This window comes from Ornithorhynchus anatinus, chromosome 2 (assembly GCF_004115215.2).
Source record: "Ornithorhynchus anatinus isolate Pmale09 chromosome 2, mOrnAna1.pri.v4, whole genome shotgun sequence".
Classification (NCBI taxonomy): Eukaryota; Metazoa; Chordata; class Mammalia; order Monotremata; family Ornithorhynchidae; genus Ornithorhynchus; species Ornithorhynchus anatinus.
The window spans coordinates 46978521-47213321 of NC_041729.1; the positions used below are offsets into that span (position 1 = coordinate 46978521).

At 47.4% G+C, this 234801-nt stretch overlaps 3 protein-coding genes, 2 long non-coding RNA genes and 2 other non-coding genes across 13 annotated transcripts; 5 read left to right on the plus strand and 2 right to left on the minus strand.

Moving 5' to 3' along the window:
* Positions 1-454: 454 nt before the first annotated feature.
* LOC114809125 lies at positions 455-72810 on the minus strand. The gene is made up of 3 exons (XR_003756885.1): positions 72639-72810; positions 49913-50034; positions 455-1515 (listed from the first exon to the last, which is right to left on the minus strand). It is a non-coding gene; the product is annotated as an uncharacterized LOC114809125 (long non-coding RNA).
* On the plus strand, positions 43839-43976 carry LOC114809797. The gene has a single exon (XR_003757573.1). It is a non-coding gene; the product is annotated as a small nucleolar RNA SNORA7 (small nucleolar RNA).
* A 4256-nt stretch (positions 72811-77066) lies between the features above and the next one.
* On the plus strand, positions 77067-104973 carry GPRC5B (G protein-coupled receptor class C group 5 member B). Of its 4 annotated transcripts, none has more exons than XM_029054202.2 (4): positions 77067-77398; positions 92244-93257; positions 100064-100176; positions 102639-104970. In XM_029054202.2, exons 2-4 carry the CDS (start codon positions 92252-92254, stop codon positions 102741-102743), a joined length of 1224 nt encoding a protein of 407 aa, XP_028910035.1. In that variant the 5' UTR covers positions 77067-77398; positions 92244-92251; the 3' UTR covers positions 102744-104970. The 4 variants fall into 4 exon arrangements, with proteins under 4 accessions (XP_028910035.1, XP_028910028.1, XP_028910038.1 ...); XM_029054195.2 differs by lacking the exon at positions 77067-77398 and adding an exon at positions 78910-79135 and having other exon boundaries at positions 102639-104973; XM_029054205.2 differs by lacking the exons at positions 77067-77398; positions 102639-104970 and adding exons at positions 78911-79135; positions 101724-102138.
* IQCK (IQ motif containing K) lies at positions 104896-209159 on the minus strand. Of its 3 annotated transcripts, none has more exons than XM_029054238.2 (9): positions 209091-209159; positions 203044-203108; positions 199403-199541; positions 196614-196711; positions 177587-177639; positions 177374-177451; positions 160416-160500; positions 131279-131390; positions 104896-105026 (listed from the first exon to the last, which is right to left on the minus strand). In XM_029054238.2, exons 1-9 carry the CDS (start codon positions 209140-209142, stop codon positions 105010-105012), a joined length of 699 nt encoding a protein of 232 aa, XP_028910071.1. In that variant the 5' UTR covers positions 209143-209159; the 3' UTR covers positions 104896-105009. The 3 variants fall into 3 exon arrangements, with proteins under 3 accessions (XP_028910071.1, XP_028910056.1, XP_028910064.1); XM_029054223.2 differs by lacking the exon at positions 104896-105026 and adding an exon at positions 105691-105904; XM_029054231.2 differs by lacking the exon at positions 104896-105026 and adding an exon at positions 130675-130827.
* Positions 134529-136472, plus strand: LOC120638215. Its single transcript, XR_005659753.1, has 2 exons — positions 134529-135001; positions 135642-136472. It is a non-coding gene; the product is annotated as an uncharacterized LOC120638215 (long non-coding RNA).
* Positions 145311-145448, plus strand: LOC114809776. Its single transcript, XR_003757554.1, has one exon. It is a non-coding gene; the product is annotated as a small nucleolar RNA SNORA7 (small nucleolar RNA).
* A 128-nt stretch (positions 209160-209287) lies between the features above and the next one.
* KNOP1 (lysine rich nucleolar protein 1) lies at positions 209288-231180 on the plus strand. Of its 2 annotated transcripts, XM_029054178.1 has the most exons (6): positions 209288-209389; positions 219160-220187; positions 224265-224333; positions 225219-225359; positions 225965-226045; positions 230737-231180. In XM_029054178.1, the coding sequence occupies exons 2-6, from the start codon at positions 219162-219164 to the stop codon at positions 231052-231054; spliced, it is 1635 nt and encodes a 544-aa protein (XP_028910011.1). In that variant the 5' UTR covers positions 209288-209389; positions 219160-219161; the 3' UTR covers positions 231055-231180. The 2 variants fall into 2 exon arrangements, with proteins under 2 accessions (XP_028910011.1, XP_028910018.1); XM_029054185.1 differs by lacking the exon at positions 225219-225359.
* The last annotated feature ends 3621 nt before the right edge of the window (positions 231181-234801 follow it).

The following is a 234801-nucleotide window of genomic DNA, read 5'->3' on the forward strand; positions in this document are numbered from 1 at the left end:
TCTGTCTCCCCCGTTTAGACCGTGAGCCTGTTGTTGGGCAGGGATTGTCTCTATCTGTTGCCGAACTGTTCATTCCAAGCGCTTAGTACAGCGTTCTGCTCATAGTAAGCGCTCAATAAATAATAATGATAAGCGCTTACTATATGCCAAGCACCGTTCTAAGCCCTGGGTAGATACAAGATAATTAGGTTGTCCCACGTGGAGCTCAGTCTTAATCCCCCTTTTACAGATGAGGTAACTGAGGCACAGAGAAGTTAAGTGACTTGCCCAAAGTCACACAGCTAAGTGGCAGAGCCGGGATTAGAACCCACGACCTCTGACTCCCAAGCCCGGGCTCTTTCCACTGAGCCACGCTGCTTCTCAGTACAATTCAGATAGGCTTCAAATACGATTGAATGAATGAACATAGTAGGCGCTTAACAAATACCACAATAATTCTTATTTTTATTAGCCCAGGTCTTTTGACTCCCAGCACTCTTTCCACTCGGCCACGCTGCCTCTCAACCTCAGGAATGGGAATCCGTACAGAGGAATCGATTACAGGGCCGGTGACTTGCCTACTCATACTCTTATCCCCATTAGTCGTGTTCCCGCCGAGACACGGAGTACAATGAATGAGGAGCTGGCAGGAGGGTGGGACAGTGTGAAATGTGTGCAGCTTTTTTTTTTTTCCCTTTGGTTTCGGGAAACCACCGCAGCCAAAGTGACCGCACTATACAGTCAGTGCGGTGCCACGGTGTCGTGACCCGGAAAGCAGTTGACTTGGTAGCCACCGTGGCCTTCGCCGCCCGCGTCTCAGCTGGCTCCTTCCCAGGACCCCTGTTGGGCCCCACCCCGCGGAATCAACGCCCAAGATGTATAAGCCTGGCAGGCGGAACCGGGTCTAGGACTCGGGCATCGTCGTATTCGGAGAGGTGCTCTTTTACTGGACGAGCCTCCGGGATCTTGCCTCAGGAAAATAGCTGCGGACGGCATTTCGGCTCTGCGATCGGTCCGGCTTGGTAAGTTCGCGTGCAAAGCTCGAGGCTTGTTTCGAACTGTGGGGAGTCGGAATCAAGACGTCCCTGGATGTTTCAATAGAAGCACTTCATTTTGAGATAATTAAATACCACCATGTTCTCCTATGGCTCCTTTTTGCCAAGGAAGATTGAATCATCTCGGAGCCTTTGATCTATCTTGCTCTTTCCCCGGAACAGACTCCAGTGGTTAAGTGGTCCTCAGTCACTCACCTCTCCACACGGACTCGGTGTGATCAAACTCCATCTGTTCGACAACCCAGAGGAAGACTGGCTTTGACTCCGTGGACTCGGGTAAAACAAGCGGAATTTTACATTGGCTCCCAAGAGCCGTCCGACAGGTGCTGTGTCATGGGCCGGGTAAGTTGGCAGTGTCGCCTGGTGGAAAGAGCACGGGCTTGAGAGTCCCAGGACCTGGGTTCTAATCCGGGCTCCGCCACTCGCCGGCTCTGCGTCTTTGGACGAGTGACTTCGCTTTTTTGTGCCTCAGTTTCCACACCTGTAAAATGGACATTTCATTCAATTGTATTTATTGAGTGCTTACTTTGTGCAGAGCGGAGAAGCAGCGTGGCTCAGCGGAAAGAGCACGGGCTTTGGAGTCAGAGGTCATGGGTTCGAATCCCGGCTCGGCCACTTGTCAGCTGGGTGACTTTGGGCAAGTCACTTAACTTCTCGGTGCCTCAGTTCCCTCATCTGTAAAATGGGGATTAAGACTGCGAGCCCCACGTGGGACGACCTGATTCCCCCGTGTCTACCCCAGTGCTTAGAACGGTGCTCGGCACATAGTAAGCGCTTAACAAATACCGACATTATTATTATTATTATCAAGTGCTTGGTTTGACACCTGTTCTCCCTTCTACTTAGATGGTGAGACACACAGAGACACACAGGCTATAGGAAGCTAAATGCACCAAGAGTATCTTTTCATGGTATTTGTTAAGCACTTACTATGTGTTAAACACCGTTCTAAGGTCCGAGGTAGGCAGGGTTGGACGCAGTCCCTGTCCCACAGGGGCTCGCCATCTAAGTAGGAGGAAGAACAGGTATTGAATCCCCATTTTACAGTTGAGGAAACTGAGGCCCAGAGAAATTAAGTGACTTTCCCAAGGTCACACAGCAAGCAATTGGCAGAGCTGAGATTAGAACCCAGGTCCTCTGACTCCCAGGTCCGTGCTTTATCCACTGGGCCACACCGCTTCCCCTCTCTACTCCATCCCTCTGCCCTGGTCCGACCCTCTCTCCCCCTAGGTATAAGGACAACCAGCGCATCAGGGAAAAACGGGAGGATTAGAGCCCCCGGAGCCTGTGCCGGACCAGAATCACCTCCTGGGGTTGGGGGAGGGCTCTCCCCGGCTTCCCTCCACATGTTCATGTTGCTACTCATCCCCACGCCCTCCCAAAACACACCTCATCAGTTGTCCTTCAGACCTAGGTCAGATTCAGATATTTAGCTTTGACGAGTCAGGGAAAAACTCAATGTCCCGCTCCTGTTCCCTACTGCGTCACCATGTTATGCTGTGCCAGAGTGCGGCGCAGATGCTGAAGTCATAGGGAGGGGTGTGCTCGAAGTCCCAAACCCAGCCCTTGCTCCGGAAATATTGCTTTCCCTCCCCGGTTCCTTTGCACAAAAGCACCCTTTCTCATGGATGGGAAATTCCTGGTTTTTAACCACGTGCTGCAGCCTCCAGCCGCCTCCCGCCTCCACTCCCCGACCAATGGCCTCCTGTGCTCATCACTTGAAGTCCACCTGCTGCAGACACTCCCCCACCCCTGACTCTCCAGCCACCTGGCTCCCTCCCTCTTCATAGCCGACAGACTACCAGTCAGTCAATCAATCAATCGTATTTACTGAGCATTTACCATGTGCAGAGTACTTGGAGAATACAAAGTAACAACATGACACACATCCCCGCCCGTAACGAGCTTATCGCCACTCTCCCCACCTTCAAATCAATCTATCGTATTTACTGAGCACTTCCTGAGTGCGGAGCACTGGGAGAGGACAGTATAAAAGATGATTCATTCCCTTCCCATAACAAGCTCACAGTCTAGTCCTCAAAGCCTTATTAAAATCATAGTTCGTCCAAGAGGCCTTTCCCAACTAAACCCTCATTTCCCTTACTCCCTCTCCCTTCCATGTTACCCTTGCACTTGGATCTGTACCCTTTATTCACTTCGTTCGTTCACTCAATCATATTTATTGAGTGCTTAGCACTGTAATAATAATAATAATGTTGGTATTTGTTAAGCGCTTACTACGTGCAGAGCACTGTTCTAAGCGCTGGGGGAGATACAGGGTAATCAGGTCGTCCCACGTGAGGCTCACAGTTAATCCCCATTTTCCAGATGAGGTAACTGAGGCACAGAGAAGTTAAGTGACTTGCCCACTGAACTAAGCGCTTGGAAAGTACAGTTCAGCGGCAAAGACAATCTCTACCAGCAACGGGCTCACAGTCTAGAAGGGGGTAGGCAGACATCAAAACAAGTAACCAGGCAGTAATAAAAAATAGAATTATAGGTACATACACATCAAAACAAGTAAACAGGCATTAATATAAATAAATGGAATTATAGATATGTATACACAAGTGCTGTGGGGTGGGGGGATAGAGCGGCGGGGGGGGGGGGTAGAGCAAAGGGAGCAAGCCAGGGCAATGGGGAGGTGGGGGAAACTGAGGAAAAGGGGTGTTTAGTCTGGGAAGTCCCCCCCCCCATTCTATCCTCAGTTCCACAGCACTTACGTACATATCTGTAATTCAGTTTAATGTCTGTCTTCTCCTCTAGACTGTAAACTCCTAGCAAGCAGGGAACGTGTCTGCCAACTTTGTTTATATTTCACTTTCCTAAGCACTTAGTACAGTGTTCTGCACACAGTAAACACATAATAATAATAATGATAATGTCCATTAAGTGCTTACTCTTTGCCGAGCACTGTACTCAGCATCGGGTTAAATACAGGCTCCACAGGGGCTCACAATCTAAATAGGAGGGAGAACTGGTAACAGATCCCCAATTTGCTGGTGAGGGAACTGAGGCAAAGAGAAGTTAAGTGACTTGTGGACACAGTAGACGAGGGGTAGAACCGGGATTAGAACCCAGGTCCTGTAACTCCCAGGCCCATGCTCTTTCCATTAGGCCAAGTGATTGATTGGTTGGTTATAAGAACAGCATTATGGGAATACACACGTTCTTGCCGGGGAAGTATAGGCTGTGCTGGAGCATGCTCACAGGACTCTCTTTGAAAGGCGGTGAGATCCAGCAAAGGCCCAGACCACAGGGCCAGGGAGGGGAAGGGGCCGGCCCGAATTTTGGAACAGCTACAGAAGGACTCAGGGTGAAGGGGGTGATGACCGGGTTGCAGAAGCTTCCAGTCAATTCAGGGATCTTGTCAAACACAGACACATGTTCGATTCTTGACCTGCAGGCCATGGTAGGAGGGGAGAAACTAGGCAGGAAATTGGCAGAGAGAGAAAAACAATTAGAACCACTGTGAGTGGCCAGGACCACATAAAGCTTATCTGCAGCAGTGCACTCTGAGAAAAACTGTCCCACTAGGACCTTGGGAAAGTCCTGGTGGACCGTTGCCTGGGAGTACCAGCCTGGTCAGCATTTATGGGGTTGGGAGGCTGGTCTAGGAACAGAGCTGTGGGCAGCCTCTCCACCTGAAGCTCAGAACAATGGTTGGAAATGCCTTTCTTCATGCCTCCCTCCCGCCTCAAGCAACAAACCCCAAGAGTGATTTCCCAGCTGCATTTTTTCCAATCCAGCCTAGCTCCGGCCACCATTTTAGAAAAAGAAAAGAAGGAAACATCACTTCAAGGAGCCTAGTAGCTTCTCTTCCCAGTCAATCAGTGGGATTTACTGAGCTCTTTACGCAGAGCACCGTACTAATCGCTCGGAGGATAAATCGGATTCCCGCACACAGGGTTGTGGGGACTAATGGGGACCACAAGGTGGAACGAGAGGGAGGAGGTACCGTGAAAGTTTTCGGAGTGCACTCCACATTGTCTTTGTTCGAGAGGATCGGGCAAGTCTCTTAACCCCACAGCCTTCCTGAAGCCAAGGGAGCGGTGATGGCGTTTATTAAGCATCTGCAGTGTGCAAATTGTTTGAAAAAAATAGAAGGGTAAGAATCAGACTGGTCCCTGCAAAGGGCTCACTGTCTAAGAATGAGGTTGGAGGGGAGGGGTTAGCAAAAGAAGGGAAAGAAAAAACAATTGAAACACGGAATGGAAAGTGTGGATAGAGCATGGGACTGGACCTCCTCTCCACCCAACTCACCCAACCCAAACTCATCAGCCGAACAATCTCAAAAGAAAATGACTTTCGGTGTGGAGGTTCCGGTGGGTTGACAACCCAAATTCCATTTTCTGCCAACCGTTTCCTTTCCTTTCTGCCACTGTAGATGTTGGGGCCTCTAGCGCTTGCTGAATCAATCAATCATTCAATCAGTCATATTTGTTGAGTGTTTCCCGGGGGCACCACACTGTACTCAGCACTTGGGAGAGTACAATACAACAGAGCTGATAGACACAGCCTAGAAGGAGCTTACAGTCTAGAGGGGGAGACAGACATTAAAACGAATCACGGATATGCACATCAGTGCTGTGGGGTGAATATCGAGCGATTAAAGGATACAGACCCAAGTACGCAGGCGAAGCAGAGGGGAGAGGAAGTAGGGGAAATGAGGGCTTAGAGAGGGAAGGCCTCTGAGAGGGGATGTGATTCGAATAGGGCTTTCTCCTGGCTTCCCTCCCTCGTTGCGTAAAGACACGTACGTTTCTTTGTCTCCCTAGACCCGGAACCCCACTGACTTCTATAACTCCATCATAATTAACTTTTTATCAATACCCTTTTGGTGATTTCATGGCTGTCATAATTACTCCTAATAGAACATCATTTATTTGCATGAATTATGGCTTTTTGCATAAATTCTTAATCAAGGGGGTCTGTGCGTGCAAAGTAAACATAGGATATCCATCAGAAACGGTGCAGCCGAAACGAGGCGCTGGAGGCTTACTCGTCATTAACAATTAATTGGATTTCATAGGAGCAGTAAATAAAGGCTTTCCAGAGCATGCACAGCAGTCCATAATAGGAACAAATAAACCTCCGCCCCGTGTCTGTGTAATTCACTCCTCGTGCTGATGAAAGCATTGAGCCGATCCTAAAGAGGGCCAGCCCTCTCCCCTGTTTGGACGCTTAAACTGATCAATTAAGGCTTCTCCTCAGCAGACACAGGATTAACGCCTCTTCTGGTACCTCCCCATCCATCAGCAGGCCCGTGGAGAATAGCAGGGAACTGCAAGCTCCCGGCCGATGGCTCTGCCTTTCCCCCTGGCCCCAGCAGAAGCCTCTTTCAACAGATGTATATTCATCGGCTCTTTAAAAACGGGGCCGAAGGGGAGACTTGGGGTGGGGTCCGGCCCAGTGGCAGGGTCAGCTCTCTCAGGTGGACAAGTGGGCATCCTTGGGTAGGATTTGACAATGGCACCCGCGGGCCTCCTCTGAGGTGCCGATTCAGTTCATAACAATGGAGTCTCCCACCGGGGTTGACGTAGAAGCTTCGGGCCTGAGACCTCGGGACAGAGAATCTGCTCGGAGGAACGGATCGTAGCGCCGACGGTTTGCACCCTGCCACCCTCCCGTCCACGGCCGCGGGGCGGAACACTTTAGGGGGTTCTTGAAACTGATACCTCCTCCCCCGATGGCACGGTCCCGGCAGGCAGAATCGGGACTACAACCCAGGTCTCCTGATTCCTAGGAACGCCAGTCTCCTTCCACTGGACTGACAGCAGGGCTGGGACCACAGCGGTTCCTAAATTCCCAGTGAGGAAGGATTAAAGTACTTCCCAAAAGGTGCTAGCTAACCTGTGAGGTTTAGACCCATTTTTGTCTATTATAACGAAGACGAGAGTTCTAGTCGTAACCGGCCAAGAAGATTTTCTACAGATGGAGTCTTTGGTGCAAATTAGCCAACTGGAAGAAACATCTATAGATGGTGTCTGAACCCTACCGAAGTGCTGCAGACAAGGTATAAGGTGACACATAAGGTGCATTAATTCCCACTGGATTTATCAATATCTGAAAGATTTATACATTTATGTGTGAGTATATATGCATATACATGGATATATTTCTATACACACATAAATATATTTTATATGTGTGTGTGCATATATATGTATATATAAATATATATATATATATATTTGTCCTTCGTATTCAAAGAAAAATCCACTCTCCATGAAGTTCACCAATGAATGTGTGCGTGTGACAGAAAAAAGGCAAGGCAGAACCCACAGTTCCGGCCACAGCGGGCTCACAGAAATGTCATCCTTCGCTGTGTTGTGGTGCTTAGTGTTAGCAGCATCTGGCACTGTTCTCTCTTTTGCCACCATGTCTCTCTTTCCATATGAAGCTTTTGGTTAAGGAGAGACAATCCCTTCTTGATGGCACTGTGCCATGCAGACTGTCCTCCGCAATTGGCTGCCAATTTTCAGCTGGGATGCAGCATCGCCTGAGCCTTTGTTTTACCGTGTCCTTAAAATGCTTCCTCTGCCCTCCTTGCTTTCATCTTCCCAACTTCAGCTCTTCATCCAGCAGCTGTTTGGGTCTCCTGCTGTCACTCATTCTCCTCACATATCCCACCCAGCCCAGTGCGCTAAGGTGTGCATAACTTCAAAACTGACTACATTCCAGAACTTGTTTGTGATGCCTGCTCTGTTGAGCCGCCGATAAGTAAAACATCCCAGTTGCCCATCACAAAACTTCCGAGAACAATGGTGTTTGATACTTACTCGGTAAACACTGTGTCTACTGAAACCACATTTGGGGAGCCACTGAGTCAGTGGGAAATAGGGTGAGGGTTCGTGAGGTCTCGGATAATTGTTTTCAGCCTCCCAGCCAAACCACCTGCTCTTTAGAATAATAATAGCGATGGTATTTGTTAAGCTCATACGACGTGCCAAGCACTGTTCTAAGCGCTGAGAGGATAGAAGGTAATCAGGTTGTCCCATGTGGGGCTCGCAGTCCTAATCCCCATTTTACAGATGAGGTAACTGAGGCACAGAGAAGTTAAGTGACTTGACCAAAGTCACACAGTTGATAAGTGGGATTAGAACTCATGACCTCTGACTCCCAAGCCTGTGCTCTTTCCACTAAGCCACGCTGCTTCCTATATCCTGCTTAGTGACCAGACGATGGGTCTGAATTCCTGTGTCAGGAACTCTATATTCACCGGCTGCTGGAACTTAACTTCTCTGTGCCTCAGTTACCTCATCTGTCAAATGGGGATTAAAACTGTGAGCCCCACGTGGGACAGACTGATCACCATGTATCCCCCAGGGCTTAGAACAGTGCTTTGCAGATAGAAAGCGCTTAACAAATACCACAATTTATTTATTTTATTTATTTGACTCTTTGGCACTAATTATGATTATTATCATTATTACTATTGTACTTGCTAAGCACTTAGTATATGCCAAGCACTAGTCCAAGTGCTGGGGTAGATACAAGTTGATCAGGTTGGACACAGTCCCTGTCCCACATGGGCTCACATTCCTAATCCCCATTTTACCGATGAGGAAACTGAGGCACAGAAAAGTGAAGTGATTTGCTCAAGATCACACAACAGACAACTGGCAGAGCCGGGATTAGGACCCAGTTCCTTCTCACTCCCAGGCCTGCGCTCTAACCACGAAGCTCTGCTGCTTCTCTCAAGTCCTTGCTCTCCCATCTGCATTTTCTGGAGGGGTGCCGTTGTCCTTCTAGAAGTCGCTGATTGGAGGTTCAGACGCAGTCTCCTTATGGAAGTCAGTCAATCGTAATGACTGAGCACTTATTGTGTGCAGAGCACTGTACTAAGTGCTTAGGAGAGTGTGACACATCAATAAACACATACATTCCCTGCCCACAACAAGCTTACCGTCTAGGGGGCCGGGACCTGGAAGTCAGGACGCCCTGGTTCTTATCCTGGCTTTCCTCCCTACCTGCTGTGTGACCTTGGGCCAGTCACTTCAACACGCCGAGCTTCAGTTTCCTTATCTATAAAATGGAGGTAAAATGCAAGTTCTCCCTTACCCTCTGACAGTGAGCCCTGTGTAGGACAGGGATTGTGTCCTCTCTGGATGTTTGGTATCTGCCCCGGCATTTATTTAACACAGGGCTAGGCTCGTAGTAAAAGCTTAATTAATACCATCACTGTTATGATTATTGACTAGGCCTCTCCCTGCATGGGTCAGTTGGAGTCTCTCCGAATTTCTCTGCGTGTTTGCATGCGTGTGTATGTGTGTTTGTACTTAGGCTTTTTCTCTGTGAATCTATTCTTCTCTCTCTTTATCCAGGAAGGCCAGAAGTGCTCAGTCCCTCTGCCTCCACTTTCCTCTCCATCTGCTCTCCACTTGGAGAGGGCTCCCAAGGAACCTTCCATGGGCAACTGAAGAATCAACACCAAGGCAGAGACAAAGCTTCCTGCTTCAGATCAAAATCTACCTTCTTTTGAGATGGCCATGGGTATACAAACAGTCAGCATAGATCTCCACAACCTGTTAAGGGAAATTGACTTGAAATTCACCTCGAGTATTTCATTAAAACTTGTTGGCAATAAGTATCAAAAAAAAAATTCCATTCGTGGTGAAAAATCACCTGATTCCTCTTTCTTGGGAAATGGGGTCTTCATTGACAGTTCTCATTCTCCTTTTTTGGAACCTCAGTAGAAAATCCCATGGATAGACAGAATTTCCCCCTTCCCTAAATTATTTTAATGTCTCTCTCCCCTTGTACACTGCAAGCTTCTTGTGGGTAAGGCCTTTGTCTATCAATTCCCAAGCACTTAGTACAGTGCTCCGCACACAGTACGGGCTCAGTAAATACCATTGATTGACTGATTGAACTTGGATTCAGCTCTTCTGCATCATCAGCGGTCTTGGCATTTGAACCACCATTCTGAAAATCCTTCATACCTTCAACTGTTCCATCCCCTTAGTCCTACCTTCCTCACACCCTGAGAGAAACCTCTGGGTTCTGCTGAGTTTCCTCATTCTTCTGCATAAGCGTTGACCACGGCTAACCTGGAGTTTTCACCGAGGGGGGTCAAGCATGGTGGAAGTCCCCGTTTATCCCCATCCACTCTCTGACTCCCCTTCCTTTGGCTGGCACCGCATTCCGCCCATCTGACTCTCACTGTCATCAGCTGAATGACGGATGGCTTTACCCACTGTGATCTCTGCTCATGGTGCAATGTGGAGGGAGGGAAAGAGAGAGAGAGAGGAGAGAGATGGAAAGCCAGGGAGAGAGAGAGAGACAGTGATCCAGGTGGAAGAGAGACAGAAAACCAGGGAGAGACAATGAGCCAGGGGGAGAGACAGAGAGCCAGGCAGAGAGAAACAGAAATTTAATGAAAGAGAGACAGAACCTGAGAAGAGAGAGAGAGAGATTGAGCTGGGGGAAGAGAGAAAGAAAACCCAGAAGAGACAGTGAGCCAGGGGAAGAGAGAGCCAGAGACCCAGGCAGTGAGAAATAGAAAACCAGGAAGAGAGAGACAGAACCTGAGGGGAGAGAAGGAGACAGGGAGCCGGGGGAAGAGAGACTGAAAACCAGGTGGAGACAGTGAGCCAGAGGGAGAGAGAACTAGAAACAGGAAACCAGGGAAAGACAGAATCTGAGGGGAGAGAGATGTAGAGAGAGAAACAGAGCAAAAGGGAAGAAGAGACAGAATGCCAGGGAAAGAGAGGCAGAGTGCCAGTGACAGACAGGGGACCCAGGAAAAGGAGACAGACCACGAGGGAGAAAAAGAGAGACAGAAAGCCAGGGAGAGAGAGACAGAGATGAGGATGTATGATATTGCTCAAACTCCTGGGGGCCGAGCACCGGGATGGAGTGAGGTGAAGAAAGGAACCGAGCTTTGGGGGAAAGATTGAACCCCAGCCTAGAAACTCGGGCTCCCGGGCCAGAATCCTGGATGCTTCGTTTCTCCCTGTGGTACCAACCAACCCCCTCTGGCAGCGATTTCCAGGCTTGGAAGTCTGATTTCTTCTCCAGCCCGGAACATCTGCCCTGGCACAGGCCCCGGGGAGGAGCGTCTCCCCTCAGTCTCTCTGATGAACGCTCCTGCCGTGGCAGGTATTGATCGTGCCAGCGGGGTGCTTCGGTAGCTTTAAATCAACACAGTTCCGGTGGGGGCGGCAGCAGAGTCAGACCGCTCCCAGGGTCCTGAGCCTCACTCCAAACACACCAGCGAAATGAACAGCAAGAAATGGTTTGTAATAACTGAATTAATATTTATTGCTTTTAACAGCCTCTTCTATTGTCCCAGTGCCTTTTCCCTGCTATTTCCCTTCACCATTCTATTGTCCCAACTATGCTGGACGATTGCTCTGGCTTTCCTGAAAGCAGCTAGGCTCAGTGGAAAGTGTTTGGGCCTGGGAGTCGGGGGAATCTGGGTTCTAAACTCTTCTCTGCCACTCGGTTGCTATGTGACCTTGGGAAAGTCCCTTAACTTTTCTGTGCCCCAATTTCCTCATCAGTAAAATGGGGGATAAAATACCGTTCTCCCTCCCCGCATTCTATGAGCCTGTGTCCCATCTGATTGTCCTGTAACTTCCCCACTGCTTAGAACAGTGCTTGACACATAGTAATAAAAATTATAACAATAATAACGATAATAAGGGTACTTAGGTGCTTACTATGTTCCAAGCACTGTTCTAAGCGCTGAGGTAGATACGAGTTAATCAGGTGGGACACGGTCCCTGTCCCACCAAGGGCTCACAATATCAATCCCCATTTTACACAAGAGGGAACTGAGGCCCAGAGAAGTGAAGTGATTTGCCCAAGGTCACACAGCAGACAAGCGGCAGAGCCAGGATTAGAACCTTCTGACTGTGCTCTATCCACTATGCCATGTTGGCATTTATCAAATATAATCATTATTATTATTAATGTGAATATTGCTAGGCGGGAGAGTTTCACCAGGGCTTTGGCCCAGGAGCCTGCATTTCCTTCCTGCCTGGGCGGGCAGTTTCCTGACGCTGGGTCTCTACTGAGCCTGCCGAAGTGTAGGTGGGGACAGGGGATCTTACAGAAAGAAACAGGGATGGGCAGGGAGAGGAGGATAAAATGATGTCACTGCTCTGAGGCTGGCCCGGGAGTTGTAAAACGAAGGTGAAGATCAGTTACGGGCAGGAAGAAGCCTCAGAAAGTTGGGTTTCCTTCAGGACAGAACTGAAGCAGAGTTTCGAGCCAAACTTTCATCAGTAGATCAACATTAAGGGCTGAGTCCACACACTGTGCAGAGCACTGGGAAATTTCTCAAGGCTTCCAGTCATGTACCCCCCAAGCCAAAATGGTTCTCGGGTACAGTTCTTGGCTCACAATAAGTGCTAAACAAATATTATTATTATTTTAATTTTTATTATCATTTCCACCCTGCATACTCTCAATAATTAAACAGGCAATGTAGATTTTTTTCTATACTAACAGGTTTATTGATGCGCTTTGAACTATAATAATTCAGCTTCCGCTGCTTCTCCCTGCTTTCGGCTCTCGACTCCAACACATTCTGTCTTCCGCCGCTAGAACTTTCCTAACTCTTAAAGGCGTACCGTACTCTGCTAACGAACAATGGGTGGGTCTGTGTCCAGAAACCCTCTAAAACAAGGGAGCCCCCACCTCGCCAACCCCCCTGCGTGCCGGCCCCTGAACATGTCAGAAACACAGACGATCTGAGGAGGACACCTCGAGAAACCAAAGACCATGAAATTGGACTATGCAAGCTGAAGGGAAGGCCGAAACAGTCTGGGGATGAGGGCAGAGAAGAAACACCTGCCTCGTCGTAGCATGGTCATCAGTGGCATTTATTGAGTGCTTACACTATGTGCCGAGAGCTGCACTAAGCGCTTGGGAGAGTACAGTAACACACAGTTGGCCAACATGTTCCCTGCCCACAACTAGCTTACAATCTGGAAGCACATTCGTTCTGTGCCATCGGGACACGCTCTGAGCAGGTCCTCTTCTTGGCATGGGGGTCCCCCCAAGGGGGACTGAATCGGCAACTAGGGACACCTGGGGACACCGGTTCCAAACTGTGGGGACTCGACACGGCCTGGTGGATAGACCAGGGTCCTGGATGTGAGAAGGACCTGGGTTCTAATCCTGACTCTGCCGCTTGTCTGCTATGTGACCTTAGGCAAGTCACTTCTCTGTGCCTCAATCCCCTCATCTGTAAAATCTGTGGGGCAGAGACTGTGTCTAACCTGATCGGCTTGTATGCACCCCAGTGCCCGGTACAGTGTCCGCCACATAGCACTTCATAAATACTACAATAATAATTATTACTATTATCTGGTCCCACCAGGAACTGTGACTAGAGAGACCATCATCTGCCCGCCACTAGCACTGGGGTGGAAGGCCCTCTGCAGACAGATTCAGTCGTGCAGGGGCCTGTGGACTCCGGCTGACTCCTGCTGGAGTGAGTTCTTCCAGACCCGGCCCCGGGGGCGGGGTGGGGGGGGGGGCTGCCGGGGAAAAATGGCTACAGTGGCAGCTGCTCCATTTGGGGGACTAATGAGGCTGTGGGAAAGGCCTGCCAGAGATGGCAGAGCGCTCATCTGCCCGTGGGCTCGGCTCATACGGCGCGGGCCAAATTGGACCGCCATCCAGGCGCATCCATCAGTCAGTTCCCCATCCCCTTCCGTTCAGAGGCCCCTCTCGCGTTTCTGAGGGAGGCGGGAGAAGAAGCGGTTTCCACTCGGATGGACTCGGGGCCCCGTCCCGGTGGATGAAGCAGGGGGGAGGACCACAGGTAGAGTTGTACAGGGTTGAGTCTAAGCCTGAGCGGACGACGCAGCCTGCTCTCACGGGAGGTTGGAGGATAAATGGTCCTATCGTTCCATGTTGGAGGTCCTCTCTTGATTTCCTGCTCCTCGCCACCTACTCCCCCACCCAGCTTTCCTGCGGCGGATCCGAATTAGCAGTGAGCCGGGGAGATGGAGACAGAGGCAGGAGAAGAGATAGAGCAGGGGAGGGCAAGAGCAGGTGGAAGGGGAAGACTGATCTGCAGACACAGCTCAGCACACCTTCAAGTTCATACACCTCAACTCATGTTCTCTGGCAACATTAGCATCTCAGCTCTGGAGGCAAAAATTGAACTCCCCGTTCCTTGGTACCTCTCCCACTGACCCAGCTCTCACCATTTTGTTTCTGATTCCCTGCCTCAACATAATAATTACAGTATTTAGCATTTACTAGATGAGCAAAATCACTGTGCTAAGCACTGGGGTAGATACAAGATCCTCTGATCGGACACAGTCCCCATCTCCCCTGAGGGCTCCCGGCCAAAGAGCGAGGGAGAGCAGGTACATCAGCCCCGAGACTGTAAGCTCATTGTGGGCAGGGAACGTGTCTGCTTATTGTTGTACGATACTCTCCCAAGCGCTTAGTACTGTGCTCTTCATACAGTAAGTGCTCAATAAATACGATTTAATAAATATGACTGGATAAAAATACAGATGAGAAAACTGAGGCTCAGAGAGGTTAAATGACCTGTCCAAAGTCACACAGGTGGTGGCCAGTGGCAGAGCTGGGCCTAGAAGAATCCAGATCCCTTGATTCGGCTATTCCTAGATGACTGAAGTGCCTTTCATTAGACAGCTCCACGGGATGTGAAAGTGACCAGGCTCCGAGTCTGTCGTGCAGCCGATCTGTGTGCTTAGGGCAGAGGAGCGGTGATGAAGCATCACCTGGGGACCAGAAATCGGGAGAGTTGGGGGCTAGTCCCGGCTTGACTGCTGCCCAGCAGGGTGACCTGAAGCCCACCGCTTAACTGTTCTGTGCCTCACTGCTAAACCCGAATCATGCCCACAGCAGGGAAGACTTTCTACTGCTCTCCCTGCCCCCAACCCCTGGGGTTCAGCCACAAGGACAGGACCCTGCTCTCCCCCTGGACACTGGGCTTCCCACGGTTCCCTGTTCCCACCGGGGAGGGACTCGCCCAACTGCAGGACACCTCCCAAACACTTAGAAGGTTGAGAAGGTCACCAGTATGGCCGTAACAGTGACCACTGCCGTGACCGCCCGTCTGAGATATAAGGAGTCTGAAATCCTGCTGCTCCTTTCGGGTTTTCCATCTTCTGAGTCTTTGGTATTTTGATTCATCTTTCCTTATGCGTCTATTGCCCGTGTTTGCTCCTCTCATTGCTGATTGGAAACCCCTCGAGGGCAGGGACCGTGACTATATTTCATCTAGGTGTGATCTTTTCCAGTTCCTACCAGTACAATGCGTTGTCCATATTAAGCACTAAATAAATGTGACTACTACTATTACTGTGTGTTTTCTGTGGGAGATGAGCAGTGTGCGGTGCCAAGGTTTGAGAAAGATCCGCAGTCCTATAGAGTAGTGGGAACCCCCACTCAACTGTGTGCCTGAAAGGTCTGGACCAATCTCTGGAGTCACAGCTGATTTCTCAAGCAGTTTCATCGGGATCGCCTCCAATCTACCCTTATTAAATGGCAAGACGGCTTCATCACCCCCAAGGTCCGGCTGCAGAGTCCACAGAGTCCATCCATCAATCCCGCAGCGATGCTCAGGGCTGCCAGGATCCAGCGGGCAGAACGGGCGAGGACAGCAGGAGACCACCGGAAGCCCCAAGCAGAGCGACTGATTGAGTGGTGGAAGCAGAGTGGCCCAGAGACGCAGCGACGCTCCGTCTCTAACAACAAGCGGAGCAGAGACCGCTGGGTGACCATCGGGGCAGCCGCACCAGCCTAGCGTGCTTCACTGGGGAACAGGATGGTTCTTTTTGAAACAAGACCTTGCGATCATCAAGCTGCTGCTAAAAGTCAGAGTTGAAAATGCCAGGTGCTACAAAAATAAGATCAGCAACACAGTAAAGGGCCCCCATTTTTTAACGGTATTTGTTGAGCGCTTACTATATGTCAAGTACTGTCCTGAGAATTAGGGTAGATAAAAGGTATTCCGGTTGGACACAGTCCCTGTCCCACAATGGGGCTCGCAGTCTTAATCCCATTTTACAGATGAGGGAACTGATGCCCAGAGTAAAGTGACTTGCCCAAGGTCACACAGCTGACAAGTAGCAGAGCTGGGGTTAGAACCCATGACCATGTGCGTCCCAGGCCTGTGCTCTATCCACTAGGCCACGCTGCTTCCCACTTTGAGTGAATCCAGGGTGAAAGAGGTGGAGCGGGAGCTCAATTTGCAGGGTCTGTGGCCTGAATGCTTCCAGGACCACCAGCCCAAACAGACCCCCAAAACAGAGTTTGGTCTCCAGGAGGCCTAGCCTAGCTTAGCCTCTTTCCCCACTTGGCCTTCTTCTTACAAGCAGATCTGACTGTCTGAAGAAAGTCTTAAGGGGAGCTTCCCGAGAGGCAGGCAGGCAGCTGTCCCAAGGGAGCAGAGCCTAAAGATAATTGAAGTCTTCTTTCGGGGGGAAAACAAGGCCTTGTGGTCCCTGAGTATGGAGGGGTGACTGACAGTTCTGTGTTTAGAGAAACAGCAGCCAAACTCAGAGGGTGCTAATAGAGGGCTGTGGAAAAGTGGATCACATGACCCAATTGGTGGCCACTTGAGAATTAGTGTGTTTGCCCTATTCCACCAAGAAGAATAGCGGTATTTGTTAGCGATAACTACGGGCCAAGCACCGGACTAAGCACTGAGGTAGACACAAGATGATCAGGGCCGAGACAGATCTCTGCTGCCAACATGGGACTCGCAGTCTAAAGGGGAGAGAGAAGGATCATCTCATATTCATTTATACAGAGGAGGAAACTGAGGCCCAGAGAAATTAAGTGACTTGCCCAAGGTCGTACAACAGACGAGTGGCAGAGCCAGGAATAGAACCCAGGTCTCCTGGCTCTCAGTCAGTGCTCTTGCCATTAGGCCTTGCTGTTTTTCTCCTATCTTCCAGTGAGAACCCGAGTCAGGGAGCCGCTTGCCTCTTTACTGGGCTCCATCACCAGCTGGGACCCAGGTGGCTGTTACGGCTTGCCAACCGACTCATGGCACGCCAGCCCACTGAGAGGGGCCAAAGTTGTGTTTGGTGCCCCCACGGAAGAGCCCCAAGCAACTCCGGGCCTGCCGAGGACACGGCCAGCAACCCCCCCTAGGGCCTCACCACCCCCCAGGGTGGCTGGACATAGAGACAGGGTGGCCACTCATTCAGTTTTGCACGGGGCAGTCTGTTTTCAACTGCCCTGTCCCTGTCAGGTGTAGCCACAGCCCCAGATGCCCCAGTGCTTGTCCTCCATCCCCAGCCTCACCTCCATGCCCCAGGTTGGCTCAGTGGAAAGAGCATGGGCTTTGGAGTCAGGGGTGATGAGTTCGAATCCCAGCTCTGCCACCTGTCAGCTTTGGGACTGTGGGCAAGTCACTTAATAATAATAATAACGTTGGTATTTGTTAAGGGCTTACTATGTGCCGAGCACTGTTCTAAGCGCTGGGGGAGATACAGGGCGATCGGGTTGTCCCACGTGAGGCTCCCAGTTAATCCCCATTTTACAGAGGAGGTAACTGAGGCCCAGAGAAGTGAAGGGACTCGCCCACAGTCACACAGCTGACGAGTGGCCGGGCCGGCATTCGAACTCATGACCTCTGACTCCCAAGCCCGGGCTCTTTCCACTGAGCCACGCTGCTCCTCTTCTCTGTGCCTCAGTTACCTCATCTGTAAAATGGGGATTAAGACTGCGAGCCCCACGTGGGCCGACCTGATTCCCCTGTGTCTCCTCCAGCGCTTAGAAGAGTGCTCTGCACATAGTGAGGGCTTAACAAATACCAACATTATTATTATTATTACCAGAAGGTCAGAAGCAGCAGCAGACCACATTCAGAGGGGTCTGAGGACTCTAGAAAGAAAGAGTATGTACTGAGCCAGTCAGAAAGGGTCTCGATTTTCTCCATTTTGCCCCACTGTAACCTATCCAGAGGAGACGAGGACTGGTAGCGCAGGGTGTGGATCGTCCTTATTTATCAGGCTTCCAGATGCATGAAAAATCAGTAGGAATGGCATGGATGAATTCAGAGCAGATTCTACTGAAGCCCCCGAACCGGGACTTTCAATGTGACAGATGATGTCCGCGTCCACACGTGCAGGCTGCACCAAGTGTAACACGACAGAGAACACTCCAGGACGCTGCAATCCCATTATGTAATGTGTTCGGGCTGTTGGTTCAAAATTTGAGCATGCTCACTCACATCCGTTTCGACTGTGAGCCCGCTAATGGGCAGAGACTGTCTCTGTCTTCTGCCGAATTGCACATCCATTCATTCATTCAGTCGATAGTATTTATTGAGCGCTTACTATGTGCAGAGCACTGGACTAAGCGCTTGGAATGGACAATTCGGCGACAGATAGAGACAATCCCTGTCCACTGACGGGCTTACGGTCTAATCGGGGGAGACAGATGGACAAAAGCAAAGCAATTTAATGGCAATAAATAGAATCAAGGGGATGTACACCTCATTAACAAAAGAGATAGGGTTATAAAAATATATACAAATGAGCACAGTGCTGAGGGGAGGGGAAGGGAGAGGTCTGTCTCCCTTTTAGACTGTAAACATTCCAAGCGCTTAGTCCAGTGCTCTGCATATAGTGAGCGCTCAATAAATACTACTGAATATCACTGTTTACATACTTGCTGGCAATATCACTTTGTACGTGCTTACTTGCATGGCATTCTGCCCATGCCCATTTGCATGTTTTTGCTTCTTGGTTAGCATGCGGAGAAATCTGTTCTGTCCCCTCATCATCATTTGTTGGGCAGCAGATTAGGAAGCCAACATTCATCACCTTTCCTTAATGGTAATAAGGACAATAATAATAATGGTATTTGTTAATAATAATAATAATAGTAATAATAATGGTATTTGTTAAGCGCTGCGTGCCAAGCACTATTCTAAGCGCTGGGATAGATTCAAGGTTATCGGGCCGTCCCATGAGGAACTCACAGTCTCAATCCCCATTTTACAGATTGTCACTGAGGCACAGAGAAGTTAAGTGACTCGCCCAAAGTCACACAGCTGCCAAGTGGCGGAGCCCCCGCCGACCTCTGACTCTCAAACCCATGCTCTTTTCACTAAGCAATGCTCACTCTGTGCCAAGTACTCACTAAGTCTGAGGTAGACCCAAGTTTGTTAGGTTGGACACAGTCCCTGTCCATGTGGCGCTCCCGGACCAATGGGGAGGGAGAACAGGTATTGAATTCCCATTTTACAGATGAAGAGACTGAGGCAGAGAAAAGTTAACCGATTGGCCCAGGGACAAATAACACGCAAGTGGCCGAGCCAAGATTTGGAAATCGGAGGATCCGATTTCTCGTGTCCTCTTTTCACTAGGCCACGTCGCTTCTGTGAAACGTGTGCCACCCAACGTTCGCCAGAATCACTTTCCACCAATCGGTTGTCCCTTAGGAAAAGAGGAAACAAAAGCCTTGCCCCTCAGTCAATCGTCACGTCCTCCCCGCGGCTGGAGCCGAGCCAGCCGCTCTGGCTCGCCCTCTCTTTCTGGATTCTCCCAGAATCCCCCAAGACTCCAATCTCCTTGATTGATGATTTGATTTTTTGCCTGGCTTCCTCCATCCCAAATCCACCCTGCATACATCACTCCCCCTTGGCATTCCTGCCACTCTTGCCACTTTAATTGCAAGCTCAGGAACCCATTTAGGGAGCTGCTGGAAGCGCACGCCTGGCTGGAAACGGCCAGCGGGCGGGCGGGTATCGGCTCCGATGGCTTTCTGGCACGTGGGCTGAAGTAGGCACACAGCCATCTGCTCCTTGGGTAGCAGAGGGAACGGGTATGGCTTCCAACCGGTAAAATACCCACTGCTCCCAGTAATTCTTCTAGTACTACTTCTAATAATAACGATAACAGTAATAATAATTATAATATTTAAGAGTTTACTATGTGCCAAGCGCTGTTCTGAGCACTGAGGTAGATATAAAGTAATCACTTTGTCCCAAGTGGGACTCACCGTCTTAATTCCTATTTTACAGATGAGGTAACTGAGGCACAGAGAAGTTAAGTGGCTTCCCCAAGGTCACACAGCGAACAAGTGACGGAGCTAGGATTGGAACTCACGTCCTCCGACTCCCAAGCCGTGCTCTTTTCACTAAACCATGCTACTTCTCCGATAATAGTGCTATCCGTTAAGTGCTTACCACGTGTCAGATGCCCCACTAAGTTCCGGGGAAGATACGAAATAATCAGGCCCGAATCAGTCCCTGTCCCACATGGGGTTCACACTCTTAGACGGAGGGAAGGCAAGGTATCGAATCCCTATTTTACAAATGAGGAAACTGCGGTACGGAAAAAAATGCCCAGCGTTGCACAGCAGGCAAATGGCAGAGCGGGGATTAGGACTCAGGTCCTCACGCCCAGGCCCATCTCAGTGGTTGCCTCGGCTCCAGGACCAGAATGTCGCGAGACCTCGATCTCGGGGAAATCCGTCTCAGGTTCTCCTAGGGGTGGAAGTTGTTGAGGGCCGGCATCCTGACTACTCACTCTGTTGCATCCTCTCAAGTGCTTAGTGGAGTGTTCTGCTCCGTATTGAGCTCTGCTCTGTATTGAGAGCTCTCGATACAGACTATTGACTGATTGAGGTTAAATGGGTTTTCCCAAGGGATTTGGCCACACTCAGTAGAGGCCACATTCTGACACCACACACACACAGCTCTGGAAAGCTGCAGTCTCCTGCCAGCTAATCCCACGTTCTCTCCATCCCCTCGGTCTTGAGTTCCAGGCAACTGGATTTTATGAACAGGAAGAGACTCCCTGGAGATTCTCTGAAAATAAAACAAGCAGCGCCGTCTTCACTTATCCACTTAGCTCTCCCCAGGGGTACATTACTCCTTTTGTGGTTTACCCGGGCTTCTGACTGCTCTTCCTCCTCCTCCTCCTCCCTGCAGTTTGCCCCTCCTGAACTGTGTAAGGTTAGGTAGGAGAGGAGATGAGAAAGCATATTATGGTTGTTCCCTGGGACCATCTCTTGTTAAATTGTGGTTTGAGGAGAGAGTGTGGAAGCCATCGGCCCAATTGATTATCCAAGTAGATTATCGGTGGGTGCCAATCACCCGCCCTCCCCTCTTGGGGGATGACTGAGAGGCGGCTTGCGTTCGAAGGCCGCCCAGTTAATGGAAATACGTGCTGCTGTTTCGCTTCCAAAACATCCCCAAACGGTGGCGTTCTGGGTCCAGACCTGGCTCTGAGACCAGGGAGAGACAGGAAGAGGCTAAGATTTTTCAATAATATTGGTTTCTGAGCCTTGGGGAAGGATGCTTCAAGCTCCTTGAGGGCAGGGATTGTACTACCGGTAAGTGATATTGGATTGTATTCTCCCTAGTGCTTAGTACAGTGCTCAACACACAGTAAGCACTCAATAAATTGATTGATTGACCTGGTTCTATATCCAAAAGTCCAGTTTTCAGCAGGCCTATCTCCTGCCCAGTACTGCTAGGGGACCTAATGGCCTTTATGTCAATCAGTCAATCAATCAGTGGTATCTATTGAGTGATTGCATTGTGCAGAGCACTGAGTCAATCGTTTGGGAGCATACAGTAAAGTTAGTAGATACAATCTCTTTTACCTGGAAAGCATCCCTCCATCGCAGCTCCTGCCCGTGTCCCACGGCTCGGAAGTGGGACTCTTAATAATAGCAATGCTAATAATTGTGGTATTTGTTAAGTGATTTCTATGTGCCAGCCTCATGGTCTCAATCCCCATTTTATAGATGGGGAAACTGAGGCACGGAGAAGTTAAGTGATTTGTCTAAGGTGATGGTGATGAAGGTATTTGTTAAACACTTATTATGTGCCAAGCACTGATCTAAGCACTGGGGTAGATACAAGGTAACCAGATTGTCCTACGTGGGGCTCACAGTCTTAATCCCCATTTTACAGGTGAGGTAACTGAGGCACAGAGAAGTTAAATGGCTTGCCCAAGGTCACACAGCAGACAAGTGGCAGAGCCAGGATTAGAACCCACATCCTCTGACTCCAAAGCCCATGCTTTTGCCACTAAGCCACACTAAGATCACATAGCAGACAGATGGCAGAGCTGGAATTAGAACCCAGCTCCTTCTGACTCCCGCATAAAGCCTGTAACATCCTGCGAGGCTCTGGAGGTCTGTGTCCCCAAGTGCCACCACTGGCCACCTTGATCTGGAGCCGACCTCTTAAAAAAAAAAAAAAATCCCTCTTCCCTCCGCCTAGGTCCTCCTAGTGCGGGCCTTTATTCTTCTGCCCCTCCCTTGGTGGCCAACTGTTTTTGGAGTTCTCCCTTGGTCTCATCTCCCTCGTCTCTGTTAGAGGGGCCAGGAGCTGTTTCAGTAACGTCTTTAGCAAAAAGTCCTGCTGGTGTGGATGCACAGCATTACAGAAGCTGATTCAAGGGTAAATAGTGGAAGAAGCAGTTTGAGGAGTAGCCATTTTCCCCCTCCTCAAAGCCCTACTGAGAGCTCACCCCCTCCAGGAGGCCTTCCCAGACTGAGCCCCCCTTTCCCTCTGCTCCCCCTCCTTTCCCCTTCCCCCAACTTCTGCTCCCCGCCCCTTCCCCTCCCCTCAGCACTGTGCTCATTTGTATATATTATTTATTATCCTATTTAATAATGCTGGTATTTGTTAAGCGCTTACTATGTGCAAAGCACTGTTCTAAGCGCTGGGGAGGATACAAGGTGATCAGGTAGTCCCACGTGGGGCTCACAGTTTTCATCCCCATTTTCAGACGCGGTAACTGAGGCCCAGAGAAGTTAAGTGACTTGCCCGAAGTCACACAGCTGGCAAGCGGCAGAGCCGGGATTAGAACCCATGACCTCTGACTCCCAAGCCCGGGCTCTTTCCACTGAGCCACGCTGCAGTTGTATATCTCCTTGATTCTATTTATCTTGATGCTGATGTCTTGTTTTTGTTTTGTACCGTATTGCTCTACTGTCTGTCTCTCCCGTTTAGACTGTGAGCCCGTCACTGGGCGGGGATTGTCTCTATCTGTTGCCGAATTGTACATTGCAAGCGCTTAGTACAGTGCTGTGCACATTGTAAGCGCTCAATAAATACTATTGAATGAATTAAGAAAGGTAAAAGATGAATTGAAGGAGATGGACTTCCCCTACTAGCTCTCAAAGGCCTTAGCTCTCTCGCGGGCTTTCTTAAAAAACCCTCGGGTCCTATGATGGCCGATCCTAACTCCTTCCAACCTTGGAGATGTGACTCTCCGGGGGGTCCCAAGCTAGCAAAGCAGGTCACTCGGACCCGCCGCCCCTCCAGGCTCCTCTTTCCTCCCATCGCTTCCTATTTGGAGGAGGTGGGCCTCCGCCTGGGGACCTGGCTTGGCCTGAGAGTGACGCCCCCCATCCCTCTTGCCTCTCACTGAACAATGGGAGAGGAGAGGCCGGGGGAGACTGAACACCTTTGGCATTACCGGGCCGAGCAGAAGAAGCAGGATCGCGGAGACACGCCATCGACCGGCTCAGGTCGGACACCACCGAAAGGTTCATTTTCAAAGCGACGTGCTTTTTCCTGCTAAACTCATTATTTCTTCGGGCAGAGTGAGGAAGGGATATCATCAAGAGCCTGCAAAGCTCACTCGAGCTCCTCGCCAGTGTTTCTGCCACTGTTTGCTTTCGGGGAGCAAAGGCAGAATTAAAGCCATCCTCCCCAAACTTCTCAAGGTCAAGGAAGGATTTGAGCACTGGGAGAGAGCCACTAGGTCTCCGGGGGAAGAGACGGCTTGCTGCTCAGCACCCGGGCAGGACTCTTTCCTGGAGGACTGGGAGTTAGAGGGCCTGGGTTCTAAGCCCAATTCCGCCACTTGCTTGTGTGTGACCTTGGACAAGTCGCTTAACTTCTCTGTGCCTCAGCTTCCTCATCTATCAAATGGAGACTCAATGCTTGTTCTCCCTCCCACTTAGACCATGAGCTCCAGGTGAGATAGGGACGATGTCCAATCTGATTATCTGATTACCCCAGAACTTAGTCCAGTGCTTGACACAAAGTAAGCACTTAACAAATACCACTATTTTTTCCCCTCCCGTCCTGACCCGCTCCGATCTTGGAAATGTTTCTAAATGGATGCCTTTGCCTCATCCCTGTTGCCTCCACTCCTTCCCCTCCCCACCTGAGAGTTGGAGTTCTGAATGGCTGAATTTCTAGAAAGAGAAAGTTTCTGAGGACTGTATCTATCCCTCCTTCTACTGAGCCTCAACACTCCTGAGATCCTCTGCGGCCCCTCCTAAAGGTATTCGCACTGTACTAGATACAAAATAATTAGTTTGAACACAGTCCATGAACCGCCTGGGACTCACGGCCTTAATCCCCATTTTACAGATGAGGTAACTGAGGCAGAGAGAAGCAAAGTGACTAGCTCAAGGTACCACAACAGGCAAAGGGCTGAGCCAGGATTAGAAACCAGGTCCTTTGGCTCCTAAATCTGAACTTCATCCACTGGGCCGTGCTGCTTCCTTAAGGTATTGTCGTTCCCGTTAGCTACCTAGTACGAAGACCGAATGCAAATCATCACTTCTTCTCACTTTGTTACTATGAGTCTTTGAGTTTATCAATCAATTAAACCCTGGACTAAGCACACTTGGAAGATCAATAGAGTTTAGGAGACCCAATCCCTGCCCTCAAGAAACGTATGTATTTGTGTTTGCCCCGGCTTCCCTGATGGATTATCGGTGAGGAAACTTCCCTATTAGATTACCGGTTCTTAGTTAGGAAGAGGATCATTTCTCCTCCTTCCTCGTACACTCTCAATAGCATCTAATAGAGTGTCCTACAAAACGGTTCATTCATTCATTCAATAGTATTTATTGAGCGCTTACTATGTGCAGAGCACTGTACCAAGCGCTTGGAATGTACAAATCGGTAACAGATAGAGACAGTCCCTGTCCTTTGACGGGCTTACGGTCTAATAGGGGGAGACGGACAGACAAAAACGATGGCAATAAATAGAATCGAGGGGAAGAACATCTCATTAAAACAACAGCAAATAAATAGAATCGGGGGATGTACATCTCATTAACAAAATAAATAGGGTAATGAAGATATATACAGTCGAGCAGACGAGACTGTCCCTCTAATCAGTGTCTCATCCAATAATAATGTTGGTATTTGTTAAGCGCTTACTATGTGCCGAGCACTGTTCTAAGCGCTGGGGTAGACATAGGGGAATCAGGTTGTCCCACGTGGGGCTCACAGTCTTAATCCCCAGTTGTCCCTTCTCCCTCTCGTCTTCATGGCTTCCCAGGTAGTGGGAACTAAGTGCCTGAGATCTTCCAACCCAAATAGAGGAGGGTCCAGGCTTTGGCTTCCCTCCAAATTAGAGGAAGCTGTTTTCCCACTCTGAGGGAGAATTAGCACCCTGCTTGATGCAGGACTGAGGAAGACAATGGTAATGTCGGGGCTTCGGTATGTGCTTGGCACGAAGTACTTAATAAATACCATACAAAGGGCTGTCCTGTACCCAATCACTAGAGTAAGACTGGGCTATTCTGGGAATTCTAGGGAGAGGATTGGCTTGAGAAAACTGGCCCCGGATGAAAAACCAAACTGAGACCCGGTGGTGAGAATTATGGCCAAGCAGAGATTGACCTCGTCCCAGGCAGGCTGCCAAGTTTAGGCTTGCTTAATAATTGTCCTATTTCTTAAGCCCTTACTGTGTACCAAGCACTGGGTTAAGTGCCGGGATTGGTAGTGATTATTCATATTAGACACAGGCCTTGTCCAAAATGGGGCCCCCAATCCAAGAGGGAGAGCAGGTAGGTCATCCCCACTACACAGATGAAGAAACTAAGGCACAGAGTCACAGAGCAGGCAGGAGGAGCCGGGATTAGAACCCAGGTTTCCTGACTCCCTGTCCTTGGTTCCTTCTGCTAGGAGGAGCGAGGAGTTTCCTTTCTCCCTACCTTAGCTTTGGGGGGGCTAATCCTTTACTGTGCCTCAGCTTCGGTTTCCAAAACTCGATTTCACATCGGTAGGACTTAGTGTGGAGCCCCAAACTCTGAAACGAGATGGAGATGCTTTTTTTCCAGGACCCAGCACACAACCCATCTTCAGACCCAAAGAGGGTCAATGACCTTCGCCTCTCAAAGCACAGCAGCAAGGCCAGACTATTTTCTATCCACAGTCAGGGCAAAAGGACACACACCCCCTGTATTTGGGGAAGGCAGACACAAATCAAACCAATATTCATAATGGCAGCTATGTCTCAGATTCAGTATCTACTGTTCCAACATGTCAAGTTTAGGAACAGCTCTGGGCTAGCATTCAGGGGGCCTGGATTCTAGAGCTGACTCCACCACCAACTTGCTGTGTGACCAAAGGCAAGACACTTAACTTCTCTGGGCCCCAGGTCCTCATCTGTAAAATCAGGGTGGTTATCACACCCCTCCTTACTTCACAGGGCGTGGCTCAGTGGAAAGAGCATGGGGTTTGGAGTCAGAGGTCATGGGTTTGAATCCCAGCTCTGCCACTTGTCAGCTGTGTGACTTTGGGCAAGTCACTTAACTTCTCTGGGCCTCAGTTACCTCATCTGTAAAATGGGGATTAAGACTGTGAGCCCCACGTGGGACAACCTGATTCCCCTGTGTCTACCCCAGCGCTCGGAACGGTACTCGGCACATAGTAAGCGCTTAACAAATACCAACATTATTATAGAAGCCTGTGAGATTTGAAACGTGAACTCTTCAGTAGCAAGTGCTAAATACAAGGAATTGTTATTATTTATTATTGAACAGTGGAGAATTTTTCTTCCTCAAGAAGTAATAGTTTAAAAGCCTGAAATTCTCTGACTTAGCATAAGTGGATGTGCCATTTAAAATGTTCATAGTTTTGCAGTTCTACTTAGCCTACTTACATTAGTTTAGACCAACCAGCAAATATGCTAAATAGACTGGATGCATCTGATTAGCTTAGGTGACCGATATACAGTAATGAAGCCATTTCTCATAACATTGATTCTTTAAAATTTCCCAAGCTGGAGAGAATTTTTTTTTAGTGAATAATTGATTACGTTTACCTTTCAAGCTTCCATTTGTTAATCCACTAAATTTAAGATAGGGCAGATGATTTACATAAAACTTGTGTCTTATCCATTTTGAGACCTATTAATCAGTGGTTTGAGAAATTCCTACCTTTGACCAGTAAAGGCAAGGCAGCTAAATGTGAAGCCTTTGGGAAAAAAATGAACTTTGTGGCTTTAAAATCTTGTGTTGGTAAATCCTGCAAATTTGTTCTTGGGAAGGAAAAAAAAGAAAGGTCTGTAAGCGCAAAATGCTTTATCTCATCTTTATTTGATTTACTGCCTCCCTCCTTCCAAATTATCATCCAATCTCTAGGCTTCTCTCCCTCCAAACTGGGTTATTCTGAAAGGTTTGACACTTATCAACATGTTTAATATAGTCGAGAAACCAAATAAAAGTTCACTGGTGCAAACAGCTACAATTTATTCAAAATTCAAATAGAATCTGAGCCCCATTTCTTGGCTACAATTACCTAGGTGATTCATGCAAAAAGAATTCATTTTTGTCTGGCTTGTCCTACCTACATTATATGCACTTAGAGGTCAGGGAGTATGTCCTTTTTGTCCTCTAAGCCTATCATTGTTCGTAACTCCTACTCCCCCATAGATGTCCAGTACACAGCCCTGGAACTGTCCCAGTTGTGCAGTTGGGCCAGGGCAAGGGTCGTCTTTGTGCAGAAGAGACAACACGGTAAAAATGACCGGAGGATGATGTGCAAAGAGAGAAGCAGCCTGGCTTAGTGAAAAGAGCACAGGCTTGGGAGTCAGAGGTCATGGATTCTCTGCTCTGCCACTTGTCAAGCTGTGAGATTTTGGGCAAGTCACAACTTCTCTGTGCCTCAGTAACCTCCCCTGCAAAATGGGGATTAAGACTGTGAGCCCCACACGGGACAACCTGACAACCTTGTATCTACCCCAGCACTTAGAACAGTGCTTGGCACATAGTGCTTGGCACAAGTGTGCTCGACACACTTGACAAATACCATCATTATTATTAATTGGAAGAGGGGGAAAAGAGAAATAAAAAGGGGTGGGGGAGGAGAAGAAAAAGGAAGAGAGAGAACAGACAGCACAGGTGGAGAGGGATTTGCCTGGCACAGGGGCTGTTCTTGCCCCCTATCTCCTCCCTACAGCCGTGCCAATGTCTATCACGTGCAACACTCAGGAAGAATGAGGCCTGCCCTCTCTGACCAGGGCTCCTGGCCTGCCTCCTTGCTATGTAGCTAGCACAGGGGGTGTGGAGGGGAGACAGCAGCTCCAGCTTGCCCTGCCATTCTGAGAGGGTGGTGGGAACCCACCAGTCAGCAAACCGGGTGGGGTTCGTGCCCTGTCGGCAGAGGGCAGAGAGCGAAGCCGCCCTGTTTACTCACTCTCTGCCCCTTTCCGAGTGAAGGGCCAGCTATTTCCTGAACTGAGGGCTCCTACGCTCAAGAGCCACATTTAGAATCAAGGAGAGCCACGAGTGGCTTGAGAGCTATAGGTTTCCAACCCCTGGCCCAGTGGAATGAACACAACTTTGGAAGCAGGATCCTGGATTCTAGTCCCACTATTGCAGGTAGAGGGAGGCTGGCTCCACAGCATCAGTGGTGCAGGCATCTTCCCGAAGACAGATATGGTGGAGAGAAGCACATCAGGAATCCCGAAAAGTAGCTGGATAACTTGGGCACCCAAGACTGTATCAGCTGCTTAAGTACCAGTCTGCCGGGTCATGACACCATGGCATAGCATGTACTAATTTTGCAGGCATTTTACCACAAAACATGTCCCTTTTGGACACGTTGAGTTAGAGGTGATGGCAGGACATCCAAGTAAAGATGTCTTGAAGGCAGGAGGAAATGCAAGACCGCAGAGAGGGAGAGGGATCAGGGCTGGAGATGTAGATCTGGGAATCTTCTGCATAGAGGTGGTGGTTGAAGTCAGGGGAGCAAATGAGTTCTCCAAGGAAGTGGGTGTAGATGGAGAATCGAAGGGGACCTGGAACTGAACCCCGAGGGACTCCCACAGCTAGGGGGTGGGAGGCAGAAGAGGAGCCAGTAAAATAGTTTGGAGTGACAGGTCAGAGAGGTAGGAGGAGAACCAGAAGAGGACAGTGTCAGTGAAGCCAAAGTTGGATAATGTGGTCAGTAGTGTCGAAGGCAACTAAAAGGTTGAGGGGGATTAGGATGCAGTAGCGGTCTTTGGAATCGTCAAGAAGTTCACTCCTGGAAGTTCAACTTCTGTTCCCCCTAGAGACTACATAACCCACCCTAACAATCACTCAATCAATGGCATTTACTGAGTGCTTACTGTGGTGCAGAGCACTATACTAAGCATTTGGGAGAGCAAAATAGAGTTAGTAGACATAAACCCTTTCCACAAGGAATTTACCATCTGTCCCCTAAACCTGAATATTTCTAATTCTCAGTAGCAACTGATTCTCTGAAAGTGAGACCCTATAGGGAGTCTAGATTCCCTACCTCAAAGCAAGTAGCATTTTCACTCTCAGGTTCAAAAATAGGTATCCCTCTCCCCAAGGACTGTGTTATTAGCAAGTTTGTTTCCAGGATCTGCTTTAACATGGGGCATGGCATTCTAGCTAGTCAGGGAGCTGATGGGATTAGCATGCTTTATTCTATATTTCCCAAGCATCTCATTTAGCTCTCTGCACCAAGTGAACGCTAAATAAATGCTGCTGTTGTTGCTGCTGCTTTTCCAACTACTCTCTGATGAGTGATTACATCTAAGACCTGGTAGGGCTCCATATCTTGGGAGGGGAAGAGCAGGACACCCAGGATCCTTGAAGCAGTAGGAACGCTAGCTGGCTCTCCTCAGGAGGCAGGGACAGGGGAAACTCGGGCAGCGTGTCAGAAGTTCCAGACTCCCTCCACGTGTGACGATTAAAGATCCTTTCCACACAGAGGACCTGGCGAGCTTCTTGTTAAATGAAAGCGTAATGAGCAATGTAGAAACGGGGACAAAGGGAACCGAAGTGCCTTTGTGTCGATAAATTCATTTTTTAATGTGTTCCTGCTGCCGTGATACAAGGGAGGGAGTCTAACTAAAGTCACCATGGCTCCTGCCACGGGGATCCCCCGGGGAGCGTTTTGGAGGAGCCTGTTGCCAGGTAACATGAAGATGCCCCTGGAAAAGCATCGTACTGCATGTGTCAATGTCCCATGAAACCTCTGTCAGGCATTCAGCTGCCATTTGTTTCAGCCAATCCACTCCTCGCAGGAGGCTCGGAGGGTGGGGCAGACTGAAGGGAGTGAGCACTATAACCTAGAAGCATGGGAATTCCAGGAGGATCAGTGACAGGAACAGAGTCCAGAGATGGACTACTTGGGTGGGAGGGGTGAGACTGAGGGGAAGGGGCTGAGGAGAGCCATACAGGCCGAACAGAAGGGCTCTGGGGAGCCGACTGGGTCTGGGAGAGCCCTGAGATCCCGATCCAGGCTCCACTCTTAGCTGGGAGCCTCACCAGGGACCACTTCCCTGGAGAATTCACCAAGGAAACTTGGCACTTAGGTGCCTGAGCACTGAAATGGACTCTCGAGGGTGACGGAGCGATTCCTAGACTGTAAGTTCCTTGTGGACAGGGAACGTAACTATCAATTCTAGTGTTCTGTACTCTCCCAAGCATTTAGCACAGTGCTCTGCACACGATAAGTGCTCAATGCATTCCACTGATTGATTGATGCTCTTCAAGAAAGGAGCAGGTGTCCACCTGGCCTGAGTTGGGTAGGCACAGCCTGGACTAGAAAAAGCGGGGGATGGATGAACTGAAGACTTCTCCTTTGAGTCGCTGTGGTTCTCTGATCCACTGAGTGCATAGGACTGGGATCAATCCCGACCTGTCACTTCCGGGAAGAGACCCTGCCACAGTCCATCGAGCTGGAAAGGAAGGGGTGATGTGCAGCTCACTGTCAGACTGTGGTTGGAACTGGTTGGATGTCTGAGACACCTGGCAGGGTCCCTTCAATCCAGGAATTAAGAAGGACAGACAACATCCTCGCTCCAATGGGCTCCTCCCTCCAACTCTAAGCATTCGGAGTAGGGCAGCGGCTAAACCGCTGCCATCTCAGGCTGTGAGCCACAACCGCTGGGACACAGAGCTCAACGAGCAGATAGGTGGGCAGGGATGCAACAAATTGTGAAATGTACAGAAAGGGTTTTGACATGCGCAAGGCCCTTTTGGAGCCAAAGTGACTGCAGCCTAGTTCAGATCCTGAGCTGTAGCTCCATGACCCAGCAAGCAGCTACCTTAGAGACCACTGCAGCCATGGCCACACATAATAGCCTGCTCTTCTTCAGAATTCCTGTTGGGCCAGTCCACCTCCTGAAATACCCTCGGTGGCTCTTTGGTCAGAAATCTTCACTACTGAGGTCAGAGCCCCTGCAGGCCTAGCCGGGGCAAGGACCCAGGTCTCCTGATTCCCACAGCCAGGCTCTTCCCCTTGAACAAATATTCCTCCTCCCATCACTCCCAGACACTCCTGCCCCTGGACATCACTGTCCATAACAGGAGGGAGAAAGCATGGAAAAGAGAAATCAAGAAATTTCACAAGGAAATTAGCCGCAGATGCACTGGTCAGCTGAAAGAGAATCTGAAAATCATACGGTCATCCTCAAATGAGCCACTTGTTCCCTCCTCTTTCACAGGCTTGAGTGAAGCCTTTTGAGAAAATCCTATAGGGACCGTACCTCATATTAACCCAAACATTATCAGAGACGCAGAGTCCCCCCAAATGAACTGATTGATCTGATTTTTCAATTGATTGAGCTTAGTTAATTTGCTGCTGCTAGCCAATTCAGATTCCAATTGGCCATTCCTCACTAAAACATGTTTCCCTAAGACACAGGGCATTCAAATGTTCCCTACCAGCCTGGATGGCATGATGTCCCCTGAAAACTGAATTTGCAGAATTTTTCTTGTCTTCCTGATGCTTCCGCTTGACAGAGAGAAGACTGTTCCGGACTCATGCACCCCCCTCCGATGCCCTGCCAGGGGATGCTGCCTTCAGCCCTCCAGAGAGGCACAGAGATCACCCCAGGTTCACAGTCCCAGTTGACTGCTCAACACTTCGGCTCCAGAGCCTGAGAACCAGATGTAAATGACTTTGCACCTCCTACACCAGGCTGAGGACTGGTAGCCAAGATCGGTCAACAGCTGGGAAGCAGCACGGCCTTGTGGTAAGAGCACAGGCCCAAGAGTCGGAGGACTTGCGTTCGGATCCTGGCTCCAACATTTGCCCGCTGAGTGACCTTGGGAAAGTCACTTCACTTCTCTGTGCCTTGGGAAGTTTTAGACCGTGAGCCCCAGGCAGGACAGGGATTGGGTCCAACCTAATTAACTTGTTTCTACTCAAGTGCTTAAAATGGTGTTTGACATATAGTAAGCGCTTAACAAATACCATAAAAACTAGCACTTATTCACCTACTGTACACTAGGAGTCTGAGTGGTACAGCCCAAAATAAAACACGGTGCCTGCCCTCAAGGAGCTCACACTCTGAGGGGTAGGCAGACAGAATGTATACATATAGAATGATATACTTGCCACGGGGCATAGTAAAACTATGGGAACATGAACAAAGGCATAAATTGTTGAGTAGATAATGATGGTCGTGAGGATGACCCTACCTTGGGTGATGGAAATTAGTCGGGGACACCTCATGAAAGGGGTGGGTTTTCTGGGGGCTTTGGAAGTGGGGAGAGCTGTGCTTTGGCGGAACTGAAGGAGGAGGGAGCTCCTGGCGGGGAGAAGGATGTGAACAATGGAGCTGAGGTGGGAGAGGCAAGAGGGGGTTACAGTAAAGAGGTTAGTTTGGGAGGAGGGAAGAGTTGGGGGCTCCATAAGATAATGCCTCAACCCGCTACACCATCACCACTTACATCTTTACACTGGTTCCCTGGAACAGTGGAGTCTGCATACCAGACAGGACTGGGATATTATGGGACCCTACTCCCTTTCAGATTCAAAATCTATTTTCTTCTCGGGGGGGGTGGGAAGGGGTTGGGGGGGTGGGTGTATGTGTGTGTGTGGGGGGGGTGACTTGTTAAATGTTTTCTAAATACCAGGCATATGATAATCAGCGTGGCTCAGTGGAAAGAGCACGGGCTTTGGAGTCCGGGCTCATGAGTTCGAATCCCAGCTCTGCCACTTGTCGGCTGTGTGACTGTGGGCGAGTCACTTAACTTCTCCGTGCCTCAGTTCCCTCATCTGTAAAATGGGGATTAAGACTGTGAGCCCCACGTGGGACAACCTGATTCCCCTATGTCTAGCCCAGCGCTTAGAACAGTGCTCGGCACATAGTAAGCGCTTAACAAATACCAACATTATTATTATTATTATTATTAATCAGGCTGGACACTATCCCTGTCCCCTATGGAGCTCACAGTCTAAATCGGGGGGAGGAGGACTTAATCCCCATTTTACAGATGAGGTAACTGAGGCACGGAGAAGCTAAGTGACTCAGCCGGAGTCACAAAGCAGACAAGTGGAGGAGCTGGGTTTAGAACTAGTTCATGTGTGAAATAGACATTAAATGCTACTCACTCTTACTTAGATTGTGAGCCCCTTGTGGATCAGGGACTGTTTCCAACATGATTATCTTGTATCTCATCCCCGTGTGCAGTACAGTGCTAAAAAAGGAAATCCTTTGACTCCCAGACCTGTGTCCTTTCCAGTAGGCCATGCTGCTTCCCCATTAATCATGGACTTCAGTGGCAAACTGTGAAGTCCCTAGTGCCCTGTCCAAATGTCTTTTACCGACCTTCGGAGGCAGTTGGGTCTGAACTATAGATTCACTGTGGGCAAGGAATGTGATTGCTTACTGTTATACTGTACTCTCCCAAGCGCTTAGTACAGTGCTTTGCACACAGTAAGTGCTCAATAAATACAATTGAATGAATTTGGGTCCCAGCTGTGGCCTAACCCCATTTTCTCTCTTCTGGTGCGGGCCCGATATCTCGAGCCAGAGTGGAACTCCAGCAAGATGTTCAGATGGACGGTTGCGAGGATAGGTGATGGAGCCAGGAAACCGTCCTCCTGACCAGACCGGACCCAACCTGCCTAAGACCTCATCTCATGTGTCGTCCCCCCACCCACCTCCCAGAGCCCCTTCCCACTCGCCTGCGACCCGCGGTCCCCCACCAACCCCTCCGAGCCAGTGATTTCCTCCCACTTGGTTTAATCATTGCTTTTGGTTCATCTCCCCGCCAGGACCCAGCTGGCTCAGAGATCAGGTTAGGCCGCGCGAAAAGCAATCTAGCGCAATCCACTCAGAAAGCTAATTCAGCCATTTACTCTCAATTTGTAACGTATGCTGACGTCCGTCAGATTTCAAAGGAGATGAATGCTTGGGTCAAATTGGATTAAAAATATAATTGAATGAGGCAGGACCAGACAGTTTGATGGAAAACTCTGATCTGATAAAGAAGGAGAAAAATGTGTACTCTTTCTGCAGGCCTGTGATGGGGACCTATTCTAAAGCAGTCTCACCTCTTTTTACCCTGCACAGACCACTTAGAGCAATTACATGTCTGACCGGCTCCTGCCTCCGGGTTGTGAAGCAGGATGGGGTTTCTGAGCGGATCACGGCCTGAAAGGGAGCTCGGTGAGCAAATCCCTCTGCGCCCAGATAGTCCTCTTCCTCCAGGGTGGTTTGCAATCAGCTGCCCCAAATGGCAATCAACAGGGAGCTCTAGGACCTCCTCACTGAGAATCGGGACCAGGCTCCTGGCCATGCCACCCACATCCGAAAAACCCCAGTGAGTCTCCTGATTCCAGTCTCTGGGGTACTAACATTGCCAGGGCATATGTAATAATGTATAATCACGGCATTTGTTCAGCGCTTACGATGTGTCAGGCGCTGTTCTAAGCGCCGGGGTAGATATAAGCTAATCGGACTGGACACAGTCCCTGTCTCTCATGGGGCTCGTGGTCTTAATCCCCGTTTTACAGATGAGGGATCTGAGGCTCAGAGAAGTTGTGACTTTCCCAAGTTCACACAGCAGACAAGTGGCAGAGTGGGGATTAGAACTCAGGTCCTCTTAAACCCAGGCCTTGCTCTTTCCACTAAGCCACACTGCTCCTCAATGATTGGGTGGTCGGGAAGGACCCACGAAGGCCAGTAATGTTGGTGTTTGTTAAGCGCTTACTATGTGCCGAGCACTGTTCTAAGCGCTGGGGTAGACACAGGGGAATCAGGATGTCCCACGTGGGGCTCACGGTCTTAATCCCCATTTTACAGATGAGGTAACTGAGGCACAGAGAAGTGAAGTGACTTGCCTACAGTCACACAGCTGACAAGTGGCAGAGCTGGGATTCAAACTCATGACCTCTGACTCCAAAGCCCGTGCTCTTTCCACTGAGCCACGCAGCAGTGTGACCTAGTGGAAGGGGCATGGGTGCTTATCCTGGCTCTGCCACTTGCTTGCTGAGAGACTTTGGGTGGGTCACTTAACTCTTCTGTGTTAACTTTCCCAACTGTAAAATGGGGTTAAAATACCTGTTCTTCCTCCCCCTTATACTGTAAGCCCATTGTGGGATGGGAACTGCATCTAATCTGATTGCATCTCTCACAGTGCTTGCAACATAGTAAGTACTTAACAAATAGCATAATTGTCATACAACAGTATTTGTTTGGCACTTACTCTGTACCAAGTACCGTACTTAAGCGTTGGGGTAGATAAAGATGATCAGAACGGCCACTGTCCCCATCCCACATGGGGCTCACAGTCTAAGTAGGAGGGAGAACAGGTATTGAAGCTCCATTTTCCAGATGAGGAAAATGAGGCCCAGCGAAACAAAGTGATTTGCCCAAGGTCACACGACAGGCAAAATGGTGGAGCCAGGATTAAAAGCCAAGTCCTCTGACTCCCAGGCTAGGGCTTTTTCCCCCTAGGCCATCTCCACCTCTGCTCTGATGGCTCCTGCCAGGCTGGTCTGCGCGCTCTCAGCTGTGGGATCCCCTTAACTTCACTTCTCACTGTCCCACTTCAGCATGGCATCCCACAGCTACTCGGAGCCACACGTGACCGGTTGCCCTTGAGAAGCACAATCTAGTGGATAGAGCCTGGGAGTCAGAAGGACCTGGGTTCTAATCCCCACTCTGACACTTGTCTTTGTGACCTTGGACAAGTCACTTAACTTTTCTATGCCCCATTTATTTCATCAGTAAAACGAGGATTAAGACTGAGAGCCCCATGGGGGGCAGGGACAGTGTCCAACCCAATTTGCTTTCATCCACCCCAGTGGTAGTACATGCCTTGCACAGAGTAAGCACTTAAATACCACAATTATTAATTCTAGTGAGGGAGGTGGGAATCCATCGGTGGCCTTTATTGAGTGCTCTCTGAGTGCAGAGCACTGTATTAACCACTTGGGAGACTACAATGCAAAGAGTTGGTAGATACATTCCTTATCCTCAAGGAGCTTACAGTCTAGCTGGGGGAGACAGTCTTAAAATACAATTACAGGTAGGGGAAGCAACAGAATATATGGATATGGACATAAGTGCTATGGGGGTGCAGATGGGGTGAATATCAGAGGGCTTAGTGGGTACGGACCCAAGTATATGGGCAACACAGAAGGGAGGGAGAGTAAGGTGGGGAGACGAGAGGTTAGTCAGGGAAGGCTTCCTGGTGATGTGACTTGAGCAGAACTTTGACGACGGGAAAAGTGGTGATGTGTCAGAGATGAAGAGGGAGGACGTTCCAGTCAGGAGAGAGGATGTGAGCGAGGAGTTGAAGATGAGAAAGTCGTGAGAGAGGGACAGTGAGTTGGCAAAAGGGAAACTTCAGAATCCCTTGGCGATGGATCATCACCGTCATCGACGGCATTTATCAAGCGATTACTGGGGGCAGAGTATTAGGCGCTTGATCCAACCAGAATTCATAGCCTATTCTTCTGGGGTAAAAAAAATCTATCTTTCTTGGATTTCCAATAACCCCCTCTCAATTACATCACTGTAAATTAGCTGGAGAGGTGGTATATTCATCTGCGGCATCATGGAACGAGGAGAAAGAAACAGGGGGAAAGGGCAGACTGAGCCTGGCAGCCATGGCCTCTGGGTAAAGCCCACCTGGTTCTGGACCCCAGAAACGAATCCCGGGGGAATCTATTAGGGGTGGAAAGAACTTTCCCTGTCCCACCCTCCTTCCCATGTGTCCAGGAGAAGCATCTTTCCTGGGCAATAAAAACACTGATACTCAACGCTGAATTTTCATTCCTGCGTAACGAAAGGTTCTTCTGGTGCTGCCAGCTCACGGGGTCCCAGCCAAGTGAACTAGCTCAGAGGAACTGAAGGGAAAAGAGAACACCGGAGAAACAGTGCTGGGCTGTATGGGGCAGGTTCCATGGAGCCTCTCACTGCTCACTGCCTGTGGGAGCTGGGCATGGAGATGAAGGGCAGTCCCAGGGGAAGATCTCCCAGGCTTGAGGAAGAGCTTCAGTGTACCATTGGTAGGCTTCCCTAATTTCCAGCATATTCCCCCACTCGATGACTGTTGCCAGAAGGAGACTGCCCCTAAAAGTCAGTCCCCTGCTTTACAAGCTACTAAGTTACCCGAGAGAAAAGGGTGATGATGTAAAGGAGGAAAGGAGAAGGAGAAAGGAAAAGAAGAAAGAAGAAAAGGAAAAGGAGAAAAAGAAATGGAGAAAGAAAAGGGAGAAAGAAGGAGAAAAGAGGAGGGGGAAAAGAGAAAGGGAGAAAAGGAGAAAGCGGGAGAAAAGGAAGAGAGGGAGAAAGAAGGAGAAAGAGCAGGAGAAAGAAAAAGAGAAAGAGAGAGAGGAGAAAGAGGGCAAGAAGGGTGAAGAGGGAGAGGAAGGTCTTTCTGCTCAAATCAGGTTGGCGCTAATGAGTTTGATTTTATTTTCCCCCATGTAGTGTAATAATTCTTAAGGGTTGAGTGCAAATCCATGTAAAGTGTGTCCCTGCATGACTAAGCAAAGCCCAGCCACGGTCCGTGGTGGAAGGAGGCCAGGGGCCAGGCTCCATCACTATTCTGGGCTGGGTTGGTCATCTCTCCGGGAAACAGAGGAGACGAAATCACGGTCGGAGGCTGTGGAGAATGGTAGGGCCACCGCTGGATTCCTCAACTGCTCCCAGCAGCAGTGGCTATTCCCTGGGCCAAACTGCAAGCTTTATGAGCTCAAATAGAAAAAAAAAGAGAGAGGGAGGGAGAGAGAAGAAAACCATCTGGCCACAATTAGATCAGCTCTGGACGTGTGGGTTTCTTTCTCTCTGGGCCTGGGTGAGCTAAGAGCAGGGTAGGATGTGGATCTATAAACCTCACCACCACGTCCTAAAGTGGAGAACAAAACTCCCAGAGCCGGTCCTCCCGGCCTTCAACCGCCCACCTGGTTTACTTAAAAGCATCCCACGGGGCAGTCCAGGGTAATTAACAACCTGTTCAATGAGCTATATCAGCCACTCCTCCCGGATATCTCCCCACCCCCAAATACTCATGCTAAAACCAGCCAACTCACATTTCCATTTTGCCTTTGGGTTGCAATTTCTTTTTCTGTCCCAACCAGATGACATCAGTCGTCTTAGGATCGGGAAGTGGAGTCTATTTTATGTCGACTATTTTGAGGCCTGGATAAAGTCACCTTGAAGACTCGGTTTCCGGCGTTTTGTCCTCTGGGCACAGCGTGGCCTGGCTTCCCTGTACCCGGAATATCCTCAGCGGGGAGATGGCTGCCCTCTGGAGAGAACTACCCGAATCATTTCTTCAATCTAGAATCCAGATATTTCAGGCCACTTGGCTTCAGATTTGAAAGCGTCCAGTTGTCTTGGGTAGTGGGCAATCTTGACCTCTGACCCAACAAGCGTTTCCCTCTCCCCCCAACCCAGGCCAGCCTTTATCTTGATGCTGTTACCAGCTTGGATTCCACATCATCTCCTCCATCTCTACTGCTCCCAAGTGCTCTTGTACTCCAGAGGGCTCTCACAGAGCTCTGGGGCACACACCCCTGTACTCTCCAGCTCCAACTCCAGCTACGTCTTCTCCTCTCACTCTTTTCCTGACGTTTTACAATCTGGTTTCCCCCCTCTTCAATCAACACAGAGACTACCCACTCCAAGTCACCAATAACCACCTCCTTGCCGATCTAATCAATCCATCAGTGATATTTCTTAAGCAGTGACTGTGTGCAGGGGACTATACTAAGCGCTTAAGAAAGTACAATACGACAGAGTTGGCAGACGTGATCCTTGCCCGGTTGGACCCTCTATTCTTATCCTCCTCAGGCTTTTAGATGCCTTCGACTCTGTGGACACTGAGGACCACTCCCTTCTCCTGGAAAGGCTATCTAACCTTGGTTTTACTGACTCAGTTCACTCCTGATTCCTCTCCTTCCTTTCTGGTCATTCCCCCTCAGTCTCTTTCACTGACTCTTCCTCTGTTTCTCATCTTTTTTGCTGTAGTTGACCCTCAGGTTCTGGTCTGGGTCCCCTTCTCTTCCCACCTTACACTCAGGGGACCTCATCTGCTCGTACAGCTTCAACTACCACCTCTATGCGAGCGGAAAACTTCCAAATCTGCCTCATCAGCAAGTCCTGAAAACTTGCATTTTTCTTACTTCCAAAACATAAAGGTCCCTCCAGGACATTAAGCTCAACCTGCTAAAATGAACTCATCTTCTCTCCCAAATGGTCTCTGCCTAACTTTCACAACACAATTATTACTGTAACAATAATAATAATAATTGAAGTATTTCTTACTGTGGAAGAGTCAGAATTAAAACCCGTGACCTCTGACTTCCAGGCCTGTGCTCTTTCCACTAGGCCACGCTGCTTTTCTAATTGACAACATTACTATCCTCCCGATCACCAAAAGCCACAACTTTGGCATTTTCACAACATTGGCATTGCTCTTAAATCCTGCTCCACAACATTTCTGGGCTCAGTCCCTTCCTCTCCACCTAAATGGGCACCACCTGGCTCACGTATTCATCAGAATCATTCGATCGTATTTATTGAGCACTTATTGTGTGCAGGGCCCTGTACTAGGCACTTGGAAAGTACAATTCAGCAACAGATAGAGACAATCCCTACCCAACGACGGTCTCATCCTAGCCAGACTACCGCATCAGTCACACTAAGTCAGGCTGGGCTACTCATTTAACAGCATCCAGTGCTTAGAACAGCGTTTGTCACATAGTAAGCACTTAAATACCATCAATTTTATTACTGACCTTTGAACCCAAGGAGCTTTTTTTTAGAAACCAGAAATTCCTTATTCACACTACTTCAGACTGCCCTGGCGCTGCCATATTTTCGATGGGTCTTGATTACCATCCCATCCTTCTAAACGTCACCAGAGAAGCCCCCTCGTCCACCCTGGGATAAACACATCTCACAGCAGGATGAGCTGACACGGGGACTGGGCAGAACTCATTTTCTTTCCGGCAATTTCAACCTCTGTCTCATCCATAATAATCAGGGGGCCGGGTGCTTCAGTATGAATGTGATCTGCTTGGCTGCTGAGGTGACCTTCCAAGATGCCCTTGCATAGCTTCTGTGAGGCCAAACCAATGTCTCTGTTGTATCTGAGTTAGAAGAAGCCCCCTCCCAGAAGTCCCTCCAAGACATCAACCCACATCTGATCAGGCCTCAGGGTCTGGAAGGTGGCACTCTGGTAAACTGCATCCTATTTAGCCGGCGCCTCCTGGACCAGGGAGCTATTTTTTGAGCTCAGCATCTCTCTGGCTTTCCATGCTGCTGCATCCCCCTACTTCATAGCCGACGATGTGCTCTGCTGGGGTGGGCAGAGAGGAAGGTGCAGAATGAACTCTGAAGAAACTGCAGAGGTGGTCAGGAGGTTGAAAACAGCTCTATTGACCTTTTACTTGTAAGCTTGTTGTGGGCAGGGAATGTGTCTCTTTACTGTTATATTATAATTTCCCAAGCACTTAGTACAGACCTTTGCACAGTCAGCCCTCAATAAATACAATTGAATGAATGAATATGGAGATTAATGTTGCACAAGCTCCATCTCCGAGCTCTGAGAAGCAATGTGGCCCAATGAGAAGCAGGTGGCCTAGTGGAAAAGAGAATGGGCCTGGGTGACATGGGACCTGGGATCTAATCCGTGCTCTGTCATTGGCCCAAGGTCACACAGCAGGCAGGTGGCAGGGCCAGAATTAGAATCCAAGTCTCCAGACTCCCTAACCTGGGCGCTTTCCACTCAGCCATGCTGTCAAACACATATATCTTGCACAGCAGTCCGTGTACTGGGGGCTGTCCAGAAGACGTTGATTCAAACAGTGTGTCCTGAGAGCAGTATTTTAGCACAGTTGTACTATTTTTTCCTTCCTTCCTCTAGTACGATATGGAGAATTGCAAGGAAGTTGTTAGCAAACAGGGAAGCATTACCACAAAGTGAGGCTTAGTGGATATGGGGAATCAGAGGGTCATGGGTTTCAATTCCAGTTCCTCCACTTGTCTGCTGTGTTGGACCTTGGATAAGTCACTTCACTTCCCTGCACCTCAGTTACCTCATCTGTAAAATGGGGATTAAGATTGGGAGCCCTATGTGGGACAGGGACTGTGTCCAACCTGATTAACTTGTATCTATTCCAGCACTTAGTAAGTGCTGAAGTTCCATTATTATTATTATGATTACAAAACACTAAAACTCCCCCAGGACTGCCATTTGGATAGTTGATCTCTGAGGAGTTCCTACCCTCCTATCAGCCAAAGAAACAGACTTTATAAATCTGCCTTTCCATCCCCTTCTCTCCCACTCTCCTTTATTTCATCCATCAGGCTAGTGAGAGAAAGCATGGCCTAGTGGAAAGAGTAGGGGCCTGGGAGTTCAGAGGACCAAGGTTCTTATCCCAGGTCCACTAGTTGCCTGTTGTGTACTCCTAGGCGAGTCACTTAGCTTCTCTCTGCCTCAGTTTCCTCAATAGTAAAATCGGGATTCAATGCCTGTTATCCCTACAATTTAGACCGTGAGCACTATGTGGAACAGGGACTGTGTCCAACCAGATTAACTTGTATCTATTCCAGCACTTAGAACAGTGCTTGACACATAGAAAGTGCTTGATAAATACCATAATAAAAAATAATAATTGCCTGGAAGTTCTCTTAGTAGAGGGACTAGTTGTGATTGTGTTGTGATTCCATTGCTTTAATAATTTTGGTTTTTTTCAACAAATATTTCTCTCATTCATGTTGTGAATCTGTGTTTTTCATTTAGTCAACTCTGCTGGAAGGTCAGACCTGCTTCACTGACAAACTTTTTTCCAAGTGTAACAAAAGTGAGTAGCAGAGGAGAAGCCCCAAGTCTCACATATCAAGAGAAAGAGGCAGAAACAGAAACCTTCCCTCTTGGACCGCCCTCCACCAAGACTAAGCAGTCAATCCATCCTATTTACTGAGTTCCTACTGCGCGTAGAACATAGTACTGAGCACCCGGGAGAGCACAACAGAGAAATGAACTCTGCCCTCAAGGATCTTGCCACCTACAGGGGAAGACAGACACTAAATAATTTACGAAAAGGTGGATAAAAGAGTGGATGTGTTCCATAAATTAGGGCTTAAATAATAGGGTTTGTAAGAGCTCTATTAATCAATCATTGGTATTTATTGAGCACTTTACTTTGAGCAAAGCACTGTACTAAGCAATTGGGAAAGGACAACAGAGTTGGTAGACTCAGTGCCTGCCCACAAGGAGCTTACAGTCTGCAGTGGGAGACGGACATTAAAGTAGATTATTAATAGGGGAAAATAGTAGAGCATAAGAATATTTACATAAGGACTATGGATTGTGCTGTGGGGTGAGTAACAAAGTGCTCAAGGGTTACAACACCATGTTCACAGTTGATACAGAGTAGAGGGCAGGTAGGGGAAATAAAGGGTTTAGTCTGGGAAGGGTTCTTGGAGGAGGAAATGCAATTTTAGGAGCATTTTGAAGGTGGGGAGACGGGTGGACTTTTAGATATGAAAGGGGAGAAGAGCTTCAGGTCCAAGGGGAAATGTGGGCAAGGGGTCAGTGATAGGATGGGCCTGGAGTCAGAAGAACCTGGATTCTAATCCCAGCTCTGCTACATGTGCGCTGTATGACCTTGGGCAAGTCGCTTAATTTTTCTGGGCCTCGGTTGCCTCATCTGTAAAATAGGGATTAAAAGTGTGAGCCTCACATGGGAGAGGGCTGCATCCAGTTTTATTTACTTGTATCCACCCCAGTGCTTAGAATACTGTTCGGTACATAGTAAGCGCTTAACAAGTACCATAATTAGTAATTATTATTGTTATGATAGATGGGATCAAGGTACATAAGGTACATCCATAAATGTTCTGGATAGTTGTGAGTTTCACCAGTATGTAGGTGGCACAAAACTGTTGAAGAGGCAGTTGAGGAGGCTTATGATCTGGAGAGATGAAGGACTAATCAGGGAAGTCCTCCTGGAATAGATGTCTTCTCAGAAGGGCTTTGAAGATGGGAGAGCTGTGGCCTGTAGGATTTGAAGTGGAAGGGAGTAAGCCTGCCAGATGGTTTTCAATAAATTGAGGAAGCATTGGAAATTAGCATGTTTTGCATAATTTTGCATTGGATGGGCACATGAATCCACCCTCCCTAGAACATGAACTCAGATGAGCAGGTGTTCCACTAGGCCTCTCCCTCCCTTAGGGAACAGAAGCAGGATCTGGGGCCAGGTCTCTTGAACCCAGAAGAAACACCATGGTCTAGTGGAAAGAGCACAGGCCTGGGAGTCAAAGGACCTGGGTTCTAATCCCTCTAGACTGTAAACCCATGATGGGCGGGGAAGGTGTCTGCTAATTCTCTTGTATTGTACTCTCCCAAGTGCTTAGACCCCTCTCAGGGTCGCACCTGAGGAGTTCCCAGCACTCTACCAGTCTCGGCTATGGGAGGGAGAGTCAAGCGGAGGCCTTTCCATTCCATTCCTAGCTTGGGCAGTGGCTAGTGAGTGGAGGGCAGTCTGCTACAAGTCAAAACTCACCTATGTTGGGCAGCAGTGGCATGGGAGAGAGTTGAGGGTGGAGACTCAAGCTGACTGCGTGGAAGGAGGCAATGGTAAACCACTTCCGTACTTTTACCGAGAAAACTCTACGGATACACTACCAGAATGACTGCAGTTGGAGGTGGGGGATCTGGGGAGAGATGTGTCTGGGGTGTCACTATGGGATGGAGTCGACTCAACAGCGTAAGGCAAGACAAATGCTTAGTGCTCTACTCTGCAGATAGTAAACACTCAATAAATGATTGATTGATCCCAATTCCAACACTTGTCGACAGTATAACCTCGGGCAAATCACTCTATTTCTCTGTAAAATGGGGATTAAGACCGTGAGCACCGTGTGGGACAGGGACTGTAACCAACCTGACCAGCTTACATCTACCCTAGTGTTTAGTGTGATGCCTGGCACATCGTTAATGCTTAACGAATATCATTAAAAACCAAAAACAGCATCCCCGAGGGACAAGGACACAGGAGTACTAATGATATTTATTTAGCGCTTGGCCTGTGCAGAGCATTGTACTAAGTATTGGGAGAGAATACCCAGGTGGGAATTGGACAGGTGGAAGAACTTCCCCAAGGACAAACAGTGAGGTGGGCAAGAGAACTGCCTGCCTCATCGAGAAGCAGCATGGCCTAGTGGAAATAGCACAAGACTGGGAATCAGAGTTCTCATCCCTGATCCTCTATTTTTCTGCTGTGTGACTTTAGGCGAGTCACTTAACTTCTCAGTGCCTCAGTCCCTCCATCAGTAAAAAAGGAGATTCAGTACCTGTTCTCCCTCAGACTGTGAGCCCCATGTGGGACCAGATTGCCTTGTTACCTATCCCAGCGTTTAGTTCAGGGCTTGACGTAAGTGCTTAACAAAATCCATAAGTATTATTATTATTATCCTCAGTGGGACTTCACCAACAGCACAACTAAAAGCATCTACCCTCTTCTATTCCTGCGCCCATGATTCCGTTTAGTCTCCAAAGGAAAGTCTTCCAGGAGTGGACAGGAAGAGAAAGAGAAAGGAAATTCTAAAGATTTCACTGCAAAGTTCTTGCGGCTTCACTGCAAAGGGTATTCCAGCCACTAGCCTCGCCAGACTGCGGTTGATCTTCCTCAATTGGACACCAGACCTGGCTAAGTCTAGATCTTGCCCTCTTATTTGGCAAGGAAGATCAACAGTCACTACTGGCTGCATTGCCATGAAAGGCATGAGATAGGGCATCCTAATAAGCTGTCGGCTACACATTCCAGCTCCCCGGTTTTTCTTCTAATCTCAATACTTTGCTTCTGTGCCTTCAGAAAACTTCCCAATCACTGGGCTTGGAAATGGATTCGGTGGAAACCATACAAGCCTTTGTCAGTCAGCCCAAAAAAGCGTTGGGAGTATTGAGTGGAGGAACCCCTGTGGACTGCGGTGACCCTTCTGAGCTCTGAACAGAGTGGAGAATGAGTCAGGAGGTTGCCCAAATCATGGTTCATAGGAGAGACAAAACAGGTAGGGAGTACAAACGGGCAAATAAACAAACACCTGGGCCAGAGGTGCCAAACCCAAAAATGTTCAAGCAAACATATACCATAAAATCATATACACATAATTAGAGACCTACAGAAGGTCTGGGTGTGCCTGAAACAACTGGATCCATGAGGGATAAATCTGGGAAGACATCAGGGAGGAGGAGGTGAGATTTGAGAAGAGTTTGGTTAGAAGGGTAGGGAGGGATTTGGTTTTCATGAGCCAGATTCTTCCAGTTGGCAAATTGACTCCCTAAACGTAAGCTTGCAAGGAGATGCAGTTAGAGTATTAAGTAGCTGCTAAGCACTTACGACGTGCATGCCCCTGTACTAAGTACTGGAGCAGATACAAGCAAATCGAGTTGGACACAGTCCCTGACCCACGGGGGGCTCATAGTGTCCATCCCCATTTTACAGGTGAGGAAACAAGGCACAGAGAAGCGAAATGACTTGCACAAGGTCACACAACAGACAAGTGGCAAATCTGGGATTAGAACCCACGTCCTTCTGACTCCCATGTCCATGTTCTATCCGCTATGCCATACCACTGTACCCCCACCCCCTATCAGTGATATTTTTGAGCATTTATTGTGTACAGGGCACCTTACTTCCCCTCAGGTAGGGGAACTATAAAGAGATGTTCATAAATGCCGTGGGGGTGAGTACTAAAGTGCCTAGCGGGTTCCAACTCGAGTGCACGGATGATGCAGTAGGGAGGGAAAATAGGATGGGGAGTTGAGAGATGAGTCAGGAAAGACATTTGGTTTCCTAGCCCAACCCATTCTCTCTCACACACACATACATGACACATTTTGGGGGTTTAATCCCTGAGAGTATGTATATATCTGCAATCTATATTAATGTCTCTCTCCCCCTCTAGACTGAGAGCTCACTGGGAGCAGGAATGGGTTTATTATTATAATGTACTCTCCCAAGGGCTTAGTACAGTGCTTTGTATACAATAAGTGCTCACTAAATATGAGTGAATGAATCATGTCCCCCTCTTCTTCATATCACTCCCTCTGCTCCCTCCCATCCTTCCTCTGCCTTGCCCTCAACCTTAATGTCTCCATGGCCCAGACTCACGTCTTCCCACTTCCGGAGAAATCCTCATCATCCTAGAGCAGCTCAGGCCGGGAGTGACAGAGAAAGGGAGAAAGTAGTGGGATCCTCAGCTGCCCTCTCAGGCAGATCTGCCCGTTGCTGGATGTGTCCACCTTCGAAGGTGAAAAATTATCTCGAATCAAGTACCGGAGAAGAGGTGTAAATCTGACCTTCTAATTAACTCCTCTTATCTCCTTCGTGGCCCTCACTTTCAGCCTGTCCTTTCTAACTTCACTTCAGGTTTTATTCTTTAAAGTGAGACAGCCAAAGTTTCTAATCCCAAATCTTCTACGGATCATTCTGCTCCCACAGAAAAAAAAAGGAGATAAGAAACAATGGCGTTCTTTCAGGCTCTTCTTGAACGCGGAGGAAGGGGAACTGAACTGGAGTAGATTCCGCCTGACGGTTGTCCATCAACCCTCGCAGCTTCCAAATCACCCAGCCTGGGAGAGACAGGCAGGGCCTCTACTTTCTGCCGTGAAATTCCCAATCCAGGTTAATGTGGATCGATTTCTTGCCATGACAACAGTCCCCGAGACAGTAGAAACATTGTGTGTGTGTGTTGTGGCCCCACGGGGGCTGCCGATCAGGTAGGCATTGATTTTCTCCCCCACTCCAGCTCCTCAGGGATGGTCTCCCTGCCGGAGATGAGGAGTCGCTGACACAGGGAGAGGGACTGAACCAGGAATCGAGCCCTGACTACGTCTCCTGAGTGGATGAGCGAGGGAGGAGAAGTTGTCCAAAACCCACCCAGGGCAGTTCGGGGCTGACCTCCCTTTCGTATACAGGCTCCTGGCTATAGGTTTTTTTACACAAGCAAGCACAGAAAAAAAAAAAAAAATCAACATCCAAAACCTCACAGCACTGAGTGACTTCTCCCAGGCTAAGGGAAGGCAAATAAGGCCACTTAGCCAAAGAGCACTTGGGAAGGGAGTGAAGTAAGCGGGAGAGTGAGGGGAAAAAGAAAGAAGAGGAGAGCTTGGGGAAGATAGGAGGGAAGGAGAGCATGATGGCTGTGAGAGAGACTCTAGTGCTGTGTTTTCTCCTGCTCTAACCAAATCTCCCCAGCCTGTCCCCACACTAGCAGGGAGGCAGCAGATTTCTGGGGCTGCTCCTTGGACAATTGCGGGGCAACAACTGGAGGGTTGAGGAGTGACGCTTCCAAATCTGTGAGAGGACTTCACAGTCACGGCAGTCTCTGGCTTGGCGGCAGATCTGCCTCATAGGTACCTAATGGTCTTGAGGGCTCCCCCTTCCCCTCATGGCATTCCCTCACTGATGCCCATTGGGTAGCAGTGGAGATGGGGAGGTAAAGAAAGGCACCATGGCCTAGTGGCAAGAGCAGAGGCCTGGGAGTCAGCCTCTTTCCGGTTCTTCCATTTGCCAGCTAGATGACCTTGGGCAAGTCACTTAACTACTCTGGTTCTCAGTCTCCTCATCTGTAACATGGATATAAAATACTTGTGCTCCCTCCCCCTGGGACTGCGAGCTCCATCAGGGGCTGGGTCTGATCTAATCAGCCTGTATCTACTACAGTGCTTGGAATTTAGTAAGTGCTGTTGTTACTATAGCAATGGTATTTGTTGAATGTTTACTGTGTGCGGAGCAGTGTACTGAGCACTTGAGAGAACACAATACACAGTACAATCTGGGATTATTTCTTGCAAAAGCAGTCAGAGTGGCTTGCAGGACTTGGGGGAAGAGGAGGGAAATGAGGAATGTCCTGCTCCTCTTCTCACAGTTACCCCTTTCCTTCCCGTAGCCCAGCCGAAGGCAGCTTCACGCTGGTGAGGTGCTCAGTTGGGCCTGACGACATTAATAACAACTACATACTTTGGTTAAGTGCTTAATAAGTACCAAGCACTGTTCTATGTGCTGGACTAGATACAAGATAATGAGTTTGGATAGCATCCCTGTCCCATATGGGGCTCATAGTCTAAGGGGGAGGAAATAGGATTTAGTCCCATTTTTACAGATGAGGAAACTGAGGCAAAGAGAAGTGAAATGGCTTGCCCAAGTCACCCACCAGGCAAGTGGTGGAGTCAGGATCAGAACCCATGTCCCCTACTCCCAGACCTGTGCTCTTTCCACTAGGCCAGGCTACTTCACTTGCCTCTGTCAGCTGTGTGACTTTGGGCAAGTCACTTCACTTCTCTGTGCCTCATTTACCTCACCTGTAAAATGGGGATTAAGACTGTGAGCCCCACGTGGGACAAGCTGCTTACCTTGTATCCCCCCCCAGCGCTTAGAACAGTGCTTGGCACATAGTAAGTGCTCAACAAATACCATCATCATCACAGGCCTGGCCCACCCTGAGGTCTAGCGACTGAGGACTGATGGTGACAAGGATTCCCAAGGAGCCTCGCTAAGGTAATCGATTTCTCTTCTCGTGAGATTGACGCAGAGCAAGGAAATGACTCTAAGGAGCAGAAAGGAGGAACAAGGGCAGGGCCCAGAGAAAGGCTGGATTGGGTCACGTGACTCTGTGTGTCCCTAAAGCTTCGAAAGTCTTGCACCTTGTTTCTCCAGCTAAAAAGTTCCCCAGTCTCTGCTACATCCCACTTCTGGGGGACGTTGGGGTGAGAAAGAGAGAGAGGCTCCCTGGGGGGCTGGGAGCCGGGGAGGGTCCGAGGCTTGGGGAGTCTTCGGAGTTGCTGTCACCAAGGGATGATTCGGGCGAGCCTGCTTCAGCCGCGGGACTCCAGCGGCCAAGCCATCACTGGGCTAGGTTGGTGCCCAGGGAAATGAAGCAGGCACCCATATGCAGTTCAAAACACTCTAGGCCCCAGCCAGAGACCCCTCCCTGCCCCATCCACATCACCAGCTTGCCTTCTAGCAAGGGAATCATACCATCATGACGACGGGCAACAGGGCAGCCCCCTCGTGTCGGGGAGGACGCGGTGGCAGTGAAGGATTAGCAGGTGGGGTCGGGGGGACAAAGCAGAGGAGGTGAGCAGGAAAATGTTGGATGGAGGGAGGGGTTACAACCAGGGAAGCCAGTCCCGGCAGGCCTAAAGTCAGACTTCAAGACACTCATGATGTCACTCACGCTGCAGCCACACACGTGACATGACGACATCACCCGGCCGTCATTTAGGGCCGTCAGCTGGCTCTGCCACAGACCTACTGCATTTCTCCAGGACTTCCTGACCTCTGCGCTGCTTCAGAGCCTCAGCCCCTCCTCACCCTCCAGGTCCGAGGGAAGCCCCACGTGGAGTCTGGGACGCGGAATTCGGCAGCAGGAGCCCGGTGCCAAAAATAAAATAAAAACCAGACAGGAAGGCGTCTGGAACCCTACCTGACGGGGTTGGTCCGGGCGATCCAGCAGCTTGGGATCTCCTCCGGCCTCAAGCAGTCACTGGTCTGGGACCGGCCTCCACCTAGTTTATCCTTCAGGCTGGGATGGTTTAGATGAAGGGCCTGTGTGGAAGAAGGAGGATGGGTGAGCTGACCCACGGCAGTCGCTCCCGGCCCGAGTGGTCTGTGATTTGCCGAGAGCACTGGGAGCTGATTCTGAGCTGCCACAAAGGCTTTCAGTTCTCTGTTCCCACACCCTGCTCCTGCACATCCGAGTCTGGGCCAAGACAACCCCAAAATCCAGAGGGCAAAAGATCCCTTCGCTCGCCCCCTCCCCTTCAGATTGGTGCTGGCCCAACAGGCCCCGGAGTGGGTCAGACCCCCCCACCCCCCAGCCTCCGTGGAGCCCACCCTCAGGTGGGCGAACGTTTCAGGGATTTCAGCGGGGTAGAGTAGGACAGGTACTAGCATCCGGGACTTCTCTCCCCCGCCACTCAGGCCTCTCACATCTTCTGTTTGCTTGGCTTTGGTTCAACAGTGAGTCAGCAGCAATTCCAGCCCAGAAATGCTTACAATGTTGAACTTTAATCAACTCCATGAGCTTAGGCTTCAGAAAAAGGCAGGACCAGCAGTCATTTAGATCACGATTGATTTTGTTTTAAGCTTATTTTTATGATCCCTCTTCCCGAGCAGAGGGCGGCTTTTTTCAAATCTCTGCTCTTCAGTTTTCATATGCGTATTTTTTTTTAATCAAAACTCCACTTCTCCATCTAAGTGCATTTCTTCAATCCGTCTTTGCTAATTAGACTTTCTATAATCGCCCTCCCCCATCAAAACGAAAGCTCTAAGTGCACTAATTGTTCTGCTGGGGTAGAAATGCCAATAGCATTCCCTTTCTGCTGACCGCTCCGAGCCATGAAATTGCTTACTCACAGGCCCAGGGCCACATATGTCAACATCTATTGGGAACATCAAGCAATGTTTTATAGCATTTGGAGGAGGCTAAAGACCGGTGTAAAAATCTTCACAGTCAGCATCTTAATTATAGCAATTCCAATTATGCCTACTAATCTATTAATATTATCCTCAGCAAGATGTTTCCAGAAGTCAGAATGTTAAACACACTTCAATACGGTTAATCACCTGCTCTCTGGCACCAGCCCTAATCGGTAGGGTAAGTCTCATCAACAATAATAATTAGAAGCATTTCTGCCATTTTGGAACCTCCTCTTCCTCCTTTCCTCCACCCCTCTCCACAGGCTCCCGGAGTGCTCTGATGGAATCCTGGGCTGTTTCACCACAGAAATGCTGTCTGATGGTGACAGAGGAGGGAGGTGTGGAAAGATGGCGCCTGTGTGGGGTTCAACCCATGAGACCCCACTAAAATGAAAGCAGTTTCTCTTAGGAGGGGGGAGGTGCACAGACCATGCTAGGCTTGTGTGCCCAGACCAGCTTCTGAGTTAACCAGCCATTTGACTGACTCCCACTCTCCTAATCATAATATGGAATTTGTTAAGTACTTCTGTGCCAAGCACCGTTCTAAGCACTGAGATAGGTACACATTAATCAGGTTGGACACTGTCCCCGTCCCACATGGGGCCCACATTCTCAATCCTCATTTTACAGATGAGGTAACTGAGATCCAGAGAAGTGAAGTGACTTGCCTAAGGGCACAAGGCAGACATGTGGCAGAGCAGAGATTAGAACCCAGGTCCTGATTCCCGGGCCAGTGCTCCATCCACTAAGCCACACTGCTTCTCAATTTCTTTCACAGATAAATCTTCTAACCAGGCTGCCCAAGAGACCACAAAAATCAGCCTGCTTCTAAAGCTTCCCTCTACAGAGGCCTAAGAAGGAATTCACTGTGGGCCTCTTGACTGGCTCAGAAGTCTGTCAAGTAGCATGGGAAAAGCAGCATGGCCTACTGGAAAGAGCACAGGCATAGGAGTCAGAGGCTGTGGGTTCCAGTCCCAGCTCTGCCACATGTCTGCTGTGTGACCTTGGGCAAGTCACTTCATTTTTATGTGCCTGTGTGACCTTGGGCAAGTCACTTCATTTTTATGTACCTGTTACCTCATCTGTAGAGTGAGCCCATGAGGGACATGGACTGTGTTCAACCTGATTACCATGTATCTACCCCAGCACTTAGAACAGTGCTTGGCACATAGTAAGTGCTTATCAAATACCACAGTTATTATTAAATCCATTTGATTGACAACTGTAGCCCCAGAATGCTAGCCGTTCTGGCTCTTTGCCAGGACGCCTGAACTCTAGGGTCTGTCCTGAGCTCCACGGAGCAGCAGTGGCGTGTGGAGGCAGGAGCAGGGCGCTGGGAAATCTTGATTTGCTAGTCATCATTGGAGCAGATGTGCCAACGCTGACACGATGGGAGTAAACTCAGGGGTGAGGCTAGGCAATAATAATAATAATGTTCGTATTTGTTAAGCGTTTACTATGTGCAGAGCACTGTTCTCAGTGCTGGGGTAGATACAGGGTAATCAGGTCGTCCCACGTGAGGCTCACAGTTAATCCCCATTTTACAGATGAGGGAACTGAGGCACTGAGAAGTTAAGTGACTTGCCCACAGTCACACAGCTGACAAGTGGCGGAGCCGGGAGTCGAACTCATGACCTCTGACTCCAAAGCCCAGGCTCTTTTCCACTGAGCCACGCTGCTTCCCAATAAATGGTCCTACTAAACTCGATTCTGCATGTCTGGCTCGGAGCATGGATTCTGTTAGACACTTAAGTTAGTGCAGAGCCTGACCCAAACAGGTTCAGAACCAAATGGAATTTGCTTCCGAAAAAAATATCACCAGAGGATGTCCTTACCCCATGAAGACATATCCTCTGCCTCCGTTCTCTTCTGAAACTCTTAATTAACTAGTTTGTTCTGTCTTAACTGTCAATGTGATTCAATCATTAGTATTACTGAGCCTTTCCTGTGTATGGAGAGCTTGGGAGAACAACAGAAAAAGGGATGGGGGGCTACCTTCAAGGACCTAACAGTCTAAGAAGTAGCGAGAACACTCTAGATCAGATCGGACCAATTCAGGTGACCGGATGGGTGGGAATTCACTTCGGTGTGGAATCTTTGGCCTCATCCTCCCGGAAACAAGGAAGGAGGAAGCGGTTTCGATCTCTGAGGTTGCTCCCAAGTGACAGCGGGAACTGACAGAGAGTCAGCTTTCCCATCCGTAAGATGGGAGCTGCATCTCATTTAGGCCCTTTCAAAGAACACCGGAGGCTTAAGGCAAGTTGTTTAAAACCAAGAAAAACCCTCCCTGTCCCCAGAATAAGCAGCGAAAGGAGGGGTGCTTTTTCATTTTCAGGGGGAACAATGTGTTCACTAGATACTGTCTTCCTCCTCTTTGCAGTTTAACCCCTCCCATGAGTCTGTGGGTTGCTTCTGCCCTCCCTTCAGGCTTTTAAAACTCCATTTTCCCCTGTCCTTTTCTGCTTCCCTCCATTCTCTCCCTTACCCCTCTTCTTCCCAGGCTCTCCCCCCATCCCCCAACTTATTCACCCATCTTCTTTTCTTCCCTCCCCCTCAAATTCATTTATCATTCACACAAGAAAGAGTCATTTCTCCACTGTGAGTGCCTGTGCTGGAAGATTCCCCACCCCCTGCTCCCCTGGCAAACGTCCCCCAGCCCCATTGATGCGCAGGACCCCCGGTGTGCTCCAACTACAGCCTGAGATGAATCAGCACGCCAAGAAGCTGGGAATGGAAGTCCCCGCTGTGGCACAACGTGCTGTGCTCTGGTCCCGGCTGCCTGGCCCTCATTATCCCAGCCAAGGGGCGGGTGTCTCAGCCCAGTGGGCTCCCAGGGGCGGTATTTAGTTACTGCCACTCTGCCTCCAAGCAGGCCTGTTAGCCACCTAATCCCAGGCAACAGTTACCCCCTCCAACAACCCTAGTTCCTTTCCAGTAGTTTCTCTACCCTGGGCAGGACACCTCCGACCCACCCACAGGAGAGCCAACTCCATCTACATATAAAAATAAACTATGGTAATTTTTTAAGAGCTTACTATCAGCCAAGCACCGTTCTAAGTGTTGGGGCAAATACAAGATGATCAGGTTGTCTCACTCGGGCTCACAGTCTTAACCCCCATTTTACAAATGAGGTAACAGGCACAGAGAAGTTAAGTGGCTTGCCCAAGGTCACACAGCAGACAAGTGGCAGAGCCAGGATGAGAACCCACGATCTCTGATTCCCAAGTCCGTGCTCTTTCCACTGAGCCACCCTGCGCAAGTTAGTAAGAGAAACAGCATAGCTTAATGGAAAGAGCACAAGCTTGGGTGTCGGAGGTCATGGGTTCTAATCCCAGCTCTGCCATGTGTCAGCTGTGTGACTTTGGGCAGGTTACTTAACTTCTCTGTGCCTCAGTTGCCTCATCTGTAAAATGGGAATTAGGAGTGTGAGCCCCACGTGGGACAACCCGATCACCTTGTATCCCCCGCCAGCACTTAGAACTGGGCTTGGCACAGAGTAAGTGCTTAACAAATACCATCATCTTTATTATTACGAGTGAATCAGGTTGGAAAGAGTCCCCGTCCCCCATGAGGCTCACGCTCTTAGTCCCCATTTTACACTTGCGGTATCTGAGGCTCAGAAGTTAAGCGACTTGCCCAAGGTCACTCAGCAGACATGTGGCAGAGCCGGGGTTAGGATGCAGGTCCCAGGCTCATGCGCTAAACCACGCTGCTTCTACACCCCCCGGTCACTTGGGCACATTCAAACAACTCACCTGTCTTAAAATCATGCAGATTTGATCTCTGAAACATTTCTACCAAAATGGATGAACTCTCAATCACGCTTCCCCTTAAGCCTCAGTTTGGGGGTGAGGGAACCTGAGGCAGAAAGGTTGAGTGGCTGGATGTCGGCATTGGCAGAACAGGGATAACTGGTCCCCATTCCCCTATCTTCGCCAACTCTCAGGTCTGACACAGCCCTGCTGGATGAGATTCCCAAATTGCTTTCATTTCTAAGGCAGAGACAGACAGAGAGGGCTCACACAACTCTGGCCCAACAGTGTCGTCCAGAGGTCACTCGCCTCCGACGTAGTCCCTCAACAGTGATGGAGTCTTCCTCAATAAAGATGATGGATGAGTCTCGCCAGCACAGAGGGAAGACAAGCAGGGGCGGCCGACTGCAAGCCAATACCTTCGCTTACAAACCCCATTAGCACCCAGGTAACACCAAGAGGGACATATAATGCACATGCCACGTGAACATGAATGCGCAGTTCTCAGCTGTAAAATGAAAATTAAATCCTACTCCCTCCTAAACTGTGAGCCTCAAGGGGTACAGGGAATCTGATAAATGGGTATGTACTCCAGCACTTAGAAGGGTGCTTGATACACAGTAAGCACTTACCAAATACCATAAAAACACAGCAAAGTGAACATACAATACCCAAGAAGCAGAATAGTCTAGTGGACAGAGAATAGACCTAAGGGTCAGAAGGACCTGAGTTCTAATGCCAGCTCCTCCATTTGTCAGCTGTGTAACCTTGGGCAAGTCACTTAACTGAAGCCCAGAGAAATTATCTCATCTGTAAAATGTGGACAAAGACTGTGAGCCCCCTGTGGGACAAAGACTGTGTCCAACTGATTAGCCTCTATCTACACCAGCACTTAGTACAGTAACCTCATATAAACACTTAACAAATACCAGAAAAATAGCACTTGGCTGGAAGGGACCTCAAGAGATCACTTGAGCCATCCTCCTGCCTCTGACAGGGCAGTATTCAGACCAGCCCAGACATATAGTCAAAGCTCCGATTCTTAAAAATTAGCCAAGAGACTCTACACCTCCCTTGACCTAATCCACTATCTCCCAACCCTCTAAGCACAAGCAACTTGGAGAAGAGAAGAAATTTCGGAAACCTGCAAAGTTTGACCCATATCCTCTTGAGTTCATGCAATGGGAAAGCATCAAGACTGGATCATCAGAGCATGATTTCCTCCATATAGGACAACGCTCTCCTCTAGAGCAGGGACTTCTATTGTACAGAGAAGCAGCGTGGCTCAGTGGAACGAGCCCGGGCTCCGGAGTCAGAGGTCATGGGTTCGACTCCCGGATCTGCCACTTGTCAGCTGTGTGACTGTGGGCAAGTCACTTAACTTCTCTGTGCCTCAGCTCCCTCATCTGTAAAATGGGGATTAACTGTGAGCTTCACGTGGGACAACCTGATTACCCTGCATCTACCCCAGCGCTTAGAACAGTGCTCTGTACATAGTAAGCACTTAACAAATACCAAGATTATTATTATTACTCTCCTCAGGGCTTAGGTCAGTAGTGTGCACACATTAAACACTCAAAAAATACCACTGATTGAGTGGCAAAAGCTTATATTCCCTCTATCCCAAATCAAGTGCCCTGTTTCCCCCACTTTATCTTCTTCATACTCACCTCCACTGATTACATTCCCCTTTCCATTTTGCTCCTGCCTCAATGTCAATCCCAACTGAAAAGCTCTCCCTCCTCCTCCCTCTTCCCTCACCTCTTCTAAAGCACTACTAAAAACCCACCTGCTTCTGCTTCTTGCCACATTAACCTCTGCTGGCCCCAATCAGAAAAATCAAACCTTAGCCCTCAATTATTTCTCTAGAAGCGGACTGCTTCTACACTTCTGGATTTGGGGTTCTGCATATCACCTAGGTGTTTCTATCACGTTGTGATTGATGTTTATCTGAGCTTGCCCCATCTTCTTCTCCAGACACAGCCCAAGGAGGGCAAATAGCACATCTCATTTTACCCCTGTGCCCAGATATCAGGTTCACTCAATTCATTCTGGCTGGCCAGACTGCAGATGGGTAGGTTCTTTCTAAACTTCCCAGCTCCTGCCCCCGTTCACTGATTTCTTTCTCTACTCTGTCCTGATTATCAACAGAGGTAGCTGCTGCATTTTACCTATGAGAGACCAAGATCTGGCTTGGGAAGACTGTCCCGCTCGAGAAAAAAGTGGAGTGGTCCCCAGTGAAATCTATAGGTTAATAATGGAAACTTTTTGAGGTGGAGGGTGTGGGGGGAGAGATATAACAGGAAATTTCAGCAGCTCTGCCTGCCAGGTAGTCAAGAGTAGGCTGGTCACTAACCTGGACCAACGGAAATGCACCACCTGGTTTCCAGCTGGCCTGTCCCCTAGCCAATGGGGAGAGACCCTTTTTTGGTCCCACATTCTCTTTTTCGCACCTGAGGTTCCCTTTCTCAGCTGCAGCTCCTTCTACCATATTCCATGGACAGGATGCAGGCCCAAGTAATGTGGGAACTGCTCTGGAGAAAGGCTGGAGGAGCAGCCAGAGTCATCCCAAGATGGCAGCATGGCCTAGTGGATAGAGCACGGGCCTGTGAATCAGAGGATCTGGGTTCTAACCCCAACTCCACCTCTTGTCTGCTGTGTGGTCTTGAGCAAGTCACTTAACTTCTCTATGCCTCAGTTTCCTCATCTGTAAAACAGGGATTAAGACTGTGAGCCCATGTGGCATAGGCCTGTACCCACCCCGATTAGCCTGTATCTAGCCCAGGGTTTAGCGCAGTACCTGGCACAAAGTGCTTAACAAATACCATAAAAAGAAACGTGTGGTGTCTTTAGCTCCTCAGGGTCCGGTTTTCACGAAGCCTATCATAGGCCACCCTAAGAGAGGCCAGAGGCTGGTTGGAGAAGACCCCTCTGGGACCCCCGACCCTAGACCATCAGAAGCCACCCAGAGAGCATGAGGCAGGGCAGAGCCCAGGTGGGCAGCACCTGACCTGCCAGAAGAGCCAGTCAGCCAAATGCATTTTGTCAGTCAACTCTATTTATTGAGCGCTTACTGTGTGCAGGACACTGTACTGAGCACTTGTGAGAGTACAAGTGCTCAGCGTGGCTCAGTGGAAAGAGCACGGGCTTTGGAGCCAGAGGTCATGGGTTTGAATCCCAGCTCTGCCACTTGTCAGCTGTGTGACTGTGGGCAAGTCACTTCACTTCTCTGTGCCTCAGTTACCTCATCTGTAAAATGGGGTTTAAGACTGTGAGCCCCACGTGGGACAACCTGATTCCCCTGTGTCTACCCCAGCGCTTAGAACAGTGCTCTGCACATAGTAAGCGCTTAACAAATACCAACATTATTATTATTACAATATAACAATGTAACAGACATATTCCCTGCCCAGAACGAGCTTACAATCAAGAGGCACATCCAGCAACCCCAGAGGGAAGCAGGAGAAGGACTTGCTAGACGGGAGGTGTGGGATCAGGAGGAGACTTGAAAGAGGGGAGAGGGAGGGGGCAGAGGAAAGGAAGGTGAGAGGGACAATGAGGAGAGAACTGAGAGGCAGAAAAGAAACAGTAAAAGGATGATTGGGAGACAGAAAGAGGAGAGGAAAAAGAAGAGGGAGAGAAAAAAAGGCAGAGCAAAACAGAGAAAGCCAGAGAAAAAGGAACAGTGACAGTATAGTAATAGTAGGTATTAAACACTTACTGTGTGCAGAGCACTCTACTAAGTGCTGGGAAAGAAGTGGAAATTAGACGTGGACCTTGTCCTTCAAAGGGGTCACAATCTATGAAGCGTTTCAGGTGGTGATAGAGAAGTGAAGATGGCAAATATCCCATAACTATTTCTTGATCTGTTATTTTCACATTGTTGCTGTTGTTATTTACAGTTCTGCATCCAGAGAGATGGCTTCGACAAGCACTGGGCTTTGGGGAATATATTGAACACGGGAGCTGTTTCAGAGTGTGCGGTGCTCATGGTTTCTTATAATGAATTTGTTTCCAATCAGCCAAATTGACCCTAGTATTATATCCTCCATGAGAGTGACAGAAATTTTACTGTCAACATTAATTAGGGAAACCATGCACTAATTGGTACATTCATCATGGGATCTTGTAAGCTTCAGAAACAGTGAGAATCCAGCTGTTTGCTGGATTGGAAAGCAGACGGGCTGTCTGGCCCCTCCCACCTCAGCTTGGAGGGAGTGGGAAAGACCAAAATGTGATAAGGAACCTTCTTAATAGTCCTAATGGTAATTATTAGGCACTCTATTATTATTGTGAATAATAACAACAGTCACGGTATTTGTTAAGGGCTTACTGTGTGCCGAGCACTATACTAAACACTGGGGTGGATACGACACAATCGGGTCCCACATGGGGATCGCGTTCTAAGTAAGATGTGTTTGCATATGTCGGTGTCTGTATATATTGGAGTGTGTGCATATGTCTGTGTGTAAGAAGGATGCGTTACTGTACACATGGAAAGGGATGTTTGCCATAATACATGAGAGGGTGTGTGTGGGTGTCTCTATATGTTGACGGTAGATACTAAGGTTGTGTACTAGGCAGTCGGATCCCAAACGGTAACAGTTGCTGGGGCGGATCTCCGGGCATCTAGGATAGATGAGGGTAATCAGATCAGGAAGCGGCGTGGCCTAGAGGGAAGACCTAAGGCCCCGGGAACTCAAGACCTGGGTTCTAACCCTGCCTCTGCGTGACCTCGGGCAAGTCATTCAACTTCTCGATGCCTCAGTTTCCTCATCTGAAAAAGTAGGGATTAAATACCTGTTCTCCCTCTCCCTTAGGCTATTTGCCCCACTTGGAACGGGGACTGTGTCTACCCTCATTAATCTGTATCCATCCTAGTGCTTAATTCGGTGCTTGGACCCCAGAAAGAGCTTAACAGGTACCCCGATTTTTATTATCGAGCATCACCCCTGTCCTGCTAAGGGTTCAAAATCTTAGTTTGGGGTCCCCCTGTCGGGTGCTTCTGCTGGAGAAAATCCTCTTTGCCTAGAAAGAAAGAAAGAGGACCCCTTAGAGCCAGGAAAGCTGGGAACTCAGACAAGCCCCTTATCTCTAACCTTTAGCCCTTGAACCCTCCCTGCCTGGTGACTTGCTGTCGTGTAAACCTGGACTGCCTGCACTGCCCTTCTAATCCACCGCCCCCCAGCCATAATCCTCCACCCGCACCCCAACCCAACGGAAGCCGTAGCAATCCGGAATGTGGATCCAAGCTGCCGAGATCTATCTTGGAGACCAAGCGCAAGGGCTAGGCAAACGGGACAAAGGCAAATGTAGGCCGAGGGCTCCTCCGCATGGAGTCCAAGGAAAGCACAGCTTGGATAAGGGTCTCTGGCCACCCACCTCAGCTGCCCCATTTAGCGGCCATTCTCGTGACCTGATTGAAGGAATCTGGGAAGACCACCCATGTCCCAGAAATTCTTCCTTCTCGCCTGCTCTCCTTCCTTGCTGCCTCTCTACTGAGGCAAGGTTTGAGGGTCAGAAGGTGGGTGGGGGGAGGAGGGGAAAGGGAGAGTTAAGAGGGTCGGTCAAGGTTGGGCTCATCGGGGCTAAATGCTGCTTTTATACTACATTGTACCCAGAAGCCTCTCTGCTCAGCATCTCCCCACCATCCCTGGTCTGGTGGAGACGATTCCAGAGGTTAACCTGGATGGATTGACCAGAGGAGATTCCCCCGATCACCTCAGCTGCCCAACTTACCGTTCGATATCCTGTCGGAAGAGTACTTCCTTATATCTAGCCCACATACCATAAGCTCTCGTCCCGTTCTCCACTCCAGAAGCACTTGGGCTGGACAGACCTCCACTGTCTTCCCTGAGTGGAAGCGAATCCCGCGGTCGGAAACCAGGCCCTAGAGGCGGTCGAGGTTTCCTGGAACCCACAGGAACCAGTGTGCCGCTCTAAGGACCGGTTTAAGGCTCAGGGAAGTTAGGTGGTCTCAGGCCAACAACCAGCCCCTTCTCACCTTCCCTAGAGCACCGTTCTGACCATAGCTCTGTGGAGAATGAACGGTATTTATTGAGCACTTTCTGTGTGCCAAGTACTGTACTAAGCCCTTGGTCGAGAACAATAGAATAGGAAGGCACCACCTCCCCCTTTTCTCCTCGACACTGCCAGGGCTGTCTGCATCTGGGAGCGGCAGCCCCATTAGGGCGAGAGGCAGCAAGGTTCGTTGGGCTGGGGTAGAGCCAACAAGCCTGTTCACAGGTTCGGGGAGACAGACCACAGACTATGGGGATGGGGCCCCTGACGATGCCCACTTGGCCTCACTGGTTGATTCTTTCCTTGCAAGCCATAAGGATCGTTCATGCCTCTCCTTGTCCCCAGTAATCCAGAATAATCAAACGAAAGCACCTTTAAATTAGGCATTTAGGAATATGCGTCTGCTGCCCCAACGCTTACGTTCCCTTGTATCTGTCCCGACTCATCGTTAGGTGAGAAGCAGTGTGGCCTTGTGGATAGAGCACGGTCCTGGGTATCAGAAGGACCCAGGTTCTAATCCTGGCTCTGCCACGTGTCTGCTGTGTGGCCTTGGGAAAGTCACTTAACTTTACTGGGCCTCAGTTACTTCATTTGTAAAAGGGAGATTCAGACTGTGAGCCCCATGGGCCGCTCCTCGTATCTACCACAGCACTTAGAACGGTGCCAAGCACTAACGAGTACTAATTAATTAATTGGTTAATTCATTAGGCTGTAAACTCCTATGGGGTGGTGCCACTGTGCTCTAGAGCGAACAGGAAGACCTTAGGGCTGTGCTCCCAACCGGTATCCGGTGCCCTTGCGGTTGGCAGCCTGCCCACCTACAGCAAGATGGCAACCCAGTTGATCCACCTCTCAGTCTGGGGTTCGTCCTCTCCGACTCCGGAGCCGCCCGGTACCCAGGGCTGTGACCAGCGCAGTGGGCAGAGTCACCCGACACCCCGGGCCACAGGAGGGTGGGAATGTAGGAGGCCGAGCATTAAAAGAAGATTAAGAAAGGGCATTTTGCACCACATTTGGCCCATCTCTGTTATGGATGGCAGACAGGTTACTCAGTCATTCAATCACACTGACTGAGCGCTTACTGTGTGCACAGCACTGTACTAAGCAAGTGGGAGAACAGGCACATTCCCTGCCTGCAGTGAGCTTATAGTTTAGAGATAAGCTTACTCCACCCTCCACCCACGAGTGTCCCCTCTCCTGAGGTGCAGAAAGATGGATCTGTTGCTTCCCCTTCGCTTCGGCTGATTAATTCTCAGGTGGCGTTTTTAGAATGATTTTATGATTATGGTATTTGTTGAGCACTTACTATGTTTCAAGCACCGTTCTAGGCCCTGGGAGTTCATCGAGGTTGGACACGGTCCCTGTCCGGGGGCTAGCTGGGGATTTCGAGGGAAAGCCGGGCGTTCGGGTTATTTAGAGAATCTAAAGATTCTCAAGATTCAGACCTACGGCCAAGAACAAGCTGAGACCGAGACCGGAGGACTCTGCGCTGTTTCCATGGTAACCCTGCCAGGCTCGGAAATAAGGCTTTTCTCCCGAGGCGCCTTCTTTCTTGATTCACTGCACAAACCGACAAAGTCTCTCTATTCCCTGCAACTTCGGCCTTTGGCTGGTGTACAGCACCATCTATTGGGAGGGAAAAATCTCCTCTGTCTTGAACATGGCTGAATCCTCAAAAATAATTGTGATATTTGGGGGTTTTTGTTTGTTTTTTAAGGTGTTTGTTCAGCGCTCACTATGCCAGACACCGTACTAAGCGCTGGGATAGATACATCCTAATCAGGTTGGACATAGCTGTTAAGCATTTACTGTGTGCCAAGCACTGGTACTGAGCGCTGAGGTAGATACCAATATAAGCGGAGTAGATTCAGTCCTTGCCCCAGCTGGGGCTCGCAGTCTAAGGTTGCAGAGATAGGTATTTCATCCCTATTTTTACAGATGTGGAAACTGAAGCATGGAGAAGATTTTGTTTTGGTTTCATGGTATTTGTTACGCCCTCACTTTATGCCAGGCACTATCAGGGGCCGGGGTAGTTACAAGCAGGTTGGACCCAGTCCATGTCCCCCATGGATCTCATAGACTTAATCCCCATATTACAGATGAGGTCACTGAAGCAGAGAAGTTAAGTGACTTGCCCAAGGTCACAGAGAAGATGAGCGGCAGAGACAGAATCAGAACCCAGGTCCTCCTGATTTTCAAGCCCATGCTCTATCCACTAGGCCATGGTACTTCTCAAGAGACCTGCCCAAGGTCTCAGAACAGGTAAGTGACAGAGCTGAGGTTGGACCCCAGGTTTCCAGATTCCTCTTTCCACTAGGCTTCACTGCTTCTCTACAGAATCTCATTAGAACGTGTCCCCTTTCTGACTCCGGCCTCCCAAAGATGGAGACGTGGAGGGTTGGGTTCCCACTGACCTGCAGGATTCAGGGCAGCCCAGGGGAAAGGTGATTATTCAAACTGGCTGAAGAAGAACAAAAGATAAGCAAGGCCACCACCAGATCAGACCAGTGGTCCATCTTCCCTGGATAGTAATAATAATTGTGGTGTTTATGAAATGCTCATTCTGGGTCAGGCACTAGAATAAGTGCTGGGGTAGATATAAGAAGGTCAAGTTGGACCTTTTGATTTCTCTCCCTATCCAGGCATTATTACGGAGAAGCAACGTGGCCTAGTGAGAGAAGCTTAGGACTGGGATCCAGGAGACCTGGGTTCTAATCCCGGCTCTGCCACTCGCCTGTTGTATGACCGGTTTAACTTGATAACTTCTCTGTGCCTGTACTTTTTCGCCTGTAAAATGGGAATTACATACTTGTTCTCCCTTGGTCTGTGGGCCCAACATGGGACGGGAACTGTCCGATCTGATTATCTTGTATTTATCCCAGTACTAGGCACCTAGTAAGCACTTAACAAGAATCCCAATATTTTTTAAATAGTATCTGTTAAGCACTTATTGTGTGCCAAGCACTGCACTAAGCACTAGGGTACATACCGGATCATCAGGTTGGACATAGTTTATGTCGTGTATGAGGCTCACAGTCTTAATTCCCATTTTACAGATGAGGAAGCTGAAGCACAGAGAAGTCAAGTGACTTGCCCTAAGTCACAAAGCGCACATTTATTGCCATTGTTCTTGTCTGTCCGTCTCCCCCGATTAGACCGTAAACCCGTCAAACGGCAGGGACCGTCTCTATCTGTTGCCGACTTGTTCATTCCAAGCGCTTAGTACAGTGCTCTGCACCTAGTAAGCGCTCAATAAATACTATTGAATGAATGAATAATCAGATCCGACTGACACAGTCCATGACCTACGTGGGACTCACAATCCAAGTAGGGGGGAGAACAACTATTTAATCCCAATTTAATGGATGAGGAACTTGAAGCGCCGAGAAGTTAAATGACTTGCCCACGTTCCGCGGCCGGCAAGTGGCAGAGCCACGTCTAGGCCTGGGTTCTTTCCTCTAGGCCGTAGAGTTTCTCTTCAACTTTCTGGATGCTCTCTCCAACATGGCAACAGGAGGTTTGGAGGTCACCCTGCTGGGTGCCTGCCCTAATAGTTATATGAACTGACACTAGCTTGGCCAATCCAAACATAGATATAGATAGCCACCCTAAACTAGGAAGGGGCCAGACTTAGGAAGTCTGCTTTTTCTGATTATCTGAATCACCCCGGGTCTCAATTAGTTTGGAAGATTGATTCTATTTTGCACTGGGGTTTTCATTCAGTAAGTATTTATTGAGCACTTACTGTGTGCAGAGCTTGGGAGACTACAATATAACAATAAAACAGACGTGTTCCCTGCCCATAACCGGCTTACAGTCCAGAGGGAGAGACAGACATTAATAAAAATAAATAAATTGCAGATACGTACGTAAGTGCTGTGGAATGGAAAGGAGGGATGAATAAAGGGAGCAAGTCAGGGTGACCAGAAGCGAGAGGGAGAAAAGGAAAGGAGGCTTCTTGGAGGAGATTTCTGGTTGCCCAGAAGAGGAAGGGTTTCTTGGGGATTCCATAACCACTGAAGTAATTTGTCAGTCAGTCAATTGGTCAACAGTATTTATTGAGAGCTTGCTTGTGCAGAGCATGTTACTAAGCGCTTGGGAGAGCACAGTATACGAAAGTAACAGATGCATCCCCTGTCCGTGATGAACTTAGATCAATCAAGCACTGAATTAGATGCCACTGAGAGTACAACCAAGGTAGAAGGGTATAATCAAGTGTTCCCCTCAAGCTGTCTACCGTCTAATGGAAGAGATCGGTAGTCATACGTTATTTGCAAATAGTGGGAGCAAGAAAAGGAGCAGAGATATAACTTTATGAAATGATGTTTGTTCCCACACTCTGTACAATATTTTGCATGCGGTCAGTGCTTAATAAATCCTATAACTTCTACTACTAGTGCTGCTTCTTGCGTTGCTCAGTTGTCGGGGACCTAATGGAATATTAATCCTTACTCCATGGCATTATTGACCGGAATATACTGCGCGCACACTGTATAAACAATCTAGGTCATAAATGCCCACTCCACAGGGGTGATGGGGCCGTCGTCCTGGCAGCTGAACTCCTGGCTTGCTCCTCCCAGGCCTCAGGAAAGACCACAGAGTTTTCCATCAAAGCTGAAAAGACCCAAAACTGTGATTTCGTGACCTGATAGCTCTTGAAAGCTTGTTCCCTCCCTGTCCTCTTTCCTCCTAATTTCCTGGATCACTTCTGGGGGTCACATGAGCCACTTTGCTCCTGTCATTCGGTCATTCGTATTTATTGAGTGCTTACTATGTGCAGAGCACTGTACTAAGCGCTTGGGAGAGAACAGTAGAACAATAAAACAGACACAGGGAAAGATCCCATCGAGGCAGAGGAAAAGAAATTGAGGGAAAACACACACACACACACAGGTATTCATTCATTCATTCATTCATTCATACAATCATATTTATTGAGTGTATCCTGTGTGCAGAGCACTGTACTAAGTGCTTGGGAGAGTACAATATAACAATAAACAGACACATTCCCAGCTCACAGTGAGTTCACAGTCTAGAGAGGGAGACAGACATTAATATGAGTAAATAAATTACAGATATGCACCTAAGTGCTGTGGGGCACTTAGGGGGATGAATAAAGGGAGCAAGTCAAGGCAACGTAGAAAGGAATGGAGAAGATAAAAGGGCTAGGGTTAGACAGGGAAGGCCACTTGGAGGAGATGTGTCTTCAGTAAGGCTTTGAAAAAGGGAAGACTAATTGTCTGTCGGATTTGAGGTGGGAGGGCATTCCGGGCCAGAGGTAGGATGTGGGCTCGGAGTCAGTGGCGAGGTAGACAAGATGGAGGGGGATCAGTCCACAAGTACACCCACATATCACCTACATACACCAGTCACACTTGCACAGTCGTGTATACAATCCACCTGTCCCATCAATCAATCAGTCAATGGTATTTTTTGAGCACTTAACTGTGTGCAGAGCACTATACTAAGTGTTTGGGTGAGTATAATAAAGCAGGGTAGGCAGACGTGTTCCCTGTCCACTATGAGCTCCTGGATGTGATTCTCGGCAGGGAGGGAGGAGCCATGAGGTGGAAATATCCTAAAGACATCAAAGAGCCCTGATCTCTGAGGGAAACCTATCGTTTTCAGAAACATGAGCGTCCTACCGCAAACCTACATTTCTCTTGCCTTTCCTCCCCTCTTTGGAGCATTTCGGAGCGGGAGTAGAAGAGGAGGGTGAGTTTCTTCGTCAGTGACTTATGTAAGTGTCCGTGGCAAGGGAGACGTTACATAACCCCAGGTTCCTCAGGCACATCTCGTGGGTCACTTAGCCCCTAGCTGTCCCTCCTGCCTGTCGAGAGCCATTTTTCACACTCAGCCGGGCAGACTCTCAACCAGAAATGCAGAAAATCAGAAACCAGAAATCCTCCTTGTCAGGCCCCAAACCCGTGCTTGGAGAGGCTGTTCCAGTGCCACCTGGTTTGACCTTGACCGCGGAGGGCGTCTGAGTGGGCACCGAGGGCCTCCGGGCAGAATCGCATAGTCCAGCCGTGTGAGAAATTATATGAGTCTAAAGGCCTCCTGAAGGCCTCCATTCCTCCTTGCTAAAGAGCTCTTCCTTACAACCAACATCCTTCTAACCGAGGGACGAAAGACACATGGATCCATAAGAAGATAATTAAAACAAGAAGACCACAATAGTTGAAATAGGTGGCCTGGGGCTCCCCCACCTGCTCCCAGCGGGGTGAGGCCCTCCATCCTGCCGGACTGGAGTAGGGCAGGAGTCCCTGTAACGACTGCATGATGTGGGGAGGGAGGAGGGAAAGGTAGCGACTGTGAGACCGAGGGCGGTTTGCCAGAAGCGACGAGGAGCCCGCAGACAGTTCCTTTCAGCAGTAACGTCCTGCTGCTTTGGCCGCTGTGGTTGTTGATTTACGGATTTGGTGGCATTTACTCCGTGGTTTCTATCCCACCCCAACTGGCCCCTCATTCTAAATAATAATAATCATGGTAATGGTACTTGTTAAGCGCTTGCTATGTGCCAAGCGCTGTTTAAAAAATGGGGTAGATACTAATTAATCAGGTTGGACACTGTCCCTGTCCCACGTGAGGTTCACAGTCTTAATCCCCATTTTACAGATGAGGTAATTGAGGCCCAGAGAAGTCAAGTGACTTACCCAAAGTCACACAGCAGACATGTGGTGGATCGGGATTAGAACCCAGGTCCTTCCCAAGCTTCTCTAAATGCTGGAGGTGGCTCCGCCCACTCTCTGCTCCTGGGGAGCGGCTGTAGTTGGGGATGGGGAGGCCACGAGGGTGTCAGCAGGGAGAAGAGGGGTGGCCCCAGCCAACCACGCACCCCCACGATCCCGGCCTAACTGGGGAAGCCTTTTCATTTATACGTCCGGATGAGTCCTCTCGTAGGGGCTCCCATAAAACACGCTCCCACAGAGAATCCCTTAGAGAAGCCACATCTCCTCCAAGAGGCCTTCCAAGACTAAGCCCTCATTTCCTCTTCTCCCACTCCCTTCTTTGTCACCCTTGCACTTGGATTTGCTCCCTTTATTCTCCCTTCCCTCGGCCCCTCGGCACTAACGTATGCATCCATAATTTATTTGTAGTAACGCCTGTCTTCCCTTCTGGATTTATAAGCTCACTGTAGGCAGGGAACGTGTATTCCACAAAGCGCCCTGCACACAGAGAGTGCTCAGTAAATACGACTGACTGATGGATTAATTGATTGACTCCTCGATCTATTTCCCCACCTTCAGCTCCAGCTCCTCCTGGCTCCCCCGACAGTACTGCTCCGATGTCCCTCCCGACCCTGAGGGTGGGGGCTCAGACGGGCCAGGCCATCAAATTGTCACAGGGAAATTGTCACATACAGGATGGGAGAAGTCGAGAGCTGATGGGGGAATCTCCTCTTGCTCCCTTTATTCAACCCCTCTCCGAGCCACGCGGCACTTACGTACATATGCACTTAATACAGTGCTCTGCACACAGTAAGCACTCAATAAATATGATTGAATGAATATCTATAATGTATTTACTTATATTAATGACCGTCTCCTCTAGACTGTAGGCTCGTTGTGAGCAGCGACTGTATCTGTTTACTGCTCTGTTGTACTCTCCCAATTGCTAAGTACAGTGCTCTGCACACAGTAACCTCTCAATAAATACGACCGACTGACTGACTCCTCTAACCCCTTTGTCATTTTCCTCTGATCTTCTTTATTCAGCTTCACATGGCCTTTCTAGCCACACACTGGCATCTTCAAAGCTTCTCGAAAAAAAGGCAGGAGGGGGAACGTGGAATGGGTTGGCCGATTGAAGGTTTTGAGACTCAGATCTGGTTCTCGGCAGGTCTTTTCTTCATCACCCCTGACGAAACTGTCACGCTTGGAACGATTCGTGTCCGGGGATCATTTCAGCCTCACTGTGGGTTGAAGCCTTTGAAAGCTGCCTCCCTTTTCCACCCTTTGTTTGTGGGTGATCCATCTTGCCTCAGGATGGTGTTGGAGCCAGATTTCATTTGGGGTTATATTAATGGCTTTAATCATTTCCCCAGCCTTTGAGTTTTTCCTACGATCAATACTGGTGTTCTCATCTCTTTGGGAAACTGTTCTTCAGTGAAAGTCAAAGTGAGCTGTTTTGGAAGGTGCCTGAGCTCTGTGTGTTGGCCCCAGGGTTCTCGCTGATAACGAATAGGCTGGTCCAGTCAGTCCAGCTGCCTGGGGCGGCAATGCCACCTGATACCCAGCAACAGCCTCCTGGCGAAGGATGGGGAGAGTGAAGGAAGTGGAGCCGGGGGGGAGGAGGAGGAAGGAGAGGAAGGAAAGGGACGAGGAGAAGGAGGAGGAGGAGGAGGAGCAGAAAAAGGAAGGAGAGGGACAAGGAGAAGGAGGAGAAGGAGGAGCAGAAAAAGGAAGAAGAGAAGGAGGGAGGAGAGAAGGAGAAGAAAGAGAAAGAGGAGGAGGAGAGAAGAGGAAGGAGCAGAAAGAAGAAGAGGAGAAAGAGAGAAGGTGCAGAAAGAGGAGGAGCAGTGTGGTTTACTGGATAAATCTTGGGCCTGAGAGTCAGAAGGACCCGGGTTCTCACCCTGGCTCTGCCACTTGTCCTCTGTGTGACCTTAGGCAAATCACTTTCCTTCTCTGTGCCTCAGTTACCTCAAGTGTAAAATGGGGAATAAGACTGCGAGCCCCGTGTGGAACAGGGACTGTGCCCAACCTGATAACTTGTATCTACAGTGCCTCACATAGAGTAAGCACTTAATACCATAAAGGAAATAAGGAGGAGGAGGGTTGAGGCTAGAATTGTGGCAGGGCGTCCTCACTGGGGCAGCTCCCGGTACTTCAAGGAGAGCTGCAGAAGGGCCTCGGGAAAACAACATCCTCACAAGACAACTGGGAAATCAGGAGGAAGGTCTTGACTCTGAACAGGGAGTGTGGTCTCTACAGAGAATGTGTCTTTTGAATTGTTATACTGTATGCTCAGTACAGTGCTCAGCACACAGTAAGCACTCAATGAATATGATCGACTGACACCCTGTACAGTCAAACCCGGGACTTACATTATTTCCACCTTCCCACCCAACCGAGCTCCATCATCATCATCAGTATTTATTGTGTGCAGAGCACTGTACTAAGTGCCTGGAGGAGTACAATACAACAGAGTTGGCAGACATATTCCCTGCCCATGAAGAGCACATTGGCATTATTTTTCCTCGGCTGCCTCCCTGAGCAGGAAGAAGGAAGGAGGTAGTTAGCAGCAGCTATCGGAAGCAAACTCTTCCTCCTTCCTCCCCTTCCTCTGGGAACGGAAGCACAAAGAAGTGAACTGACATAGCAGGCAAGTGGCACAGCCAGGATGAGGCCCCAGGTCCTCTGACTCCCAGGCCTGTGCACGGACTTGGGAGTCAGAGGACGCGGGTTCTAATCCTGGCTCCATCACTCGTCTGCTGTGTGACCTTGGACAAAGCGCTTAATTTCCCTGTGCCTCCGTTACTTCATCTGTAAAATGAGGATTAAAAGTGAGTCCCACGTGGGACAACCTAATTGCCCTGTATCCACCCCAGCACTTAGAACAGTGCTTGGCACATAGTAAGCGCTTAACAAATACTATTATTAGTAGTATTATTACCCACTAGGCCATGCTGCTTCTCCTCCTCCTCTTCCTTTCTGTCCCTCCTTCTTTCTCCTCCTCTTTCTCCTCCTCCTTCCCCTCCTTCCCCTCCTCCTGAGCTTTTCTGCCCCCCTTCCCTTTCTTCCCTCTCCCCTCCCTCCCAGAGTTTGCAAGGAGGCTCTTAGCTTGGCATCCCGCGGCAGCGCTGACTCCCAGGTCCACGTTCTTTTCACCAGGTCAATCTGCTTCTTAACTGAGTCCATGAAATTGGGGATGACCTCGTTCCTTTCTACCCTGTTGGCCATCAACAACATGTTCGTGTTGGCAAGTCGTTCCCAGGCTAGTTACTGAGTGTCAGAACTGAACACAGAGAAACGGTATGGCCTAGTGGAAAGAGCACAGGCCTGAGAGTCTGAGGACCTGGGTTCCAATCCCTGCTTTGCCACTTGTCTGCTGTATGACCTTGGGCAAGTCACCTAACTTCTCTGGGCCTCAGTTTCCTCATCGGAAAATCGGGAATTAAGACTATGTCCTCCGTGGACTGTATCCATCTTGATTATCTTCTGTGACCCGCAGCCCTTAGTAAAACGGCTGGCACATAGTAAGTGCTTAACAAGTACCATTACAAAAAATCCTCCCAAAGCCCAGGTGATGTCCCAAGAAATGCCATTTCCATCCACGCGTGGCTAAAACTGGATGGGTGGGACAGTCCAGGAGAAGCTCCCCTTCACCCTCACCCAAGGGTGTTCTCACAGCCATTTTTGTACCTCTCCCAACTCTTAAAGAGCCTTCCTCCTTCCTACCCACCAACACCCTACCTTTCCTCATTATGAAGTCTAAGCAAACTTCACCTCCTCCAGGAAGTCTTCCTTCACTGGCACAAGTAAGATGATGATTTTTTCTCCCCTGCTCCCAGTGCCAAGACAACTATCACTAGAAGCAGCTTGGCTCAGTGGAAAGAGCCCGGGCTTGGGAGTCAGAGATCATGGGTTCGAATCCCGGCTCCACCACCTGTTAGCTGTGTGACTGTGGGCAAGTCACTTCACTTCTCTGTGCCTCAGTGACCTCATCTGGCAAATGGGGATGAAGACTGTGAGCCTCACGTGGGACGACCTGATTATCCCGTATCTACCCCAGCGCTTAGAACAGTGCTCTGCACATAGTAAGTGCTTAACAAATACCAACATTATTATTCTTATTATTGTCCTAAAATAGCTGGGGTTTTTTCTGGAGCTGTTCACTACCTTTCTTGTCCAGGAGGGTGAATACCAAATATAAAATTCTTATCACCCAGCACATTCCATTTCTGATTATTTCGAAATTTAGATTCATCCAAGAGGTCACACTTTTCAACCAAGCCTCGAGAACACAAGGACATTCATTTAGAGAAGCAGCATGGCCTAGTGAAAAGAACCTGAGCTCAGAGTCAGGGCACCTGAGTTCTCATTCCGACTCTGCCACTTTCCCAGTGTGGGAACTTGGGCAAATCGCTTAACTTCTCTGTGCCTCAACTGTAAAATGGGAATTAAAAATACCTCTTCTCTCTACCCATTGGACTGTGAGTCCCACGTGGGACAGGGACTGTGTATGGCTGGATTCCAAGCACTTAGTACAATGCTCTGCACATAATAATAATAATGATAAGGTTGGTATTATTAAGCGATTAGTATGTGCAGAGCACTGTTCTAAGTGCTGGGGGAGATACAGGGGAATGAGGTTGTCCCACGTGAGGCTCACAGTCTTCATTCCCATTTTACAGATGAGGGAACTGAGGCACAGAGCACTGAAGTGACTTGCCCACAGTCACCCAGCTGACAAGTGGCAGAGTTGGGATTCGAACCCATGACCTCTGACTCCCAAGCCCAGGCTTCTTTCCACTGAGCCACGCTGCGCTCAATAAATGCTATTGAATGAATTATCTTGTATCTACTTCAGCGCATAGTGCAGTGCTAGGGACACAGTCAGTGATTAGCAAACACCACAATTATTATTCAATTATTATAGATGTACAACATTATTAGAAACCCTTACATAATCCCGGAGCTGTGTTCTTGGAAAAAACTATGTGATAAAGAACCCTAAAGTCAGTTATCAAATCAAAAGAAATTAAGGAATTACAGGGACTCAGACTTTTCATAATTTCAACCAAGACAATATTTTAATTAAGGACTCTAAGAGAGTACTTAATTAAAATGAATATTATTGAAGTATCAGTGGGGCTGTAGGTCTCTATATCAGTCTTTCCCCATCCTGGATGACTATGTTTTCATGAACTTATGTGTGATCTTGGGCAAGCCACTTCACTTCTCTGTGCCTCAGTGGATATGCGTGTGTGTGTCGGTGTGGATTTAGCCTTACCTTTCCAACGTTTCTGCTTGTCTGTCCCTTTTGCCGACTCTTTAAATCCAAGAGGAAATTGGGAAATGTTGCTTCCCCTCTGAAGTACGATTCCTGTGCTCCCCGCCGACCTGGAGAAGTGGTGTGGCTTAGTAGAGAGAGCACGGGCCTGGGAGTCATAGGGGCCCGGGTTCTAGTCCCGACTCTGCCACACGACTGTCGTGTGATCTTAGGCAAGTTGTCTCACTTCTCCGGGCCTCCGTTACCTCATCTGGAAAATGGAGATTAAGACCGTGAGCCTTAGGTGGGACAGGGACTGTGTCCAACCCAATTTCCTTGCATCTAGCCCAGCATTTAGTACAGTGCCTGGTACATAGTAAACAAATGTCACAATTATTATTATTATTATTATAAGAACAAGCTAGGGTTAATGGAGACTTTTATTAATCAAGCAACCAATCAATGGTAATTATTCATTCAATAGTATTTATTGAGCGCTTACTATGGGCAGAGCACTGTACTAAGTGCTTGGAATGAACAAGTCGGCAACAGATAGAGACAGTCCCTGCCGTTTGACGGGCTTACAGTCTATTGAGCACTTACTGTGTGCAGAGCACTGTACTAAGTGCTTTTTTATTAGCCATACACCAGGGGTGAGAAAGTTAGGTGGATCAATCTGGCTCAGGGCCCCACTGAAAGAACAAGAGCCAGATCGCCCATAATTTCCAAGTCTGGACAGGGCATTCCCTGGCAGTGCGGGGCCGGGTTGCCGCTCACCGGAGAGTGTGCCCAGGGTCAGGCCAGGCCCTTCAGGAGACCGGGGGACCCCCCCCCAACTGCTACGTGCCAGGTAGCCGGTAGGCCACTAGCTGGCATGAGTCTGGGCAGGGTAATAATAATGTTGGTATTCGATAAGCGCTTACTATGTGCCGAGCACTGTTCTAAGCGCTGGGGTAGATACAGGGTAATCAGGTTGTCCCACGTGAGGCTCACAGTCTTCATCCCCATTTTACAGATGAGGGAACTGAGGCACAGAGAAGTTCAGTGACTCGCCCACGGTCACACAGCTGACAAGCGGCAGAGCCGGCATTGGAACCCATGACCTCTGACTCCCAAGCCCGGGCTCTTTCCACTGCACCACGCTGCTTACACAGCCTCTCCATTGGGAACAGGTGAAAGCCAGTTCCCACTCCCACCATTTCCCCTCCCTCTTGGCAAAAACGTGTTTCTGGCCCGGGCCTGGGGATCTAAGGGTTCTCATCCTCACTGGGCTACAGGCGGAACCGGAGCCCGGCCACCACAGTTTGAAATTTCTCTGCCTCACCCCTCCTTCCCCCCAGGTGCACTGCCTGGTCTTAGCAGAACAGTTAAATGCCTTAGCCTCACCCGCGTTCCAGGATGGGTCGATTTTTACTTCCAACCTTGTGTAAAACCTGCCTTCCTTCAGAAGGCCGTGGGCAAACAGAAGCCCCGCTTTGTAAGGGAGCAGCCACGTTCCTTTGGAAATGTGTGCGGCAGGGAGCGGAGGGCTGCCAGGATCCGCACGGGGTTGAAATCACCTGGGAAAGCTCCTTCTAAGTGAGGTTTCACTAGAATGCCAAACTGGAGGGGGTGATTTTACTCCTCCTGGGCATTACCATTTCACCAAACGGGCATCTGCCCCATTTCATTCCTATTTCCTGCAGAATCAACAAAAGCCAGGGATGAACTTCGAATTCGGTACTTGTAGCGTATTAGACTTCTGGGCAAGTGTGGCCCAAACAGAGAGAAGAACGCATGGTCTAGTGAAAAGAACTTGGGCTGGGTCTCAGAGGTTCTGGGTTCTAATCCCAGCTCCAGCTGCCGTGTGACCTTGGGCAAGTCACTTGGCCTCGGCTGAAAAATGGGGATTCAATACCCATTCTCCCTCCTCCTTAGTCAAATCTCACATGGGGCTCACAGTCTATCTTGTACCTACCTCAGTACTTACTACAGTGCTTGGCACATAGTGAGCGCTTAACGAACATCACAGTTGTCACCACAGTTCTTAAGGACGAGAAACCTGGTCCCATCCTGACGGCGCCATGTAAGGGCTGCCGGGGGGCGGGGTCCCTTAGCCAATAATCGATGGTATTTATTGAGCGCTTACTATGTGCAGAGCACCGAACTAAACGCTTGGAAGAGTACACTACAACAGAATTAGCAGGCATGTTCCCTGCTTATAATGATTTTACAGTCTAGAGGGGGGAATTACGCTCCTTTCTAAATCACCCTGACTTGACCCCTTTGCTCTCCCCCCTTCCCAGCCCCACAGCACTTACGTTCAGCACTTAGGGACATATCTATAATTTTATTTATTTGTACTGATGTCTGCCCCTGCTCCCCCAGACTATAAACTCACCGTGTGGAGGGAATGTCACCGTTTATGGTTGTATGGTACTTTTCCAAGCGCTCGGTACAGTAAGCACTCGAATGAAAATGACCGAGAAGTTGAGACAGATGATGATAAGCTAAACCCTAGCATCCATTAATATAGAAGTGCAGAGTTTAGAGTTTCAATCTCTCAGTCGGTGGATTCTCCCTCCACCCAAGGGAGACGGCTCCGACACCATCCAACTCCACTGATCCTTGTCCCAGTTGGGTTCTAATCCCCCTTCCGTCACTTGTCTGCTGTGTGACGTTGGGCAAGTCACTTCACTTCCCTGGGTCTCAGTTACCTCATATGTAAAATGGGGATTGGGACTGTGAGCCCCATAGGGTCCACCCGGATTTGCCTGTATCCATCCCAGCGCTTAGTACAGTGCCCGGAACATAGTAAACCCCTAATAAATACCCTAATAATGGTATTATCCCTGCGACGGCCAGCAGATGGGGGTGCAAGTCCGCGCGCCTCTGGAAGGAAGGAGGGGAGCGTGGGAGCCGCCTCGGCCATAAAGACAACTTTTCCCTTATTAATAACCAAGCACGAGCTGGGTGAAAGGGGCAGGACTTTCATCTACTGGCAGGCGATTGGTGTGCCCATCCCCCTTCCCCCCCCAGAAACACACAACCCCCCTCCAGAGGGACGGTCAGCAAGGTGCACATCATAATAACACCCACAGCACATAATAATAATACTTTATCATTATTATTTTTGTTATGGTATCTGTCAAGCGCTTATTATGTCAAGCACTGTTCTAAGCGCTGGGGTAGATACAAGGTCATCAGGTGGCCCCACGTGAGACGCACAGTCTTCATCCCCATTTTACACATGAGGGAACTGAGGCCCAGAGAATAATAATAATGATAATAATGTCGGTCTTTGTTAAACACTTACTATGTGCCAATCGCTGTTCTAAGCGCTGGGATAGATACAAGGTGATCAGGTTGCCCCACGTGGGGCTCACGATCTTCATCCCCATTTTACAGATGAGGGAACTGAGGCCCAGAGAAGAAGAAGAATAATGATGTTGGTATTTGTTAAACACTAACTATGTGCCAATCGCTGTTCTAAGCGCTGGGGTAGATACAGGGTAATCAGGTTGGTCCCACGTAGGGCTCACAGTCTTCATCCCCGTTTTACAGAGGGAACTGAGGCCCAGAGAAGTGAAGTGACTTGCCCAAGGTCACACAGCAGACGAGGAGCGGAGTCGGCATTAGAACCCACGTCCTCTGACTCCCAAGCCCGTGCTCTTTCCACCAACCCACACTGCTTCTCTGTGAATTATATAAGTTGGGTATTTATTTATGTTAACGTCTAACTCCCCCTCTAGACTGGAAGCTCATTACGGGCAGGGAACGTGTCTGCTAAATTTTGCTGTATCGTGCTCCCACGAGCGCTTAGCGATAATAATAATAATAATAATAATGGTATTTGTTAAGCACTCACTCTGGGCCAAGCACAGTTCTAAGCACTGGGGTAGATACAAGGTCATCAGGATGTCCCAGGAGGGGCTCACGGTCTTCATCCCCATTTTACAGATGAGGGAAGTGAGGCCCAGAGAAGTCGAGCGACTGGCCCGCAGTCACCCAGCCGACAAGTGGCAGAGCCGGGATTAGAACCCAAGCCTGTGCTCTGTCCACCGAGCCATGCGGCTCGTACAGTGATCAATAAATGGAGTCAGCGCTCAATAAATACCAGTCACTGACTTAAGTGGGTAACGCCATCTGCATGTGGATGGCTCAGCGGAAAGAGGCCGGGCTTGGGAGTCGGAGGTCAGGGGTTCGAATCCCAGGTCTGCCACTTGTCAGCTGTGTGACGGTGGGCGAGTCACTTCTCTGGGCCTCGGTGACCCCCATCTGTAAAAGGGGGATTAACTATGAGCCTCAGGTGGGACGACCCGATGACCCCCGAATCTCCCCCGGCGCTTAGAACAGCGCTCTGATCTAAGTGTAAGCGCTTAACAGATACCGACATTATCATGTAGTCAATAAATCCTAGCGACCGCCTCGATTCATCGATCGGCGTCATCGGTCAAAGGGCGAGGGGGACCCAAGACCAGCGGATCGTCCCACAGGGGTGGCTGGAAGGGGACACACGACGCAAACCCGTTTGGCAGCTGAGGAAACTGAGGCACGGAAAGGTTAAAGCGGGGCCCGGCTTTTTTGGAAAACGCAGGCGTCCCGGCTGCCGGGCCCTCGGCTTTTTCCGCTAGGCTACGCTGCTCCCGCTCCCGACGGGGGTTTCTTACCGCAATAGCGTGGTTGGCACCTTGAGCGAAAGCCAAAAAGGCACCCCGATGCGACGGTTGATGCCCAGGAATGTCCCCTCCGCGGGGGACCGTCCGCACCCAGCTCCTGCCCGGGCCACAGCCGGACGTCTAGTGAGTAGCCCCCGACGTGGGGCAACCCAGATCCGGGCCTGGACTCTGGGCCTTCTGAATTCGCCCTCTCGGGGAGGGAGTCGGTGCCACCTGGGGGGCCCTGATGATACTCTCGGTACTTGTTAAGCGCCCACTATGTGCCAAACACTTCTCTAAGCGCTGGTGAGTGCCCTCTGCAGTGGGAGCCCGTTGGGGGCGGGGACTGTCTCTCTTTAGTGCCGGAGGGCACTCTCCCAAGCGCTCAGTACAGTGTTCTGCACCGGGAGCCCGTTGGGGGCGGGGACTGTCTCTCTTTAGTGCCGGAGGGCACTCTCCCAAGCGCTCAGTACAGTGTTCTGCACCGGGAGCCCGTTGGGGGCGGGGACTGTCTCTCTTTAGTGCCGGAGGGCACTCTCCCAAGCGCTCAGTACAGTGTTCTGCAGTGGGAGCCCGTTGGGGGCGGGGATTGTCTCTCTTTATTGCCGGAGGGCACTTTTCCAAGCGCTTAGTACAGTGCTCTGCACACCGTAAGCGCTCAGTAAATACAGTCGAATGAATCTATGCCCAGGGATGATATTGGGCTGTGTGTGTGTGTATCGGGGGGGAGGAGGGAGTGTTTCATTCATTCAATGAAAGGGGGAAGGAAAGGGAAGGCTCAATCTGGGAAGGCCTCCCGGAGGAGGTGAGCTCTCAATTTGTGTGTGCTTTCGCTCACCTGTCCCGCCAGTTTGCCCCGGGCGAATTCACACCTAAGCTCCCTTTAAGGAAAACTTTTGGGGGGAAGGGGGGGGATGGAGGGGACGGGACACCTTGATCAAGTCACTTCCCTTCTCCTTGCCTCAGTTCCCTCCTCCGTACAATGGGGATGGAGACCGTGGACCCCCCCCCCCCGCCGTGGGACGGGGACTGGGCCCGGCCCGATTTTCCTTCTTTCCTTCAGTCGTCTTTATGGAGCGCTTACTGGGTGCAGAGCACTGGACTGAGCGCCTGCCGGGGACAATCGGGCCACAGAGAGAGACCTTCCCTGCCCGACGACGGGCTCCCAGTCTGCCGGGGTGGGGCGGGGAGGGCGGGGCGAGACGACACAACAATAATAATAATAATAATAATGTTGGTATTTTGTTAAGCGCTCACTAGGTGCCGAGCACCGTTCTAAGCGCTGGGGTAGACACGGGGGAATCAGGCTGTCCCACGTGGGGCTCACCGTCTTCATCCCCATTTTACAGATGAGGGAACTGAGGCACCGAGAAGTGACTCTCCCACGGCTGACAGGTGGCCGAGCCGGGATTCGAACCCATGACCCCTGCGTCCCAAGCCCGGGCTCTTTCCACTGAGCCAGATCCACCCCCGCAGCGTTTAGGACAGTGCGCGGCACCTGGGAAGCGCTCGACAGATACCGTGGTTGGGGAGTGTTGGGATGGGAAACATCTGTTCCCACCCCCCCTCCCGACACAGACACACACAGACACACACACACACACACACACACACACACCCAGAAACACGTGCCCGGGGGAGGCGGGGTCCAGGGGCGGGAGGGCAGAGGCAGAGAAGGCCGTTAGCGCAGAGGACTGGCAACTGGGCCCGGCCTGGGCAGCCCCCGGGGGTCCGCGGTGATGCAGTGAGGACTTCTGCGGGCGGACTGCGGGAGGCCGGACCGGGCTGTGGACTGGCCGCCCCTCCCGTCCCCCCTCTGCCCCCCTCTCCCCTCTGCAGAGATGTGATTTGGGCTGCGGAGGAAGGGGCCGACGGGCGCTGGTGAGTGCGGGGCGTCCCGGAGGCGGGCGGGGGGGGGGGGCAACACCTGAGAAACACCTGACAGACCCCCTCGGAGGGGGCCCGGGGCCACCGCTTCCCCCCTTTGCCACCCCCCTGCCCTCAGCGGGGGGCTGGGGGTCGGGGGGGACGGGGCTGGACCAGACCTGGGGCGGTGGGAAGGGATGAGGGAGGGACCTGCCTGGAAGAGAAGAGTGGGAGGTCGGTGGGCGAGGTTGCCTCCGGCCTGGAGGGCAGGGGAGGGGGCCTCCCCCCTCCCCCCCCATCCCTCTGTCCCATCTGCGGCTGCAGATTAGACCTTGGGCTCCGGGGCCGGTGGGCGCCCCTCCTCTGCCGCCCCCCCCCCCCCCCCCCGGCCACCTCTCCGCCCAGGCCCGGGGGACGGAAAGTCAAGGGCAAAAGCCGGGGCGTGTGGCGGGGCCGGGCAAGGGAGAAGGGCACGGCCAAGTCCTCGGACGGACTCTTCCCCTTCCCAAACAGCTGCCTGCGAGACGACTTAAAACGGGACCAGGAGTGCGGGAGAGGTAGGGTGGGGGGTCGGGGGTCGGGGGGTGGGGGGACGACGGCTGCCGGACCAAGCTGGAGCCTGGTGGTCTCGGGAAGGATGCAGCAGCTCCCCCATAACGGGTCCCAAATAACGGCTCCGAATAGTGGTCAGGTCCTTCCCTCCTCGGGAAGGACGAACTGTAAAAATTAAATTGTGGGCAGGGAATGTCTTTGATGATGTTGCTTTATACTTTCCCCGGCGCTTAGTGCGGTGTTTTGTACTCATACCCTCAAATACGATTAATAATGATTTAAATATTCTCTCGTGGTGGGGAGGTGGGTTAAGAAGATAAGGGGATCTTTCCCGGGGGGGGGGGGGGCGACCCCCGGTTCCAAGAGATTTGGCCTCAATTCTCCCCTTGCTGTCTTCCTGGGTTAGCAGGAAAGGTAGATGGTGACGCTTTCCAGAAGTCAACTTTCCCTTCTTCCTCCCCTCTGCCAGACCCATTCTTCATCCATTCGATCGTATTTATTAAGCGCTTAGGGTGTGCAGAGCACTGTACTTGCCGCTTAGGAAGGCACGATACAACAGTCAACAGTGACAATCCCCTCCCACAACGAGCTCACGGTCTAGAGGGCCCTGGGGCACGAAGTGATTTCTCTTCTTCCAAAGGGAAAGTCCAAGTGTGTCTCTAGAAGGGGAGGAGGCCTCGAGGTCTATCGATCGATCGTATTTATTGAGCGCTTATTGCGCGCAGAGCACTGTCCTAAGCACTACTAAGGGAGAGTACAACCCAATAATTTAACGGACACATTCCCTGCCCACAACGAATTTACAGTCTGTCATTGCGGTTTGTCTCTTTAAAAGCTGAGCTTCAAACCTGGCAAGAACGCGTCTCGCCCACTCCCGTCGCCCAGCCCTGGCTTTCAAGGAAACTTTCTCGTCCCCAAAGAGGATGCGGAGCAGTCAGGTTGCTTGAGCAAAAACAGGCGCGCTCGTTTGTTCCATTCCTATTCTTGCATGGCCGCGGTACGCAGCGTGGCCTGGTGGCCCGTTGGCCCGGGAGTAAAGAGAACCTGGGTTCTCATCTCAGCTCTGTCACTTGCCTCCTGTGTGATCTTGGGCAAATCACTTCACTTCTGTGCCTCGGTTTCCTCATCTGTAAAATGAGACTCCTACTCTCTTCCACTTTGACCGTAAGCCCCGTAGGGGACGGGGACCGTGTCCAACCTGATTTTTTTGTGTCTACCCCAGTGTTAGTAGACTGCTTGGCCCGTGGTAAACAAGAAATATTCCATTCAATTGAGGCTGGAAATGTAGAAGAGCCCCACCAACCGTTTTATCCGGACTGGAGCCCAAGCTGACGCAACTGGAGCTGGAAGGGAGGGGGCAGCTAAGGAAAGGAAATGGGGGATTGAGTCCTGGAGGAAAGGAGCAGAGGAGATGACAGAAGTGGAGTAAAGAGGAGCAGGCGAGAGACTCTGGGGAAAGGGTAGAAGCCGGGGGAAATTTCTATGCCAGCAATTTGACTCCGTGGACAGATGAAGCACAGAGTAACAACCCCATAACCAAGGATCGTTATCGAGTCGGCACTGTTTTATGATTTCACTCCGCACACGTAGTCTCCTTAATGGGCAGATAGCCCTTTCGGGGTGCATAGCATCAAAAAGTGACTGGTGAGAGTTTGTAGAGGGATTAAAAAGAAATATCAAACAATGCTTAGTACAGATGTTTAACAACATCATAAAGAAGCTATAGGTCTCGACGAGTTGCTCTGGCGCCATCAAACCACATCACGCGGAACATACGTTCAAGACCGCGGCTGTCCCGGAAACTCGGATTCCACCGAAAGTTGGAACTAGAGGCACCTGGAAGGAAAGAGTGGGTTGGATTTGGGCCACCTGGGTCTTGGGCCATATGACACTAATCACTTTGCAATTTGGACGCAAAACCAACATAGAATCTCCTTGACTTGAGTTTCTGCTGGACCCGGAAAGCGCGCCGTGTTTCGTTAGAAAGGAGAGGGGTCCCTGTTGTGGTCTTTGCCTATGACAAGGCCAAGGTTCGGCGGGATGTTCAGTGGTGCCGATTCCAGCCAGGCCGTCTCAGTGGCTGGTCGGCCGCAGTCATCGCCTCGACCCGATTCGTTTCCAACGAACGGCTGCCCCTGTGCACTCCCTGCCCGGTTTTCCCCTCCCCTCACTGTCCAGGCTGCATCCTCTTTCTGAACTACGTGGGAATGAGGAATCTGTCCATGCTATTTGCATTTAAATGATGGCTTATATTTAGGGATTGCTGCAGTTTTGCATATTCATGGATGACTGCTTGAGTGCCTGATGTTATTTACGTCCGGACCCTCCACATCTGCTAATATCTGAGCCCGGCCTACGCTGGATACGCGGTCTGCTGAGGCATTTGGGTTAAGCCTGGGATAAATAGATTTTTGAGAAAGCTAAACAGTTTTAACAGTAACCACCAACCTCCCTGGAGAGTCATTCAACCACTCAAGCTCTCGCCTTTTGCTAACTCGAAGCCCCGCTGCCATTAAAGACGAACCATCCTCAGTCCATCCCTTGGAGTAGTATTGTGAAAAGTTTGAACGGTGACTCCACTTTTAACCCTTTAAAGTGGCTTCTGCCCAGCTGCCATTTTAAGTGAGTGGGGTGATAGGATCCGTATCTGGCACTCCTGAGCTGCCAAATTCTTGAGTTTGGGAGACTTAGCCCAGAGCAGGATTTTGGCTCTGGGACTGTTTTCCCCCTTTAGAGCCAGCAACATGGCTTAGCGGAAAGAGCTTGGCCCTGGAGAAGGAGGACCTGAATTCTAATTCTGGCTCTGCCACTTGCCTGTTGTAGGACCTTGGGCAAGTCACATAATAACAACTGTGGTATTTGTTAAGGTCTTACTATGTGCCAAGCACTGTTGTAAGCACTGGAGTTAGATACAAGGTAATCGGGTTGGACACGGTCCCTGCCCCACATGGGGCTCACCATCTTAATCCCCATTTTACAGACGATGTAACTGAGGCACAGAGAAGTTAAGTGGCTTGCCCAAGATCAAACAACAGATATGTGGCAGAGTCAGGATTAGAACCCATGTCCTCCGACTTCCAGGCCCGTGCTCTTTCCATTAGACCACGCCGCTTCTCCGGGCCTCAGTTTCTTTATCTGTAAAATGAGGATTCATTACCTGTACTCCTTCCTAATCGGGCTGTGAGCTCCAAGTGGAACAGGGATTGTGTCACCACCGATTACCCCAGTACAATTCTTGATAAGTAAACACTTAAAAAATACCAAACATTGTCATTATTATTCATAGAAATAGAAAAGACTGAAATACTCCTTGGGCTAGGCTGGCAATAGGTGAAAAGGACCTTCAGATGAATCCAGGATGATATCTTTTTAAAGGGCGAGAAGTTAAGCAAAAAGATTCCACTGGATGAAATGGGAGAGCTGAAAGGGAGGCTCATTCAGCAGCAGGGTGGGTAGTGAGGGAACACCAAGTCCGATACCAGTTTAATAATGGTGGCATTTCTTAAGCGCTTACTATGTGCCAAGCACTGTTCTAAGTGCTGGGGGGGGATACAAGGTGATCAGGTTGTCCCACGTGGGGCTCACAGTTTTAATCCCCATTTTACAGATGAGGTAACTGAGGCACAGAGAAGCTAAGTGACTTGCCCGAAGTCACACAGCTGGCAGGCGGCAGAGCGGGGATTAGAACCCATGACCTCTGACTCCCAAGCCCCGGCTCTTTCCACTGAGCCACGCTGCTGACTCCTCCGAGTCTGTCCGCCCGTGAAACGAGGCGATACTAACTTCTGTCTCCCACACAGGAGCTTGTGAGGATGAATGAGAGGATACATGTAGAAGCAACCACTTTGCTTTTTTAGGAATAAGGTTGCGAAAGAAATCCAAGGCATCATTCTCTCTCTCTCTCTCTCTTTTGTTTTGGGGGTTTTTTTTGCTGTCCGAGAGAGCTTCTCTGTGTTGTGTTGCCCTCGCTCTGTGGGGAACTCTGGTTTGCTTGGGTCACCTCTGTCTGTTCTCCAGGGTCAGGGATAGTTAGTTCATGGAAAAGCCCTTTTGGAATCTCTTATCCTGGTGGGGTTCCTGAGTTACTGGAAAATAATAATAATAATAATGTTGGTATTTGTTAAGCGCTTACTATGTGCAGAGCGCTGTTCTAAGCGCTGGGGTAGACACGGGGGAATCAGGCTGTCCCATGTGGGGCTCACAGTCAATCCCCATTTGACAGATGAGGTAACTGAGGCACAGAGAAGTTAAGTGACTTGCCCACAGTCACACAGCTGACAAGTGGCAGAGCCGGGATTCGAACTCATGACCTCTGACTCCAAAGCCCGTGCTCTTTCCACTGAGCCACGCTGCTTCTCTAAAGTCAGTCAGTCAGTCAATCATATTTATTGAGTGCTTACTGCGAGTAGATCACTGTACCACTACTAATAATAATGTTGATACTTGTTAAGCGCTTACTATGCGCAGAGCACTGTTCTGAGCGCTGGGGTAGATACAGGCTAATCAGGTTGTCCCATGTGAGGCTCACAGTCTTCATCCCCATTTTACAGATGAGGGAACTGAGGCCCAGAGAAGTGAAGTGACTTACCCACAGTCACACAGCTGCCAAGAGGCAGGGCTGGGATTCGAACCCATGACCTCTGACTCCCAAGTCCAGGCTCTTTCCTCTGAGCCACGCTGCTTCCCCGCTGAGCGCTTGGGAGAGTACAATAAAACAATAAAGAGCCACATTCCCGGCCACAAAAGCAAAAATCACTTGTGCTGCTATTTTAGGAGTTAGTTTAACCTTTTGCCTCCATGCTATCATTGGCCCAAGGTCCAGGCAGTTGTGCCCATTTTGATACCCACCCATTCCCATCTCCCCAGTAGAGGTAGGGATGTTCACTTGTGTGTGTACATGCGCGGGCATGGGCTAATGAGAACTGGGGATAGCGTAAGTTTCTGAGAGAAACTTTTTGAGAGGTGGGAATTTAGGGAATGCGTGCCTTCCCTATGCTTTTTCGGATAGGATGCCGTTCAGGAATTAGCCAACATTCTTCTGACACAATGCATTCATCGGGATAGAACACGATGTGTTGCCGGATGCAACAGGCATATACCTACCGTAACGTAATTTCCCTTAACGTGAAGCTCGTTAAGAACCTAACCTCTGCTGAATAGGAGAACTGAGTGTACGGCTAACAACTCTGTCTTCGCTTTCCTGATGGAGCACTTGAGTTTGTTTTTCCGAGAAGGATGGACCCTTTAGAAGAATTTCCCCCACCCCAAAAGACGGAAAGCTTCTCGTTTGCTTGGTTGCTCTAGCCACGGGAAACAAACAAAAGAGTATGATAAGATGGGTTACCCATTCAACACTATTTCCATGGAAACTGGCTGTTTCAAGAAGTGACAGGACATGAATCAGCTAACCCATTCCCTCCCCATTTTGGTCCCCCAGAAATGGGGGAACTGGGAACTCGCGAATTCCAGAAAGAGCTGAGTGACAAAGGTGGAAACCAATCCAGCAATATGTTTCCATTCAGCAGCACTGGAATGTCCTGTCACTGCCATGTAAGTGGACATCTGAAGGCTAAGAATTCCTGGTCTACTCAAGTTCAGTTGACCCCAGTGTATTGCAAAATCGAGTTCTTGTCTGTGTGACCGGAAGGTTAATTTCAGAGGTGGGAGGAGGGGAGGGGGCGTGTGTGTGTGTGTGTGTGTGTTCAGTAAATGAAGCCAAAAGCTCGACGCAGGCTCCCTCAGAACCGAGTGAAATGCCCAAAGCTTGGTTTCTAGGAAAGGTAATTAGTATGTCACCTGTTTCCCCCCTTCACTCAGTCACTCCTTCTGAAGCTCCCGAGGGATCCCTGGGGGATGTTTCCACACAGTCCTCCTCATAATCAGCCCACACTGAAGCTGATTCAATCCTCTCATCTGGTGGTAGTTTGGTGCTTCCCGGTTGAGAGAACAGATGTATTGGTATTTGAATTTAAACATCCCCTTAAACTGGATGGAGCTACACTGATGGGAGACCCAGATGAAAATGAATCTAACCCAGAATCTCACTTATCTGACCCCAGGAATACTTTCCGGGTGTGGGTGACTATTGCAATTGCTAACAAGAACACAAAACGATTTGCTTCCGACGTTACTGGCTCATCTGTGCTAGTGGGAGAGGAGGTGAGATGGGTAAATGAAATGCACAGATAAGCCCAAAATCTCACTTGAATTTCAAATTTGAACTGGAAATGCTCAACAAGTAACAGTTTGGAGTTTTTGAGTTCTGCCACATTTCTCCTATTTTTCTGGTGGAAGGACTGACCAGCAGTAAAAATGGCAATTAAGGCCCAAAGGAGAAGGAAGAGAAACCCAGCTTAATGGGCCCCCACACAATTGAAATCAGACCATTCCTATAAGACACATTTCTCAAAGGGGTTCCAAGCCATTCAGATAATTTACCATTCTTTGGGGGGTGGGGTTTGTTGATTTTTTTAATGGTATTTGTTGAGCACTTACTAAGTTCCAGGCATTGTACTAAGAGCTGGGTTAGATACAAAATAACCAGGTTGCACACAGTCCATATCCCTCATGGGGCTCACAGTCTTAATCCCTATTTTTCAGACCAGGAAACTGAGGCTCAGTGAAGTGACTTGCCCAAGGTCACACAGCTCCTCCGGCTCCCAGGCCTGTGCTCTATTTATTCGTCCTCACAAATAGAGGGCACGTTTCATGTTCACTCCACTGATGGAGAAACTGCCTGGGACCCAAAGTCACTCGGGGGCTCAGAGGCAGAAGTAGGAAGTTCTGATGAGAAGCACTAGTTTACACTGCCTTGGGAGAGTGATATCTGAAGGTCCTTGAGATGGGACCAGGCTGTCGACGCAAGACTACAGGCTTCATTTTCCAGGGTCAATCAATCAGTGATATTCACTGAGCACTTACTGTGTGCCGAGCACTGTACTAAGCACTCGGGAGAACCCGATGCATGCACAGAGTTACTTCTGCTAACAGAGCATGGGTGGAACAACTGAAGCAAGGCACGGGTTCTCTGTCCTCAAGGGGCTCAGAATCTAAAGGGGGAGACAGAACAAAAAATGGTGGATCCAGAGCGCTCCACATAAGGGGGCACTCTGTAGACACTTTTGATTGAAATAGCGGGAACAAGAGGAATAGCAAGAAGTAGTATGAGTATATCAGGATGAAATAGAATAAATAAATATGAAAATGAAAGTGCAAATAAAACTGTGCATATATTCATAAATGCTGAGGATGGGAATGAAATACATAAATACCAAGGGTAACTATTGAGCTGACCCAGTTAGGCTGTTGGGAAATATTTGGAAGAAGCTTTCTTGAGGAGATAGGGTTTTTAAGAGGGCTCTGAAGTCAATTCTGTGTTTTAAGCCTGGTGCAGAGGGAAGTCTCTCCTCCTGTAGACTGTGAGCTGCCTGTGGGAAGGGAATGTGTCTTTATACTCTGCCAAGTGCTTAGCACAGTGCTCTGTGCAGAGTAAGTGCTCAATAAATACAGGTGATAAAGTGAGCTAGCCATGATTTTGAGGAGGGGCGAAATGTGAGCTGAGCGATGCCTCAAGAAGATGGACTGTGCAGTAGATCAGAATCACGCTCTTTGTGGCCAGGGAATTTGACTACCAACTCTACTATACTGTACTCTCCCAAGTGTTCAGTATAGTGCTCTGCATGCGGTAAGTGTTCAGTAAATACAACTGATTGATTGAGAGGCTGGAGGTAGGCTACTGCTGTAGTCTAACCATGATATGACTGGAGCTTGGACCAGAGTGGTGGCTGTGGGGAAGAGGTAAAGATCGGGACCAAGAACAAGGATCGGGACCAAGAACTGTTTCTGGAGGAAGACCTGGAAGGATTTCGGCGGCAGACTGAATGACTGACCTGAAGAGCAGAGAGGAAGAGAGGAGGACTCAAAGACAAGGGTTTCCGGGACAGGGAGGATGGTAGTGTTATACACAAAGAAGGGAAAGTTAAGGGGTTGAGGAAAGGGTTTCGGAGGGAAGATGAGACGTTCTGCCCTGTGGCAGACTTAATTAGGTGCTATTTATTGTTATAGAACTTTAACTCTTCCCCGACTCAAACTTTAGTCAATCGATAGCATTTATTGAGCACCTACTGCATGTAGAGAACTGCACTAAGTGCTCTGGAGGAACGTAATAGAATTAGACACGATCCCTGCCCTCGAGGAGCTTATCACCTACTTTTCAAATGAAATTGCTCTCTGACTGAAAGTCAGGGACCCTGAATAATAACTGTGGCATTTGTTAAGAGCTTCCTGTGCGAGTTAAGTACTTACTATGTGACTACCTTGTACTAAGCCCCGGGGTTGATACAAGAGAACCAGATCAGGCACGGCTCCTGTCCCACACAGGGCTCAGAGTCTAGGAGGAAGGGAGAACAGGTATTGAATCTCCACTTTCCAGATGAGAAAACTGAGGTGCTGAGAAGTTAAGTTTCGCATCCAAGGTTACACAGCAGGCAAGCGGCAGAGTGAGATTAGAACCCAGAACCTCTGACTCCTCAGCCCATGCCCTTTCCACTAGGTGATGCTGCTTCCCATCCCGACTCTGCCACTTGTCAGCTGTGTGACCTTGGGCAAGTCACTTAACTTCTCTGTGCCTCAGTTCCCTCATCTGTAAAATGGGGATGAAGACTGTGAGCCCCACGTGGGACAACCTGATTCCCCTGTGTCTACCCCAGTGAGAACAGTGCTCTGCACATAGTAAGCGCTTAACAAATACCAACATTATTATAAGGGAGGAGAGGCTGCACTCACTCCAAGCGCTCCAATCCCTGAAGATGAAGGTACTCAGCCTGGTGACCCAAACCAGTGATTGTTTCCAGCTCCCATCCTTGGAAATGCCTTGTTTTGGGAGACCCTGTCTCAACGTCCTATTTAAACAGCTCGAGAAGTGGAGGAAGAGGCCGACCCTAGTAGGACATTGGCTTTAAGCTGTAGCACAGGATGTCAGTTAATGGTTTTTCTGAAGTACCCTGGGAGATGGCTTCTGACCTTTTGCTATACTTTCCTGGGTGTGTGAGTGGTGTTTAATAAGTCCACACCCACTAATTAGTAAGATGTTATTGGTCTCCGTTCGGGCTGAAAGGCAAGCATTCCTAACCTAACCACTTTTCCCCGAGCTTGTCCTCGGGGGCCAGATGGAAATTGAAACCGGCAGCCTGGCCCCATCTCCCAAGACCCTCAGATCTCTCTGGCAGAGTGAGCTAGGGGTTAGATGAAATGTGCCCTCTGTTGAGTTTTTGGTCTGTTTTTGTCGCCACTTGTAGAGGCAAGGAGGAAACTTGGTCAGGGTGAGCAGAAAGGCTCAGTTGCTTGGCCCATTTCAACTCCAGCAAATGGCACCTGGCCAATGGAAATCCTGGTGCTTAGTAGTCCCGGGAGGGTGAGGTCACCAGGATGGTGGGTGGGGGTGGGGATGTGACCAATCTAACCAGCTGAACGTCCTCTCTTAAAAATCCATTATGCTTTCCCTGGTCAGAGCAACCCCAGAGGAGTCCGATCCCTTCTGTGGCTTCCACATCTGTAGGGTGAGGTAACCTCCTGTGAGGTAACCTCCTTCCTGGGAGAGGAAAGTTGCTGTGGGAAACTGTTTATTCGACCTGATGGCAAAAATCCCATCAAACCATGCGCGTACTGGTTCTCTGCGGCCAAAGCCGTCGGGGCGGCCGGGACAGAGATACCCGCCTCGGCCCTCTCCGCTGCACTAAGCGCTTGGGAGAGGGCATAGGGTTAATAGACACGACCCCCGCACAGTCTCCTGGCTACGGAGCTTTACTCCAAGTGCTTGAGAGAGTACAGTAGAGTAGGTGGACACAATCCCTGCCTTCAAGAAGCTTACAATCCACCAGGAGAGACGGACACCAACATAAATTATAGGTAGGAGGAAGCAATGGAGTGTGAAGATATGTGGGGCTTTGATGGGGCAGGGGAGGGAGTATCCAAGAGCTTAGAAGACACAGAAATATTGAAGTGACTGTAGTCGGGGTGGGGATAGGTTTTGGAGATGAGAGATTGTTCAGAAAAGTCCTCCTGGAGGAGTTGAGATTTCAGAAGTGCTTTGGATGTGAAGAGAGAGGATGAGAGTGTTCCAGGGAGAAGGGAAGGTGCGAGCAAGAGGTGAGATGATCAAAGTGAGGCAAAGTGGGAAGGGTGGCTTGGGAAAAGCAACAAGTCCGAGCTGGGGTGTAATGGGAGAGTGGTGAAGATGTAAGCTCGTTGTGGGTCGGGAATGTGTCTGTTTATTGTTGTATTGTACTCTCCCAAGTGCTTAGTACAGAACTCTGCCCATAGTAAGCACTCAATAAATACAATTGAATGAAGGAAGGAAGGAAGGAAAAGAGAGAGCTGAGTGCTGTGAAGCCAATGGAAGGAGAAAAGGCAGGGTCTGAGGTCCAGATTTCTGCTTTGCCCTGGGACCGGCTTGCCGGATCTGAGCTGATTGAAATGGGAGGGAGAGAATAAGGGTAATTCTGTTAGAGGCAATCACTTATTGTGACTATAGACTGCAGAGTCTGTGACCAGGTGCTAGTGAAGAGCGTATGCAGTTAATATCAAAATTTTAATGTAAATATGTGCCGGGCCCCAACTAACAATTTCACATACTTGGACACGGTCTTGGGGATCATCGTAATGGAGAATCATTGACCCAGTGAAAGGCGAGGAAGTACAACAAGCCCCATCCACTTACGTGAAATAGCCAGCTTTTCACTGCTTTAGAGGAATAAAGTGCAGACTCCCAACTCAACTGACCAAGCCTCCCAAGCCCACATTCTGCTTCCCTCGGGAGAGTGGGAGCGTCAGAGCTGCACAAAAGGAATATTCCCATAAAGAGACATACACCCCACAAGGAGGAAAGTGTCCCTCTCCTCTCCCCTAAACGGATGTTCCACATTTTGTTTGCTTTTAACCACGCTACTGATCTTCAGGTGGAAAGGGCGGAAGATCGTCTATTTACCAGTCTTCCTCACACTTTATCGTGAGTCAAATTGACTTGTTTTCAGTTGATGGGAGTGATGGTTGGGGTGCAGCAAAGAGAGAAGCCAAACACAGGCACCTTTTCTGGCCCATACGTAATTCCTCTCCTGGGATGCCACTCAGAGTCGAAATCCATTTAGATTCTTGGGTTGGACAGTGTCTCGGGGCAGCTCAGGTTGTAAAGGAAGTTGTCGATACTGCATTTACTTATTGAATCAGCTGGGATCGAACTGTTTCGGGGCAGTTGGAGCTGTGGTGGGAGCTCGAAGCAACTGCAAACACATAACATACACCAAACTCAATAGGCTGAGCAGACAGGGAGCTCTTAGAAATGGAAGCTCTTAATGAAACGGTGCGTTCGCAGTTTCGACAAGCCTTTCTCCAGTGTCCCGTTTACCTTTGAGATAGAGACCGAATTCCCAGATGCCCCCGAGAAAGGAGTGGAGTAGTGGCCCGGGGAGAGCACAAGACAAAGGTCAGTGCAGGGGAGGCTTGAGCGTCATCTAGACGGAAGAAAGCGCTGGACTTGGGGAGTTTCCTGTGAATCCAACTACCGGTGTTGAAGGAAGCCAGGCTCAGGACGGTTGGTTCACAAAGTTGGGAAGCAGTGTGGCCTGCTGTAAAGAGCCCGGGCCTGGGAGCCAGAGGACCTGGATTCTAATTCCAGCTCTGTCATTTGCCCGCTGCGTGAACTCGGGCAAGTCGCTTCTCGGTGTCTCTGTCTCTTCATCTGTAAAATGGAGATTAAATTCTCGCTCTCCGTCGGACTTGAACCGTGAGCACCGTATGGCACGGGGATTGTATCCGACCTATTATCTTGTCTCAACCTTGGTGCTTAGTACATGGCTTGGCCCAGAGGAGGTGATTCCCTGATACTACAGTTACGTTACGAGGGCGAATAAACTGCTCCCAGATGACAGAGGGAGGGAGAGAGAAAGAGAGAGTGAGTCAATGGGGGCGGGCAGCTTTGAAACGAGGAGACGAATTGAAATCGAACCCCATTCTTCCTCTCGAGGAAGCTGGACAGTTGCTTCCCAGGCCGTTCTGGCAATTGATGGGCCCAGAACTTAATGTACATATCTGTAATTTACTCATTTATATTAACGTCTGTCTCCCCCTCTGGATTGTAAGCCCACCGTGGGCAGGGAATGTGTCTGTTCATCGTTACAGTGTACTCTCCCAAGCGCTTAGTACGGGGCTGTGCACGCACGGGAAGCAGCATGGCCTAGTGGACAGAGGACGGGCCTGCGAGTCCGAAGGACCTGGGTTCTAATTTTGACACCACCACTTGTCTGCTGTGTGACCTGGGGCAAGTCGATTCGCTCTCTGTTCTTCAGTTCCCTCTACTATAAAATGGGGATGAAGACTGTGAGCCCCATGTGGGGCAGGGACAGTGTCCAACCTGATTAGCTTGTATCTACCCCTAGAACAATGCCCGACACATAATAAGCGCTTAACAAATACCATCATCGTTACCATGATTATGCAGTAAGCGCTCAATAAAGATGACTGGATGAATTGAACGAATGGATGGATCACTGTCCTCTTTTCTGACTCATTGCCTCAGACAAGAAGATGAAAACCCCTCCAGCCCTCGCTCTCCTCCTGGTCTCTGCGGTGGGCTCCAGCTCCTCCGAGAACTCCAGCACCTCCCGCGGGTGCGGCCTGGATCTTCTCCCTCAGTACGTGTCCCTGTGCGACCTGGACGCCATCTGGGGCATCGTGGTGGAGGCGGTGGCGGGGGCCGGGGTGCTGACCACCCTGCTGCTCATGCTGATCCTGCTGGTCCGGCTCCCCTTCGTCAAAGACAAGGAGAAGAAGAGCCCGCTGGGTCTGCACTTCCTGTTCCTGCTGGGGACCCTGGGCCTGTTCGGCCTGACCTTCGCCTTCATCATCCGGGAGGACGAGACCATCTGCTCCACCCGCCGCTTCCTGTGGGGGGTCCTCTTTGCTCTGTGCTTCTCGTGCCTCCTGGGCCAGGCCTGGCGGGTCCGGCGGCTGGTCCGTCACGGCAAAGGGCCCTCCGGCTGGCACCTGGTCGGCCTGGCCACCGGCCTCATGCTCGTCCAGGTCATCGTCGCCGTGGAGTGGCTGGTCCTGAACGTGGTCCGGGACAAGAAGCGGGCCTGCAGCTACGAGCCCATAGATTTCGTCCTGGCCCTGATCTACGTCATGGTCTTGATGGTGGTGAGCCTGGGCCTGTCTCTGTTCACGCTGTGTGGGAAGTTTAAGAAGTGGAAGAAGAACGGGGCGTGCCTCATCGTCACGACCTTCCTCTCCGTTTTGATCTGGGTGGCGTGGGTGACTATGTACCTCTTCGGCAACGAGGAACTGGGCCACCGGGACACGTGGAGTGACCCGACCCTGGCCGTCGCCCTGGTGTCCAGCGGGTGGGTGTTTGTCATTTTCCACGCCATCCCCGAAGTTCACTGCACGATCCTCTCTTCGCCTCAGGAGAACACGCCCAACTACTTCGATACGTCGCAGCCCAGGATGCGGGAGACCGCTTTTGAGGAAGACATCCAGCTCCCTCGGAGCTATATGGAAAATAAAGCTTTTTCGATGGATGAACACAATGCAGGTGAGGTGGGATTGAGCCAGAGGCCGGGGGGGGGGGGGGGGGGAAAGAGAGCCGGGGTAGGAGGCCGAGGAGCTCCTCTGGGACCTCGGGCGATGGTGAGGCCCCTCCCTCTCCCGCCTCCCCCGAGGCCTGGGAGACCGAGGACCTGGGTTTTCATTCCGACTGCTGTGTAACTTGGGGCAAGTCGCTTAACTTATCCGGACCTCAGTTACCTATCTGTAAAATTGGGTTTCAGTCCAACTCCCTCCCACTTAGATTGTGAGCCCCAGGTTGGACAGGGACTGACTGTTTCTAACCTAATTAACTCGGATCTGCTCCAGTGCTGAGAGCAGTGCTCGGCGCACAGTCGGCGCTTAACAAGTATGGCTCAGTGGAGAGAGCGTGGGCTTTGGAGTCAGAGGTCATGAGTTCGAATCCCAGCTCTGCCACTTGTCAGCTGTGTGACCGTGGGCGAGTCACTTCACTTCTCCGTGCCTCAGTTCCCTCATCTGTAAAAAATGGGGATTAAGACTGTGAGCCCCACGTGGGACAACCTGATTCCCCTGTGTCTACCCCAGCGCTTAGAACAGTGCTCTGCACCTGGTAAGCGCTTAACAAATACAAATACCAACATTATTAAGTACTATTGTTATTGTTATGATTCTCTGGGCCTTGGTTTCCTCATCTGATACATGGGGATAAAATACCTGGTCTCCCTCTCTGAATGAGGCAGGGATTGTACCTGACCTTAATAATAACTACGATAACACCTGGGATATTATCTATCCCAGTACTTAATACAATGCTTGGCACATAGTGCTTATCAAATACGACTGTTGTTTTTGTTGTTGTTATTTTTAGTAGTAATAGTGATTACAACAATAACACACCTACCAGCCAAATGCCTCTCAAAGTGCTTACTACGTGCTAGGCACTGTACTAGGTTCTGGAGTAGATACGAGTTAATCAGGGTGGACCCAGTCCCTGTTCCACACATGGGGCCCCAGTTTTAATCCTCATTTTACAGATGATGTAACTGAGTCACAGAGAAGTTAAATGACTGGCTCCAGGTCACACAGTAGACAAGTGATGGAGCCAGGATTAGAACCCAGGGGTGGGCATTGGTGAACCTCGGTTTTTCATTAGGATGGAAACACATTTCTCATCCTAAAAAAGCAGTGATCCTGATGTCAACTTTCTCTAGGATGCTCTTTGTCTCAATTTACCATTTGTTTCTCCAAATTGCTGGCCTGGGGAATCATGGCTTAATAAATCAGTTGTGGTTGGAAAACCTCTTGGTTCCATGAAAACCTCTGTGGCCTTTGGGAAATTCAGCTGGGTGGCTCTGAGCCCAGTACTACACTCCCCAAGGGAAGTGTCAGTGCTCCAGCAAACTGACAGATTTTGAAATAGTCCTTTTTTATGGCATCTATTAAGTGCTCACTGTGTGTCGAGCACTGTTCTAAGGACTGGGGTAGACACAGGCCCATTAAGTTGGACACAGTCACTGCCCCGCATGGGGCTCACAGTCAGAGGGAGGATTTAATTTTTACCAGTGAGATAACAGAAGCACAGGGAAATGAAGTGACTTTTCCAAGGTCACACAGCAAGCAAGTGGCAGAGCTGGGATTGGAAGCCAGCCTCCTTCCTGCAGGGGCCTTGGGGTCCTCAGGGGTCAAATCAGAGTGCCCTAGCCTGGAGTATCTGGATTTGTGCCCTTTGTTTGTAGAGACATGGTGTGTTTCCTCTGTCAGCTCAGGGACTCTAGTTCGCTGGTACAAATCTATGGGGTGGGAGGGTCCCCGAGACCGTTCAAGGTCTGCTCACTGCAGTCCCTGTCTCTGAGGGGTAAACTTTGGCTATGACTCCAGAGGTCGTTTTCTTTGTTTTAAAACATCCCATTTTGCTGCCTTTGTTTTAGGAAACCCTCAAATATTTGGGCTGGAATTTCCACACTATTTCCCACCCCTGGAGTTGACATCAGTTATCCCTCCTCATATTATTCCTCCGTTCCCAAGATGGAGGTCCCAATGGGAGCCATTCCATATTAGATGGGGCTTTAATCTCACTCACCCTCCCCCCACAGATTATCAGAGATCCTGGGACCAGGTTTCTCTGTGGGACTTCTTCGAATTGGGCTGGCTTTCCTCCACTAGATTGTAAACTCCTCAAGGGCAGGGCTTGTGGCTGCCAACGCTATTGTATTCTCCCACTGTGCACACAGCAAGCACTCAATAAATTCGACTGACTTGATTGACTCCCGAACACTCAGTATACAATGCTGTGCAGGTTCATTCTGTGGACTGTTTGATTATTGGATCTCACAGGCTAGAAAGCTCAGGTTTTCGACCTTCGGGCTGTCGGCACAAGACCCGTTGGCCGTCTTGCTGTTTCCCATTTTCTGAATTTCCTGGCAGGTCTGCCTCTCTTGCCAAGCTAGTTGGATCTATTGACTGATTAAACATTTCATGCTGGGCATGGCCAGTACTGTATTCTCCTTCAGTCCCCAGATGCTTCTAAGGACACTGAGTGCCGGGGAAAACAACAGCTAATTCTCTAAGGCCTCAGGATCAGCCATAGTCCTGGTTCTGAGTAAGCTGACAGGGGCTAAGCACCAGAATCTATCGTTATTTTTATTAATATTATTGTTATTATCATTATTATTATTTTAAGTGACAACTATGTGTTCAGCACTCTTCTGAGCACCGGGGTTGATACAAGTTAATCAGGTTGGACATAGTCCCTGTACCACATAGGGCACGCAGTCTACTAATAGTATTTATTAAGCACTTACTGTGCGCAGAGCACTGTACTAATCACTGGGAGAGAATACACATGTAGGAATTAGATGTAGTCCTCCTGTTCCTCAGGGAGCTCACAGTCTAAGGGGAATTTCAATGATGAGACTAGAAAAAGGCTTTCAGTAGAAGATTTGGGATAGTTAAGACCATTTCTAAAACTTAATTTTAGAAATTATAACATTAATATAACATTATGTAGGGCAACTCTTAGCCAATTATTTAAAAAGCTTCGCACACATTTTTGATGACATTTTCCATTTTCTCCCCAAGAACAATTTGCAGGGCAGAAGGGACCTTAGGGAGCAGATTCAAGCATTTTAAAATCTGAAAAATAGTTTACTAAGTAGGAAGGAGTAAGATTTAATCCTCATTTTACAGTTGAGGAAACTGAGGCATAGAGAAGTTAAGTGACACAGCAAACAACTGGCAGAGACAGGATTAGAACCCAGGTCCCCTGGCTCTCAGACCTGTGCTCTTTCCATTAGGCCATGCTGCTTCCAACACCTCTCCCCGGCAGGTGAGTGTTGATGGGATTTTTTTTTTCAGCTGTATTGGGCTAAAGGAATAAAATACATGGATGATCTGGCACCTTGGATCACAGTTTGGAAAGCTTTAAGGAGAAATGTTAATCATTTGCTTTTCAAACAGAAGGGCAGAGAAGGAAGATTGGGGGAGGTCACTCTTTCTGTAGAGGTTATGAAGTTATCTTAGACTTGTGACTGCCAATCCCGCTTGTAGCAGGAAGGATTTTATATCTTTACCGAAGAATCTGACCGCTCTGATTTGTCGGCGTCCTCATCACCAATATCCAGTGAGTTGGCTGAGTCAATCGATTATATTTACTGAGCGCTTACTGTGTGCAGAGCGCTGTACTACATGTTTGGGAGAGTACAATACAACAGAATTGATAGGTATGCTCGCTGCTCCCGATGAGTTTACAGCTTAGAAATCCAGAAGCTTTGGAGGGGTCTGTTGTCCTCGTGCCGAGGACAGTTGGGGGATTTAGGAGTCAGAAGTCACGATCCTGATCCGGCCCTGCCACTGATAGGCTTGGTTTCTCAATTAATTGGAATTCCAGGCCTCACGTTCATCTTCGGAAATGATTAAGAGCTAGCACCTAATTATTTCATTTTAACGGAATTCTAGGTGAGGATGATGATGATTTACCAACCAGGTAAAAGTAACCCTTGAGAAGCAGCGTGGCCTAATGGATAGAGCATGGACCTGGGATTCAGAAAGACCTGGGTTCTAATTTTGGTGTGCTACTTGTCTGCTGTGACCTTGGGCAAGTCACTTAACTTCTCTGCGCTTCAGCTACCTCGTCGGTAAAATGGGGATTAAGACTACCTGATTAACGTGTACCTACCCCAGCGCTTCATATGTAGTAAGTGCTTAAAACAAATACCAAAAAACAAACAAACAAAATCTCGTGTTCCTCTAGGACTCAATTAATCAGGACCTGGATCTCATGTACCTCACCGCCGGCCTCTGGCTCACATCCTGCCTCTGGCTTGGAATGCCCTCCCTCCTCATATCTGACAGACAACTATGCTCCCCACCCTTCATAGCCTTATTGAAGGCACACCTCCTCCAAGAGGCCTTCCCTGACTAAGCCCTCCTTCCTCTTCTCCCACTCCCTTCTGCTTCACCCTGACTTGCTCCCTTTATTCATCCCCCCCTCAGCCCCACAGTACATGTGCATATCTGTCATTTATTTAAATATATTAATTCATTCAATAGTATTTGAGCGCTTACTATATGCAGAGAACTGTACTAAGTGCTTGGAATATACAATTCGGCAACAGATAGAGACGATCCCTGCCCAGTGACGGGCTTATAGTCTAATCTAATTAATGTCTGTCTCCTCCTCTAGAATCTCATAAGCTCGTTATGGGGATGGAATGTATCTGTTATACTGTACTCTCCCGAGCGCTTAGTACAGTGCTCTGCACACAGTAAGTGCTCAATAAGTACTATTGAGTGAACACTTAATTTGTGTAGAGCACTGTACTAAGTGCTTGAGAGAGTACAATACAATAGAGATGGTAGACACATTATCTGATCACCAGGACCTTACAGTCTAGAGAAGGAAACGGATGTTAAAACGAACTACAGATTTGTACATAAGTGCTGTGGAGCTGAGGGGGGGGGGGTGAATATTACCTGGTTAGAGGGTACAGATCCAGAAGGGAGAGGGATGAGGGGGGAATGAGATAATCAGGGAAGGCCTCTTGAAGGAGATATGATTTTAATCAGGCTTTGAAGGTGGGGAGACTGGTGGCCTGTTGTATATAATAATAATGTTGGTATTTGTTAGGCGCTTATTACGTGCAGAGCACTGTTCTAAGCGCTGGGGTAGATACAGGGGAATCAGGTTGTCCCACTGAGGCTCACAGTCTTCATCCCCATTTTACAGATGAGGGAACTGAGGCACAGAAAAGTGAAGTGACTTGCCCACAGTCACACAGCTGACAAGGGGCAGGAAGTGGGATGAGGGAAAGGTGTCAGTAAGATGGAGATACCGTGAGCAGGAATGACATCAACAGAGCATGGGGCTTATCAGAATAACTGAGGTGAAATCAGGGTTTTATGCTAGAATGACCCAGCCAACATCCTCAGTTACCAGCAACCGTTATTTGGGTGCAGAAAACTGGGCCATTTGGAGGACTTTTGGAAGAGCTATCATCAGTCAGTGGTACTTTCTGAGCACTGACTCTGTGCCAAGCACTGAACTAAGCACTTGGGAGAGCACCATAGAATGAATTGTCCATTCCAAGCGCTTAGTACAGTGCTCTGCACATAGGAAGTGCTCAATAAATACTCTTGAATGAATCCCTACCCTTGAGGAGAATACAGTCTTGCAGGGAGGCAGAACTACAAAACGTAACCCACCTCCCCCCATCAACCTTGAAGGAGCATGAGTGGGAGTGATAATCCAATGCGGAAAACTATTGATTAGAAAATAATAATTGTGGAATTTGTTAAGCGCTTACTGTGTACCAGGCACTGTACTAGCTGTGGAGTAGATACAAGCCAATCAAGTAGGACTCGGTCCCTGTCCCACATGGAGCTTAGAGTCTTAATCCCCATTTTACGGACGAGGTTACCGAGGCTCAGAGAATAATATTTATGGTATTTGTTAAACGCTTACTATGTGCCAGGCACTGGACTAAGTGCTGGGGTGGATACAAGCAGATCCGGTTGGACACAGTCCCTGTCCCCCATGAGTCTCGCAGACTCGACCCCCATTTTACAGATGAGGTAACTGAGGCACAGAGAAATTAAGTGACTTGCCCAAGGTCACATAGCCGACAAGTGGCGGAGATCTGGTATAAGAACCCCATACCTTCTGACTCATAGGCCCCTGCTCTATCCGCTACACCATGTTGCTTCCCCGTCTCACGTGGGGCTCACAGTCTTGATCCCCGTTTTACAGATGAGGTAACCGAGGCCCGGAGAAATGAAGTGACTTGCCCGAGGTCACACAGCAGACAAGTGATGGAGCCAGGATTAGAACCCAGGTGGTCCTGACTCCCGGGCCCATGCTCTAAAGGGTGTACAACTATGTATAAATCATAACAATAAAGAGATGAGAATAAATCTAAGCAGCTAAGCCCGATGCCTGATAAGGCTGGCCCAGGAAGGGGGACCAGGACCACCCAACAGGGACTCGGGCTGCAAGATGGTCAAGTGACGGTAATTGCAATGGTCTCTGACCAGATGGACATCTCCCCCTCCGGCTCCTCGGACCTCTTCACTCAATATCCCCCAGGATAGGCCCCGGGTGTTCAGCTGGCCCTCCCACAGTGCCAGGAAGTTGACAGAAACTCAACAACAAAACTTCGAAATCCTCACAAATACACAAACGGCTCCAAAGGAAAGCCTGAGACAGAGTGGCTTTGTGACTTTTGTTTTCCTCTTGGCATGTGACAAGGGTGGGGCGGGGAAAGGGCTGGGCGTTGCTGCTTAGAAGGGGAAAAAAAAAACCACACACACAAAAAACTGATCTTTTGTTCCCCCACTCAGCTCTCAGAACTGCTGGATTTCGCAACGGTAGTTTGGGAAGCCGACCCAGCGCTCCGTTTAGAAGCAACGTTTATCAGCCAACTGAGATGGCAGTTGTGTTAAATGGTGGGACTGTAAGTATTAAAAAGTGATGCCCCAAAAGGAGGCTTAAGTCTTATACCGTAGTGGGGAACCGCTTGACCGCAGAGAAACATCTGAATTTGGGTTGCTTGCTCGTTTTGAAGAGCTACAGCTAAGACCGAGATCACTTGCAGCAAGTATGCATGGAATGCTTACATTTCCCCTCCCGTCATCCATATGGTTAAACCACAGAGATCTATTCAATTGTTTGCAGTTGAGTTGATGAGGATCCAGTTTTCCTGGGATTGTCCAACTTGCCCTGTCTCTGGCTAAAGTCAGTCCCTGTGGCCTCGTGGGTGACGCCGGTGCAACGGAAGTGTTGTTAAAAACGGGTCCTTTGGCCTCTGTTCATTTCCAAATTCCAGTGGAGGAATAGGCCGACAGACCTCAGACCCAAGAATACTCTGCCAGTTTTGTGGTCGGGCCACTGATTTTTCACTTCTCCCTCCAAGTTTGCTAGAGAATCTTTTTACTTTCTGCTGGGGGGCAGTGAACCCCAGGAAGGAAATGCCTAAAGAACTGGAGAAAACATTTAACCTGCCATTTTCCTTCCTCGAACTTGGTTTGGCTTATTCTGAAATGAAGACTCCGCTCCGGCCTGCTCTCCCCCACCATCCTCGGCAAGAATGGTGGTTTTAACGAACCAAGTGAATTGATTTCCCATTTTGGAAACCTGTTTCACTGCAGTCCCATTCCGTTGCTTCTACAGTAACCAAAAGGAGACCCCGCCACCTTCATTCCCATTTTTAATTTCCTTGCATAGCTGCATTTTCTTTAGCAAAGACTCATGTAAATTGGGTTTCCATTCTGTACTCAATCACGAGCCAATTCCATAATTCAACTGGAATATTCAAAAACAGATATTTTGATCTGGTGGCATTTTGATTTTTTAAGTGGCACAAATCCAGTCTTGATCCAGAACAGGAAACTCTGACTTTAGACTCCCGAGTTTCCTTTTCCTCCTTAATAATACAGGGTGTATTCATTTTGAAAACAGTCTCAGAGGTCAAAAAGGATCCAGATTTTCTTTTCCAACAACCCCAGTTAGCCAGGCCCGTCCTTGGTCTTTACGGAAGCTACGGCTACCGTTGTCTGCCATGGACGTCGGGTCCGTGAGTGATCCGAAAATTCAGGAGAGATCAGGCCTAGAAGGAACCCTTAGCTCATCTTTCGATATCTAAAGTGACCCCCCTGCATAAGTGCATCAGAAATCAGCAATGTTCACACAAGGTATAAAGTTGGAGTATTGGTCCACACCATTTTCCGAGAGGGGTGTAGGGGGAACTAGCATCCGTTTCTGGAGGACCAACCAAAACACATGACAGGGAATAGAACAGACACTAGCCCGAAAAAGCAAAGTGAGCAACATAGATATAGTGACTAGTTTTAGCCCGCAAGCGATATATGGGGCGATTTGGAGGAAACTGCGGACTATATGACTTAATACCCTTCATTAGCCTATTTCTAACATTGCATATATTGACATTGACTTTGGCAAAGTACAGATTCTTAGTTATGGGTTTGTTATCCTTATTTCCAGATCCCAACCGCTCCGCCAAGTTACACTGGAAGACACCTCTGGTGAAAGGCTTTAAGTTCCAGAGAATAAGAATCTCTATTAACAGATTTTATTCCCTGGTCATGTCTTTCCGGGAGAGGAATCAAAAACAGTAAAGGACAAAGTCGCCTCATATCCAGGAGCTTTGAAATTCCTAGATGATGGGATTTTTATGTAAATGTGAACACTGTTGAACTGATAAGCTAACTCCCCTCTCCCCTTCCCTCCCATCCGACACACGTACACACACACACAAACGCTACCCAAACAACCAAGAATTCCACAGTCTAAAGCCAAGGTAATTCAAAGTAGAATTAGATGCACTGTAAAAATGGAGCTACATAGACCGCCTCCTGAAATGTACAAATAAAAGCAAAACAATAACCAAAATGCCAAGCAAGTCCGAGGTTGTTTGATTATTTGTAAAGACTCCCCGACTTCAACTTTGGATTCAGGTTGCCCCCGTGAGATTTGCCTCTTCGATTTTGAAAAAGACGTCATGGGGGGGGTCTTTCTACTTGTTTGCCACTTCGGTTTGGGAAGCCCCGGGGTGGGTTACTGGCACCGAGGCGGGTGGATCTGGGCACAATTGTAATTAGAACCCGGTGTCTCGTTAAGAGCCAAGAGTAGCACCTGTGGCAGCCCCCACCCCACCCCGAGGGCCGAACCGCCCCCCATGCTGGAGAATGGCCCGGCCCCCGGCTGCTCACATTCATCAGTTACCTCGACGGAGTGATGGTGAACTTGTAGACCGAGGCCCAGGGTCGAGCAGAAAGTTAAGCCTCCAAGTTATCACAGCCTCCTCTCCCTTTCCCTCGCCCTTCACGGAACCCACCCTAGAACCTCGTGTTCCCAGTCTCTTAGTTTCTTGTTTAAATTATTTCAATTGTGCAAAAGGGGCCATCAGCTCAGAAATCAGAGGGAGGAACACCGGCAGGCTTCCCACTGATGACCTCACATGACTTGGAGTTCCCATACGATGGATTGAAGGAGCTGCAATGAGTTCTCTGTTCTCACATTGTTTGCACATATTTGAATGCAGTGAGTGGAAGGTTTTTGTTTGTTTGTTTGTTTTGGTTTTTCTTGGAGTGGGAAAGAGAGGTTGGTCGGACATTTTGTCTTTGTTTTCTTCAGACGATGTACAAAAGGTTCTTTTAAAGCCCATTACTTCTGTCTTGGTTTTCATCGCTTCTAAGCAAATCATTCCTTTATTATTTGGTGTTTAATGCATATCAGACATTGAAAGCATTATGGTCTCCTCACGGTTTTGCCAACAAAAGTTTTTAGCTTTAAACCAAATTCCTTATCTAAGGATGTTGAATCTATTATTAAATGATGGATCCTTTTGCAAATGCTGGGATGAAGTTAAAAACTCTCTTTTCTTGTTAAAATAAAAATTAAGCCCTCACCCTACAAAGAAAATGGAAAAGGCACGTGTTTGGGGGTAAAATGGCCATTGGCCTTGTACTCGAACATATCCTTGTCGAAGGCCTTCTTGAGCCCCTAGTTTGGCTGCCAGTCTCCCTCCTTTCTATCTTCCGAATGAGCTGGGCTGCAGGGAAATGAAAGAAGTATTGCCATTCTTGCCATGATCATCTTCCAAGATTGTGTGTCTGCCCATTCATTTTCCTCTTGTAGCCATGCATGGGGGGGGGAAGCATGGCCATCAAAACAACCCCACCCCCATGTCCGCCCCCTGCCCCAGCTCGGGAGCATGAGCTTGCTTTCAATAACCAACATTGGATCCTGGGTGGGTATCTTTGTGTGCGCGCCTGCGGTTTACTGAATGGGTTGAAAATTCTGGGATTTGGCTAAGGAGGGGGAAAATCAGGCAGAAGTGGAGAGGAAACGAATAGAGACTGGGTGGGATGCTGCATGCGGACCTAATATTCTGCAATTAAGACATCGGTACCTGCATCAGTCTAATCCTATTAAAAACCACAACGTTACACATTCTTGTGCTAGGAAATGGTTGCTTATCCCAGCTCCATGAAGTCATTTGGAGTTCTAGAATGCCACGGGTGATATTGGCCGGCAAAATTCTCCTCAAAGCTCTCTGTCGTGAAAAATGTATATGATGATCATGGCTTAAATGGCAGGGCTGGTTTCTCTAAGTAAATGGTGCAGATGGGAAGCTTTATTCACCTCCAGAAAAAAAACTGAGTTTTATATGAGGCCACGGCAAATCTCTCCATGGGATCGATATTTTGGAAGGGTTTTGACGGTTCTGTTCAGTTTTCTTGTTGTGAAAGGGGTTACCGACAAAGCCGCTACAGTTGCGGGGAGGAGGAATGATAATAGCATGAGAATTGTTTTCCCAGAAACTTCACATGACTAGCACGAAGCTTGATGTTTTTTTGCCAAATGATAGCCTGTGGTGATGTCACCTGCACCGAAGTGTGAAGAAAGTGTGCTGATTGATATTTCTGTTTGTATAAAAGAAAAATGTTTACTTCTGCCTTTGGTTCAAATGGCCTGGAAAGTAGAGTATCTGTGATCAGCATACATTATTGTAAGCACAAATCTGTTAGCATTGTTATTAGCAAATAAATCGCTTTCACCTGCTTTATAAAAGCCACCATGTCCCTTTAAGATAGAAAACTGACTTCCTTCCGGTTTTCTGTGTGAGGAAACGTATTTCAGAGATCCTGCAGCACTTTCAAACTTTATCATGAAGTACTTGCAGGGTTCTAGTTGGTGTCTGAGCCATAGTTTGAGAAAAGAAAATCAAAGCGTGGGTTCATATGCACACAACTTTGTAGAAACTGGGCCCGGCTGAAGGTCCTAGAAGCAGGGGGAAGCAGGCATCACCTCGGTTGGTGACATCCACAGTGGGTGCCTCCAGTCTAACCAAGGGCTGTGAGAAAGGGAGCATTGTAGCTTTTATAAAAAAAATGGTTTGACTATTCTACCAGCTGACAGGATTACCCAGCAGGTGCTTTTTATTAATTGATGAGAGCTGAGGCTCATTTTTGATAGATTATATATATATATTTATTAAATGTATTAGTGTGTTTTATAATGTACCCTCTCTTCACCCCTCCTCCCCTCTCATCCCAGCTGATTATTGCATACTAAGAACATCGTTAAAAGGATTTTCCAGACAATCAATGTGTACCATAAATGACTGTAAATATAAAACTACAAATTAAGATGGTTGTAAAGCATGGGCAGATGTTTTATTTTCAAGCTGTTCTTAACAAAAAATAAAGGCTTTACTATTTACTTACAACGTTTGTGGTAACTTGCCAAAAAAGACTGAATGAAATCATTCCTCTGAACCTCCTTAAAAGAAAAAAAATGCACTGGTATAGTCAAGTATTTTGAGTGCCATTCAGCTGCTGCTCTGTGGTGCGAATAAAATAGAGATATCAATTTATAAATAAGATAACTCTCAATTATTCCTCGGTCTGTGAGAATCGGAAAAATCACATTTCATTCCCCTCATTCCCCTTACTTTGTACTTCTTTCAGCAGTTTTGATCCATGTTAACACTGCTAATCAACTACTAGAATGGAATAGAATGGAAATCTCATTGGAAGAAATAAGATCCTGCAAAACTGTACCAGAAGCTTCGGATATCTTCTCCACTCTCAAATTGAGGGTTTTGGTCTAACTTGAAAGATGAAACTGCAGATAGTTGGAGCCAAGAAGTGAGCAAAAACGGGGAAAATTAACACGTCTGAGCTTAAGGACGTGGTTGTGGGTTACGATATCTTCTTGGCTCTAGTCTGAGTGTTTGGTGGGAGCGCATATGCAAAACTCTCCATTTTGAAAGCAGCCTGCCAAATCTGTCTTGTGTTGGGATGTCCGCTCAAAAAAGCGGGACAAACACTGATGCCAAGTGATAAGTGAAGCCACATTACGGTAACTGCGTGTAAAACTCAGGCAGTGAGGTTTTCTGTAGGCGCATCCTGAATTTTTTGAAAAGATTCTGGAGAAATACTAATACTTTCATCATACTCTTTTACTGAAATTTTTGCAAATAACATACATTTCTCTGACAATGCAGAATTATCTTCTAATTATAAGAAATGAGGCGATGCCTGAAATTTAAGTTGTGAAATGTATTGCACTTGGAGGAGTTGGTGACTGGAGTGAAACTTCAAGGCCCAAAGGATCAGCTGGTAATTCTTCACCAAAGTCATCTAATTTGCATTTCACTGCAAGCAAATAAAAACGAAGTGTTGGAAATCTCAACTTCTCACTACTGTACTTAACACCAAAGAACAGAGAGTTCTATGTAAAGGCTTTTACCCCCCAATTTAAATGAATATTTCTAGTCATTACTGTAAACCGAGCAAGCTAAGGAGCGGGACAAAAGCACATTCTGCAGTTTTGGTAGCAGAATGGACTTCGACAGTCCCTAACAGATCGAAGCCAGTCATTTTAGCAAATTCTCTTCCTGGCCTTCCCAGGCAGGTTGCCCTTTGTTACGTTCTGTCTCAACCAGGATTCTTTTGTCCTTGAGGCTGGATGCTGATGGGCTTAAGCACCCCTTCATTCACCCTCACCTTTCTATTCACCCAGTATAGATTAGTCTTGGAATTTACTCCTGAGGGTTGAGACTCAGTCTTCTTGCAATATCTCCAGGAGGTGGTTGGGTCATAACTTTCTTGACGACCCTTATCGCTCCTCCTCGATTGTTTTTGTTTTTCCAGCCCCAGACACCCTTCCCCCAGGTTCCGGCTGGCTTCTTGAACTTCAGTTGGATGTGCTGGGTTAGGTTTCAGGGTCTTCAGCTGGCCAGGGTAAAATTCACCCATGGTCATCTCTTTCCTGTCCTCCGGGAGGAAAGACGAATCTACTTCCCAACAAATACACACACATATCAGAATGGCCTAGTGGGAAGAGCATGGGTTTCTGGGAGTCAGGGGGCCTGGATTCTAATCCTGTCTCTACCATGAACCTGCCATGTGACTTTGGGCACATCACTTAACTTCTCTGGGCCTCAGTTCCCTCAACTGCAAAATGGGGATTCAGTATCTGTTCTCCTCATACTTAGACTGTGAGCTGTAAGTGGGACCTGATGATTTTGTATCAGTGTGTGACATATAGTAAGTGGTGTTATTATTATCATCATTGTTCTGCCCCAATAATAGTAACTGCGGTAATTGTGCTCTTTCCATTAGGCCACGCTTCTTCTCCCAAGCACTTAGTACAGGGATCTACAGCACTTACAGAGTAAGTGCTCAATAAATACTACTGATCAATTGACTAAATTTACTGTAGGTGTGTTGCTTTCTATCGTAAGCAATCCCGACCAAATGTCCCCCCAAATAAATGTAGACAGCATAACCTTTACCAGAGTACTCAAAAGAAGATCCCTGAGGCCCGCTATCCACTGTCTTTAATACTTGAAAGTTTGGCTAACGGTTCACACTGTAACTATTGGATGCTTTAGAATAATACCAGGGAACTGCGATGGCTAAGCCGGTGAGGCAAAGGAGACATAGTTTGGGTGGAGGAGAAAGGCTTTGGCTGTAATTTTCTTTGCTATTTTGAGTTTTCACCACCTTATAGGGATTTTTATCTGAAAGGCTGAAGTCAGTATGAATCACAGGGTGCAAGTTCTCAAACAGCTCTTTGAACTTGATGCGTTGGTGGGACCAACCCATTTTCCCATTTATTTTGAACATCAAATGAAAAGACTTATCTGCTTCCTGCAGAAAAGAAATTAGTCTTTCTTGAACAATTATAGTACCTGAATACAGTTTTAGGATGGCAGTGTGACAAGTTGCTCCTTTCAAAAGCTAAGGCTATGCAGTAAAACCAACCCTTCCTTGCAAAGAACAAAACAAAACAAGTCTCGAAGGAATGAATGGAAGCAGTTGTATTTTCCGAGAGAGATTCGATATTAGTTCTTTTTGTCTCATTTTTACAAGATGGGCAGAAAGTCATTTGAGGCTGTGGAGACAAGGTAGTTTTCCTCACGACTGCATCCTTAGTTCGTGACTGATTCAGAATTGATACTTCCTATCTGCCTGCAGCTTAATCGATCAATCAATGGTATTTATTGAGCAAATACTATGTGCGGAGCACTTAGGAGATTACAATAAACAGAATTAACAGACATGTTCCCTACCTATAACAAGCTAACAGTCTAGAGGGGGAGACAGACATTAATTTAGAACATTTAATAGATATTATAAAACCTGAAACTTGTTTTGTTCTTTCTATATTTAAATTCTATTTGTTGTCTAAGACGAAATCAAAAATCAATTGGAATAGGACATAAAATAATAATAATAATAATGTTGGTATTTAAGCGCTTACTATGTGCCGAGCACTGTTCTAAGCGCTGGGGTAGACATAGGGGAATCAGGTTGTCCCACGTGGGGCTCACAGTCTTAATCCTCATTTTACAGATGAGGGAACTGAGGCACAGAGAAGTTAAGTGACTTGCCCACAGTCACACAGCCGACAAGTGGCAGAGCTGGGATTCGAACTCATGAGCCCTGACTCCAAAGCCCGTGCTCTTTCCACTGAGCCACGCTGCTTCCAGAGCCTACTTTTCCCAGTGCCCACGTTAGACACTGAGGAAGAAGTAGTAACTCTTTCAGAAACTTTTGAGAAGATTTAGTAAATTTCTGCAATGGATTCACAGTGTATGCAGCAGTGTCCTAAACAATACTCCTGGGGACCGAAAAAAAAACCAAAAAAAGATTTTTTCCCCCAAAATATCAGGAATAAATAAGCACTGGGGGAGTGGGGCTCAGTGTTAAATTTCAAGATATAACTTTGTGGGTAGGCTGGGAGGGGACCAGACTCTTTTGGAATTAGGAAGTGGGTTAACCTCTTATTTATATTTTAGAGCGTTTCCCTCTACTAGATTGTAAGATTCTTGATGGTAGGGATCATATCTACCAACTCCATTGTATTGTACTTTCCCAAGTACTTACTACAGTGTTCTGCACACAGTAAGCCCTTACTACATACCACTGATTCTGCCTTACTATAAATTAATTGATGGATACTTTCTCCTTTATCAGTTTCTCCCTTGCTCCTCTTTTACCCCTCTCACTCTCTGGATTTGCTACTATATTCCAGGCACTGTTCTAAGTGCTGGGGTAGATACAAGATAATTAGATTGGACACAGTCCCTGTCCCATGTGGGGCTCACAGTCTTAATCCCCATTTTACAGATGAGGAAACTGAGGCACAGAAAAGTGAAGACATTTGCTCAAGGTCACATGGCAGACAAGTGGCAGAGCCGGGAGCCCTCTTTTCCCTTCTCCTGCCTAAGGGTAAGAGGTGGAGGAAAGAAAATGGAAAAACTCTGGAATAAAAAGCTTCTCAGCAAAACTAGAAGCGGCAGGACTGGGAACAATGTAAGACTGAAAAGCAGAGTAAAGAAACCGACCAATGCGATCTGATTCTCTTATATTTATCCCAGCACCTACCCCTGCTTTTGGCCCCTAGTAAGTGATTAATGAACACCAATATTTTTAGGTGGAGGGGCAGGCAGATTCATTCATTCATTCAATAGTATTTATTGAGCGCTTACTATGTGCAGAGCACTGGACTATGTGCTTGGAATGTACAATTCGGCCACAGATAGAGACGATCCCTGCCCAGTGACGGGCTCACAGTCTAAACGGGAGAGACAGACAGCAAAGCAATACAGAATGAAACAAAAACAAGCAACAACATCAAGATAAATAGAATCGAGGGGATATACACCTTATTAACAAAATAAATAGGGTAATAAATCATATATACAAATGAGCACAGCACTGAGGGGAGGGGAAGGGGGAAAAGCAGAGGGTGGGGGGGAGCAGAGGGAAAGAAGGGGCTCAGTCTGGGAAGTCATCTTGGAGGAGGTGAGCTCTTGCCAAGGCTCCTGCCACAGGCTCTAATTCAGGACTAATGGTAGCACAGGAAGCAGCATGGCATAGTGGATAAAGTATGGTCCAGGGAGTCAGAAGGTCATCAGTTCTAATTGTGGCTCCACCACGTGTCTGTTGTGTGACCCTGGGCAAGTCACTTCGCTGTGCCTCAGTTACCTCATCTGCAAAATGGGGATTGAGACTGGGAGTCCCACATGGGACAGGGACCATGTCCAACCCCATTTGTTTGTATTTACCCCAGCACTAAGTACAGTACCCGGCACATAGAAAGTGCTTAACAAATACCATAATTATTATTAACAGAATTTGCACAGGGCAAAACAAACTGGCCAATATTAACCAATAGATCACCTTTATACCACTGTCTATGAAACAATTTACTAGGATAATGAAAGTACCCAACCTCAAATCTCCCCTTTTCATAACTATTGAAGTTCTTTCCAGTTACAAATTTAAGAGCTGCGGTGAGATGGGAAAGATCTCATTATCTCCTGGTAATATCCAGTCAGTCAGTCAATTATATTTATAGAGTGCTTACTGTGTGCAGACCACTGTACTAAGTGCTTATTACAATATAACAGGCACATTCCCTGCCCACAACCAGTTTACAGTCAAAAGGGCACCTACACCTAGGTAGACTCTAACAATAAGAGTGCAAAGGCCTGTGAAATCGTTGCTGGAATTTAGAGTCACGGTCTCGAGGAATTTTTGCCATTTGCAGTGTCCAATTAGCCTACCTTCTATATCAGGGAAAATAAATGACCGTGCAAAAATATCCAGGTAGAGAAATGCCAAGTTACTATCAGTCTACTGGGAGAGGTTACTGTTTTCTACAGAGGCTTCAGGAAGACTGGGATAACAAAAAGCAGATTAGAAAAGCAACTAGGGCTGTAAACTACAAAAGGATAACTTTTAGGAGCTCAGGTACTGCTGAGATAGGGAAATACAATGACCATTTTGAACTGTGTGTTGCAGATGAAAATCTTGGGTGCAAGCTCCTAAATAAACTCAGTTATCTTTGGGCTTGTCGGTTCTTTTGCAGAATATATGCTGAGAGCAGGGTACCAAGCTTCATAAACTAAAGTTCTACAAAGCTGTAGTACTATCAGATCTCCCACAGGGATGAGATAATTGGACTTACTCCAAAAATAATTTCCAACTTCTCAAGGAGTTTTATCAGCATCCTTTAAAGGCCATATTTCAACATCCAATGGGCAGACTGAATGACCAATAATAGGGTTCACCAGGTCTGATGTAGTATTTATCTTGGCACAGATTTGTTGAGCAGGATGTGCAACAAAAATGGACGATAGCAAGGTGCTCAACCAGCTGCTGACTGGAGAGTTGAAATGGGTCACATGCAGTCATGATGAGTAGAATAAATGGTTTAAAGACAAACACGAGGCATAATCTCACACACTCTGGAGGAGCAAGAGAATGGTGAGAGAAAACAACAGCAGCTTGAGGTGGGTCAGGAAGTGAGTAGATCTCCTTGGGCAGAGACTTAAGGAGAATTGGGACAGCAGGAGAAGGCAATCTCAAAAATAGAAAGAGCTGAATGTAGCAAATGAACCACTCCAGGAAGGACAATGTTTATAGGGATCTCACCTACCTCTCACCCAGACCCCTTGTCCATGCCCTCCCTCTGGCCAGGAACTTCTTCCCTCTTAATATACGACAGGCTACCATTCTCCCCATCTTCAAAGTCTCAATAATATCACATCTCCTCCAAGAAGCCTTCCCTAACAAAAGCCTCTTTTCTAATCCCTCTCCTTTCTGCATCACCAATGCACTTGGATCTGTACCCTTTAAGCCCTTGATATTCACCCCACCCCCAGCCCTACAGCACTTACATAGTAATAAAAATAGTTGCAGTATTAAGCATATTCATTCAATCGTATTTGAGTGCTTAATGTGTGCAGAGCACTGTACTAAGCACTTGGAAAGTACTACCGATCCTTACCCAACAAAAGGCTCACAGTCTAGAAGGAGGAAGCATATATATCTGTAATTTGTCTGCCTCCCCCCCCTAGACTGTAAACTCCTTGTGGGCAGGGAATGGGCCTACCAACCCTGTTGTATGGTGCTCTCTCAAGGGCCTAGTACAGTGCTCTACAGAAAGTGCTCAATAAATACAGACTGATGGGCATCCAGTGAGGAATGGATTATTAATTGCGCTTCGCCATTCTCAGCATGAAGGACTCACAGCTACTATATCTTTGAGTATAAGTGACAGTGCACTCAATAGGCACTGGGTCAATCAATGGTATTTAGTGAGTACTTATTTTGTCCAGAATACTAAGTGCTTGGGAGAGTTCAAGCCAAAAGGGTAGGTGTAGACGACCCCTGCCCGTAAGGTGTTTACAGACCACGGGGGGTGGGGGTGAGGAGGGAACAGACCCTAAAACAAATTACAGACAGAAATGTACATGTAAGAATGGTGATTGTACCACAAGGGTTAAGTGACTTTGAGGGGCAGGGAAAACAAGGAAGACCACATATAAGAATACTATTGTTGTCAGCTGGCTTGTAACAACAGCCTGGGTGGCTCTGTACTTGCAATTAGAGGATGACTCTAGAGTTTCGAACAATGGGTTTTGAACAAAGGAACACTTCAGTCCTTTAGAGGTTATAAACTATTTAAGTTAAATGATTTCTCTGTCTTACCAAGAACTGACAGAGATGCTACCAAAACATCAATATTAGTAGAGTTGGGAAAATGCTAGAAATGCTCGACTCTCTAAACCAGTTGGTCACTGTTCCTTATTTCCCTAAAGCTTCTATATAAGTTTTTAGGATTTCTTGCCATCATTCATTTGAGGCAATTCTCCAGTGTCCAGGGAGGAAAAAAAAACCCCTTATTTTAGCTATTACTCTCTGAGTGTGCTGCACTGAATCCACTTCTTTTCTCAGGTTCGGCTATATTCATGGGAAAAGGTAGTTAACCGCTCATTTTGTTTCCAAAAGCAATTGACGGTTTCAAGACTTTACATAATGCATTTTTCACTGACCTTGTAAAGGCAATACCAAGCCGATCCAAGAAGCTCTCTCACTTGGAAAGCCTCTGAAAAACTGAAAGAAGCTCAGAGGAACAGCTGACTCCGAAAGGATGTGACCAATAAAACCGTGCATGATAATAGGATGGTAACAATAGGCTAATCAGCGCCCATTATCCTTTCCCGATTTAAGCTGTGACCAGGGATTAACTCTCCCAACTCCACCAGAGGAAAAACACCATAGCAAGGTGAAAGCTCTGCCCCTCAAAAGTGAATAGAAACCCTGTAAATTTACATAACAGCAGTGGAAATTCAGGCAAAGAAAGAGTTTCAGCGTAGAACTTAATCGTTGTGGAGGGCAAAGAAGCAATTGAAAACGTGATTTCCTCCAAGAGAAAAATGCTATGTTTGTAAACAAAGTATCCTCGTAAAATAAGCAACGGGAAAAATTAAAAAAATAAATTACGGTGACCTCGCAATTCAGGAATAAGATTGTACGTTGCTACCAACAAATTCTGTTACTTAGATGTCAACATGCCGCGTCCTGAAAATAGGCCTACTGTAAATCAGTGTCTATATTTACCAGCCTCAACGCTGGAGAAGCAGCGTGGCTCGGTGGAAAGAGCCCGGGTTTGGGAGTCAGAGGTCATGGGTTTGAATTCTGGCTCTGCCACCTTTGTGACTGTGGGCAAGACATTTAACTTCTCTGTGCCTCAGTTACCCCATCTGTAAAATGGGGATTAACTGTGATCCTCCCGTGGGACATCCTGATAACCCTGTATCTACCCCAGCTTTGTGCAGAACAGTGCTCTGCACATCGTAAGCACTTAACAAATGCCAACGTTATTATTAGTAGTAGTAAATAGTACTGGTATTCATTGAGGGCCTACTAAATACTGAACAAAGAACTTGGGAAATGTGTAACTAAATCTCTGGGAAACACTATCAGTGAGTAGTCTACAAGTTCAACTGCAAGAAAAATACAGTTTTACCTCCAATCCACTTCTAGTCTTTTAGAGTTTCATTGCTCCTGATGTATCAGTCTCAAGTCTTCCCCCCAGCTGTCTAATTCCCCTTGGAATATTCTTTTGCAGTGTTCAGTACAGTGCTCTACACACAGTAAACCCCCCATGGGATTATGGCAACAGCATTATCAGGTAGGAAGTGGAAATATCAGTAAGGCAAGTATAGTTTTTAGGGTTTTATTTTCTGTGCTGTTATTCCTGTTGCTTTACTGTCCGTTCTAATGAGATACCTATCCACTGTATTTCTGCATTAGGTAGGGCTACAGTTCCCAGCTAAAATCTCCACTATCAACTCTAATGTTTTCCAGGTGGCATTTCTCAGAAATGAAATGTAACTATAAAAGTCCCATGTCTTCAAAGACCTGTGAGTCATGGGTGTGAATGAATAGAGCTGAATCAACATCGGTAGTGTCTTATGACATTTATCTCTACATTCTCAGCTGTTGCTGCAAAGATTAAACCTTCAAAACATTCTAGGCATTTTGTACCAGCTTGATGTAAACTGTGTCAAATGCTGCCTGCCAATAGGTATGTATTAAAATGCTGTCTGGAGGAATAAGACTGTAGGTTTGTCTTCAGATATTTGTGCATATTTTAAAACTCATCATCTAAACTATTAGAAAACGTCTTGGGAGTAATTTGAATCTGCATTTGGAAATCCAATGTGGTATTTACTTATTCCCTCAAATTATTAGGAAAAAACCCAAGTACTGAGAAGAGAGTCTGATCTAATCACAATGTTGACACTATGGGTTTTCTTTGGGGAACTATAAATTATCTTTCACCCCTCTTTACTTCAGTTTCCCAAGAGGAGGCTAATGAATTTTACCAGTACAGGATTTGTAAATCCTAGAGCTGGCGACAGCTCTTTGCCCACAGTGGGTATTCAATAAATCTGTGTTTACTTTAAAATAGATAGAACATATATTGTCTGCATTGTAAAAAAAACCATAAGTATTTCTGATTTGTTTTGTGTGTATTTTTGGCTTTAGAATTATGTAATTAAAACATGCTCCTTATCATCTTTTTGGAAAATGATAACCTGAAGCATTTTGGTTCAGCTTGGAGCCTAAAATCCATTTGGAGCATAAAAGGAGAAGAAAATAAACGCTGGTCTTCTAGGTCCAATTCGTTTTTTTTTTTTTTCTGAAAACAAGCCTATCACAAACAATGTGGGAGCGTTTTTGGCTAATATATCTTCAGTGGAAACACACTGGACTCTGTCAATGCTCTAATTATAGTTACACCTAGAGACTGCTGATTGATTGATTGATTGATGGATGGGACTGGGGGACAACTGTATTAGGGTTCCATTTCTCCACCTACCCTTTCTCTATACAAATGGCCACTTCACTGGGATGGGCATTTGTCATTCCTGGCTTGACTACTGAATCAGTAGCCCATACTTTCCAATCTATATTTAATTCAGCTACTAGGATCATTCTTCTAAAACATCATTCTGTACACATCTCCTCATTCCAGAGAAACCTCCGGTGATTACCCATGCTTCTCAGCATCAAGCAGAAACACTGGACTATCGGCTTCAAGGCACTCAGTCAAATCTCTCTCCCTCTCGTTATCCTCCCTCCCCTCCCGCCACACCTCGGCTCACACTCTTCGTTCCTCTCAGACTACCCTACTCACTAAGCTTCTTTCTCATCTCTCCTTCCCTTGATTTCTTGCTCATACTCTTCCACCACTCCCTACCACTTCAAATGCAACCGAGCTCAGCTCTCCTTAATAATAATAATAATAATGTTGGTATTTGTTAAGGGCTTACTATGTGCAGAGCACTCTTCTAAGCACTGGGGGAGATACAGGGTGATCAGGTTGTCCCACGTGAGACTCGCAATCTTAATCCCCCTTTTCCCAGATGAGGTAACTGAGGCACAGAGAAGTGAAGTGACTTGCCCACAGTCACAAAGCTGACAAGTGGCAGAGCTGGGATTCGAACCCATGACCTCTGTCTCCCAAGCCCAGGCTCTTTCCACTGAGCCACGCCGTTTCTCTATTCTCTAACTTCTGCGAACCAACCATATCTAGGATGCCTTTCCTGACTAATTTTAATCTCCTCAAGTTATATCTCCCCCATCTGCCATTTCAAAACTTCTGCACCACCTAAGCACTTATGTAATCACAGCCTCCTGTAGCACTTAGTACATATCTTATATACACTACTACTTCAGCAGTAACTTCAGTACATAGCTCAAGAGCAATGAGCCTGGGAATCTGAAGGACTTGGGTTCTAATCCCAGCACCGCCACTTGTCTGCTGTGTGACCTTGGGCAAGTCACTTCTTTGGACCTCAGTTATCTCATCTATAAAATGGGGATTAAGACTATGAGCCCCACGTAGGACAGGGACTGTATCCAACCCGATTTGCTTGTATCCAGCCCAGTGTTTAGTACAGTGCCTGGCACAAAGTAAGTGCTGAACAAATACCACAATTACTATTTTTATTATTATTATTAATAATGAATGGCATTTACTGAGCACCTACTATGTCAGAGCACTGTACCTAAGCACTTGCGAGAGTACAGTTTGATAGAGTTGGTGAACGCAATCTCTCTTCTCTCCTCCTATTTCTAAATTATTTTGGGGTCTGTGTCCTCTCCCCCTCCACAGATTATAAAATCCTGGAAGTAGGGATTATGTATATTAATTCTATTGCACTCCTAAGCGCCTATTAGTACAGAAGGTTCTTCATAAATACCACTGATTGGGTCTGATTTAAAAAGGGATTAAAGGTCTAATGTGTTTCCAATGTTTAGGAGACTACTGATTGGCCAAATAAATTAGTATAAAAATTAGTTTGCATAATTTTAGGAATCCTTTATTTACTACTGAATTGGACAGAATGTAAGTGGTGATTTCCAGAGCTATTCTACTGGTCTTTTTGTTGGCTTTTTTTCATTGTGTTGTTTTGAGGCTTGTCACACGCTCTTAGCCTGTATTTGTCTCTTTTTTAGCCAAAAAGAAAAATGTCCACTTAGAAAGATTTTCTAATGCATCATATTAAATTTTCTAATCCCGGCTCTGCCACTTGTCTGCTGTGTGACCTTGGACAAGTCACTTCACTTCTCTGAGCCGCAGTTACCTAATCTGTAAAATGGGGATTAAGACTGTGAGCAGCCCCATGTGGGGCACGGACTATGTCCAACCTGATTATCTTGTTTCTATTCCAGTGCTTCCTGTAGTACCAGGTCCTTCTGACTTCTGGGCTTGTGCTCTATCCACCAGATCACCCTGCTTCTGTAATTATTATCTCCATATTCCTCAGTCTTGGAAACAAACATATTCACAAAGGAAATAAACACACCTTCTGAGTTTTTTCCCTTAGAGCCCACCTTAGAGCCCTTCCAGAAATGCCAAACTGAGGCTTTTAACTGTGGTTCACTCAGGAAGCAAGCCATGTCTCCAGTCACAAGTTGTAGGCCAGATGAGTTTCTTTAAATAAAATATCCCACAATCCCAAAGATTCTATCAAGAAGTAAAACAAATGAGGGCAATTATTTTTAAACTGGCAGCCCAACCATACTGCTTGCCAAGACATTTGGCTGCCGGTAACTTTTCCCTTTCTGAAAAATGTTTCGGAAATGATCTGCAGCAAAATACATCGAGGTTGCACAGTTCCGTGGTTACAGATTGATCTCCCTCCATTTCCAGTCAGGAAAGGGTGGACTGTGGAAACTAGCAGAAAGCAAAGGACACCCAGATTCTAAATATAGATCAGGGTGGTGAATCTAATGATCTAATAGAGCAGCAGTGCAGGATTAGATCTCAAGGATGGATGACTGATGAAATCTGATGAGACATTCAATCATCCTGGGCAAAAGACTTAACAAAACACATTGGGTTTTTTTTTCCCCCCATTGCAGAGAGGAATTGATCAAGTCAATAGGTCAGACAACATTTGCTAGAGGACCTGGGTAGGCAAAGCATCAGCCCTAATCATTGTGCCCGTGTTGGTGAGGGTGATAAAAATAAAGTAGAAAACAGCATCCTCTCCAACTTTAAGATTTTGACGTTCTTGGACTCCTCTTCAGAAGGTTTGTATTTACATAACATCTTGGATTTTATCAACTCATAAGGCTACCTAGTTTAAGACTGCACTGAAACTGGCCCTACGTCACTTACAATGCCAACTGAACTGCTCATCTTTAACACACTTTAAAAGTATTGGAATGGGACCTAGCCTTTTATAGTAATAATAATGACATTTCTTAAGTGCTTACTATGTGCCAGGCACTATACTAAGTGCTAGGCACTGTACTAAGCTCTGGGCTGAAGAGACGGCAGTGAGAAATGGGTTATCCAGCCATTTCCCAGACACGGTCTTCTTCCCCTGTAAAGGCGCCTCCCCAAATTCAGCTTTGTTCGGTTGCTGCTGACTGCCTGGTCAAACTATCGAGTTTTGCCCAGCTGAGCTCCAGAAATCAGAGAGGCACAAGGTAGAGCCCATCAATGAAGGTGGGTCAAAATATGGCGATGGAAATGTTCTCCATCCGGTTCTCTAGAAATACATGATTTTTAAATATTGGTGCTTTACTCGTGTGCATCTGGCACTTGAGAAAGGAATTCATTTGGCACATCATGTTTTTAAATTTTTAGTCTAAAGATCTAGAGCCTTCTCTTCTTTCGATTACAAAAAACTGTGAGCTCCTTGAGGGCAGGGACCATTCCCTTGACTTTTATTGTACCTCAAAGGTCTAGTACAGTGCTCCACACACAGTAAGCACTTCATAACTACTAATGAGTGAATGAATTAATTAGGCATAATTATTTCAGATTATTGGTGTGCTTTGGTGTTTATCTGCCAGTAATAATACCCTGAATTTGAATAACACAAAATTCACAAGCACTTTCATAACGGTTATCTCAGATGAGCAAACCGAGATTCTAAAGCACTAAGTGATTTATTCAAGGCAATGGAGTAAATCTCCTTCCACAAGATCAACTTCCCTTGGAACCAAACCAATTCCACTTTAGTAAAGCAAGGTTCTCTATCTACCACCAATTTTATAAAAATTGGATTTCCTTTCCTTTTCAAACAAGGGAAAATGCCATCCCATAATTCCATCAAGACAGAACATCCTTTCACTGTATATGTAATAATAATTGTGGTATTTGTTAAATGCTTGCTATGTGTCAAGCACTGCAATAATAATAACAATAATAATTATAATTGTGGCATTCGTTAAGCACTTACTATTTGCAAGTCACTGTACTAAGCACTGGGGGACATACGAGATAATCGGGTTGGACACAGTCCCTGTCCCACAGAGGGCTCACATTAATTCCCATTTTGCAGATGAGGGAACTGAGGCACAGAGAAGGTAAGTGACTTGCCCAAGATCACGCAGCAGGTAAGTGACAGAGCTGAGATTAGAACCCAGGTCCTCTGACTGCCAGGCCCATGCTCTTTCCACTTGGCCATGCAGCTTCCCTATGATAAACATACGCCAAATGCCAAATGAAATATCACTCCATTTGACTGAGTTGAGAAGATAAAAAAAAAAAAATCCACAGCAGGAACCTTTCACTGGTGGTAGTGAAATAGTAAACTACCACCTGTAGCTTCTAAAAATAGGAGCCTTTTTTAAAAGGCAGCTTGTGGAAGAGGCATAATAAGTTCTTAGAGTGTCTTCTGTGCATGGGAACATTAAGTTTTAGCTCTACGTTTGGGGTTCTCCTTTCATATGAGGATGGACTCATCTGGTGTGTGACGATCTGGGGGAGCAAGATACAAAAAACTTGGGTCGCCACGAACGTAATATTGGACATTATAAGAATCAGCTTACCAGTGTCCCACTTGCAGTCTGGGTTAACCGGGAGTTCTCATGCCCCACGGCTCATTCCGAGGGCCTCTTCAAGTTTCAGGATGGGCTTGCTGCAGTGACCAGCTGCAACTTCGCCTAGTCTAACATGACACATTCAAGCACCTTCTCTTCCCCAGCCTTGAGCAGCCAACTTGACTTTGGGTCAGACTGGTTCTTGTTTCAGGGGATTGCAACAGCTGACAATAAATGGATGCAGTACCAAGACTCTCTGCCTAAATAATGGCACCAAATAGCGCGATCTGATGTGACGATTCGTACCCCTGTTTGTTTGGATGCACTTGAGGTAGCAAGCTAAATTAATAATAATAATAAGTATTATTATTATTGTGGCATTTGTTAAGCACTTACTATGTGCCAGGCACTGTATTAAACACTGGGGTGGACACAAAATAACCAGGTTGGACAGTCCCTTTGCCACATAGGACTCAAAGTCTTATATATAAGCACCTCGTGGGGCTTATATATAAAATTATAAGCACCTTGTGGGCCAGGGATTTTGCCAATTCTTTGGCAAGATATTCTCCCAAGTGCTTAATACAGTGCTCTGCACACAGTAACTGCTCGATAAATACTAATGATTGATTGCCTGAACAAACGATTGAGCAGATCACACTACATGCATGGATGAAGACAAAGACGAACGCTCCTCAGTGGAGCCCATCCGTTGTCTATTTCAAACTGGACTATTTCCAACTGACCCCTGAGAGAATGAAAGCCTGGGGACACACCTGGGGCAGAATCTAGGACCTTGGCAAGCAAAGGACTGGGGTTGAGGAGATTTGGTGGAGAAGAAGCCAGAGCAGGGATTTTTCTGCATTCTTATATAAAGTGAATGACTTGCCAAATATATGTGAGTAACTTGCAAGTGCAATCAATTGAAATGATGGTTATATTGACCCTCTCTTAATATGCGGCAATAGCCAAAAGCCATGTTACCTTAGGACTCCAACTTTCTTAGCATTTTTGACAGACTTTGTCACGAGCATTTGGAAAGAGTCTTGGGACCCAGGCACCTTGTCGGGTGCTTTCCCATTTACAAATATAAGCACTCATTTTTAAATGAAGAATCCTAGTCTGCTGGAACTCTTTAGTAAACAATAATGGTGTTTTTGCCTTCAAAGATGGACGAAGATTCATTGTGAGGGAGAAACTGTTACACAAGTAACTTAAAGAGTTTTATAAATAAGAAGTTCACTTTCGCCATGAGAAAACTGGTCCACTAGCGATAAAATTTCTATCTGTACAACACTCCCAGATCATGAATGTATCGCTTTGGGTTTACAAGGACATTCCTCAGAAAAGGAAGGTATTAAATTGCTTTTTCTGACAATCAAGAAGTAACATAGTTAAGAGTGCTGAGAAATAAGTTGCTATTTGGGGGTGGAGGTTTTGAATTTGACTCTGTCGTTGGCTTGTTGGAATTCTGCCGGCTGAGGAAAATTCTGACAAACGTCCTTAAACTTCGACTACCTTTTTTTCTTCAAGAGAGAAAAATTTCTTTTCTTTTGCTTTGCATATATACACTAGGTGAGCCCCTTAGCTAGTCCTGTAACTCTGGGGTCAGGAACCTGTGTCTCTGGAGCTCGTTATGGCTTTTCTTGATACCATATGTAGCTGTTGAGCAGAAGAGCCCCCCTGGGGTCCCACTGCCTGCACTGACTCAGCATGGGGAGGAAGACTCCATTAGCTATGCCCGCCCCCTCCCTGGGCTAGTTCAGCCCTGGGCCAGGAACCACAAGCATCTGGGCCAGGAGCCACGAGCATTTATCCTATCACAGCCCTCCACTTGGGCTAGACCCCCATGAGGCAGTTGAGTTAAGCCGCAGAAGCAGTGGCAGAAGATGAGAAGGATGAAAACCAGGTGTAAGTCCTTTCCTTTTCCCTTTCCCTTCTTTTCCTTTCTTTTTCTCTCCCTCCCTTCCTCTCTCTCTCCTCCCAACCCCCACCTCCCCATTAGTAGGGTAAGACAATTAGAGACTGGGCAATCTCAGCCATACCAAATCTCCCCATCCCTTCCCCATCCAGATTTTCCCGCTGGCACAAATGAGTGCAGAGAGTTTACTCTGAATCTTACCCAGAGCAAACTGCCCAACAGGCTGGGGAGGAGGAGGAGCAGGGGCCAGCCCACAGTCTGCAGCCTTCTTTGTTCCCAAGAGGCACCAAGCTTGAGGCGACTTTCCGGGAGGGAGGACTCTGGCTGGGGGGACTGTAGGGGAGTTGGGGGTGTGTGCAGGGAAACCTGGCTCGCTGCACAGATCGGGATGAGGATTCCCGGTTCAGAACACTGCAGGGTGGATAGGGTGGTATGACTCTGGGCCTTGGCATTCCCCGGTATTTCTGCGACCCCCATAGGCCCCTGTGGTGGGGGATGGGGGCTCCAGCCCTCTGACAATCAGAGTCCACTTGCCCCAGTCACTTAATCCATGGTATCTGAGCACTTACTATGTGCAGAGCACTGCACTAAGTGCTATGGAGAATATAATACAGTCAAATTTTTTTTTAATGGTATTGGTTAAGCACTTACTGTGTGACAGACACTGTTCTCAGCTCTGGGATACATGGTAATCAGGCTGAATACAAGCCCATGTCCCACAGGTAACTGAGGTATAGAGAAGTTCAGCGACTTCCCCGAGGTCACAGAGCAGACAAGGAGCTGGGATTAAAACCCAGATCATTCTGACTCCCAGGACTGTGCTTTATTCTCTAGGCCACACTGCTTCTTTACCGACAGAGTTGGTAGACGCGATCCCTGGCCACAAGGAGTTGAGGATCCCAGGTGGGCTTCCTGTTCCTGACATCCTCTTTCCTCCTTCCCTTCCCCAACTTCTCTTCCTCCCCCTCCTACCACCCTTCTTTATCCCTCTCTCCTCCTTTCCCTTCCCCCACCCCTTCTTTTCCTCTCTCCCTCTCCTTTCCTGCCCTTTCCCATCCCCACTGGCAGCAAAGCTGTTCTAGTAGCAGCGGTGTGGCCCAATGATGTCATCATATTACGCAGTGCAGAGTATGACAGAATAACAACACTTATCTTATGGGGGAGGGGGGGAGGCATACATTCGAAGACACTCTTGTGCACCGACCACGTAAAGGTTTCATATTGTTTGGCTTTTTGGTGCAAAAGGGTTGCTAACCCATGTTTTGCAATTTTGGAAGCTAATAATGCAGTGTAGTTGCCATTTCACATATTTGGTTTCTTTGATAAACTACTTTGAGATTTTGTGTTGGCTTGTTTTTGGATTCCAACTGGGATGTCTTCAGCTAGAAAATCTCTTTGGACAGTGGGCAGACTGACAAACATTACTGACCTTTTCATTCTGAGGCTGCAGCGTACATATTAAAGTATATCTGATCATTTCTGCTGCGCTTAAAATGACCCGTGCTGCGATAGTTACGGAAATTCTGGTATAAAATCAGGTGGCTAGAACACACACAGCACTTTTACTCTGTCACAGGGTGGATTAATACTGCAGCAAAACGGAATGACCTGAGACCCTTTTTAGCTAACAAGTTTCTAGTTTCATTTCGAGAGTTCGTATTTGCACAGAATAACGTAGTCAGGACATCTGAATAGCTGGTATGCTCTCTTGTATACCCAGGGACCTCTTTTAGACACAGATCGTTGGGGTAGTTTCATATTACACGGGAAACTTAGAAGAAACTGAAATGAATATGAAGTGTTAACCTGTTTACAGCATTTTGTAATCTTCATCTTCTAATGGACGGATCTGCAGAAGCAAAGACCTGGACTTCTCCCAACAACTCCTATAAGAGCATAAGTAATGGGAGAGGGATGCTGGGCCCGAAATAATAGGATCCAAAATTCTCTCCTGCACATTCCATCAACTCATCTGATGTTTCTTTTCAAAATGCCACTGGAAAGGGGTGTTTGGATTAACACTATGGGGGAGATAGACATTAATATAAATAAATAAATTATGGATACCTACCTAAGTGCTGTGGAGCTGGGACAGGGGGATGAATAAGTCAGGGTGACACAGAAGGGAGTGGAAGGAAAAATTGTGGGATTTGTTAAGCACTTACTATGTGCAAAGCATTGTTCTAAGCGCTGGGTAATACAAGGTGATCAGGTTGTCCCACGTGGGGCTCACAGTTTTAATCCCCATTTGACAGATGGGGCAACTGAGGCACAGAGAAGTTAAGAGACTTGTTCAGGGTCGCACAGCTGACTAGTGGCGGAGCTGGGATTAGAACCCATGACCTCTGACTCCCAAGCCCATGCTCTTTCCACTGAGCCACGCTGCTTCTAAGGTGGGCTTTTTTCAGGGAAGGCCTCTTGGAGGAGATGTGCCTTCAATAAGGCTCTGAGGCGGGAGAGAGTAATCATCTGTAGCATATTTAGATGGAGGGCATTCCAGGCCAGAGGTAGGATGTGAGTGAGATCGAGGTGCAGCGAGTAGGTTGACATATTCAATCTGTCACCAAATCCTGCCAATTCTACCTTCATAACATCACTAAAATCCACCCTTTCCTCTCCAACCAAACTGCTACTACGCGGATCCAATCACCCTATCCCGCCTTGATTATCTTCCCGTCTCCTGTCTCTCCCCACTCCAGACTATTCTTCACTCTGCTCCCCGGATCATTTTTCTTTAAAGTCCATGTTTCCTCACTCCTCAAGAACCTCCAGTGGTTGCCCATCCACCTCCTCATCCAACAGAACTCCTTAATATAGGCTTTAAAGCACTCAATCAATCTTGCCCCCTCCTACCTTACCCCCCTGATTTCCTACTGCAACCCGGCCCACACACTTCGCTCCTCTAATGCCAATTTACTCACTCTACCTCGATCTCGCTGCCGACCCCTTTCGCACCTCCTCCCTCTAGCCTGGAACTCCCTCCCTCTTCATATACTACAGACATCTTGCTCCCCACCTTCCAAGCCTTGTTAAAATCACATCTCCTCCAAGAGGCCTTCCCAGATTTAAGCTCCCATTTCCCCTACTCCCTCTCTCTTCTGTGTCATCTTCAAAATTGGATCTGTATCCTTTAAGCACTTGATATTCACTCCACCCTCAGCCTCACAGCACTTAGGTACATATCTGTAATTCATACTGTCTGTCTCCCCGCATAGTCTGAAAGCTCCTCGTGGGCAGGGAACTTCTCTCCCAACTCTGTTGTATTGCCCTCTCCCAACTGCTCAGAAGAGTAAGCGCTCAATAAATACCATTGATTGATTCTGGGAGCAGGTGGCATTTGTTGGGGGTGAAGTTGGGGAGAGATGTGATCTGGCAGGAGCATGAAGAAGTTCAACATACTTTCAAAGTAAAATTTCTTCTTTTACATTGTAAGGGTGTAAATGATCAAAATAATAATAATAATGATGATGATGGTATTTGTTAAGCGCTTACTATGTGCAAAGCACTGAAAATCCCAGAGACCTGGAATCTCAAAGAGAGAAAAATGAAAAATACTGATGCCATCTGTATTTCTGCAACACTTTTTTTCTCCCCAAACAACTTAGAGAACTCTCCCAACATCCTCATCAACCTCAAAGATGAGGGAGGAGGAGTAAGAATTATTATCAAGATCCCTATTTTACAGATGGAGATATTGAGATCGATCAATCTAGTGGATTGATTGAGGACTTACTGGAGCACTTACAGTGTGCAGAGAGCACTGTATTAAACGTGTGGCGGAGTACAATATAACAATAAACAGACATATTCCCTGCCCACAATGAGCTTACAGTTCAGAGGGGACAAGGACCATAAGCCCATTGAGGACAAGGACCATGTCTACTTTGTTGTTCTCTTTCAAGGGCTTACAACAGTGCTCTGCACAGAGTGAGAAATTAATAATTACCAATGATAAATTGATCAGTCAGCCAGAGAAGCAACGTAGTTTAGTGGAAAGAGCACGGGCTTGGGAATCAGAGGTCATGGGTTCTAATTCTGGTTCCACCACTTGTCGGCTGCATGACCTTGGGCAAGCCACTTAACTTCTCTGGGCCTCAGTTACCTCATCGGTAAAATGGGGATGAAGATTGTGAGCCCCACGTGGGACAACCTGCTTACCTTGCATCTACTCCAGGGCTTAGAACAGTGCTTGACACTTAGTAAGCACTTAACAAATGCCATAATCATTATTTTTATCATTAAGTTTCCTCATCTGTAAAACTGGGAATTCAATATCTGGTCTCTCTCTTAGACTGTGAGCCTCATGTGGGACAGGGACTGTAACCACTCTAGTCTTAAATCTACAGTGTTTGACAAATAGTAAACTCTTAACAAACACCGCAGTTATTACAAACACCGCAGTTATTATTACTCTCTAATGACCTTGTGTGGAAAGCACTGTGCTGGATGCGGTGGAGAGTAACAAGGAAGAACAAAATATAGTCCCTGTTCTCAAGGAGCTTACAAGTGAACGGGGGAAACAAGACAATCCAATGAGCAAACATAAAACTGAAAAGTCAAAAACATAAAAGCACCTAGCAGATAGATAAGAATGGAAAGATAAACACCTTCATTGCAAAAATCTCCATCGACCTGAATTGAAAATAAGCTATCCAGAATAACTGCATTACTTTTGTTAGGATTTTCCTCCTGCTTATGGAGGATGTTCTTTTCCTGGGATAGACAACTCGGTAATATCAGTTACCCTCACGCTGGTAACCTTTGACAGGCTCTTGGAATTTTGATTAGCACATGCATTTAGGCAGGGGGCATCTGGCCTATTCATCTTCATGTCATATGCAGCCAATGACACAATCCAGCTGCACATAGTCTAGGGGAGAGAGCACTGGGGTAGATATCTGGGGTACTGGGTTATTGATATTTGCTTCTGTGTATACCTCTATCCATTTTACTCAACATTCTTTAGTTTTGGAAAAGTCATTCCTCGATCGTTCTCTCCTTTACAGATTGACCCATCTCCTAATAACTATGGTACTTAAGTGCTTACTATGTGCCAACCACTGTTCTAAGAGCTAGGGTAGATACAAGTCACAAGACACAGAGTCCCTGCCCCACATGGTGCTCACACTCTTAACCCCCATTTTACAGATGAGGTAATTGAAGCCCAGAGTTGTGACTTGCCCAAGGCCACCCAGCAGGCATGTGGTGGAGCAGAATTAGAACTCAGGTCCTCTGACTCCGAGGCCTGTGCTCTTTCCAGTGAGCCACTTGGACATTTCACCCCACACTTTCCTCCGAGATGCGACGCACCAATGTTAAACGATAGGTCGATGCCGTAAAACATGCTGAGGATGAATGAGAGATGGAATCCGTGATCAATATCAGAAATAAATGTCACGTGTGCTGTTAAAATACGTTTTACATAGAAACCTTGCAAAACTTACCAGTTTTCCAAATAAAATACAATTGGGAGAAAATAATCGATGTCTAAACCAATGATTTCTGTTCAAGTCAAACGTATTCTATTAATCCAGATCGATCTCACAAGAGTCCTAAACATTTTTTTCTCGATGCCCTGACTGATTCTTATCCCAAGAAGTTTAAAATACTTCACACAAGGTGTCTAGATGAATGAAACTAGGGCAATTTAACATCATGCCTGTCCTGGAAGAATTAGTGTTCAGACAGAGTCTGACTCAGTGTAATGTGAGAATGTCTATATTATACCACAAATCCAATACAACAGCTGAAAATACTCTCTCAGAAATCATGTCGGTAGCTTTCTGAAATACTACTGCATAAAATGATGGTATTATGTTTTCTGCACTATGGACATCTTAAAACATCATTTTAGTGTCTTTAATCTAGTGCTTTTGTTTGGGGTTCCTAATTTGGACAGGATGGTCTTAAAACACATTTACCTGAAAAATCAATTTTATTTGGATCATTTGACTTCATTCGATCATATTTTTTGAACACTTACCATGTGCAAAGCACTGTACTAAGCACTTGAGAGAGAACACTGTGGTTTAGTGATAATGATGATGATGATGGTATTTGTTAAGCGCTTACTATGTGCCAAGCACTGTTCTAAGCTCTGGGGTAGATACAGGGTAATGAGCTTGTCCTATGTGGGGCTCACAGTCTTAATCCCCATTTTACAGATGAGGTAACTGAGGCACAGAGAAGTGAAGTGACTTGCCCAAAGTCACACAGCTGACAAGTAGCAGAAGCAGGATTAGAACCCGCGACTTCTAACTCCCAAGCCCAGGCTCTTTCTACTAAGCCACACTGCTTCTCTTGGTGGAAAGAACATGGGCTTGAGAGCCAGAGGATGCAGGTTCTAAACCCGTTAACTTCTCTGTGCCTCAGTTACCTCATCTGTAAAATGGGGATTGAGACTGTAAACCCCACGTGGTACAACCTGATTACCTTTTATCTACCCCAGCGCTTAAAACAGTGCTTAGCACATAACAAGCGCTTAACAAATACCATCATTATTATTACAATGTAACAATGAACAGACACATTCCCTGCCCACAACGAGCTTCTTATGGCTAGTGGATTCCCCATTTAAGTGTAAACCTAGCGAGTGTTTATGTTTAAAAGTTAAAAATGTTTATGTTTTTATGTTAAAAATGCCTGTTTTCAGAATGCTTCATCACAATCCTTTTGGTTCTTATTACAAGGTCACCTTGGCTGGAGGGTTTCTTTTGTAAACGTCTATATTACCAGATTCATAAATTGAAGGAAGCAAGTCAATGGATGCTCCTCTTTAGCAGAGCTTAAAGAGCTTAGTTACTCTTGAGTGGAAAAAAAGTGGTTCCAAGTATTTAAGTCTGATTGTGTGCACTACTGCCTGTTATTTAGTACTTTGGTGGTCGGCTAAGGTCATCTAATAATAATAATGTTGGTATTTGTTAAGCGCTAACTATGTGCCAAGCACTGTTCTAAGCGCTGGGGTAGATACAGGGGAATCAGGTTGTCCCACGTGAGGCTCACAGTTAATCCCCATTTTACGGATGAGGTCACTGAGGCACAGAGAAGTGAAGTGACTTGCCCACAGTCGCACAGCTGACAAGTGGCAGAGCAGGGATTCGTACTCATGGCCTCTGACTCCCAAGCCCGTGCTCTTTCCACTGAGCCACGCCGCTTCTCTTAACTCAAAAGCCCAAGAGAGTAGATTTAATATAACAAAGAGATCTAGCGGAGCCATTTTGGTTTGGGGACTTGCAGGATGACAGTAGTATGGAAAAGAGGCAAAATAGAAGATATCGTTCCCTCAAGCTCTCCATCTTCACGGTAAAACTTTACTATCACGCAGGAAGAAGTTATCTCCACTGCTGCATGCAACTGTACTTCACTACTCTGCAACTGTTCGAGAAGTTGGAGTCACTCTGCATTGCAAAATTTCCTTCATTTTGACTCCAGGAGTCAGTCCACAACCACAAAAACTACACTACAAACAAATTTACCAAACCTACAGGCTAGATCTTTTGGGAAAAGGGATGACGTGGGCCATACTTCCCCTCAGAAGCACTTGCAATCAATCCATCAGTGATATTTATTGAGCAGTCTCCGCGTGCGGAGCACTGAAGTAAGTGCTTGGGAAAGTTTACTAGAATGGAATAGTAGACACCATCCCCGTCCGGAAGGAGCTTACAGTCTAGGGTGTAATGACTCCCTCCCAGGAGTTCAGTAGGAAGAAATCTCAGGCTGAGGGTGGGAACGGCGTGGGTTGATCTGGCCGCTCTAGTCGGAGCTCCGGGGGCTTCACCCCTCTCCTCTCTTACCCCTTCCGCTGCATTCGGGAAGCAGTGTAGCCTTAGTGGATAGGGGATGGGCCTGGGTTCTAATCCCATCTCCGCCACTTGTCTGCCGCGTGACCTTGGGCAAGTCACTGCACTTCTCAGGGCCTCAGGTAACTCATCTGTAAAATGGGGATTAAGACTACAAGCTGCAGGTGGGATGGGGACTGTGTCCGACTCAGTTACCTTGTATCTACCCCAGTGCTTAGTACAGTGCCTGGCACATAGGAAGTGCTTAACAAGTACCGTTATTAACAAATACCATTCACATGGCCCCACTGCAGAGCTGCGAAGGGCGGTGTTGTTGGGGACGGTGGGGAAGTGAAAGAGCACTTTTACTCCGTTTCCCTGGATACATGTGCTTACAAGGTGCCACACGCACACTAAATACAAAACACCATCATTGTTAGCTAACAAGAAAAAAAAATGGAGCCAAGGGTAGCAATTTCTCTGGATCAAGTAGCAATTACTGTAGCAATTTAAAAGTTATTAAAGCTGCAGCTGTATCAAGGAACATACCTCCTTTGAATCCAGTGGCAGTTAAAACAATAACATCTTTTAATAATGACTCTCCCTAGGACTGGCAAATTGTTATCTGGTTTGAACTATAAATGCAGGAATAAAACTCTACCAAACACCCCTCGGGCTACTTGCCTTTACTTTCTGAAAGAGAACAGTGTCAACAAACAAGACGCGAATTTGTCATCGGCTCATTTCATTAGAAGAACTGTAATGTCAAAACTATCAATTTAAAAGGACACGCTATTTTATTATTACTCAGTTGACCATATGTGGTGAATTGATGATTTCTGAACAGTAATGTCATTTTTCTTTATAACTATTATCACTTATGCTATCCCTTCAGTTGAAGTGATGAAGGTTGACCAAAAAAAAAAAAAATTGGTCAAGGAAAGACTAACATTATCACTTTGCAATTTTACAATTGCTTAAAAATAAACAAAAATAAATTTTTCTTTAATGCTTACTATGTTTATTGAGGTGGACAGGTTAAGAATGAACTGACAAGAGGGTTCTTTTAAATTGTTTAATCCTAAAGTTTTGTTTTATGTAGTTTTAGCATTTCACATACCCACCAACATTTCCTAAATGTAATTTATCACATCGAATGAAACACATTTATTATGCAATTGCTCAGAGATCATTATTTTCCACTTTATACTGGACAACATTCCTGAAGCCCGGTTTTCCACCTTGGGAAATAGAAGGGATTTATCTCTAAGTGATTAGAGTATTTTTCCCACAGAAGTTCAATTTATTTTTGAGCTATTCTATGTAAGAATTGAGTGCCAAAAATTAGTTATTAATATTATTACCAATAACAATAACAATGATAGTACTTGTGATTCGCTTATTATGTGCCAAGCACGATACTGGATACACAAAATAATCAGGGTGGACACAGTTCCTAACCCTTAGGGAATTCACAGTCTAAGTAGGAGGAAGAACTTTACAGATGAGGAAACCAAGGCACAGAACAGTTAAGGGACTTGTCCAAAGTCACACTGCAGACAAGTGGCAGAACCTGGATTAAAATCCACGTCCTCTGACTCCCACTCCTCTCCTCTTTCCACTAGGCCCCTCTGCTTCTTGATCATCAATAACTGGTCAACGGAACTTCACAGCAACTTGAGGGGTTTTGCTGTTTGTGCTGAAGGATGAGTTATGCTGGTTGCCTTATTTTACAAATGACAACAATTGAACATAACAATGGTTGTTAGTCTACCAGAAACTTTAAATTCATTCATTCAATTGCATTTATTGAGCGCTTACTATGTGCAGAGCACTGTACTAAGCACTTGGGAGATAATTGTTTAACTCTTCTTCATCACCCAGATCATTCCAGAAAAGGATTTGCACCCTCAGCCATGTTCAGGATCCGTAGGTTTGGGGCCGAGGAAACCTAGTGGGTGGATTACCTACCTCATTTCAAACATCTCCCCATCCCTTTTACACGCCCACACCCCTTAATTCCTTCTACCCTGTGCCCTCCCCAAAATTAACAAATGTAAAACAGTTGCGAGGGTTGGGGCACAATGATGGTCCCTGGTTTTTTTTTTTTGTTTTTTTAAGCACATCAAAAAACAACCCCCAACCTTCCGAACTCTGACTCAGGTGAAAACCGACCTTTGATTTCCTGTTTATTCCAGAACTCTTTCACTCTCTCACGAATGTGCTTCTCTTGCCTCAGCTGTTTCTGCCACTGACGTAGTTCTTGGACCTCGGGATCACAACGAATCTGGAGAAAATCCATGAGATATTAGTTTTCTACATGCTCCCTGCATATATATTAACTCATTTACATGCACTGAAAGTCCTTTGTAACTGTGCAAGCCATTAACCCTCAGTATTCCAGTAAGAAGGTAGGTCACACCATTGATAACCTATTCACCGCCTCTACATTCAGAAAATAGGAGTAAATCAACTGATTTTGCCTTAACATTTCCAAAACCTATGGTTCAGGCACATCTCAGTTAACATTATAAAAACATTCTCAGGAAATGCGATGTATTTCAAAACAGATATTTGTGGGGTCAACTTCCCTACATATGCAATCTTTAACATAGGGGTTGTGGACATTTTTTTTCTAATGTTCAGTGGGAGAGGTCTACAGTAGGTTGCTAGACAGTAAAGTTCAGAGATGCTAGAAAGAACAGTTGAAAAAAGGGTTTAGATAAACTCAAGGATGATAGGTCCAAGAAGTTATTGGATGGGAAAAATTAGGCTCATTAGATGGTAGATCCTTAACCTTCAAGATGGACGTCAGGAAATGTAACCAACACACCATTTTTCTCAGTATCTTTTGCTGCTCACAAATATAAGTGATATAGAAACCAACTTGAATATATCTGATTTCGCCTTCCAACTCCCTGATTTCCTTCGCTTGTCCTCAGCAGTAACACGAGAAGCGCTGGTTTTTCTTTACTGGCTCAAGACTAGTTGATTTAATGGCCAAAACATTTAAATTTTTTTTTTAACGCCCTATAAACCGAGAGAAACAGGGCAAACTGAGGGTTGGGCAAGACAACATAAATGTGGACCGTCACAATGCCCAAAGTTTGTCGCTATCTGGTTGAACACAAAAGTTTGGTGAATGGATTCTTACATTCAATCTTCTGCCAAATCTTGCTAGTTCTTCCTTCACATCAATCAATGAGGCGTATTTATTGAGTGCTTACTAAGTGCAGAGTACTGTACTAAATGCTTGGGAGGGTACAATATAACAGAGTCGGCAGACAGGGTCCCGGCCCACAGTGAGCTTACGGCCTAGAGGGGAAGACAGACGTTAATATAAACAATTATGGATATGTATACAGAGTGCTGTAGGGCTGAGGGAGGGGTGAATAAAGGATGCAAACCCAAGTGCGAGGGTGAAAATCCAAGTTCAAGGGTGAATCTCCCAAATCCGCCCCTTGTCCAAACGACCAACCACCTTTCTGGTAGAAGATCTGGTCATTTGGCTTCCAGGCTACTGTAGCAGGAAGGATACAACAGCAATAATACCACACTCCGGCCTCTCCCCTCACCAGTCTCTATCCCACGCTGCTGCCTGGATCATCTTCCTGAAGTGCTGCTTGGTACGCATCTTTCCACTCCTCAAAATCATTCACTGACTCCCGCTGTCCTTCCAAGCCAAACAAACGCTGCTCACAACTGGCCTCAAGGCTCTTCGGCAACTCGCCCCATCTTCTATATCTGCTTTCTTCAACCCCTAAACCCCGGCTTGCTCTCCATTCCTCCCAGGCTAACCTCTTAACTGTACTTGGCTCTTGACTTTTCCGCTTCCGTCCCTTCATTCACGATGTTCCCCAGACTTAGTGGTGATAGTATGAGTGTTTATGAAGCGCTTATTTGCATGCAGAACACTGTACCTACTCACTGCTGGGAAATAATATACAGACGGTCCCGGGCCCTCGGGATCTCATAGTCTGAAAAGAAAAAGGGGGAAATGGAACCGGTGACGGATCCATAAAGGGAGATGAAACAAAGCTCTACAACAACGTGAAGGCAAAAACGGAGCTCGGGAGGATGCCGTGCCTAGAGGAGCGGAATCTCGAGCTCTTCACGGCTCAGAGCCCGCAGTCACAGCAGCCGTGGCCACAGTTAGCAAACACTCCGGCAGCCGCTGCCACAGCTTTCTTGGGGTTTTGTGGAGGTGGAGCCAGGTTGCAGCTGCTGAGGTGGCGGGAGGCAGGCCGCGATGCAGTCGGTGCAGGGTTCGGGGGAAGTGGCGAGTCGGTCCGGTGAAGGAGGATGCCGAGGATCCAGGGAGTTGTAATGAAGAGCAGCAGGTACCCAGAGGAGTCGCCCAACCGTCAGGTGGAGCCGTAGGAAGAGTGAGCAGCAGTGGTTTAAGTTTTCTCACGGTGCCCAGGGCACGTTGGGAGCAGAACCCAGAAGTGGCATCAGCGAGGGAGTCAGGGGATCTGGGTTCTAATCCTGGCTTTGCCATTTGCCTGCTTTTTACTATTAATTTGGTATTATTATGGCATATGATGGTATATGTCAAGCACTTTAGAAAGCGCTAGGATAAAAACAAATCAATCAGGTTGGATACAGCTCCTGTCCCACTTTGGGCCCACAGCCTAAGTAAGGGCAGGTCACTTAACTTCTCTGTGCCTCAGTTTCCTCATCTGTAAAATGGGGGATTCGATATCTGTTCTCTGTGAGTCCCCTATGGGACAGGGGGTATGTCCGACCCCGCTTAGTACAGTGTCTAGCATATACTAAGCACTTAACAAATACCACAATAATTTTTTTAAATGATTATTTCATCAGCTTCTTCTGGCTCCTGGCTAAAAGCTCCCCTCTCGACTCAAGTCTCCGTGGCTGATAGGTGATCAGCACCACCAGCTGCTTCAGCCTCAGGAGTTTTTGTTTTGTTTTTTAATGGGATTTGTTAATCGCTTACTATGTGCTGGGCATTATTAATAATGATAATAATAACGTCGGTATTTGTTAAGTGCTTACTATGTTCTAAGCGCTAGGGGAGATACAGGGTAATCAGGTTGTCCCACGTGAGGCTCACAGTTAATCCCCATTTTACAGATGAGGTAACTGAGGCACCGAGAAGTGAAGTGACTTGCCCACAGTCACACAGCTGACAAGTGGCAGATCCGGGAGTCGAACCCATGACCTCTGACTCCGAAGCCCAGGCTCTTTCCACTGAACCATGCTGCTTTATTGTTCTACGTGCCCTGGTAGATACAAGGTAATGAGGTTGGACCCAGTCCATGTCCCATATGGGGCTCGCTATCTTTTACAGATGAGGTAACTGAGGCCCAGAGAAGTGAAGCGTCACCCAGGTCATCCAGAAGACAAGTGGCGGATCCAGGATTAGAACCCAGGTCCTTCTGACGCCCAGACCCGTGCGCTAACCATTAGGCCATGCTGCTTCTCAAGTGGGAGAAAAGGAGGTGGAGAAAAGGAGGTGGAAGCATTTATCCCACAGCAGCCCAGGTTCCAAGCCGGGACCTGGGGCTCAGCCCTCAGATCTGGAAGCTGAGCTGCAGAAAGCTCTGGCACTAATTAAGCCCCGTCAGTGATCACAGTGAGTTTCCATATGAGGATGCATAAAAATACACTGCAACCAAGGGAGACTGGAACACCGCTTGAAAATATTTTCCGGGGAAAAAGGATACTAGATTGCTGAACTAGCTCCATGCAAGGAAAGGTTGTTTTTCCAAATATGTCGGCTCCCACATTCATCAAGAGGCTTATCGGCCGGTGCATTTTGTAGGATCTGAATCCACGCTGACAAAGTTTTAGCCTCCTAGAAAAACATGCAGACTGAAAAGGAAGAGCTTCTGCAATGGAAGCCATTCTAGGTTGACTGCTGCTAACATTATGGTGAGTGATGACTACTATTGCTGAAAGAGGTTTCTGCAACGCTATTTCCCTCCCACTATTTTTTAGGTAAGCTTAGAACAGGGCTTTGCGTACTGTCAGTTCCTAAAAAATATCAGTACTACTAGTAACGACATTGTTAGCATTAGTGAAACACGAAAGAAACTTACGATTTAAATATTTCTTAATAGTTCTGATCACTAACCCAGTGCTTAATGATATTTGCTAATAGTTGCTACTATAAAACAAGTGAATATTCTTCAGTGCATATCATTATTTGGGGATCAGCAGGCGACCTTCCAGACTCTGATTTGTATTGCAACTAAACAAAATTCCTCTTCTAGAACGTACAATAGTCTAGTTTTGGACATAATGTTTCCTTAATTTGGGACTAGGCTACCTTGGGCAGTTGCCAAAAGGGTGAAGTAGGAACAGAGGGCAGGGGAAGAGAGGAGTGGAAACATCCTAAACTTTACTGTGTAGGGGAATTTGAGGGAGCTGGGCTCAAAGAAGGGGGATGGGAAGGGAACTTTATTAGCATGTTTACGATTACGTCCTTTTATTTTTGGATGGGAACTTCAAATTTAATTCTGCAAATATAAGGGGAGTCATCGACATTTATACGTCTATTTTTTTTTTTCAGATACATGTCGCCTTGTCATAGTTAAGCCCTGAGTTCTGATGGGAATGTTTCAGAGAACTTCAATCAGTCAATCAATGGTATTTATTGAGGGCCATCTTGCTGAGGAGCACTTATTTAAATGGTAAATTGGGAATTGTTCCAGTGATACTATCCTCTCCAGAACCGGGAACCCCTTGTGGGCAAGGATGCCTTTAAATCCATTTTTATTCTATGTACATCCTTCTGTGCCTACTTCAGTATCGTACACATTATAGCCACTCTCTAAATATCGGTTTTAATAGTCAAAGAAAAATAACCTGGACATTTCCTCCAGCACTGCCTAGATTCATTCAACCATGTGATTAGAAGGCAGCGTAACCAATTTAAAAATCTTAAGCCCCTGACAGCCCGTAACTTTCCCTGGTATCTAGTTTTTTTCAATTTCACTGATCTGGCTGTCAAAAACATTTTCACTACTTAACCTAAGCCTCTTTTACTGCCGGATGAACCTACAGACCTTTGGGTTTCCACTGTGTTTACAGAAGAAAGACTCGTTAGCCTTCCAGTAGAAGAAAACCCTGGCTCTCGAAAGATAGGGTGTGTGACTCTGGGAAAGCCTGTAGTGATTGAACTTTCCCATTCCTGGTCCTTAAAAGAATGATGGAAAGATAAATTTGAAAGGGCGGTTGACCTAATCATTAACAAACCAAAAAATTCACTGCAGAGACAGAGTGTTTTGTTCGCTCAGACTAGCTCTAATGTTGCTATCCTTTCCTCTCACTGAACTTCAGGTTGAAATTTACAGCAGAGTCAATTCATTCTTCCAAAATAAAACCAATAGTAAGCAATTGATTATATTTGTCTTTTTATTTTTGGAAAGGAGCTTCATATTCTATTCTGCACGAATAAGAAGGGTCACCCAAATTTATATTGTTGCAAAATTTATACTTCTACTTTTTTCAGATGCATGTTGGCACTGTCCCTGTTAAGTCCTGAGTTCTGATGGGAACTTTTCAGAGAACTTCAATCAATCAATCAGTGGTATTTATTGAGGGTTTACTGTGTGCACCTTACTTGTACTAAGTGCTTGAGAGAGTACATTTCAACAAGGTTCACAGACACACTCCCTGCCCACAGTGAGCTCACGGTCTAAGAGGGGGACTTCAAGTCTTTCGATACATAGAGAAGCAGCACGGCCTAATGGAAAGAGCGTTGGCCTGGGAGTCGGAGGACCTGGATTCTAATCCCGGCTCTACCAATCGCTTGCTGTGTGACCTTGGGCAAGTCCCTTCATTTCTCTGTACCTCAGTCCGCAACAGTAAAATGGGGACTAAACACCTGTTCCTCCTCCTACTACATTCAGTTTTTTTTTTACTAAGTATTTACTGTGTGCAGAGCACTGTACTAAGTGCTTGGGAGAGTAGAACAATAAGCAAACACATCTCCTGGCCTTAAGGAGCTTGCTTAGGTCGTAAGCCCCATGTGGGACAGGGACTGTGTTCGACCTAATCAACTTGAAACTACCTTGAGTTTAGAGCAGTGTTTGACATCAAATAACTGCTTAACAAATACCATTTAAAAAAAATACAATGATAGACTATTTCACAGCTTACTGATGCAGACCCTGAAATGGTATCTCATAGCGGGGAAGCGTTAACACACCTCTAAGTGCTCTAACGTGGGGATGGGCAAAAGCCGGGCATCTGGTTTGCAGCACTTGCCCCTCCTGGGTCTCCTCCCTGGCACCGAACCAGCCCCCTCACATGCTGCTCCTGCTCTCACGGTTGTTGCTTTCAGGATTGAGGCGGGAGGGGGTTGCTGTCTGAACTTTTATTTTTTTTTCAAAGTTATTTGGTAAGTTCCAGGCCCTGTACTAACCCCTGGAGTAATTACAAGGTAATCAGGTTGGACACATTTTACAGATGAGGTAACTGGCAGAGAGGAGTTAGGTAACTTATCCAAGGTCACACAGAGGACCACGGCAGAACTGGGATTAGAATTCAGATCCTCTGGCTCCCAGATCCCTGCTCTTTCCACTAGGCCATGCTCTGAACCTGGCTCAGAGGTGGGGAGCGCCTTCTCCAGGAGGCCTTCTCTGATTTTTCTCTCCTCTTCCCACCCTATTTCCCTTTCCATTGCCATTTCACCACTTCTGCAGCACGTTTGAGTCCTCCCCCATCCTCTCTCCCCACAGCACACATGTACAGGTTTTTAAACGTGGTTCCTTCCCCTGCCTGAAATGTATTTTAGTGCCCATCTCGCCCACTAGATTGTATGCTTCTTGAGGGCAGGGAATCATATCTCCTCATTCCATTGTGCTCTCCAAAGTGCTTAGTACCGTGCTCTGCACAGAATAAGTGCTCAGTATATATTATTTACTGACTGACTGATTGATTGGTAGGTAGGGAAGCAGCATAATAATAATAATGTTGGTATTTGTTAAGCGCTTACTATGTGCAGAGCACTGTTCTAAGCGCTGGGGGAGATCCAGGGCAATCAGCTTGTCCCACGTGAGGCTCACGGTCTTCATCCCCATTTGGTAACTGAGGCACAGAGAAGCGAAGCGACTTGCCCACAGTCACACAGCTGACAAGCGGCAGAGCCGGGATTCAAACCCATGACCTCTGACTCCCAAGCCCGCGTTCTTTCCACTGAGCCACGCTGCTTCCCATAACGGAGGGAGCACGGGCCCGAGAGTCAGGAGGTCATGGGTTCTAATCCCGCCTCCGCCACTTGTCTGCTGTGTGAAATCATTTCACTTCTCTGAGCCTCGGGTACCTCATCTGCAAAATGGGGATTGAGGCTGTGAGCCCTGCATTGGACAGAGACTGTCCAGCCTGATTTGCTTGTATCCCCCGCAGCCCTTAGTACAGTGCCTGGCACAGAGTAAGCGCTTAACAAATACCACGATTATCAGGAGCTCCTGCAAGTGGAAGTGGAGCGGCTTCCACCTTTCAAGCCACCCTCCTCCTTGTCCTCTGGCCCAAAGAGTTTTCTACAAAATGGTGAAGCAGCTCATCAGGCTAAACTGGTCTGCCCCTGCCCATGTCCCCTGCTCTCCCACCCGCCACCAAACAAACACATACACACAGACACAGAGCACAGACACAGTGCACAGAATTCAACAGTAAACTACTGTTTCTATCCTCCAGCTGACATGACGTCAACCCAGCCTGAACACTGCAGAGACACGTTGCCACTCTCAAACCTGTTAAATTTAGTCCACAGAAGAATCTGATGGATCGTTATTTCGCTGCCCTTGACCAAAAGGTTCTGGGACCTAATGGGCAATCAGAGTGATCAGTTATAATAACGTTGGTATTTGTTAAGCACCTACTATGTGCAGAGCACTGCTCTGAGCTCCGGGGTAGATACAGGGTCATCGGTTTGTCCCATGTGAGGCTCACAGTCTTCATCCCCATTTTCCAGATGAGGAAACTGAGGCACCGAGAAGTGAAGTGACTTGCCCACAGTCACACAGCTGACAGGTGGCGGAGTCGCGATTCGAACCCATGACCCCGGACTCCCAAGCCCGGGCTCTGTCCACTGAGCCACGCTGCTTCTCTGTAATGATAACAACGCTGACAGTGGTGGTATTTGTTAAGCGTATACTACACGCCAAGCGCTCTGCTAAACGCTGGGTTAGACGCAAGGCCATCAGAACTGATACGGTCTCTGTTCCACGAAGGACTCGCAGTCTAAAGGAGAGAATAGGTTTTTAATCCCCACTGTACAGAGGAGGAAACTGGAGCACAGAGAAGTTGAATGACTTGCCCAAAGCTTCACCACAAATAAGTGGCCCAGCTGGGACTAGAACCCTGGCCTCTTGACTCCCAGTCCTGAACTCTTTCCACTAATGAAAACAATAACGATGGCATTTGTTAAGTACTTACTATGTGCAAAGCACTGTTCTAAGCACCGGGATAGATACAAGGTGATCAGGGTGTCCCCCGTAAGGCTCACAGTCTTCATCCCCATTTCACAGATAAGGGAAGTGAAGCCCAGAGAAGTTAAGTCACCAAAATCATACCGCCGACAAGTGGCAGAAGCGGGATTAGAACCCACAACCTCGGACTACCGTGCCCAGGCTCTTTCCACTAGGCCACGCTACTGTACTTGTAGCTCTATTAGAAGATAATACTCTAAAATAAATGTAGGAGCAGATGCCACCTATAATGGCATTAGGAAAATCTCGAGCAGATATGTAATGACTATTCTTGTTTTTGAACTTGAGAGCCATATACTGAGACGGGATGTAATTACATTTTACTGTAATTCGTGAAACGTATTAAGACGAGCATTAAACAGTGACACGATGGGCTTTTTAGAATTCAGAATAAATCAATTTCCGTTCTAATAAAATGCAGAAGCAGCATGAGCTGTACAAAGGACAGCTATTGGAGATTTAGACCCGGCACGAAACAATCCATCTATGGATAGGATATCTGGATAACTGGTGATGATAACGTTGGTATTTGTTAAGCGCTTACTATGTGCAGAGCACTGTTCTAAGCGCTGAGGGAGATACAGGGTCATCAGGTTGTCCCTCGAGAGGCTCACAGTTAATCCCCATTTGACAGATGAGGTCACTGAGGCACGGAGAAGTGAAGTGACTTGCCCACAGTCACACAGCTGACAAGCGGCAGAGCCGGGATTCGAACCCATGACCTCTAACGCCCAAGCCCGGGCTCTTTCCACTGAGCCACGATAAGAGGGTTCCTAAGACTACCCTGGGCATTCATTTTTACATAGACTTTTTGCAATCCAATGTGCTATTAGTCCCTTATTTGTAAGAAGTTCACACTTTGTAGGTGAACCTGCTATCTCTTTAAAGCTGATAATAATAATAATAATAATAATAATGATAATCTTACAGCACTTGTTAAGTGCTTTCTATGTGCCAGGCACCGTACTAAGTTCCGGGGTAGATACAAGATAATCAGGTTGGATATAATCCGTGTCCCACATTGGGCTCAAAGATTTAATTCCCATTTTACAGATGAGGTAATCGAGGTCCAGACAAGTACTTTGCCCAAGGTCACCCAGCAGAAAAGTAACAGAGCCGGAATTAGAACCCAGGACCTCTGACTCCCAGGTCTGTGCTCTTTCCACTAGGCCGTGCTGCTGTATTTTCTTAAGCGCTTACTACGTGCAAAGTATTGTACTAAATCCTGGGGTAGATACAAGATAATCACATGGGAATTGCAGGCTAAGTAGGAGGGAGGACGGGTAGCGAATCCCGCTCTTGCAGAAGACAGAACTGAGGTGCAGAGAAGTTAGGTGACTTGCCCACAGACACACAGCAGGGAAGTGATAGAGCTGGGATTAGAACCCAAAGCCTCTGACTCCCAGGCCCATGCTCTACCCACTGGGCCATACCGCTTCTCTGTATTTGGACCCCGTCATAGTAGCCGACGACTAATCAACCAACAGAACCTCGATTCTGTTTATCGCCACTGTCCTCGTCTGTCCGTCTCCCCCGATTAGACCGTGAGCCCGTCAAAGGGCAGGGACCGTCTCTTTGGGCAAATCACTTCACTTCTCGGTGCCTCAGTTACCTCATCTGTAAAATGGGGATGAAGACCGTGAGCCCCACGTGGGACGACCCGATTCCCCCGTGTCTACCCCAGCGCTCAGAACAGTGCTCGGCACATAGTAAGCGCTTAACAAATGCCGACATTATTATTATTATTATTATCTGTTACCGATTTGTCCATCCCAAGCGCTTAGTACAGTGCTCTGCACATAGTGAGCGCTCAATAAATACTACTGAATTGAATGAACCAAGACTAAAATGCTTTATTTCGAAAGCCTAGACACGCAAACTGTAGCTCGAGTGCCTCAAAACCCAGTAACCCACGAGGCCGAATAAAGAGGGCCTGGGCTAAATAACAACGGTGGCATTTGTTAAGCGCTTACTATGTGCAAAGCACTGTTCTAAGCGCTGGGGGGGGGGGCTACGAGGTGATCAGGTTGTCCCACGTCCTCATCCCCATTTTACAGGTGAGATAACGGAGGCTCGGAGAGGTTAAGTGACTTGCCCGAAGCCCCACAGCTGACAAGCGGTGGAGCCGGCATTCGAACCCACGACCGGCGACGCCCGAGCCCGGGCTCTTTCCGCGGAGCCACGCCGCTTCTCTGGAATGGCTCCGCGGAGGAGCACCGCCCCCCCAAAGCTGGGAACCGAACGGCCGGAGATGGAGCCTAAAGTAAGGCCTTCCTCTCCGCTCGATGACCTTTCCATTACGCGTCAAAGGAATCTGTGTTGGTGGGGGAACTTCGAGCGGGTTCTCTTGGCCCAGTGATGCAGAGAGCAAAAGGAAGGAAGAGGTCTGACTAGGAGAACGGGAGTGGGGGCAGAGGGCGTGCGTGGAGCCGCCGCCGGAGAGGGTGGAAACGGCTCAATCTACAATCCGAATGATGGACAGCCATTCATTCAGTCCTCTTTATCTATCTGGAGGAGCAGCGCGGCTCAGTGGAAAGAGCACGGGCTCCGGAGTCAGAGGTCACGGGTTCGGTTCCCGGCGACTGTGGGCAGGTCGCTTCGCTTCCCTGGGCCTCGGTCACCTCATCTGTGAAATGGGGATGAAGACGGTGAGCCCCACGTGGGACAGCCTGATTCCCCCGCGTCTACCCCGGCGCTTAGCACGGTGCTCGGCACATAGTAAGCGCTTAACCAATACCGACGTTATTATTTACTGTGTGCAAAGCACTATACTAAGCTCTTGGGAGAATACACTACAACAACAAAGGGACACATTCCCCGCCTACGAGATCACGGACTAGGGGATATCTTCATTACATTTTTAATCTCTTTCAAACCCCTTTCCCCATCTGGTTACCAACTGATATACTGTTCTCTCCCAAGCGCTTAGTACAGTGCTCTGCAAAGAGTAGGTGCTCAGTAAACACGGCTGATTGATTTTTAAATCGTAGTTCAGCAGCAGGGTGTGCATAGAATCCGATAACGCACAGACAAACAAGTAGGAAACCAAATCAAGTTGTAACTACCCAGCGCTTAGAACAGTGCTTGGCACATAGTAAGCGCTTAACGAATACCAAAATTATTATTATTATTATGTCAAGAGAGGAGAGGGGTCAAGAGGCTGGAGTCACTGCGCGGAAGAGGTGCGTGTGAGAGAGGGCAGTTAAGGAAAGCGGCGGGGCTCAGTGGAAAGAGCACGGACTTGGGAGTCGGGGGTCATGGGTTCGCATCTCGGCTCTGCCACTTGACAGCTGTGTGACTGAGGGCAAGCCACTTCACTTCTCTGTGCCTCAGTTCCCTCATCTGTAAAATGGGGCTAAGACTGTGAGCCTCGCGTGGGGCAACATCATTACTCTGTATCTCCCCCAGCGCTTAGAACAGTGCTCGGCACATAGTAAGCGCTTAACAAATACCAACGTTATTATTATTAACTTCTCTGTGCCTCAGTTCCCTCATCTGTAAAATGGGGATTAAGACTGTGAGCCTCACGTGGGACAACCTGATAACCCTGTATCTACCCCAGCGCTTAGAACAGTGCTCGGCACATAGTAAGCGCTTAACAAGTACCAACATTATTAACTTCTCTGTGCCTCAGTTCCCTCATCTGTAAAATGGGGATTAAGACTGTGAGCCTCACGTGGGACAACCTGACTACCCTGTATCTACTCCAGCGCTTAGAAGAGTGCTCTGCACATAGTAAGCGCTTAATAAATATCAACATTATTATTAAGGAGATGGTGGCCAGAGAGTGGGATTTCTGAGTTGGTGAGGGTGAAAACTAAACAGTGACTAGGAAATGATAAAAGCTTGAGATGCAGCGTGTGTCCAAACTGGTGAATGGATAAGGTGGGGGTGAAACAGCACTGAGGGAATTCTCACCACACAGTAACTCCGTTGGGTGGAACATGAGAGAAGCAGGGATGATTGGAGGATACTCGGCAGCCACTGAGTGGTAAATTGAAATTGGGCTTGTGCAATCAAGACAATCTTATCCAATCAGCTGACTGATTGATTGAAGAATGGCAGAATAAACGCTTTAACTGGCCTGTTACGTGCCCTTGGGAAAGTCACTTAATTTCTCTGTGCCCCAAAAGCAAATTTGGAATAAACTATGTGTTCTCCTTCGTTCTTTAAACTGTAAACCCTGTTTGGATCGAGGATTGTGTCTGGTCTGATTATCCTGTCTGTTCCCCAGCCTTTAGTGAAGCGACCGACACATAAGTGCTTGATAAACCTATAAAGAAGCATAATTGCAAACCATAGCATTTAGCTGTGGGCTATTGGAAGACACCTCCGTGACGGTCAGGTAAATCGCCAAAGAATGTGGCAACGAGGAGAGGGTTCTTTTCCCTGAGCAAAGGTTTTGGAAATATCAGGAGACCGAGAGGGAGACCCTGCAGATGGTAAATTCATTCAATCGTATTTATTAAGCCCTTACTGTGTGCAGAGCACCGTACTAAGCACTTAGGAAAGAACAATACAAATATAAAAGCAGAGGTTAAATCGGTCACATACACACTAGTCTTCTCAACCACGCCCTTCCATGTACCTCAAATACAACGTATAACTGAAGCTGTACTGAAGTGTTAACTTGTTTTCTTATTCTAAAAGAGTCAAAGCAGATACCTGGAGCTCTAGGATCAAATAGTACATCTCTGACGATGTCGTGTGGATTATTTTAGGGTGCCACTATTTGGAAAGGAGAAACATTTAATTTCATCTCATGGCCTCCTTCCCTTTTCAGAAACATCGTCCTGAGCATGAAACATGTTACTGAACCTAGCTGAATCTATTGAGGCCTTTTTAATCATTTCAGAAGAGGATACGATATTGCAGATAATGCAATGATGGGGCAGTAAATTCATTCATTCATTCAATCAATCGTATTTATTGAGCACTTACTGTGTGCAAAGCACTGTACTTCGTGCTTGGGGAAGTGCAATATAACAATAGACACATTCCCTGCCCGCAACGAGCTTACGGTCTAGAGAACTAGAAAGCCATCAGCCCGTCAGACTACAGAAACCCTCACATTACTTGGGCGGGTCGGGGCATCTCTGACCTCTTCCGTGGCCCTTCACCCCCGGACCTTCGGCCTCAACATAGGAAACCTGCTATGCAACTGAAGTTTACATAAGATAATTTAACTCAACTCACTGACATCGGACACACTTGCACCAAAAAATTAGCTAGGTAATCCAATGTGTATTTAAATTATAAGTGAACTTCTGAAAACGTATTATTGAATTTAAGCATTTCTGTTGGAGCCCCCAAATCCTCAAATCATCCGTTTAAATATTCTAATAAAAAAAATGAAAGAGAGAAGCAGCGTGGCTTAGTGGAAAGAGCATCGGATCGGGAGTCAGAGGGCGCGTGTTTTAATCTCGGCTCCGCCACTTGTCTGCTGTGTGACTTTGGGCAAGCCATTTAACTTCCTCATCTGTAAAATGGGGATTAAGACTGTGAGCCCCAAGTGGGACAACCTGATTACCTTGTATCTACCCCAGCACTTAGAACAGTGCTTGGTGCATAGTAAGCGCTTAACAAATACCATCAATATTATTATCATTACTGTTATTATTAAAATGCTTAGAATGGGTGAATTTTTGTTTCATAAATTCCCGTCACTTTTTTTCACTCATTCCAAGTGATTCTGACACTGGGCAGAATAACTGTCTTTATTCAGGGGTCTAGAGGGGTTCATTCCCCTCTCAGTATCGCACCTGGAGAGTTTCCAGTATTCTACCAGTCTTGGCTGCGGGAGGGAGCGTCGAGCAGAGGCATATCCATTCCATTCTTAGCTTGGCCAGTGGCTAGCGAGCGGAAGGCCATCTGCTACAAGTCAAAACTCACTGTGCCGGGCAGTAACGGCATGGGAGAGAGGCGAGTGTGGAGAGTCAAATTTCCTGCATGGAAGACGGCAATGATAAATCACGTCCGTATCTTTACCAAGAAAACTCTATGGATACACTAATGGAACGATTGCGGATGGAGAGTGGGGAATTCTAGGAGACGTGTGTCCACGGAGTTGCTGTGGGTCGGAAACGACTCGGCAGCATAAGACAAGATGAGCCGTGTCCATTAGGGGTTTAATGAAATGTTTTCAAGATTCTGGTATGAGAGAGCACTGTTCAAGCTTTACATTCTTTAGTTCATCCAATTGCAAAGGGATATCATATTATTTGTCAGCGCTATGGTATGTTCTTATTTGGGTGTGAAGTTGGAAGTCCTGCTGTCATTTCCCAGTCTCCTAGAAGACGTATAAAGTGAAATAGGCCACTTGGGCTAATCCCAGCTCTGCCAATGTTCTACTGTGAAACCGTGGAGAAGCACTTTACCCGTCTGTTCCCCTTTCATAAAGCAAGATAGCAAATATTCCGCCGATATAACTTCACTGGAATCTTGTGAGAAAGAAAAATCATTAGAAATAAAAATAAAGGAGTTCATCAACTATGTGCGTAGAGATGTTTTCTTCCAAAATACTCATTCTCCACAATTCAACACTGTAATAGCAATAATAACTGTGACCTGTTAAGTGCTTACTAAGATCATCAGGTAAGATTCAGTCCCTGCCCCTTATGGGGTTCACACTGGATGTTAGGAGGGAGAATGGGTATCGAATCCTCATTTTACAGAGGAGGGAACTGAGGAACAAAGAAGTTGTGACCTACCCAAGGTCACTTAGGCAAGTGGCAGACCAGGATTGGAACCCAGGTCCTCTGACTCCCAGACCTGTCCTCTTTCTCCTAGGTCACAGTGCTTCTCTGCTTCAGGGTAGAAGGGGAAGAGAAAATGAAGGGGCCTGCACAGCCCCAGGAAAATAGGGTGGGGCAGAGCCTCAGGGGGCTTCAGGGAGATGCTACATCCCCGGGAAACCAGTCGGGGTGGTGAGCGTGGCCCAGGGGAGCTGGTCTGGGCAGGAGGGCAGATCTGGAGAGAGGGAGAATCCATCAGCGGCAGGAGGGTGGTGAGCTGGAGCCCACAGAGTTGGTGGTTTAGAGGTAACAACTGGATAGAGAGAGAGTGAGAATCCACTGGTGTTAGAATGAAAAAAGTCTGGGCAGATGGGTAGGTAGTAGGAGAATTAAAGCATTGGGAGAACCAGTCTGCAGAGTTTGAGGGGAGAACTGGATCCTGGTAATCCTATTCATTCATTCAATCGTAAATACGATTGAATGGATTTCCTGAGCACTTACTGTGTGCAAAGCACTGTACTTAGCGCTTGGGAGAATACAATATAACAAGAATCAGACACATTCCCCGAGAAGCAAGGGCCGGGAAATGGGGAGACCTGACGCCTAGCAAATGGCCGGGGGAAGAGCCCCTACCCTGGGAGACCAAAGAGTCGGGACACCAAAAAATGGTGAGCAATCAATTCCCCGGTATCAGCTAATTTGTGCATAGACGTTGCTCCTCTTCCGAGTTGAGGATCGTGCTGTACTTGAAGTTTGATTGTAAAAATAATATTTTTGACCTTGGTACAATGGCGTAGCAAAGCAGCACGGCGTAATGGAGAGAGGACAGGCTGGGAGTCAGAAAAGCACGAGATCTAATCCCGGCTCCACCACTTGTCTGTTGCTTGACCTTGGGCAAGCCACTACACTTCTCTGTGCCTCAGTTCCCTCATCTGTAAAATGGGGATTAAGACTGCGAGTCCCACGTGAGAAAGGGATTACATCCAACCTGATAACCTTGTCTACCCCAGCGCTTAGAACAGTATATGGTACAGAGTAGCATAATTACTATTCATTTTTATTACTGCAATATTTTTGAACAAAAGAACCGCATTAGCTGCATCTTTTGGATTTAAATCCGGGCTCAGACGAGTGCACCCAAATTGGGTAACACAGACCCTTGAAATTAATGCCTGAGTGATCCTGCTTAACTTAATGGGAGGTCAGGCAGGAGTAATCTGCTTCGCTCCCTTGAGCAGCAGCTGCAGGCTTTTTTTTTTAGCGCAGGATATGAGCAGCCCTAATTCGCGAGGAACCATCCCCTATCACATCCCTTTAATACACGACGATCCACATCCTCCCGCACCTCTGAACAAATGGCTGTTGCTCGGGAGAGTTTGGCCAGAACTTCCCTTTTTTAATCTGAGCAGTCGGGCAGTCACTCTCCCTCAAAGGTAGCAGATACCACTTCCCAAGACTCCATCATCCTCACGATATCCCATTTTACTTAATCGACTGAGCGGAGTGTTCCATTACGGTGCGATTTCATACCCTACCTAATGAGGAAAGCAGAGCTAGACTGGCCTACCTTACTCCTTGCAGGGATATGAGTGCTCCATCTGAGCTCAGAGGTTACCAACTTGGGAATGGGATTCCCAACTGCTGACCCTTTAAATCTCAGCGTGCTTGAACGGCAGGAAGCCAAGTGGTGCAGGTTAAAGTTTTCGGTCCAATGGGGATTTCAGATGGGGCACAGTAAGCTTCCCTACTGAGGCTTAGCTAGTGGGGACTGGGGCTCTGGTTTCAAATAGGTTGTTAATGGAGAAGAAAAAAGGACACAGGCTCCCCTTGTCGCTCTAACAGGTCCGAGGATACACGACGCCTGGACTTACTTTAGGCCTCAAGCAAAAAAATACCACCGGCTCATTTGAAAGTTGCCCAAAGGAAACCCGCATTCCCCCAAATTCTGATCCATCCAATCCTTTTTCCTGAGTGCTTACTGTGTGCAAAGCATTATACTAAGCTCTTGGGAGGGTACAGTGCAGTCGGTAAATACAATCCCTGCCCACAAGGAATTTAGGATCTACGGTCCTGATAAAGATTTAGAGCAGCAGTGCAAATTAACGCGGCCCCTCTGGCTTGCTCTTGAAAGAAATTACTACAGGATCTGAGCAAGTAGGAGTTTGGTTCAAAATAGCAAACTATTTATTTATATTAACGCCTGTCTCCCCTCTAGACTGTAAACTGGTTAAGGGCAGGGAATATGTCCATCGATTCTGTTGCACTGTACTCTCCCAAGATCTTCGTATCGTGCCCTGCACGTAGCAAGCGCTCAATAAATACCATTGATTGAAATATGTTCTTCAGGCTTTTGTCCAGCAATTTCATCACCAACATGCCGTTGTGTACGGAAGTCACTTAGGCATTGATCTTGTTTCTCGGGCAAAAAAACGATCGATCAGTGATCGCTTTCCTTTCCGCACGTATAATCCGACTCTCCCTTTCGGCGAAGCCTTTCAGTGACCATCTTTCACTGAAAACTTCCTCCCAAACTCCACCATGATAGCGATCTAATGGAAATAACGCTACCATTAGCCCAATTAACTCTCTTATGCCACTTAGGGTGCTGAAGCCACCGTTCACTTACCGCACGACAAGGGAGGGAAATGGGTCCACATTTCAGTCGAGCGAGCACGTGGTCGCCAAACCCCTTCCCTTCCCGGCTACTGGGTACCGCACTTAATTAAACAGATGCCCAGGCACAAGCAATATTGCCTCTAGATGAACATACCGCAAGATGCAATATTTCCCCCCCCAAAAAAAAAGAAGATGGGAAAGAGACAAGTGGGTGAAAAAGGGAGAATATGTGCAGGTGGAAGAGAGAACACCAAGTGACATTCAAATCAGCAAACGTCCCTCTCTTCCTCCTGTTTTTCCCCTTCCTCTCTCCCCAGTTCTACCAGTGAGTAAGTTGCTACCCAGTCAGTGGCAGTTGTAAAAAGTAGACTTATAACATGAAATTGGAATCCTGGCACCACGACAGGCACCAAAATGTCATAGATTAGAGAAGCAGCGTGGCTCAGTGGAAAGAGCACGGGCTTGGGAGCCAGAGGTCATGGGTTCCAATCCCGGCTCTGCCACCTGTCAGCTGGGTGACTGTGGGCAAGTCACTTTACTTCTCTATGCCTCAGTTCCCTCATCTGTAAAATGGGGATTAAGCCTGTGAGCCTCATGTGGGACAAGCTGATTACCTTGTATCTACCCCAGCGCTTAGAACAGCGCTCTGCACATAGTAAGCGCTTAACAAATACCAACACCATCATTATTATTATTATTATAGATGGCTCCCTCTTCAGCCATATTGATCTAAACGAATGCCCCTCCTCTGCCCCGAATATCTAACAAACGAGAGACTGAGGCACTATAGAGATTCTGACTATAAGTATCCAAAAATAACTTAAGCTTGTGTCTTATTGCTGCTTGCTCTCTGGTACTGGTACCCTCAAGGAGCAATATGACAAAAAAAAAAAACCTTGCTGAAAGTTGTGATCCTCTTATTCAAGCATATTGCAGGTGTCCCAATGTGATATTTATTACAAGTTTTTGATAAACTCAAACTCAGTTGGAAAAGTAAGGTTTCTCTTACCCTGGGAAGAGTCAGTCAACAAAACCACTATACTTAAAGTAAGAAAAACATCAACTTACCGTGCTGCACTCTCATCTATCTTGCCGGCAACCCCTTGTTCGGACCTTACCACTTACCTGGAACTCTCCTTTCATATCTGACAAACCACCACTTTCCTTATTTCCAAAGTCCTACTAAAATGTCATCTCCTCCAGGAAGCCTTTCTTGACTAATCCCTCATCTCCCCCCTCAAATTCCCTCTATTGCATCACCAATGCACTTGTATCTGTAGCCCCTAAGCACGTAAGTGATAATAATAATAATTCTGATATTTGCTAAGTATTTATTGTATGCCAGACACTGTACTAGGCACTGGAGTGGATACAAGCAAATCGGGTTGGACGAAGTCCCTGTCCCACATGGGACTTGTAGTCTTAATCCCCATTTTACTTATGAGGCAACTGAGGCCCGGAGAAGTTAAGAGACTTGCCCAAGGTCACCCAGCAGACATATGGTGGACCTGGGAGTAGAACCCACAACCTTCTTACTCCCAGGTCCGTGCTCTAACTTACCACCTTCTGTTATCTGTAATTTATTGTGATGCTTATCTTCCCAATTAGATTGTAAACTCCTTGAGACCGAGCATCGAGTCTACTCACTATTCTGCACCGTCCCAAGCACTGAGTACAGTGCCCAGCATAAAATAAAGCATAAAGTAAAGTAAAGCGTAAAGTAAAGCATAAAGTAAAGCATAAAGCATACCCCATTCGTGGGGTAAAGCAAGGTTAGAGACGGACAAAAAAAAGAAATGAAAAATTCCCCAGTTCAAAAAGCCGTCACATCGAGTAGAGGGTGAATTTAAACGGCCCCACATATAAAGGTTCATATCAAATTGCTTGTCAGTGTCCCTTTGCAGAGATGTCACCTGGAGGGAAGACCATATCAGAACTTATTCAAATAATGGGGCAAACAGGCTGTCTGAGAAAGGAAGAGATTTGCAAATGGCACAGGCTCCCACAGTTCAAGAGCAGCCCAGAGAGGAAAGCCAGAAAGATGGCTGATGAAAATGGACAAAAGGAGGAAACGCATCCTCCCTAGCCTGAAACAGCTGCATCGGAACACTGCCATCCCTTGCCACTAAGCTGAGGACACCGGAAAAGGGGAAAGGAAGCCTATTGAAAAAAATTGCCTTTTTTTTTTTTTGCAGGGTCAACAATACAGGGTTTCACTCAGGAGAACCTGAAAATCCAGGAAAAAAAATAAAGAAAGAATCTGGCACGCAAGCCACTACCTTTAGGGAAATTTTGAATTCAGAAACATTGCCCCGAGAATGACCTCTATAGTCCTCCTCTGTTCTAAAACTTTAATGTCTATTTTGGTTGGATGTGCCCATATGCGGGGAAGTAGCTTTAATTAGAAAGCTATTGGCCAAGTTCCAACATGCTCTGATTCGCATCAGAATGTCTAGAGTGTCTGGTATTTCTTTTAAAAAATTAACCCATCACTCTTGGTAATAATTTAATGGCATGAAAATCTCATTTAAAATTGCTCAATCTTTTCACATTTTTTCTTTCCTCAAGGCGAAAGCATATTCATTTGGTCTTCAAAATGAGATGACTGTGACTTGTCTGCTGTTATGTAATTTTGCTCCTGGCTCTTATCCCACGGCCATTTCCTCCTCCCTGCTCCATCCGTGTTTAGTTTCTGCAAATACAGTGGCTTCGCCTCGGCCAATTAGTCAAAGAGAACCCCAGTCATTCTCAACACCTAACTCCAACATCATCCTCAGCTTTGGAAGTAGCTTTCTTGCTACTTTCGCAAATTAGCGATTATTTTTCAGGACTCCTGACTCCTAGCTCTCTGCTTCTCCATTTAAAAATGATATATGAAATGTACATCTTGCTGTACAACCCCAAATATTATTATAACCCAATGGCAGGAAAAAGGCTGCTATTCCTGCATTAGTCTTTAAAATGACATTCCTATGCTTCAGAAATATCCACATATCTTCAAGGATTAATAATGACATATAATTCTTATCTAATAATAAGCAGTAGAATCACTTACTAGTCAGAGATACCAACAATATATCATTCTTAAACACATTTCTTTGTTCTTTAAAATGTTATGCCTTGGCTAAAAATACTGTGAAACCAAAGTTGAGGGTAATCTACTTGTTTAAAAGTTCACTAGGTTTCCTATTTTTCTTGGGGTTTGTGTGAAATATTAACAGTGAGAGAAACAATCGATTTCTTGATTACACCCTTTCGGAGAAAGGAGAGGCATGTTGCCTTATCCCCATTTTTCAGAAGGGGACACTGAGGCCAGAGCCATTTTGTGACATGTCCAAGGTCACCCAGATCACGGGCTAGAACCCAGAACTCCTGATCCCCAGCAAACTGCTCTGTTCCCTAGATCAATCTGCTGTTATCTTCAGCGGGGAAATCTTCAATAGTGTGTTCATTTCAAAAATGACCCTGATCAGAACAGAGACAAACCAGGCTTCAACACTATGTCTACAATAAATAATGAAAAATACACCCTTCTTTGAATCTTGGGGTTTTGGAAGACAGTTTGGTAGCGAGGCAGCACATGGACACAAACACTGAGCCAAAGCCTACCAGTGGATGAATATAGCCCCGTAAAATGTGCGTAGATAACCCAGAAAAATGCAAAGTATATCACAAACTAATATGTGAATTCTCAGGAAGGCAAGCTCAACTAGAAGAAGGCGGTAACTTGATCTGATGTCTCTATTTTAACATTCCTTTTGTGCAATACAATGTCTGACTTTTGCAGACACAAAACCTGTCACTGTGGCACCTGCCAGTAAATGTCTGCAATACAGTGAAGAACCCAAAATAAAGAAAATCTTTGGCATGAAATAATTCACACGATCTAAACATTCCTATGTCTGCCTCCCATTCTCCTCATAAGGTTCCTGTGTATTCCTTTTATTTTTCCAACATGTCTGCCATCTCTGTTCTATTGCACTTCCCACGTGCCCCGTACAGTGCTCTCCACAAAGTGGTAGATATACATGATCGATTGATTATTCAAACCTATTAGATGACTCCATGATGATGTGACCGGCCAGGCCGGAAATGCAAGGGGTGTATCGGATCCCCATCATCAATGGAGTAAAGAATAATAATAATAATGATGATGATGGTATTTGTTAGGCATTTACTATGTGCTAAGAACCGTCCTAAGCGCTGGGGTAGATACAGATCGGGTTGTCCCATGTGGGGCTCACGGTCTTAATCCCCATTTTACAGATGAGGTAACGGAGGCACAGAGAAGTTAAGTGACTCACCCAAAGTCACGCAGCTGACAAGTGGCGGAGCCAGGATTAGAACCCACAAGCTCTGACTCCCAAGCCCGGGCTCTTTCCACTAAGCCAAGCTAGGATGATTCTTGCTTGCTGCTACGCAGCTCAAGGACAAAACAAGGAACCTCGGAATTCATTCATTCATTCAATCGTATTTATTGAGCACTTACTGTGTGCAGAGCACTGTATTAGGCACTTGGGAGAGTAGAATATAACAATATAACAGACACATTTCTTGCAGAGAGGAGGGAACCAGTGGACATAATATGCTTAAAATCAAAAGACCTTTGACAAGGCTTCATAGCAAAGTTTTTTTTAAAGAAAGGAACTGAATAACCGTGGGATTAAGAGAAAAGTTCTCTCGTTGATAGAAAACTAGTTAAATGATAGGAAACAAAGGACCCCTTTTCATAACAGAGGAGAAACGATAGGATGCCCCAGAGATCAGTGTTAGGACTTGGTTTCGTCTATTCACAAATGATCTGGAAGCGGGCGTGGCTGGAGAAATTTTTAAGTTTGCATATAACACTAAGCACTTCCAGGTGGTGAACTGCCACGCAACTGGGGAGACACTACAGAAAAGACTTCATGAAAAACCTCATTGTTTTTTCCGTCTGTCCTCACCCGGCTAGAGCTGAGCCTCTAGGGGACTGTGACCACCCTCTTCGTTGAGCTTCATGTAATCCCGCCAGTCCTCCGTATAGTACTTTGCACACTGTAAGTGCTTAACAAATGTTATCACTCATTATTTATTAAGATTTCGTTAGAGCTGGAGACGTTACAGGGAACGGTGAGCAAAATGATCAGGGAAATGGAGAAACTTCCTCAGAGACAAAAAGAAGTCTGTAAAGACAAAGACTGAGCAGGGATGAAGAACAGAAGTATGAAGGATATGGTACTTGTTAAATGCTTACTATGTGTCAAGCACTGTTCTAAGTGCTGGGGGAGATACAAGTCAATCAGGTTGGACCCAGTTCCTGTTCTAAATTGGGCTCACAGTCTAAATCCCCATCTTACAGATGAGGTAAGTGAGGCCTGGAGAAGTTAAATGACCTGCCCAAGGTCACATAGCAGACCCGTGGTAGGGCTGGTATTAGAACCCCTGTCCTTCTGACTCCTAGGCCCGACAGAGGGAACACGAAAATTGCTGGTTGCCAAATTCCCCAGCATGAGGGTGAGGGGACGGCTTCTGAAGCTTGAGAGTGAATTTAAAACAAACAAAAAGAAACACTCCTTCACTCTGAAGGTAGCAAACCTAAAGACTTCATTTGCCACAGAAATTTGGGCAGGCAAAAAATATCAGTTGGTTCATGACAGGTTTAGATAAATTCATGGCATAGTGTTCCATAATATGTCCCTAATGGGAAAGTTAGGGATGTGGGTGGAAAAGTAAGAGCGAGTCGCTTAACGTCTCTGGGCCTCAGTTTTCTCATCTGTAAAATGGGGATTCCATGCCTGTTCTTCCTCCTACTCGGACTGTGAGACCGACAAGGGAGGGACTACGTCCAACCAGCTTATCTTGTACCTACCCCGGGGCTCAATACGACGTTTAGTACATAGAAACACTTACATAAATACCACTATTATTATTACAATCATTTCAGGTGTTAGACTGAATATTTAGATGGTGCATTCCTAAACAGGACGGATGAGGGTGGAGGTGAGGGGTGAGGTGTTAAGCGCTCACTTGCGGTAAATTCTGTTGGCCAACATGGCCATTGCTGCTTCCCTCCCTTCTGTTATCGCTCCATGGTAAGAAGTGGAAGTCAGGAGGAGCTGTGTAGGAAGTGGAGGGAATCTCTTCGTGAAGGAAGTGTGCCCACATGTCAAGCACAGAACAAAGGAGGTGCCTGAAGGAGGCCTTTTCACCCCACCGCTGGGATGAGGGCACTAAAGCACTCCTGAGAACTCTGGGTATGAGAAAGGGACTCAAAAGAGGGCTTTCAAAAACCATCATTAGAAAAAAGCAATTTACCATCTCTATGGGCAATTAGAAGCTTGAGAAAAATCATCCTTTTTCCTAGTTCAGGAGAATCGGAGGTAGAATTAGAACAAAGAATCCTGAATGAGGAATGGCTAAACTTTTCCTTAAAGTACTCAACAGGAAAACCCAAGCCCTGGATTTTATTGTCGGCTCTTCCTTCCTGCTGAAACCCCAGGTCGGAGATGGCCAACGCCTCAAGAACTGAAGAGGCAAAAACCATATGGTGGGAAGCCTCAGATTGATTGTTTTTTTAAAATCCCTTTTACTGGAAAGGAGAGCAGGTGCTCCTGGGTGAGGGGGGGAGTGCGTGGAGAGGGGAAGAAAGAGACAGCTGGGATAAGGGCTGGGTATGGGGGCTGGGGGCCAACCCCTCACCCCCCCCCAGCCCACTGCCACCAGCGAAAGGGCTGGAGCAGCCCCATCCCCGCCCTCACCACAAGTCAACCTCAACCCTAACTTTTCACGGTGAGATGGACAAAGGGTGAAAAAGAGCTACATTTGGCCACGAGCAGCAGTTTGGCCACCCATGATTCTACATTTCTTTTGACAACTTATTGAGGGTATTTCCCCATTTAATTACACTGGTGATCTGAACCCAGAAGAGGTGGGTTGCTGAAATCAAAGGGAAACCCAAACAAAAACCCAATCCATCCAAGTCTTCTGTTTTACTATCCAAAATGCTGACTTTTCAAACGCTTAAAATTTCAACCAAATGCCACTTCCCTAGAAGTCTAACACAGCCTAAACAACTTTTCATTTAGCAATTCATCTCTGCTTGTGAAATCCAGCAGCTGCTCAAGAATAGTCTTCCTCTTCCCAGAACTGCTCAAGATGTGTTATTTTGAGTTCTTGAAAATCTAACAGAAGAAGTACAGTCAAAGTAAAGATCAAATTTCCTCATAATGCAGAGGATTATTTGACCTTTATGACTAGGCTGTGGGACACACAATAAAGGGCACTTGAAATTTCCATTCATGTTACACGTACAAAAGAAATGAACTCACTGGCAAAAGTCTGCACTTTCGGGGACATTGAAAAGATATTTTCAAAAACAGCTTTCTTCAAAAACTCTCTTGAGAAAAGTGTCAGAATTCAGCAAATGGGATATGGATCTAACAATTAAAATTTTTATGTTTACAAGGAAAGAAAGTTGACTGAAAGATGCTGAAATTTTACCTTAAGGGACTATATAATAACAAATTTCTATTGAAAAAAATGCAGAGGAAGCAGCGTGGCCTAGTGGTTAGAGCATGGACCTGAGAATCAGAGGCCCTGGGTTCTAGTCCCAGCTCTGCCACTTGTCTGCTGCTTGATCTTGGGCAAATCACTTCACTTCTCTGTGCCTCAGTTACCTCATCTGTAAAATGGGGATTAAGACCGTGACCCCCATCTGGGACATGGACTGTGACCAACCTGATTATCTTGTATCTATCCCAGCGCTTGGTACACTGCCTGGCACATAGTGAGCACTTAACAGACACCATAAAAAAATTAAATGAATAAAATAAAATGAATTTAAAATTCCTATTTTATTTACCTATTACTTCCAGGACCAGGTTGACTGGGGGCTCCAAAAGGTTGGCTCCACCCTCACCCTAACAACACTGCCAATTATATCTTGCCAAAGTCCAACTCCCTCCAAGATCAGAGAGCGGGCAGATCTTCCCTAATAAAGAATGTTGGGGTGAAGGGGTGCCCCTATTTTTTTTTCTTTATTGTACTGGGGAGGAAGGGATGAGGAGAGAGAGAACTTGACTGCTCTTTTTAATCTTGCTGAGCAGGATTTTCTAAAATGTTGGCTTTTATCTTTACTGATCAGTAATTAATTGTTCCTATGTGCGTCTCCCTCCCCCTAGATTCCGAGCTTCTGAGAGGAGGGCCTCTCTGGAAATTAATTTTTTCTTTACCATCTCTAAGTGCCAAATATAACATTACAAGCATTGTGGACACTCAATAAATTATTTTGGTGAGGGGAATTTATCAGTACAATCTGTAAAACTCTCTATAGTTTATCAATTTCTACTTCAATCAATGGTATTTAACTCCCCCGATTAGACTGTAAGCCCGTCAAACGGCAGGGACTGTCTCTATCTGTTGCCGACTTGTTCATCCCAAGCGCTTAGTACAGTGCTCTGCACATAGTAAGTGCTCAATAAATACTATTGAATGAATGAATGAATGAATGAACTCCCTTCCACATTGCCCGGACTTGCTCCATCCCCACTTCCAGCTGCACAGCATTTGTGCACTTATCTGTCATTTATTTCTTTATATTAATGTCTGCCTCTTCCTCCAGACTGTGTTTGTTATGGGCAGGGGATTTGTCTGTTTATTGTTATTTCATGCTCTCCCAAGCGCTCAGTACAGTGCTCTGCCCATAGTAAGCACTCAAATAATACAATTGTCTGACTGCCAGGTTTTTGTCTAGGTCTATGGGCTCTAATCCTGGCTCTGCCACTTGCCTTTCAGGTGACCTTAGGCAGGTCACTTGATTTCTCTAGGCCTCAGTTTCACCACCTGTAAAATGGGGGTTAAATAAAAATCTGCTCCCCCCTTAGACTGTCAGCCCCAGGTGAGGCAGATACTAATCTGATTATATACCTACTCCACTACATAGCACAGTTCTTGGCACAACGTAAGTGGCATACAAATGCCACAGTTATTTCGGTTCCGTACATCTAATATTAAGTGGTATTTGTAACACACTTATTTTGTACCAAGCTCTGTACTAAGCACTGGGGGAGATATAAAATAATCCAGGTGGGACATAATTCCTGGCCCACATGGGGCTCACAGTCTAAGGAGGAAGGAGAACAGAAATCCAATCTGCATTTTATAGATGAGGGAACTGAGGCAGAGAGAAGTTAAGTGACTTGCTCAGGGTCACGCAGCAGGCAAGCGGCACAGTCGATTTAAGAACCCTGGTCCTCTGACTCCCAGCTCATGGTCTTTCCACTAGGCCATGTTGCTTCACGACTCTTCGTTCTTCCACTGCTCCCTTCTGTTTCTCTTCTTGTCTCCTTTCTATCTTTGTTTCTCTCTCTGCTCCTATTTACCCTTCTCTCTCTCTTTTTTTCAAATTTCATGCCTCTCCAGCACCTCACGCCCTGCCATTTTCAGAACTTTGGCCACCTTACCTAGGTCTTCTCGATAGTTTGCTACCTCTTTAATAGACTTCCCTTAACTAGTTTAGAAATACACCACCACCAGGGAGGTTGAGAGGAGAGTGCCACTACTGAGTCAGAGTTTTTTATGAAGTTGGATAATTTTAAATGGTGAGTGTGGCATGGTTAATGAGTAACAGTAAGGTATTCATTTTGACGTGCGATCACCATTCACTTTGTTCAATGTTCCAGTTCAAGAAACTGAATTTGCACGATAGGGAATTCTTGTTCAGTGGGTTGATAATCTGCTTCATGTGTATTTATTTCTCTGATTTGGCCACAGACAACAGTCATGAGTGTAAATGAGTAAAATCTAATGGCATTTAACACTGTCCTGATCTGAATTTAGAATGCCAAATTCCAAACTTTTGAAATTTTAAAGCAGAAACATAGACATTGCCTTCCTTCACCACAGGCACAAATTACTTCAGCAATAATGGGCAACAAGGTGTTGCTAAGCCAGCAAACAAAGTTATTGGATAATGATCAGCTTTGTGACACTCAGCTGTTACTGATATCACTATGGTCTATGTCAACTGGGTTATACAGAAAAAAAACACCCAAGGAAAACAAAGAAAGCAGAAAATGCCATAAGAATTCTAACTGGAAATAAATATTCAGTGGATTTTCTATCCTTTTCTCTGTTCAAACCATTAATGCACGCAAGCCTCCAAGAATCTTATTTGATTTGGACATAGAGTCGGTATGCCATTTGTCACCGACGTGACCCCCTGCATTCCCATGATCTCCTTGATGCAGTCAAGTGTGACATACTCTAAATTTCAGTTCCATAAAGGAGAGAGTTTTTTTTAGGGGAGCAGGATCTTTGTGCTTTCCAAATGGAGAAAGAACACAATTTGATTTGACTCTCTGACATTTAGTTTTACTTTTTTTTTTTTTTGATAAACGAAAACAAGTATTTGGGCAATTCCAGAGCAGTTCAAGATATCTTGCAATAAATATCAGGACCCGATTAAATGCTAATTATAAACTTATTTCAAGCAGCATGAAATTAACATTAATGCATCTGGCCCAAAGAGCCAACACAACCGGTTGAAGTGGTTGTATCTCCAACAAATGAGAACACAGGAGACCTGGAATCAAAAACAACAACTTGCTTCATGGCCCTCTGGCAGTCACGAAAATGTGGCCCATTCAGAGACTTCGCTGAATACAGGGACAGTTTTGCAGTAAAGTTACCCATAGAGGAGAGGTTGCATGTTCCCTGCTGAAAAAGTAGCCTCTAACAGAAAAAAAAGACAGACTGCAAGGCATAAAATGATGCCTCCCCTTTACCGTGAGCACTCAACAATAATAATAATGATAAAGAATTCTATATTGAATTCTAGAATTCAATAATAATCAGTTGTACCTTCACAACATTGCTATATCTGCCCCTACCTCTCCATCCAAACTGTTACTATGCTACTTGTCCTATCCTGCCTTAATTATTGTATCCCTAATTTCCTACTACAATCCAGCCTGCACACTTGCTCTTCTAATGCCAACCTACTCACTATACCTCGATCTCATCTATCTCACTGCCGACTTCTCACCCATGACCTGTCTCTGGCCTGAAACACCCTTCCTCTTTATATCCAACAGATGATCACTCTTCCCACCTTCTAAGTCTTACTAAAGGCACATCTCCTCCAAGAGGCCTTCCCTGACTAGGCCCTCATATCTGCTTCTCCCACTCCCTTCTGCGTTACTCTTGCATTTGGATTTGTACCCTTCACTCCCCCCTCCCTCAGCCCCACAGAATTTATGTACATATTTGAAATGTATTTATTTGTATTAATGTCTGTCTTCCCCTCTAGACTGTATGCTCACTGTGGGCAGGGAACGTGTCAACCAACTCCTCACTACCGTTCTCTCCCAAGAGCTTAGGATGTTGCTTTGCATACAGTAAATGCTTAATAAATACTAGTGATTGATTTTGAATGTACCTAAGGATTTTCCCAAGGGGCTTCACAGTCAAACAGATACAACATCAAGCAAAATATTATCAAAAAATTACTAATATTCTTACCCGATAACCCCGCCAGAATGACTGTATTATTAAAGCTGCTCCTTCTTCTGACAAGAGGAGAGATAGAGGAACAGGTGGCCTAGGACTAAAAAGTAATGGAACAGTCACACTCACATTTAAAATTCATTCTGCATTCTCTACGTTAGCTTTGGAAGTGCAATCGTCATTCTCATTAAGTGCCCCAACAAATCTCCACCTCTGGAGACTAACAAGATCATTTTAACAAGAACTTACAGGTTTAAATTGCCATTTTTGAATCAAAATTCAAAGACTTAGCTTATATTTTAAAATGACAACTCTATCAAATAGTGATTCAATACGCTTTTCTTTCAGAACTTTATAACCATTGGAGTTGCAGGCTAGTCCTGAGTATGCCAGATATATGCTATTTACATAATACTATCCGGGCACAAGGCAACAGCCGGACAAAATTGACCTTTATGTGCTCACTCCCAGCATTTAAAGATGGTCTGTGATGTAATAAAGGGCTCATTAAAATTTCAGTTGAAAGAAAATTAACTAAGCAGACAGTCTCTGCTCTGCAAACACTATGAAATGTCAATAGGGTAGTTTGCATTCTTTCTTAGTAAAGCAATTTAACTCCTTGCATACTTGTGAGTTAAGATCAGTTTCTTAATAATCAGTTTCTTGAAACTTGACAAATATCCTGTCGCTTCATGGAATTTCAACTTCACCGTTTTTAAATCAAAAATACCACACATGATACCAAATAGCCAGAAATATGTTTTAAGTCATAATCAACTGTTTCTGTTGAATTTCTTAAAAGACACGCAGGCATATTAGTCATAAAGTTAAAAGAGTGCATTTGTTCTATTAAAATACTAAATTAAAAGTAGAATGTTTATGTCGGCTCAGAACATATACACATCATCTCTAGTCTGTAATAAGCTCTTTGTGGGCAGGGATTGTGTCTCCCTGTTGTAGTGCATTGTACTCGCCTAATTGCTTAGTACATTGTTCTGCACACGGTAAGTGCTCAGCAAATACCGCTGATTGATTGGTTACTTTCAAATTTAGCTCACTGGCATCAATGTCTCCATCTGCAATCGTGCATTTCCTCTTGCCTACAAGACATCTATTTCCAAACGGATGTCTTACCGACACCTAACAAAAAATGAACCCATCTTCTCTCCCGAATCCTCTCTTCCAACACAGTTGACCACATCTCCACTCTTCCTCCCTCTTCAAGCTCAAAACCTCAGCATCTTCCTCACCTTCTCCCTCTTTCAACCCCCACATGCTGCCTGTCACCCAATCCTGTCAGTTCTTCCTCTACAACATTTCCAGAATCTGTTCCGTCCTCTCCATTCAAACTACCGCTACACATTCTCCAGACAGCAGTAATATCTCATTTTGACTACTACTTCCATCTCGTCGTTAATTTCCTCACCTCTTTTGACTCCCCTTTGCCAGCCCTTACTTCACTCTGCTGCTTGGATTTTTTAAAAAAAACACTGTCCTTCCCCCATCTCCCCACTCCTCAAAACCCTCCAAATGGTCGCCCATTCTTTTCCGAAAAAAGCAGAGACTCTTGACCATCGACGGCTTTAAGGCATTCTCTCAGCACTCTATTCCCTACGTATACTCGCTCTTCTCCTATTACTTTTGTTCCGATCAAGTCAAGCTAATCACTGGGTTTCGTTTTTGCTTCCCTCACCTCTAAACTCTTGCTCAAGTCCTCCCTCCTGCCTGGAACTCCTTCCCCCTTCACATTCAGCAACACAACTCTTTAGAAATCACATCTCCTCCAGGAGGCCTTCCCAGACTAATCTCTAATACCCTGCTCCAGCCACATCACTACTTCCAGATCACCTAAGGACTTGGGTACTCGCCCCTCCCTGCCCCATCTGTAGCACTGATGTCCATATCTTTAAAATCTTGCTTCCTCCTACCTGTAATTTATTTTAGTGCCTGTCTCTCCAGATTGGAAACACTTCCTGGAGGGCTATTAACTCTATTGTACTTTCCCATCTGCTTGGGCCAGGGCTCCATATATGGACACCCCAAAAGATACTAGGTTGTAAGCCAAGACAATAAACTCATTGCGGGCATGGAATGTCCTAACAACTCTTTTATGTTGTACTCTCCCAAGCCCTTAGAACTGGGCTCTGCACACACGCTACTAAATACAATTGATTACTGATGGATTGAAAATGCTACTGAGTGACTCAATCAACATCACTGCCCCTAAACACCAAGTATATTATTTCAGGTACTTCGGGAATATCATCCTCTTGATCTGCTCCCTGGAAAAGAGCAACTACTTTTGGAGACATTTGCGAGCCAGAAGTAAAGGACAAAATACTACTTCCTATTCCAGGCCTCCTTAATAAATGCCAGGGTTCAAACCAGGTTTGAACCTGCCCTACAAAAAAGGAGATGGAGTTTATTCGATCATTAACGTATAGGCTAATGGTTCAGCAGTTCTTTATTTTAAAGAGATGAAAATTTTCTTTTGCATCTGGGAAAATGGAAACAGAAGCAAAAATAGAAAGTCCTACCCACATTTAACCTTACTGCAATTATTATTTGCTGTTAGCTTGTCCTCTTGACTGCAAGCTCGTTGCGAGCAGGGAATGTTCCCCTTTTTTTGTTGTGTTGTACTCTCCCAACCACTTAATTCAGCGCTCTGCATTTAATAAGCGCTCAGTAAATACGACTGAGTAAATTAGCATGACAAGCCCTCTCGGGAAATCACCAGGTTGGACAAACTGGCCTGCGCTCAGGAGAGATTCACGTTGCTCTCTTTGTTGAGGCTTCTGATTTTCTTATTTTTATATTTCTTGTTGATGCCTTAAGAATTAAGAAAGCAAGAGAGTTCCTGTTTTAAGAATATAAAAAGAAAGGAACCACACATTTTTTGACACAGCAGGAAAGCTGCAAAACAAAGAGCTTTTGCTGGAAATGAAACACTAAACTCTTTTGCATCATAATGATCGCTCCAAAAAGCAAAATGTGATTTCCAATACACTCTAAGTGGCTGATGAAAGGACAGCATCACTGCTTTCATGGTTAAATAATGAGGAGCTGTCTAGTGTGTGAACTAAGAATAAATCTGAGAAAGCCAGTATAAATCAGGGAAAATGGAAAGGATTTAATCTTCAGTAGAAGAGTCACTGGGAAATAGCAATCATTTCAGCAAGCCAGCTTGGGGGAACAGAAGTCATGCCAGCTCCATTTTTGTCTTTTGGAATATATGCAACTGGCTCCAGGTCAAATAAAAATAGAATATGAGCAGAGGCAATCACCCATCAACAGTGAACGGAGGGAAGGGAATACATCACTCATGACAGAAGACAGCTGTAATTCTCCATGAAGAATTAAAATGAACAACCTAATGTATAGCAACTAGAGTCTATTTGTTGAAAGATCTCTGAGAGTCCAGCATTTTAAGAACCGTACTGAAAATATTTAACCCCACCAATATGCCTTTTACACGGGGAAACGGTGACACTATCAAATTCAAACTACACTAATGTGGTGTCCTTTACACTTTTTCAAACATCAATTAAAAGGTCATTGATTAGGAGAATCTATTTTTTTTTAAGTGCATTGATTTCTGAGGAAAAATTATTGGTGCTCTTTAATCTTCACTGGGTATTTTTATTTATCTAAACACTCACAGATACGCACAAGAATTGTAGCATGGCTTATATACTTGTTGTTTCATCAGTCAATCAATGGTATTTATTGAATTCCTACTAGTATTACCATTATTGAGCTCCATTTATTATTTTTTGGGAAGTGCACAATAATGAAGTGACATTCCCTGCCCACAAGAAGTTTAACACTCTAATAGTTGTGGCCAGAGCCCTGTACTAAGCACTTAAGAGAGTAAACCAGGAGCAAAAGACAATCTTTGTCATTCATTCATTCAATTGTATTTATTGAGCGCTTACTGTGTGCAGAGTGCTGTACTAAGCGCTTGGAAGGTACAGTTCAGTAATAAAGAAAACCAATCCCTGCCCACACCAAGCTTAGAGTCTAACAGGGGGAAGACAGACATCAAAACAAGTAAACAGGCATCAATAGAAATAAATAGAATTACAGATATATACACATTAAAACAAGTAAACAAGCATTAATGTAAACAAATAGAATTATAGATATGTACATATACCCACAAGTGCTGTGGGGCGGGGAGAGGGAGGTAGAGCAAAGGGAGTGAGTCGGGGTGAGGCGGAGGGGAGGGGGAACTGAGGAAAAGGGGGGCTTAGTCCGGGAAGGCCTCTTGGAGGAGGTGAGCTTTCAGTAGGGCTTTGAAGGGGGAAGTGAGATTGCTTGGCAGATTTGAGGAGGGAGGGCGTTCCGGGCCAGAGGTAGGACGTGGGCCAGGGGTCCTTAGAAAGCCTACAATCTAAGAGACAGGAATCCCTCAGAAACTATGACATCGTTATATTACCACTGCCAACTCTGAACCAAATAAAGAGTTCTCATTAAAACTCTCAGTTTAAGAAAAACAAAAACTGGCTCTCTCAGGACTCCAATTACAGTATTATGCAAATTTGTTCCAGCGAGTCACCGGACTACTTACTTGGAATCTTTATATATAAACTGACCATTTGTGTGGATCCAACATAAAAGAGTTTCATAACATTTTACTAATGTGCAAAGAAATATGGGCCAAATCTACAGGTCTAAAATTATGAAGTATACCTCCTCTTTCACACTCATTTGCTTCATCAAATACTGCTTAACACAAGAATTACTAGTTTGTCTTTCCACTAAGCTGCAATTAGTTCCCCAAATGCATTTCTGTTTCAGATTTACACTGTGTTGCATGCTGCCCTATAAGAACCCCAAATATTGATTGACAGGGTCGGGTTATTTGGAATTTCATTCCTATTCATTCTGGTACCCGATCGTTAAGCCAGAGTAAGACAGATTGCTGAGACTAAATGAAACCTATCACACACATAATGGATTCAAAGTCCAGGAGTGAGAGAGCAGAAAGACTATTACACTTTGGAAATAATAAGGAGCATTCAGAAATTTGAGTTATTGGAACGCTATCTTGCTTTCTGACTATTTCCAATCTCTTGGGACTTAGCACAGAGTAATTATCAAAATATCAAGATGAATTGTTCTCCGAGTTGAATTCAGAGTGAATTCATTGGACAGAAATAATGTTGGGTAAATAATGCTTTAAACACCACACGATCATGCTGTAGACTTCAGGAATAGAGATGGGGCAAAAACAGACTTCGCATGTTTCTATGGTTTAGGTGGAATATTCACAAAGATTAAAAAACAGTATTTTAGCCTATTTGCAATTAGCCATGATGTGCTTGAGGCCATTTATTCCTTCATTCATTCCATCGTATTTACTGAGCGTTTACAGTGCGCGAAGCACTATACAAAGCATTTGGGAGAGTAAAATACAACAATAAACAGACACCTTCCCTGCCCACAACGAGCTGACGGTCTAATTTACAAGATGGGTAGTTTGGCTCATTGGAAAGAGCACAGAACTGGGAGAAAGAAGATTTAGTCTCTTAACCCAGTTTTCTACCACTTGTCTGACCCTGAACAAATCACTTATCTTCCCCTTGCCTCAGTCTCCTCATAAATAAAATGGGATTTCAAAACCAGTTCGCCTTCTGAGCCCTGTGTGGGGCAGATACCGTGTCTAACCTGATTACCTCAGATGCAATCAACTGCTTAGCAGAGTGGTTGGACACAGAGGAAGTGCTTGATCAATATCATCATCACTACTATTACTATCTCACTAATCCAGGCAGAGAAAAGGTTTCGAGCAGTGCTGAAAGAAAAAAAAAAATATTTGATCAACAGAACTCCAGTAAGGGCTACCACCCTCGATGGTGAGGGGGTTTTGGGGTGGGGCAGGTGACCAAAGAGAAAGCAGGCAACGGGGGCCCACCGCGGGTGGGGTCAGAAGGCGAAGTCCCACCCTCCTTTAGTCCCACTAAGCCAGAACAGCCCAGAGAAGCGGCATGGCCTAGTGGATAGACCACGGATCTGGGAGTCAGAAGGATCTGGGTTCCGATCCCGGATCCGCCACTTGGCTGCGTGAGCCTGGGCAGGTCACTTCACTTCCCTGTCCCTCGGTTATGTCATCTGTAAAATGGGGATTAAGACTGTGAGCCCAATTTAGAACAGGGACTGTGTCCAACCGGACTAATCTGTATCTACCACAGCGCTTAGTACAGTGCTGAGCACACTGTAAGTGCTAGCAAATATCATCAAAACGAAACAAAACAAAAAAAACACACCCATTTCAAGGGAATTTTCTTTTAGTGGAGTCAGTCAATAAAATTTGAGTGCTTATTCTGTGCAGAGCACTGTTCTAACCACTTTGGAGACAATACAATAATACAACAGACAAATTCCCTGTCCACAACGAGCTTACCATCTAGAGGAGGAGATAGACATTAATATAAATAAAATTACAGCTATTCCTTCGATCATATTTATTGAGCACTTACTGTGTGCAGAGCACTGTACCAAGCGCTTGGAAGACTACGATACAACAGTAAACGGACACACAGCTATGTACAGAAGCGCTGTGGGCTGGGAGTGGGGATGAACAACGGGAGCATGTCAGGGGGACACAAAAGGACGTGGGAGAAGAGGAAACAATGCCTTAGTCTGGGGAGGCCTCTTGGAGGAAATGTGATTTTATTAAAGCTTTGAAGGTGGGGGAGCATAACTATCAGATATGAAGATTCACTCATTCAATTCATTCAGTCATATTTACTGAGCGCTTACTGTGTGCAGAGCACTATACTAGCAGTGTGGCTCAGTTGTAAAGAGCACAGGCTTGAAAGTCAGAGGTCAAGGGTTCGAATTCCGGCTCTGCCACTTGTCAGCTGTGTGACCTAGGGCAAGTCACATCACTTCTCCGTGCCTCAGTTCCCTAAGCTGTAAAATGGGGATTAAGACTGTGAGCCTCACGTGGGACAACCTGATTCCCCTGTGTCTACCCCAGCGCTTAGAACAGTGCTCTGCACATAGTAAGCACTTAAATACCAACATTATTATTATTACTAAGCGCTTGGGAGAGTACAATGTAACAATAAACAGACGCCTTCCCTGCCCACAATGAGCTTATACTCAAGAGGGGAGCTGCTGAGTTCCAGCCAGTTTCTGCTTGATTCCAGCGACTTCTCTTTCCGTTTCTGATGTAAATATTGAAAGCTCAACCACATCCATCTCCACCTCTTAATAATAATGATGGCATTTAAGTGCTTACTATGCACTGTTCTAAGCACTGGGGAGCCCAACTCTGCCCCAGGGCTATGTTAAATTAGAGAAGACTTTTCTCTGTCCCTGCACCCCGTAGGGAACAGGATAACATCGACAGCCCTGGACCAGTCTTAATCCCCACTTTACGGACGAGGCAAGTGAGGCACCGAGCAGTTAAATGACTCGCCCGAGGTCACACAGCAGACAAGCGGCGGAGCCGGGATTAGGACCCGGGTCCTTCTGACTCCCAGGTCCATGCAAGGAGCTTTATAAACTCCTCACTATCGGGATCCTCCTCAACCTCTTGGCTTTGTCCTTTGATGTCAGTAGCCAAACTCTCCGTTTAGAAACTGTACTCTGTGTGAAAGTCTGGCACGGGTGACTTGTTAGATATGGGTTTGTTCTCAGGAAATAATCACTAGAATTCAATATGGGGGCCAGAATGATACCTTTATAAATAAACTGGATTAAATTGAGGTAAGTACCTAGGATGTTTTAGAATAAACAAATCACTCATCCGGGATGGCGCTGACCCCAGAATTCTGAAGGAAGTTGGGGAATTCCTGGCAAAAAGTTTACTGTAATGGAGTTCCAGCAGGTCCAAAATACAACTCCCTTCCATTTATACAAAGGATTTCAGAGACGACCCTAGGACTTGTAAACTGAGGACTGACTTCATTTTCGACTGTCTATTCAAATTTAGGATCAGTGGAATTCCTTTCCTCTTCGAGTCCCACAACGCTCCTCTCAATAAAGCACTCTTCTAAAATTTCGTATCCTTCAAAAGTCTACTCAGTTTCCAACACCCCTGTTCGTTCAAATTTAGCAGACATCTTCAGCACTTAACGCACTCGCTTATACTCATCCCAGGCAGTCATGTATCTCAGTTTATTTAATGGTCCATTAAATTATTTTATTTTATTTTATTTGTAAATATTTTTATGCCTGTGTAGGCTACCTGTGGGCAGGAAGTACATCAGTTCTCTTTTCTATACTTCTCAAGCACAAAGTACAATGCTCTGTACCCAGAGGGGGCTCAATGAACACCACTCCTGCAACAATATAAAAAAACCCCAAAAACCCATGGTGTAGCACATCTGAAATGCCGGGTGCACTTCTAGCCACCTCTTAGGAAGAACATAATCATGCTGGAGAAGATACAAAGAAGGGCGAGCAAAATCATCAGTGGGATCAAGCAGCTTCCCGAGGATAGGCTGAAAAAATTGACATTTTTTCAGTCTCTGAAAAGATAAAGGCAGAGAAAGGTACAACTGAAGGTTACAAAAATCACAAATAACCTGCTTGCAAGAAAGGTTTGGATGAGACAAACCCAGGATTACAGCTTAGACCACCAGGACTAAGAGATAATCACTGAAATAGGCAGCAGAAAACACTATTCACACAGCTAATAGTAAGAATATGGAATTCATTACTAGAGGACATCGTGCATATTGAAAATATCAATGGGTTCAAGATCGGTCTGGATGACGATACTTCTCATTAAGCAGTGACTACGGGTCAAGCACTGTACTAAGCACTGGGGTAAACACGGTCCCCTTCCACACTCAGGCTCACAATAATGATAATAATGGTAATAAGAATAATTGCATTTGTTAAGCACTTACTATGTGCCAAGCACTGTTCTACGCACTGGGGTAAATACAACGTAATCAGGTTGTCCCACTTGGGGCTCCCAGTCTTAATCCCCATTTTCCGGATAAATTAACTGAGGCACAGAGAAGTTAAGTGGCTTGCCCAAGGTCACACAGCAGAGGAAGAACAAACATGTTATCCCATTTTACAGATGAAGAAACTGAGGCCTAGGAAGGGTAAGAGGATCCTGGACTGGATGGCCCATTGGTCTGACTCTGTATGGCATTGCTTATTTCCTTCTGGGTCTGGTGCCATATTCCTGCTACTGAGAAGAGGAGAGGAGGCCATACTGGGGTTTCCAGAACAATGTTTCATCGCTCCAGCGTTTCACTGGAGAGGTTTTACATTAACCTAGCGACCAGAATTTCCAAAAGCAAGCTGTCCACGTAGACAGGGTGTTAGGTGAATTTAGATGGCAGCTATGACAGAAGGCCTCAACGCAGTCCACGAGTCGGAACAGAATGGAGAGACTTTTATAGCCACAGAGTAGGTGTGTTTAGGAGAGGTGGGAATGAGAAACAGGAGATGGGGAGAGGAGATCCTTTGAAAATGGAGGCAGCAGCTCCGGAGAATTCAGCAACCGGGGCTGAATTATTCATTCAATTCATTCAATAGTATTTATTGAGCGCTTACTATGTGCAGAGCACTGTACTAAGCGCTTGGAATGAACAAGTCGGCAACGGATAGAGACAGTCCCTGCCGTTTGACGGGCTTACGGTCTAATCGGGGGAGACGGACAGACGAGAACAGTGGCAATAAATAGAGTCGAGGGGAAGAACATCTTGTAAAAACAATACAGCCGAACCATCCTGGCTGGGGAGTCACAGCCTTTGACAACCGGCAGACCCAATAGGTTCTCTCGTTCCTCTATGCAGCGTCAAAGTGGGAGGTTTAGGTGGATAGTCCATCTGATTGTTGAATCATAACTGGAGAACCAAATTCTGTCAAAAAGGGCATGTATATTCCTGTCACCTTTGTCTTGTAGCCAACTGGATTTTTCCATTCAATGACGACTTCATTTCACAATGCAGTGCTATAGCCATAGCTTTATCAGTTTATCACTGCTTTGAAATGTCCACTTTTAAAAATTCATTCTTTGATTCATTCATTCGCATTTATTGAGAGCTTACTGTGTGCAAAGGACTGAACTAAGCACTTGGGAGAGTACAATATAAAAATAAAATAAGTGACTTGTTTCGCTAGATTAAGGAAACCTCCTCGCAAATACTGATTTTACCCCCATAATCCCAGGGGTTCGCACTTCAAGAAATAAAAGAAGAAATTAGAGAACTGCAGAATCAGGTGAAGCCGCCCACATCAAACCCTAGAAAAGGATTGAGGAGACCTGCCATTTCAACCTCTCTTGCTTCTCAAAATAACGCTATCCTTCTTCTACATTGCTCGCTAGCAGAAAGAACAAACACGACGACAATATTTAACTGCTTCTGAATCACTCTTTCCTCTAGCGCATACCGAGATGGAAATCCACAGTTGCAAAACACTGAGAATAATCTAGCCTAATAGCCAAACTTGAACAATGATGCACAATCCTCTAATAGTTTACCCTGCAATTAATTGTGACTATTAGAGTTAAAGCCCGCTTAATTGCTCATAAAATACCAAAAGTAAAAGCCTTTCCCATCTCCTCGTACAGCTCGGAATAAGGAAGGGGTCACAGTGGTGTGCTATCCCCTAAACTTCAAAGCACCATTTTCATATTTACCTCAGTTACTTCGGATCCAGTGTCTTGGAACAACATGAAGACACCACTGTTCTTTATTTTGGGCCTAAGCTATAGAATCATTTTCCTTTTTCTTCTAAACTCTGTCTCTGCTTCAGCGACATTCGGAATTTTAATTATTTATTTCAAGAGTTCTGTCCCTTGGGATAGAAGGTTAGGGAAGGCAGCAATTTACCATCGGAACTTTGTGTGTATCTTTCTGCAAATGAGTCTGGCCTTATTTCAATGCAATTCTCTTTGGTTAGTCAGTCAATTGCGTTTATTGAGAGTGTACTGTGTGCAGAGCACTGTACTAAGCACTTGGGAGAGTCCAATATAATAGACACATTGCCTGCCCACAGCAAGCTTACAGTCTTAATCAGAGGAATGGAATTTTACATCAGACACAAGTATGACACTTAATAGCTTAAGAGTTTGGTCTGCTTAGGTGTGTGGGAGATGAGAGGCAATCTGAGTAAGTAAATTCAGAACCAAGCAAAATCTACAGTGCTCTGACTAATAATGTTGGCATTTGTCAAGCGCTTACTATGTGCAGAGCACTGTTCTAAGCGCTGGGGTAGACACAGGGGAATCAGGTTGTCCCACGTGGGGCTCACAGTCTTCATCCCCATTTTACAGATGAGGTAACTGAGGCACAGAGAAGTGACTTGCCCACGGTCACACAGTTGACAAGTGGCAGAGCTGGGATTCGAACTCATGACCTCGGACTCCAAAGCCCATGCTCTTTCCCCTGAGCCACGCTGCTTCTCTAGGAGCTCTGTCACAAGAGCCACTGAGAAACTGGAGGGCTTATCAAATGGGAGAAATGAAAGGAATGGACGAAGCAGAAAATGAGAATTACTTTTTGAGAAGCCTTAGACAGATTGAGACCATTTAGCCTGGAGAAGGCAAGAGGTGAGAAAAAGCTTCACCTACACAAAGGTAATTTTTTTTTTTCCTACACTGACCCCGATGTCCGGCTAGTTTCTATCCCTGCACTGTAATATTCTAGGAAATGGCTGCATAGCATGGAAGGTAACTGTAAAAAAAAAAAAAGACAAGATCTGTGCCCAAGGAAGAACTTACAATCTAATGTCACACCAAGAAGAGCATAAGACGAAATGAGTGTTCACTATGGGACAGGAATTTAATAGTAGAGAAGCAGCGTGACCTAATAGAAATGGGCCTAAGAGTCAGAAACCTTAGGTGCCAATCCCAGCTCCGCTACTTGCTCGTTGTGTGACCCGAAGTGAATCACTTAACATCTCTGTGCCTCAGTTTCTCTTCTCTAAGATGTAGATTAGATGTCTGTTCTCTCTCCCCCTTAGATAGTGAGCCCTATGTGGGCCAGGGACTGTGTCTAATCTGATCGCACAGTATCAGTCAGTGGCATTAGAGAAGCAGCATGGCTCAGTGGAAAGAGCCTGGGCTTGGGAGTCAGAGGTCATGGGTTCGAATCCCGGCTCTGCCACTTGGCAGCTGCGTGACTCTGGGCAAGTCACTTCACTTCTCTGTGCCTCAGTTACCTCAACTGTAAAATGGGGTTTAACCGTGAGACTCACGTGGGACAACCTGATTCCCCCGTGTCTACCCCAGCGCTTAGAACAGTGCTCGGCACATAGTAAGCGCTTAACAAATGCCGCATTGATTAGACTGTAAGCCCGTCAAAGGGCAGGGACTGTCTCTATCTGTTACCGAATTGTCCATTCCAAGCGCTCAGTACAGTGCTCTGCACATAGTAAGCGCTCACTAAATACTATTGAATGAATTTATAGAGCACTTACTGTATACTAAGCACTGTGTACTAAATGCTTGGGAGAGTGCAGTTCAACAGAGTTGGTAGACATGTTCCCTGCCCACAACAAGTTTACAGTCTATCTACCTCGGGGTGCCTAGTACATAGCAACTGCTTAACGAGCACCACAATTATTAGTGACGAATTTTCCTAGTGATGTTATGAGTGTCACACTGAGAATCCCTTGTGTACTTGGCCCACGAAAATAACAGAGCACACCTTTTCTGGCCCCTTGCCATTTAGGGTGTGTATAGCCAAAACATCAATCATTAAGAGGAGAAAGGTGGGTATCAGGATACGGCTTGGGGCTGTTTTTGCAAACGTGGTGAGGGTTTGCAGTGAGCCATCCTGTCAACTAAACTCGATGGACCGCTCAAGAGTACAACTGTAAAATTATCGAACTGGGTGGCAAAGAAGGGTGGTGGAATTTCCCTCCCTGGTAATGCCTAGAATAGCTCGCGGATAGGTACAAAACTGGCGAAGGAAAGGGGAAAATTGCACAGAATATCCCAGGACTATTCCTTTTACTCATTCATTCAATAGTATTTATTGAGCGCTTACTATGTGCAGAGCACCGTACTAAGCGCTTGGAATGTACAATTCGGCAACAGATAGAGACGATCCCTGCCCATTTATACTCTATAATTTTAAGGCAAACAGAAGCAGCGCGGTCTACTGACTAGAGAACGGGCCTGGGAATTAAATAATAATGTTGGTATTTGTTAAGCGCTTACTATGTGCAGAGCACTGTTCTAAGCACTGGGGTAGATACAGGGTAATCAGGTTGTCCTACGTGAGGCTCAGTCTTAATCCCCATTTTACAGATGAGGTAACTGGGGCACAGAGAAGTTAAGTGACTTGCCCACAGTCACACAGCTGACGGGTGGCAGAGCCGGGATTCGAACGCGTGACCTCTGACTCCCAAGCCCGTGCTCGTTCCACTGAGCCACGCTGCATTCCGGCTCAACCACTTGTTTGCTGTGTGACCTTGGGCAAGTCACTTAACTTATCTGTGCTTTTGTTACCTCTTCTGAAAATGGGGATTAGGATGGTGAGCCCCATGTCGGGCCTCATTTACTTCATCTGTTAAACGGGGATTAAGAATATGAGCCTCATGTGGGACAGGGATTGTGTCCAACCTGATTAACTTGTATCTACCCCAGTGCTTAGAACAATGCTTGGCATTGTGTCCAATATGGTTAGATTGTATCTACCCGAGAGTTTCGTATAGTGCCTGGCACATATTAAGCACTTCAATATCATTTAAAAAATGAGATTATCCATATTGAAAAATATACTCCTGACACTAGGCCACGGACACTTTCACTTAATAAAATGAAAACTAACAAAGCCATTCACTGGTTTGAAAATTTCCAGATCATGGTCCAGTGCATTTTAAACCAACGATCATTGCACGTGATCGCTTTTTATGACTTTTATAAATGGAAATTTTCTTTTAAACCTGGGGTGATCAAACTAAATATGCAAAATGCTGAGGCACGGGAGAGAAATGGGCAGCAAAAAGGGTTTGAAAAGCTTGATTGGCTTATTAACTGCACAGTGAATCTTGGTGGTTTGGGGGAGAGTGAAAGAAAGAAGGCAGCCATCCATGCAAAATTATCCCTATTGGCCAGATGAGAACGGACACCGTTGGCAAAACTGAAGGCAGCCGAGGACAATGGAACCTGCCTCAAGAGAACGGCTAAAAATGCGAAGGAAAACAGCCCTTTATGAAAATGCAAAAGATGCAAATAACATCTCTTTTGTTTACATTATAGTTGTGGAGTCATTGTCATTATACCAGTCTAAGTTTTACACATAAAACTGGGATTAAACTCATACTTTCTTCTTAACTACAGCTACATTAGCATCCTTCTTCATCTTTCTGTTCATGGAACGAAAGAAGGTCTGTGGCTCCACATATGCAGCTGTATAAAACCAGAGGATTAAAAATGAAGTTATTCAAGGTAAAGTCTGCTACTGACCTATAAACACACGCGCACACACACATATGTGTATATATACACACACATACAATAACTAACTACAAAGCAAAGGCCAATCATATCACTTTGGCTTTTCTATACAGTCTTCTCTTCAATTATTCTGAAGGTAAATGTCAACAGATATGGAATTCCTATTTTAACCTCAGTGGTATCATTTTTCAGAACAGAAAGTTATATCTATATCAAATTAATTTTTTAGTATTCTTCTACATCTCCTGCTCTAAAGGCCCTGGAAGCAGAATCACTTTTGTGGCCAAAGTACGGCTAACTCAAATATGAGTGCTTCGGTTTCAGTAGAACAGGGTGGAAATTATTTCTGGGAAAATGTTAAAAATGACAATTGTTCTCTTATTCTTTGGGACACATTTATATAAGCTTCCAGCAACTCCTTTAAAAAGTCATTCATCACCCACCAACACCATTTTTAACAAGGAGAATTTTGCCTACGAAGACACGGCTGGTTTGGATGGAGCCCTTAATTAGAAAAGTTCTTCACGTTTCCAAAGGAATTATTTTTTCATTGACTATTCTAGCTACAGAAAAAATTAGCCATTTCAAGAAGCAGTGGCACAACTTCAAAAACCAGAGCCTTCAAGCAAGTCCAAAGGAAGCGCTGTGTTCAGAGAAGGAAGACAGGGAGGGCCACGGATGAGATGGAGGCTGAGGAGGCTGTAATTGATTTATTTATATTAATGTCTGTCTCCCCCTCTAGACTGGAAGTTCACTGTGGGCAGGAAATGTGTCTGTTTACTGTTACATTGTGCTCTCCCAAGCGCTTAGTACAGTGCTCTGCACATAGTAAGTGCTCAGCGAATATGATTGGCTGACCGAGAGGGAGATGGAACACCTGGGAAAGGGGCGGAAAGAAGCCACAACCAGGGATTGCAGGCTGTACTTCTGATTTTGCAGGTAGAGCACTTGGCATACAGTAGAATATAGTACACACAATAAATATAATAATAATGATGGCATTTGTTAAGCATTTACTATGTGCAAAACACTGTTCTAAGCGCTGGAGAGGATACAAGGCGATCAGATTGTCCCACATGGGGCTCACAGTCTTAATCCCCATTTTACAGCCGAGTAACCGAGGCACAGAGAAGTTAAGTGACTTGCCCAAAGTCACCCAGCTGACAAGCGGCTGAGCCGGGATATGTTGGTGACGATGCCTGTATGAGTAATAGTTAGGGCCTCGCGGAGAAATAATCAATCAGTGTTATTTACTGAGCACTTACTTTGTGCAGAGCACTGTACTAAACTCTTGGGAGACAGGGTTGATTGTATTCTGATAATACAATAGGGTTGATAGTCCCGTTCCCTGCCCACAATGAGCAAGCAGTCCAGAGGGGGAGACAGACATGAATATAAATAAATTATTTATGGATATGCACATAAGTTCATATGAGTCGATAGTCCCGTTCCCTGCCCACAATGAGCAAACAGTCCAGAGGGGGAGACAGACATGAATATAAATAAATTATTTATGGCTATGCATATAAGTTCTGTGAGGTTGAGGGTGAGGTGAATGCCAAATGCCCAAAGGGTACAGATACAAGAGCATAGACAAGACAGAAGAGAGAAAGAGCCAGGGAAAAGAGGACTTAATCAGGGAAGGCTTCTTGGAGGAGAGGAGACCTTAATAAGGCTTTGAAGGTGGAGAGAGTGGTGGTCTGGCTGAAGGCATTGATGGTAAGGAAAAAGAAAAATGTTCTGATGGGGTTGTTAAAATGAAATCGGGGTGGTATTAATATGGGGTTTAGAGAGTTGAAAGGGGTTGGAGGGAAGATGCAGAGCTAGGGATGTCACACAAGGATCAGGGAACAGCTGGAGAGATTGGCATAGGAAGTCAGGGTGTGGAGCAGCACAATAGATTGGAGTTGAGGCGTAGCTAAAAGAATCAGGACACAGAGCAGCCTGGAGGAGTGAGGGGAAGTTCTGGGCGGTTGGAGAGTGCGTCAGGAATGTCGAATGGTTAAAACGGGGGATCGAGGAGGGTACTGGGGTGTGGGGACTTGGGGAAGGCACGATGAGATAGTGTGGAGAAATGGGACGAAAGGTCAAAACGATTCCTTCTTGCTGGTCCCTGAAGAATCTGAGCTCCCACTGGTGCAGTGGAGTTAATGCTTTGAGCATCTCCATCTCCAAAGGTCCCAGAAGGACAACTCTTTCCTTCTTTCCTTCTGTCACCGTTACCTTAGCCGACTCTAAGATGGACACCACATGGACTCTAATTGACTCAGAACCAGCTGGCTCAGGGCCCCTCTTTGCCTTGAAGCCAGGTAGAAGAGTGGCGAAGTAAAGGACTTTCAGCTCTTCCAATCTCAACTGGCCCTGCTCTGGGTCTCCCAGCGCCCTTCGTCTGGGCCGGAGCCGAACCTGGAGGAAGAGACTCAGCCGGGGACAGGAACTGGCCGCCGTCTCTGCTCCCGGTCTGTTCCGCAAATGAAACAAACCCGTTGGATTTCAACAGCTCATTCACTTGAACTGAGAAGAGCTAGTTACCCTTCGGTCTTCAAATCTGGAGTAAATCACGTGGAATACGTTTGACGGTACTTACTGGTCTTTCAGCCAATCCACCACAAATGGAATGGAGAAGAATTCGGTGAAGGATTCATCTGTCCTCTTTGGATTCTGACTGATCATTATGACACAGTGTTGGGTTTAAAAAGAAAAACAAACAAGCATTTACTCGTCAAGTGTTATTAATCTGTTGGCAAATTAACACCAATGAATCATCAATATACTTCTCATTCCAAAACAACAAACTTACTTGTACAGCCATTCGGTCAGGAAATCGCAGGCAATAAATTTTGTTCTTCTTCTCTAAAGGAGGAAGAGAAATTCAAATTATGTAGCTACTTTGATTGATCACATGTCTGGAGAGTGAAGAGGAAGAAATGCTAATCGATTGCTTCTGTGCAGTAAAATATGCATGAATGTCTTCTTTGGTTTTGTATGGACAATGGTGGCATAGATGAGACAAATAACTTTGAAGGTGCTCCTTCATTAATCCCCAAAGAAACCCATCTCCTGGAAACACTATGCCTCTCTAAACTCCAGTTCTTTCCAAAATAGAGCCTGTGGTGCACAGGAATAGCAACAGATTTTATCGAAGGGTGTTCTTTGCGTGGATCATAGCCCACTAGAAATTTATGTCAGAAAAGAGAAGATTGTAGTGGGCTTGACAGTCTTCAAAGTTTAAATGGCTAATTAAGTTTGTCACGCACAGTGCTGGTGACTTTGTGGGAAAAAGATCACTACATGGGGACAATGCCATCCCCCTCGCAAACTTTTTGTGCCGACTCCTAGCCTGCCTCATCCAAGGTCTCTGACAAGACTTTAGGTTTCCAATCATGGCTGAAGAGAAACAAAATAGTGGCTTTCTGGCCTATTATAGAGAGGGGGAGAGAGAAAGAGAGAGGGAGAGTGTTCGTGTGAAATGTGCTCTTCCCGACCTATACCGTCAGCTAGCTAAAAATGTCATTATTCTTCAGGATTTTCTTGTAATTTCTTTGAAATGGGGGTGATAACCCCAAGTTGTGTGCTCATGAAGAGGTTTGAAATCAAGTATATATCAAGCATATAGATTACCAAGGAGAGGTTCAAAACAACATTTAGCAACCAAATCCACATCACTTGACTTGCTTATATTCCAAAAAGGCACTTAATTTAAATTTCCTTAAATTTTGTTATACCTCTGTAATCCAATCTCTCTCGGGCCACTAACATTTCCTATTACACAAAGAACTGAGCTGGGTTTAGAACCCAAGTCCTCTGTCTCCCAGGCCCATGCTCTTTCCACTAAGCCACGCTGCTTCCCTGTTTCGTCACTTAACTGCTGTGCGTGACCTTGGGCAAGCCATTTCCTTTCATTTGCCTTGGTTATCTCATCTATAAATTGGGGATTAAGACTGTGAGGCCCTGTGGGACATGAACTGTGTCCAAACTGATTAGGGTGTATCTACTCTAGGGTTTAATACAATATCTAGCACATAGTAGGTGCTTAACAAATACCGTTAAAAAAAAAATCGAGGTAATGCCTTTTGTTCATTCATTCAATCGATTAGACTGTAAGCCCATCAAGGGCAGGGACTGTCTCTAGGTGTTACCGATTTGTACATTCCAAGCGCTTAGTACAGTGCTCTGCACATAGTAAGCTCTCAATAAATACTATTAAATCATATTTATTAAGCGCTTACTGAGTGCAGAACACTGTACTAAGCACTTGGGAGAATACAACAATAAACAGACGCATTCACATTCCCTGCCCACAACGAGCTGACAGTCTAGAGTTGGGGAGACAGAAATTAATATAAATAAATGAATTACAGATGTGTACATAAGTTCTGTGGGGCTGGGGGGGGGGGGATGAACAATCATTTGATGTAAGATGGCATCAAACACTGACGAAGTGATGAAAAACCAAAACAGCTGGTTCCAAACACAGAGAGCCAGACTCTGATGAACCTGAGTGTCTGACAATAAAAAGTGAAGGCTGAGAACATGAAGCATTTCTCAGGGTATTTGTTAAGTGCTTAACCTGGCACCGTTCTAAGGACTGGGATAGATACAAGTTAATCAGGCGGGACACAGTCCCTGTCCCACGTGGGGCTCACGGTCTAAGCAGGAGAGAATAGCCCACAAAAAGATCTGTCCCTTCCATTTCCACTTCAGAAGAGAGTGGAAGAAATTCTTACCCTAGAGATAGTCACCTCCTCCTCCCTTACTGGGAAGCATTACGGCACAGTGGATAGAGCATCGACCTGGAAGTCAGAAGGCCAGGGGTTCTAATCCCGGCTCGGCCACTTGTCTGCTGTGTGACCTTGGGCAAGTCACATCTCTGGCCTCAGTTCCCTCATCTGCAAAATGGGGATAGAGACTGTGAGCCTCATGTGGGACAGGGACTGTATCCAACCCAATTTGCGTGTCTCCACCTCCAGCCCTTAGTCCAGTGCCTGGCACATAGTAAAGCGCTTAACAAATACCACAATTATCATTATTTATTTAGATCGGCATCACTTTTTCTCTGAATCTGGAGGAAGAGTCTTTCCATCTCCTCTCTAGGGGCCTTTTCCTACCTCTCTTTTCAGGGTTATTTAGGAGCTGTATTCGTAGTAATATTTGCTAAGCACTTACTATATGCAGAGTAATGTTCTAAGTCCTGGGAAAGACTACAAGGATGGGAATCAGACACGGTCCCTGGCCCGCTAAGCGGCTCAGAGTCCAACAGTCACAACCGGAGCCACGGTGATCGTCTGAGCTACGGCAGCCACGGCAGCCTTCCCGACGATCTACGTTTTCAGGAGCCGGCTTGCTGTCGCTGTTTTTGTCCTTCCTGCCGCAGTGGTGCTAGGCGGGATGGAAACAAGGTCACGATCAAAGTCTCTACTGATGCAGCTTCTCAATGGGGCAGAGCAGGAGACATCCTAAGTTTCATATCTGCACACTGAACAAAAACCCACTGTGTTTTCGCACCCTACACGGTAGCTATGTAGATCACTTAGAAAGTCTGTTCATAGGAAAGAACAGAAACACTTTTGTCGGCTGCAATTAATGTCTTACATAAAACTATACACGCTTAACAAATACCACATAAAAAGTCCCGCCCCACCCTCCCCAAAAGCATCTGCTTTATTATTTCTTTTAATGGTAAGCGCTTAGAACAGTGCTCTGCACACAGAAAGCACTTAATAAATGTGACTGAATGAATTGAATGACTCCATTAATCGTATTTATCAGTTACCTCATCTGTAAAGTGGGGATAAAGACTGTGAGCAACCTGATTACCCTGTACACCCCAGCGCTTAGAACAGTGCTCTGCACATAGTAAGCGCTTAACAAATACCAACATTATTATTATTATTGAGCACTTACTATATGCAGAGTACTGTATTAAGAGCTTGTACAACAGAATGAGCAGACATGTTCCCTGCCCATAAGGAGCTTACATTTAAGTGCTTATTTCGTGCCTGTCACTGTACTAAGCGCTGGGGTAGTCACAAGCTAATAGATGGGACACAGTCCATGTGCCACATCTGGCTCACAAGTCTGAATCCCCATTTTAGATGAGGTAACTGAGGCACAGAGGAAGTGAAATGACTCGCCCAAGGTCACACAGCAGACAAGCGGCGGAGCGGGGATTAGAACCCCGGTCTTTTTGACTTCAAAACCCATGCTCTATCCACTAGGCCATGCTGCTTCATATTGTGAACTAAATGGAGCCAAATGTTTCTTCTTCAGTACTTTTGTAGTTTAAGAGAAACATTATGTTTTACCTTTCTTTGTGCTTATACTTAAAAAAACCAACAACTTTACCAGGACTAGAGGAACAAAATACATTTTTCTTTATTTTTTCCTCCCCGACCCTATTTTATCTTCAGTCACAAGAAGTAAGAATGTCATCCCTAAAGCAATACACAAGGAGCAACCTGAATCAAACACATTTCCTTCTTCTGAAGTCACCGTTTGAAATGGGCAGTATCGAAATATTCACCAATGTAGTGAGGAACCACAGACAAAGCTATGGTCAATAAAAGGCTGAAATAACTTTGAAAAACTTCTGTTGATTCAGTTCTACAGTTTGGTTTAAGACTAGATGCATTTTGGCATGAATGCTTTTCCATTCAGAAAAGCTTACTGAAATCCATTCACTGGAAGGGTTCTCATATAAAATATGAAGCCTCACTTTATTTTGTTTACTACACTTACTGGATTTTATCTGGTCCCCAAGAGGTTTTTATAAGAGAATTCTATTGCTGCTGTCCTGAATAATAAAATGTGAATTTACTGAATCTTTCTAGATAATGTTAGTCTTCATTTCAACGGCAAGTTTACTGGCCAAGAGATATTATTAGCAAAAATAAGAAAATAATTGTATAGTAACAAAAACCTGTAACCAGTATAAATGGCCGCCTAACAATTTAAACAATCGAGCAATTGTATTTTTCATCTTATAAAAGAAGCATTGTTCATTTTGGCATTTTCAGCACCATTTTGCCTTTAAAGACTCATTCTACATAGTGAGCATAGCCGGAGTTACTCTGTTACAAACTCTTCTGAAATAATGTAATAGTTCGATATACGAGTGTCATGCAGTCAGATTTAATCACTTTTAGATTCAAAGAAATAAAATGGAGAAATTTTGTTTTCCTTCGGTTTCAGGCCAGCCTGAACGTGCTGTGCCTACTCAGGCCCACAGAACAGTAGGTGTATTGTTCAGTCGTTGTTTAGCTAAAAAATTATCTGCTGGGTAGCTACACAAAGAGGGAAAGGAAAAATGAGAGAAACTAGAGATAGAATAAGAAGAGTGAGAGGAAAGTGATAAAACAGTGATACAGCAAGAAGGCATAGGGAGGGGAGAGAAAGCCAGAGGGGGAAAAAAAAAAGAGGTGAAAGAGAAGAGAGAGGGAAAGGAGAGGAAGAGAGAGAGAGAGAGAGAGTGCAAGAGAGTGAATAAGCATTGCCTTCCCGAGAGAGCAAGATGAAGAAACACTGGTTAATCTATATGTGGTCCATGATCCCCCCTTCATTAGGAATCAGGGGGGCCAGAAAGTCATTAAGGGGGAATCTGGGGGGCCAGGAAGCCATTAAAGGGGTGAGGTTGACGTCTGAACTTGGAACACCCAGTATAAGTTAAAGATCCAGTCCCGGACACTAAGAAGCTTATGATTTAATCAGGAAGACAAGCGGTATAACCTAAGGGGAAAGAGCGTGGACCTGGGAGTCAGAGATCCGGGGTTTGAATCCTGCATCTGTCAAGTGCCTGTTGGGTGACCTTGGGCAATTCACTTAACTCCTTGGTGCCTCAGTTTCCTCCACTGTAAAATGGGGATTAAAGACTCGTTCCCCCTCCTAGTAAGATTGTGAGCCCCATGTGGTACATGATTATGTCCGACCTGATGAACTTGTCCCTACGCCAGTGCTCAGGACAGTGCTTGACACATAGTATGCACTTAACAAATGTCATAATGATAATAATAGCACATGCAAATTGCCACAGTAAACGCTCAGTAAATGATCGACTGCCAAATACGCAATGGATGGGAGAATACCAAATAATAAAAACAAAACCAATTAACTATGCAGATAAACAGATGTACACACGAGAGTTAATGAAAATAATGGGATGTCATGACCAGGAAAGTTGGGGAGCAGTTTGTTATTTTAATTTTGGACTGTTTGAGCCATTTAAAAAAAAATTCCTGTTCAGCAAGCTAAAGCTTCTTATAAATTTCCTCCCTACTTCGCCCTTCTCCCCCCTCGTTCTTAGACTGTAAATCACTTTTTGGTAGAGACTGTCTCTATTTGCAAATCCCTGGATTTGATCCCTCCTGGATCAGTGACCTTTCACCATTTTTTTTTGAATGTCAAACGCAGAACTGACATAAGCTCTGCAACTTCAAATGGATAGAACTGGGGGAAAAACATCCATTCTGATACACCAGAATTGTCAACTAAACAAATCAAGAAAAGCAGGCCCCTTGATTCTGTCCAGATGGAAGCCTTCAAGGGAGAGGGTGTGATAGTTCCAAATTCCAGCTTTTGTGTAGCCTCCTCCTCCACTCCCCAGATCTCATCTTCCCTTTGTTCTCCTTGGTTCCTGCCTCTACCTGCCTCATCCCCCTGCTTTCTTGTTTCCTCTGCCCTCCATCACTCTCTAAACTTTTCCCCTTCATCTTTCTGGCACTGCCCCCGGTTCCCCTTGTCCTTTCACTCCCTCATCCCGGCAAGTGCAGAGGCTGTGAGATGAATCGGAGCACTCAGCACTTCCATTTTGAGGAACTGCAAAATCAGGAATTTTACCGAGAGAACGACGACGGTCTTCTGGGGTGAATTACTTTTGTATCTGACCGTCCCGATGATTTGTGCAGGTGATCTCCACATGTCATCATGCACTTCAGAGTTTAGATGTCGATGATACAAATAGAATGTACTGGCCAACAGCTGGAGTTCAGTAGCAGTCATAAATATTGAAGGTTAGAATAAACCACTCAACAACAACAGAAATAGAGGTTCTTGGGAATCATCTGAAAAGTCTGACTAGCAAATAGGAGCAACACGCAAAAATGATGATGATGATGGCATTTATTAAGTGCTTCCTGGAAAAATATTTATACGACTGTAATAGTGTCAGAGAACTAGAAGTTGTTCCCAGAGGTTAACTATTCCATCCTATCTCCAGGCAATCCTTTCCCTAAACTATATCAGTCGTATGGCATTTTTCTTATTTTTAAGCTCTCTAAGGAAGGAGAATTTGTCCCAGTGCTTAACGATTCTTATTAAGAAGAAATCATTTTTTATATCTAATCTAGATCCCTCCTCCTGCCATTTAAACCCAATTATTCTTGTGGAGTCCCAAGGGAGAAGGGGAGTGAGTGATTCCCATCATCTATATTATAACCCTTCAAATAGAGTTGAAGAGCCCAAAGCTGGATAAATTACAATAGTACAGTTATTATCTGGCTAAAATCGGACCGTTTAAAATCCACGTTAAGGACTTCAGATATAGAACATAAATGAAAGTTTGTGGATGATGAACATTCTGTAGCAGAAAAATCTAACGAGACATGATAATATTCCTTGAATGGAATTGAACAGGAGAAAAAGCAACATATTCCTCAGTACATTAATGCTTCAATAAAATGAGTACTGCAATAAGACGTATTTTCATGAACAACATCTTCTCCCTTAATTTATTTCCCATTGCCATAATTCTTAATGGAAATACGAATATAACAAATTAATTCATTAAAGCTGACATATTTTGAAGCCAGGCTCAAACTCATTTCTACTAACTCACCTGAATAAATGTTAAATTCCATAATAAAATGCCTTACGAGATTCACAACCCCCGCCCAGAAGTCACGTTTACTGATCTAAGAATACTCAAATGGAGAAGTTTAGCATGAATTTTGCAGCGTTCAAACTGAAGCAGTAAACAGAAGGTGACTGGGCCAGAAAAAATTAGCAAAGCTCAACAATTCATCTCATTGTTGATAATTAAGATCATTTCAAAGATACTGCCCTGTGCCCGGAAATCCCTTGATAACATTTTGTATACACCCTAACCCTATGGGCCGAGAATGTGGAAAGGCTTTATCCTTCCCACTAGTTGAAGAATGATGGATGCTTCCCACTACCCCCTCCCTCTTTTTTCTCGCCACTCTTCCCCTGCCTCCAGGCCACATTCCCACATCAAACAGAAGCCCTAAAAGGACTCTCCATCTTGGAAAAGGAGGGTGGGAGATGCTCTGCAGCTGATTAGCCGAGAGCAGACAACTAAGGTGTGTATGGGACTGGGTATTGGTATTTATTGAGTCCTTACTGTGTGCCGAACACTGTACTAAGCGTACAACAGAGTTGGTAGACACATTACCTGCCCATGATGAGCATACAGTCTAGCGCTGGAAACAAACATTATTATAATTTATAACATAATAATAATAATGTTGGTATTTGTTAAGCGCTTTCTATGTGCAGAGCACTGTTTTAAGCGCTGGGGTAGATACAGGGGAATCAGGTCGTCCCACGTGAGGCTCACAGTTAATCCCAGATGAGGTAACCGAGGCACAGAGAAGTTAAGTGACTTGTCCACGGTCACACAGCCGACAAGCGGCAGAGCCGGGAGTCGAACCCATGACCTCTGATTCCGAAGCCCAGGCTCTTTCCACTGAGCCACGCTGCTTCCCAATTATATAATTATATATTAAGTGCTTACTGGGTGCAGAGCACTCTACTAAGCACTGAGCCCCTTGAATGTGGTCTTGCCTTACCTCCCTCTACAACTATTCTCCTTTTTTCTTCAACTAATCAATAGATTTATTGAGTCCCTATTGTGGGCGGAGCACTGTGCTGCGCAGACTCACCACCCTACTTAATATCCTTTCTTTGTAGCCCCCATCCCCCGCACCCAACACCAAAATTCTCCCTTCCAGAACGGGGTCTTCTCAGTTTAACTCCCTGTCAGGAGCACGAGCAGGTTGATTGGTGGCCAAATAAATCATATTTGGGCTCCACTATCTCTCCTCCACCACCCAACCTCCTGGTGATTTGGGATCTTGGATAATAGGTATATGTGAGATTCTTTCATTCATTCATTCAGTAGTATTTATTGAGCGCTTACTATGTTCAGAGCACTGTACTAAGCGCTAGGAATGAACAAGTCGGCAAGAGATAGAGACAGTCCCTGCCCTTTGACGGGCTTACAGTCTAATCGGGGGAGAAGGACAGACGAGAACAATGGCAATAAATAGAGTCAAGGGGAAGAACATCTCGTAAAAACAATGGCAACTAAGTAGAATCGAGGCGATGTACACTTCATTAACAAAATAAATAGATTCTATGTATAATGACTGTGCCACAGTGCGTGGAAGGACAGGGAAATGGAACAGAGGTATAGGAGAGAGTCGGAGACAGGGAGAGGAGGAAGAAAGGGAGAGGAGGAAGAAAGGGAGAGGAGGAAGAAAGGGAGAGGGGAAGAAAGAAAGGGAAAGAGGAGGAGGGAGAAGGAATGGAATGGATGTAGAGAAAAAAAGAGTGAGAAGAGGGATGAAGGAAGGAAAGAATAAGGGAGACAGAGGAAGAGAGAAGAGAGTAAGGTGTAAAAAAGTAAGAAAAATGAGCAAAAAAAGTAGGTACGAGAGAGATAAGAAAGAGATGAATGGTGGTGGTTTTGTCCTGTCAAAATATGGGCTTCCTAGCCTATACTCAGAAGGGGGCAATGTGGCGGAGTGGGAAGGCATTGATGTGATAAAGAATACACTATCTTGGATTTGATATATAACCTGCCCAAGCTCCACATTAATCGCTCCTCTAGCATTTCTGGTGCCCTGCTCCCATTCTAACGAAAGTGTTGGAAGTGTTGGGGAATTCTCCGTTAACACCATTGTGCCCGACCCATTTTTCATAAGCAATTCAGCCCATTAGGGCTTCGCTTAAAGATTGAAACTTCTAGATTCAGAAGCCCTGATTTTCCAAGGAACCTATCACTATGTCTACGGCTTGATGAAATAGGGATTCACACCAGCCAAAGTAAAAATACAGTGTATCTAAATCCTAGCTGATTACCTGTATCTACCCCAGGGCTTAGCCACTTGTCTGCTCTGTGACTTTGAGCAAATCATTTAACTTCTCTGGGTCTCAGTTACCTCATCTGTAAACTGGAAATTTGGACTGTAAACTCCATGTGGGACATGGACCGTGTCCAGCCTGATTAGCTTGAATCTACTCCAGCATATAGTACTGTGCCTTTAAAAACATCTTTTAAAAGAGCCAACTAAGCTGCCACATGGTTCTGTGCAGAAATGCTTTGAAAATAATCATTATGGTACTTTTTTGGTACTTTTTATGGTACTTTGGGCAAGTCACTTAACTTCTCCGTGCCTCGGTTACCTCATCTGTAAAACGGGGATAAAGACTGTGAGCCCCACGTGGGACAGCCTGATCACCTGGTATCCTCTCCAGCGCTTAGAAAAGTGCTTTGCACATAGTAAGCGCTTAACAAATGCTACTATGATTATTATTTTCTGATTTAGAGTGCTTGCTCATCCTGAGTCATTAGGGATAAGAGTGACAAAACATGAGCGTCACTAAGGGAAATAGTTTGCGACAAAGTGATTAAACTGGCTACCTGTGTGGTGCTAATGACTTTGATTCTCGGTTTTCAACTGGTTTGTAACAGAAGCTGTGTACCATTTCAATTGTTTTCCAACCATCTTTTCTTAATTTCTTATTTCCCATTAAAGCAGTGCCGGCAACATCATTTTTTGATACTACAGGAATGGAACCATCATAGATTCCTCAAAACTTATTTTACTAAGTTTTATTCACTGTAGGATATTACAAAGCCACCTACGGGGAGAAAAATAAAATGATCCCGTCATTAACAGCTACTGTATTCACAAATGAGATAAACTAGGTTGTAAGCTCCTTGTGGACAGAAAACGAGTGCGGCTCAGTGGAAAGAGCCCAGGCTTGGGAGTCAGAGGTCATGGGTTCTAATTCCGGCTCCGCCACTTGTCAGCTGGGTGACTTTGGGCAAATCGCTTCACTTCTCTGGGCCTCAGTTACCTCATCTGTAAAATGGGGATGAAGACTGTGAGCCTCACGTGGGACAACCAGATTACCCTATATCTACCCCAGCGCTTAGAACAGTGCTCTGCACATAGTAAGCGCTTAACAAATACCACCATTATTATTATTATTACCTCTGCTGCGTTGTCGTCTCCCAAGCACTGAGTACAGTCCTCTGTATGCGGTAAACCCTCAGTAAATACCATTGACTAGTGAATCGATAGAAGCCAGCTCCCCAGAGTCAAAGCAAAGCTTTATTTAGACCTTAATTAGCTGTCTCTTCAAGCCCAACATACTCTAATGGAGCAATCAACGATATCAAAAGGCCTTAATCCTAGTTACACAATGCCATGATTCCAGAGAACCAGGGCAGCCAATAATGATTCTTCATTGAGAATAATAGGGAAAAAAAATTGTTCTGACTTCTGAGACAGCTGATTCCAACAGGACTTTACTTTTTCTACTATTTTCACAATTCATTCAATGCTTACTCCGAGAATTTAGAACTCTCAGCTTCCTTTTTGTTTTATTATTACCTGATGGCTTGAGTTATTTCTGTCCCAGACACTGGTAGAACTGCAATCTGGCTGTGTGACTGCATTAAATGACAGCATTTATCTGGTTTTTATTGAAAGATTTCCGCTTTTTCATCGATTGAGGCTCTCCATTCTTTTGAAAAATGTTTTCTTTAGAAGTCAATTCTCAGAAGTGCTTTGAATGTTATTGTTGTTTGGTCATAAAAGATGTTTTAGAAAATTCCTGGAAACTCAGGGTAATTTTAGTCTCAGGTACTGAGTTCACTATGCATTTCTAGATTGCTATTTGGATGACAATATAGCTTTTAATCTTTTAATATCTTTTTAGTACCTTTTCACCATTTAGGTAGAGCTTGCAACCCCGTCCCTGTTTTTTTATTTGTTTTTTAAAAATGGCATTTGTTAAGCACTTGCTATGTGCCAGCCACCGTACTAAGCGCTGGGGTAGATACAAGCTAACTCGGTTGGACTCGAGCCAGGTCCCACATAACCCTCACAGTCTTAATCCCCATTTTACAGAGAAGTTAACTGATTTATCCAAGGTCAGACAATTGACGGAGCTGGGATTAGAACCCAGATCCTTCTGACTCCCAGGTCCGTGCCCCATCCACTAGGCCCTGCTGCTTCTCAATAGAACACGCTGCTTTGCTCTCCGCAGCATCAGATATTACTGCAAGTTCTGACAGTTATTACATACTAACACATTTTCCCCTTGACCTACTCTCTCTTGCTAGGTTCTGATAGATGTTAGGGGAATTCCTTAAGCCACTATTGCTGTTGATTGGTAACGAAATATCAAAATCTCAAGTTGAAATTTCTCTTATCCTCATTTTTCCCTCTACTGACCTCACTAGAATCTGGGCCTTGAAGACAAAGAAACCTTCCCTTCCTCCTCTAGACTGTAAATTCCATGTGGGGAGAGATGGTGTTTGCCAACCCCATTGGACTGTATTTTTCCCAAGTGCTTAGTGCAGTGCATGTTCAATAAATACCACTGACTGAGTAGAGCTGTGGTTCATTCATTCAATAGTATTTATTGAACACTTATTATGTGCAGAGCACTGTACTAAGCGCTTGGAATGTACAATTCGGCAATAGATTTCTAATGAAATTTCCACCTTCATAATATTTTTAGACTCAGAATTATTACTATACAGATCCTGGGGTCTTTTAGGCTGTTTTTCTTCTAATTGAAAGCATTCGTTTCACAACTAGACATTACTAAAAACCCATTTATCCGTGAATGGTTTCATAAAGTTTTGCTTTTCGACTCAGACTGGCAAACTGAAAATGCCCCACATAATCCGCATTAAGTGATTTCATTTAGTCTAAAGATAATCGGCAAGATCTGATTTAAGCAAGAATAATTCATTTAAATAGAGGAAAAATCCGCACTGGAAACAGTACATCATCTTAACTCCACAAGTTCAGTTATTCGCTTGGGTTAAAAGCGTACTTATTTGTCATCAGCAAAATCTTCCACTTCAAAAACCCTGCTTTTGTTTAGGAGGGTGGAAGGGTAGGTGGGGAAGGGAGGAGTGTACTTGTTGTGACCTATATTCATTCGCTTACCTTTGGCATGAGTTACATATGCAGCACAGATCAGGATATGCACAGGAAACTTTGGCACAATGTGTATTGTTAGCCTGCAGATGTATCTTAATAAACTGCATGTTCAAATAAATAATTTTCCATTCTTTATCTTTCACACTGCATACTTATGATAAAAAGTTGCTATTACGGGCTAATTTGAGCATAAACATAAAGTCCTTAGAGACCAGCACCTTCATTTAGGATTGTAGTGCACTGTATATTCTCGGATTACAGCTGTTCCTCAACTATTCATACGTAGGCAAGTAGAACAATCCACCCAAGAAACAATTGAGAAAATATATTTAAACCCCACTGGGTTTTTATTCTAATTTATATACATCCTTGCCTGAGGTTTCGAGATTGAGGTGCTTCATAGAAAAATCAAGTGGATACAGTCTATTTTAATATACACATCTGGTTTTTGCTTTTTTTTTTAGACTCTCAGTCTAAATACCCTGTGGGGTATTTGTGTTTTCTGAAATATGAATGTAGTATTTTCGACAAATCAAATAATGTTTTCAATTCATTTTAGGTTAGAGCGTGTATTTGTCTTTGAAAGTACAGTGATATACCAAGAGAAAATACTCACCCACAAACCATTACTGGTGTGGACATTACACAAGTCTTATAAAGCATTATGGACAAAGGTCCTAACTTGATCTATTGAAAGATGGTTTTAATGATTGAAGAAAGGCACCTTGAAGTGAAATTTTACTTCAAAAATGCTAATCTTAGTTATTATAAGGTGCCAATTCAAAGCAAACATTTTACAAAGTTATTCAAGAATTCTTTAAACTAAAAACACGGGCACCATAATTAGCAAATGACTGAAAAATAATCAGAGGCAGATGACAGACTATGGAAAAAAAAAAGAGTTCCACTAATTTATTCAAGTAATCTCCATTGGGTCAAATTTAGCCCTATAGGAAGATTTATAATCTCTAATGTATATAATGTGTCAACACAAATTTATCTGCCAATCCTACTTCTAGCATGATGGTAATAAGACACTGATAACAGAAGCATATGGCATTTCCTTGGGACTTGAGGAAATTAACTCTCCTTTGTGAGAACAGATATAGGGAAATATGGTTAAAATTATCTTTAAAATATCTAATTATCAATTATATTTATGGATTTCTGAAAGTAGGAAATTCTGTAGGGATTTGGGAGATTACCCTGCAACAATCAAATTGATTCACCTGTTTTCAAAATCCTTTATCAGAACCATTTCTATGGAAATTTGAGTTTAATAGATGAATAATCCATCAAAAGAAGCTAAACTCAAGAAGCGTGATACCAACAGTTATGGATGGTAACAATTAATTTTATCAAATCCCATACTCCCTACACTTTCTTTTTGACCAAAATTAATTTGTTCAACTAGAAAAATAACACCAAATATAGGATTGCCTGGAGAAGCAGTGCAGTCTAGCGGAAAGAGCACCGGTCTTGGATTCAGAAGACCAGGGTTCTAATCGCGGCTTCACTGCTTTGGGGCCTTGGGCAAGTCACTCGACCCCTCTGTGCTTCAGTTTCCTCAGCTGTAAAGAGGGATTCACTACCTGTTCTCCCTCTCCTTTCGACGGGCAGCCCCCTGTGGGACAGGGATTGTATCCGACCTAATTGATCTGTATTTAAACCCAGTGCTTAGAATGGTGTTTGACACATAGGAAACACAGACTATAAAAAAAAAATGATTCATCTGCCAGGGTATTTAAGAATATGCTGATCTAGTGGCTGAGGCACTGCTCTGGCAATTAGGACACCTGGGTTCTCGTTCCAGTTCTGTGGTCTTTCAACCGTCGGGCACCTCTGCCCACGTAATTGCTCACTGAACTCCACACCCCAACTGGCACATGACTGGCAAGGGTGAGCGGTGCCGTGTAAGTAGATAAGCACCACTGCAGCATATGCAAGTTCTCTTTGCATTCGTTTGGCTGAGGTCTCAGGTGAAAAGCTCATCTTTCATCCCTGATGGGCAAACTCCATCATCGGTTTGCCCGTACTAGAAAAAACAGTAGGCGAGTAAAAGGGAAGATAACCAAGACAAGAAGCTGTCAAAGCCTTGGCTTTCACGAACGAGCTCTTACTAGGACGGCGGGAATCCACATTTTCGGTTCGGTTGCGAGCAGCCTTTGAAACAAGAGAATAGCTGTACCAGCCATTCCAAAAAGACTCTGAGAATCAACGCGCAACCAGAGCTGTAGGAAAACATTTCAAAAATAAACACATGGAACTCATTCTTATTTAGGACCTAGAATACATGGAGAGGAAGCTATTGGAGGGGAAAAGTGTTATACAGCACAGATGGAATTTGGAAAGGTCAAATAAATGATAAACTAAAGTGTGAGAGCTATTATGCAGCAATTCGGAATAGTTTCCTAATTAAGCTTAAGTCTGACATATGAAAGTTCCCAAATTAGCTCTTTTCATATTTTGGTGTAAACATATTTTGTATTTATATAACACCCATTTCCCAAGAGACTCAGACTACTATAAATATGGTGCATAATTGCATTTTAAGTGGGTGGATGTGAAAATGAACATACGGAGCACATACAGGAAAGTCTTGCGAGACTTTCCCATGTTGAGGATGAAACCCCGTGAAGCTTAAAGACCCAGCCAGACTGAGAAAACACAGCCTTTACCTCGTCTTCTGAAAACACCCTGACCAAAGCCAAGTCCAAGAAGAATGGTAAATCACGTGCAAAAATCAACCAGCAAAGAGGAGGTACCTACTGCTTCCATTTAAACTGGACTTTCCTCATAATATGGAACCGTGAGGTGGGCAGCATCACAGGATTTCAACAGGGCTATGAGTGGGGCCTAGTGGAGAGAGCATCGGTCTGGAAGTCAGAAGGACCGGGGTTCTAATCTCCGTTCCTCTACTTGGCTGCTTTGTGACCTTGGGCGAGTCACAATGTCTCTGAGCCTCAGTTACCCCATGTGTAAAATGGGGATTAAGACTAAGAGCCCTCTGTGGGACAGGGACTGTGACCAACCTGATTAGTTTGTATCTACCCCAGCGTTGAGTCCAGTGCCTGGCATTAAGTAAGCACTTAACACATACCATAAAATAAATGAAGAAGAGAGTGCTAACTATAGAAACTATGATGATATCTCATTGCTTTTCATTGCCTACAGAGCCAGGGACTGGTGACTGAAGAACACGGTCAACCATAGACTGTTGGAGTCGCCATGTAGTTTTAGAGCAAACTGAAGCATACTAGACAGGATTTCTGCCCACGAGATGCAGGAGAAGGGCTAACATGAACACTGAATTTGCCCTTGTCACCTTCGGTCAGACTGGGTTATCTGTTACGAAGCTACTTTACACAGGGTAAAGCCGACCTTTCCCCCAACATCATCAGAATGAACTAGGGCTGTGAAGTTCAGTTACTTGTGTTCAAAGCACTGTGTTGCCATTATGCCTGGGGATGTTCATTCAATCATTCAATTGCATTTATTGAGCACTTACTGCGTGCAGAGCACTGCACTAAGCACTGGGAAGAGTACAATAGCACAATAAACTACACATTCCCTGCCCACTATGAGTTTATTGTCTAGAGGACAAGGGTCCCAGAAGGTTCCAGAAAAATATCCTCCAATAATATATAATTATAATTACGGTACTTGTTAAGCATTTATTATGTTGTTATGATACAAGTTAATCAAGTCCCACAAGGGCCTCACACGCTTAATCCCCATTTTACACACGAGGTAAATGAGGTCCAGAGGAATGAAGTGAACCTGGGTCCTTCGGACTCCCAGGCCTGTGCTCTATCCACTAAGCCATGCTGCTTTTAATTCATTCAATAGTATTTATTGAGCGCTTTTAATCTGTTCCAGGTCTCAGGAGCCTCCAGGAGATCTAAGATGGACTGGGAAGGGCTCCCAGTTCAAGAAGCCTGGGGGTCGGGTAGTTCTGGGGCGACTCGGGCTCTGAGCCTTGACTTTATTGGGTCTCTCGGACCATTCCCTGGAAACTACTCATGTGCTTGGTAGACCACTGAGCCACCAGAGCTCTGAAGGAAGCTATGCTCCCCTGGCCCAAATCCCTTGGGGTGCCAGTTACCCAAAGCAGGTTCTCAAAGCTTGCCCTGAATCCCAGTAACCTAGGATAACTGGGGCCCGTTGACTCACAGAGCTGTCAAAGGGGGCATAGGGTTTACTGGTTCTCAAGAGTACCCCAGGTTGTCAAGCCCTGGGCAGAAGTCGGCGTTCATCTGAAAAGTTCTATCTCCAGTGATAGTTTTATGACAAACAGCTGAACCTAGAAACCACAACTCTGTTAGGCGGAGGAAGGAAATCCAGCAGATGTGAAACAAAAGCAATTTTTAAAACTCCTGAAGCTTTCACACAGGCGATGAAATGAATGAAAGCTTCAGATCACGAGGGAAGCAAAAAATACAAAATGGAGCAAGGTTACCTCCAGGTTCACTGTCAATCAATCACATTTACTGAGTGCTTACTTTGTGCAGAGCATTGTACTAAGCACTTGGGGGAGCGCAGTGCAACAGACACATTCCCTGCCCACAACGAGTTTACAATCTAGAGGGAGTTTACGGTCACTACTCAGAATAGACGTGTGCTGCTTCTTAATTATGTACCATTTATTCAAATTGCAGATAGGTTTAGGTGTATTTGCGAATCTTTCCTGTGTTTCAATCTATGGCATTTGATGAGCAGAGGACTGGATTAAGTGCTTGGGGAAGTACCACAGAGTTGGTAGAGATGATCCTTAGAGTCTAAACGGGGAGAAAGACATGAAAAGAAATTTCAAACAAGGGAAATGGTAGTGTATGAGAATATGTACATAAGTGCTGTAGGTACGGTGAATATCAAGTGCTTAAGGGGTTCAGAGGCAAGTGCATCGGTGATGTAAAAGGGAGGGAGAATAGGGGAAATGAGGGTTTAGTCAGGGAAGGCCTCCTGGAGAAGATAGGATTTTAGGAAAGCCGGAAGGAGGTGTGAGTGGCGTTCCGTCAGATATGAAGGGGGAGAGCGTTCCCGGCCAGAGGGAGGACATGGGCAAGAGACAGATGGTGAGATAGACAAAATCAAGGTACAGTGAGTAGGTGGGCAGGAGAGGAGTGAAGCATGCATTTTTAAAGGATTTAAAATTCATCCCTAGGATTTCATTCCGGCAGTATTTGAACTTTTATTAATTACCCAGTTTTCACGAGCAGTCCTGAAGATTCATGACCAACTGGAGTGTATCAGAAATGAAACTTGTGTTCTCCACACAGAATCAATCGTATTATTGAGAACTTACTATGCACAGAGCACTTAATAAGCGCTTGGGAGTGTACAAGAGAGTTGGTAGACACATTCCCTAACCGCAATGAGCTCAGAACTGTTTCATGAATCTCTACATCCGTACAAATATAATAAATTCACAGAAATGTTCTTGAATAGATTATTATTGACTAGAGTGAAACGGTTCACTCACCTCTGGTTGCAAATTTATTTACAAAAAAATATTTGATATGCCATTCGCAACCTACAGTCTTACGCCCCTTTCTGATATGGGCAGGTTCGAAAATACAGCAGATGAAACAATTTACTTATGAAGGAAAAGAAACCTGATGGCGGTTGGAAAGTATGCCCCTCGGCAGTAAAGCTTTCACTGTCTTCAGAATGAATTCCCTTTTACAATATCAGCACAATACTATTTCTGTGACCGCTAGTTTTAGGGGATGAGGCAGAGATGAAATATACCTAAATGAAGAGATGATCATTTCAGTGATGACTCTACGCTGAGCTTTGCTGGGGCTAGATAGTTTAAATGTACATCATATCTCAGTTTCTCAGACTTCTCACGGAGCTTCCAGCTCCCCATTTCAAAAAACGATTTTACCTTTCTCCATTTCGAGCTCTCTATTCAGCAACAATTTGTTTTCAGAATAATGTGAGGCTGAATACAACGAGGAAAAATAAAGACAAAGAAGGGAGCAGGGAGCTAAACAAACCACTGAAAAATTACATTTACCAAGGGAGAGTCTCTAAGTCTTTATACTTCAGGAGAATTAAGGCGAGGAGCTTATTTCAGGAACCTTCCAAGCCCAGAGAACAGATCACCCTTCAGGGGGTGGGGAAGGGCAGGGTATTCCAATCACAGGCTAGAGGTTAGTGAGGGGTCGAATTTGAAAATCGACACCAAAATTTATAATTTTTTTGCCGGCTTCTTATATTTATAATCTTCTTTCTTAAATTGAGTGCCCTCTGGTGTTGATTAAAAACAACCCACCACCATTCACTCTCCCTGTTCCATTTAATGACACTAGATACAACTGAAGGTTTTAAAGGGATTCTGTGGAAAATGCAGAGATCTGGGGTCACTGATAGCAAACTCCTGTAGCGTGCACAAGCTATTCTTTGTTATTGCATTAAAGATACTCCGCACATGACTAGCTTGGCTGAAATGACACATAAGATGGCATTTTTTTCCACTTGGGTCATGTTGAAAACGAAGAGCTGATGACATTCAGACAATGACTCATAAGGCAACAAGAGTCCAGGAAAGCACTTTGGAGAATTTTAAAAAAACAAGTGAATGATAAAATAAAATAATAATAATAAAAAAGAACTGACCTCAAAACATTTTTCCTTCTTCGCTTGATGGAGCAGTTCGACCAATCCAGGTAAAAGGACTGGAAATATGTACGTTTCTAAATAGTCTTTAGGAGAACCTAGGAAAAAAAATTATTTTCCTCATTTAAAAAAAGGCGAAGGTTAATTTGCAGAAGGTTTTTTTTTTTCCCATTTTAGGTACGATGTAATATTTGACACCGGTCTAATAATAATAATAACATTTCTGCAATGTATTTTAGGACAGACTGGAGAGTTTCCATATTTTAGACAATATGACAGACAGTTTTGATGAGGAAACCAACTTGCTTAAAAAACCCCAGGTTTCTTCAAAAGGTACCACTAAGACTTTAATTATAAAAAAAGCTAAATCGTAGCAGTGCATATACTGCACAGTGGCACGGGCCCGAGAGTCAGAGGACCGGGGTTCTAATCCCGGCTCCACCTCATGTCTGCTGTATGATTTGAGTCACCAACTTCTCTGTGCCTCAGTTACCTCATCTGTGAAATGGTGACTATGACTGTAAGCCCCAAGTGGGAGATGGACTGTGTCCAACCTGATTAGCCTGTATCTACTCCAGGGCTTAGTACAAGCTTAGTGGAAAGAATCTGGGCTTGGGAGTCAGAGGTCGTGGGTTCTAATCCCAGCTCGGCCATTTATCAGCTGTGTGACTCTGGGCAAGTCACTTCACTTCTCTGTGCCTCAGTGACCTCATCTGTCAAACGGGGATTGAGACTGTGAGGCCCACGTGGGACAACCTGATTACCTTGCATCTACCCCAGCGCTTAGAACAACGTTAAGCACTTATTATGTGCCAAGCAAATACCATTATTATTAAGTAAGCACTTAAATGCCATTAAAAAAAGAGAGGAGAGAGACCAGGAGAAAGAATTAGAGGCAAAAGAGAAAATTAAGACTAAAGAAGAGCTTTATTTATTTCCATGAGCTCAGGAAGTTTAATTTAGACTGGTAGAAAGAGGAAGAATTCAAATGGTAGTCACAGATGGGAAAAAAGGGTGGGCCTAGGACCAAAGCAGCATGGCTCAGTGGAAAGAGCCTGGGTTTGGGAGTCAGAGGTCATGGGTTCGAATCCCAGCTTGTCAGCTGTGTGTCTGTGGGCAAGTCACTTTAACTTCTCTGTGCCTCAGTTACCTCATCTGTAAAATGGGGATTAACTGTGAGCCTCACATGGGACAACCTGATGACCCTGTATCTACCCCAGCACTTAGAACAGTGCTCTGCCCATAGTAAGTACTTAACAAATACCAACATTATTATTATTCTGACTCCTTTATATTGGTTACTGGATATTTGTTCTCATCTGAATTTCTTGAGATTAGAGAAATGACACAATCATGCCATTTACAGTTTATTTACATGCCAGCTCCCCCCAAAAGTTACGCTGAGCCTGAGTATGAGTGTTAGGCTGAGTGTTATCCCCTGTTCACCTGCTTTGCTTGGACAGACCTCGGAATTTCAGCTTGGCTGGGCTTTCCTGCCGTTGTCATATACCATACTCCCATAACTGCCCCACTTCTTTACAACAAAAAAAGAGGGGAGTGGCTATTCCAGGGGCAATTCAGTCTAGTAATAAAGGAAGCGGGAGAAAAAAAGGAGAAGAAAAAAGGGGGGAAGGTTGGGAGAAGAGAAGGGCAAGAGGGCACTTGAGATTGCCATCTCTCTCTAAAAGGTAAACTCATTATGGACAGGGAAGGTGTCTGCTATGTCTGTTGTATTGTTCTCTCCAAAGCGCTTAATACAGTGCTCTGTATGTAGTGAGAGCTCAGTAAATAGGACTGATTTGACTGATTGGTTACTTCTACTGTACTCTCCCAAAGGCTTCATACAATAGGCTCTCAATTACAATAAACCCCTCCCTCCCCTCTTATCCTATATCCTTGTCCTTGTCTCCACAAACCTCCATCTGTAGAGTTCTGACCCTACTCCTCTTCCTACCCCCACACCCGCTGCTATCGCTGGTAATAAAAATAACCCTTTATTTCCTCCTCAAAAAATCAGGGGTGAGGAGGGGATTATGCAGGGGAAGTGATTATGTGAGGGAGTATGGTAGAGAGAGGAATCCAAGACAATGTCTTTGCACAAGTCAAGCGAAGACAGATAGGCTTGCATGAAAAACAGCATTGGGGATATGTCTACGTAAGCCAAAAATGGGCTTTTTGTGGGGAAAAAAAAAAGATTTTTCTCTTCAGTGGTCCTCTAGGCTGTAAGCTCACTGTGAGCAGGGAACGTTTCTACCAACTCTGCTATACTGTACTCTCCCAAATCAATAAATACCGTGGAATCATGAAGCAATTCATTTTATCTGTCTCGGTGTCTTAAGTTCTTCTGAAAGATCATTTAAAAGGAAAGTATATTCATTATTCAAACGGTTTCAAAACAGTATAGTTAGACCCAGTTTAGAAAGGTTGAACATTTATGTCTGTCTTCCCCTCTAGACAGTAAGCCTGTTGTGGGCAGGGAATGTGTGTACTAATTCTGCTGAATTGTACTCTCCCAAGCGCTTAGTACAGTGCTCTGCCCTCAATAAATACCACCAGTGATGTCGATGACGATGGTAATTCTCAAGTGGTTTGTTACTGTAGTGTAGTTGTCACACTGGTTTGAAAAGAACCTTTTATTTGTTAATTGTGTGGGTGAATGGTCTGTTATATAGACATAGGCTTTGGTCACTTTGTTTTAAAAGAGGGCAATGTGGAGAGAATGGATTTCTACTTTTAGAATATATCACAAACAAGGGAAAAAAAAAAATTGGTCCCAGTTCCTTACTTACAAGTTTTGGGGTCAATTACTTCTGGAACTTCCGGAAGTGGTGGCGGAGGTACATTTTGGATCGCAGAATAGTCTAGGGAAACTGGATAAAAGTGCTGCAGATTAAAATGGCTCAAAATTGTTGACTCCAATGGTATGGCCTTTAAAAAAAAAATTGGTATTTGTAAATATTATAAACAATTTAACTTTACCATATAATCATTTCGCATTGATTTTTTAGGTATTAAAGATTTGTTTTTGATAAAGAGAAGAATCTATTTCTCAATTTAGAGCAAAAACACTACACTTTTTAGACCCTCACTGAATTTTCATCCATTTCCTGAAAATATCAGTGGTTCTTTATCACTAAATATACACCACCAGCATTTTCATAATCTGCTGAGTCTTGGAAGATCAAACAGGATATTTAAAAACATATTCCTTCATTGCTAGACTTCATTTTCTACACTATAAGCTTGTTGTGGGCAGGGAACGTTACCAATTCTAGAGTACTGTCCTCTCCCCAAGAGCTTAGTACAGTGCTCTGCACACAGTAAAGCGCTTGATAAATACCTTTAATCGATATATTATTTTGGGAAATCTAACGAATGCTACTCTCAGACACGAACAGGACGAGCCACTGGCAGAAACGTGAACACGCAACTTGCATCAGTTGTGATAAATGCTTGACAGAGATGGCGTGACTTAGAATTGGCCAGACGGAGCCCTCCCTCTCCCTCTGCCCCTCCTCCCCTCCCCACAGCCCTTGTGTTTATTTGTATATATTATCTATTACTCTATTCATTTTATTAATGATGTGTAGATATCTATGATTCTATTTATCTTGCTGGTATTGATGCCTGACTACTTGTTGTGTTTCATCTGTCTCGCCCCTTCTAGACCGTGAGCCCGTTGTTGGGCAGGGATGGTCTCTCTGTGTGGCCAAATCGTACCTTCCACACGCTTAGTACAGCACTCAGTAAATACGACTGAATGAATGATTTGGGGCCCGTAACCTTGCGTTGCCCATTCGGGATAGATACTTTGCCCTATCCATTTAGCCTATTTTTCCATCATCCTGCCTCTAGCTGACGCTTAAGAAGATCTGCAGTTATTTCCTCCCCGACACTCAGTGTGTACCCTGAATCTAATACCGAAATAAATTCCATTAAAAATCTGCGCATGGACACTCAACTGTGCTCAAAGGCAAAAATCGAAGACCCTGAGATGTCCCTTTTATAGGTGTCTCCCTTTTAATATAGAATGGGTTCCAAAATAAACGTGACGAATCAACACAGGCACTCATTGCCATAATTCCCATAGCTATTCCTGCTATTCTACCAGACTCGGGCCCAGGTATGATAATAATAATAATAATAATAATGTTGGTATTTGTTAAGCGCTTACCAGGTGCCGAGCACTGTTCTAAGCGCTGGGGTAGACACGGGGGAATCAGGTTGTCCCACGTGGGGCTCCCAGTCTTCATCCCCACTTTCCAGATGAGGTCACTGAGGCCCAGAGAAGTGAAGTGACTTGCCCAAAGTCACACAGCTGACGAGTGGCAGAACGGGGATTCGAACCCATGATCTCTGACTCCAAAGCCCGGGCTCTTTCCACTGAGCCACGCGGCTGAAAAATAGAAATATATAAGGTGGTTTTTGGCATGCCACTGAGAAGCGGCGTGGCTCAGTGGAAACAGCACGAGCTTGGGAGTCAGAGGTCATAGGTTCAAATCCCGGCTCTGCCGCTCGTCAGCTGTGTGACTGTGGGCAAGTCACTTAGCTGCTCCGTGGCTCAGTTACCTCATCTGTAAACTGGGGATGAAGACCGGGAGCCCCACGTGGGACAACCTGATGACCCTGTATCTCCCCCAGCTCTTAGAACAGTGCTCTGCACATAGTAAGCGCTTAACAAATACCGACATTATTATTTAATGTTCTGGAAGGAATAATTCACTAAATGTACCTCAATGGTTGGGAGAGTCAATGGATTCTCAAATACTAAGCAGTTTGCTCCACTGTCTCTGTAGACTCCTGTTTGCTCTAACTGGATTAATTATTTACATTAATTATTTAGTCTACAAATATGTATTAATAACCCCTTGAAAATGGCATTGTTATTTAAGCAGCGTGGCTCAGTGGAAAGAGCCCGGGCTTGGGAGTCAGAGGTCATGGGTTCGAATCCCCGCTCTGCCCCTTGTCAGCTGTGTGACTGTGGGCAAGTCACTTCACTTCTCTGGGCCTCATCTGTAAAATGGGGATGAACCGTGAGCCTCACGTGGGACAACCTGATGACCCCGGATCTCCCCCAGCACTTAGAACAGTGCTCGGCACATGGTAAGCGCCGAACAAATACCAACCTTATCATTATTATCATTATTAAGACTGTGCCTGTGAAGTACCACCCTCATCCCATGCGCGTATCAATGCAGTCAGCCAGTCTGGGCAGTTCAGATAAAAAAAATAGCTTTTCCTTGACAGGGTTGGGGTTTTTTTGGTTGTTTTTTTCAGTTATTGCTGCCCAAATTATCTGAACAATTGCCTCGATCTCCACTGTGCCAAGGGAATGGGAATATCCAAGCAAAGGTCGTTGCAATCATTATGACATAGAATTAGTGTAGCCTAGTGGACAAGCAGCATGGCACAGTGGAAAAAGCACGGGCCTGCGCGTCAGAAGGTCATGGGTTCGAATCCCGGCTCTGCCACTTAGCTGTGTGACCCCGGGCAAGTCACGTCACTTCTCTGGGCCTCATTTACCTCATCTTTAAAATGGGGATTGAGACTCTGAGCCCAACTTGGGATAGGGATTGGATCCAACCCGATTTGCTTGTATCCACCCCGGCGCTTAGAACAGTGCCTGGCACAGAGTAAGCGCTTACCAAATACCATAATTATTAGTAGAAAGAGCCCATCTCAAGATCCGACTTGTTCATTCCAAGCCCTTAGTACAGTGCTCTGCACGTCGTAAGCGCTCAATAAATACTATTGAATGAAAGATCTGGGTTCTAATCCTCCCTCTGACATTTGCCTGCTGTGTGACTTTAAGCAAGTCACTTTATCTGTGCCTCAGTTTCTTCACCGGTAAAATGGGCATAAAATACCTTTTCTCTCTCCCTCTTGGACTATGAGCCCCATGAGGAGCAGGAACTACGCCTGCCCTGATTATCTTGTGTCTTTCCCAGCATCTAGTACAGTGCTTTGGCACATTAGCAGCGTGGCTCGGTGGAAAGAGCCTGGGCTTTGGAGTCAGAGGTCCTGAGTTCGACTCCCGGCTCTGCCACTTGTCAGCTGGGTGACTGTGGGCGAGTCACTTCACTTCTCTGTGCCTCAGTTACCTCATCCGCAAAATGGGGATTAACTGCGAGCCTCACGTGGGCCGACCTGATGACCCTGTATCTCCCCCAGCGCTTAGAACAGTGCTCTGCACATAGGGAGCGCTTAACAAATACCGACACTATTATAGCTATCTGTTACCGATTTGTCCATTCCAAGCGCTTAGTACAGTGCTCTGCACATAGTAAGCGCTCAATAAATACTATTGAAGTGGACGAATAATAGGTGCTTAGCAAATACCACTATTATTTCATAAATTACGTTTCAAAATAATAATATTTCCGCCTTTACTAAGAGACGGATGAAAATCGGGAGATTAGATAATACTCACAGAAGTCACAGTAGCCTCTCTGACTTTATAGCCCTCTGGAAATGGAGGCTGTTCAGCTTCATACTCTTAAGGAAAAAAATATGAAAGAACGTAAGTACGTAGGAAGTTCTTCCAAACACTTGCGCATTTAGTGAAGCTTTTTCGTTTTGCTAAAAAACCACAAATATCTATCTATATTAATCTGTCTCCCCCTCTAGACTGGAAGCACATCACATAGTAATAATCACGTTGGTATTTGTTAAGCGCTTACTACGTGCAGAGCACCGTTCTAAGCGCTGGGGGAGATACAGGGTCATCAGGTCGTCCCACGTGAGGCTCACAGTTAATCCCCATTTTCTAGATGAGGGAACTGAGGCCCAGAGAAGTGAAGTGACTCGCCCACAGTCACACAGCTGGCAACTGGCAGAGGAGGGAGTCGAACTCATGACCTCTGACTCCGAAGCCCGGGCTCTTTCCACTGAACCACGCTGCTTCCCTATAGACACGGGGTCATGAGGTTGTCCCACGTGGGGCTCACAGTCTTCATCCCCATTTTACAGATGAGGTCACTGAGGCTCAGAGAAGTGAATCATATGCAAGGAAGATGTCTACCACCGCTGTTTATTGTACTCTTCTAAGCCCTTAGTACACAGTTAGCATTCACTGAAGAGCCCGGGCTTGGGAGTCGGAGGTCACGGGTTCTAATCCCGGCTTCGCCGCTTGCCGGCTGGGTGACTCGGGGCGAGTCACTTCACTCCTCTGCGCCTCAGTTCCCTCATCTGGAAAATGGGGACGAAGACCGTGAGCCCCACGTGGGACAACCCCATCACCTTGCATCCCCCCCCCCCAGCGCTTACAACAGTGCGTTGCACGTAGTAAGCGCTTAATAAATGCCATCGTTATTATTAAAGCCCACCGGTGATGACGATGACATGCTCTCAAAACCCTGTTTCGTCTGTCCAAGATAAAAACAGCTGCGTATCACAGCACAGAACGTGTAGGCCGTCGTCATTATCTTGTCGGGAAGCGACGAGGCTCGAGGTTCTTAAAATGCTGGACAAGTCTTACGAAATTATCATCCGTCCCCTCGCCTCGGGGAAATAAAAGCATAAACCGTCACGGTATTTTAGAAAGGCCTTCGAGGCTCCTCTTAGTCCTCAGGAAGCTGACTTAATAATAATAATAATAATAATAATAATAATGTTGGTATTTGTTAAGCGCTTACTATGTGCAGAGCACTGTTCTAAGCGCTGGGGGAGACACAGGGGAATCAGGTCGTCCCACGTGGGGCTCACGGTCTTCAGCCCCATTTTACAGATGAGGGAACTGAGGCCCAGAGAAGTGAAGTGACTCGCCCACAGTCACACAGCTGACAAGCGGCAGAGCTGGGATTCGAACTCATGAGCCCTGACTCCAAAGCCTGTGCTCTTTCCACTGCAAGCTCGCTGTGGGCAGGGAGTGTGTCTGTCATATTGGACTCTCCCAAGCGCCTAGTACAGTGCTCTGCATATAGGAAGCTCTCAATAAATTCATTCATTCATTCAATCGTATTTATTGAGCGCTTACTCCGTGCAGAGCGCTGGACTGAGCGCCTGGAACGGACAAATCGGTAACAGATAGACGGTCCCTGCCCTCAATACGACCGACTGCCTGACTGAGGTTCACTCGCTCATTCGATGGTATTTACTGAGCGCTTACGATGTGCAGAGCGCTGGACTGAGCGCCCGGAATGGCCAATTCGGCAACAGATAGAGACGATCCCTGCCCCGATAATGACCTTTATCGGACAGGCTCAAAATCTTTCCCCGAAAGGTGGAACCAGCCGAGCGAAATGTGTGAAAGGTAGAACGTGAGGGACGACGGAATACGTGGGGGCCGCGTCAGGCAGGAGAGGGGAAGAGGAGAAGCAGCGTGGCCTGGCGGACGGAGCTGGGCCCGGGAGGTCCGGAGGATCCGGGTTCTAATCCTCCCTCCGCCCCTCGTCTGCTGCGAGATCCTGGGCAAGTCACGTCACTTTCTCCCTCCCGTGTAAGACCGCGAGCCCCGGGACTGGGTGGGCCCTGATGAACCTCCAAGCGCTTAGTACAGTGCTCTGCACCTAGTAAGCGCTCAATAAATACGACCGAAGGAACTTGCCTGGCCTAGAGTAGAGAGCACAGGCCGGGAAGCCGGAACCACCCGGGGCCCCATCTCCGCTCCGTGACTCGTCTGTGTGTTACCTCCGCTTCTCTGGGCCTCGGTTACCTCGTCTGGAAAATGAGGATTAAGACCGTGAGCCCCACGCGGGACAGAGTCCCTGATTTGCTTCTATCTACCCCAGCGCTTAGGACGGTGCCCGGCACGTAGTAAGCGCTTCACAGATACTCCAATTATTATAGTAAGCGCTTCACAGATACTCCAATTATTATTATTAGCTCGAACCTAGCTCCAGCGCTTAGGACGGTGCCCGGCACGTAGTAAGCGCTTCACAGATACTCCAATTATTATAGTAAGCGCTTCACAGATACTCCAATTATTATTATTAGCTCGAACCTAGCTCCAGCGCTTAGGACGGTGCCCGGCACGTAGTAAGCGCTTCACAGATACTCCAATTATTATAGTAAGCGCTTCACAGATACTCCAATTATTATTATTAGCTCGAACCTAGCTCCAGCGCTTAGGACGGTGCCCGGCACGTAGTAAGCGCTTCACAGATACTCCAATTATTATAGTAAGCGCTTCACAGATACTCCAATTATTATTATTAACTCGAACCTAGCTCCAGCGCTTAGGACGGTGCCCGGCACGTAGTAAGCGCTTCACAGATACTCCAATTATTATTAATAATGTCGGTATTTGTGAAGCGCTTACTATGTGCAGAGCACTGTTCTAAGCGCTGGGGGAGATACAGGGGAATCAGGTTGTCCCACGTGGGGCTCACAGTCTTCATCCCCATTTTACAGATGAGGGAACTGAGGCACAGAGAAGTGAAGTGACTTACCCACGGTCACCCAGCTGACAAGGGGCAGAGCCGGGAGTCGAACCCATGACCCCTGACTCCGAAGCCCAGGCTCTTTCCACTGAGCCACGATGATTAACTTGTACCTAGCTCCAGCGCTTAGGACAGTGCCTGGCACATAGTAAGCGCTTAACAGATACTCCAATTATTATTATTATTAACTTGTACCTAGCTCCAGCGCTTAGGACGGCGCCTGGCACGTAGTAAGCGCTTAACAGATACTCCAATTATTCTTATTAACTTGTACCTAGCTCCAGCGCCTAGGACAGCGCCTGGCACGTAGTAAGCGCTTAACAGATACTCCAATTATTATTATTATTAACTTGTACCTAGCTCCAGCGCCTAGGACAGTGCCTGGCTCATAGTAAGCGCTTAACAGATACTCCAATTATTATTATTATTAACTTGTACCTAGCTCCAGCGCCTAGGACAGTGCCTGGCACATAGTAAGCGCTTAACAGATACTCCAATTATTATTATTATTAACTTGTACCTAGCTCCAGCGCCTAGGACAGTGCCTGGCACGTAGTAAGCGCTTAACAGATACTCCAATTATTATTATTATTATTAACTTGTACCTAGCTCCAGCGCTTAGGACGGTGCCTGGCACGTAGTAAGCGCTTAACAGATACTCCAATTATTATTATTATTAACTTGTACCTAGCTCCAGCGCCTAGGACGGCGCCTGGCACGTAGTAAGCGCTTAACAGATACTCCAATTATTATTATTATTATTAACTTGTACCTAGCTCCAGCGCTTAGGACGGTGCCTGGCACATAGTAAGCGCTTAACAGATACTCCAATTATTATTATTATTAACTTGTACCTAGCTCCAGCGCCTAGGACGGTGCCTGGCACGTAGTAAGCGCTTAACAGATACTCCAATTATTATTATTATTATTAACTTGTACCTAGCTCCAGCGCTTAGGACGGTGCCTGGCACGTAGTAAGCGCTTAACAGATACTCCAATTATTATTATTATTAACTTGTACCTAGCTCCAGCGCCTAGGACGGTGCCTGGCACGTAGTAAGCGCTTAACAGATACTACCAAATTATTATTATTAACTTGTCCTAGCTCCAGCGCTTAGGACGGTGCCTGGCACATGGTAAGCGCTTAACAGATACTCCAATTATTATTATTAACTTGAACCTAGCTCCAGCGCTTAGGACGGTGCCTGGCACGTAATTAATTAACGGTGGTATTTGTTAAGCACTTACTCTGTGCAAAGCACTGTTCTAAGCACTGGGGAGGAAACAAGGTGATGGGGTTGTCCTACGTGGGGCTCGCAGTGTTCATCCCCATTTTACAGACGAGGTCACTGAGGCACAGAGCAGGGAAGTGACTTGCCCAGAGTCACCCAGCCGCCAAGTGGCGGAGCCAGGATTCGAACCCATGACCTCTGACTCTTCCACTGAGCTGCGCTACATAGCAAGGGCTTAACAAATACTCCAATTATTATTATTATTATTATTATTATTAACTCGTACCTAGCTCCAGCGCTTAGGACAGTGCTGGACACATTCCCAGCGTGGCTCAGTGGAAAGAGCCCGGGCTTTGGAGTCAGAGGTCATGAGTTCGAATCCCTGCTCTGCCGCTCGTCAGCTGGGTGACCGTGGGCAAGTCACTTCACTTCTCTGGGCCTCAGTTCCCTCATCTGTCAAATGGGGCTGAAGACCGTGAGCCCCACGTGGGACGACCTGATTTCCCTGTGTCTCCCCCAGCGCTTACGACAGTGCTCGGTACATAGTAAGCGCTTAACAAATACCAACATTATTATCTGTTCAATCGCATTTATCGAGTGCTTACTGTGTGCAGAGCACTGGACTAAGAGCTTGGAAGCTTAGAAGAATGAATTAATGTTGGTATCTGTTAAGCGCTTACTATGTGCCAAGCACTGTTCTAAGCGCTGGGGGGGGGGGGGGGAAATACAAGATGATCAGGCTGTCCCACATGAGGCTCACGGTCTTCATGCCCATTTTGCAGGCGAGGTAACTGAGGCCCAGTGAAGTGCCCGGCCCACAGTCACACAGTTGATACGGGGTGGGGCCGGAATTAGAACCCACAACCTCTGACTCCCAAGCCCGGGCTCTTTCCACTGAGCCACGCTGCTTCTCGTGACTGTGAGTGGTGGTGAGTGTGAGTGCTGAGGGTGAGTGCTGAGTGCTCAGTGTGAGTGGTGGGTGTGAGTGGTGAGTGAGGGGTGAGTGTGAGTGGTGGGTGGGTGGAGAGCGGTGTGAGTGGTGAGTGTGAGTGGTGAGTGTGAGTGCTGGGTGTGTGAGTGGTGGGTGAGTGTGAGTGGTGGGTGAGTGTGAGTGGTGGGTGAGTGTGAGTGGTGGGTGTGAGTGGTGGGTGTGAGTGGTGAGTGAGTGGTGAGTGTGAGTGGTGGGTGGGTGAGTGGTGAGTGTGTGGAGAGTGGTGAGTGTGAGTGAGTGGTGAGTGTGAGTGAGTGGTGAGTGTGAGTGGTGGGTGGGTGAGGGGTGGGTGGTGAGTGTGTGGAGAGTGGTGAGTGAGTGGTGAGTGTGAGTGAGTGGTGAGTGTGAGTGGTGGGTGGGGTGTGTGAGTGTGAGTGGTGAGTGTGAGTGGTGTGTGGGGTAGGTGAGTGTGAGTGGTGGGTGGGTGAGGGGTGGGTGAGTGTGAGTGAGTGGTGAGTGTGAGTGAGTGGTGAGTGTGAGTGGTGGGTGGGGTGGGTGAGTGTGAGTGGTGGGTGGGTGAGTGGTGGGTGTGAGTGGTGGGTGAGTGTGAGTGGTGTGTGGGGTGTGTGAGTGTGAGTGGTGGGTGGGTGAGGGGTGGGTGAGTGTGAGTGGTGGGTGAGTGTGAGTGAGTGGTGAGTGTGAGTGGTGGGTGAGTGTGAGTGGTGTGTGGGGTGGGTGAGTGAGTGGTGGGTGGGTGAGGGGTGGGTGAGTGTGAGTGGTGGGTGAGTGTGAGTGAGTGGTGAGTGTGAGTGGTGTGTGGGGTGGGTGAGTGTGAGTGGTGGGTGAGTGTGAGTGAGTGGTGAGTGTGAGGTGAGTGGGGGGCGGGGCGGGGGCGGGGGGGGGGGGGGGCGGAGGGGTAGGTGTCGCCCCCTACCGTTGCAGATCTGCTCCCACAGCCCCCCGGCGGGCCGGGGCGGCCCGGCCATGGGCGCCGCCGTTGCCCGGCAACGGCGCGGCGGGGGTGGCGAGCGCGCCGGCGCCGTGACCCGGAAGTGCTCCCGGGGCTCCCCCTTCCCCCCCCCCTCCCTCCCTCCCCCCGCCCCGGCGGGTTTCGCTTCCGGGTGGCGGCGGGGGCCCCGCGGCACGTGGGCGGGCGGGGGTCGGGCCGGAGCCCCCCCCACCCCGCCTCGCCGACGGACGCAGCGACCGACTCCGGCCACGCCGAGCGACCCAGTGAGTGACCGGCCTTCGCCTCCGGCCGCACGGGGACCCAGCAGGGAGACTTCACACGCACCCCCACCCCACCCCCCCCCCCCCGCACTCATTCATTCATTCAGTCGGATTTATGGGGCGCTTACTATGTGCCGAGCACTGGGCCGAGCGCTCCGAAGGCGCACTTGGGCCCCACGGAGAGACCGGTCCTGCCCCTTGAAGGGCTCCGGGGGGGAGACCCAAACAGGCCTCGCTGCCCTCAAGGTCGACAGAATCGTCGATTTCTGCCCATCATGAATACGGTTCGTTCAGGCAGTCGGATTTATGGAGCGCTGACTAGGTGCGGAGCGCTGGGCTGAGCGCTTGGAAGGGACAGTTGGGCCCCAGAGAGAGAGACCGGTCCTGCCCCATGAAGGGCTCACGGGCTAAAGGGGGGGAGACACAAGTAGACAGGCCTCGCTGCCCTCAAGATCAATAGAATCGTCGATTTCTGCCCATCATGAATACGGTTCGTTCAGGCAGTCGGATTTATGGAGCGCTGACTAGGTGCGGAGCGCTGGGCTGAGCGCTTGGAAGGGACAGTTGGGCCCCAGAGAGAGACCGGTCCTGCCCCATGAAGGGCTCACGGGCTAAAAGGGGGAAACAGACAGGGAAACAAGTAGAGAGGGCTGAATACCATCCAGATAAATAGAATCATAGATAGATAGATAGATAGACATTAGTACAGTCATTCATTCAGTGGTATTTATGGAGCGCTTACTGGGTGCGGAGCACTGGACGAAGCACTCGGAAGGGACAGTTGGACCCCAGAGAGAGACCGGTCCTGCCCCATGAAGGGCTCACGGGCTAAAAGGGGGAAACAGACAGGGAAACAAGTAGAGAGGGCTGAATACCATCCAGATAAATAGAATCATAGATAGATAGATAGATAGATAGATAGATAGATAGATAGATAGATAGATAGACATTAGTACAGTCATTCATTCAGTGGTATTTATGGAGCGCTTACTGGGTGCGGAGCACTGGACGAAGCACTCGGAAGGGACAGTTGGACCCCAGAGAGGGACCGGTCCTGCCCCATGAAGGGCTCACGGGCTAAAAGGGGGAAACAGACAGGGAAACAAGTAGAGAGGGCTGAATACCATCCAGATAAATAGACAGATAGATAGATAGACATTAGTACAGTCATTCATTCAGTGGTATTTATGGAGCGCTTACTGGGTGCGGAGCACTGGACGAAGCACTCGGAAGGGACAGTTGGACCCCAGAGAGAGACCGGTCCTGCCCCATGAAGGGCTCACGGTCTAAAAGGGGGAAACAGACAGGGAAACAAGTAGAGAGGGCTGAATACCATCCAGATAAATAGAATCATAGATAGATAGATAGATAGATAGATAGATACACATTAGTACAGTCATTCATTCAGTGGTATTTATGGAGCGCTTACTGGGTGCGGAGCACTGGACGAAGCACTCGGAAGGGACAGTTGGACCCCGGAGAGAGAAAAATCCCTGCCCAACGACGGGCTCACGGTCTAACGGGGGAGACAGCAACACAAGTAGACAGGACTCGCTCCCATAAAGATAAATAGAATCATAGATCTCTGCACATCATTAATGAAGTCATTCAGTCGTATTTATGGAGCGCTTACTGGGTGCGGAGCACTGGACGAAGCACTCGGAAGGGACAGTTGGGCCCCGGAGAGAGAAAATCCCTGCCCAACGACGGGCTCACGGTCTAACGGGGGAGACAGCAACACAAGTAGACAGGCCTCGCTCCCATAAAGATAAATAGAATCATAGGTATCCGCACATCATTAATGAAGTCATTCAGTCGTATTTATGGAGTGCTTACTGGGTGCGGAGCACTGGACGAAGCGCTTGGAAGGTCCATTTGGGCCCCAGAGAGACACAATCTCTGACCAACATCGGGCTCTCGATCTCAAAGGGGGAGACAGACAGCAACACAAGTAGACAGGCCTCGCTACCATCAAGATCAATAGAATCATAGATTTCTGCACATCATTAATACAAGCATTCATTCAGTCGTATTCATGGAGCGCTGACTTTGTGCGGAGCGCTGGGCTGAGCGCTTGGAAGGGACAGTTGGGCCCCAGAGAGAGACCGGCCCTGCCCCATGAAGGGCTCACGGTCTAAAAGGGGGAAGCGGACAGGGAAACAAGTAGAAAGGACTAAATACCATCAAGATAAATAGGCTCATAGATAGATATACACGTTAGTACAGTTATTCATTCAGTGGTATTTATGGAGCGCTGACTGTGTGCGGAGCACTGGACGAAGCGATTGGAAGGTCCAGTTGGGCCCCAGAGAGAGACAATCTCTGACCAACATCGGGCTCTCGATCTAAAAGGGGGAGACAGACAGCAACACAAGTAGACAGGCCTCGCTACCATCAAGATCAATAGAATTGTAGATTTCTGCACATCATTAATACAATCATTCATTCAGTCGTATTTATGGAGCGCTGACTGGGTGCAGAGCACTGGGCTGAGCGCTTGGAAGGGACCACTGGGCCCCAGATCTAGACCATCCCTGCCCCATGAAGGGCTCACGGTCTAAAGGGGGGGAGACAGACACAACACAAGTAGACAGGCCTCGCTACCATCAAGATCAATAGAATCACAGATATCTGCACATCATTAAGACATTCATTCGGTCGTATTTATGGAGCACTGACTGTGCGGAGCACTGGACGAAGCACTTGGAAGGTCCAGTTGGGCCCCAGAGAGAGACCGTCTCTGACCAACATCGGGCTCTCGGTCTAAAAGGGGGAGACAGGCGGCGACACAAGTAGACGGGCCTCGCTACCATCGAGATCGATAGAATCACGGATATCTGCACGTCATTAATACAATCATTCAGTCGTATTTATGGAGGGCCGACTGGGTGCGGAGCACTGGGCTGAGCGCTTGGAAGGGACAGTTGGGCCCCAGAGAGAGACCGCCCCTGCCCCACGACGGGCTCACAGGCTAAAAGGGGGAGACGGACAACAACACAAGTAGACAGGCCTCGCTACCATCGAGATCGATAGAATCGTAGATTTCTGCACATCATTAATACAATCATGCAGTCGTATTTATGGAGCGCCGACTGGGTGCGGAGCACTGGGCTGAGCGCTTGGAAGGGACAGTTGGGCCCCAGAGAGAGACCGTCTCTGACCAACATCGAGCTCACGGTCTAAAAGGGGGAGACGGACGGCGACACAAGTAGACGGGCCTCGCTACCATCAAGATCAATAGAATCGTAGATTTCTGCACATCAATAGTACAGTCATTCATTCAGTCGTATTTATGGAGCGCTGACTGTGGGCGGAGCACTGGGCTGAGCGCTTGGAAGCTACAGTTGGGCCACAGACAGAGACCGTCTCTGCCCCATGACGGGGTCACGGTCTAAAGGGGGGAGACAGCGACACAAGTAGACGGGCCTCACTACCATCAAGATAAATAGAATCGTAGATTTCTGCACATCATTAATACACATCATTAATACAATCATTCAGTCGTTTTTATGGAGCGCTGACTGTGCGGAGCACTGGGCTGGGCGCTTGGAAGGGACAGTTGGGCCAGAGAGAGACCGTCCCTGCCCCCACGACGGGCTCACGGTCTAAAGGGGGGAGACGGACAGCGACACAAGTAGGCAGGCATTCATTCAGTCGAATTTATTGAGCACTTAGTGTGTGCGGAGCACTGGACTGAACGCTTGGAAGGGACAGTTGGGCCACACAGAGAGAAGATCCCTGCCCAGCAACGGGCTCACGGTCTAACGGGGAGACAGACAGGGAAACAAGTAGACAGGCCTCACTACCATCAAGATCGATAGAATCGTAGATCTCTGCGCATCATTAATACAGTCATTCATTCAAACGTATTTATTGAGCGCTGACTATGTGCAGAGCACTGGACGAAGCACTCGGAAGGGACAGTTGGGCCCCGGAGAGAGAAGATCCCCGCCCAACGACGGGCTCACGGTCGAACAGGGGAGACAGACAGCGACACAAGTAGTCAGGCCTCACTACCATCAAGATAAAGAGAATCATAGATATCTGCACATCATTAATAAAATCATTCATTCGATCGTATTGACGGAGCGCCGACTGTGTGCAGAGCACTGGACTGAGCGCTCGGAAGGGACAGTTGGGCCCCGGAGAGAGAAAATCCCCGCCCAACGACGGGCTCACGGTCGAGCAGGGGAGACAGCGACACAAGTAGTCAGGCCTCACTACCATCAAGATAAAGAGAATCATAGATATCTGCACATCATTAATAAAATCATTCGATCGTATTTATGGAGCGCCGACTGTGTGCAGAGCACTGGACTGAGCGCTCGGAAGGGACAGTTGGGCCACAGAGAGAGACCGTCCCTGCCCAGGAAAGGGCTCACATTTTAAAACTCCCTCCTTCCCCGGGAGTCAGCACGTTCATTCACTCATTCACTCCTTCATTCGTTCACTCGTCTCTACTGAGCGCTTACTGCCTGCCGAGCACGGTCCCGAGCGCTTGGGAGAGGACTGTCCTTATCTCTTATCGAATTGTACCGTCCAAGCGCTTAGTCCAGTGCTCTGCACAGTGTAAGCGCTCAATAAATACGACTGAATGAATGACAGTACAGCGATAGGCAGGGACAACCCCTGACAGCCACCACGAGTTCAGGGTCTAGAGGGAGGGGAGGTAGGTGTCAGGACACAGAAATCAAATGACAGTTACATAGCTGAGGACTGTGGGGTGGGGAGAAGAGCAAAGGGAGCAAGTCAAGGCGACCGAGGAGGGAGTGGGAGATGAGGAAAAGCCGGGTTTAGGCTGGGAAGGCCTCTTGGAGGAGGTGGCCCGTCAGGCTTGGAAGGGGGTGGATGTTGGAGTAGATTTGGGGAAGGCTTCTTGGAGGAGGGAGCAGCAGTTGGGTGTGAAGAAATGTTTTGCTGTCTCCCCGTTTAGACTGAGAACCCGTTGTGGGGCAGTGATTATCTCTATCTGTTGCCCAGTTGTCCCTTCCAGGCGCCTAGTACAGTGCTCTGCACACAGTAAGCGCCCAGTAAATACGATTGAATGAATGAAAACGGGCTCAGTAGCCCCCCTAGAAGGCCATAGCGACAGCAAGGCCTCGGGCTTAGGAGTGGTAGGTTAGGCCCCAACGTTGTGCTGAACGGTGGCCTGGCCCGATCTCGTCCATCCCTTTCCCGCAAGACTGAGATCCCACTCCCCGTGTAAAGGCCGACGGCCTTCCACACCCCAAATCCGGCCCCGGAGGAAACGGCCCGGAGGATTTGTGGACCCACGCTGAGCAGCACCATGTGGTCGCTTCGATTTGCTCTGTGTCCCCGGAGCGCTTTAAGAGTACCCCTTCTAGGCTGAGTTCAATCAGTGGTATTTATTGAATATTTGCCCTGTCCAGAGCGCTAAATTCAGCGCAGCTCCCTCTCCCCCAAGGGCAGAATAATAGTAATAATAGTGTATTTGTTCAGCTGTTCCAAATGCTGGGGTAGATACAATATCATCAGGTTGGACACAGTGCTTACCCCACATGGGGCTCAAAGTCTTTATCCTCATTTTATAGAAGACGTAACTGAGGTGCCGCGAAGTGAAGTCTCTTGCCCGCGGTCCCACAGCGGACAGGTGGTGGAGCCGGGATTAGAACCCAGGTCCTTCTGACTCCCGGGCCACGTTCCCTGCCCACAACAAGCCTACGGTCTAGGGGGAAGAGACGCACAGTAAAAGAAACGAGTAGAAATCAGTAAGCAAGACGATCCCTGGAAGCGTAGGGTACGGAGGTGTCCTTGACCCTCTAGGCTGAAAAGTTTTAGGGGCAGGGAGGGTGTTTGCTGGTTCTGTTTTCTCTCCCAAGTGCTTAGTACAGGGCACTGCGCAGAATAAGTTCTCAGTAAACACCTCTGCGGGCGGGGAATGTCTGTTTACTGTTATATTGTACCCTCCCAAACGCTTAGCACAGCGCTCTGCACTCCATCAAGGCTCAATAAATACGATCGAATGAATATCGGCGATTGAACCCTCCAGACAGGGGGACCCCAGAGGGATCGTGGAACCCGACGGGAAGCGGCCAAGACTGGTATTCCCTCATTCTCCATTCGGTTGTGTGTAGTAAGCGCTTACTGTGTGCAGAGCACTATACTAAGTGCCCGGGAAAGTACGGTAAAACAATAAAGAGCCACAGTCCCCGCCCGTAACGCGTTTACAATCTGGGGGGGGGGGGGGGGCGAGGAAGCAGGTGAGGTGAGGTTGAGGAGGGTCAACAGCCTGCTCTGCCCGAGTTTCAGGTGGCCGGGGGATGCGGCAAGCTTCCCTAGGCCTGGGGACAAGACAAGCGGTAGTGAGGTAAAGGCATTCTTAAGCTCTTCGACTCTACCAAGCGATGGGGAAATTTAAGGATATCAATAATAATAACGGTGGTATTCGGTGTTCACTTCGTGCCAGGTACTGTCCTAGGGGCTGGCGTGCGTACGGGCAAATCAGGTCGGACACAGGCTCCGACCCCATTTTTCCGATGAGGTAACTGAGGCCCAGAGGTCACACAGCAGGCAGGTGGCAGAGCTGGGATCAGAACCCATGACCTTGCGACTCCCGGGCCCGTGCTCTCTCCGCTAGGCCGGTGATACCTGGCCCACCCGATCGGAGGGAAGTGGAAGGAGAGACGCTCAGGAAGAGAGAGTAACAGGTCAACGGCAGTGGGGATAATGGCCTCTGTGAGGCATTTACCGTGTGCCAAGCCCTGGGGGAGAAACTAAATAATCAGGTGAGATAAGGTTCCTGTTCCACACGGGATTCCTAGGCTATAGGGGAATAGCAATATTAAGCTGAGCGGTTCAGTCCTGCCAGGAGGGAATTCGACCCCGGGCCGGACCTTCCTCTGTCCGAACCTCCGCAACCTTCCGAAAATCCTAAGGGGATCCGGCGGCTTCTGCCCGTCCATTGCTCTTGGGGAGAATGGGGCTACCCCTGAGCGAAGGAGTGGCAAGTATTAATAATAGTGACTGTATTTAAGTGCTTACTGTGTACCAAGCACCGTACCAAGTGGTGGGTTAGAGATAGGATAACCAGATGAGACGCGGACCTCGACCTGCCCAGGTGCTCACAGTCCGAGGGAGGCGGGAATCAGTTCATCGTATTTATTCGTTCAGTTGCATTTCTTGAGTGCGTACTTTGTGCAGAGCACTGTACTAAGAGCTTGGGAGAGTACAGTGCAACAGTATAACAGTGTCCACCGTCTAAAGTAATTCAGGGAGGGCCCGGTGGAAATGATGAAATGAACCTAGAAACATTTAATACACACGGCCCCTCCCCACAGCCTACGGGCACAAGGACAGGGCTGAGGGTCAGCAGGGCCGCTAGACAATAAACTCCTCGAGGGGCGGGATCGTCTTTAATAAATCTTGTTCTCCCAAACGGTGCGGTGCTTGGCACCGGGTTTGCACTCGATAGATCCCGTTGATTGAGACCAGTGGCCCGCCGCGGGACCTCGGGCAAGACCCTTAACTTCTGGACCTCAGTTCCCTCATCTGTAAAATAATGCTAAAATAGATTCTGGTAGCCGTGTGGAACAGGAACTTTGTCCGTACCGACAGCTTCGTGTCCACCCCAGCTCTTAGCACACAGTTCTTAAAGGCCAGAATGATTATTTTCACCAAAGTCTGGGTTTTTGAGGTAACCCAGTGTTTACCTGCCGAGCCGTTTCGGCCTCCCGAGGTGGACCGGTGTAAAAGGAGGAGAGGATGGCTCGGGCACCGTCATCCGTGCCGAGTCCACCGTGCAGGGGTAGCTAAGGTGGCCGGCCAAATCCTGGCCACCTGGAAAACCAAAGGCACGGCTTTGCCACTTTATAAAACCCTGGGGCGCCCATGCCAGGATGACTCTCGGCCATTTTGGTCAGCACGTTGCCTTAGAGCCGGGAAAGGACCGGAGATGGCAAGCACGACGACCAGGAGGTTGGAAAGTTTCGGGAGGAGGTTGGACTGAGGAGGGCCACGTGGTAAGGTAGAGGGAAGATAGGGCGGCCTCAAAGCTTGCAGGTCACCGTTGGTTTGTTTCTCGCAGTAAGCAGTGACCATCTGGAATTTGTTTCCAAAGCAGTTGGAGAACCCAGAGGAGTCCGAGGGAGAGGTTGAGGTTGTTGGATGTCCGTTCCAAAGCATTAGGATGAGTGAATGTCAAGGGGAGTAGCCATCCCACGCTTCCTCCAAGCATCCCGTTACCCCTACTGGAGACAGAATGGGGGGCTGGATGGACCAGTGGTCTAAAAGTAATAATGATGTTCACTAAACACTTACTGGGTGCTAAGCGTATTAAAATGGAGGTAAAATAATCTTACTGAGCACTTGCGATATGCAGAGCACTATGCTAAGTGCTTGGGAGAGTACAGTAGACCAGAGTTGGTAGATATGTTCCCTGCCCACAAAGAGCTTCCAGGTACATCGGGCATAGACTCTGGCCCATATGGGGCTCAGTCTAAGAGGGAAGGAGAGTAGGAATCTTCTCTTCATTTTACAGATGAGAAAACTGAGACACAGAGAGGTTAAATGACTTGTCCGAGGTCACACAGCAGGCGGCCAGGGGTAGTGGGGGAAGCAAAACTTGGATCCCCTGACTCCGGCCCCATGCTTTTTCCAGTCACACCACACTCAGCGATCATATCTCCTATGCCTAGAATGGAACGGGGAAAGACATTTTTAAATTTGAGGCAGGAGAGTGCAAATTTCAGACTAGAAGCTCATCCTGGGCAGGGAACGTGTCTACCCCATTGTCGTGAGCCCCCCCCCCCAAGTTCGTACTAACCAGGACCTTCCTGAACGGAAGAGCCTTGGTGATAGGTAATAGATACCTCTGATCAGCAGATTTCCTCTGCAAAGTTTTTAACTTAGCTTTACTAACATGTTAGGCAGTGACACAGACACACTCCACTAAGGGTCCAATACCAGTCCGCTGGACAAGGGATCCCGTTCTGCCGACGTTTCTTCTTTCTGCTCCCAAGTGCTGCTGTCCTGCTCGCTTCCTCGGTCCTTGCTACTCCTGCTCCAGGTGCTTCCCTTCTTCTCCGGCTGCTTCCGCCTGGGCCTCCTCTTGCTTCGAGACGAGCGCCTTTTATCTGCTTTGGGCATCGCAGGTGTGGCTCGACGTGGCAGTCATCGATTGGTCCAGGCCCGTTACCGGTAGAGCAGGGAGAGAAGGCCGCGCTCCCCTCCGTGCTCCGTCCCCACGGGCCAACAGTCACCTGCTTCAGGTCGAGCCCGTCAGGGCCTTCACAGAGTCTCTTCCTTGTTGTTGGAGGGATCCCAGACAGACACTAATTAAGGCAGCTCACGGTGGGCTCGCCACACGCTTCTCTTATATTGTACTCTCTCTCGAGTGCTGTGCTCCGCGCAGAGTAAGTGCTCGAAAAATACCACCGATGGACCAGATAGAATTTGCGAGGCCACCTATATTTAGAACACTTAGTTGCCAGGCTGTTGTAGTTTTATTAGCTGTTGTGTCTCCTTCACAGAGCGTTTTCGTGGGTTTACCCCCGAGGTTGGGCGGTAGATAAGAGGATGACCAGAGACGCCGAAGTCTTTTAGCCGCCGAGGCTGGTAAGGCAGGGGTGTCGGCTTCCTCCTTTGCCAACCTAACCCCACGGATCCAGGGTTTAGGACAGTGCTCTGCTCACAGTAAGCGCTCGGTAAATGCTGTTAGGGTCACCCCAGCCCCTTCCCGGCCCTCCCGTAGTTGGCAGAGGTCTTATTTATCCGGGGACCAGACCCGTGAAGTAATTTGCCCATCTGCATTTCAGGGATGATCGCCAAGGCCAATAAGTTGGACGTTCGCGAGGTGATCCCGGAGACTAAGAAGAAGAAGAAGGCAAAAGCAGCCGAAGGCCAAAGCGTGACCGTGCCAGAGGATGATGCGAGGGCAGGGGTCTCGGGGGAGAACAGCAGATCGGCCGGGAAGAATCACGTGGCCCCGGACGGGGTCCCTCAGTTGCTCGGCGTGAAAAAGAAAAAGAAGAAAGCCAAAGCGGCCGACTCCCAAGCCGTGATGGTCACTGACGGGGACTCGGAGCCCGAGACGCCTCAGGTTCCTAAGTCTGTGGGAAAGAACCGCGCCTCCGAGGACGTGCCCCCCAAGCCGGCCGTGACCCCCGACGAGGAGGAGAAGAAGAAGAAGAAAAAGAAGAAGAAGAAGAAGAAAAAAAAGAAGAGGAAGGGGGTGCCGGACGGGACAGAAACGGATTTGCCCAACCCCGCGGCATGGGCAGAGGCCAGCGTCGATGCCCGGTCGGGGGAGGAGGCGGACGAGAGATCCCAACGGCGAAAGCGAAAGCATAAGAAGCAAGGCAAGGACGCCGTCTTCCCAGCTGGTGACCCCCAGGCCGGGCTCGCCGGGGAGTCTGGGCCGGACCCAGGAGAGGGTGAGGGGGACCGGCCCGATGCGGGGGGCGAGGCCCGCAGAGGCCTCAAGAGGACGCCCGGCCGACTCGGGGAGTCTGAAGACGGGGAGCCGATCCCCAAGAAGAAGAAAAAGAAGAAGAAGAGGACCACCCAGCACGAGGAAGAGACGGAAGGAGCAGCCGGGGACCGGGACAGTCTGGTGGCGGTGCCCCGACACGGAGAGGACTGCCAGAGAAAAGACGGCAAGAAGAAGAAGAAGGCCAAGCTGACGCTGGTGGGCGGCAGGCTGGTGGAGGTTGCCGCTGAGCGGCCGGACAGGGAGGGGAAGAAACAGAAGAAGAGGCCGGTGACGGAGCGCTCCGCCGAGGAACCGGCTCAGAAACAGACGACGCATGAAAAAGCAGCCGTAGAGCCGCAAGGCCCGGAAACGGTGAGCGTGCCGCCGGGGAGCGGGCGGGCCCAACCTCCCCCGGGGCTGGCCGACGTCTGAGCTCAGGGGCCTCTCCTTGCTCGTACGGCCGTTGGTAGACCCGTTCCCTCCCCGGAACGAGCTTCCGGTCTAGATGGGGAGGAAGACATTAATGGAAATCAATTATGGGTACGTCCGTGAGTGCCGTGGGGCCGGGGGAGGGGTGAATAAAGGGTGATTCTTCTGTGACTAAAGAGCAATTGAAAGAGAAAGGGATCGAGAGTCCCCCCAGCCTTTGGGTGGGGGCCGAGGACGGAACCTCGGAAGTCTCGGCAACCCTGATTTTTAGTCCCCGCCGTGTCCCGTGACAGTGCACGCTCTTCAGATGGCATTAGCCACTGGGCGGGCATCTCCAGAAATCCCTCCTGCCGGCCCTCCTTACTCGGGAGGCCTCCGTCCCGCCCTTTAAATACGCGGAGAGTGTCTGGTGTCGGGCCCCCGACCCTCCCCGGCTCCGCTCGGGAGCCAGCTGAGTTGGGCGGGACGAGGCCAGAGTGGAGACAGAGAGAGGTGCGGCGTGATGCCTTTGGGGAGGAGAAGTTGGAGGAAGTTGAGAGATGCCAAGGAGGGGAAAAGGGACTGTTGGTAGCCTCCAGTGTCAGCAGGCAAGGTGGAGACTTGACTTCCTGTTCTTGTGCGTTTAGCGGGAGTCTCCCGGTAGATAGAGCCCAGAACTTTGGGATGCCAGTGAAGCTACAGCCGGAGCAGCCTGCCCAGGCATCCAGTAGAGACCCTGGGCAAGTCACTTCACTTCTCTGGGCCTCAGTCACCTCATCTGTAAAATGGGGATGAAGACGGTGAGCCCCACGTGGGACAACCTCATTACCTTGTACCTACCCCAGCGCTTAGACCAGTGCTCGGCAGAGAGTAAGCGCTTAACAGATACCGTAATTCTTAATTATTATTATTAGAGAGCCGTGGCCTCACCGGAGTGGGGCTCTTTTGCACCAGCCCCCGCTGTCGTTGATTTCCGTGAAATAAGTCGAATCCCAGCTCTGCCGTGTTCCTGCCGTGTGACCTTGGGCAAGTCCCTTCGCTTCTCTGAGGCTCAGTTACCTCATCTGTAAATTGGGGGTCAAGACTGTGAGCCCCATGTGGGACAAGGGCTGTGTCCAACCCGATGACCTTAGATCAGTTCCTGGCACATAGTGCTTAACAGTTGCCATTATTATTATTATTATTATTATTATTAACCGGCCCAGGTCGGGAACTGCCTGGCCTGGGCTGGGGGCAGGGAGGGTCGCTGGTGGTGACCGTCTGGGTTGCCGTGCAGTGTGACGCTGGCTCGGGAACCAGCTTTCCTCTGGAAGGGCAGGTGGTGGCGAAGGGAGTTCGGGTGCCCTCAGATGACCCGTCAAGTGGCCGGCTAATGGGTTGAGTGGTTCTGAGCCAAGTCCCACTGCTCTCCCCCGCCACACCCCGTCGGGAAAGTGGGGACAGTGCCACGGAGCGGTTTTTCTGTCTCCTGGGGATGTCGGCATGAGGACTGAAGAGGTCACGCGCGAAAGGCCAGTTGATGGGAAGGCTCAGCGTAAGCACCTCCGGGCACGCGGTCAAGCGAGTGCTTCTTCCCTCCCGTCCCCTCCCGTCTCTCCCCACCTTCCCACCGCGACGCCCTCCGCTCCGGCGAACCGCCGTCAAGAGCTCTGTGCAGCTGCCGAGGGTCGGTGCGAGCCGGGTGCCCCTCCGGGATTCACCAGGCGGATTGCAGACTCACGCTTTTGTGGCCTCGCCTCGCACGGGTGACATTTTTTTCTTTCCCTCTCGACCTCGCCGCGAGGACGGGCTGGCTTTCTTGCCCGGATGAGTTTGCTAATTAAGTCAGCGGCACGGGGGCGCCGAGTCAGCCCGCCGTTATTTTGAGTCGTGCTGGGAGGCGGCCGCTGGTCGAGGCGAGGAAAGGCGGGAGACTCCTCCCCACTCCCCTGCCTCTCTGTGATAATAAATAATAACGGTGCTAATAGAGCTTACTATGTGCAAAGCACTGTTCTAAGCGCTCGGGGGGGGGGGTACAAGGTGATCAGGTTGTCCCATGTGGGGCTCACAGTCTTCATCGCCATTTTACAGATGAGGTAACTGAGGCACAGAGAAGTGAAGTGACTCGCCCAAAGTCACACAGCTGACAAGTGGTGGAGGCGGGATTAGAACCCATGACCTCTGACTCCCAAGCCCGGGCTTTTCCCACTGAGCCACGCTGATGGATGTGCCCGAGCGGCAGCGGGGAGAGGGAGGAGGACCAAGAGACGGCACGGCTCCCCGGCCACTGCCCACGCCTCGAGGGTGTGGGTGCACGTGGGCGCACGCGTGTGCCAAACTACGCGATCCCACTGGGAGGGGTCGGGAAGTTAGGAGGATTTGCCGCCGTGGTCGTGAAGGACCCGCTGGGTGCTTGGATGATGAGGGTTAGTTTTAGGCCAGACGGGGAAAGGGTCCGACTGAGGCCCAGCCCGTCCGTCCCCATCTCCCATCCCTGGCGAGACCGGGAAATCCTCCTCATGGCGGTCAGACGGCGTGTTTGGGAAGAGCCATTCATTCCCTCGTATTTCCTGAGCGCTCGCTGTGTGCAGAGCACTGGACTAAGCGCTTGGAAAGTACAATCCGGTAACAGAGACGGTCCCTACCCAGCGACGGGCTCAAAGTCTAGAAGGGGGAGACAGACATCAGAACAAAACAAGTAGGCATCGACAGCAGCAAAATAGATCAATAGAATTACAGCTATCTACACATCATTAATAAAATACATAGAATAATAAATATGTACAAATATACACAAGTGCAATGGGGCGGGGAAAGGGGGAGAGCAGACGGAGGGGAGTCGGGGCGATGGGGAGGGGAGGAGGAGCAGAGGAAAATTGGACCCCAGGATAGCCACTCCCATCTAAGAGTCGGGGGAACAGAGTCCCCAGGCTCACTTTCCTCCAGGCGGCTTGGGCGTGAGGTCCGGGGCCGGTTTAGCCAGTTGTCTGACCCTTTCCTGGGCTTCCAAAAAAGAAGCCCCCCGAAATTCACCGGAGAGCCGCGTCGTGGGAACCCTTTTCGGAGATTCCAAGATTTGTGCCCGCCCTAAAAGAGCCCCCATCCGAAGACTGGCACTCCGAGGGTTAACCCGCAAGCTGAGCCAAGCTGGGGTTTGAGTTTGAGGTGGTTCCTTAGTGGAAATGAAAAGCGACGGGACCGGGCCACCTCCAGGAGAACCGCGGCCGCCTCTTTCTCTAGTCACGGAAAGGATCTTGACGGAGAACTGCCTCTTCCGGCCCCGGGGCACTGCCCTCCTTCCCCTCACTCCTTCAGGGCTCCTCTCCCTCAAGGCCGGGAGCTTTCCACAGGCCAAAGAAGAGAAATCTCCCGTGATCCAGCGGTGTTAATGCCAAGGGCTGCCGACCTAAGCTCTCCGACGTGCTTTATTTCACGCTTGGAGCAGTGACAGAGGTCAGCCTGGCTCCTCCCCCAAAATTTCGGCAACAACACGCACGGTTTCATGGCCTAGCTCTCTGGGTGACTCCTAGCCCCTTTCCTCTCGTGGCTCTTTTCCATCTGTAGCCTCCGTGAGCTCTGTGTGGCCGGGAACCGTGTCCGATCTGTGTCGGAGCCACCCCGGGGCTTAGCGCGCGCTTAGCGTAGAGTCGGTTCTTAACGAGTACCGCGGTCGGAGTGATTGTTATTGTTCTTGCTTAGTCGGAGGCCTTTGGGGCTCCTACCCGGTGTTCCCTCTGGACCGGACCCTATTTATTGCCATTGTTCTCGTCTGTCCGTCTCCCCCGATTAGACTGTAAACCCGTCAAAGGGCAGGGACCGTCTCTATCTGTTACCGATTTGTACATTCCAAGCGCTTAGTACAGTGCTCTGCACACAGTAAGCGCTCAATAAGTACTATTGAATGAATGAATGAATGGTCCCACCCTCCTCCACCGCCTCAGGGTGCTCCCGACCAAGTGTCGGTTGGCGGGTGTTGGAGTGCTGGATGGGTGTGGAGCGGGTGGATTGGGGGAATCCCTTGGCATTTGAATTCACTCCAGAATTTCTCCTCCTACCATGCAGGAACAAGACAAAGACTTAGAAGTCATATCTGTGAAGAAAGGGAATGTGGACGAAACAAATATAGACACGGTACGGTAAATCGCATTCGTGGCTCGGGCTCTGGTTTTCTGGTGTGATGTTACGTGGCCGACCTGGAAGGTTTGGCCTCCCCTCCCCCCGCCCAAAATGTGAGGGAAATTTAACAGTAAGAAGAAGAATCGTGCTATCCGTTAAGCGCTTACGGCGTGCCAGGCGCTGTAGTAAGCACTGGGGTGGATACAGGCAAATGGGGTTGGGCACGGTCCCTGTCCCGCATGGGGTTCACAGTCTTAATCCCCCTTTTGCAGATGAGGGAACTGAGGCACAGAGAAGTGAAGCGATTTGCCCAAGGCCGCGCAGCAGACGGTGGTGGAGCCGGGATTAGAACCCGTGACCTGACTCCCAGACCCACGCTCTGTCCACTCCACCACGCTGGGCCCTGCGAACTGGCCTTCGTATCCCAAGCTCAGGGGGCTCGAGGCTAGAATGGAATCCGCCGGTGCTCGGGAAAGACCGGGTGCCTGACGGATTGCTCTTCGGTGCTGGTCATAGGGCCTTTGTCCGCGGTTGCCCGGAAAGCCCCGGGATTAGTTTAGTAATAGTAATAATTTTAATAATAATAATGGTGCCTGTTAAGGCCTTACTCTGGGCCAAACACCGTTCTAAGCGCTGGGGTAGATATAAGTTAATCAGGTTGGACACAGTCCCCGACCCACTTGAGGCTCGCGGACCAAGCGGGAGGGAGTAGGATTTAATCCCCATTTTCCAGATGAGTCAGCTGAGACCCAGAGAAGGGAAGTGACTTGCCCAAGGTCACGGGGCAGACACGTGGCAGAGCCGGGATCAGGACCCAGGTCCCCCGCCTCCCGGGCCCGTGCCCTCACCACCAGGCCACGTCGCCTCTCCGAAGCTCCTGATCATCGTTTCCGTTTCCAGGCCCGACTGCAGTCCCCGGGTGATTTCAGATGCCCTGGCGATAGCCCTCGTGCCACACGGGGAGATGGGCCCACGCGGTTCCAGGATGATAAGATGGCGATCCGAGGCTTGGGGGCCCGCGGGGCGGTCAGCTTGCCCCAGGTCAGAACCGTCATCCCGTGCTGGAGCAGAGAGCATAAACTCCCGCCTTGCCCAGGGCCCCCAGCCTCCTCTTCGTTTCCCCGGGGGAGCTGCCAGACCCCCGTGCGGTCGCTTGCGGGGGTGGCTCCCTTAGTCGATATCATCGTGTCCTCCTCCCCCATCGGAGCGTAGGCCCTGGTGGGTAGGGAACGTGGGCCGCTTCTGGTTTTACTTTCCCAAATGCTGAGTGCGGTGCACGACACCTAATAGGCACGCCGTAGATCCCACTCCTAGAGCCACTTGCACTGTTTACACCTTGTGCTCTGATTACTACGTTGAAGACTTCACTTTGCCGTTTCATAGAGTCTCTCCCGATCCCCGGGCAGTCCTTTAGGCCGTGATTTCCTTTCTCCGCTGCACGGGAGACCTTGCCTCTTCCTCACCGCCCCGTCTCTCCCCCCACCCCCCATGCCCTGAAGACCCTTCCCTCCTACCGGCGTCTCCCCTCCCCCCTCATTAGTACCATGTCGAGTCAGCTCTTTGGGCCCCGGACGTTCAGTGAAGCGGAACCTCTAAAATGGTGGTTTGTGTCTCCCGTTCTCCCCCTCCGTCCTTTCCCCGCTTAGGTCCGGCGAAAAGCCTTGCAGGAAGAGATCGACAGAGAATCCGGGAAGACCGAAGCCCTCGTCGCGGCGGACGCGGAACCCGTACGTTTGGGCCCGGCGCCGGCACGCTGGCCGTGCCCCTCTTCCCCTTTCCCCCTTCCCCCGCGGCACAGCCTCCTGCCTTCTCGTGGCAAATTGGAGGCGCTGCCGTCGGGCGGATTAACCCAGTCCTCGGAGGCGGCACAGGCACCGGGGTCTGCTCTGTGCTTTAATTCCCGTTATCCCTTCTTCTAAAGCAGGGTTTGCCACGCGGTCCCCCCTCCTCCTCTGCCTCAGAGAATTCATTCATTGATTCAATAGTATTTATTGAGCGCTTACTATGTGTAGAGCACTGTACAGAGCGCTTGGAATGTACAAATCGGTGACAGATAGAGACAGTCCCCGCCCTTTGACGGGCTTACAGGGAATTGACTAAGACATAGCAGTGGCCCAAAATGCCTCTTTTCTCATTCTTCAGCCATGGGACATTTGGGGCTAGAAAATGGTCCCAGCTCAAGTGTGCCCTAGAAGGACATTTGAAAGGCAGAAGGCAATGGAAAGCAGTCGGGGGCCTTGAGGAGCGGCACCGATTCGACATTTAGGCTTCAGCTCCTCATTTTCAAAGCACTGCTGGGACGGGAAGTCTCTGAGGCGGGCCGGAGGCGGCTCCGGGGACGAGGCACGGCGGTCGGGGACCCGTGCTGGTCGAAGGAGGTCGGTGGCTCGGTCGGGGCGGAGCGTGTGCTCTGACGTTGTTCCAGGCTCGGGGTCCCGGGGGTTACGGGAGAGGCGGGAGCGATAGGGCCCGGTGTCTCCCTCCCCCTTTCTCGTCAGTGCCACGGATCGACCTGAGCCTTAAATACCTCGCCTCCTTGCCCTTCTCTCTCGGTCCTTTGGTTCTCTCACACTGGCTCCCGGCAGGTGGGCAGCCGTGAGGACAGGCCCGACATCGGGGCTGTAAGTGATGGCCCGTGTAGGGCGTTACCTCTTTAGGGCCATCGTTGGCCCTCGGTCACGCCAGCCGCACTAGGGGCCGGGACAGGAAGGGGCAGCGGGGGAGGGTGGCTGGGCTCCGTGGCCTCGCCGTAGAGGCGAATATCCAACCGGGCCGTTCCAGATCTGAGCTTCGGGACGGGGGATCCCAGCCGGCCGGGAATCCGAGGGCCCCCCACCTCAACCTTATCCAGGTGGAGAGTGGCTCTCCCGCTGGACAGCAACGCTGAGCGCTCATTAGCCCACCTGGCAAAAGCAGCCCGAGAACACTGCCGTAAAAGCCCAATGCAGAATAACTACCAACGGTTAACTTCCAAAATCGTAGGGGCCTGAGGAGCTATAATTATTCGCGCCTCTGGGCTGCTGTTCCACAGAGCTCCTCCGCAGCGGCAAAGTGTGTCACACGTCATCTAGAGGCAGCTGCACCACCAGCCCGCTGTCGTGTTTCTTCCAAAGCCGAACCGGGAGGGAAAGTGGGGTTGGGGTGGTTCTTAAGGAGAGCTCCTAATGAATCCGAAATATTTCAAGGAGGGAGCGCAACTGCCCGATGAGCCAGGACCCTTCCCACTCCGGGTCGAGTTGCTCGCCGGGAGTCTTGCCGCCGGGCCTTCTTACCGCAGCGGCCTACGGTTTCCCCTCCCCTCTCCGAGAAAACGTTCCGATCCCATCTCCGCCGCTTGTCCGCTGCGTGACCTTGAGCAAATCGCTAGAATCGCGACTAATAATTAATTAGGGTACTTGCTGGGTGCTTACTATGTGGTGAGCACCGTTCTAAGCCCTGGGGTGGCTACAAGTTAAGCAGGTGGCCACAGGCTCCCCGTCCCACGTGGGGCCCACAGGCTTAATCCCCATTTTACAGATGGGGTTAGCCGAGACCCAGAGAAGTGAGACCCAGGTGTTGGTTAAGCGCTTACTATGTGCCAAGCACTAAGTGCTGGTTGCCCAAGGTCACACAGCGGACGTGTGGTGGTCAGGATTAGAACCCAGGTCCTTCCCGTTCCCAGGCCACTAAGCCGTGCTGCTTCTCAACTGCCGACTGAATTCTACCCTCCTCCCCAGTGCTTAGTTCAGTGCTTTGCCCGAAGTGCTCGATAAATGCGAAAATTGATTAAGATGATTGATTAAACCGATTGATTAAATTTAAATCGATTAAACTCATTAAAGAAATCGATTAAGATGGCCCCTCTATACGGTCATGGCCAAAGTCACAAGGCAGCAGGGCAGTGAGTGGCTCAGACAGGGTCAGCCCTTTGAGGACCTTCCCTTTCTGCTCACGGCCTGTCGGAGCCTCCGCGCACGGGGCTAAAACTCTACCAAAAACGAAACGAGACTCCGACCGCCCCTGAGCTGCCCGGGTCCTTCCACGGAAGGCGGGGCCGGCGACTTGGCGGCAGGCGGCCTGCTTTTCGAGTGTGCCGTCGAAAGCTCAAGTAGAAGTAATTTCAAGGGCGACGGCTCGCCCGCGGGTGCTGGGCCTCTGAATCTCCCTTCATCCGTGAGAGAGCGGGGCAGAAGTAAAGCCGGCTGGGTTTTCCCCAGTCCCTGAGGTTCAGAGTTCTCGAGTTTAAGAACATCTCTGTGTTCTTCAGTCAATCAGTTGGTATTTATCGAACACTTACTGCGTGCGGAGCACTGGACTAAACACGATATAACGGAACCGATAGAGCCCGCAGTGAGCTTCCAGGAGGACGGACGTGAATATAAGTTACGGACGTGTCCGTAAGTGCTGTGGGCCTGAGGAAGGGGCGGATGGGGAGGGGGCAGATTCGAGTGCAAGGGAGACGGGAGAAGTGGGAGAAGAGGAAACGTGGCCTCGGTTGGGGAAGGCGGCTTGGAGGAGCTGTGCCTTCAGTGAGGGTTTGACTGTGGGGAGAGGGATCGTCTGTGGTTGTGAAGAGGGAGGGCGATCCAGGCCAGAGGCAGGGCGCGGGCGAGAGGACGGTGGTGAGAGGGAGGAGACTGAGGAACAGTGAGTAAGTTGGCGTTAGAGGAGCTAAGGGGGCTGGCTGGGTTGTAGTGGGAAATCGGGGAGGTGAGGTAGGAGGAGGCAAGGCGATGGAGTGCTTTAAAGCCTAGGCTAAGGAGTTTCTGTGCGCAGAGGTGGCCGGGCAAGCCGCGCGGCCTTATGGAAAGAGGCTGGGCCCGGGAGTCGGAGGACCTCAGTTCTAATTCTGACTCCGCCACTCTTCTGCCGCCTGACCTTGGGCGACTCACGTGGCTTCTCTGTGCCTCAGTTACTCATCTGTAGATCGGGGATTAAAATTGTGAGCCCCGGGTCGGGCATGTACCGTCTCCAATCTGCTTGGCTTGTAATAATAATTATGGTACTTGTTAAGCGCTCACTGAGTGCCAGGCACCGTTCTAAGCACTAGGGTAGATACAAGTTAATCGGGTCGGACAACAGTCCCTGTCCCACGTGGGGCTCACGGTCTTTATCCCATTTTACAGATGAGGTAACTGAGGCCCAGAGAAGTTAAGTGACTTGCCCAAGGTCACAGAGCAGACATGTGGCAGAGCTAGGATTAGAACCCAGGACCTTCTGACTTCCAGGCCTGTGCGCTATCCACTAAAGCCATGCTGCTCCTCTCCTCTACCAAGTGCTTAGTACAGTGCCTGGCACATTCTAAGTTTTTAACAAATACCATCCAAAAAACACCCCCAAACTGGAGGTTCTTGAGGAGTGAGTGGACTGAACGGTTTTGTGGAGAAATGATCTGGGCAGCAGAGTGAAGTATGGACTGGAATGGGGAGAGACAGGATATAGGGAAGTCAGTAAGGAAACCAATGCAGTAATCCAAGTGGGATAGAACGAGAGATTCCCTCCCTTCTAGACCGGGGCAGGGATTGTCTCTCCTTATTGCTGAATTGTTCTTTCCCAGCGCTTAGTACAGTGCTCTGCATATAGCAAGCGCTCAATAAATACGATTGAATGAATGAATGAATGACTAATATGCTAGATTGAACAGGTAGGAAAAGACAAATTTTCGTGATGTTCTAAAGGTTGTACCGGTAGGATTTGGTGACGCTCAATACGTAGGTTGAGCGAGAGATGAGTCGAGGACAACGTCAAGGTTACAGGCCGGTGAGACGAAGGGTCATGTCGTCTACGGTGGCGGGAGCGGGGACGAGGGGAGGAGAGTGTCTGGGTGGGAAGATGAGCTCTGTTTTGGACACGTTCAAACTGAGGGGTCGGACGGGCAAGGAGAGTTGTCCTGAAGGCAGGAGGCAATGCAGAAAGGGAGGGAGATCAAGATTTAGAAGCCATCTGCGTAGAGATGGCAGTTGAAGCGATTCCAGCGAAGGAGTTCTCCAAGGAAGTGGGTGTAGATGGAGAATGGAAGAAGAGGGCCCAGAATTGAACACCGAGGGAGTCCTCCAATTAGGGGGTGGGAGGCAGAGGAGGAGCCCACTGAAGAGACAGAGAATGAATGGCCGGAAAGATAGGAGAACCAGGCTACGACAGAATCAGTGAAGCCAAGGTTGGATCATGTTTTCAGGAGAAGGGGGTGGTCACGGTATCTAAGGCGGCCGAGAGGACGCGGAGGATCAGGATGGAGTAGAGGCCGTCGGATTTGGCAAGAGGGAGATCACCGGTGACCTTCGAGAGGGAGTCTCTGTGGAGCGAAGGGGGCGGGAGCCAGATTGGTGGAGGTCAAGGAGAGAATTGGAGGAGAGGAGAGGATTCTCAACATCTTATATTCAAGGGTTGGAGGTGAGGCATATGGTGCGGGACCGAGAGAAATGATCCGTCTTCTCAACAGGCTACACGTTTTGGCCAGTGGGATACGGCAGCTTTCGACAATGCGGACCAGAAAATGAAATTCCTAAGACTGATGGGCGGTTTCAAGAAGTCTTCCCCTTCGCTCAGCCACTCCCCGGCCACAACGGCGGCGGCGAAGCCCAACATGGCTCTCAACAAGACGGGGGCAGAGTCGTTACGGCAGAATCTGCAGATGCAATTCGACAAGGCGCTGAGCTGGAAGCAGAGCCGCGGGATGGGACTGGGCTTTTCCACGGCTGCGAGGAAGACCTTTTTTATCGACAAGAGCGCATCCAAGTCGGTAAAATTTGAGTATTAAACGGGAATGTCTTGTCTGAAAATAGCCAAAGTGGTTTTACTTCTGTAATCTATGGACGGAAGTCAGTGGAGTTCATTTTATTTTTAATGAACAGGTGTCAATAAAATGATCTGATTGTGAAATAGATTTAGCGGGTTCGGAGGGGGTGCCTCTTTTGGAGATGATGTGCTGTGCTGAAATCAGTCTTTCCCCTGAGCGCTCGGGTGTGAGTAGGGGCCAGGTGTGGTCTTGTGTCGTGTGGAGTTACCCTTATTTAAGGGCATTAGAGGAACCACCCACAAAAAGGGGGGGGGGGGGGGGAGGGCGGTCTGCCCGTCAACCCATAGGAGCGCGTCCTAATGCGAGTAGTGCTCTTGGAAAGGGCGGGGGACAGAAGTACTGTGGGCCAAGATGGAACCTTTCAGTTATTATTGATGAAGCCGCTAGTGAAACAGTTGTATTTATATTTCTTCCTGGCAGCTGGAAGGGTTATAATGAGCAGATTCTGAGGAGGCTTACAAAGTACACGAGATTGTTTTTTCCACAATGATCAACCCCCCCCCCCCCCCCCCCCCCCCCCCCCCAAACGTATCTAAAAGCAATCTGTTTTTCGGCCGCTCTGCTCTGATACGGGTTGGGGCTGCTAGTTCGGAGACAACTGAAGTCAAACTCCGGTGACTCGGTCTTTCACTTTTGCCCAACTCAAAACAAAGGATGATGTTTCTGGCCTTTCCTGTGCCTTTGTCTACTTCTTAGGAATAGCGAGGTTCAGGATCCGTCGTGCGCACCCTCCCAGGGAGGGAGGCATTTCCGGGCCGGGCGAAACAAATGACCCGTTCCTATCGAGATTGCCTTCTCGGGGCGACCGGTGACGTTAAAACAGGCCGTCCGTGAATTTCGGGTTGGTTTCTCGTCTTCGATGTTGTAGCGCATCTCGCGTATCTTGACCGGACTACACAGCCACCAAAAAGAAAACTCTAAATTCAATCGGTTGCATTTCCTGAGCGCTTACTGCGTGCAGAGCACTGTACTAAGCACTTGGGGGAGTCCAGTATAACAGAGTTGGTAGGCACGTTCCCTGCCCGCAACGCGCGCAATTGAGTACTTACCCTCCCCAACTACCCCCCTCCCATCTCTTGTTGAGCACCATCTCCTGCGGTGCAAGTCACTCGAGGTCCCGTGACTAGATTCTTGCGAGTGATTTTTAAAACAAAGTATTGGAAAAGTACACACCCTCTTCCATCGCCAAACTTGCCAGCTCCCATTGTGTACATAGCGTATATAATATAGTGAATTTCTGCATTTTGTACATAACATCTATTTTCAAAGTGGGAGATTTTATTATGGGAATGGGGGTGTTTCTAAAAATCCCAATAGCTCAGGGAAATGCTAGTTTTATTATACTGTATATAATACCTGCCTCTGCGTCCCCCACACATCTCTAGAAGCTGGATCGAACCTCATCGCTCTCTTTTTTTTGTTTTAAAAAACGGAACAGACATGTAAAGTGACGGAAGTGTAGTATCTCGTACAAAATAAAATTGGAGTATTTTCCTGTCTCCTTTTATTTGTCCAGACAGGCCATGTTGAAGCAGCACGGCGTAGTGGATAGAGTACGGGCCTGGGAGTCAGAAGATCATGGGTTCTAATCCCGCCTCCGCCACTTGTCTGCTGTGTGACTTCGGGCAAGTCACTTCGCTTCTCTGTGCCTCAGTTGCCTCATTTGTAAGATGGGGATTAGGACTGTATGGGACGGGGATTGTGTCCAACCTGATTTGGTGTATCTACCTCAGCGCTTAGAACAGCGCCTGACACAGTAAGCGCCGAACAGATACCAGAATTATGATTATTACCATTTTGTGGAATTTTAATCCGTGATCTAGGAAGTGCACCTGGTAGAAATACTTAGATGACCGCTGTGGCCACGTGCAATTAACAGGACGAATGTAACATACTGAGTCAGACTAAAAGTCCTTCCATCCCCGCCTCTGGATCATGTCTGACGTTGGAAAGGGTGCTTGGGGGAAGAGTGTGATGATTGCACTAGTTGACAGCCCTCCTCCTGGCTAGGGATTTTACCTAAGATCCATCAGTGGTATTTATTGAGCGCTTCTTGTGTGCTGCACACTGTACTGAGCATTTGGGAGAGAACAGAACAACAGTTGGTAGACATGTTCCCTTGCCCGTAGTCTAGAACCTTTCCTCTGGTAACGTGTTATGAACCTTTCAAGCAATAATAATAAGTGTGGCATGTATTAAGCACTTAGGTGCCCACGCTCTACTAAGCACTGGGGTGGATACAAGATAATCAGGCCCCAGATGGGGCTCACAGTCTAAGTAGAAGGGAGAACAGGTAGTGGATCCCCCTTTTGTAGATAACTGAGACACAGAGACATTAAGCGTCTTGCCCGCGGCCACGCACCAGGTAAGGGACGGAGCCAAGATTAGAACCCGGGTCCTCTCACTCCCAGGCCCAGGGTTTATCCACTAGACCGTGCTACTTCTCAGGTGCGAAAGCATCCGATCCTTGCTTGAACCTGCTTATTTTCTGCTTTCAGTCCATCCCGTAGGAAAGTCCATATGCTGCGGTTAAGTAACTGTGGGCTGTTGCTCTATCCCCCTTCCAAAAGCTTTTCCTCCGTTTTTAAACATTGTCTAAAATTCCTCCTTCATTGGGATTTGAGGTATTGCAGTTAATTTGCAAGTGAGGGAATCTGTGAATTCCCAACGCCCTGGTTAGTCATCTCCTCTTTCTAGCAATGTACTGTGGATTAGTATTGAGAGAAAAATCACCGAGTGCCCAGCCCCTAGCCCGTACTTTCTCCTGCTGAAAAGTTTAGTGCAGTGAAGGAAACAGCTTGTGGAAAATGACTTAAAGGGCATACCCCGACATGACTTGCAAGCCCGGACTCATTGTTTCGGGCCAGTTTGACTGAAAAAGCCAATATTAAGTCATTTGGCAAGTTCAGAATGGGGGGCTAGAGAAACCTCTCCTTCAATTTTGTATAGCTGTTACGTGAATAAATCCAGATACCGCAATTGGTAGCGTGTTTTCGGATAACGCCACCGTCTAATCGAGCCGTAGCCATCCAAGACTGCCCCAGTTCTGTAATTCACCAAAGCCTGGGTCCGGTCCCGTTGAAACACCCCTCACTCCTAACGCGGCACCGTTTGAAGTAGGGTAGGGAGGAACGAACGCAAGGTACCTTGCGTGTGAAGTTAACCTCTTCAGCTTTCGCTCACCAAGTCTGTTACAGATACATTTTCACTGGAAAGGGCTGAAAGGAAACAGAGCGAACCTTTCATATTCTACTAGCTCAAGGTAAAACCAGGCCAGAAGAGGACATAAAAACAAGAACGACAGATGACACCAGGCCGTCCGTGCGCGGATCCACCCTACTGCGTCCTTAATTCTCTTGCAACGTGGGATTATAGTCCCAACAGACCCCCACGTTACGGGAGACTCAGGTTACAGGCTGTATGCCGTCACCCCTCGCATCCGCCCGCCCGTTTTGCCGGAGCGTAGGTTTTTGGATGAAAACTGCTCGAGTGAAGAAAAAGATATCCAGAATTAATTCGTTAACAGCCCTGGCAACAGGGCCTAATTCTGCCCGTGACGCTCAGGGTTTCGTTCGGAGTCTGAGGATCCGGTCGGCGGACGGTTGCCGTGTGGGGTTGGCAGCTGCTTCCGTACCCGCGGCCTCCCTGCCCGCCTTCCGAGGACGCTTGGCCGAGTCAACGGCAGGGGCCTGAGCGGGAGAGGGGCGG

What these genes read in the sequence shown, in the direction of transcription:
- GPRC5B (XM_029054202.2), top strand. Translation starts at nt 92,252, where the DNA reads ATGAAAACCCCTCCAGCCCTCGCTCTCCTCCTGGTCTCTGCGGTGGGC. An exon ending in GATGGATGAACACAATGCAG is followed by an intron (nt 93,258 to 100,063) that starts GTGAGGTGGGAT and finishes TCCCCCACTCAG; the next exon opens with CTCTCAGAACTGCTGGATTT. An exon ending in TTGTGTTAAATGGTGGGACT is followed by an intron (nt 100,177 to 102,638) that starts GTAAGTATTAAA and finishes ATTGTGCAAAAG; the next exon opens with GGGCCATCAGCTCAGAAATC.
- IQCK (XM_029054223.2), bottom strand. Translation starts at nt 209,142, where the DNA reads ATGGCCGGGCCGCCCCGGCCCGCCGGGGGGCTGTGGGAGCAGATCTGC. An exon ending in AGTAATTGACCCCAAAACTT is followed by an intron (nt 196,712 to 199,402) that starts GTAAGTAAGGAA and finishes TTTTTTTCCTAG; the next exon opens with GTTCTCCTAAAGACTATTTA. An exon ending in GAATAAACAGGAAATCAAAG is followed by an intron (nt 105,905 to 131,278) that starts GTCGGTTTTCAC and finishes ATTTGCTTGCAG; the next exon opens with TGAAATGCAAATTAGATGAC.
- KNOP1 (XM_029054178.1), top strand. Translation starts at nt 219,162, where the DNA reads ATGATCGCCAAGGCCAATAAGTTGGACGTTCGCGAGGTGATCCCGGAG. An exon ending in ACGAAACAAATATAGACACG is followed by an intron (nt 224,334 to 225,218) that starts GTACGGTAAATC and finishes TTCCGTTTCCAG; the next exon opens with GCCCGACTGCAGTCCCCGGG. An exon ending in GGGCGGTCAGCTTGCCCCAG is followed by an intron (nt 225,360 to 225,964) that starts GTCAGAACCGTC and finishes TTCCCCGCTTAG; the next exon opens with GTCCGGCGAAAAGCCTTGCA.